We start from the raw sequence: 288,358 nt of genomic DNA, 5'->3' as shown, positions 1-288,358 counted from the left end.
AGCTAATAAGGAAATTAGTGAACATTATATCGTCGTCTTTGAAAACCCATATACTGTGTACTAAATGTACCCTTACCGATGTTGTCGTTGCTGGGAACTTTGTCTTTTGCGGTCAGTTATTCTTCCGACAGAGCTATCGAAGAGCAACTCACGACCCGCCCTCATAACTTTACTTCCGCCAGTACATCTCCTACATTTCAAACTTTACAGAAGTTCTGCTACATACCTATTCAATTTGGAAACAAACCCTTTGGCTGTAGCTAAGTCGTGCATCCTCAGTATCCTTTCTCCCAAGTGTGTTGGTCCGGTAATGCACGCAGGAGAACTTCTGTAGAACTTTCAAGGGAGGAGACGGGATAATGGCCAAAGCAGACCCATCAGGGTGGATCGCTAGTCGTGCTGGGATAGCTCTGTCTCTAGGCACTCGGCGGCGAAAGGCATCGTTCCAGATCCGATTCTTAGTCCTGCAGACACTTTTACTCTGTTAGGAGGTCTGAAAGTATTTTATTACTAATGGCTAATCTCATCTCCGCCCCTTCTAATTATTTTTATCTTTCGTTAATTTACTATACTCCGCATTCTTAGCTCATTAGACTGTATATTATGTTCAGCAGGTCTTGTAATACTTCATCATATTCACTACAGACATCAATGCCATTAGCGAATCATGTCCTTAACATCTGCTCACCCTGAATTTTTATTCAAGTCCTGAAATTTTCATTTGTTCCAGATACTGCTTCTTTGATGTGTTGGTTGACAGATCAGTTGAAACACTATAGTCCTGCATAAGACCTTTTCAAATCCGAGCCCTTCTCCCTTTGTAATGGGTTGTCATTATTCCCTTTTGATTCTCGTATATATTATTCGTTATTTCCTACATTACATACTTGTTTTATCTGATACTTTAAAATATTTTAAGCATACATCAACATCCATACCAACATACATACTCCGCTACTGTATGGTGAATGGCGTAGGGTAGTTTGTAACACTACTAGTCATTTCCTTTCTTGTTACACTTACAAATAGAGAGAAAAGTGACTATCTATATGCGATCTTACGGGCCCTAATTTCTCCTCTTCGTAGTGGCAGTAAGTCGTTTTGCATTCAGCGGCAAATGCCGGCTCTCTAAATTCTATTGCTTTGCGAAAGCACGTCCCTCCAGAAATTCCCATTTGAGTTCACGAAGCATCTCCGTAATCTGATTTGATCCATTAGAAATGGTTTTTGAAAGCCTGCGACTGTAGATATAATAGGTTTGTTTATAAATAAATAAATCTTCTGCTACCAGTCACGTTTTTTCTTTATTTTACTATTCGCACGACGCGTTTCGAGAAATAATTCCAATTTTCAAGTGCGTTTTTTATGTGTGTTAAGCCATTTCTTTTGATGTTGTCAGTGTGTGTGAGTTTGCTTCATTTTGTTGACTTTTACTGTAATACATAAGAAACGCGATTTTTAGTTGGGTATCAATTCTTTCTGTGAGGTTAGTGGCTAAAGTTTGAGAACAATTTGTACTTACAGTTTTCTAATGGTCCATTTGTGTAGAGTCCCACACACACTTAACATCATACACAGCTTGTACACTTTACACATCGAAAATATCTTATATAAACAAAACAGTTCAGAAGGATGTAGGTTGCAGTAGGTACTGGGAGATGAAAAAGCTTGCACAGGATAGAGTAGCATGGAGAGCTGCATCAAACCAGTCTCAGGACTGAAGACCACAACAACAACAACAAACAAAACAGTTACAAAGATCTTCTTACAGGTAGTTCACAGAGATAACATTATAGGTCTTCCACAGATTATGATATGCTTTTGTACAGAGGTTATTTATCTTAACAATTTGGCTTATGAATTACTTATATTGATTTTACAGTTGTGCTTATTTCTATGTTTTACTATTTTTATTTAAGTTAAAAATAAAAATAGTAAAACATAGAAATAAGCACAACTGTAAAATCAATATAAGTAATTCATAAGCCAAATTGTTAAGATAAATAACCTCTGTACAAAAGCATATCATAATCTGTGGAAGACCTATAATGTTATCTCTGTGAACTACCTGTAAGAAGATCTTTGTAACTGTTTTGTTTATATAAGGTATTTTCGATGTGTAAAGTGTACAAGCTGTGTATGATGTTAAGTGTGTGTGAGACTCTACACAAATGGACCATTAGAAAACTGTAAGTACAAATTGTTCTCAAACTTTAGCCACTAACCTCACAGAAAGAATTGATACCCAACTAAAAATCGCGTTTCTTATGTATTACAGTAAAAGTCAACAAAATGAAGCAGACTCACACACACTGATAACATCAAAAGAATGGCTTAACACACATAAAAAACGCACTTGAAAATGGGAATTATTTCTCGAAACGCGTCGTGCGAATAGTAAAATAAAGAAAAATCGTGACTGGTAGCAGAAGATTTATTTATTTATAAACAAACCTATCATCTCCGTAATATTCGCGTGTAGATCGGACCTACAGTTAACAAATCTACACTCATGCTCATAAATTAAGAATAATTGCAGAATGTGGTGCCATACAACGTGGTACTACTCAAAAACTGGCGCTAATAGCATAGGTACATCGGGAACACACACGACACAGATGTGTAAGTCCATGGCATTGGTGGCCGAAGTGGCCGAGCGTCTCTAGGCGCTACAGTCTGGAACTGCGCGACCGCTACGATCGCAGGTTCGAATCCTGCCTCGGGCATGGATGTGTGTGATGTTCTTAGGTTAGTTAGGTTTAAGTAGTTCTAAGTTCTTGGGGACTGATGACGTCAGAAGTTAAGTCCCATAGTGCTCCGAGCCATTTGAACCATTTAATTGGTGATAAGTTGAGAAAACCGTCCCGAAACACATGTGCTGCAAAACGCCACAGGTTTCTGCGCATGTATCCCGACATCAGTATGGGATATGATCACCATGTACACGTACACAGGCCGCACAACGGGTTGCCGTACTCAGGATCAGGTGGTCGAGCAGCTGCTGGGGTATAGCCTCCCATTCTTGCACCAGTGCCTGTCGGAGCTCCTGAAGTGTCCTAGGGGTTAGAAGATGCGCAGCGATACGTCGACCGAAAGCATCCCACAAGTGCTCGATGGGGTTAGGGCTGAAGAACAGGCGGGGCACACCATTCGCATGACATCTTCTGTTTCAAGTTACTCCTCCACGATGGCAGCTCGGTGGGGCCGTGCGTCATCATCCATCAGGAGGAAGGTGGGACCCAATGCACCCCTAAAAAGGCGGATATACTGGTGCAAAATGACGTCCCGATACACCTTACCTGTTACAGATCCTCTGTCGAAGACATGCAGGGGTGTACGTGCACAGTCATAATCCCATCCGCACACCATCAAACCACAGCCTTTCAAGGATATTAAGGGGTTGGTATCAGGTTCCTGGTTCCCGCCAGATGAAACCCAGGTGGTATTCACTGTTTAGACTATTTACCTGGACTCGTCCGTGAACATAATCTGGGACCACTGTTCCAATGACCATGTAGTGCCTTCTTGCCACCAGGCTTTACGGGCTCTCCTGTGATCAGGGGACAGTGGAATGCACCTTGCAGGTCTCCAGGAAAATAAATCAAGTCTGTTCAGGCGTCTGTAGACTGTGTGTCTGGAGATAACTGTTCCAGTTACTGGGGTAAGGTAGAGCAAGGCTACCTGCAGTACTCCGTGGCCGTCGGCGGGCACTGATGGTGAGATATCGGTCTTCTTGTGGATGTCCGATACTGTAGCGCCTGGGCAAGTTTCCTGTCTGCTGGAATCGTTGCCAGAATCTTGAGATCACACTTTGTGGCACGCGGAGGGCCCGTGCTACGACCTGCTGTGCTTGACCAGCCTCCAGTCGCCCTATTATTCTACCCCTCATAACGTCATCAATATATGTTCTTTGAAACATTTTCAATACACAGTCACCATTAGCACGTCTGGAAACGTCTGCACACTTACTCGCTGCACAGTACTCTAACATGCACCAACACACCTCTGCGTACGCAGACTGCTGCCAGCGCCACCGTGCAACGACCGCAGGTCAAATGCATCGCATGGTCATACCCCGAGGTGATTTAAACCCGCAAACCGCCCACCAGAGCGTTGTTTCGCCATGTATCAGCATTATCCTTAATTTATTAGCATGAGTGTAGAAGCATGTCTCTGTATTGCTGCATGTCTCCACTTAATCCGACATTTTGGTGTCCCAAACACTCGAGTAATACACAAGAATTCGTTGTACTAGTGTTCTAAACCCGGTCTCTTTCATAGCTGAGCTACACTTTACTAACATTCTTGAATCAAAACGTAATTGACCAATCGCTTTCCCTACGACCATCTTAAGTGTTTGTTACAATCCATATCACTTTTAGGGTTACGCCTAGATGCTGATGTTTGGATTGTGGGGCTCTGAACTGCGCGGTTATCAGCGCATGTATAAATTTTCAACCTTTACTCAGTCCAAACTCGCCACTTGCGTGGATGATAATGAAAAGATGAGGATAACAGAATCAGCCAGTCACCTGGAGGCTGGTCAAAATCCCTGACCCAGCCGGGAATCGAACCACGAACCCCGTTCTCGGGAAGCGAGAACGCGACCGTGAGACGATTGGCTGCGGACGTTACGCCTAGATGTTTAATGGACGTGACGGTGTAAAGCAGTATACTACTGTCGCTGTATATGAAAATTTGGAGATTGTTTCTCATACTAATCTGCTTCAATTTACATTTCTCAATATTTAGAGCAAGCAGCCGTTCATCAGAACAACTAGAAATTTTGTCTCAGTTCTCTTGTATATCCCTACAGTCAGTCAACGCGACACCTTCCATGTCATTTACTTTATCGTCTGCTTTTCTATGTGACACAACAAATTCTGTGAAGTATTTGGATATTGCTTAACTCTTGCCTCCATTATCAAGTACAATGTCTGAACTGCCTCTCTGGCGGCTTTAACTTTCCTAAAGCTCAGGTTATCGTCGTATAACGGATCCTCAGCCTCTTTTCTTTCTCCGGTATATTATTGTTCTCTGTAAGTTCGAGCATGAGCTCCTGAACTGTTGGGAGGCACTATTAGCACTTATCTGCCATACAGAAAGTTGTAGAGAACTTTTTGCAAAATTCGATACAGCCTATGATCTTGTGTAAACGACTCCATATTTGTACTACTTAATGTGATCCAATTTGTAAACAACTCTCTCTTCTCCATAGGATGTGGAACAGGAAGTCTGACAGAAGTTTGATCATTTGTAGTAAATTTAGTCTCCTAATTGTTGCGTTAGAAGCAATGCAACATATTACTGCTTATCAGATTTACCTTATTAGCCGAGAATACTCACAGGGATAGGACAACGTGACAGAATGACCAAAATACATTCATAACGTTTTGTTAGGTACCTTCTTATTAACTTATTTACAGAAAGTTAATTACGTATTGTAATACCCCCAATGGTTTATCACACAAAAGCCGGACAAGGCATTCTCCTTCTGCGCGGAAAACTTTGGCTTAGCAGCGAAGAATGCCGCCCTACCGGGTTACGCGGTGCCCTTTTCAAGAAGGCAGCATTCTTCTTCAAACAAAGCACGCAATAAGAGGCACACTCTGAACAGTGTCTGGTAAATCTGAATGAACATTTCATGTCATTGTTCGTACATGTTCATCAAGAACCTTTTATTTGGTGCTGGGAGTGGTTTAAAAAATAAAGGATGATGGAACGAAAGTTACTGGTAGGGGCCCAGCAGTCTTGGCGGAGTCAGATACTATTTCTGCGGCACCGCTTGGTTTTGATTAGACGGAGATGACGTAAAAGCAGATGTGGATATGCTCAGTGGGTAACATGGAGCATAAAAATTAAAGTTAATGTGAACAATGCGAAGTTGTTTCTGTGGCTATCAGTGGAAGACTGGTTATGTGCAACCACCTATGCGTCTGTTCTGTGCAATTTTCTCACCTCTGCGTCATTACTATTACTTTCAACCATCTGATCCTTTTACTGTTTTCTGGCGTTTGACTCCATGTAACAATACACCTCGCTCCATTTGTTTGCAATGTATATAAATGATCGACTAGAAAGCATCGGAAGTTGTTTAAGACTCTTAGCACATGATGCAGGTATCTATAAGAAAGCAGAAACGGCAGAAGATAGTATCGATTAGCAGAATGACCTAAAGGGAGTTTACGAATTTTCCAGGCTCCTGCACTTGACCTTGAACATGAGAATCATTCTAATAGAACAACAATGAATTTTTCTTAGATAATGCTGCTCTTTGCGAAGGCATGCATTGACTCAACACCCTTTCTAGCAGCAAACCACATTTGCGACAGATTAAGGCATCTTATTTCGAATCTAGGTAAATAGCATGTTGAGCGTGTTGAATAATATTTTTAGGTCAGCAAATCGGGAATTATCTCCTCAACCCTGTCTTCTATCTGAGTTACCAAAGTAAATGAAATAACTTGTACATCAAAGAGGTATTTCGGTTGCAAAGACGTTCTCGTAAGATTACTCGTCAGAATGCTTGTGGAGTCTGAAACGAGTATGGTCCTTACCTTCACACCTAACGTACCAGGCTTTATTAAGCTATTTTGTTTTATTTTTCATGTAAATGTAAGAACTTACATGTCATAAATTCCACCACAGAAAAGAAACTTTTGTAATATATGAGTATGCCTTTCTCACAGGTTATTTTAGCTTATTTCATACTAGTTATTACTATTTTCGGTTCACACGGATTTACTCTTTGTAGTCTGTCTCATTACTGCTAGTGTATCACATTTCCACGGCCCGTCAGACTATCGGATTTTAAAGGACAGGCTGTACGATTAAGGGGTACCTCGGGTGAAGACAACGAGTAACATGGAAACAGTGTTAATGTTGAGGAAAGCTCCACTCCTTTAAGGCGTCTTCCCGCAAATAGATGTTGTTGTAGCGTGCTGTGCAGCGTGAACATTATTGTTATATTTAGTTTAACTTGCGCTACCAATGAAGAACACGGAGTTCAGTAAAAATCAAGGTTTTTACTGACAAACAGTTTTGAAACATAATTACATTCTTTTTTGCAAAGTATTATGAAAAGGATTACAACTCACATGGCGACCATTTAATCTATTTCAAAATGATCCGTGATCGGTTCCTCAAGAAATCCATTGGTAGTAAATACACTCCTGGAAATTGAAATAAGAACACCGTGAATTCATTGTCCCAGGAAGGGGAAACTTTATTGACACATTCCTGGGGTCAGATACATCACATGATCACACTGACAGAACCACAGGCACATAGACATAGGCAACAGAGCATGCACAATGTCGGCACTAGTACAGTGTATATCCACCTTTCGCAGCAATGCAGGCTGCTATTCTCCCATGGAGACGATCGTAGAGATGCTGGATGTAGTCCTGCGGAACGGCTTGCCATGCCATTTCCACCTGGCGCCTCAGTTGGACCAGCGTTCGTGCTGGACGTGCAGACCGCGTGAGACGACGCTTCATCCAGTCCCAAACATGCTCAATGGAGGACAGATCCGGAGATCTTGCTGGCCAGGGTAGTTGACTTACACCTTCTAGAGCACGTTGGGTGGCACGGGATACATGCGGACGTGCATTGTCCTGTTGGAACAGCAAGTTCCCTTGCCGGTCTAGGAATGGTAGAACGATGGGTTCGGTGACGGTTTGGATGTACCGCGCACTATTCAGTGTTCCCTCGACGATCACCAGTGGTGTACGGCCAGTGTAGGAGATCGCTCCCCACACCATGATGCCGGGTGTTGGCCCTGTGTGCCTCGGTCGTATGCAGTCCTGATTGTGGCGCTCACCTGCACGGCGCCAAACACGCATACGACCATCATTGGCACCAAGGCAGAAGCGACTCTCATCGTTGAAGACGACACGTCTCCATTCGTCCCTCCATTCACGCCTGTCGCGACGCCACTGGAGGCGGGCTGCACGATGTTGGGGCGTGAGCGGAAGACGGACTAACGGTGTGCGGGACCGTAGCCCAGCTTCATGGGGACGGTTGCGAATGGTCCTTGCCGATATCCCAGGAGCAACAGTGTCCCTAATTTGCTGGGAAGTGGCGGTGCGGTCCCCAACGGCACTGCGTAGGATCCTACGGTCTTGGCGTGCATCCGTGCGTCGCTGCGGTCCGGTCCCAGGTCGACGGGCACGTGCACCTTCCGCCGACCACTGGCGACAACATCGATGTACTGTGGAGACCTCACGCCCCACGTGTTGAGCAATTCGGCGGTACGTCCACCCGGCCTCCCGCATGCCCACTATACGCCCTCGCTCAAAGTCCGTCAACTGCACATACGGTTCACGTCCACGCTGTCGCGGCATGCTACCAGTGTTAAAGACTGCGATGGAGCTCCGTATGCCACGGCAAACTGGCTGACACTGACGGCGGCGGTGCACAAATGCTGCGCAGCTAGCGCCATTCGCCGGCCAACACCGTGGTTCCTGGTGTGTCCGCTGTGCCGTGCGTGTGATCATTGCTTGTACAGCCCTCTCACAGTGTCCGGAGCAAGTATGGTGGGTCTGACACGCCGGTGTCAATGTGTTCTTTTTTCCATTTCCAGGAGTGTATTAACATACGAGAAGCGTCATTCCTTCGGTGTCCGTAATAATTTCACACGAGTTTTACAGACAGCACCTTACTTTTGGTGAGATCTGTTTAAGCGATCCCCTTCCGCTAAACACACCGTGCAAGATGGGCATTGCTTTTTAACGCACAGAACTCGCATTTGGAGAAAGGCGGCTCAAACCCGAGCGCTGGCATTTGGCATAAGTTTTCTGAAATTTCTCTAAATGTGCAGAGGCGAATGTCGGGATGCTGATTTTGGAAAAGACGTGGCTGATTTATTTTCCCATCCTTGTCGCTTGCATCCTTGTGCTCCTTCTCTGAATGTTGCATTTTAATATCAGGGCTACTAAATAGCTAACCCGGATCTTGGAAACAGTCACAGAGACAACAAGAACATGCTTTCCAAAACTTCATATTGTTTCAGAATGAAATTTCACTTTGCAGCTGAGTGTATGATGAAGGAAAATTCCTCGCAGATTAATTCTGTGTGCCGCACTACGATACAAACCGACGACCTTAGTCTTTCGTGAGCATGTGCTCTACCGACGAGGCTACCAAAGAACCACCCGTCTTCACAGCTGCACTTCCACCTACCATCCAAACGTCCCATAAGTAGTAAGCACTCCTAGAAGAAAGGATTTTACCGTGACGTGGCTTAGCCACACATTTGAGGGGGAGGGGGGCTTCCACAATGATTTTTCTCTCTGTAGTTGATGGACTTCTGTGAAATTTGGAAGGTAGGAGATGAGGTACTGACGGAAGTAAACATCTGAGGAGAGATCCTGATAGGTACCTGTGTAGTTCAATCGACAGAGCACTTGTCCGGTATAGACACAGGTCCCAGGTTGGTAGTCTTAAGACGCTTTTCATGCAATTGTTGGCCGAATTAAAAAATTTAAACTGCTGTCATAGTCTACTCATTATATTCTTATGACACAGGTTTAACACTATAAGAGGAATGTTAGAAACTGTATCAAACTTGAGCCGACGTAACTCACCACGCGCAAAGGCAAACACAGTATGTATCCAGTATTTGACAATCTGAGCACGTAGTGACTTGCGGCAAACTCGAACCATTGTTTCAAACTACTAAGTCCGTAGCTCGTGGTCTCGTGGTCACTTTCCGAGCACGGTGTCCCGGATTCATTTCCCGGCGGGGTCAGGGATTTTCAGCTGCCTCGAGATGACTGGGTGTTTGTGTTGTCCTCATCGTTTCATCATAATTCATGAAAGTGGGGAGATTGGACTGATCAGAGGTTGGGAATTTGTACGGACGCTGATAACCGCGCAATTGAGAGACCCACAAACGAAACATCATCATCGTTCCTTTCTCGCTGACAGCATTCAGAAAATAATGCAAGAGAGAAAGTTTATCTCGTATTACATTTCCTCAGTTCAGGTAGTAAAACTCCTCTATCAGACATGGCGCTTTAATTTATTAGTTCTTTACTATTAATTCTGTTCGAAACATTTTGCAGACAAAATTAACGTAGTGCCGGCCGGTGTGGCCGAGCGGTTCTAGGCGCTACAGTCTGGAACCGCGCCACCGCTACGGTAGCAGGTTCGAATCCTGCCTCGGGCATGGATGTGTGTGATGTCCTTAGGTTAGTTAGGTTTAAGTAGTTCTAAGTTCTAGGGGACTGATGACCTCAGAAGCTAAATCCCATAGTACTCAGAGCCATTTGAGCCAATTAACGTGGTACCACTGAATGTACCTACAGATTATATCATTGTGCGACACACGGTTTAGGAGAAAATTTAGATTCTTTAAAGAATCAAAGTTTACTGGCTCATCTGTAACTAAACAAAATTATATTTTTACTTCGTTACATTTATGGATGCATATCGGTTAGTGATAATCGAAATTTTCTTGAAGTTACAGGAGCAAAAATCTTTCATAAAGTAGTTTCAGTATCGACATCAGGTAACTTTGTACTCCGTGAGTCCTTTGGTTACTTTCTTCTAGACTGCTAAGCGTTCTGTGCAAATACACAGCTTGATAGCCTTGCGATGTCGAAAGGTCCCGGCATTAAGTATACAGCGAAACGAGAGATCAATGTAATCAACATGCCACTGTTTCTAGTTGCTTGTAGAGTCAAACAACAGTGCCGCTGTAGCTATTTCGCGATGCTATCTAGGACTGTATATGACTCTGTGTTTCAGTGACGTAACTCACGCTGCCAGTAACTGTGTTTTTGCGATAGAGATGAGCCTAATCTGCAATTCATTCTGTGTGTCTATCTCGTTCGAATGCGGAATTCCACAGCACGTTTGAAATTCAGTAGTTTGCACAACTGCACCCTACTCCTAGATATGAATCAAAACTTAATTTCGTTCCGGAAACCTACTGAATACAGAGCAGGATCGTGCCCATTTTGGAAGAAGTACAGCGCTTTATTTAAAAAAAATGTGTTTAACATTTTACAGATTTACTTCAGTAGGCAGACGGCATCATTTAAGACTTATTACAGCGAGAAAACAATGGCAGGAGTGCTGAGGAACTTGTAGAGGTCGGTTACCCGGCGTAAATGGCAAAGCAAAAAAAGCAAAAATATGATATTAGATGAAATCACAATGTGTGTAAAGCAGTAATTTCTTTGCGTTATTCATTCAAATATTCTGATAATGGTGACTATGAACCATATTTCTTTTCTAGTGAAGCTGGAGATTTGGTTAAAAGGCATGTGCACTTCAGTAACTTTTCTATAAGGGCACGTATTATCTCCCTCCATTATAACCAAATGCTGCAAAACACAATTAAGAACGCGTACGTAACTTCGACGAGGTTCATTAATTTTAATAGTGAAAAAGAATTATTGTGAACAAAATTTAGAATCCCCTGAGTTACTGATCTGGAAACATAATGAAGATAGAGTTTTATGAGCTTCGCTTCCTCGAATAACCGGAACCGGCTTGCTGTACCCGAAATGGTCATCTAGAATCAAACTATGTGTAATGTGTAAACGAGTGGTTTTGTCTAATATTTATTTACACAGGAACGTTTTGCTCTTTATGGCATCAGACTGACATAATTTCCTTAATGGAGTTTTTACCTGGCAGTACTTTACAGCTTGTAAGATTATTCCCACACTAGCTCTGTTTGAAATGTTTATTTTGCGGTCACAACCGAAATTAACTGATATATCTTTGGGACAGGGTCAAAGAGGTTTCAGTGAAAACTAAGACTTTTTGACGAGAGCCACAACAAAGTCCACAAACCTCTCTAAAATCCAAATACGTGTATATTTAAACTAAGAGCACATTATTACATAGTAAATATTGCCTATTTTGTGGCCCACATTTTCTTGGGCTCTTAAGGTTATTTTTACCCCATTTTCATCCGGTAAATTTAGGTATGTGCTCCAGGCCATACGCATAATAATTTCATGACCTTAATGAATGTGACATGCAACTACTTTATTTGCAAATCATTACCACATTCGGAGAACACTATGTGAGCTGTACTAAATATTAAACAAGAAAGTACATACTGTGTAAGCATTTCTATAACAACACGTGACGAATGTTGAGACGTGGTATGTACTGGTATTAAGGAAAACGTGGAAGGGAGGACCCACCAATGTAACTTTCTTTTCACACAAGCTGTTCATTTAACAATATATAATGATAAATTTGTTTTCTTTACAAATTAACAACTTTGTAAAATGAATAAGCTTTTACAAAAGAATTCAGAAAAAAATAGACTGGCTGGGTGAGATTAAGATAGGTGAACACAAAATAAGCAGTCTTACATATGCGGATGACTTATTTGTGATGGCAGATTCGATTGAAAGTTTGCAAAGTAATATTTCAGAGCTAGATCAGAAATGTAAGGACTATGGTATGAAGATTAGCATCTCCAAAACGAAAGTAATGTCAGTGGGAAAGAAATATAAACGGATTGAGTGCCGAATAGGAGGAACAAAGTTAGAACAGGTGGACAGTTTCAAGTACTTAGGATGCATATTCTCACAGGATGGCAACATAGTGAAAGAACTGGAAGCGAGGTGTAGCAAAGCTAATGCAGTGAGCGCTCAGCTACGATCTACTCTCTTCTGCAAGAAGGAAGTCAGTACCAAGACTAAGTTATCTGTGCACCGTTCAATCTTTCGACCAACTTTGTCGTATGGGAGCGAAAGCTGGGTGGATTCAGGTTACCTTATCAACAAGGTTGAGGTTACGGATATGAAAGTAGCTAGGATGATTGGAGGTGCTAGTAGATGGGAACAATGGCAGGAGGGTGTCCACAATGAGGAAATCAAAGAAAAACTGGGAATGAACTCTATAGATGTAGCAGTCAGGGCGAACAGGCTTAGATGGTGGGGTCATGTTACACGCATGGGAGAAGCAAGATTACCCAAGAGACTCATGGATTCAGCAGTAGAGGGTAGGAGGAGTCGGGGCAGACCGAGGAGAAGGTACCTGGATTCGGTTAAGAATGATTTTGAAGTAAGAGGTTTAACATCAGAAGAGGCACCAATGTTAGCACTGAATAGGGGATCATGGAGGAACTGTATAAGGGGGGCTATGCTCCAGACTGAACGCTGAAAGGCATAATCAGTCTTAAATGATGATGATGATGATGATGATGAAAAGAATTCAAAATAAGAACAACATGACAATAATTACAAGGGCCGGAATCAGGAGCACGCCCGTTATCGCGTGAAACAGCGGTGTCTACTACCGCGCTGGACACAGTTTCTCATGTTAAAAGCCCTTTTGCAACACGTGAAAACATATAAGTAATATTGGTGACAAGAGTGTTTCAATCACTCAAACAGTAATTTGGAAACTGTATGTCGAAAGGTTCGGGGTTAAGATGCACCCCTATGCTTAAAGGTTAAACAAATCAGGAAACAATTATGACAATGATAAGGCTTGCTTAAGGGGCTCCGGAACGCCCTATACTTGCAATGTTAAAATAACGCTTATAAATTACATCTTTCCTCACAAAGTATTTGAGGTAGGAAGTTGAACTTTTTACAGATTATTTATTGGAATATGGGCTACAACTTAACACAGGGATTTTACAAAATTTTAGTTCAGTTATTAAAGATTTTTTTTTCAATTGTAATGAAAATTCACAACATTTTTTCGCATTTTTTTATTTATATATTTAAAAATATACAGATTTTTGGAAAAAGGCTGTGTTAAATTATGCAGAAGGTACTGTGTAACATTTACTGAAAGTTTAAAACAAATATGTTTGGAAGATCCTTAGAAAACATGTAATTAGTATGAGAAAATAAAAGTTTCGGGAATCGAGCGACAAAGATTGGATTAACTTTCTAGTGCATTCCAGGTCCGTAGGATGGATTATCTTCATCCTCTGCAAACTCCTCCTCCAGCTTCCTCTTCTTCCTCCTCCTGGCAGCCCGAAGGCGTTCTGCGTCGTTACATATGGGCGATACTTTCTTAGTTATCGTCTTTATTGTTTACAGTAATAACACATACCTTTGGCTTTCCAACATTTCTCCTTTTCTTAATAGCCTTCATAGGATTTCTAATAACTTTACTTTTACTCATTATTATACTTCAACAAAACAGAGACTCAAGAAACAGAATTAATTACGAATATTTTCGAGATAACGACAGAGTAAATAAACATGAAACAATCGACAATCACACCAGCGATATATATTGAACCATCACAGGTTGGCCACAACACATACTTTACCTCACATCACTAAAATATACCTGATGAACACGGACGTTAATAATAACACCATTTGACAGCAGTTTAACAGCGCCACAGTGGGTCACGCCCATGTAGAACACATTTCAAAAAAAATTTAAAAATAGTTGTAGTCTTCGGAATTGAATAAATTATATATCTATTAAAAGGTAATAGTCTTCAGATTCAGAAAACGCAAAAAAGTAAAAATTGAACTTTTCATGATTTTGAGCCTTTCCGGAGCCCCTTAAAAGCTAGCAACCTTTTCATTTCAATCAGCAACCAAGGTGCGATTGGAACCCACCTGGTGACAGTTGGCTGTTAATATGACAAAGGTTAAATTTCGTCTCAGTTATGAAGGCTGCTGTGAAGGAACGTTGCAAAACATTACGTACGAGCACTTCTTACAAGTGGACTCACTTGGCAGAACCCTAAGATCCAGTTAAAAATGCAACAAAAAGGACCCGGCCTTTCAAAGACAGGAACGCACAGCTCAGTACAAAATGTAGTTCAGACCCCTGTTTGTTTAACGGCAACCTGTGCTTTGGTATAATTGTTCCGACTGTATATCCGACCAGGAGCTGATTAATTAAAACATTAATCATCGGGCATAAACTAGAAAGGAAGGGCAATATAATATCAGAATAAATTTTCAAACGACAACTAGTGTCTAGTACAATACTACGGTCTATAATTACGACCAAAGAGCTGACCGTGTAAAACTCTGAAGGTCGGGTATAAACCAGAAAATAATAAAGCCAATATAGTAACCAGGCAAATTTTTAAACGACAACCAGTGACTTAGTACAATACTACGGCCTATATTTAAGACCAGAGAGCCAACCGAGTTATGGTCTGAGGGTCGGGTACAAACAAGAAAATAATTAGGATGTTGGGTAGACAATGACACCAGTCACCACGAGGATTACAGAATGTTACCCCCCATTATCAGCAAGCAGCTCCATGGATCCTCCTAGGTGCGTTGAGGCAGTCACTTTGTGGTGCCGATGACAGCCAGGTAGTAGGGGCAGCCAGGCTACGAGCGGTCGTCCAACACAAATGTTGCCAACCAACCGACGGGATGTCGGCCTGCTGCTTGAAGTCGACGCTGACCCTGGTGAAGCACTCCGGTATCTTTGATCTGCGCAGACCCGCCTTGCGTAGCTCGTGGCTTCAGCCGCTCGGACCTCGTGACCGTCTCTCGTCCTGACGCTGCCGCCGATCCCCAAACTTGGTGCCACATCACTCGATATTTTTCTTTTTTTTCTCTATTGTATTTCAGTGTCCCTTACGGGGAGGGGGGGCATAAGCGCCGCTCTTCAGTCGAGAGACAGACAATGTGTACAGAACATGGAGACGTAGAAAAAAGAACAGAACAGAGGAAATACGGCGAAACAGACATACAAAGGGGGGGAAACATAATAGAAGATACCGTAAAATAAGGGGGTGACTGTAAAATGATGTTAAAAAGCGAAAAACTGTACTCAAAATAACCATACACTGTGATGATTATAAGAAACACAAGGCGAAGTATGGCCGGAGCATAAAAGTAGTGGTGGACGGCGTAGCACATAACAATCACTGGCAGTAAAACTATATAAAAGTCCAGCAGAAAATTAAAGTCACAACTCTTGACGGCATGGGATAATGGTGCCAAACACAACACTGACGTAGCACAGTGATGACCATGATCAAGCTGAAAAGATGGAGATGAGGGAGAAGAGAAGAAGAGAGGGTGAGGTGAGGAGAGGGAGGGAAACGGGAGGGAGGTGCGTTGAAGGGGACAGGTGAGTGGAGGCTGTGGGAAGGAAATAGTCGAGGAGAGGGTGCAGAAACTCAGGGGGAAGAAGGAAAATCCACTCTGGGTGAAAGAGGGGAGAGGAAAAGAGAGCTCCCTGTGGAGGGAGACGGGATCAAGGGCAGGCTACAGTTGGTAGGAAGGCTAGATGTCACAACAGCGAAGTTCAACATCTGGGAGGGGGAGTTGCTGGAAATTGCCCTGATGAGGGAGATGGAGGGTGTGAAGGTGGAGAGAGGGAGGATACAGCGATAGAGGGGCGGCAACTGGTGGGGGGTGGAGAGGAAGGAGGAAACCAGGGTATGAAGGGGGGGGGGGGCAAACCTACAGACAGTGTAATAAAGGAATTGGAGATGTTGGAGGAAAAGGAGGATGTGGGGGAAGGGGATGAGGTCGTATAGGAGGAAGGGGGGTGGGGAGGAAGGCGAATACAGAAGGACAAACGATAGGATGGATGAGGGACTTGTGTGGAGGACGGTGAAAGGATGCAGTCCTCATGTCCGGACAAACAGGAGTGTCAGGAGGCAGAGCAGGAATGGACTTTCTGCTGGATGGTCAGGAGATGAGGAGTCCAGGTGAGCTGAGACGGTCGAGGGTGAGGCCAAGGTATCTCAGAATGGGAGTGATCTGGATAGGACGATCATAAATGGTTAGGTAGAAATCATGGAGACAGAAGGTGCGGGCGGTGCGGCCTATGATGATTGCCTGGTTTTTAAAGGAGTTGATACGAAAGAACCACTGGTTACACCAAGTGGTGAACTGGTCAAGGTGGTTTCGGAAGGGCACATTGGGCGCATTGAAGGGTAGAATAGAGAGCCAGGAAGGCGGCGTAATCAGCATAATGGAGGAGGTGGACAGGTGGGGGTGGCTTGAGCGTATTTGCGACATACAGGAGATAGAGGAGAATGGAGAGGACAGAGCCCTGGAGGATACCAGCACTGGGATAGAAGATACAGGAGTTGGTGTCATGGAAGGTGACATAGAAAGGATGGCGTGGGAGGGAGGAACCGACCAGACGGACAATATTGATAGGCAGGGCAGAAGTTTATAGTTCAAAGACGAGACCGGGATGCCATAGGTGGTCATAGGCATTTTGGAGGCCGAGGAAAACAAAAATGGCGGAGGGAGAGAAGGTGGATGAGGTTAGGGAGCTGGTCTTCAGTGGAGAAGGAGAGTCGGAATCCACACTGGGTAAGGGGAAAGACTCACTTGGGCCAGCGAACCTGTATGTATATAACGGCAAGCCAAGAGCTTCTGGGGACACAACCCACAGGCACCAACTCTTCCTCATAGATGTAGGCAAGGGGGATAGTCGATACTACCCTTGAGCTAGTGGTGGTAGATAGAGCAGTCTATTAACTTAATAGCGCAATGTCTGATATATTATGAAAAAGAACAGTACTGTGGATTCAGTTATTCCAGAAATCAGCCTGATCTTGTGCAGTTGCATTAGGATCTGTAGGAAGACCCCTATAAAAGTCATGAAACACTGATGGTATAAGAGGCAGCAGGTGAAGTAAATCCTTATTCTTTTCGTTGGATACAGGCATAAGTGATTTGTATTTCCTCTCCACTTGGTCCATTGATGGTCTGCCCCTTCTTCTGTAACTCAACGTCTTGAAAGGATCGTCATCCAAGGAATTCTTGTAGTTGACCATTCCTTCATTGTTAGTACACTGGAACCATTGAACAGCATGCTATGAGTAATGTTTTCCATCTTTGTTTTCCTATCTAGAAATCAAATTAGATTTGAGCAGTCCAGTGAAGCCATAAAACTGATTTTGGTTTAATTCAACAATGTAGATTTTTTATTTTTTTTTTATTTTTTATTTTTATTTATTTATTTATTTATTTTTTTTTTTTTTGCCAGTGGTCTGGGATGGCAAATTGGAACCTTGCATCTTTTCCTCTGTTTCTCTGGCATGGAGTAGCTGATGTCGCATCCCATGTTCGTGTGCCCAGTAACTAGGAATTTATGATTGATAAACTTGATGTGAGACAAGTCTCTCAAAGCCTTAATGAACATTACTGCAATATGGGAGTTTTTATCTTGATCCCCACTTGTCTCAGAACAAAACGTTATTTCCGAAATATTTATAGACATATTAGACAAATGCATGTATAAGCACGAAACTATTTCGTTTGCTCCCCTACCACCTGATGCTTCATGCCACATATAGTTCGTGGATTGTCCAGTGCCATTGTCATGTTCTGTCAAATTAAATGTCCACATCTGACGTTTGTAGAAAGCTACAGAATAACCAAGGCATGGTATAGGAAGGCATTGCTGCAGAACGTTTTTTAGAAACGTCTTTCATACTCATATCTTCGTCTTTTGCTTTTGATAATCAAGCAAAGTCAGCTGCCTCTTGACGTAGATTTTATTCGGCTGAGTAAGTTTTAAGATTATCTGCATTACCGGTTTCTTTTGCAACTTCTTAGACATCACATTTGTGGCATGTATCTATGCTGTTTTTTTTTTTTTTTTTTTTTTTTTTTTTTTTAGGAGAGTTTCAAGGCATGACATTGCTTTCGTAGATAAATCTGGACACAGGTGTTGGTTTTTTCTCTGTGTATAACTGGCACATAATTTGCAAATTCACCTGAGAAGGGAGATACCTCTTGTCATTGATCCTTCTGCTGTTATGACTTTCATAGGAAGAGAAAGACAATAAATGAGCTCTTACGTCATTCGAATCTTCCTCACTGTTCTTATGTTTCTCATGCTCATCACTGTGGGGTGTTCCAGTAGTGCATAGTCTTTTATTTTTAATGACATGTCCAACAAATTTCTTATGTTCATATAGTGTGCTGAGGAAACAGTGTTTGCATACAGGTTTCCTTTGATCATTGTTTTCAAAACAGTAATCATGGGTATCATTCCTGTTTCTAGAACATGTTTCCTTTCTGGTTCTTCAGGCTGCCACATGTTTATTAGTGACATGCTTTGCAATAAACGCGACTCTTTTACTATGAGTGCCGAGTCCCCAGTATTCCGAAAAATTAGTTTTGCGGATACAATTTTTCAGAACGATAAAACATTTCTTTTTGCACTGTTTAAGAGGTTCCATCTTTCTAGGACGTACTTCCTTCTCACTAGCATAAATGGACGACTGCCCAGTATGCAAAAGAACACCTCGTTCTTTACGCAGTGCTCTAGTCTAACGATGTTGAGTGGCCGTACCTTCATCATTGTCAATGCTTGTAGAAGTTTACTCAATTCCATCTCATGAAAGAGATGTCTCCACCACAGGGTCTGCAGGAACATTTTACCCAATGTATTCATGCTGCTGATCTGAATCATCAAGAGGGACGTTTAGTTATTTAGTAACGTGACCTTTACTCCTCGTTATTATTTGATCATCTAGGTTGTTTTCACTTTCTGAACCTGGTACATATTTCTTGCCTTGATCACTGTCATGATCATAAGCCAAACTATCTGACAGTGAAGATGCTAATTTGTTCATTGATGGTTTGTCAGTGGCTCCCTCCAATACATAATGTATTTTATCTTGTTCAGATAGTGTTAGACTGTAAATCTACTTATGAGATGTTTTCTCTCTTACCATACTCTGGTCTTATATTCAATTATGATTGTAGACTGCAATTGTAGAGGTGTAAAGTTTTACTAAGGCGTAAGAGATTATTCTTTTAATTTTAACTTTGAAGGTTAATGGTTTCATTCACTTAAGTCCTGCATTTATCTAAAAAATTTTGTAGAAATTAATAGCGTTTCGTATACAGTATCCTTAATTATTGTCTCTGTTGTTTTACAAGAAGTGCAATTTGACACAACATTTATAACGAGACCTATATGACTACAGTTTATTTAGTCTTTTAAAATGAAAGCTACTATCTGAGTTTAAAGATCCCCTTACTTGTGTTAATGCCAGTCTGTTTCTACAGTGAATGAACTATTTTCTTTCGACGTGTAAACATTTTCAAGCACGCTCAATAATCAATGAATGATAACCTTCCCTCTTTCACGAAGCAACAACAGTGCACACATTTACAGCACAAGCTTCCTGAGTAATACAGTATTGCCCACCCTGGGAGTGATTATGGAATAACAAATGTAAATTAAAAATGTTGAGTGTTACTACGGCCATAAGTCAACATGAAACTTATTCAGTTTATCAGACACTGCTGATACTACGGTATCGATAGCTACTATGCCACGGCGTAGGTGCAAGTTCTTGGGTTTGCACTACGACACCGACACCGACTACAGCGCACACTAGCAGGCGCTGATCTACGATCTCTGCTCCAGATTCACCCTAGTTCATCAAGAGCAGACGGCCTGGAAACATCGCTTCAACCTCACAGGGTGTTGGCTTGCTATAGAAACTATGTACTACTTACGACAGCTCTAAGGCTTCGCACCCCAGTGTAAAGTTATGTATTCAGTTAATATTGTGATATAGTAAAACCGTTTCCAAGAGCAGTACCGAGAGATTTTCACCTTTTCCTGCACCTACTCACTTCCTACACTCGGCCTACCCTTCAGTTTACAGGAGCAGTCCCACGCGCCGCCTTCCATGTCTTATATTGTACCCTGATATAAGCCCTTACTACATACTGAAGTTCGTGTTTTCCTTGTTAATGTCGTTTAACGTACCAAAAATGACGGAAAGTGACTCATGCCCTTGTTACCCTGCACTAGAGATATTTGAATTGGTGACAAAGAAGCGATGAAGGTCAACAAGGGTAGGTTAACAGATGTGACCTTGTGTCTATTAACAATCCCACGTACCTGTTCTCACCTTCGATACCGATGACAGCGTTTTTGCATTGAAATTTATTAGATACTGTAACGTATTTCGTTATATTTATTAATTATAAGATAACTTGTAACTAAGATCTTTTTTCCAAAGTGTGACTGCAGTGGAGTATGCACTTATTTCCAACTTCTTGGCAGAGTAATGCTTAACGTCGCAGGTGTGGTGTCACAGAACACTAGCATTTGCTGTTACTCTGTTGGTAATGCATGGTGGTGGGGTAGGAGATTACAGTGTTGTCCAGTTCTTCTTCTCCAAACCTGCAGTAACAACTTTAATAACTTTAACGTGACGTGAGCCTATACTATTACTGCTTCTTTCGTGTTAGCAGTCTTCGAGACCTCACCTACGACATTGTGTTATGGATTCAGCTGCCAAGTCTTCTGCTGTTCATATTGTGGACCTTGACTTTTAGGTTACTCTTTTAAAATGATTTGAGGACAGTTTAAGAAGTGATGTTTGATTACGGAGTGACAACGAAATTGGAAGTGAACACAGTTCAGAATAGCAACAGTGCGAAAGTGGAGACGAATTTGTTTTGCCACCTGTGAAATGCTTGAATGAAACAAATGGTGAAAGTGATGAAGACAGAATTGTAGAGACTGAATCTTTAACTAAGGGTTCTGCTAGAAAATATTTAGCTGAAACGAATCTTATTGGTTGTCAAGCCTCTTCCAACGATGGCCAACAGCATTATTTTTTAGCGTGTTAAAGTGGTGTTAAAGCGTTTGTCCTTCACAACTTTTACAAAAATGATACTCAGGAGAGCCACTTTAATTTTTTGGACACATAGAAAGCGAGTCAACAACTATCTCATAGCCCGTCAAAATTAGTTTATCCCTTCATCTTCTTTTTGGGTGTAGCAGAACCAAGAGTAGAGGTCGTTGTAGAATGATTGGAAAAACGCAAAACGTGCTCCGCCTGTGACCCAAAATAGAAAAGGAAGACGTCTTATATTTGTCACTGTTGCAAGAAGCCAGTCAATCATGATTTATCTACCAAAGTTGCCAACGAGTTGAAAACCTCCGAGAAGAGTAGTAAAAACTTGGAAAGTACTAGTGTAGTTTCCAGGGTATTTGAGTCTACATAGCATTAACATTACCTTGTAATACTACGCTCATTTGTGCAGCTTTTTGTTTACATGCGCTTTTTTCGGAATAATGAACCATAGAATTTATTTGACTGTATTTTTCATGTGTTATTAATAACGTTTTATATAAAAAAATTGATCTGTTTCAATGAAATTGGTGAATCCAATTTTTTTGGCTATTTGGACACAACTGTTTGTCAGCAAAGAAAATGATCTCGGAGGCTAAGTACTTCAACATGACTACAAACTGGGTATTTGAGTTTCGCAGCCAAGTGTTCTACCGACTGAACTATCCACACACGCATCACGGGTCACATTCAAAGCTTTGCTTGCATCAGTACCTCATCTCCTAGCTTTCAAACTTCACAGTTGTCCTATATACATTGCCTGTTTACAAGTATCCAGACACCCGTTTGTGAACGTCAATAAGGGGTGTGTCCGCCCTTCGGTTTTACTGCTACTCGAACTCCTCTGTGGGCACCGTCAAGGAGGGTTGTGTTTGCCTATGGAGGAATGCCAACCCATTCCTCCTGAAGAACCGAAAAGAGAAAAGGTAGTGATGTACGTTAGGGTCTGGGGAGACGTTCTCATTCTAACTCATCGCAAAAGCGATCCGTTGGGTTAAAGTTGAGACCGTGGGCAGGCCAGATAATAACAGGGATGTCAACGAACTATTTCTTCACATATACTGCTATACAACAAGGTGCATTATTCAAGCTGATACAACGATCACCGCTCCGAATTGCTGTCCTCGACGCAGTACGCAATACTGTAACATGTGTTCATACCATTCCGCATTTAGCATATTCTTAGCGCAGTAAGAGGACCAGAACCCAACCACGAAAATGTACGTAATAGAACCTCCTCCATTCTGCACTATTGGAACAGCACATGATGACAGGATAGGTCAGCTGTCACTGGACAAACCCAAATCATTCCATTTGATTGCCACAGGGTGTAGCGTGATTCATCACTCCAAATAACTAGTTTTCATTCATCAACTTTCCCATGGCGTCGCTTAGTATTGACGCCATAAATATGTGGTTTATGTGGAGCTGCTCGACTGTTGTACACAATTGAACTCCCTATGTACAGTCATTGTTCCAGATTGACTACTGGTAGCGCCTTAAGACTCACTATGAATTCCATCCGCTGATTTCGTATGTTTTTTTTTATTTATTTATTTTTGTTAAGCCACCTTCCGCAATGCTCTAGAGTGCATATGAGTCAGGTCATTCGGTCGGCCTGATGTTAGTTTAGTAGTGGTTGTTCCTGCATTTTACAACACGTAACCAACAGTCGACTTGCGCAGCTTTACTAAGGTTGAGTTGCCCCTGACGGATATGTTACTCTGCAAGGGTCAGACACACAGTTTTAATTCCTCACGTCGTTTCGATGTCACTTCTTTATCAGACAACAAATTTAAGCGACACAAGATCAGACTGAAGTCACACTGCTGATTTTCTTATAACACTGTTGCGGCCACATGTAGTAAGTATTGCTACACGCAGTGGAGAATGGTAAAATATGGGCACGCCGGCGTCCGAGGCGTTGCGAAGTAGGCAAGCACAGATAGCCTTGCTGACAGCAGCAGTCTACCAACAGACTGACGCAAGGTCACACACAGACCGAGCGCCGAGTGAAGCCTGGAGAGTGCTGAGTGAGGGGCAGTGAGGCCAGCACGTTAAGTTATGCTGCATTATGCTGCGGGAGTAATAACAAAAAGCTACCACCGAGCGTAGAAAACGTCCTCCTGCTGGATATAAATTGTGGAGCCCAGGCAGCAACAGACAGAAGCCATTTGGAAGCAGTTGGGATCTGAGAATGGATGTGGTCCGTGTCCGAATGTTCAATCTTCGTAGGTGACGATTCTGGAAGTCTGTTCCAGCTCGTAGCAGTCATCCGTTCGCTGCCAGATGTCAACTTCAGCTCTGGAGCCGGCCCGAGTTCGGTCGGCACCGTGGCTGACTAACTACAGCGAGAACTTCCAGCTGGACCGGCCGCAGCGCGGTCTCGGTCACAGGCGCCGCTGGGGACTGACGCCCGGACTTCACGGCAACCCGGCCCCACGGCGAGTGGTCCGTCCATGACGGACCTCGCGGACACCGTGACTGACGGCTTCCCAGGCGCCGGTGCAGCAGGCGTCGGCAGGTGACCTCACGGCGATGCGGCTCCGTGGGCGTGCCCGTACTGGGGCGCCGAGCGGCGACGAGTCCATCTCAACCACAGGGCATCCTGGCTTCAGCGGAGCACTGGTGGCCTGAGGCTCCCGAGTGCCATCAGCGGTGCGCGTAGCGCGCATTGTCGGTGAGATCCGCAGGGCTGGGCAGCGACGACGAGGGAGAAATCGTAAAGGAAGTTCAATAAGTAATTGTAAAACTCCACGCCGTCTCAGTCTTTGGCGCAGCCACTGTGTCTGCCACTAACAAGTGGTGCAGAAGCCATAACATAACTATTTTCACACTGATTATCGTAATTCTGGAATACTTCCCACGAAGATTCAGACAATGGCCGAACAATCGCAGATGAAGTCTCCCAGCCATTCATGCCATACCATGGTTTTATTTCAGCATTTCTCATAATGCGCGCATTACTGTTAAACTTGACCATTAATCTTCCAACTCATTTCGTTCATAAATTCTCGTTATATTACTTTCACCGAATCCATTAACTACTGTTTCCTTTACCACACTTCCACACCCAACCCTACTGTGATATTTATATCAATAATCACAACATTCAATATCAGTTTTTACACACAAGGTAGTATTTGTCCAATAATTAGTAAAGAGATTAAATTTATTGCTATTAAAGGTCCTGTGTTTCCTAATTGTAGCAGTCCAACGATTATAATCGTACTGCTAATGAACTTGGTCGGTTGACGTTTCTAATAGTCTCAATGAAAACCATAAATGATGTTAGTACGGGGAGAGTACGTTGAGGGACTAGATGTGTAAATATATGATTGGTGTGATTAATTACTCCAGACAGCGTGAATCTTAATCGTCTACGTCAGACTACACTTCTGTACTCGACCTTCTGCTCCTGTTCTCTGACCGGTACTTCTACTGACCCTTGACTACTATCAAAATGGAAGCTCGTCCAGATCTAAAACTGCGTATTTTCGATACTTCACTGCTCAGACAGGCCGTCTCCCCAAGGACCTCTGGACGATGCATTACCCTTATCACGACCCCAGCTTCACGCTAATGAAGATCTGGGAATTCTTAAACAGCAGAAGTGAGTTACTATGGCCTATTATATGCAGCCACATTAACAACTATTGGGGACAATTTCCCGATTGCTTAGCTGTCAGTGATTGTCTACCTGGCGCAGACAGGCGACTGCCGGGCAATCGATGTAAGTTCCTTCTCAGAGCTTTGGCTGACGGTTGGCCAACGGAATCATACTGTAAAAATTACAACTGAGGACATGCCGTGAGTTACACCGATCACACTAGCGAAGATATGGGCAGCAAATACGAAAGTCCATTGACATAACCGACTCCGACAAAGGACAGATTATTATTGTACACACTATAATACCAAACATGACAAGTGGTACATTTTTTATACATATTATACATGCTTAGAGATTTTAACAATTTGCAGTTGATAGCCCTTAAACGCCAGCTGCAAGCTGATATTACTCTTGGAACAAATGTCTACACCTACAACACATGTTAACTCTGTAGTTGTTGCTAGAAATAAATAAGCTGAAGTGCCTCTAAATACATATGAGTGGCTAAATAGCTTGAAGAAAAGAAATGCTAACAAAGTACCTCATACAACTAAAAACATCCACTTTCAGTTCATCTTAGCTACAAAGACAGCGTACACTGCCAAATCGAAATTTCTAGAATTTAATTTGTGCACTGCATATTTTTCGGTTAAAACGGATCTGTTGGGTTTCTTGATGCAGTAATTCCAGCATGGATGACAACGAAAATATCACTTTTTAAAAAAGTTAGGAACTGATTCAAAGAGGAATAAAAACACAGTCTTTATCCGGAAGTAGAACCAGAACTTGAACGAGGGCCTCAAGGCAGTGACAGTGGAGATGTGAGGAAATACCTGACCAGCCATATACTTCAGAACCGAAGAAGAAGTGGCAGGAATGCTGTGTGTGAAAGATCTTGATCCCCTTCGGACACAAGTACCTTAGAAATGGGAAAGCAAATACTCTTAACACTATAAAATACTGGACCGTTGTAATCAGTTTTTGGGGATTTTGTAAATTGAAACTTTTAGGTAGTTCTGAGGCCGTTAAAAGCTTCAAAATCCAAATTTAATCCAAAAGATGCCATGACATAGAATAGAAATACCCATGTTTTTCCGAAAGTAAATCTGAGCATGGGATCCTATTTTTTTTGTAGGTTCAGATTAGTTTATTATGTTTTAAATTTTTTACACTGTAGTGTGTTACTGGCCTGAAGGGATTAAACAATTGATGGCTAGTGTTAATTTAAAAAAGGGAGTACCATTTAACAAAGAATTTTTAAGGCAAATATTTATGTAGAATTTTATTCTAAAATATGTGGTCAAATTAAACAATGACGATTATATGAAACGTTATAATGCAATATCTCAAAACGCCTGGTTTCCATCACCAGTATGCAGTGCATTATAACTCACCCAAATTTACAGAAATCTCTTTTCATTTTTTATTACTTCCATTTTTTACTAATTTTTAGGCTGTAATGCTGAACATAAAAATTACAACAGCCCATAATCCCTAATTTTTAATCAAGAGGTCCCTCGTCAGAAAATCTCATATACCTGTCGGTAAAAGCTTAATTATTACATTCATAAATAATTTGTTGCTGCAGAGCACGGAACGTAGATGAATGTATGTACAGCTTCTAGCACTTAAGAACACATTAGCTGCATCGGTTTACAGAGGAACGCTCTTCAGTGCATAAAAAACAGAACTTTGTAATTATTATGAGTTGGTTAAATGTTTCACAAGTAACTTCTACATTTTGTCATGACCTTCAGGATGGTGTCTGGCATTTTTCGTACTTGTATACGGGGACGTGCTACCCATCTACATTTCACAAGTAAATACTACACACAATAGTAACTGTGTAATGTCTAACTGACGTTGAAATTGGTGGAGACGGACACTAATTCATTTGGTGCATAGCATAACCAAATATTTTCATAGCATTTAGGGAAGCCTTGGAAAGCTTAAGAATGCCTGCTAGGAGGTTCCAACCGCGATACTCCATTATGCTAGTCCAGCGTTTTACTAACTGCCCCATGTTTACTTCAGGCACTTAGAAGTTCTCAATATATAAACTTTTTTCTGGTATAGAATAAGTTGCCAGGCAGTAAATCAGCTTTAGTTATAGCTGGTGCAGTAGTTTACATAGTTATATATATTCTTGTTGCAACGTAACTGAGGTATTGATCGTCACCTTGAGCATCACAGTGTTGATGCCATCTATTGATGGCATTTTTAAATTTTCTTAAAATTTTAAAGTAATATCTCCCAGGGCATTCCTGTTCACTCCGTCCTCTTCTATGTTATATCTTACATTACGACTACATCGCTCTCCTCTGACTACAGTGGATTAGAGCGATGTTCTGCGTCCTTGCAGAGTTCCAATAAATTCTACATATAAAATGCGAATGTGAACTTCTTTACCCTTTTAGTTACTTCTTTTAGAACAGACGTTGTTTGTTATTAATTATTGTTCCCGTTCTGTAAGTAACGTTTATTGTTTCATTCACTATCCTTTCACGAGCTACTACGTCCTCTTTCATATTTTTTGAATATAAGGAACAGACATTAACGTTTTCTTAGACCCACTGTTTGATTTTCATAAGAAATTACAGGTACAGTGCAACAGCTAAAATCAGGAAATCCCAGTTTCTTTAGAGAATCAAATTTCCTTATATGAAACAGCTTCAAACTGCTGGTTACTATAGAAATAAGGTAAGGTGTTGTGTATTTAACATTGAGCAAACAAGTCAGAAAAAGCTTAGGTAACGTTTGAAGTTCTTTTTAAAGATTCAAAAATGGTTAAAATGGCTCAAGTACTATGGGACTTAACATCTGAGGTCATCAGTCCCCCAGACGTAGAACTATTTAAACCTAACTAACCTAAGGACATCACACACATCCATGCTCGAGGCAGGATTCTAACCTGCGGACTGAAGCGCCTAGGACCTCTCGGTCACAGCAGCCGGCGTTTAAAGATTGTAGTAAATCTCTAACTGTATTCAATATGAAGCCATGGATAAGTATAGTCTTAGGAATTTGCTTTCCGTTTCCAGCGAAAGCTAATTTTTCGGGCATCTCAAAGTCGTATCTCCTGAACAATTAGTAGTACAATGGTATTTTGCAGCTGTATTCGGTGGTATACGAGGATATTGTCATCAAACCGCATTGCGAATAGTTAACAGTAAAGAAGTAATAAATTAATACTTCGTGCCTGACGTGTCTGTTTTACTACATGAAGAATGAATATGTAATACCTAAGGGACACATTTATTTCCTTTCAAGTTTCGCATAAATTTGACATTGTGTTAAGGTTCGTTGCAACTTTCTAAGTGGTCTCATTTTCCAATACTGGATGAATGTATTCTCAGTATTTGCACGCTGTGAGTTGACGCTGCCCAAAGACATATACAACTCCTGTCTATAATACTTTTCCTAGTGTGTTAAACCTTTAACATAATGAGTAGATTATGGCAGCAATTAAGATTTTTAAATTCGGTGAATAATTAAATAAGATCTGAAAAATTATATTTTTGTCACCTCTGAAAACCGTTACATAGGGAACTTCCAATTGCTCCCGGGTGACATCAAGAGGAATAGTGATTCAGTAACATAGGCATCCTCCTGAAACACAGCACTGCTGTACGTCAGAGAGAAATGTGGAAATATAGAAGTTTTTAATGGGGATAAAACAGACATTCGACACGTTAAATAAGATTTACAACACCTTTAAAAAGAAGGGCCGTTCACTGAGCGTTTTGACCGCACATTATTCTTTCCTATAGCTCATGATAGGAGACGAAAATGTACAGTATAAAGAGCATCGCTCTATGAGCAGTAGCATAAAAGCTGATGTGGTCACTTTACAGCGTTAGCAGAGTCGAGCAGGGAGCGATATTTACCGCACGCGCGATTATTCATGACAGAACGACTGTGACGCCAGCGGAACGGCGCGGAACAACCCCGAGAGCGCGAGCGTCTCTTGTTTGCAGTTTCTCGATATTAGCGCCAGGCGGCGCTGGCGGCGGTGGCCGGAAGTGGCGCAGAGCCGCCGACCGCTACAGCCAAACTCGGAGTTATGTCCTCCCCGCAGCGGAGCCATGTTTATTGCGTCTTGTCGGTCCGCGCGCCAAACCATATTTCACATTAAATTTAAGAGGGGCTATATGTTATTAAATTCTTGCGTTGTAAAAAGTCCGCGCCCTGGACTGTATTGCATTCCGCGGGGGCGAAAATCTCGCCAGCAGAGCCAGCGCAGACCGATCTTGGAAGTTTCATTTGTTGGAGAAGTTTGTCTAGCACTTGGACAGAGACGCTCTCGCGGCTGCTAAATCCAGATTAATGTCCTCAAAGGGTGACCGCGGTTCGCTGGCTTCATTGTTTCGTCGCCCATACTCCATTCGCCGTCTTATCTCGTAGTCGGAAGTTCTTTGAACATTCCGTATTGCGCTACCGTTAACGTTCTCGAGAAGCAAAAATGGTTTGATCTCAGCGAAAAAAGTTACTGTTACTTTATCAATGACTTTCTCAATATTAAATTAGGCCTGATGGTTCTACTCAGGTTACTTTGTGCTCAAATTCTCGAAATCTTTCACTAATGTTATAGGCTACACCGTATTCGTGCATATGATAAACTACATCCCTTCTGACAATAATTTCAACTTATCTTTGACATGAAAAGTACGAGCGTGGAAGTAAAAGTCAGGAAATTAGTATTTAAACTTTACATCGACCATGGGATAATGGGTTATATGATAAAATAGGGAAAAAATGGAAATTGTCTAAGATTACAAGCACATATTCTTCATCTTACGATACCATAATCGATTTGGACATTTCTCTGCAAATTCGTTTGCAGTTGTTAAAGTAGAGTATAAACAAACTGTCAAAACCATCAGGTTACTAACACGTAAGATGGAAAACATCATAGTATAGATGTAGCATGTCAGTTATATTAAACATCTGCAGTTTATCTACATAACTAATATTAATGTAATGGCCACTAATTAACCTCACGACTGGAATATGTTAGTAAAAACACATTATACAGAGTATTTGAATTATGTATTACTCTGTTATATTGCACGTCTCTGATGTGAATAAGTGCGTGGATGAAGGCAGCAACCTCGAAATGCTATAACAAAATGGAGGGCGTTAACTTTCAGTATGAGGTGTTTTATGCTATTTTTCTAGTCATAAGCCTTCAAATGTTTATATGTGTGAATTCGTAAGGGACCAAACTGCTGAGTTTATTGGTCCCTAGACTTAAACACCTCTTAAACTAGCTTAAACTAACTTATTCTAAGTAACTACGAGTTCTGCAAGCGGTGTTGGGCGTTCTAAAAATGGTTTATGCCAGCGGAAAACTTGTGCTCTTGATAAGGAATGTTACCCATATGTCTGTTTCAGCCGCGCGACCGCTACGGTCGCAGGTTGGAATCCTGCCTCGGGCATGGGTGTGTGTGATGTCCTTAGGTTAGTTAGGTTTAAGTAGTTCTAAGTTCTAGGGGGCTGATGACCTCATATGTTTTGTCCCATAGTGCTGGTTCAAATGGTTCAAATGGCTCTGAGCACTATTGGACTTAACATCTATCATCAGTCCCCTAGAGCTTAGAACTACTTAAACCCAACTAACCTATGGACATCACACAACACCCAGTCATCACGAGGCAGAGAAAATCCCTGACCCCGCCGGGAATCGAACCCGGGAACCCGGGCGTGGGAAGCGAGAACGCTACCACACGACCACGAGCTGCGGACCCCATAGTGTTCAGAGCCATTGAACCATTGTCTGTTTCAACTTTTCTAAGATCGTGCTCACGAAAACCCCCAGTTTAACACAAATCTTGGTTGCATAACGTTGCTCCAAATTCCGCTGGTCTGTTTCATAACACACATCAAAAACGCCGCTTCACTGACAGCACTCTCAATCATGGATGGCTGTACGGAGCTGAGACTGCTACGGAGCATCTGAAAGGGATGGACACACTGGTCTAAATAAGTAGAACAACACAGCGTTGCCAGATCGCTCGCAGCGTTGTCAGCCTCAGTGCTTTTCTCACATATCTCGTACTCCTTGAATCTAATCTGAATGTCTGCTACCTGCATTCTCCGTCACTATTTTTCTTTTAGGATCCAGCACTCTGTTTCAGAAAGGGCTGTAGTGACTGCTGTGAGTCTCTAAAACTTTATTACTGACCCAACAGTGGCTATGGTGTCTAAGTATCTAAATTGAAAAAGAAGGACTTAATCATTTCAGTTGAATGAAGTGTGGGTTCTTGGTAAAACATTCTGACTCAACTAAACAAACACTGTTTTTGACTTGTTTCACAAATTTTAGTGTTGTTACCACACAACCTAGGTTTGGGGTTATAAACCCATTTTCACTTACATTACTGATTCCAAAGATGATAATGCAAAGATAGCCATCTCAATTTTTTAATGTATCGAAACTTGGTTTAACGTAAAATTACTTCAATGACGATTTTTCACAACTTACATGTGGTATTACACTAACATCATTCTTAGGAATAAAGTTATGCATCAGCTTTTTATCTACTGGTGGACTGAGGCTCAAAATTTTGCTTCTATATTGTAGCTGTGATATCATCTAAAAGATGTGAATAATTGAATTTTAATTTGCTCGGTTAATAATAGGTGTGTGCATTGTTGTAACTGACAATCTGAAAGTTTTTAATACACAACTTCTATTTACGTGAGTCTATATCAGGGGCGGGCAAACGTTGCACGCGGCTCATGAGCACACAACGCTGCATGTGTGCTGCTCGCGTGCAATCGCCGACAGGGGCATTGGCGACAGCCAGCAGGTTGCGGCAGTGTAGTACCAGGCTAAGATGCGGACGTTGCAGCGAAGCGACCACAACGTAGTGAACGTTGTATTTCAATAACCGGAAAATGCAGAGTGAATCAAGGAAACGGAGAATTGGAGTTTTGCTATCTTTTCTATCTTTTAAAAAGGAATGGGATAATCATTTTTTTCTCTGTGCAAAAACGTGAAAATTGGAAATGTATAATATGTGACAGTATTCTGGCTGGTCAGCGGAAGTTTAATATTGAACGCCATTATAATAAATTTCAGTATGTTGCCGTTCTTGGTACAACAAAAGACGAATATCTCAAGCGATCTGGGGATATATCTTACTTATCACAAGGTGTTGAATAGTTCTCGAGACAATCTGCTGTTTCTGTAGATGATATTCATCCCAGTTTGCAAATGGAATTAATAGATCTACAGCGTAATTCTCGTCTGAGAGACAAGTTCCTTTTGGCAAGACGTGTAATAGATTTTTATCACGACTTTCCACAGCAAGAGTTTCCTCGTCTCCATCGTGAAGCCATGAAGATAATGTCAATGTTTCGCTCGACATACGTTTGTGAGAGATTTTTTTCTGTTATGAAAGTCTCGATTAAGAGCAACATCAGTAATAAAAATTTACGGAACTGTTTGCGTTTGTCTTTATGTAGAAATTTTGTTGCAGACATTAAACGTATTGTAAACTCCACCTGTGACAATTGAATAAAACGTATCGTAGGTAATAGGTACTCTTTCAAACCACGATTACTTTCAAGCACTCCTACTAACCTTATTCCTTCATTCAATAAAGCAGGCCAGGAAACAAGACGCATTACAAAGGAAGAAGCGTTGAGACGGTATGGCGGGGAGGGGAGGGAAGCGGGTGGCCAGCTTGCCCCTGTGTGCGCGCAGAACACCTGTTAACTGCACACGTGCATGTGCAGCGCACACGTGCAGAATTCCTGCCCGCCCCTGGTCTATATGGACATGACTGAATAACAACGAAAAGTCACAATCACAAAGCCAGTAAGAATTTCCTACTAGAGACAACAAAAGATAGCTTCTAAGTTTCCCACAAGAATCCGTGGTAACACACATACACTTAATTCCAGGTCACATTCCGACGGCGAAGACGTATTCGTCCATGGTGACGTCCTTGAGGTCAGTAGTTGGAGTGAACTGACGTCCGGTGCTGGTTCTAGACTTTAAATAGTATTGGGCAGCCAATCAGACGTAGGTGTAGTAACACTTCCTGCAGGCCATCTCGAACGCCCTTTGCAGGAAGTAGTACGCAGAATGTCCGTTTCCAAAGCAGCCGATGTTTACCATTGATTACGCCTTGGGCGTAGACAACCTCGGTCCTGTGTGGTGGTAGATGTGTTGCCGGCCCGCAGGCCCACAGGGGCTACCTTGGCGACGGCGTAACAGTGATATGGATGTTTGTTTTTCAATTTCTAAAGTTTTTAAGTAGCTGAGTGTGTAAGACTTGTACATCTATTATGTAGTTGTGGTTGTTGTTAAGGCAATGTTCCTCAGATACTAAATCAGGCTTCTTCAGTCACTACACTTCTATGAATTTCTTTAAACCTGGAGTACATTGACCACTTCGTCTGTCCAATGCAGCCAGACTGACACTTGCGGCATATGATTTTATAAACCCCACTTTTTGTAATTGTTGGTTGTTTGTCTTTTGCATTGAACAAGCAACTACCTACTTTCTGAGGGATATAAAAAAAGCACAGAGAAACCCTTTGCCTTCAAAATGTTACTTATCCTGTTTGACGTTTTCCCCTATAATAGCCAATGTGCAGCATTTCTTTTCCAGTTTGTCTGTGTTTTTCATTGGGGAGAGTAGGGACCTGGCTTGCTTCTTCATCTGTTTACCTAGAACTTTATCAATGATGTTGGGGTCAAATTCACTATTTGTGGCTATTGTTTTTATGGTATTAAATTCCTGGTCAAAGCATTCTTGGGACATAGGGATAGAAAGGAGACAGTGGATCATGTGTCTGTTTTCTATTTTTTTTTATTTGGGCTGCAGCCCCACGAAGCCCGCTCGATCCTGATGGCCAACAAAAAACGTCTACTGCTATCTCTGCATCTCTGCATGCTGGTTAGTATTTGTCAAGTGAGGTCTCGAAGGATGTGGCTACTGCGATGTTTGTCTATGTCTGGTAATGACTAACCATTACTACGCGCTCATCTCGAGATAGACTGGGTCAGAAGTTGAACGAAGATTAGGCGTTCGAAGGGCAGAGGGAAAAAGTACCAAGGCAAGAGCCAAGGGAAAAAACCTCCGTGATATTTGGGTAAGGTTGTAGGAGTAGTAGCGGTTCTCTTGCTGCCTGTGACAGGTCATGCAAAGGCAGGCTTTGTTAGTAGGATGCATCATGCAGGCCGATATCTTTGACGTTATAGAGTGGTACTACTCGGCGGCTGGTGCTGGGCACCATTGTTGGCTTCTTGGTCAACATCAGCATGCCTGTAACAGTTGGGTTTATCATCGTTTAGTATCCGATATGTCATACATCCGATTCACAGTGTATGGTAGTGTTGGAGGTTTGTTTTTGTACGTTGGTGTGCGAGCTTTTTGGCATCCCTGCTGTATCCTGTTGGTCGACTTTAATAGCAGCTGACAAATCCAGCCATTGTTAATGATTTGGAGGGTCTTCATGATGTTGTCTTCTGTGAATGTGTGTTAGCTCGTTATAGGTAGTTATGTCCTAGCTAGTAGTGTCTTTGGTCAGTTATGCTTCCACCTATGGTTGTGATCATAGTTTCCCAGAGTAAGGATGAATGCATTGTTCGAGTGTCTCGAGATCCTGTATAGTCGTGTGTTTCATTGTGAAGATCCACCGTGCGGGTGTAGCATGGAGCGTTGCTAATGATGCGTAGCCCTTTGCTCTGTGTGATCTGCAGGCAGCGCGGGAGCGTAGGAGCTGCGTCTCCCGAGACAGGAACTGCATACACCATCAGAGGTCTAATCAGTGTCATGAGTATGGACCTCGACACCCTCAAATATTCAGTGTACATTCCCTGTTGAGAACTGGGTAGAATTTTTTGAGCCTTGCGTGAGCTCTGTTGGCAAAGTATTCTGTGGAATCCCTACATGTAAGTTTCCGGTCAAGCCAGACAACGAAGTATCTGACTTTCTCTCGGAATTGTAATGGGCATGCATGTTGTGTTACCTTTCTACAGTGATGTTTGCGCAGTAGCTTCAGTCTGCATGTGAACAGATCTGCTTCGCACCTGTCGACGTTTACTTTAATGAGCCATCGTCCCAACCAAGGGTCGGCAGTTCTGAGTGCCGTCTGTATTCATGCCGTCTGTATTCGTGAATTTATGTTCGACGGTTTCCAGTCTTGCGCAAGGATGGCTGTGTCATCCGCGTAGATGGCTAACGTCGTGTTTTGTATTGCTGTAAAATCATTAATGTAGAAGTTCAACAAGATGGGCCCCACAACGCTACCCTGGAGCATTCCAACTTGGATATCGTGTTGTGCCGATTGTTTGCTCCCGCACGTCAGCGTTGAAATATCTGTTAGTGAGATATGAATGTATGAGACGTAGGAGTCCGTCGGGGAAAACAGCATCCCTTACTTGCGTATAAGGCTGTTGTGCTAGAGACGGTCGAAGGCTTTTTAGGTGTCCAGTAACACGTCGTCTGTGGCTTTGTTCGTGTTGTACCTGTGTGTTATAAGTTCGACTAGCGGAGGAGTTGTTCTGTTGTAGAGTGGTGATTCGGAAAGCCGAATTTCTCCGGTCTTATGGTACCATTGGCGACTCAGTGCCTAATGATCATTTTAGTATTACCTTCTCAACAATCTTGCTGAGTGTGCACAGCAGACTGATAGTTCGATAATTTTGTGGGAGCGAATGATCTTTCCCTGGATTCCTGACCATCAGATTCTTGGCCGCCTTTCATAAGTCAGAGACGTGTTGGTGTTTTAATACGGCATTCATTATGTGTGCAAGATATTCTACGGCTCAGTCCGTGAACTCCTGGAGAACACGGTTTTCCACGATACCTTGCACTCGTAACGAATGAAATCTTAAAACACCAACACTTCCCTGACTTCTGTAAGGCGGCCAAAGTCCTTATGTTCAGAAATGTGGCGGAATTCTGCATGTTTATAGGCTGTAGGATGTTGGGAGGGAGCCGGGAGTAATGTGTCAGTGACGGCGCCTTTTCGATAATTATTTTAAATTTATGGTTGCTGTCTTCTATCTTTAAGCTAATGTCCAGGAAATTTATACTGTCCCCCCCCCCCCCCGAACTCTATTCTGACCTTTATGTTAGTATGCCACTGGTTCATATTTTCCACAGATTTGTGTAGCTGTCTATTGGAACCTTCCCACATACAAGGTATATCAACAACACGTCTGTACCAATACACGACCTATTTTGTCAATGGTTCCCTCTTGAGAAAATCAGTCTCTCACTTGCCCATGAACATTTGTGTTAGTAAAGGGGATAAAGGTAAGCTCATTGCTAGACCACCTGCTTGCTGATAATAGCTCCCTCGAAAACAGGAATAAATTTGGTTTAAACAACATTCCACTGACTAACAATGCTTAGCTTTTCTTCTGGATTAATGATATGTGACCACAAAGATTGTGACACGGTAACCACACAGTCTTTCACCGGAATACTTGTGAACAAGCTATGCATATCAAACGAAATTAATTTTGCATTTGTTGGAACCTTACCATCTATTAACATGTTAACTAAATCCAAACTGTTCATAATGCAGCATTTCCCTTTGAAGTTCAGTTTCTTCCTCAAGATGGTGTTGATCCCCCTGGCAATCGTGGGTACTGGAGCTTGTATTGCAGATAGCCCTGGACGGACTGGCACTTCTGATTTGTGATGTTTCGGAAAACAATAGGGCTGTGGTGCCGTGCGATTCATTTGCAGAATGCTCTTATAGGCATATTCAGAAAAGATAGTGGAGCACCTTTTTACTAGTTGCTTAGCCTGATCCTTGTCATTAGCTGTTGTATCTTCAGTAGTCTTTGTATTTGCACTGACTGGGGAAAATATCTACTTCACTTGTATAATCAGTTTTATTTAACAGCACTACAGCCCCTCCCTTTCTGCCCTAGTCACAATCACATTACTGCTTTTAATCCTAGATTTAAGTCCCTTTATGACTACGAACTCGTTGTTCTTTCGCTATTGTTATTGTTGTTTCTGTGCCTGCTTGATTTCTTCTAGACACATCACTTTCGTTACTACATCTTTCTGTAGGGCTAGTTTCAGATTTACCTTTAGATGGCCTAACACTTGAGGTTTTGTTGTCATGTCTGGAGCATATTTGTGGCATTTTGATAACAACTTTTCTTCTGAATGAGATTTTCACTCTGCAGCGGAGTGTGCGCTGATATGAAACTTCCTGGCAGATTAAAACTGTGTGCCCGACCGAGACTCGAACTCGGGACCTTTGCCTTTCGCGGGCAAGTGCTCTACCAACTGAGCTACCGAAGCACGACTCACGCTCGGTACTCACAGCTTTACTTCTGCCAGTACCTCGTCTCCTTCCTTCCAAACTTTACAGAAGCTCTCCTGCGAACCTTGCAGAACTAGCACTCCTGAAAGAAAGGATATTGCGGAGACATGGCTTAGCCACAGCCTGGGGAATGTTTCCAGAATGAGATTTTCACTCTGCAGCGGAGTGTGCGCTGATATGAAACTCAGTTGGTAGAGCACTTGCCCGCGAAAGGCAAAGGTCCCGAGTTCGAGTCTCGGTCGGGCACACAGTTTTAATCTGCCAGGAAGTTTCATATCAGCGCACACTCCGCTGCAGAGTGAAAATCTCATTCTGAAAACATCCCCCGGGCTGTGGCTAAGCCATGTCTCCGCAATATCCTTTCTTTCAGGAGTGCTAGTTCTGCAAGGTTCGCAGGAGAGCTTCTGTAAAGTTTGGAAGGTAGGAGACGAGGTACTGGCAGAAGTAAAGCTGTGAGTGCCGGGTGTGAGTCGTGCTTCGGTAGCTCAGTTGGTAGAGCACTTGCCCGCGAAAGGCAAAGGTCCCGAGTTCGAGTCTCGGTCGGGCACACAGTTTTAATCTGCCAGGAAGTTTCAACTTTTCTTCTGATTCTGGGACAGTTAATGTCGATAAATTCTCAATTCTATGTGCAAGGTGGATCGGCATTTTTGAGGTTAAGGCTGTCTCCTTCACTGATAACTGTTCGTCTTTTAACACAGAAAGTTATTATGAATGATGTCTGGAGCTTTCTCCCTAATAATAGTGTCCAGCCACATAAATTCACATGGATGTAGCAAGTGAGTAAGCTGTATATGCACTAATTTCAGTTGCATACTCACATTATCAGGAATTCACTACCAATTCGACATTTCTTGTTTAATTCGTAGTTCTTCTTCTGCCTTCTTCACATGTCTTGTGCAAGCTGAGATGTGTTTGATCTCAATTTTTGCTTATCTTGGTGTTATTTCGTAGTTTAGGTACTGCTTTTTAAACCAAATATGTTGACATGCTATCGCCTTCTTGGTAACGAATTGTCTACGAAGCACAGCTCCATAGGTTTGTGTTCCATTAAAATTTTTGCTCTGGTCAACGTTTTCCCTGTGAAGAAGAAAGGGATACGTTTCGCAGAATATGTTTCGCAGTGCACGGGCAGCCGGAGGAAACCCAGAACAGGAACCACGTTTCTCTCAACTATCGGCGTTCCCCTCTGAGTGCAACGTTCTGGGCATACAGTCCACGGCCGGTGATCTCTCACCTCCGGATAAAAGCGATTCCGCCCCGGCTTCTCGTTAACTTTTAATATGTAGCCGTCGTCGGAACACCGGCGAGTGGCACTTAATGGACTACGCCGTATCGGCGAGTATTTATCCTGATTGAATTCCCCCTCCTACAGGGCGCAATATACTCGAGAGACTGATAGCATCAGCTACACCTGGACCTGCGTGCACGTGTGTGTGTGTGTGTGTGTGTGTGTGTGTGTGTGTGTGTGTGTGGAGTCGCCAGAGTGGCGTCACGGGAAGTGACAGTGGGAAGTGACCCTGCGCCCGTGACGTGCTCGTCCGCGTTGTATTGGTCGGCCGCTGAGTGACGTATGGACGCCGTCGAACTGGAGGACGCGCTCCGAAATATGACTGTGGAGGGCTGTCACTATGGCAACAACAGCAGCCAGTGAATACCTGACAGGCAAAACAAAAGATATTAATCGAAGCCCTGACAAGTAATTAACAGGAATCTGTAGCAGTACTTCAGACTCAAACCGTTCCTCCGTATAATATGCCCCAGTTTACTCTTATGCTCATCGTCTCTAGCCCATTCTGCTATATGGTTTCTCGGTGTATTTAAACTTAAAAATCCTTCTCTCTTTGACGTTTGTTTTATTTTTCCTACACTTCTTCACCTTCTACCGATATTTTCTTCGTCCTGTCCAGGTTGGCTCCACCGTGGACGCCGTCTAAACTTAGTGTTCTATTTTTAAAACGGCATCTTTCTACTTTTTCTGCTATTATATGTTATTTACTTAAGGGGCTCCGGAACGCCCTATACTTGCAATGTTAAAATAACGCTTATAAATTACATCTTTCCTCACAAAGTATTTCAGGTAGGAAGTTGAACTTTTTACAGCTTATTTATTGGAATATGGGCTACAACTTAACACAGGGATTTTACAAAATTTTAGTTCAGTTATTAAAGATGATTTTTTTCAATTGTAATGAAAATTCATAACATTTTTTTTTGCAATTTTTTATTTATATATTCAAAAATATACAGTTTTTTGGAAAAAGGCTGTGTTAAATTATGCAGAAGCTACTGTGTAACATTTACTGAAAGTTTGAAACAAATATGTTTGGAAGATCCTTAGAAAACATGTAATTAGTATGAGAAAATAAAAGTTTTGGGAATCGAGCGACAGAGATTGGATTAACTTTTTAGTGCATTCCAGGTCCATAGGATGGATTATCTTCATCCTCTGCAAACTCCTCCTCCAATTTTCTCTTGTTCCTCCTCCTGTTTACTCTTGCTTGTATTTCTAGACTCTTTACAGCCCTGTCTGCAGCCCGGAGGCGTTCCTTGTCTAAAGCAAGCATCGCTCGTACCATGTTAGAACCTATCTTCATTCCCATATTTCTAAATACCTTGCACCTTACAATGTTGCCATCATTGAAAGTCGCAACAGCATCATACACACCAAAGTGAAGTGTTTCTATTCCAACAAATACAGTCTCGGGGATTCTCGACCATATAACACTATTTACACTTTCATTGGGGTTTTGAGTTTTTTCGTGAATACACTTTTTCAACAGTTCAGGTGCTGCTAAGTCTCTGAAAATAGGTTTAGCCACAACACATACTTTATCTCACATCACTAAAATGTACCTGATGAACACGGACGTTAATAATAACACCATTTGACAGCAGTTTAACAGCGCCACAGTGGGTCACGCCCATGTAGAACACATTTCAAAAAAAATTTAAAAATAGTTGTAGTCTTCGGAATTGAATAAATTATATATCTATTAAAAGGTAATAGTCTGCAGATTCAGAAAACGCAAAAAAGTAAAAATTGAACTTTTCATGATTTTGAGCCTTTCCGGAGCCCCTTAAGTTCTTATTAAGTGAAGAACCAAAGAAACTGGTACACCTAGCTAATATCGTTTAGGGCCCCTACGAGCACGCGTAAGTTCCGCAACACGACGTGGTATGGACTCCACTAATATCTGAAATAGTGCTGCAGGGAGTTGACACCATGAATCCTGCAGGCCTGTCCATAAACCTGTTAGAGTACGAAGGGTTGGAGCCCTCATCTAAACAGCACGTTGCAAGGCATCCCATCTATGCTCAATAATTTTCTTATCTGGGGAGTTTGGTGGCCGGTTTTTCACCCAGATGAGTGTTCCTAGAGCTATTCTGTGGCAATTATGAACGTGTGGGGTGTCGCATTGTCTTGCTAGAAATTCTAGTCACAAGGCACATAAATGCATGCAGATCATCACCCAGAATGCTTACATACGTGTCACCGATCAGAGTAATATCTAGACGTATAAGGGGTCCCATATCACTCCACCGGCACACGCTCCACACCATTACAGACGTCCACAATATTGAATAGTCCGCTAATGACATACAGGTTCCATGGATTTATAAGGTTGTCTTCATAACTGTACACGTTCATTCTCGATACAATTTGAAACAAGACTCGACAGAGTAGGCAACATGTTTTCAGTCATCAACAGTCCGGTGTTGACGATCCCAGGCGAGGCGTAAAGCTTTATGTCCTGCAATCAAGGGTACATGACTGGGCCTTCGGCACAGAGTGCCCATATCGATGATGTTTCGTTGAAAGGTTCGCACGCCGATACTTGTTGATGGCTCAGCACTGAAATCTGCAAAAATTTTCGGATGGGTTGTACTTCTTTCATGTTGAATGATTCTTTTCAATCGTCGTTAGTCTCGTTCTTACAGAATTTTTTCCTGCCGCAGTGATGTCGGTGATTTGATGTTTAACCGGATTCCTGACATTTACGGTACACTTGTGAAATGGTCGTATGGGAAAATCCCCACTTCATCGCTACCTAGGAGAGGCTCGTGCGCCGACTGTAACAACGCGTTCAGACTCACTTAAATCTTGATAACGTGCCATCGTAGGAGCAGTAAATGATCTAACAACTGCGCCAAACACTTGTTATCTTATATTGGCGTTGCCGACCGAAGCGCCGTATTCTGCCCGTTTGCATCTCTCTGTATTTGAATACACATGCCTATACAAGTTTCTTTGGCGCTTCATTGTATTTTTAACACGTATTCTTGTTGACTTCTTTTTTTAGAAGTATAGGAATATTTTGTTCTGATGGGCTGCGCTAAGTCATTCAGTAGATGTGTTCAGAAGAGGTTAACTTACACGTGGCCGTTTATTTGTTTACTTCATTTATATTGACTTTCATGGATGTGCCTAACATATAAAACCAATCATATAAGACAAAGCCATAAGATTTCGCAATGAAGTAGTAAGGATAAAAAAGAACATGCTAACAATGTATGTACAAATTTTTATTTTAAAGTTGAGACCATTAAACCAGTCCATTGCAGAGTCTGAAGCTTCAAAGGAATCACGTTTTTTGTCCTGGATATGCTGTAAGGCGGCATTCGGTGACAATGTGGTGAAGAATCTGACAAGGCTATCCGCTGTCGCAGGTCGGTAATCCGGTTATTACTCATTTGTAAAGTGAGTCACAACTCGACGTTCTTATTCTGTTGAGTATTTTGCATTCGTGGCGAGGCAGTAACATTTCTGGTTGTGGTGAAGTTTAGTTTCTAGAGGGTGGAGCTTGAGCCGGTTTAAGGCTTCTCATTGTTCTCTTCACATGTTGTTAATTTCGAAACTGTTCCTCAAGAGTAGTTCTTCTGGCGGCAATGTGGAGGGGGGCGGGGCAAGGGGGGAGATCTTGACCTTAACCTTTGCGGAGTAACGTTAGCCAGGCCACTGTGCTGTGTCAGCGGAAGGCGCAGACTGGCTAAAATTTTGTTGTATTCCTAACTAACCTTTCCTCTCTGCGAATATGAGAAGGGGGCAATACATCTCGAAATAGGTAGTTGAGGAAGGGAGGCGCTTTATATACACTGACTAATCATTCTCATGGTCTCACTGAGTTTGGTGTCACTTTTCCTCATGTGTTGCCCAAGACTTCATGCTTGTAGCCCGGAAGTCCAATAAAGGTCTGGTTGCCGAGCCGCTCTAGCTCATTTAGAGTTACTCACGGTGCCCGTACAATATTTTTCTGCGGACTTGAGTTAGGTTTATATACGCCCTGCTTGGACAATATCACAAGATACAAGAGAATAAGGCAGTACCCATTCATCACGGCGTACCACTGTACACTGAACGGGTAGCTAAAACTAAGACGAAACTAAGAGATCGCTGAAACAAGAACTGCAAACGCATCGGAAATACCAAGAACAGGAACGGTTGTGGAAATATAGCTATGATACTGCTGATGCTGAATTTGACAGGAGACTATTTGTCAAATTAAGTAGATTCTGCAGTGGATGTGGTCGGTGCTCTGTCTCACTCTATAAATAGGGTAATTTGGAATCTCCTAATGGTGACTGTGGTGCACTGGTGCAATCTATCAGACATATAAGGCAACAGTGTGTCTTTATGAATGCAAATACCACAGTGGTGAAATGGATTGGAGACTTAGATATTAATATTTAATCGATTTATTTTGATTTTACACAACGACATTCAATACATATTGTTATGCCGGAGCCAAGGTAACCCCTGACGGCCGGCAACCCATATTACACCACAGAGGACAGGGTTGTATGTGTCTAAGGCGTACCAAAAGCACCATGGGAAACACTGGCTATTTACATACAAGATAATGGAAACAAACATTCCGAACGCTACTTCCTGCAGGGGGAGCTCGAGCCACGGCCTGCAGGAAGTGTCTCCACGCCAAAACCTGATTGGCTGAAGACAGCTATTTAGGGGCTAGAACCAGCCCCAAAGTTCAGTTCACTCCAGATGCCAACCTCGTGGACTTCGACCGCTGAAGATTAAGTCTTCGTCTCTGAATTTGACTTTTACTAGTGTGTGTGTGTTACCACGAAACTTTGTGGAAAATTTGAAGTGAACTTTTGTTTGCCTCAGTTAGGAGACTTTGATTGGCATCGTTATTGTTATCTTTCTTTTGCTGTTCAGTCATCAACCTTGCAAACTTACATAAATAAAAGTTGTCTTCTGAAGAATCATAAATGTACTGCATGTATATGCCATACGAATGATAACGTGGTGACTGTTTAACCAGACTAGATCGCACATATTTAGCAACCGAGCATAAAAGATGTTTTGTATGTTCTACGGTAAAGCTCCTAATTCCTTCTTGTCTTACAAACTTTTCTATCTTCTAATAATCCTTTATGAATCTCTGCGCTTTCCAGCTCCCAATCAGTTATATTGTTTTAGTTCTGAATTTGAGAGATACGTTACTTGATTTAGACCTTTTCGATAACCCAACGTGTTGGGCATCACTCATCTAAACGGTCTGATACGGCCTGCCTCGATTTATTCTCCTGTTTTATCAATAAATCCGTGCAGATCGCTTAATATAGCAGATAGTGCTGTACGTAGAGAATAATGTACCTTTAAAACCTGATTTCTTTATGCCGCATTCTATGGACAGATTTTAGAATCGCTGGAAGGAATGCACTCTAGAAACCGCCGTTCACATTTCCGCCATTTTCTTCAGTTACTGTTATTAGACATTAGGTTGCATTTTGTGCAGAATTTGTAAATATTTAGAGCTCTACACATTTAATTGCAGTAAAATATACATTATTTGGAATATACTGTTAACACTTCAGCTACAGACTCTTATGGCGAATACAATTCTATACATATTTATCATTTGTTATATAACGCTTGGACTGTTAGCCGTCCTATACCTCGATATAGAAGACGGTCCTTTACCGTAGACTGTGTCATATTTCCAAATTAAGTGGCTTTCGTTAATGCCCAAGCAGTCTTCCCAGTCTTGAAAACAGAAATTTGTTTCGGTTTTCAACAGTTTCTGTTTCAACGTGTGTTTAACGTGCAACTGGTTTTTGATATAATTTCTGCTTTGTTGGATATCGCTTGCTGATTATTGGCGTGTGGTAGAGTAGTAATGTAAAAGCTATCCGATTAAATAGAGTATTAATAAGAGTTCTCTTGACTGCAACACTTTTAAAATTCAGTATAATATTTGTTCCTAGGTACATGACCATGTTGTACCTAGGGACATGGTTTAATGTTTGGAAAAAAAACTTATTTTTATGGAGTAATTTTTGTAACTGTAGAAAAAGACAGCACCAGATAGAAAGTTAATGCCATCGTTTAAAAATAAAACGAGAAATATATTAAACTTTTATTACAGATCTGGGTAGAGGCAAAAGTCTGGAAAGTGTTCCAAAGTAAAACACTCTTCCCTGTTACTGCCATCATCAGAGTAGAACTAAGAATTAGTAAAACGTCATTCAGCATCAACCAATAGCGGTCATTCCTTAGCGAGACGTCTCATTGTCTAAGCAGCATCTATACCCAAAGTCATAGGCGTCCCGACGTCGTAAGGAGGGAGACGTGGTGAGGGGGCAGGAGAAGGATCGAAGGGGAGAGGGGGGGGCTGATACTAGAGCATAGATTTTTTGTTCATAACAGAATTCTAATGCATTTGTAGCTGCAGATTTAACACTGCCGATTGGGAAGGAGGAACTGAGATTTTAGCAACCACTGTTTTCTTAAAGGACACGTGAAATTTTTCTGATTAGTTGATGCGGCAGCTGTTTCGGAGCTCCTCTGTAATCAAGATGGATGCGGATCTTTAGAAAACAGTAGAAAAACAATGTTCTCAATCTTTTCCGCTGTCCTTTCCACGTACAGTCCTTGTCGAGTTGCAGAAAGAGACCATATCAACCAAGACACTGGAGTGGGGATATCAACGCCAGCTCCCAGCGCAACTTCGAAATACAAGCAGCATAAAGGCCTGTTATCCGTCTGCGATTCCCAATACTGTGCATCGCCCCCCTCCTCTCCACAATCGTTTGATGCACAATAGTACCACGACAGGAGCTCACTGTTTCTTTGCGGATATACAAGATACTTCTTGGACTGCTGATTCTACATTATTTCACAAGATAGAGTTATTGTGGCCTATGAAGAAAATGGCCATTCTACGCTGTCGGTGTGTTAATCTATACTTAGTTTATGGAGAATACGTCAGCAGACAGAGGAAAATACGATTTTATACGCTTAGGGAAGAGAAAGAATTCGTCAAATATCAAGGTCTACAAGATATCCTCTTCAGCAATTTTGAGCTTTTTGAACTCTGTTAAACGCAGCCGCATGTAGTCATAGCGCTACAAATTCTGCACTTCAGATGGCATGCCTGCCCTGTAATGAGACAAACTGTAAAGATATTTACGTAATTGTATAATCCCACTAGTTTTCATTTTATCCAATCAACCTAAAAAATGTATCTCAAAAGACACATGTTGTTTAATTTAACTTCTGCCGATGTACATTTAAAATATAAATCTTGGAAGTAACGCAATAAATTCACTAATACAATCATCTCTGAACTTCTGTATCGAATAAAGGTAATCTATCTTGAATAAGCGACTTTTTAAGTCTATTCAGTACCTACTTTCAGGATCATTAATGTGATCCTTTTTTGTGTACGTTCGTTGACATTCAGCAGGATTTTCTCAATGATGATGTTCCAGATTTTAGCTTTCTTAATTTTCAGTTTCAACCTGCGATTGTCAGAAGAAGAATTAGTTTTCTAACTACATTTAATAACTCGCATATCCTAAGTTAAATCAAATAAGACTATAATTTCAGAGTACTAATAATATGAAAAGAGATGCTGTGAGTGTCTAATTGAATTACCGTTTGGTTATTAATGTAATTTAACTGAAAATTAGAAAGTGTATAGCAGTCAACAGCTAGAGGTAAAGTAGTGTTTGAATACATCCAGTAAGTATGCTAGGGGCACGACATCTTTCCGAACTTTTAGAAGTAGTTATATTAAGGAAATGACAATTTTAGAGTTTTGTCACCTCAGTAGTAAATATCTAATGATGAACATGCCCAGTATCCTCAAAGTCTTTTTAGCTGTATTCCAGTCTCCGACTTCAACCACAGATTTTACCCTTTACATCTCCTTCCAGTAACTTTTCTTGGCAGTGTTCTTATTTGTTTTATTTCTTGCCTATTCTGCTAAGAATTTTCAACATTCCTTCGCAATACCTGGTCTCAGACGCTAAGGGTCTCTTCTTTTCCCGGCTTTTTGGCTGTTCATGAATCCCTAACGTGCTGTGCTCCAAAAGTATATCCTCAGAAATCGCTTCCTCTAATCAACGCCGATATTTGATACTAGTAGTAAGGCAGTATGGCCAACAAAACCAATGCTCTCCTTTTGAAGCCAGCTCCGCACCGCCATAAGGCTTATGCAGAATCATTCTAAATGTATGCAGTGGTATTAGCTTTTTTATTTATATCTGTGTCGTTACTAATGTCGCGTATGCTATTTACGATAGGTTTATGTTCCACGTTCGACTAGCACTCAGCAGCGTCATAATACTAAAAAAGATGTAATGTTATATTGACAAATTGCCTATTGTAAGGTTAAATGAATAACTGTTATTGTGTAATAGTCAAAAGGTTCCATAATTGAGATTTCAAGGAATGTAGAACTCTTGCTTTTTTCAGCCTTAATCTTTTGAAGTTAGTAACTCGTTCTCAGTTCGAGAAAGCAACATAAAATGTACTAATTCCCTGTTAATATCGTTGTTACATACAAAAATATTTAAGAAATATGAACTGAAGTCCAAATTTTCTAATGCTGTTTCACACATCTCTCAAGGTATATATTGTGTCAGCGTTGTTGTAGTTATGTTCAGTGATTTTACATTTTCTTTCCACCGTTCTATTCCCTCACATCATAGCGTTTGTCACAGTATTAAATATTAAACTGTAATTTATTATCACACTGTGGTAAGCCTGGACAAATAGTCAACTACATATTTAGTCGCAAATTAATGTTCTATAGCGTATATGGGTGCACAGGTATTATTTTCAGGATCGTATAAATTTCCTGGCGAAAAGTCACGGTAAACGTTGTCAGAGTTGAAGATGTTCCACGTATGACATCCAAAAGTGGATGTTGGACATGGTTTTGACAGTGGAGCCTCTGTATTTAAGCTAGAAAGCCCCCTACTTCTCCTTAAACTATACTGTATACGTAATGGATGAACTGAATTGGCGTGAAAATATTCCTCTCTGTGGGGCGGCGAGTGGATAAGCAAATTGCTTGTGAAATAAAGTTTGTTATTTAAATGTGGGAATAACACTGCACTTCCCGGCTTTTGGAATGTTGTATAATTCTGTCTTTCGCCGTTCTCAACACTGGCTCTCTCTTTACTTTTTAGCACCCAGAAAGTGATTTAACGAAACGTGGAGCCTGTAATGAGAGTTCCTAGTGCCCACTTAACCTGAGAATATTATTATAGCTGCAGCTTATAGCTCTGAAGAAGTAGGAGATTGTTCGGGATTTCTAATCAAAAACAATTTTCCAAAATAGTTGAGTATATTCTGAAATTCACTGATAACATCACAATTATCCCAACAGCCTAACAAACAGAGCAGTTCAGAGTCTAATTCGCTGATGCAACTATAAATGTCCGAATTGAATGTCAAAAGAATGCTCGCCAAAATTTGATGAGAAAATCTCATCAAACGCCACGCTAAAATTATTGGTAGAATGTCTGTACCGCGACGGCACGTGAAAATACAACAACACGCAAACTGAAGCTAGATAATGAAAATCATTCCAAAAATAATCCTCCATTTGAAATGTTTTCACAGTTACGCGTATACATCGTAACTCAATACGGCACCCGAGGCAGTTTGTAGCAGCGCTACCGTAGCGAAGCGACTCCCGACACAGCTGACGTGCTATTCAGCGTCTGGAGAGAACTGGGGCCTTGCCTTACTCGCGCAGTGCTCTTATATATATAGCCTCGGTGCGGACGGCTAAGAGAACGCCGGCTCTAACTTGGCTCTCACGACTGGCCGCTGGGCTAGTAACGCACCACTTCAAGTTACATAATAATTTATAGCTTCTTTTGCTGATGGCTTATGAAGCTGTTAATTTAATCGTGCATTTAGCACGCAGGTAAGTATTTATAATAAAATTATGACGTGGCTAAGTTAAATATCTTGGGCGAGAGAAATAATTAAGTTACGCTGCACGCAGCAGGTGAGCTCTGAACTGGTCCTTTTGAGATCCGCTATCGCTATAATTTTATAGGTATTCAAAAGAAACTTTTCACATCTTCATAGTCATAGTGGACCTCCAACCTATTTAAATCTAAACATCCTAGTCTTATTCATTAGCCTACTTAATCTATCTTGCTTCCTTCAGTTTTGAGATGAAAACCAGAAAATCATGAATTTCCGCTAAAGTCTTAACCTGTGAAATCCAAAGTACTGTTTTTATTAAATCATTATGAAAGATGAATCTAAATATAAATTTTGAAGTCTCTAGCTCTTTTCTGTTGCGCCAATTATTTTTTTAGAAAAACGCCCAAATTACAAAAATGGCTGAAGTTATCGCACTGATATTTAATACACATTAATTTAGTATTATTCCTTACATGCTGGAAAAGTTTCAGATCATTTGCTTGAATTTTAAGGTATTGCGCAACATGTATGACGTCAGAGCTAGTTACAGCAGACTGGCTGGCACACAATGGAAACTGATGTGAATTTACTACAGCGTGAGTAGGCTGCTTCCCTACATCACCCTCTACTTAAATTTTTTTGTTTATGAATGTTAATGAATAAGAAAAAAAAATTTAATTACAAAAAGGGAAGCAAGAGTACAATTTAACTCCCTATAAAAATCAAAATTGAAATATAAACATGTAGAAACATTAAAGAAAACTGATTATCTACATTAATTATTTAAATTGTGGGCATGTTCACTGCCTTTTAAACAATGTCAGTACTCAAAATTTTAAGCGAAGTCACTGAAATATTTCGGCATACATATTGCCTTAGACCAACAAACACATAATAATTGAAAAATTATGAAAATCTTAGACCCATTAAATACATTAAATACACTTTTACATACACAAATTCAAAGAAAATAACATGATACATAAACAGATGATTATCTCTTAGCAGTCTTTTCTAAACCTGAAAGAAAAGTTCACAAATAATTTTTACACACGTGGTTGTAGCCGCTTCGGCTGGCGTCCTACATTTCCATTCACAAGGGTAGCGGAGGGGAAGTTGCTATGGTGTGCGTCCTTCACGTTCTCTCTAACTTACATGGGGGAAAGGGGAGGGTCACTGTGAGTTGTGTCCAAGTCACTCCACGCTTTCACGCAGCTACCAGGCTGCCATTATCTGGTTTGTCCTGTAGAACAAACAAAAGAGTGCCTCAGACTCTGTTCACTTAATATCTAAGGGTGGGTCACAATGAAATGGGGATATATACATTTTAACTTCCAATATATTACTGGAACAAAGTTAACAGAACTTTTTTTTTTTTCAACATTACTCTTGCGGTTACTTAAATGTCATAAAATCGGTAAATAAATGGCTCAAAACGCCGTTAGTCACGTACTAGAGAAAATCTATGCTCATGGCATACAATCATGAATCCTATTTAACGTCAATTTATTATTTCTGGGCCGGAACACTGAACCAATGCTCGGTACATTCCTGACACATTTGTATATTAAGCACTTAACTGAATCATCTTTGATTATCTTATTCTTAGAGATAGTATGAGTTTGATTAGTGGTTGTTTTCTCAGCTTCTTTGTATATGTAACTTTTGGTAATAGTACAGTCCTGAGTGTTCAAAACACACTACGTTTAGTTGCCTACAAAATCCACTTATTGGTCCTCTGCTGTTGTCAGTTCCACATCTGCAATTAGGGTCTTACTTACTTTGAAGTGTATTTATGCTGAGCTAAAATTACTGTTTCACGTCTGCTATTATGTTTCTTATTTATATTGCTAGTGTATGTACTTATTTACCACTCACTCTATTAATATTTAAAGCATAGGATAGCACATTTATTTCATATTCATAGTGTATTGCGGCTGATTAGTTTGCTCACGTGGCAATCCATTTCCACTCGATCGGATGCTGAAACCTCAGGTAGTCTCTCTCGGACCTACCACTAAAGTGCATCAAATAATTATGGACGAGCGTAATGCTAAATTCCTTAAACCTATAGGACACCATGAGCTGCTCTGTCTCATCTAACATAAGGGTACCTATGGTCGCATTCACGCTTCCAACTCATAACCTCAATACGCGTAGGTGTATCCTGTCACACACTACACTAAAATAATGGCCAGCTCCAACCTTATAAATACTTCAGGGACGTGTCCTTCACGACTCAACCACAAACACTGCTCACTTCTATTACACTGCCTTTCCTTGCTACATCAGGTGAGTTTAAACTTACAACTTATCTGCATATTTTTCATAACACTTAGCAATCTCTTTCTTATTATTTATTAGTTAGCTCTAATGTATCCACTAGGTTTCATTACCACTTCAGATTCTGCTTGTACACGAATTCATACATCTTTTTAAATTACTGTTGATGGACCATTTCCAACCAAACAACACTTTGTACTTACTATATTACCAGGGTACTACACATAATTGTTACTCAAATACATTTGTATCTTAATTACGTCATACTTCTCTATTGGTTGTCACTATTCAGTTTATCACATTAGGTATCTTTCTTCACTGATCGGTAGATAGAATGGTAACATAACTCATGGCCTGATAGTCATGACAGAAAAATTTCATGTCTGAAAGAAGAGATCTAAATTTTGGTGGATAGGAAAGATGAAGAATGAGTGAGACCTGAAATGGAAAGAAGATCTCACACAGCTGGGACTGCACAGCTGCCACACTGTGTAGAGGTTACAGAACAACCTCCTCCCTACAGCCTTCATTGGCTGAATGCTGACTTGATAGTCATGACGGAAAATTTTATATTTGAAAAGAAGAGGTCGAAATTTTTGAGGACAGGAAAGAGGAAGAATGAGTGAGACCTGAAAGGGAAAGAAGATCTCACACAGCTGGGACTGCACAGCTGCCACACTGTGTAGAGGTTACAGAACAACCTCCTCCCTACAGCATTCATTGGCTGCCTATGAATTTCTTTAGGTCAATCACGTTCCTTAGACCTAATGGCTTCTTACTTTTAGGGTACTCTAGCCTATATGCATTGGCATGTGGTTTTCCTATGATCCTGAAAGGTCCTTGGTATACGAACATGAATTTCTTTGTTTCTGCATTTACCTTCTTGGATTTTTCTTTGGTTTTAACCAGGACTAATTGACCTATTTTAAAGCTAGTAGGTACAGCTTTTGCGTCATGCCGCTTCTTCCTTTCCAACGCTCTTTTTCTCATATTAGCCCTAGCCTTTAGTTTCTTTTCGTCTGTGGATATTTGCGTTAGAATAGGGAATTCTACCATATCTGCTATCACATTGTGAGGTTCTTGGCCAAACATCAATTCGCAAGGTGCAAAACCAGTTGCATCATGTCTTAGGTTGTTAATTACATTCTCGAAATACTTAATGTGCTCTGCCCAACTTGAGTGTTTTCGAGCACAATAAGTTCTGCAAAGCCTATTCAATTCCCTCATAATACGTTCACTCATATTTCCTTGGGGGAAATACGCAGATATTTTCAGATGTTTCACGCCGGCCTTATCTAGACATTCCTTAAATCTATCAGAAGTAAATTGAGGCCCATTGTCTGACAGCAAATTCTTCGGAACGCCAACGTTCACGAAGAAGTCTTTTTCCAACTTTTCAACCAATGTTTTTGCATTCGCTCTTTTAATTGGGTATAGCTTAACATATTTACTGAATCCATCCACAACAACAAAAACATGGGTACAACCACCTCTCGAAACAGGAAGAGGGCCAAACAAATCACAAGCCAGTAATTCTAGGGTTTCAGTGGGCTCTACTGAATGCATATCCCCTTGTATTCTGCTGTTAGCAGCACGGACCTTCTGGCACACTACGCAAGATGCTAGACGCTTGGCCACACGGCGGTACATGTTGTCAAACACAACCTTTTCCTTTAATTTTGCAATGCACTTCTTTGCACCGTAGTGCCCATACCTCAGGTGTACATAGTCGATTAGCAAGTCTACATGTTGTGAGGGAAAGCACAGCTTCCACTCAGAAACACCTATCTTTTTCCTCCTAAACAGAATACCTTTATGCAAACAATAGTATTGTGAAACCTTAGGATAGTTCGCATTTCCTAAATAGCTCTTCACCAATTTCAGTTGGTCATCTGCATTCTGCTCACGTCTCAAGTTCTTAATCACTCTCTTTAATGCACCTTCTTCCTTTACTTCGTGCAATGCAAACATTCGGACTTCATTTAGGTCTGTTGCTGTAATCCCCGCGTCATCACAGAGCTCCGCACTTCTAGATAACCCATCAGCTACCAGATTGTCTTTCCCTTGAATATATCTAACCTCAAGGTCAAACTGCTGGAGATACAATGACCATCTTACCAACCGAGAATTCCTCAACTTACAGGTTTTTAAAAAGGTCAACGCCTTATGGTCACTGTAAACAATTATCTTGTGACCTAATAAATACTGCTCAAACTTTTGTACTCCAAATACAATGGCTAATGCTTCCAGTTCGGAGATGCCATAATTTCTCTCTGCTGCCTGTAAAGATCGACTTGCGAAAGCTATAGTCTTGTGCACTTCTTGCTCGTTCTCTATTTCTACCTGGAATATTTCCACAGCTATACCATAGCCACTAGCATCAACAGACATACAGAATGGCTTTTCAAAATCAGGATGATGTAAAATTGGACTATTAATTAAAGATTGTTTAAGCACCTCAAACGCCTGTTGACATTCTGCTGTCCAAACCCAAGGGGTATTCTTTTTCAGCAGGAGGTGAAGACAGGGAGCATTAAAAGCCTGATCACTAACAAAACGCCTATAGAAGCCGAACAGACCGAACATTGATCTCAATTGCTTCTTGTTTCTGGGAGCCTCAAATTTTTCAATGACTGCTAGCTTGCCTGGGTCAGGCAGAATACCTTTCCCACTTATCCTATATCCCAAGAAACCTATTTCCTCTTTAACGCACTCTGTCTTTTCAATCTTTAGTTTCATGCCACCTCTCTCAATAGCCTCTAACACTTCCTCTAATAAAGCTATGTGTTCTTCCCAGGTAGGAGTTGCTATTAACAGATCATCTACGTAGACTGTTATTTTATTACTTAGAGCTGGTCCTAAAACATGGCACATCACACGTACGAAGGCACAAACAGAGATATTAAGTCCGAAAGGTACTACACGGTATTGGTAACAAACTCCTTCGTACAAGAAAGCTGTGTACTTCCTTGAACTTTCCGCCAGTGGCAAATTCCAATATCCACACGTGATGTCCATAGAAGTTAAAAATTTTACTCCCCGGAATTTTTGCAATAATTCGTCCATATTCTGCGGTCTATCACTTTCCCTAACCACTATTTCATTTAACCAACGAGCGTCCAAGACCAATCTGACACTCCCGTCTCTTTTTGGTACAACAACAAGAGGATTATTATACTCACTGACCGCTTTCTCAATCACACCCCACTCCAGCATTCTCTGTATCTCTTTTCGAACCGCCTCCTTCCTAGCTACATGTATTTGGTATGGCTTCCTGAAAAACACTTGGCCGGGTTTCACCTTTAATTGACACTCATAACTTTTGACTATGCCAGGTCGATCTGAAAATACCTTATGATGCCTTTTTAGAACCTGTCTCAGTTCTTCCTTTTGATTGGCGGAAATTTTATCGATTTCCTGCAATTTAGCTTCTATTTTGTCTAAAATAATTGCTTCTTCTTCTTCTGTGTTCAACTTACTGTTACTAAGATTAACACCTTCGTCCCAATACCTCCTATTTTTCAGAACTCGTATAGGCAGCTCCCAAGTTTCATGATCAGTTACTACATGTTTATCACTAAAAGGGACTGTAACTACTCCGGTTATTGGTAAGACCATTTTTAACTGGCTTCTTTCAAAGTCAACAACACTCTGATATTTTGACAAGAAATCTATGCCAATTAAAACCTCAATACTGAGATTGTTTACAATTAAACATGGATGATCTATTAAATTACCATTAATGTTAAAGGGTAGTAAAGCTTCTTGCTTTACCGTTTTTGAAACCTTGCCAGTAGCACCAATTATTCTTAGTCCTGATACCCTCATTACTGTAAGCTTGTCTTTACCAGGTAAAGCATCAAAGAAGGACTGAGATATTGCACTCACCTCACTTCCACTGTCTAAGAGACAACGTACATTGATACCCAACATATTCACTATTATTATAGGGTGGCTTATTCTAGGTTGTACAGGTGGTTCCTCAAATTCATCTAGTAGTTCCTTTTGGATTTGTCTCCAACTAAAGTGATCGACATCTGTCTTCATTACCTTTAGGTCACAGTGTGTAGGGGTTTCCTGAATTATATTTTCAGCTGCCTTTTCCAGTCTGTCTATTAATTTTAAATCGAAACACCTCACGACTTCATTACATTTAGTTTGCTGAACATAACCCAAATTACTGTAGTCTGAGCGATTCTGCGTCTCCAGACCGGGCATAACACTAGTTACAGCTAAACTATTTTCACCATTATCGTCGGTTTCCTTCTCAAGTGACAACTGGTCACAGCTACGGGGTTCATTGACCCTCAACAGCCTACCCTCTACATTCTCACTTATCTCCTGTCCTAAGTCTATTAGTACATTATCAACATCCTGCACAGGCACTTTAGATAAGAGCACATCATCCTCATCGTAAATATAAGCATGAATTTCTTCTGCTTCTTCACCTGTCAATTCAATATTTTGTAGCTCTTCCCTATTGTTACACTGCTGCGCCTTCTCTTTCTCTTCCCACTTAGAAAGCGTTTCTAACACGGTATCTATCAAATACTGTGAGTGATCTAATATTTCTGTTGTATCTTTAGATGCTACCGACTCTTCATCCACATGTTCAGTTTGAGTATTCTGATCTGTCTTACCAATTCCCTTAACTACTGGCTTAGGAAAAGTAACCGCCTGGTGAGCGCCAGTGTCCTCATAGACGGGAACTAGTTTTCCTGCCTCGGCCTATTGCTGTTTTCTTTAGTTTCATTATAATTGACTGGCACAGCATTGCTTTCCGTTCTATTGTTTACATGCATATTTCTGTTCGGAACAAAATTATTATCTCTTGGACGCCATTGTTGGTTCTGATAATTATTTCCCCAATTCCTACCTCTCTTAGGATGGCGAATACCTACTGTTCTGATGTTTACATTACCATTTTGCTCATTCCTAAAATTACTATTATTGTTAGTGGCATTTCTGTTATTACGTGCCTGCTCCTCATTGGCAGCAACACGTTCTACACGTTCCAAATATTCAATGAAACGATCAAGATTGTCTCTAGGGGCCGATATAATTCTGGTTTGCCAATACCATGGCAGTTTGGCTTCTAGACCTAATATAATCATTTCTGGCTTTAGCTTTTCCGCCAAATGTGACAAACGTGAAATCCATGACCTAGCAAATTCTTTAATTGATTCCTTGCCTGCACTGAAGCGTTTTCCACTCCAAAATTCTCTTAACACTTCATTTTGCTTATTACTAGACCAATATTCATTAATGAAAGCTGTTTTAAACTCCGCTAAAGTTTTACACTTCAACATAACATCAGCGGACCAACGCAAGGCGTCACCTGCTAAATGGCTTTTAATAAATGAGATTTTCTCTCGTTCAGACCAATTTGGTGGAATTACATCTTCAAAATCGTTCCAGAAATCTAGCGGGTGGATATTTTTATCTGGATCAAACCGCAAGAACTGCCGACACCCGATAAATGCGGCGTTTGCAGCTACAACTTGTTGTACACTACCATTACCAGAAGTTACTGAAGCTACTTTACTCTCAATGTTAGCAATGTTAGTACTGATATTTTCTACTCTCAATTCAACATTATCTACTCTTTGTACAATATGAGTAGTATCACTTTTGATTGCATCTACGTCTGCTTGACATATGTTTACTTTAATATTAACATCTTTAAATCTATCTGAGCACAGTTCAGATTCCGACTCGATCTTTTCTGTTAATTTGTGCTCCAGCTTCGTATCTTCCATTTGGAAGTCTTTGCGAACCTCAGCAACTTCAGATTTAACTGTTTTATACATTTCAGAAAATTGTTGAGCAACCTTTTTCTTAATATCCTCATGGTTGTAGTCAATTTTATAATTCAAACTGTCTAGATCCTCTTTCAACTTATTGCAACCAGCCTTGAAGGTATCGTCCATTACCTCCAATCTTTTATTAAAATTTGTTTGGCTGGCCACAATTTCAGACTTTAATTCAGCTGTCATTTGTGCATTACTGGCAGCGATTGCTTGTAATATAACATTTAGATCAACAGCCCCAGCATTTTTGGGTTGCTCACTAGCTGGCTTTTTATCAGACTCAGGTGACGAAAAACTAGCTCCAACACCAGAATCATCAAAATTAAATGAAACTTCTGATTGATTAGTCCTATATAACTTCTCCTTCTTAAACTCTACCATCTCTGATGACTGTTTCATTTTTAATTCATCAGAGAAACAATCATCCAATAAATTTACAATTTCTACTTTCTGCTTTACTACAGGGGTCTCTATTATTGAATCATTACCCCTTCCCACACTACTGTCAGGAGATAATACTTCATATTTTACTTTAACATTACCACTTTTATGCATATTTACACTTGAAACGTTGTCTGGATTTACAGCTTGCTCAACAGACATAGGTTCTGATTTAAGTTTAACCCCAGTTTCTTTTGGCGGTTCCATCGCCGACAGTCTTTTAGTGCAGGTTAGTAAAATTTTAAACAGTTTTTCACTTAACTTAGTTCCTTCTGCACGACGTTATTGTTGCCGGCGCGGCGTACCAGGATTCCTGATGCGACGTGGCACGTTGAACTGCAAACGGCACTCCGACGGCTGTGGTGCAATTGCGTGGCCCGCAATTGCAGGCGCGGCTACGGCTGCTACGGCGGACGACTGCGGTACGGCGAAACTGGCTTCTCGCGATGCCGGCAGCACCGCTAGACTCAGTGCCAGCTCCGCCAATCTAGATGCGTTGTTAATTCAACTGCGTTGCCCACCTGCCCATGTCACACTTTCACTGTTCCATTACTCAGTTGCGTGTCGCATTTCACTCGCGAATCCGAATAGTTAAAAATCACTTTCACTTAGTTGATTTCCCGGCCGATGCACCATATGTGGGGCGGCGAGTGGATAAGCAAATTGCTTGTGAAATAAAGTTTGTTATTTAAATGTGGGAATAACACTGCACTTCCCGGCTTTTGGAATGTTGTATAATTCTGTCTTTCGCCGTTCTCAACACTGGCTCTCTCTTTACTTTTTAGCACCCAGAAAGTGATTTAACGAAACGTGGAGCCTGTAATGAGAGTTCCTAGTGCCCACTTAACCTGAGAATATTATTATAGCTGCAGCTTATAGCTCTGAAGAAGTAGGAGATTGTTCGGGATTTCTAATCAAAAACAATTTTCCAAAATAGTTGAGTATATTCTGAAATTCACTGATAACATCACAATTATCCCAACAGCCTAACAAACAGAGCAGTTCAGAGTCTAATTCGCTGATGCAACTATAAATGTCCGAATTGAATGTCAAAAGAATGCTCGCCAAAATTTGATGAGAAAATCTCATCAAACGCCACGCTAAAATTATTGGTAGAATGTCTGTACCGCGACGGCACGTGAAAATACAACAACACGCAAACTGAAGCTAGATAATGAAAATCATTCCAAAAATAATCCTCCATTTGAAATGTTTTCACAGTTACGCGTATACATCGTAACTCAATACGGCACCCGAGGCAGTTTGTAGCAGCGCTACCGTAGCGAAGCGACTCCCGACACAGCTGACGTGCTATTCAGCGTCTGGAGAGAACTGGGGCCTTGCCTTACTCGCGCAGTGCTCTTATATATATAGCCTCGGTGCGGACGGCTAAGAGAACGCCGGCTCTAACTTGGCTCTCACGACTGGCCGCTGGGCTAGTAACGCACCACTTCAAGTTACATAATAATTTATAGCTTCTTTTGCTGATGGCTTATGAAGCTGTTAATTTAATCGTGCATTTAGCACGCAGGTAAGTATTTATAATAAAATTATGACGTGGCTAAGTTAAATATCTTGGGCGAGAGAAATAATTAAGTTACGCTGCACGCAGCAGGTGAGCTCTGAACTGGTCCTTTTGAGATCCGCTATCGCTATAATTTTATAGGTATTCAAAAGAAACTTTTCACATCTTCATAGTCATAGTGGACCTCCAACCTATTTAAATCTAAACATCCTAGTCTTATTCATTAGCCTACTTAATCTATCTTGCTTCCTTCAGTTTTGAGATGAAAACCAGAAAATCATGAATTTCCGCTAAAGTCTTAACCTGTGAAATCCAAAGTACTGTTTTTATTAAATCATTATGAAAGATGAATCTAAATATAAATTTTGAAGTCTCTAGCTCTTTTCTGTTGCGCCAATTATTTTTTTAGAAAAACGCCCAAATTACAAAAATGGCTGAAGTTATCGCACTGATATTTAATACACATTAATTTAGTATTATTCCTTACATGCTGGAAAAGTTTCAGATCATTTGCTTGAATTTTAAGGTATTGCGCAACATTTATGACGTCAGAGCTAGTTACAGCAGACTGGCTGGCACACAATGGAAACTGATGTGAATTTACTACAGCGTGAGTAGGCTGCTTCCCTACATCTCTTTATACAAGCTTTTGACCCAAGAATCCGACCTCGATGTAAGCAGCTTATTGAGAACTTGGAAATACTATCATAGCGCAACAAACAATATAATTAGAATTTGAAAGAAGTCTGAAAAGAATTCAATATTATCCGCACACCCTCTGATTTTCTGGTACTATATATATATATATATATATATATATATATATATATATGGTGAGTCACCTAACGTTACCGCTGGATATATTTCGTAAACCACCACATCAAATACTGACGAACCGATTCCACAGACCGAACGTGAGGAGAGGGGCTAGTGTAACTGGTTAATACAAACCATACAAAAATGCACGGAAGTATGTTTTTTAACACAAACCTACGTTTTTTTAAATGTAACCACGTTAGTTTTGTTAGCACATCTGAACATATAAACAAATACGTAATCAGTGCCGTTTGTTGCATTGTAAAATGTTAATTACATCCGGAGATATTGTAACCTACAGTTGACGCTTGAGTACCACTCCTCCGCTGTTCGATCGTGTGTATCGGAGAGCAGCGGTAATGTTAGGTGATTCACCCATATATATATATATATATATATATATATATATATATAATGTGGAATGAGGATGTAAGACTTCATTGTGTAAGCCTGACTCCTATTTACGAATGTCCATAAAGTACAGAAATCAGTCGAACTTGTTTAAAATTACCAAAAAGGCCGGAAGTTCTCGCCAGCATAGAGCTACCTTACTGGCTGTTATATGCACGCAATGAACTCATTCAGCGGATGGAAGCTTGTTTTGAATACTGATTTCATTTTAGCCAGAATGCATTTCAACTACTTCTTCAAGTAAAAATTAACAGCACGTGGGAACATCCTCAAAATCGTTGCAAGTTGCATAGATGACTCACGGAGGAGAAAAAATCTAAAGCAGTTTTGGAAAAGTGCGTGTTACAATTCATTAATCCAATGAATAGTTGCCGTAACAAAATTATATTTGCCCTATAAAGGACCAGGTGGTGTAAAATTCCACAAAATTTTAAGGGTGTGCGTGCCACTAAAACTCAGAAACGAGATCCGGTACGATCAAAGGAGTTATATGGTGTGGTAGCCCTTCACCCTCTTCCCTTTATCCTGTTTTTACCTAAAGGACGTGCTTTTGAAGATGTAACTGTTAGGAAATTTCGGCCTCTAGAAATTTATAGAACATTCCAGAACATTCGTGAGTATTCGAAAACATTTCAGAACATTCGAGAGCATTCCACAACACTCCAGTATGTTCGGTTATGTTTCACAATGATCCTTAACGATCTGGAATGTTCGGAAATAGTGTGGAACTTTCGGAAAGATTCCAGAACACTCTCGAATGTTGTGAAATGTTTTGGAACATAGTGGACGATTCGAACCCTTTTTGTTACGTTCTATACCTCGCCACTGGTGGGGCTACGGATCCGTAGGGGTATGTGTAACAAGAGCCGTCGTAGCTTCGAAAGTCAGTTTTTTATCAGTGACGAAGGCGGGAACCGAAAAAGTAGTGCTGTGAGTGGATAAAAACAAACAGTGTAGTGTGAGTAGTCAAAGTGGTACAGTGACTGAATATAAATCGAAACTCCAGTATGAAAAGTGTGTAAAGTGTACTTAGTGTAGTTGTTAATAACAAGTTCATTTGATTTATATTTTAGACAATGCCCAAAGGAGATCTTGCAGGTTCTGAAATAAAACAGTGAAAACAAAAAGAACAGCGAAAAATCGAAACAGACGAAGAGCAAGGAGTACGTTTGAGTTCGCAACGTTTGAAAATTAGCATCATGAGAAGCAGATAAATCGCACAACGACGAAATTAATGGATTTAAGAGTCAAGAATTGAGAAAAAGTAATGCAGTGAGTGAACAAAAACAAACAGTAAAGTGTGAATAGTCAAAGTCATACATTGACTGAATATAAATTCTACTGACAAGACAACCTGTCTCATTAAACCCAACAGTGATTTCTGCCACGTACCCACAGCGGGAAACGAACTAATCCAGCAAATTTATCCAGACATTGTCCACAGCTATAGCAATAGGACAGGCTATTTAAAAGGGCAATTTTGGCAACTAGAAATAAGATTGTCACCGATATCAGTTGTAATATTCAAAAGAAAATTCCCTGTGAAGAGTGAATCTACAAATGGATCGACACGACGGTAAACGTTGAAGAAACTTCCCTACAGCATTTATAAAGTCTTTGCAGGGATGCCATTACGTTACCTTCGACTTAAAATTGGATTTCCGATCATACTAATCATAAATCTGAACTCAACAAAACTATGTAATGGGGCGAGTGAGCGTCAAACAGCTATCTAATGACATCATTGAATCCGAATTTATGACTGGAAAGTACACACGTGCACACTATTTATAGATAGAATACTCCTGATCTTTACTGAAATGCCATTCCAGCTAACGAGATTGCAATTTCGAATCAAACTAGCCTACATATTTACAATTAACAAAGCGCATGGACAATCCTTAAAACATTGAGGTATGAACCTCAAAGACAGCTGCTTTTCTCACAGTCAACTGTATGTAGCTTGCTCTCGAGTAGGAAATTCGAAAATCTTGTATATATGTACCCAGATAACAAAATGAAAATGTTGTTTATGAACAAGTACTGTATATAGTTAGAATGCAAATTTTTTACATTTTATACATTAACAAGCATTGTAAATAGAATATGTTTTCAATATTTTTTTTTTACCTCTTGTACTTTAAAGTTTATTCTTTTGTTCCAACTACCACAAAATCTCATATCAATTCCCTGAGCGACGCCGGGCACACCAGCGAGCACTGAATAGCTGGGGAGGTAATGAATTCCGTACTCTAATGTTACTTATAAACTGAATACCTGATGCTTTTCCGTCAACATGGAACAATGTCGCTCTCTTTTAACAATGAACGTTAAGCCCGGATAACAATTACATCTATAACCCTACATGTATATCATCTACACATCTCTATAATCTCTATACATCCGTAACACTGAAAGCTTTGCCAATAAACTGTTTCATCGAGCTGCCCTTGCATAGCAGTAATCGCACCGTAAATTCTTACATGTTGAAGCATAGAGTTGACTTTAGAAATGCGACACCGACTTAGTACAGGTAGGGTCCCCATGATACATGTGGCACCAGTTCCTCCATAAACAAGAACCAGCACCTTGCAAAGCAGGATACATAATATTTTCGCCCGACGGCTTATGTGGGCACGTTACCTCCGAACTCTGACACGCTGATACGCAATTAGTATGCCGTTCCTTCAAAGGTGTCGGGTATAAACACAGCTCTACTAGGCAGCCAGTGACTGTACCACGCATAACAGTCGAGAACAGCGTACACAATATCTTTGCACTACTTTAGTGATGAAAAAGTAAGTAATTTCGAATACAGGTTTCAGTGAACTGTTTTCAAGCTCTCTATTACGGCTGATGTGTGGTGAACTTAGAAAATGGGGTGATAATTATGAACGGCTCGTTAATAATAGTGTATTGGAGATTACACAGGAATTCACCTTTCCTAGGTAACCAGTGTCTTGGTTATATATGCATTATCGCAGTAGTTTCACACATGTAAACCGCCTTGCAAGTCGACATCATATCCAAAGTCATCCCATGACCTCAGGCCTTAGGCTGTACAAAAAACAATTAGATTGGAAAGGAGGATAGATATACCATAGACACTTTCATTGTAGACAATATTATATGCTCTTGCTCTGAACGTTCAAACTTCGACTATCTCTTTGGCATACTCCATTTAGGCGGGTTTATGGCTGTCATGATATATAGTCACATCCACTCTTCCGACGTTTTTCTATTGGAGAACTTCAGAACAATACCCCGCGGGCGACGAGGTCATTTCAGGTAGAATCATTTCAACATTTTCCTTTAGCAGCAAGGAGAACCGGAAACTGATCTGAATGCCCATAATTCGTGAAGCGAATTCATCGTTCAACCATTTCACCGCTACGAGCAGTATGACAATGTTACACAAAGGGAACAGGAAGTAAATGAGGAGTAGATTGACGATGTGACAGTGCGAAAAGAATTTTACAAAGCTCTGAACGACCTTATGCGAAAAAGCGTCCCTGAAGTTGAGGATACTCCCTCAGGATATTTTAGATCCTCGGATTAACCATAAATGAGAAAACTATCCCACACTTAGTGTGAGATATATGAGACGGGTTTTACGTGACCATCCGTGCAATATCCCACACTGTGAGATATATGAGACGGGTTTTACCTGACCATCCGTGCAATCACTTACGGTTGCATAATACTGTCACGAATTAAAGTTCAAGCTCAGAGAAAATCAGTTAGGATTCTGGAGATACGTTGGATTACGCGAGCTAAAGCTGGACCCTGGCCTTATCTTAGTTTTAAGAGATACAGATCTACTTATACACAATTCGTCCACTAAAAACGCTTTTCGGAACATTTATTGGAATATATTCTTTCAAATTTTTAAGTTAGCCGGCGTAAAATGTAGAAGGGGAAAGGCTCCTTAAAAATTGTACAGAAACCAGACTAAAAGTCGAAGGATATGAAACGGAACCAGTACTAGATAATGGAGTGAGACAAGTTTATAGTCTATTCCAGGTGTTATTCGACGTGTACGTGAATCAGCAGCGATGTATACCAAGTATATGTTGAGAAAAATAGAATTAAAGTTCAGGAAGAAGAAAGAAAAGCTCTAAGTTTTGCCTAAGACACTGTGAAGTGGCGCAGTGATTAGCACACCGGGCTCGCATTCGGGAGGACGAAGGTTCAGTTCCACGTCCGGCCACCCTGATTTAGGTTTTCCGTGATTTTCCTAAATCGCTTCAGGCAAATTCCGGGATGGTTCTCTTGAAACAGCGCGGCCGACTTTCTTCCCCACCCATCAATAATTCGATGGGACCGATTACCTCGCTGTTTGGTCCTCTCCCACCAAGTCAACCAACCAATTGTAATTCTATCCGAGATGGGAACGACTTGGAACAAAAGTTGACTGTTATTGATAATGTCTTGAAAAGATATTAATAAATGAACATAAACAAAAGTAAAACAACAGTATTGGAAAGTAGTCAGATTAAATCAGACAATGCTGAGTGGATTAGCTTAGGAAATGAGACTACGATGGTACTGATATACGTGCAGCAAAGTAACTGATGATGGGCGAAGTAGAGAGCTATAAAATGCCAACAAGCTTAAACTGAAGTGTTGTTTAACATTATTACCTGGCGTTGCGGTGCTGAATCAAACGGAAATGTGGGCAAGACAGATTTAAGATAGGCGACAGAAATAGAAAAAGTGTATCGTTACAGAAAACGTTACGTGGCTAGACCGAGTAACTAAAGGGGAGGCACTCAATTTTACTGGGGAAAAGAGAAAGCTATGGAACAGGCCTAAAAGAAGAAATTTGTTGACAGGACACTTCCTGAGCCATTAAGGAATAGTCAGTTTGGTAGTGGAGGAAAGTGTGACGGTAAAATTTGTACAGACGGTACAAAGACTGGAAGACAGAGTCCATAGTGTAGGTTTCAATAGATTAAATAACTTGCAAAAATTAGACTTGGCAGGAGAGCTGGATCACGCCAGTCTTCGTACTGAAGACCACCACCACGAAAGCAACACATCCTAATTATTGAAAAATCTGTGATTAAGGAAAAAACTGGAACATACAACAGTTCAAAAAATGGTTCAAATGGCTCTGAGCACTATGCGACTTAACTTCTGAGGTCATCAGTCGCCTAGAACTTAGACCTAATTAAGCCTAACTAACCTAAGGACATCACACACATCCATGCCCGAGGCAGGATTCGAACCTGCGACCGTAGCGGTCGCTCGGTTCCGGAATGTAGCGCCTAGAACCGCACGGCCACTCCAGCCGGCCCCATACAACAGTTACTGGCATCTACACCAAGGAGTTCACGTAATCGCGTACATACCCATTCATGTTGCAACGTTGAACAGAATTTCATTGCCCTTCTATAAAAGCGGAAAAAATGAATCATTGCTGGTGAATCGCTTGCATTTTATTGAAAATAATCGTCACCGATAAATTATTTTAGTTGCTTTTTGTCGAGCTAATAAATGCATACGATTATTGCTCTCGTGCCGCTAGCTAAAAAAAGTTTATTACGTCATATACCACGTGGGCGTACGCGCTGTGTTTGGTGGGAAACGTAATGTGAGCAGCAGCCGAAATGATCGTTACTGCATCGACATAAATTGCGCTCGACATAATCACCACATAAACAGCACTTACCGCAGTCGTTGGCAACTTGTCTCTTAATATTATTCCTGCAATCCTGACGCGATTCAATAACAAAGGAATATGATCATATACCAAGATAATATACAACTGTTCGCTCTAGGTACGGTTTATCCTATTAATTGCGTCTCAGCTCCGTTACACTGCAAGTCGCATATAGTGAAGTATCCAATTTAATGTATAGTTCTCTCTGTTTCTGTTTTTTTCATTCGCTCTCTCTCTCTCTGTCTATCTGTTTCTGCTTCTTTTTTTTTCTTTTTCAGCATGTATCAAAGCCGCACAGCGGCCGAATTTTTTTCTATTCGGCGGAATCATCAAACTGTTCAAACAGCCAATATTTAATAACAAGGTAACTCAATGAATTTGTAAATATATAGTGCTTGTTCAGACAGCATAGTACATAAAGTAATCTGAGACAAATTGGCAAGTGAATGCTTGCCCATCTTATTAAAAAAAGAAATGAATTTACTGTATGAGTCTGCGATCATTCTCGATATTTCTGAGAATAAAACCGTCTAGATAGCGTTTTCTTTACATATTAACATGCTTTGGTTACTGCCTTCATCAGTTATCCAAACAGCTTAAAACTTACAAAAAGAAAGGTTCTGTGTCAGTACTAAAACTTGCGTCTAGTCGGGGCGTTAGTTGGTTAGTTGACACCCCGATTAGGTGTAGCTTTCTGATATCTGATGACGTCAGTACTCAAAACGTCGAAATAAATAGAGAGGTTTCAATAAGCAATGTAGACGGTTTTACTCAAAAAGGTATTCATGCTCAGTCAGATCTGACACGATTACAGTGCCTTACACAGGTCCGTCATACTGACCCTCGCAGAAAGACAGTTGTTATCGTTTTTTAATATGCAGATAATTAGAGTACACTGACTGAATAAAAACAGCACTAAAACTTTGACTAGAGTGTAACAATTATTGTACATATGTACAAGAACAATTCCTCAAGAAATAACCTAAATAAGCGGCTCACTGTGAGACAGGGTAGCATCCATGACTGGTAATCAAATGACGTAGGTCCCAGGTTCGATCCCAGACAATGCTTGAATTCTGAGAAAAAATTGTCAGCAATCGCAGCTGAAGCCTTCCGGCGAAAGAGATTTAACAGGAATGTCAAAGACGGAGGAGGAGCGGAAACAGATTTGGCGCACCCTCTTGGCCTTGCGGTGTAAAACTACCCGCCAAAGGCGGAAGAATCAGCAATGCTGAAGGCCATGAGGATGCAGAAGGCAATGGAAACCACTGCATTAAAGACACAAAATGAATTCTACATGACAAGTTATCTGTAGTTGAAAAAGCGTCATGATGATCACTCTATTGCGAAAAGATTTCGAATTAGTCCCCAATTTGTATTTCAGAGAGGGGCTTCTAAGGGGAAGGTAACCATGAGAAAAAGATTGAATATCTACGAGTTGTTTTGTAAAACGTCAGAAGTTGGAGAGCGGTTGCAAAGACTGGAAACCTGAAAAGAGAAATGCAAAGGCTCAATATAGTGAGGGTGAGAGTCAGTAAAGTGTAACAGAAATAATATCAACAGAAAATGGTATAACGTGAGTAGGTTTCTCTCAACAAATCAGAGGCAGGGTTGTTCTCATCAGAACCGGGAGCAAACTACCGCCGAAAACAGTAATTCAGGCATTCATTTCCACGTCACAAGCAGATAGTGAGGAGAAACAGAAAGTATATGAGGGTACTGCACCAGCAACCGGGTATGTTCAGGAACATGATGATCAAATAATCATTAGACATTGCATCGCAGTGCTAATGACGAACCCATGAACAGATATAGGCTCAGACCACAATTTGCTGGTGATGACGAGTGGAGTGAAGTTTAAGAGAAACGTCAGGAAGAGTCAATGTGGAAAGAAGTGGAATACGAAAGTACTCAGATACGATGGTGTGCGTTGGAACCCATATGAATACCACAGCAAGCACGTCAACTGAAGAGGAATGGACACCTTCAAAAAAAGGCAATAACAGAAGTTGAACTAACAGACACAGTAGCTGCAAGTAAACCTTCGGAAACGAGGGCAGTCTGTATATCGAGGAATGAAAATTGTACACAAATGCTCAATAATCGGCAGTAAAACTTAAAGTGTATTGGCACAAGTCAAAAGTGCTGTACAGCAGAACATAACAGCTGCAGACCTCTACAGCATATGGTAATTAGTATTATCTCATTCGAAGCAAAAACAGCATCTATAATGTTTGTATGCAAGGTGAAGCAGCGAAAGAAATTTTGTACCAAAATCAGGATTCAAACCTCGGTCTCAAGTTCACTAGGCAGTTGTGCTAACCACTAAGGAACCCTGATGCAGTGGCTTTCCACATCTGCATAGACTGTCCTAGCACGCTTCCCTCTTCATTACAAATTCCCATTCACAACCCAACAACTTGGTATATCTCCTAAACTCAGAAAGCATAGGCTCTCTAGTTCTAATGCAATCATTTGGTTTCATTTGATTAAAGCATCTATGCTTGGGTTTAGGGCAAGACATAGGTACAAGGACAGTAGCTGCAAGTAAACCTTCGGAAACGAGGGCAGTCTATATATCGAGGAATGAAAATTGTACACAAATGCTCAATAATCGACAGTAAAACTTCAAGTGTATTGGCACAAGTCAAAAGTGCTGTACAGCAGAACATAACAGCTGCAGAAATCTACAGCATATGGTAATTAGTATTTTATCATTCAAAGCAAAAACAGCATCTATAATGTTTGTGTGCAAAGTGAAGCAGCGAATGAAATTTTGTACCAAAAGCAGGATTCAAACCTCGGTCTCAAGTTCACTAGGCAGATGTGCTAACCACTAAGCAACCCTGATGCAGTGGCTTTCCACATCTGCATGGACTGTCCTAGCACGCTTCCCTCCTCATTACAAATTCCCATTCACACCCCAAACAATTCGGTATATCTCCTAAACTCAGAAAGCATGGGCTCTCCAGTTCCAATGCAATCATTTGGTTTCATTTGATTAAAGCATCTATGCTTGTGTTTAGGGCAAGATCCCACCTTTCGTTCGATAATGAGGCGCTCTTCCAATAAAAAAGACCCAGCTTCGAATCTCAGCCTTGTTACACATTTTCATTCGTCGCTTCAGTCTGCACATCATAGATGTTTCAGACTTGATACACTCTCTGGAATTTGACAAATTATCAATACAGTGAGAACCTTACAGGCAGGCCGTAAACTTCTACTCATTGCCTCTGCCACTGACTCCAATGGCAACACAGTCATTGCACGTCCAAAATGTAAGACGTTCTCAACAAGAGTGTTCCACAGCACCGCAGTCTGAGTTAATTTAAGACCTGGACTACTGTCGCCCTCCACAAAATACATTTAATTAGAAAAATAAAAACACATATGTAATGTTACAAACAACAGACGATTCTTTCATAAAGTCTTGTTACGGTCTTCATGGTTTCAATGCCTTGCATGTTGTTCCTCAGTTGTCCAAAGCAAGAAGCTTTAAATGGTTCAAATGGCTCTAAGCACTATGGGACTTAACATCTGAGGTCATCAATCCCCCTAGACTTAGAACTTGAAACGTCTCTGCTGGGAGCAGACGATGTTGCTTCTCGTTCGAAGGAGAGCATAGGATGACCAACTTAGGTTTCCAGTACCTGAACAGAGAGGTTTATCCATCTTTGTCGAAGGCTGTGTCGAAGGCTGTTTTTATGTGTGAGGTTGGTGACGGAGGGCTACCCCTCTGGTAGCTTCCGCTGCATGGGGAGGTAGGTAATCTAGAACGAGAAAGCGGCACTCTTCGGTGAACGCTTGGTGAGTACGGATCGTAGCTCTAAAGGGGGGTTTCAGGTGATAGGAAGCAGGTTGAGTTAGGACTTCGTTATGTTTAACTGTTGAAATACTTACGAACTTCAGGTTAACTGAAGCGTGTGAAGCGAGCTATTTTTCCGAATGTGCCATAATTATATTGATTTAAATAGGCGATTTTTGGGTGTTTGAGTTAAAAGTGTGGAAGTTACTTTGTTCATTTTGAACAATGATAAAATAGAATTTCAAACGGTAAATCTGATTAGGAAAAGCTGGATAGGATCACATCAACCATACGTGAGTGTAATAGTGTGTGATGATTTTTAATGATTTTTAATCTTATATTTGTGGAAGTTGCTTTTGTTTTTGTGTGTCGATTTTGTGCCACGTGTTTGGCAAGCAATGAGCCTTCTGGTCCATCACGGCACCGCAATAGGCTTTATTTTAACAGTTTGCTTGTTTAATAAGCTGTAATTTCTGAAAGAATATCTGTTCTTTCGTGCGCTTTCTAGAAAGCAGTACAACAGTTTGATACGGAATGCGCCACGTGCTCTAGTTCGGCCGTTTGCAAGCGCCAGACGCAGTTAGTACGTTGAATAATTATCGCACAACCTCGTGCAGTGGTTAAATCACTGTCCAGAATAGCGCATGCGTAGAATCGAAATGCGAATCTCAATGAGATATTTTTATGGTACGAATGCAAAGGAGATGATGTCGTCTTTGTCTCCCACCCCCGTTTTCTGTGTTTCTTCTTGCTGTAGTTAAATTGTGCTCTGTTACATTCCCACGTAATTGTTACTTAAATATTTCTAGTCAGGCACCAGTTATGTGTAGTTAGGATGTGCAACCAAATACTTAGATACAATAAATAAACTACGTGAAAAATGAATTCTGTGGTGTTGATCTCACCCACTTACTCCGATTTCCAATCCTGAATTAATCAAGTTGCTTCATGCACGACATGGAGTGCTATTTATCTGGCTACTTAAAGAAATTAGCGCACTTGTAATTAAATTGTTAAAGTTATTAAACTAATAATTTTCCAGCTCCGTTTTTTTTTAAATGGTTAGGAAAGGCTGGTGGCGACCTCGAATTTCTGGATTTTTACCGTTATTTGTGTGAAAGAAGCAGGTAGAAACGCGAGATAACGTATATGGCTCGATGAGAAACATCGTAAAGATAGTAATACGGTACAAACTCCTCGAACCTAACTAACCTAAGGACCTCAACAACATCCATGATTTGAACCTGCGACCGTAGCCGCAGCGCGGTTCACGACTGAAGCCCCTAGAACCGCTCTGTCACAGCGGCCGGCAAGTTTTAAATATTTACTTTTAGGACTCTGCAGAGAATTCAAAACGAATATAATTTTCCTGTTTCATTTTACAACTAATGCTGAAGTGTGCGGCACTGCACCTATTTCGAAATTATCCTAGTTTCACCCAGTGCGTTTACAATCGCCCAGTGTTTTAATTGCGCAAGAAAGAAACGGACCAAGTATGGATCCTTGAGGTATTCCCAATTATAGCAGCACATTTAGAGTGAACCATGTCAAGATAGTACTCTCCTCTAGTTAAAAGGTCGTAGGTGTGTTGTAGAAAGGACCCAGAAATTCGAGGAGCACGTCAGGCATCGGCAGAGAGACTGCAGTGGCCAGAGGTTGGAGATGTGGAGGGGGTGCTGCGGCCCCCTGACAGGGGTCAGCGGCGGCGCGATTGCCACTTCTGCGACGGCAGTGGCGGCGGCCATTGTGGGCCGGATTGCCTCTCCAGAGCGGCTGCTCTCCTATGTGCCACCGGCGCGGTCACTGGCTGAGGGCAGGAACGCGCCTTAATAAGCGACTCGCCCGCAATACGCGCTCACCGCGCGCAGCTGCAACTTAATCCCGACGGCAATCTCGGTACACACCGTACTGGCAGTTCTCGCTTTGTGACGCTTCTACGGGAGAGACAGCGAGTGCGAACATAAAAGGAAGTGGTGCGGTGTCTTGCAGTTAGCTGCAGAGAACTAATTTTAGGAAACACTATAACTATAATTTAATTAATATCATTAAGTAATACTGAAGATCACACTCTGATTTTTGTTATTTAATAAAATATACAAATAATGCACATTTTTGTGTTCAGAATGATTTATCATCGTGCCTGAAAATGGAGTCTGGAACACGTATTTTGGCAAAAACTTATTTGTTCAGGAAAAATGTATGACGTTTGTGAGAAATGTACCCAATTACTGTCTTTTTTTCAAATAATATAGGTGTTATGCCATGTTTTGTCGCTCTATAATATTTTATTTAGATCAAATTCTTTAGGTTTTATATTAAAGCACCGTCACTGACCATAGTAACGATTATGGTTTTCTTTACACGTTAATTTCGCTAGATCACAAACTGTTGCCAGGTTTAAACTTAGCCTTCAGTATACGCATTTTATTCTCATTACATTATTGCATAGGATATCTTATAAACAAGTGGCTGATTTGTAAGATGGTATATATATATATATATATATATATATATATATATATATATATATATATATATATATATATATATATATATATATATAATGTGCTGCTGTATTCCTGGTGGTTACAGGCACTGTATGTTTATTTAGATCATGATTGCAGAAATCTTGCGTTAAGTTTTTGTAGTTGTGGAAGCATGTCTTTTATCGGGTCTGTTATTCAACTGTGTATTTCTGTGTGTCCGACTGTTTCTGTGCACATGTTTTCTTTTTCCTTGCTTTAGAGGGTGGAAAAGGAGGACAAATAATATATTGTGACAAGGGAATAGAATAATGTGACAAGTTAAACAATCTGAGTGCAAAAAATAAACCACTCTTTCCCACTGTGATGATTTTAAATAAGGTGCAATATGTTTGATCTAAATAGGAGTTCATACAATCGCAATAAATAGCGTAACCTCATATTATTTGTAAAAACTGTAACTGTCTGAGAGATGCATGAAATCGACAAGACACCACGAATTTTCTTTAAACATAATATAGATACCTACGGATGGCCTGTTGTTTGACCGTAGCAGGTAGTTCTGATAAAGTTACATGCTACTATTGTGACAAGTCGTCATTTTATACCAGTCGGTTCACTGTATTGCTCTGCGGCATAAAACGTTAATGAATGTAGACAAACTATTGACTATCTTGCAGCCAACACAATCAGTACTGAAAATGATTGAAGAAACCGAAACCAGTCACAATTTCTGTGTACTGCTGTTTACACTGTAATTTTTCCAAAAATTACAATGTATCGATACTGACAAATAGATGAGTTGAAAAAAAAAATACTTAAGAGCTATTACCTATGAGTGTCCTGTGAACCGTGGAACTTGCCTGACTAGGGTAGCTTGCAGGCCTCAGCGATAGAGATAAACTTACTGTGTGTCTAACCACAACTGGAGAGTGTCTATGGAGAGGCCATACAAACATGTGACTCCTCAAGAGGGGCGACAGCCATTTCAGTAGTTGCAAAGGCAACAGTCTGGATGACTGATAAGGCTTTCTAACATCATCCAACAGGATCTTCTTGTACTGTTACTGCAAACATCTGCAAGCAAGGGGAAACTACAGCAGTAGCTTTTCCAGAGGGCATACAGCTTTACTGTATGGTTAAATAAAGATGGCATCTTCTTGGATAAAATATTCCAGAGACAAAATATTCTCAAACGCGCACGCTGGGCAGTGATTACTCACGAGGTTGTTGTTATAAGGAAAAACAGAACTGGCATTCTGCCACTCGAGGCGTGGAATGTGAGGTCATTTAATTGGGTAGGTTGGTTAGAAAAATAAAAGAAATTGAAAGGGATAAGCTGTAATGGAAATTAGTGAAGTTCGGTGGCAAGATGAAAAGGACACTAAATTCGTGAGTACTGGGTTATAAGCAACAAAAAACTGTGGTAATGCAGGGGCAGATTTAATAATGAATAAAAAATAAAAATTTAGGTACGCTAATACAAAACACATGTTGAACTCATTATCAAAGCCAAGACAGACACGAAGGCAACACACACCATAATAAAACAAGTTTACATACCAACTTACTCCGCATCATGACGAGATTAATATATAATGAGATAAAAATAATTATTCAGATAGTTCAGGGAAAGGAAAATTTAACTGTGATTGACGACTTGAATTTGATAAGAGGAATATGAAGGGGAGGAGCAATGGAAGGAAAATACAGGCTGAGGAAAATGGGTGAAACAGGAAGACACCCTGGTAGAATTTTGCACAGAGCGTAATTTAATCTTGTGTAACACTTGGTTTACGATTCATGAAAGAAGGTTTCATACGTGGAGTAGACCGGGAGACATGGTAAGGTTTTAGATTGATTATACCAGGTTATCAAAGAGTCAGTATAAATTTAAAAACTTAATAAACCTGTAAGAGGTCCGAGCAGTATCTGGTAAAGGAGTAGATGTAAAATTATAGACACACTTATCATTTTGTATTGCAGGTCATACGTTTCACTCAAATTTTTGGATTGTTCCCTTATTGACAACAGACGTTATTTTAGGTACGAATTTTCTGTTACAGCACGACGCAATTATTGACTTTCAAAATTCCTATTTAATGTTAAAAGATGAAAATGAACAACTGGCATTAGAATTTCAGCACTCTTTATCTGTAGAAGAACAAACAATTAATCGTACAGAGGTCAATTGTGTTTCACGTAACATAGACTGTCATTCCACATTCTTCACAGATACGTACATACACAACTATAATACTCCAGACGAAGCCGACTATGACGTTATACAGATGATTTCTGATAAAGTTAAACAGAGCAATACAAATACAGACGACGAACGCACGCAACTACGCAAAATTCTTTTACAGCAAGCTCCAGTTTTTGACAACGTCCCTGGTACTATGTGAGGTTTTATGTATGAATTTCAAGTTAAACAGCACGACACGTTTAAAGCCAAACATTATCCCATTCCGTATATTCACAGAGAACAAGTTAAGAAAGAATTGCAAGCTATGCTTGACCAAGGTATTATTGAACCGGCAGTTAGTTCGTACATAAACCCGCTCCATATTGTTAAGAAAAAGGATGGTTCACTTCGTCTCGTACTTGATTCGCGTCACATCAATGACATTATTATTAATGAAACAGATCGCCCACAGACACTAGAAGAACCTCTACAGAAATTTCATAGTACTGCTATTTATTCCACAATAGATTTGAAATCTGGATTTTGGCAAATTCAGCTCCATCCGAACTGCAGAAAGTACACGGCTTTTCTCTGTTTTGGTGACTGATATCAATTTTGTAAAGTGCCGTTCGGTTTAATTATTTATTCAGCAGCATTTATTCGCAGTTTGAATACTACACTTCCGACAGAACTAAAAGACAGAATCACAACGTATGTAGACGACATTCTTATTGCAGAAGCTAACTGGTCTGAACACAATCTGATTCTTGAACAACTGTTACGAACTTTTCGTGCACAAGGACTCACAGTTAATCTCAGTAAATCGCACTTTGGCAAAACTTCTATAAAAATTTCTTGGACATGTAATTTCAGCAGAAGGCATTGCGCCTGACCCGGAAAAACTTCAAGCTTTACGTTACATTACTGTTCCTACGACGAAGAAACAACTACGCAGCTTTTTGGGTTTAATTAAGTTTTTTCGTAAGTTTATTCATTACCCAGCTTTAGACACCCCTAGATTATGTCAATTGACGGGTAAAAACACTATTTGGTCCTGCGATAGCCAAGCACATTCTGAATTTGTCAATCTGAAGCAAGCTTTGTTGAATGCACCACTTTTATCACATCCAGATCTTACTAGAAATTTTTCCATTGCCACCGACAGTTCTAACACTGCTTTAGGCGTACACATTTTTCAGGAAATTGAAGAAGATGGTTGTACAGTAATTAAAACATCACCTTTGCGAGTCGCATTCTGTCACCTGCTGAACGCAATTATTCTGTTACAGAACTTAAAACATTATGTGTTGTATGGGCATTTACGAGATTTCGGCATTTTCTTTATGGAAGACACACTACCGTTTACACAGATCATAGAGCTATACAGTTTTTACTTTCCGCTAAATTTACACTTGACAGGTTAAGCAGATGGAAACTTTATTTACAGGAATTTAATTTTACAATTGTTCACATTACCGGTACACAAAATATTGTAGCAGACGCACTATCCCGTTCTCTCAGCAACAATCAGCAAGACATCGCAACCAGCTTCTCCCAAGCAAATTTTAGCGTCAAGTACATTCAACAAGTTGCATTTGAAAATTTCATTTCGTCATCAATACGAGACATAGCACAAGAGCAAAGCAAAGACAACGTATGGAAAGAAATTAAACACCTTTGGCAAGATAGGAATAACGTTAGTATTAGAAACCATTACACTGTACGCAATAACATTCTGTTTCGCCGCTCTCACCCTGACAGCAACAATTGGTTACTATGCATTCCTGACGATCTTGTTAACAAATAAATTTGGTATACTCATTTAAGTTACGCACATTATGGAGCCAGAAAATGTTTTCTTATACTGAGACAGAACAGTTATTTTGCGAACATGGAGAAACGTATTCGACGAGTTTTAACGTCATGTAAAATCTGCCAGAAAGCTAAATCAGACACGACTTCACATATTCCTCCGTTACATCCCATTGTACCCATTAAATTGAGACACGTGGGCGCTGTAGACAATTTTGGACCGATTCCCAGAACTAATAGAGGTTTTTGCTACATCTTTGTCGCTGTTGAACTCACTACAAAATTTGTTACCTTCACTCCGTTACGCAAAGCTACTGCTAAATCGATTTCAAATGCATTTGTAAAACATTTTTTATTTCATGTAGGGCATGTATTGAAAGTAATTTCCGATAATGGATCACAGTTTCGATCTGCTATATGGACACGTATGTTACGAGCTAGAAACATTTCTCCGATCTATAAAGGTGAGTCACCTAACATTACCGCTGGATATATTTCGTAAACCACATCAAATACTGACGAATCGATTCCACAGACAGAACGTGAGGAGAGGGGCTAGTGTAATTGGTTAATACAAACCATAAAAAATGCCCGGAAGTATATTTTTTAACACAAATCTACGTTTTTTTATATGGAGCTCCGTTAGTTTTGTTAGCACATCTGAACATATAAACAAATACGTAATCAGTGCCGTTTGTTGCATTGTAAAATATTATTTTGCATTAAACAATTACACTAGCCCCCCTCCACACGTTCGGTCTGTGGAATCGGTTCGTCAGTATTTGATGTGGTTTACGAAATATATCCAGCGGTAACGTTAGATGACTCTCCCTGTATATCCAGGTACCACGGTTCTTCGAACCCTTGTGAACGACTAATGAAAGAAATTGGTAAACTATGTCGAAAATACTGCCATAAAAAACATATTGATTGGGATACATAAATACTATCATTCCAGGATGTAATTAACTCGATACCAAATGAATCTACTATGCTATCTCCTACTGTTATAATGAAAAATGTTGAACCACCTAACAAAATTAAAGAATTAGTATCCGTTCCTACGTCTCGTCGACTACGACACCATGAAATAATTGACATTACGCTGAACAACATCAAACGTGCCGCAGAGCGCCGGAGAAGACAGCAAAAACAGGTTTGTACACGCCGTGACATTCACATTGGACAGAAGATATTAGTACGTACACACTCTTTATCCAACAGAGGAAAGAATAGATGCAGTAAATTTGAGCTTCTATACGCCGGTCCATACAGAATTCGCAGCATTCCTCACCCCAATGTAGTACACGTCGAAACTCTGAGAAAGTAAAGGCAATCACCATGTCTCCAATATTAAACCCTTTATTGAATGAACATACTTTATGATTTATCTCACTGTAATGCCAGTTTCTGATTTTTATATGACCAATGATGCAATTATATTTATGTGACTACTTACTTATAATGATCGTATTTTTTCTTGGCAAGTGCCCGGCAAGGTAAGGTTAGCAGGTCGCTTTTCTTGTCGTCATATATCAGACCGTGCACATTTTCCATTTTTCGTGTATGTATGATTGTTTTCCTGTTTTGTTTGTATGCACTACGAAATCTTTAAGATATAACAAACACCAGTTGACTTTGACATTTTGCCTTATGATATCTGAACATCGTGACTATTTTACATTTTTTTGCTACTACATTATGACACTCTGTGTACATTTTTGCACCTGAACACTCTCTATGTTTTTGACATAATACATTTTCTGTCATGCTATTCTGTATGCCTAATTATATTACTAGAAACCAGTTTTTATTTAATGGGTTTATGATTAAATGCAAGATATTAATCCTTATTCATCATTTTCAGAAAGCAATAACGTTTAAAAGAAATAAATTAAACAAACCACAGTGGTTTACCACGAAATGGAAATTTCACCTTCGGAATGAACGAAAGAAGATGCAATATCTCGTCACGAAGAGTAAATGGATCAGAATTAACAAGCATTGACAAGACTATTCTATACATATCGTATGATAGCAGTCTTAACTAATTATTTTTCTTTCAGAATACGAGGCGATTGATGCAGGCTGTCAGACAGAACTACACATCTTAGTTTTAGTGACGAAATATGCTAGAAATAAGAAACTCTATACTATGAATAGTTGTATGAAGTAAATGGTAATATGAATAATGAATCATGAAGTGTCTATTTTTTGCAGATGATAATAAATGATGATGAATAGCTATATGAAGAATATGGTAGTATGAGTAATGAAGTTTTTCTTTGCAGGTGATGATAGTGGTGAATTTTATATGGCCACTTAACGCACCACTTTTAAGTTTTTCTTTGCAGATGAGAATAATGATGAAGTTTATATATTTACGGTTAGTTAAGAAATGCTATGTAGTTATTTAAGTATTTGTTGCAGTTCGTTTTCACAGTATGTCTTACGTCGCATGGTATAATGACTGAATGTTCTGGAAAGGACAGCTAGAGTACATAAATATTAAGTACACGTTTCATTACCTGTTAATTCGAAGTTCACTACTTTTCAGCATAATATGTGTTTCTTCTTTCAGCTCAATAATCCATTTTGTATTTTTTCCAGGAGAAGCTATTCATGAAATTACTGTGCTATAAGCAGTTAGTCATTAAACCTGTTCTAGTATTTACATTTTTTTTATCCATTTGTGTGTGTCATTCATGAATGTGATCACATATACTCTACTTGTTTCATAACCTTGCTACAGCTGACTCATGACGAATGACATTACTAATCCTTATTTTGCAGCAATAAGTCAAAAGCAAATATCTTCATACCCCAGCAATTAATTATCGATCCCAACGCACTGCACTGCTAGCACAAAAAAATGTATTACCAGTCTCAAATAATGCTACCAGTTTAAGAAAGTTCTGAGTAATACTGAATGATGTTTAGTAACAATGTATAAATACTATGCCAATAATTTCTGTAAATAATATTTTTGTTATACTCTATAAATGCTATGCCAATAATTAACTCTCATTTTGAATGATGACTTCTGAATAATACTGAATAATGTTTTATAAAACTATATGAATACTTTGTAACTGGCCAATGAGTACCAATACTTACCGCAAACAGATGAGTAATGAATAGTGTTTTGTAATATTCAATACTTGCTACATGTTTAGTAACTGGCCAATGAATGCCACTGTTTCTAGTATTTTAAATTTGTCTTATGTCACTTACATGATATCATATACGAATACCAGTAGCTTGATGCTACACTCATTAGCTCCTGTTTTGAATGATGACTTCTGAATAATGCATTAGAAATGGTTTATAACTGGCCAATGAGTGCCAATAATTACCGCAATCAGAGGAGTTATGAAAAGTGTTTTGTAATATTCAGTACTTGCTATGTGTTTAGTAACTGGGCAATGAATGCCACTGTTTCTTATATTTTAAATTTGCCTTATGTCACTTACATGCTATTATATATGAATACCAGTAGCCTGATGCTACACTCATTAGCTCCTGTTTTGAATGATGACTTCTGAATAATGCATTGGAAATGGTTTATAACTGACCAATGAGTGCCAATAATTACCACAATCAGATGAGTTATGAATAATGTTGGTAATATTCAATACTTGCTATATGTTTAGTAACTGGCCAATGAGTGCCAATGATTACTATAACTAGATGAATTATGTAAATGGTATGCCATTATTTAACTCTTGCTTTGAATGATCACTTTTGAATAATGCATAAAAATGGTTTGTAACTGGCCAATGTGTGCCAATGTTCACTGTAATCACATGACTTATGAATAATATTCTGTAATACTTCATACATAGTACAGAAATATTTAGTAACTAGGCAATGAGTGCCACCAATTACTCAAATCGGTTGATAGATTAGTGTAATTCTCAATGATGACTAGCATAAGACTTAATGTCCTTTACCTTCTGACCTATTTACCAGAAATTACTGCAATATCCGTTTGTCCTGTCTATCCTCATGATCATGGAGCACTATATTTGGTTTTTGCACTAATTCTACGTTGGTGTACCTTACAAGAATGTGGTGGTGACACATCATGCTGTCCACCACCTTGACCGATGGAGATGTTATTATGGTCCCACTGTTTGGTGTACTTAATGTACTACCAAAATGATAACATTGAATATTAATACGACATTTCAGTGTATGGCTACACTGATTAATACTTCAGGGAAGAGAAATTCAGATTGTCTCACTAGGTGTTGTGCTTCTGTAGAAATATATGGACTTTCAGTGCAGCTACGTGCAACCTACTGTGCTACAACCATGATGCAACCCTTCCCTTTCCTTTCCTAGTTCTTGTAAAATGGTAGAAATATATACAGTGCATGTGCACTTTATGTCATTTATTAATATGTTTTGTACTCATTGCGTATCCTAGTTCTTGTAAAATGGTAAAAAATATACACAGTGCGTGTGCACTTTATGTCATTTGTTAATATGATTTGTACTCATTGCGTATGCATTTTGTGATTTCTTTATATGTTCTGTACTCAGTGCATGTGCACACTATTTCATTTCATGTTCTGCACTTATATATATATATATACTCTGTGACTGTAAACTTAGTTAATTAAGAAAAATTTGTTGCTCATGGCAAGTCCAACTGACTCACCATCGCTGCCAAATTGCCCCCCCCCCCACCCCCCACCCAGTGGAAGGTTATGTAAGAGGTCCGAGCAGATGTAATTTCGATGTATTGCTCATGTGCTGCCTGCGATATGCAAGGTATAAGAGAATCGCTGACCAGAGCAGTGTTCACTGCAGTAGCAACTGTGTAGCTGTAGCAGTAAGTTGTTGCTAGTCTGCGCTAGTCTGGAGTCTGCTCTGGTCTGGTATGGTGTATCGTGCTGGCTGGTCGGTCGCGGTGCAGCGATGCCGGAGCCTGAGTATTATTGTATAAGGTAAAAAGCAGCCTCGCGCATATCTAGTAATGTTATCTGAACTCCCATGTAAATGTTTTAAAAATGTCCTGATAATAATCTTTGTCATATAAAGTAATTTCTAACAAGCATTCATTTCAATTTAAAGAATTTACTAATTTCTCCAATACATGATCATTCCGATTGTTGCAAAAGAAAAATCAGTTGCGTCCTTTCATAAATGACCAGTCTATCGGCCAGCATTGCACACAGCTGTGCCGGAAAAAATTTATTGTAAGAGCAGATATATTCGACAATTTTATTGAGGTAAGAATATTTCCTTTTTTATTCAGAATGATATTACAGGGCCATGACGCAGCACTGCTGTCGTCCAAAATTTACCATGTTACTGAATTTATTTTTATTACGAGGTTTAGGAATTTTTCTATTTCGAGCTTACATCAGATGAGAAAAGAATTTTGTGGGTACATTAAATGGGAAACAAATTTTGTGGGTAGATCAAATGAGAAAAAATTTCTGTAGGGAGGTTATAAATGGGAACCAATTTTGTTCTGAGGTTATACTAAAATTAGAATCATTATTCATCATATTATTATTTATTTTTAAATTTTTGTTGGGAGGTTACAAACCACGGAATAATGTGGACAGAGAGGCAGAAATTGACACACATGCTTGGAATGACATGGAGTTTTATTAGAACGAAAGAAAACCAAGTTCACAAAATATCCGACAGACGACGCTGGACAGCAAAACGTCAGTGACTGCGCATGACAAGATGGCGGAAGATGACGATTGGTTGATTAACGTGTTGTGGACCGACGATGCTCATTTCACGCTCCGAGGTTCTGTCAACGCCCACGACTGCAGAATTTGGGCTAACTAAAATCCTAGAACTGTCGTGGAAACTCCATTGCATGACGAGAAAGTCACGGTATGGGTTGGATTTACCACGTCTGCCGTCATCGGGCCTTTTTTCTTCGAGGAAATGCGTTATTCTGGTTTTGTAACTGTCATCTTTTGAAACTCCCACACCGCAAATGCCCTCCACTTCACTAAATCGCCAGGTAACAGTTCATGATGCCGATTGATTTTGTACGGATAGCATCGGAGTGTACGCCTAAGTGCCAACCAAACAGTAGTGTAATGTGCTGCGAATACATAGAAAGATAGATCCCTTATCATTTACCTACAAAACAGCAGGTCAGCAACTGGAAGCAGTTAATTCCATAAATTATCTGGGAGTACGCATTAGGAGTGATTTAAAATGGAATGATCTTATAAAGTTGATCGTTGGTAAAGCAGATGTGAGACTGAGATTCATTGGAAGAATCCTAAGGAAGTGCAATCGGAAAACAAAGGAAGTAGGTTACAGTACGCTTGTTCGCCCACTGCTTTAATACTGCTCAGCAGTGTGGGATCCGTACCAGATAGGGTTGATAGAAGAGATAGAGGTGATCCAACGGAGAGCAGCGCGCTTCGTTACAGGATCATTTAGTAATCGCAAAAGCGTTACGGATATGATAGATAAACTCCAGTGGAAGACTCTGCAGGAGAGACGCTCAGTAGCTCGGTACGGGCTTTTGTTAAAGTTTCGAGAACGTACCTTCACCGAAGAGTCGAGCAGTATATTCCTCCCTCCTACGTATATCTCGCGAAGAGACCATGAGGATAAAATCAGAGAGATTAGAGCCCACACAGAAGCATACCGAAAATCCTTCTTTCCACGAACAATATGAGACTGGAATAGAAGGGAGAACCGATAGAGGTACGCAAGGTACCCTCCGCCACACACCGTCAGGTGGCTTGCAGAGTATGGATGTAGATGTAGATGTAGATACCGTGTAGGGTGTGAGGTGCGCCGATATGTTGCAGAATCGCTTCATCCTCAGCCTGACTGATAAACACTTGCTGGAACGTACGACGTTCATGCAGGATGGCGCTCCACTCCATATTACTAGACGCGTGGAAGATCTCTTGCTCGCGTCGTTTGGTGATGATCGTATGCTAAGCCGCCACTTTCGTCATGCTTGGCCTCCCAGGTCCCCAGACCTCAGTCCGTGCGATTATTGGCTTTCGGTTTACCCGAAGTCGCAAGTGTTTCGTGATCGACCGACATCTCTAGGGATGCTGAAAGACAACATCCGACGCCAATGCCTCACCATAACTCCGGACGTGCTTTACAGTGCTGTTCACAACATTGTTCCTCGACTACAGCTATTATTGAGGAATGGTGGAGGACATATTGAGCATTTCCTGTAAAGAACATCATCTTTGCCTTGTCTTACTTTGTTATGCTAATTATTGCTATTCTGATCAGATGAAGCGCCATCTGTCGGACATTTTTTGAACTTTTGTATTTTTTTCGTTCTAATAAAACCCCATGTCATTCCAAGCATGTGTGTCAATTTGTACCTCTCTATCTACGTTATTCCGTGATTTATTCAGTTTTGAAATTTATACTGACTTTTTGATCACCCGATATAATGAGAAGACAGCGATTTCGGAATCAAGTTGAAACTGTACGACATTTCCACGCCACATGTGGTCTCTGAACAGGATTAGATAGCTATGAACTGTAAATTAAACTGCAAAGATTGCTAAAAAGTTGAAAATTAAGGAGACGGGACCTGTATAACTTCCAAGAACCAATCGTTGTTGTTGTCTCAAACGGTGCATTAGTTCATGATTGGCTGAAGCAGGGCACAGATATATACAAGAGTCATTAAACACCTACAACACCAGAGAATAAAAGAGGTAAGTTTATTGTGCAGCAGAAACCTTTGGATATCACAGAAGATACTGAATTTGATTCATAAATGAAAAAACAGAAATAGATAAAAATGCAGCAAATGAAGCTGGCGATAGGAACGCAGGCGTCTCAAAAAACCGATTCTGACATAAAACGCTAAATGGCTGAGCAGGAATGAAATATCTTGTTTAGGCGCTGGTCATCAGCATGTACGAATATTACAAATTGCATAACACTGTGCTGTCTGCGGTAATGACGTTTATTCTGCTACCGGTTTCGGCCTTAAACGATCTTCAACTGGAGCTGCGGCAGCTGTGCAAGATACAGAAGAGGAAGAAGTGGACCACTTTTGTATGTTCTACTGCTGCCATTGAAGATGGTTTAAGATCGAAAGCAGTAGCACAATAAATATCATTATCACAGACACCACAGTGTTATGCACTTTGTAAGATAATCAGGAATGGACAGAGGACGATCCAATGATATAAAGCATGCATAACTTGGGAAACACAGTTACCACTCATAAGACACGCAAAAAGGCCTTAGGAGGAAAGGGAAACAGTTACGTGTATTTCAAGAAGTCAGATAGAAAACTAATATTAAGGAAGGGAGTGAAACCAGAATGCATTTTCTCTCAGATCATAAGAGTGCACTGATATGAAACCGTTCATCCAGATTAAAACAGTGTGTTGGTCTGGGACTCGAACCACGGACTTTTGCTATCATGTGGTCTGCCAACTGAAAGATACTCAAGTACGAACGAAGACCCTGCCTCAAACCTTCAGTTTCACCAGTACCTCATCTCCTACCTACAAAATCTCATATAAATTCTCCTGGTAGCAGAAGTTGCAGCCCCGGAACCCCTGCCCACGAAAGGCAAAGCCACCCAGCATCGAATCCAAGACCGGCACACAATTTAAATGTGCCAGTAAGTTTCGATGAAGGGAAAGCATGATACCTATGATTCAGCAGGAGTGTATTGCGGGTGCAACCATGGAGTTCAGTTTAACAATTCATTTACTAAACATCAGTCCGCAGCTCGTGGTCGTGCGGTAGCGTTCTCGCTTCCCGCGCCCTGGTTCCCAGGTTCGATTCCCGGCGGGGTCAGGGATTTTCTCTGCCTCGTGATGACTGGGTGTTGTGTGATGTCCTTAGGTTACTTAGGTTTAAGCAGTTCTAAGTTCTAGGGGGCTGATGACCATAGATGTTAAGTATCATAGTGCTCAGAGCCATTTGAACCATTTTGAACTAAACATCAAAATACTTCTGACAACATGAAAATCAATACAAGTTCAATAAAAAAAACTATATCTTTCTACAACCCATAACGATCCTCAAGCGCAGCTCAAAAGAATCAGTACAATAAAATATCACCCATACAATAAAGAGAATTAAGACCTTATCTCTGTGCTAGAGTACTTAACTAGCCAACAACCTTAGCATTTTTGCAGCATAGGCCCTCGTCGATAAACAGTAATAACTGAGAAAATTGGGGTAACTAAAAGTAAGACACCAAAATAGCTCTTAGACCTAGCTAGAATGAGTTACGTAACACATAACCATACATAGAGTCACTAATAATACCTCCACCAGACAGCGACCGCAACCAGCCACCGACAGTGCTCTACCAAACCACCTTTGCATAAATTTTAACAAATTCTTATACAATAACACATACAACTGACTATTCACACAGAACGAATAACATGAGGAATTGACAGCACAATTGTGTCAATGACTATGTTAGACTCAAGGTGTAGCTCAATAAAATCACTTTGGGCTTGATACATTTAATCATGCTCATAGCGCGTAGTTCAACAATTTGAACAGCTCTCGCTCACAACACCTGCATAGCCTGAATGTCATCAATAAACCACTGTAACGCGTTACATGGCCACCATGGACTTCTATGCAGAACGTTGTCGACTAGCTAATACAAACAGCGGATGGCTCGTACAAAATATGGGACACTATGTCAACCGTAAGTCCACTAGGGTGCACCATCAGCTTCTAAACCGCTCAGTTAGTGTTCCGCTTGACATGCAGTAGCCCCTTTCTCCGCGGCCACTGGGATCGCTGTCCACACTGCTGGGAAAAGACGACGACTGCTCCACCTGGCTGCTGTGTCCACATAGACGCCACACTCCATGTTGACCATAGTGGCGTCTTTCTCAGATAAATCATGGATTCAGGAGAGCGGCTGATCAAATAAAATGTACAACAACAACCAACCAACAACCATATTTCAAAAAGTTGTTAGTTATTTTCCTTTTTCTTTAAGCTACCAGTTTCAGTACTTCATTGGTGTCATACTCAGACCCCTATGCAGACGATGGACGAATGTACCACAAGGATTTGTGCAATATAACAGGAGCCATAAAATCTATCTGGATTCCAAGAATGTTTTTCTGAAGTGAGAATCCCAATGGCTAGACAACAACTGTCACAATTGTTTTCTAACCGTTGTTCTACATTCCACAGCGACGACCGAAAGACCAAATTGCAGCGCACTAATTTCTCAAGGCCCTCGCTATTGGCTCTGCCCCGAACTCTGGCACTGATGTCCATGCAACAGTTGACTACACTCCAACACTTGCAAGCCCAGCCTGCCTTTACAGACACCTCAACTGCTGCCGGCCCCTGGAGACGCTTCGCGGGCTTGTCCACCACATTCACTGCAGATATGGTGCTGCCTCCAAATGATGTTTCTGGCCCACTTGTAGCAGCTGACTGTTACAAAGCTGTCCGTGCTGGCCACCATCACCGCCACAGCTGCGGTCTCGCCAGTCCTGGGACACGCTGGCAACAAAAATGCGACTCCAGCATGACACATCACAAAAAATGATTCCATCTAGGCAGGGAAAACAATTATATCCCTCGACACGCGGAAGCTGAAAGGTGGAATGAATATGAGGAGGGGCTGGACATGGAAACTTATGACAGTATTATAGAAAGTGAAGAGGAAGTAGTGTCATGTACTGACGACGTAATGACTTGTGTATCGTTAAGCTTGAGGCTGGTGGGAGCCAGGAAGGGAATTCCACGATAGAAAGTCAGAGACAATGCAGAGAGCAGGCAGAAGTAGTAGCATTCAGGTTGCCGGTGGTAAGCAGTGAAGCTAGAGCCCTGTGAATTGCAGACCCTCTGGGCAACGGTCCCAGGGTAGAAGTTTCATTTCAGAAGATTAATTGGTAATTCCATCTACCGCCTAGACGCTGTTGTAAGGCGTCACAGTAGAATATGGTCACAGAAATGCAATTCTTAGCAGACGAAGAAGCTTGAGAACCGCCGTGTCAGTGGGTTTACACTGTTCAGAGTGCTACACCAGCGGTCATTACTCACAAAAGGCCTCGGGGAGGGCCCAAGGGACTTGAAGCACTAGCTGGCGGTCTCTACGCGGTATCGGAGTGTTTGGGGCTGTTCCATTGCTCCAAGGTCCGTGGCTCACCGACCCTGGACACGAAAGTTGAGTTTTGTTGTAATCTACCAGCAAGTCAAGACTATTCACGTAGTGTCGTTTGGAGTTCGTTATCGGCTGTTGGGATATCCCGCGAGCAACAACGTGGTTTTCATGCTGAAAAATTGTAGCCACCATCCGTTGGAGTTTCACTATATTTGGATGTTTGAATTGAAGTGCACCAGCGGAATCTTCTGCCTTGTGGCCGTTAACGTTCCGGTGACCTGTCCTGGCCGTTGACGTAAATTTCAGGCACTGTAGTTCCCTCATCGTGTTGTTGCTGTCCAGCACTGTCTGTAGTTTGACAGCTCCATGTATGATTGGTTGTGGGCACCAATATCTTCTACGTTGTTCCGTTGAACTCCCTGTTGTGCCCTGGTCCGGTGAAGTGGAAGATATCTTGTCGGTGGGTCTGTTGACTGTCGGTCGGTTGGAATGTCGTCGGATCGTGAATGGTTGGCCCAGCTGCCTATCTCACCTAAGCGAGCGTTAGTGTTTGAATTCCAGGCCGAGCCTCGAACATCTGAGCGCCCTTGGGTGTACTGCCTTTTTTATTTGTCCTTGTTGTTTGTAGTTGTATGGCTTCTAGCCGATTTTTTTAAAATTAAGGATGTTTTGCCCTTCAGGCGTAAGATCCTTTAGACCTTCAGCCTCATTTAAAGAATTGTTTCACGTAAGACCTTTGGGATTTTAAAAGTTTTAATGTTGTTGAATTTTAAGTGTTGGGCCTTCAGCCGGTTTTGAGTTTAACCTATTCTGCTCTTAAGGCCTTCAGCATAGTTTAAAGAACTGTTTCACGTAAGGCCTTTGACATTTAAAAAATTTTAAGGTTGTGGAATTTTACGTCTTAGTCCTTCAGCTGATGTGAATTTAACTTGTTTGCTCTTGAAGTGTCTGATTTTTTAGGCCTTCAACCTAACTGTTGTTGTTGTTGTGGTCTTCAGTCCTGAGACTGCTTTCATGCAGCTCTCCATGCTACTCTATCCTGTGCAAGCTTCTTCATCTCTCAGTACCTACTGCAGCCTACATCCTTCTGAATCTGCTTGATGTATTCATCTCTTGGTCTCCCTCTACGATTTTTACCCTCCACGCTGCCCTCCAACACTAAATTGGCGATCTCTTGATGCCTCAACACATCAATTTGCTCGAATATCATGTCGTTTTTGGAAACTCAGAATCTACTATGTAGGAATCAACATGGATTCCGGAAACAGCGATCGTGTGAGACCCAGCTCGCTTTATTTGTTCATGAGACCCAGAAAATATTAGATACAGGCTCCCAGGTAGATGCTATTTTTCTTGACTTCCGGAAGGCGTTCGATACAGTTCCGCACTGTCGCCTGATAAACAAAGTAAGAGCCTATGGAATATCAGACCAGCTGTGTGGCTGGATTGAAGAGTTTTTAGCAAACAGAACGCAGCATGTTGTTATCAACGGAGAGACGTCTACAGACGTTAAAGTAACCTCTGGTGTGCCACAGGGGAGTGTTATGGGACCATTGCTTTTCACAATATATATAAATGACCTAGTAGATAGTGTCGGAAGTTCCATGCGGCTTTTCGCGGATGATGCTGTAGTATACAGAGAAGTTGCAGCATTAGAGAATTGTAGCGAAATGCAGGAAGATCTGCAGCGGATAGGCACTTGGTGCAGGGAGTGGCAACTGACCCTTAACATAGACAAATGTAATGTATTGAGAATACATAGAAAGAAGGATCCTTTATTGTATGATTATATGATAGCGGAACAAACACTGGTAGCAGTTACTTCTGTAAAATATCTGGGAGTATGCGTGCGGAACGATTTGAAGTGGAATGATCATATAAAATTAATTGTTGGTAAGGCGGGTACCAGGTTGAGATTCATTGGGAGAGTCCTTAGAAAATGTAGTCCATCAACAAAGGAGGTGGCTTACAAAACACTCGTTCGACCTATACTTGAGTATTGCTCATCAGTGTGGGATCCGTATCAGATCGGGTTGACGGAGGAGATAGAGAAGATTCAAAGAAGAGCGGCGCGTTTCGTCACAGGGTTATTTGGTAACCGTGATAGCGTTACGGAGATGTTTAACAAACTCAAGTGGCGGACTCTGCAAGAGAGGCGCTCTGCTTCGCGGTGTAGCTTGCTCGCCAGGTTTCGAGAGGGTGCGTTTCTGGATGAGGTATCGAATATATTGCTTCCCCCTACTTATACCTCCCGAGGAGATCACGAATGTAAAATTAGAGAGATTAGAGCGCGCACAGAGGCTTTCAGACAGTCGTTCTTCCCGCGAACCATACGCGACTGGAACAGAAAAGGGAGGTAATGACAGTGGCACGTAAAGTGCCCTCCGCCACACACCGTTGGGTGGCTTGCGGAGTATAAATGTAGATGTAGATGTAGATGTCCTACCAACCGATCCCTTCTTCTAGTCGAGTTGTGCCTCAAACTTCTCTTCTCCCCAATCCTATTCAATATCTCCTCATTAGTTATGTGATCTACCCATCTAATCTTCAGCATTCTTCTGTAGCACCACATTTCAAAAGCCTCTATTCTCTTCCTGTCCAAACTATTTATCGTCCATGTTTCACTTCCATACATCGCTACACTCAATACAAATACTTTCAGAAATGACTTCCTGACACTTAAATCTATACTCGATGTTAACAAATTTCTCTTCTTCAGAAACGCTTTCCTTGCCATTGCCAGGCTATATTTTGTATCCTCTCTACTTCGACCATCATCAGTCATTTTGCTCCCCAAATAGCAAAACACCTTTACCATTTTAAGTGTCTCATTTCCTAATCTAATTCCATCATCATCACCTGACTTAATTCGACTACATTGCATTATCCTCGCTTTGCATTTGTTGATGTTCATCTTATATCCTCCCTTCAAGACACTGTCCATTCCGTTCTACTGCTCTTCCAAGTCCTTTGCTGTCTCTGCCAGAATTACAATGTCATCGGCGAACCTTAAAGTTTTTATTTCTTCTCCATGGATTTTAATACCTATTCCGAATTTTTCTTTTGTTTCCTTTACTGCTTGCTCAGTATACACGTTGAATAACATCGGGGAGAGGATACAACCCTATCTCACTCCCTTCCCAACCACTGCTCCCTTTTCGTGCCCCTCGACTCCTATAACTGTCATCTAGTCTGTGTACAAATTGTAAATAGCCTTTCGCTCCCTGTATTTTACCCCTACCACCTTCGGAATTTGAAAGAGAGTATTCCAGTCAACATTGTCAAAAGCTTCCTCTAAGTCTACAAACGCTAGAAACGTAGGTTTGCCTTTCCTTAATCTATTTTCTAAGATAAGTCGTAGGGTCAGTTGTGCCTCACGTGTTCCAACATTTCTACGAAATCCAAACTGATCTTCCCCGAGGTCGGCTTCTACCAGTTTTTCCATTCGTCTCTAAAGAATTCGTGTTAGTATTTTGCAGCCGTGGCTTATTAAACTGACAGTTCGGTAATTTTCACATCTGTCAGCACGTGCTATCTTTGGGATTTGAATTATTATATTCTTCTTGTAGCCCGAGGCTATTTCGCCTGTCTCATACATCTTGCTCACTATACGGTAGAGTATTGTTAGGCCTGGCTCTCCCAAGGCTGTCAGTCGTTCTAATGGAATGTTGTCTACTCCCGGGGCATTGCTTCGAGTTAAGTTTTTCAGTGCTCTGTCAAACTCTTCCCGAAGTATCATATCTCCTATTTCATCTTCATCTACATTCTCTTCCATTTCTATAATATTGTCCTCAAGAACATCGCCCTTGTATATACCCTCTATATACTCCCTCCACCTTTCTACTTTCCCTTCTTTGCTTACAACTGGGTTTCCATCTGAGCTCTCGATGTTCATACAAGTGGATCTCTTTTCTTCAAAGGACTATTTTAATTTTCATGTAGGCAGTACCTATCTTAACCCTACTGATATGTGCCTCTACATCTTTACATTTGTCCTCTAGCCTTAGCTATTTTGCACTTCCTGTCGATCTCATTTTTGAGACGTTTGTATTCCTTTTTGCCTGCTTCATTTACTGCATTTTTATATTTTCTCCTTTCACCACTAAATTCAATATTTCTTCTGTCACCCAAGGATTTCTACTAGCCCTTGTCTTTTTACCTACTTGATCCTCTGTTGCCTTCACTACATCATCTCTAAAAGCTACCCATTCTTCTTCTACTGTATTTCTTTCCCCCATTCTTGTCAATTGTTCCCTTATGCTCTCCCCGAAACTCTGTGCAACTTCTGGTTCAGTCAGAGTATCCAGGTTCTATCTCCTTAAATTACCACCTTTTTGCAGTTTTTTTCAGTTTTAATCTACAGTTCATAACCAATAGATTGTGGTCAGAGTCCTCATGTGCCCCTGGAAATGTTTTACAATTTAGAATCTGGTTCCTGAATCTCTGTCTTACCATTATATAATCTATCCAAAACCTGTCAGTATCTATTCAATACCTCCTCTAACTAAAGAACTGTTTGAAGATAAGCCTTTGCCTTTTAAATTTCTGTTTTGGTTGAGTTTTGGCTAATTAAGAACTGTTTTACGTAAGGCCTTTATATTTTTTAAATTAATGTTATCGAGCCTTAAGTGTTGGGCTTCCAGCCGATTCTGAATTCAAATTGTTTGCTCTGAAAATCTTAGATTCTTTGGGCCTTCCGGCTAAATAAAGAACTGCTTGCCTTTTAAATTTCTGGTTATGCTTGCGTTTTAAGTTATTGTCCTTCAGCTGTTTTTAAATTAAAGTGCCTTAAAGCAGGTAATTAAGTCCCAAGGACTAACGCTGTGTGTTTAAAAAAAATTTTTTGGGCTCTTGTAATGTTTCATCAAATAATTAAGTTGTATTTTCGAATGTAACTGACTGCCCCTTATTTTGGCCCCTTTCCACAATTTAAACTACCTGTGCTGTCCTGCGGGTTAATGAGCTTTCAGATGAACGCCGTTGCAAACAAACTTAGAGTTTGGTAATGTAAAGTCCACATACATCCCTGCCTGCCGAATAGGAGAAGAGGAGAGCTTTGAATGTGGTTGGCCAGAGATACCCTTCAGGTGCAAGTTCACTAGTCAGACTGGCTGAAATCTGTAAAGTGATGATGGCATGGTGGGCTGCCTATAGGAAGTGTGAGGTAAGTGATTTGTGAAAGATTTAGGTTAATGTTAATCAGGGCTATTATTTGTAGCGATTTTTGAAAGTCAGATTGGTTAACAGCATTGCTGGTTCTAAGGACAATTAGAAAAAAAAACTTTGTGAGTGCACGAGTGGTGGTTTATGGACTTGCTATATTATCCGCAAGACTCTTCAATGGTGATTGTGCACCTGCACAGTCGCAACAGATGGCTGCAGACCGTCTCTACAAGGACTACAGTGGGTCTGCATCTTTGACCAATACCATTATTTCTACAAGGACTGCAGTGGGTCTGCGCCTCTGGTGGCCCACCAATACCATACACTCTACCAGGACTACAGTGGGTCTGCTCTGTGATGACCTACCTACCAATCCTCTTCAAAACGTCGAATGACTCTGCTGTGGGTTTGCTCTGTTGTGGCCCATTACCTGTCTGCATGTCGAGAGTCAGCACAGTCTTTCCGTTGGAAGGACAACACTACTTCTTCACGACTGCATGGAAATCCACTACTTCCGTGTGCATGTCTTTTACTGCTCAGACTTTGATAAAAGAAACGGCAGTTTTACTGTGATGAACAATCTGGACTGTCTTTATGGACTGTGTGAAAATTTTAGCTTTTGACCAACATTGTATAAATAAGTGTGTGCATTTGATATCTTTGTTATTGTAATTATCAAAAATTTTTTTTTCAAATCTCTATTGGCCACTGCCCAAAAAAAATTTGTAAAATTTTTTGTGGGGAGCATGGGGACTATGTAAGTAGGCTGTTTATGTTTTCTCTATGTAAGTAGGCTGTTTATGTTTTCTTTATGTAAGTAGGCTGTTTATGTTTTCTTATTGGCAACTTTACGTAGCGCTCTATATGAAAATCACTGGCTGTGCTGTGTGCAGTCTGTGGCTAGTTTGCATTGTTGTGTGCCATTGTAGTGTTAGGCAGCGGCAGCTGGATGTGAACAGCGCGTAGCGTTGCGCAGTTGGAGGTGAGCCGCCAGCAGTGGTGGATGTGGGGAGAGAGATGGCGGAAGTTTTGAAATTGAACTGCTATATATATTATGAATATTAAGGTAAATACAGTGTTTGTTCTCTATTAAAATCTTTCATTTGCTAACTATGCCTATCAGTAGTTAGTGCCTTCCGTAGTTTGAATCTTTTATTTAGCTGGCAGTAGTGGCGCTCGCTGTATTGCAGTAGTTCGAGTAACGAAGATTTTTGTGAGGTAAGTGATTTGTGAAAGGTTTAGGTTAATGTTAATCAGGGCCATTCTTTTGTAGGGATTTTTGTAAGTCAGATTGCGTTGCGCTAAAAAATATTGTGTCAGTTTAACCACAGTCATATACAATTGTTCTAAGGGGACGTTTCAGAAGGAAGAAACAGTGCGCTGCCATAATTCTTTAAAAACCAGTGTTTTGGTAATTGGAGAGAGTTCTCAGTCAGGACACTGTGACGCCAACTCGGTGTCGTTAGTAGTCAGCCTCGCTAAGGTCCGACATGTCTGTTTCTCTCACCTTAAGTGCTGCTCTGATACTTTGTAGTCCCCCGAGATCAGACACTGATTTCTGTCATGCCACCAGTTTCTAGCCTTTGCTTTCCCTAATGTTCAGAATTAATCTTCAGTATAGTAGTTACCCTGATTTTTACAAATAAACAGTGTTTATCAGATCCCCGAGTATCTCTGAGTCTCCTGCTACGAGTATCGTATCGAGTCTTAAGATCCAAGTCTTTCGCATATGCCTTTTGACAGTACTTTGCGCTACGGCAAACGATCAATAGGCCTTCACTGCAAGCTTGTGTTTCTGCATATACTCCTAACTGCTCGGAAATTGTAGGCTGACCTGTAACTCTTCTATGTGTCTTGTGTTAGAATACGGCAGTAGATGAAGATGAGATGGATGATATGATACTACGAGAAAATTTGACAGAGCTCTGAATCATCGAAATCAGAATAAAGACCTTGGGATACAGAACTTTCCCTCAGGTCTGTCGACATCCTTGGGAGAACCAGCCATGACAAAACTTTTACACCTGGTACACAAGATGGGGAAAATACTCTCAGGCTTCAAGAAGAATGCAGTAATACCGTTTCCAAAGAAAGCAAGTACTGACAGTTGTGAATACGACTAGTATGGCAGGAGCTGTTTAGTGGTAAGGTGCCGTGCTAACATTAACTCAGAAATCCTTTAAAACAAATTTATTAGCAATCACAGTGTCAATTAAAGGTTTCAGCTGAAGCTTGATAACTATTTGTGATAAAAATTATAAAATACCCAAAGGTATCTTAAGAATGCATGTAGTAACCCTTAAAACGCATAATAACAAACTGACAGCACCTCAAATCTATTCAGATAAATCCAGTCTACTAAAGGCACTTGAAATCCACAACAACGAATTACAGCGGGACCCACTTGTTACAAGTTTTGAACACACTATTTTTTTCTCGTGCCTCAATTTAAAATATGCTCATTTACTGTATAGGAGTACCGAAAAATCTGAAAACAAGGTTAGGTGCAAAACTCTTTCAGATGAGACACAATCTGTTCAGGGTACTTACTTATCGAAGAACGAATCTGCAGCATTAGAATTCATCCGCCGCTACCTCAGTGGGTTTACAGAATCGTAATCTTGCAATCTTATTATATTTCACATATCAGTCTTGCCCACACATTGCACCACTACATTACACACGTCACTACATTTGTCGTGATAAGATCTGAAACATAAATCAGTTAGTGACCACTGGTCCCACAGATGTATAAAAAATAATGGCCCCCACCAGTGCAAACGCAGTGACAACCTTGTAACATGAACAGTGACAACAAACAAGTGACCAGTCACTAAATAATGGAACTAATGGCGCCCCACATGGGCAGACTCAAACGTTTGCTAGACGAACACCTGAAAGACACAGAAGAGCTGGTACTCAATAACACAGTTACTCAGCTTAGCGTGGACTTACCAGTGCTCGTGTGTAAATGCAACCAGGGCGCAGCGACAGTTTAGTAACGGTTGTACAGACCACCAACCGTAGCTTTAACCGTCGATCTCCTTCGAGCAACACCAGTATTGCAAACAAAGAGTTCTCGCATGCAAAAGGGGAGCGCCTTTCCAAATTACAATTTACCAAACCATGGTTCTCAGCTAGAACTACGCCGCACTATCACTCCCAGAAGCGACCAAGACGTTCTCCGGCACATATAGATGCTGCTCCCAACACAGGAACCAGCTCGACATCTTCCTCGTGGTGCTGCTAACTCAATAGTCCTGTCGCTGCTCGTCATACGCCGCCTCGAGGACGACATTCGCAGCACAAGCCTCTCTGGCAAAGAGGTTTCATACAACCATGCAGAAGGTTTCGACGCACCTCACAATGGCCGAATTATCATTTTAATAACTCTTGGCTGCAAAATATTGACCCGAGTTATTTACAAAATACTGCAAAAACTTTTGGAAGATGGCCTCGGGAAAGATCAATTTGAAGTTCTGGATAAATGTAGGCACACCTAAGGCAATATTGACCCTACGACTTAAGTTAGAAATTAGGTAACAGAAAGGCTGTGGTGTCAACGCCAGACACCACATTTGCTAGGTGGTAGCCTTTAAATCGCCGCGGTCCGTTAGTATACGTCAGACCCGCGTGTCGCCACAATCAGTGATTGCAGACCGAGCGCCGCCATACGGCAGGTCTAGTATAGACTCCCTAGTACTCGTCCCAGTTGTACAGCCGACTTTGCTAGCCATGGCTCACTGACTACATACGCTCTCATTTGCAGAGACGACAGTTTAGCATAGCCTTCAGCTACGTCATTTGCTACGACCTAGCAAGGCGCCATATTCAGTTACTATATGTTTTCTGAACAGATAAGATTGTCAATCATGTACCGTCAAGAGCAACGTTCATCATGAATGGGTTAAAGTTAAGTATCAAACTAATTACGTCTACTTTCTGAATTCTAATTCCTTGTCATGTTCCAGACCTCACGCCAGTATAGTCCTACCCTCCTCACGCCAGCCTGCGTGAGCTAAAACGCGTGCATTTCGGCCTCCTCTAGTAACACGGTGTTGGCTCTTTTGCCAACCCAACAAAGGCAACCTACATTTATAGCTTCTATAGCCATAGAAAGCTTTTACCAGTGATAACGGCAATGCACTCTTTGACATTCTGACAGTAGGAGTGGTAAAAGGAAGTAGCGAAAAGCTACATACTACTTGTACAGAAACTAGCTGGCAGTTATAAAAGGCGAAGGTTATGATTGGTTGTCAGTGGTTGAGAAGCTAGTGAGACTGGATTGTAGCCTATCTCAGATGCTATTCAATCACTGCTTTGAGCAAGCACTAAAGGGAACCAAGTTGGAATTAAAGTTGGCGGAGAAAAACAAAAGCCTTCAAGTTTGAATATGACACTAGTATCTTGTCAGAGATTTAAAGGACTTGGAAGAGCATGTGAAAGGCACAGTCAGTATCTTGGAAAGAGAAAACACGATTAACGACAATAAAGGCGAAACAAGGATAATGGAATTTAGTCGAATTTAATGTGGTGATGTTGATGGAATTAGATTAGGAATTGAGACAGCAAAAGTAGTAGACGAGTTTTGCTATTTTAGGCCATAAAGCAGCTGATGATGGCCGGAGTAGAGGGGATGCCAAATGTCGGCTGACAATGGCGAGAAAAGCGTCTCTTATGAAGTTGGATTTGTTAACATCGAATATAAATTTAAGAGTTGAGAGGTCTTTCCTGAAGGTAAGACTGTTAGGCAAGAAGAGAACAGAAGCCTTCGAAATGTGGTACCACAGAATAGTGGGGAAGAGTAGGTTGCTACATCGCGTAATTAATGATGAAGTAGACCTACTGAATGGAATTTGAGAGACCGAATGTTTGTGGCAAGAGCTTGACTAAAAGAAGGGAACTGTTGATATAAGATTTGTTGATAGAACACATTCGGAGACTTCGTGGGATCATCAGTCCCTTATTGGAGGGATGTTACAGGGTGGAGGGGGCAAATGGCTGTAGGTTGCACTAGCCCTTCGGAAATGAAGACGCCTGCGCTGGATAGAGTAGCGTGAAGAGCTTCATCAACCCAGTCTTCGGACTAGAGACTATAACAGCAATAACAAACAAGTCATCGCCTGCTTAAAATAAAACTGAAGAAGTATTCTTGTTCAGTGACTTGAGTAGGAATATTTCGAATATTTCTTATAGAACACCCGGAACTGTTATGTTGCGCGTGTTATCACAAAATACGATATAGAGTGTGTCAACGTGTGAAGAGGTACATGGGATGGCAATGACTAAGGCTGCTGTCGCACCTGACGGTGTGTGGCAGATTGTACTTCTGGTATCATTGACTAGTCCCCTTTTCCTGTTGCACTCACGAATGGCGCGTAAGAATAGTGACTATCCGTAAGCCTCTGTATTTGCACTAATTTCTTTAATTTACCCGTCATTGTCATTTCAGGAGATATATGTGGGACAGTTTTCACACGCTCGTTCCACCTCATACCACTTTGCAGCGTTATGCCCAGATATTTAAATGGCTTAACTGTGTCAAGCAACATATCAGTAATACTGTATCCGAACATTGCAAGTTTGATCTTCCTGTACTGTAGTTACTAGAATCCTAAGGAAATGCAGTCCGAAAACAAAGGAAGTAGCTTACAAAACACTTGTTCGCCCACTGCTTGAATACTGCTCACTAGTGTGGGATCCGTACCAGATAGTGTTGATAGAAGAGATAGAGAAGACCCAATGGATAGCAGCACGCTTCGTTACAGGATCATTTAGCAATCGCGAGGGCGTTACGGAGATGATGGATAAACGCCAGTGGAAGACTCTGCAAGAGAGACGCTCAGTAGCTCGGTACGGGCTTTTGTTGAAGTTTCGAGAACATACCTTCACCGAGGAGTCAAGAAGTATATTGCTCCCTCCTACGTATATCTCGCGAAGAGACCACGAGGATAGAATCAGAGAGATAAGAGCCCACACAGATGCATACCGACAATTTTTCTTTCCACGAACAATACGAGACTGGAATAGAAGGGAGAACCGATAGAGGTACTCAAGGTACCCTCCGCCACACACCCGTCAGGTGGCTTGCGGAGTATGGATGTAGATGTAGATGTAGAAGTAATATGTACGCTCTCGAAATTTCAGTTGTAATCCTTTCCGTGAGGCACAATGCCTGTCTTGTGGTGTCTCGCACCGACAATGCAAACGAGCGTTTGGCGTCATTGGCCGGGAGGCCCGTTGCGGAGCAGGTCCGGCCACCTTGGTGCAGGTTTTATTACATTCTACGCCACACTGGGCGACCGACGCACCGGATGGGGATGAAATGATGATTAAGTCAGCACAATACGCAGTCCCTGAGCGGAGAAAATCCCCGACCCAACCGGGAATCGAACCCGGACCCGTACGACGGCAAGCCGTCACGCTGACCACTCAGCTATCGGGGCGGACGTGTCTGGCACTCGAGTTTGTTGTGAATCTCTGCAATCATCTCGCCCTGACCAGTCGATCCCGTGACGAAACACGCCGCTCTTAGATGGATCTCATTCATCTCTCCTATCAGTCATACTTGTTAAGGGTCCCACAATGATGAAAAATATTCTTACAACCCACTTGTTTCGTGGATGAATTACATTTCCTTGAGATTATTCCTATGGATCTTAGTCTGACACATGATTTTGTGGCGAAACAAGCGCTGTATCGTTAGAGAGTGTGCCGGGATTTATCCCGGTTCACTGCTATTAGCGCCACGTCACTACAATGGATCTGTGCGTAGCACCGAAGTATTGCATCATAATTTAAGAATGGAATAAAAAGTTATAGTAGCTTTTCCTGACTTTGTTAGCATGTGCTTTAGTATATTAATTTCTAAACTGTCAAATCTCAGAATCGTCACGTCAATAATCTTCCCTAGATAAATTGTCTTAAGAAAAAAATAAGATCCACTAAATAATAAAGCTAGAAACCCAAAAATTGGTCATAATTTTCAGATGTATGTCAAAATTAACGGGTACAAGTCTCAAGGTGCTTAAGGAAATATTTTGGTCAGAAGCTGCATTTTTAAGAAAATTGAAGGTGCTAAATATTAGACTTAGAAATATGAAAATTTGTATGAAGCTTCAGTTCAACATAAAAACATTAATTATGTAACCCTGTTGAGCCACCTCTAATAGTTTTTCGAGTAATTTGCAGAAAACTAAATTTGGATCTAAAACCTTGTTTCAAGTAGGTTAAGTGTCTGTTATACTAATTCTAGACAGTTTTGGTTTCAGTACATAATGAAACATCTTAAATAATAGAGCTACAACAAGTTTCAAGGCCTGGATGTGAGGTCTCTTAAAGCTGTAGTTCAGAGTTAAAGTTCTACTGTCAGTTCCGTTCTGAGAATTCTAGACGGTAAAGTTTAAAAGCAGGTGACCTAAAACTTTTTCAGTCATTTTAACTAACTCACCTACATGCATATAAAATTACGAAAATTGTAAATTAATACACAACACTGTTATAAAATATTATGTGTCCGAGAAAGCGGCCATTTAGAGGCTGCTACCGTGGTAGGCACAGGGCGGTTGACAGCACTGGTTCCCTTGACTGTCCGCTGCGCCACATACATAAATACAGCCCGAGAGGCAAGACTAGGCTTCACTTCGCACCCAGCCACTGTACGATCCGCGTGAGTCAAACGCCGGAGTGGACACTGCCTCGGATGACGTCAGAGACAGGCTGGTACTAAACGCATATTTTCAGTAATGATAGAAAGTGCACTCGCGAGGACTGTATACCGTCCTGGATCTGTTAGATTTCACATAAGTACCTGTTAGAGTGCCGACCGTAATGTTAACAAATCCACGTGGCAAGTGGTCAGAGTTATTTTCTACTTTTGTGGCGAGCAGCTATTTTGATTATCAGAAGTCAGGGCGAAAGTCAATTTCGTAGGAACCTACCGTAGAGGTCGTCCCTGAACTGCTCATAATGCCGTTTCGGATAAAGAGATTTATTGTAAGTATTGACATAATGAATATTACAATGTAGAGCGTGTGAAACTATACCAAACGTATCTATCAATTAGAACTCAAAATCTTCATTTGTAATCATAGTCCTGATCCCGCTGAGCAAAACAGAGAATAGAAACATTTCTTTCAGTGGACAAGACACGAATGTGGGCTTGCTAGCTTTGTCAGTACGTTCTCCATCGCTTTCTGGCTGATCACGGAAATAGTTGCAAGGCTCTCGTAAAAGACGGCTAACAATATTCCAATATTTATAGCAATTCAACAATATTCTAATATTGTAAACATTTTCTCGTATTATCTATAACTATATATATTATCATTATTATTATTGTGAACCCGCCGCCCGACACTATGGTTTACGTGGCCGTTCCAATTTAGTCGCTCTGAGTAGTTACGCTTAGACATTTTGTGGTAGACAGTGTTTCGAGCCGTTTGTCATCAATAGTGTAATTGTACGGTAGCGGATTTCTTTTCCTATGTTTTCTGAATATTTTGCATTTGTTTACATTCAGGGTCAGCTGCAAGAACTTCTACATTCATAAATCCTTTTTAGGTCATTCTGCAAATCGATGCAGCCTTCTATCATTGCTATTTTCTGATAGACAACTGCAAATCTGCAAACATTCTAAATGAGCTTCTGACGATTTCTATACGCTTTCTTTTCTAAATCAAAAATATTTTAAGCCTTTCAATTACATAAACAGGATTTACTATCGCAATAAAAAATTTAAATCAGATGTCACCTGAGAGATTTGGGCGTTTTTTTCCCACCTGCTGTTAGAAGTTGGGGCTGTAGGGCAATAGTTTCGAACTGATCTGCCAAGCAAATAATTGTGAAACGCAGAGTGGTCACGTAGATATCAGTATTTATTCAAAGTTCCCACTTTCAGTAGAATTTCCAATTCTGCCTAGTGATTTGAAGGAGCACACTGTTTAATTTTATTAAACTGAACTACAAAATAAAAAGGGAGGGTGATAAGAAACTTTGAGTGGTTAAGTAATAATTCTGTACCCGATGTATAGCTAAGAGGATTACATAAAGGAAGAGAACAACAGCGTCATATCAGTTTTTAACCAAGAAAAAAGATTATATTTGAAAACTTAATAGCAACTGAAACGCGTGAGTAGGTAGAATGGCATGCAGGCAAATTTCGAGTTGATCTCCCTGCTTCCTCCCACCACCTGGACAAATTTCCTTCCTTTAGGCCTTAGCCCGTTGCTCTTTGAATACGCCAAATAGCAAAAAGGTATTTTAATTAGGAGAAACATCAAGACAGGAACTCTGTAGTTGGCTGTTTCCACGACAAGTCACCAAACTTCCAATTTGGAACTCCATAGTTCGAAAACAGGGAAGTCACTCCATTATTGAATCACACAATAATGAGAAGGATTCGGAGGAGGGAAGCTACTAGCCAGATGGTATCATTGTTGTCAGTTGTTGACAAAGTAGTGACAGAAAACTTCAATGTCTATTAACAAGGGAACCTCCCCATCGCACCCCCCTCAGATTTAATTATAAGTTGGCACAGTGGATAGGCCTTGGAAACCTGAACACAGATCAATCGAGAAAACAGAAAGAAGTTGTGAGGAACTATGACAAAAAAGAAGCAAAATATACAATCGGAGTAGTCCGTGCGCAAGATAAGCAGCATCAAGGAGAACGTGAGTTCAGGAGCGCCCTTATCCCGTGGTTAGCGTGAGCAGCTGCGGAACGAGAGGTCCTTGGTTCAAGTCTTCCCTCGAGTGAAAAGTTTAGAATATTTATTTTCGTAAAGTTATGATCTGTCCGTTCGTTCATTGACGTCTCTGTTCACTGTAATAAGTTTCGTGTCTGTGTTTTGCGACCGCACCGCAAAACCGTGCGATTAGTAGACGAAAGGACGTGCCTCTCCAATGGGAACCGAAAACATTTCATCGCTGGTCATAGGTCAACCGATTCCTCCACAGGAAAACACGTCTGATATATCCTATACGACACTGGTGACGGCATGTGCGTCACATGACAGGAATATGTTGTCGACCCACCTTACTTGTACACTTGGCGAATGGGTAAAAAGATTCTTCTACCATGACCGATTTAGGTTTTCTTGTGGATGTGATAATCACTCCCAAAAAGTGATGAAAACATAAGAGTTTGTCACATAAACTGCAACAAATGAATGCAACAGTTTCACAGTCACACAGTTTTCCCTGCGCTCTGTCAAAACATAAGTTTTTAACGTTTTCAAATTTTTCCGCGTGTAGACCGTCAAATCCTACATATGTCCAAGCATATCTGAAGATGTCCTGGAATTATGGAGAGCAAAGTTGATTATGTGTGAGTGCCTGAACTTTGATAATTGTCCGAAAATAAAAAAATTAAAATTTTCACTCGAGGGAAGACTTGAACCAAGGATCACTCGTGCCGCAGTTGCTTACGCTAACCGCGGGAACACACGTAATCGTTGATGTTGCTTATCACGCGCATGGACTATTCAGGTTGTATATTTTGCTTCCTTTTTTCATAGTTCCACACAACTTCTTCCTGTTTTCTCGATTGATCTGTGTTCAGTTTTTCAAGGCCTATCCACTGTGCCAACTTATACCTAAATCTGAGGGGGGTGCGATGGGGAGGTTCCCTTGTAAGAAACGTCAACGTTTACCAATGTTTACTCAGTATCCGACAGCTACTTCAGCGCCCTTTCTGCATCGGAAAAGGAAGCTCTGAAAAAAGATCTTGAAACTGAAAGCTACACTATGTTCATTTGTCCGACAACTTGCTACTAACACTGACGGCGGTTCGATACAGATCGCTTCCCGTTTCAGGCCTGAATTCACAGCCACGTTAATTTCAGCCAGTTATGTCCGTGACAGCGCGGGCTTCTAGGGAAACGTTAGGTGAGACGGGAAATTAGTACTGAGACTAGAGCCAACAGCACGCTGCGACGCGACTGTCAAACGCCTTACGGCGCGTCTGCCGGTGTCACAGCAATTAGGGGAGGCTGCTGCTGCTGCTGCTACCTGTTCAAACAGGTCACCCGACGTCGTCTCTATTTATGGGTCGATTTCTGCGAAGCGTGCGCAAGGCGAGCATTGATGTGAGCTCCGATGTAGCAATTCCGCTGTTCCCTACAATACGACCAAACTGCACGTAATTATTATGGTGTAACGATATAACGCGTATGCACATCGCCAAAGAACACATAAGGTGCAATGGGAACTGGTACTGGTAAATCTTCACACGAGCCAGTGAATAAACTGCAGATAGTTCACAAAGAAGTGCGAGGTACCTGAGGAGTTGAATCTGTAAGTAAAATACCTTTCATACCATAAAATTTGTTTTGACCCTTTATTTTGAATAGAGTAAGAGTGTAAATAAAGCAAAATTGCACGTAATCCAGTGTGTAAGATTAAAATCAATTTTCGCACCTTTTTTAAATCCACAGTATTTCAGTTTATGCCATATAGAGACTAAAACACGCTAACTGTTCAGTATAAGTTTCACTGCAACATTTATTAAAATTTTTGTGTTATTATATTTCAGAATACTACTAACAAAACAATTATCAGACACAGACAGTGAGTGGATATATGTTTCTGTTGTTAAAGGAAAGGAGGGGCGTAAATTGAATTAACTCTTTAATGCATTTTCATTATTAATGGTGATTCTTTACCTGGCGACCAAAGTAAGAAAATTAGAGTATTTCAATATTTCAGATAGCCTTCCTTGTAGCACAGGCGATTTCATGTAGAGTGCAAAACTTATAATGTTAATTTAAGCACGTTTAATCATTCTTAGCCGTAACTACTACAATTTTGTAGAGTCATATGTCTTATGACAAAATGCCATGAGAAGAGAAAACAATTTCATGGCTTTATACCTGCTATTGGTTGCTTGTAGCAATGGACTGTTTTTTTTTTAAGGAGAAATATCCTAATTAAATGAGCTTACCTCTGCATAAAAATCGGTATGTGTTAAATATATTACTCAGATTTATATTATTACACAGTACTGAAATCAATTTGCGCTGCTCCAATACAATTTCAAACCAATAATGGCAATTGTCCACCTGAAAGTGTGAACAGAGTGTAGCAATTATTAGGGGGTGGAAGATTCTCAATTTTTGTTGTCCATTACAAATAAATATAAAATTTGAGTTTTAGTATGTACTAAATCTCCTAACTCAAACTATATAAGTTGCATATAATTTTAAAATACATTGATTCTTGCTTCAGTATGGTTACACATTTTCTCAGTAAATAATAATTCATTCTATTGTGACACCTCCAGTCCTTGTCATGGTGGAAAGTTAATACATCGTTTCACTATGCCTATTGGTTTTAACTTCGAGAACAATTTCACTTGGAGTAGCTCGCATTCAAAAATCTGAAATAGAATTTGCGGTGTCTTCAATTTCGGCTACTTGTTTGTAGCAAATATGTTCGAAAATATCTGTGTAGCTCGCAAGTATATCAGTCGGCGGGAACAACTCCCAGTGTGATAATGTGATACCTGAATCATGTCTCTCCCACTATCCGTCATACAGTTATTCCAAAATTCTGAAATAGACTGAGGTACTCTATTAGACAATATCGATTTTGTCTATCATTTTTAATGCGAAGATCGTATTCAGTCTTATTTGATACTGCTTCTGCCGTGGATTTCAGTAAATGATATTACTCACATTTGTAAAATGCATCTACACTGCAAAAATGTGTGCTAAGTTACAATATGCTTTAGTTAAAAGTCTATACTGCAGCAGTTCTAACACAGCACTTGCTTCAGTAGTTTGCATAGATCCACAAGTAGCAATGTTCGTCAATTTCACTTTTTGACAGTTATCAAAAGTCCTTTTTCTCTGTCTCTTTTTTCATGGTGTTAAGTTACAGACTATGCTATTTAACATGTGAGTTTTTTAAGTCTACAATGGTGAAAACCTCATTAAAACCAATCTATTACCTCAGATGGGTACTTGACTGGCCAACATACTTATCCCTCTTACGTATCTTCATTTTCTCGTAAATGTAATACACTGTCATAAGTTTAGTAATATTTTTCTCATTTTATCACCATCTTCACCATCAATCTTCATTTTAAATAACTTCAAACATTAGTCTTCATCTTGATATTGACGAGTATTTTCACATGTATTCTCTCGTCCCTTGGCATATTTGAAATACATTGTTTCAGATGTTCCCAGAACACCAGTTTGCTAACTTAATCGTTAGGATCACAAGAGGGTCTCGACATCACACCTGCCACATTGTTGTCTACAACCCTTGTGTAATGTACATCGTAATAAAATTGCTATATAAATAATATAATAACCTTTTCGGTCTACTGTGTAGTAGATGACAATTCTTCAAAATTATTACTGGCCTGTAATCAATGTAAACTATAACTTTGTATAATTAGAAAAATTCTACGAATTTTTAAAGCACCATACGATTTTTAAGACTTTCTTTTCAGTAACAGTGTAGTTCTTCGCATTGTTCTGGCGATGTATTCCAAACTTGTTCTATGATCTCTTCAGATTCATTCTTAGAACAGCAAACCCTGTTAAGGTTTCGAAGATGATAGTACTCTGCCCAGCTACCTAAACCATTATGAGTACGCACCGTTGTTATTTCAGTTGTGACTACTGCTTGCTATCTGCTTCATTAGGCTCTTGAAAATTTATTTCTACTTCTTCATCTCCACTCGAAAAAACTATTTCTTCACAACGATCAATAACCTTTTGTGTTTCGGGATCCAAACCATTCCTTCAACTAGTTCAAAAATGGCTCTGAGCACTATGGGACTTAACTTCTGAGGTCATCATTCCCCTAGAACTTAGAACTACTTAAACCTAACTAACCTAAGGACATCATACACATGCATGCCCGAGTCAGGATTAAAACCTGCGACCGTAGCGGTCGTGCGATTCCAAACTGCAGCGCCTAGACCCGCTCTGCCGCCACGGCCGGCTTCAACTAGTTCCTTGTGCAGTTGATGTACTACTAAATAATCGCATTCAAAGGTAACATCATTTTAGTTGAAAAATTTGGAAACATTTGTTTCTTAGTAGGTTTCTACAAAGCCCTGAATCATTTATTAGTTTCAACTGCTAACAGGCATTTCAACTACATCAGGTTCTGTGTCAATATGCTCATAAAATGACTCAGGTAAAACACTCGTTTGACTCCAACGTCTGCCACAATTTGCGTTTGTGTTGAGTAAGTTTGGATAGAAAGCATAAGTTGTTTACATTAGGCTGTATCTATTCAAATTTCTGTTTAAACTTCTAATGTTAGTGTTAAAACAGGCAGAATCCACGAGTCTCAGATTAGGGCTATTATGCGTAAATTCATGTATTAATACAGTTCAATGTTTGATCGATTAGAAACGAATTTCAGAGCAATGGAACAGTAACTTGTGGGCGACAGCTGTTTATACATATTCAGCATCTTCTTTGATATTTCGTCTCATGTTTAGTGTTATATAACAAGAGATCCAATTCTAGTGAGATGACTTAAAACGTTTTTACTTATTATGTTGAAGTGTGTGCATGTTAGTAAATTATCTAGTTTAATCTTCAGACTATTGCTGTATTCCTTTTACGTTTTCCTGATAAGATTGTATTGTACGTTTGCAGATGCTTGATAAAGGCGTAAAGCCGAAACTGCCTGAAGAGAGCAGACGTCCGTTTATGACCCGCTGTTGCTGGATAGACGGCTGACTCACCTTGCTTCTCTCTCAGAGTATTAGAGTTTGAATCTAGCGTCACACGGAAACGTAACACGCAAAGTAATATTAAGATCATATTCGCCACACACGGGAGTCCTCAACTGATACCTTGGACGAGTACTTCCCTTTACCCTTTGTCTCATACACAGATTGATACTCACACAGTACTCACTATGTGGAAGTGCTCGTCTCTAATTTCAAGTCCTGCACACTCTGTTTCTTAAATATTTCCAACTTATAGCCAGTAATTCAGCTTAACTTTAGCACTTAGTACTAGCACTCACAAGTATTTAAACTTATTGCTACACGTGGTTTCATTGTGACCGTTGGTCACTTCCGAAGATTACTGTGATCCCGTTAATATTGCCTGCCTGTCATTTAATTCTCCCCCCCCCCAAAGTTCCTGAAACAGAGAAATAATTATTCCAAACTACTCTTAAGTATTCCACATGCATACCATTCTCTCCACTCTTTTGCCTTATGGAGCACAGCTAAGACAGGTCTTACCAACACAAGATCCAGCGCCAGAGTGCTGAAACATGGCCGTTCTTCAGGTCATCTCGCACCTCGGCCGAGGTGGGGGAGCACCTTTCTACCGTATTGGTCAGCCACATTTCAGATGCTCAGAGCTCAGGTAAACTTCATCTCTTTGGTTCCACCAAAGGTGACCAAAGGGCCGTCCCAAAGTTGATCATATATTGCGCATTCACTATCTGCAGTTAGCTGACGACCATACATTCATTCATTTCACAGATCTCACCAAATTGGATGTAGGGATTTATTTTGTGGGAGTGCACATGTGATCAATTAAATAAATAAATAGTCCTTGTTTCCTACACTGCTACCCGGCTTCGGTGTATTCAGTGAAATTGGCCCGCATCTCGTGGTCGTCCGGTAGCGTTCTCGCTTCCCACGCCCGGGTTCCCGGGTTCGATTCCCGGCGGGGTTAGGGATTTTCTATGCCTCGTGATGGCTGGGTGTTGTGTGCTGTCCTTAGGTTAGTTAGGTTTAAGTAGTTCTAAGTTCTAGGGGACTTATGACCACAGCAGTTGAGTCCCATAGTACTCAGAGCCATTTGAACCAGTGAAATTGACTTATTATTACAAAAAATGTTGTTCTGACTAGAATAACGAAGAATGTTATACCTATTTTCAATGTCAAGCGGTACTATACCCTTTCACTCTCACTGGACGCCATTGGCAATCACCAGGGACTCGAGCGAGGATGCTACAGCACTGCTCTGCCAGCAGACGAGGGCGTGTCGCGAACTGATGACGGGCAGCGCAGTGCAGCACTCGCTGTCAGAGGGCAGCAGCGGCGGCGGGTCCGCAAAGTGGCCGCGCTGGAGGGCGGCGCCGGCCACAATGGGCGCACTTAGTGTAGCGGACAATCCCGCGGGGGCGCGCTGTCGGGGTCCGCCGGCTGTCAGCCGCAGGTGTCGCGGCCGCTCTGCTCTTTGTGTGGCCGCCGCCGCCGCCGCCGCCGCCCGCCACCTGGCGTCCCGCGGAGAGCGTCCACCTGCCGCGAGGCTGCAGTCCCGCTCCACTCGCCACTGATTCAACTTTTCCACAGAACTGACCACGTGCGAAAGATCCAACAGCAAATAACTTGCTCTGTGCGGCAGCCTTTCCTGTCGCATCAGATCATCTTCTTACAGCGTTAATCCCGACTGGCACAGCCCCCACTGTACTCAACATTTGGTAAATTTATTAATTTTAGCTTTGCGGCCGCATGGTCTTCCTGTAGCCGCCATCGTTAGTTATCCAAGGGAGGGAAGTGGCGTGGGCCACCTGTCTGTGAATAGCGTAAACTTGGTCTGATCGTGAATGAGATTTTCACTCTGTAGCGGAGTGTGCGCTGATATGAAACTTCCTGGCAGATTAAAACTGTGTGCCCGACCGAGACTCGAACTCGGGACCTTTGCCATTCGCGGGCAACTGAGCTACCGAAGCACGACTCACGCCCGGTACTCACAGCTTTACTTCTGCCAGTACCTCGTCTCCAACCTTCCAAACTTTACAGAAGCTCTCCTGCGAACCTTGCAGAACTAGCACTCCTGAAAGAAAGGATATTGCGGAGACATGGCTTAGCCACAGCCTGGGGGATGTTTCCAGAATGAGATTTTCACTCTGCAGCGGAGTGTGCGTTGATATTTTGGTCTGATCGTATTTTTAACTGTTTGTATGTCGTATTTTCCGAGGAAAAAAAAATGAGAATTAAACCAGCATCTGCGTAAACGGCCGGCCGGAGTGGCCGTGCGGTTCTAGGTGCTACAGTCTGGAACCGAGCGACCGCTACGGTCGCAGGTTCGAATCCTGCCTCGGGCATGGATGTGTGTGATGTCTTTAGGTTACTTAGGTTTAATTAGTTCTAAGTTCTAGGCGACTGATGACGTCAGAAGATAAGTCGCATAGTGCTCAGAGCCATTTTTTTCTGCGTCAACGATCGTGGGAAACCGACTTCAAATAACAAAAATGGTTGAAATGCCTCCGAGCACTATGGGACTTAACATCTAAGGTCATCAGTCCCCTAGACTTAGAACTCATAAAACCTAACTAACCTAAGGACTTAACACACATCCATGCCCCAGGCAGGATTCAAACCTGTGACCGTAGCAGTCACGCGGTCCGGATTGAAGCATCTAGAATCGCTCGGCCACAGCGGCCGGCTTCAAATCACACTCAGGTTTACTGGTGCAACAACAATAATCGTCAATCCGCAGGGTCAATTCTAACCGCTTCAGGATTACCTTCCTATCTCACAATCTCTGCCACTGTGTGCTAGGCCACTGTAAATCTACATCTACTTCTGTATCTACACTTTGTAAACCACTGTGACTGCGTTGCAGAGGATACGTCCCATTCTACTAGTCACAAGGCCTTTTCTCTCGTTACATTCATGCAGCCCCTGGGAGAATTACTGTTTAAATGCATCCGTGTGTGCTGTAATTAATCTAATCCTGCCCTCACGATCCTATCGATTGTGCTATTATACTCCATCCGAACCGAACTCGGAAGGACCATTGGTACCGGCCGACCGCCGTGTCACCCTCAATGACAGGTGGCAGTGGACGCAGATGTGGAGGGGCATGTGGTCACCAAAGCGCTCTCCTGTCGTTATCAGCTTGTAATGTTGTTGCCTTTATTCATTCTGAAAGCGGTGCTGATGTTCAACACCATAAAAGTGGGTTAAAAGCTGTGAGCTGTCTGAGGAAGTTAACCTGGCATTACTGAGCAACTGTTTCACCAGGTATCCAGTCTAGCTTACCAAATTCCCAACCAGACTAACATTAATTATAATCTTTTAATAGTCATACGACAACCGGTGATATATATATATATATATACTCCTGGAAATTGAAATAAGAACACCGTGAATTCATTGTCCCAGGAAGGGGAAACTTTATTGACACATTCCTAGGGTCAGATACATCACATGATCACACTGACAGAACCACAGGCACATAGACACAGGCAACAGAGCATGCACAATGTCGGCACTAGTACAGTGTATATCCACCTTTCGCAGCAATGCAGGCTGCTATTCTCCCATGGAGACGATCGTAGAGATGCTGGATGTAGACCTGTGGAACGGCTTGCCATGCCATTTCCACCTGGCGCCTCAGTTGGACCAGCGTTCGAGCTGGACGTGCAGACCGCGTGAGACGACGCTTCATCCAGTCCCAAACATGCTCAATGGGGAACAGATCCGGAGATCTTGCTGGCCAGGGTAGTTGACTTACACCTTCTAGAGCACGTTGGGTGGCACGGGATACATGCGGACGTGCATTGTCCTGTTGGAACAGCAAGTTCCCTTGCCGGTCTAGGAATGGTAGAACGATGGGTTCGATGACGGTTTGGACGTACCGTGCACTATTCAGTGTCCCCTCGACGATCACCAGTGGTGTACGGCCAGTGTAGGAGATCGCTCCCCACACCATGATGCCGGGTGTTGCCCTGTGTGCCTCGGTCATATGCAGTCCTGATTGTGGCGCTCACCTGCACGGCGCCAAACACGCATACGACCATCATTGGTACCAAGGCAGAAGCGACTCTCATCGCTGAAGACGACACGTCTCCATTCGTCCCTCCATTCACGCCTGTCGCGACACCACTGGAGGCGGGCTGCACGATGTTGGGGCGTGAGCGGAAGATGGCCTAACGGTGTGCGGGACCGTAGCCCAGCTTCATGGAGACGGTTGCGAATGGTCCTCGCCGATACCCCAGGAGCAACAGTGTCCCTAATTTGCTGGGAAGTGGCGGTGCGGTCCCCTACAGCACTGCGTAGGATCCTACGGTCTTGGCGTGCATCCATGCGTCGCTGCGGTCCGGTCCCAGGTCGACGGGCACGTGCACCTTCCGCCGACCACTGGCGACAACATCGATGTACTGTGGAGACCTCACGCCCCACGTGTTGAGCAATTCGGCGGTACGTCCACCCGGCCTCCCGCATGCCCACTATACGCCCTCGCTCCAAGTCCGTCAACTGCACATACGGTTCACGTCCACGCTGTCGCGGCATGGTACCAGTGTTAAAGACTGCGATGGAGCTCCGTATGCCACGGCAAACTGGCTGACATTGACGGCGGCGTTGCACAAATGCTGCGCAGCTAGCGCCATTCGAAGGCCAACACAGCGGTTCCTGGTGTGTCCGCTGTGCCGTGCGTGTGATCATTGCTTGTACAGCCCTCTCGCAGTGTCCGGAGCAAGTATGGTGGGTCTGACACACCGGTGTCAATGTGTTCTTTTTTCCATTTCCAGGAGTATATATATATATATATATATATATATATATATATATATATATATATATATATATAAGAGAATTTAAATAAAAAGAAATAATTCAGTTTAAATTTGGAAATTTATTTTAACATTGCTCATTGAAATTTCAGCATATTAACCTTGATTCATAACTAAACTGTTGCCTTATTTAGGATTCTGTTAATGTGAATTTGTAATCTTACGGAACACATCAAATATGAAGACAAGATTTCGAGACTGCATACAACACTGCATTCATAAAAAAACACACGAAGAATGTTGAAACATATGCAAGAGGAAATTAACCACTACCAACCGATTCAATTTTCACCTAAAGAAGTTACGTTCGTAGCGCAATCCTCTCCGTCATGTAATTACCACACACTGGTATACTAAATTCATATTAACTCTCTGTGAAATCTTCCCGAAAAGAATAGCTGAGGGCTACTTTGATGATTACACCACATGCTTCACGTGGTCAACTTGGTTTACACAAAGAGTGTAACTCCACAATAATTTTGATAATTAAAATAAATTAGATCGAAAAGCAATTTACAAAAGAAAAACCTCGAACTGGTTACTATCGTCTTACTATTAACCTGATGGGTCAAACAATTGTATAAGCACATGGTACTGGTCTCACAAAGGACACCCCACGTGGGTTGAACATAAAGAAAAGTAGTGACAAGCAACTACTGGAAGATATTCTGAACTGTACACTCGAATCACACTGCGTTGCAATTTAAGATAACATTAGATATTTTTAGAGCTAAACCTAAAATAAACTTGATTAAATTTTCAGTTAGGCTGAACTTAAGAAATCCATTGTCCTACGGACTTAGCAGGCATGCGATTAGCCAGAGATCTTACCACTTCAGACGCTCTGAAACGTCCCCTTAGAAAAATTTATACATGACTGTGCTTAAACTGACACACAATTTTTTTTAGCGCAACGCAATCTGACTTTCAAAAATCCCTACAAAAGAATACCCCTGACTAACATTAACCTATACGTTTCACAAATCACTTACCTAACAAAAATCTTCATTACTCGAACTACTGCAATACAGCGAGCGCCACTACTGCCAGCAAAATAAAAGATTCAAACTACGGAAGTCACTAACTACTGATAGGGATAGTTAGCAAATGAAAGATTTTAATAGAGAACAAACAATGTATTTACCTTAATAGTCATAATATATATAGCAGTTCATAATATCCAGTATAACAAATTTCAAAACTCCGCCATCTCTCTCCCCACATCCACCACTGCTGGCGGCTCACCTCCAACTGCGCAACGCTACGCGCTGTTCACATCCAGCTGCCGCTGCCAACACTACAATGGCAGACAACAATGAAAACTAGCCACAGACTGCACACAGCACAGCCAGTGATTTTCATACAGAGAGCGCTACGTGGCGGCGGCGTTACCAATATATGAACCTAAACTGCCTACTTACATAGCCCCCATGCTCCCCACAAAAAAATTTTACAAATTGTTTTGGGCAGTGGCCAACAATGATTTGATAAAATTTTTCATAATTAGAATAACGAAGATATCAAATGCACACACTTATCAATACAATGTTGGTCAAAGGCTAAAATTTTCTCACAGTCCATAAAGACAGTCCTGATCATTTATCACAGTAAAATAACAGTGTTTTTTTTTTCTCAAAGTCTGAGTAGTAAAAGAGAATGCACACGGATGTAGTGGATTTCGATGCAGTCTTGAAGAAGTAGTGTTGTCCTTCCAACGGAAAGACAGTGCTGACTCTTGACATGCTGACAGGTAATGGGCCACAACAGAGCAAACCCACAGCAGAGTCATTCGACGTTTTGAAGAATATTGGTAGGTAGGTCACCACAGAGTAGACCCAATGTAGTCCTGGTAGAGATTGTGGTATTGGTGGGCCATCAAAGATGCAGACCCATTATAGTCCTTGTAGAGATGGCCAGCAGCCATCTGTTGTGACTGTGTAGGTGCACAATCACCATTGAAGAGTCTTGTGGATAATATAGCAAGTCCATAACCACCACTTGTGCACTCACGAAGTTTTTGGAATTGTCCTTAGAACCAGCAATGCTGTTATCCAGTCCCTTGCTGAATTATTAACACACGTGCAAACACTAACAGCCCCTACTTCTCACATATTGTCCACATACTATGACCAACAGAAACGTGTGCAGTGAAATGGAACTTAGAAGTTAATAATATGATGAACTGGTGCCAATTACAATTTCATAACATAAGAATACAATTACAAAGGTACAAAATACATCATAAAGAACATAACAATACAGATAACATTCGTAGTACAGGTTTTACAAAAGAATCGAAATAACATATACATCAGTGTTACAGGAATTATGACATGAGTACATACATAAAAGATCAGAATAACTTTTGAAACATCAACTTTTACACATGAGCATTAAAACAAAACAGTATAAATAATGTCTAAGCATATTTACAAGGTAAATAACATATTATTAATTCCAATTATTTTTGAGGATAACAGTATTCCTCATCATAGTGAATGTAGCTTAGTATTAGAAGAAGAAAACATTCTATGAAATACACAGAGACAGGAAGAAAACAAATACACAAGGGTACACAAACACTTAATGGGATAACACAAAAGGAAAGGACAGGGTTTGTTTTCAGTGTAACATTTGGTACTGCAGTCCAACACAAAACATCATTCCATAGATCTTTCGTCTTATTTCAACCTTTGCTTCCACCAAAAAAAAAAAATCCTAATCAAGTATGCTTTCTGTATTTATTTTCCATATTTCTTACCTCATTATTTATTTCCAAGGAAATCCTACCTAAACCTGTACTTTGTTCATATAACTTCTCAGTGCATTTCTTCAAATTCATTGCAACTCATTCTCTTATAGGCTACCCCCTCTTAAGCTAACTTAAATCTACTGAGCTCAGATGCTAAACTAAGTGACAAGGCAATGCAGCAGCACAAAACAATTAACACGAACAGCAATGACAAAAAAAATTGAAAATTGCAAAGCAAGCTACAGTAAATCTAAATTACCAAGCAATGCAACATTACAACTAATATGAGCCAATGTGCAGCAACAAGAAAAATAAATCAGTAGTAGAACTAGCTTAACAGAGTAACACAAAGTCAAATTCAGTAACACTGTGCCTGGCAAACAGCAGCAGCAAACATGACATAGCTCAAGCAGAAAAAATATTACATTAAAAATGGCCATGTTTAATACCTATGTTACATCTTAACACTAGAGTTATTCATCATGAGAACTTTTAGCAGACAAGTTACCAAATCGTTAAAAAAATTATTTATGCAGTTCCTGTGAAGGGAAATGTCTATTTGTGCCCTCTTTTCTAAGAAAGTACATCATATTCTTTACTGGGTCTGTAGACAGAAAATAGTGATATTAGTACATCTGTTAAATTTTATTTTAACCAATGCTGCAGTGTAGCTAGAAACTAGATATAAAATGAAATAAGCAACTATGAAAAGCAAAGCATAAAAATATCATTCAATAGTCATGTGACATTTCATAAGTTAGTAGAAATTCTCTCAACTCTCGTAGAAAGTCGCTTGTCATAATCAGGTGTAGATGTAAGTATCTTTCCAAGTAATGAACGTGTCGTATTTGTGGTGCTTTCTCTAAAGGAATGTCAATGGCGAGGATAATGGCCTCTTCCTTTTTTTTTCACCTAATGGCTTTCTTTTGTCAGACAACTACCTCTCAGCTGGGTGCCGAAAACGCATTACGTCAAGGTCACTTACCTTTCTTACTGAAATATTTATGACAGCAGTTTCTGCTACAGTGGCAGTGTCATATAAAAAAATTCACAGGTCGAGAATTTGCGTTGCAAATGTGTAGAAACAAAATCCTATGAATACAACAGAGTCCGAAAAATTTTCGTCGGCATTGTGATACATTCACGCATTTACATACATTTCATAACTCTTAAAGTACGATTCTTGGTTTCCAACAACCTTTTTCTCAAATCAGCGTCCCTAACCACTATTCATTATTCCTTACCTTATTACACATATACATATTCATAGACACTCTTCAATATTTCATCATAATAAATACATAGCATAATCAAATTCCTCATATAGCATCATCTCATTGATCATAAACATACCTCAACAGCATAATACACATCGTCGTCGTAATAATAACATTATAACACCTCAGTCAAAACTCAAAATCGTCGTATCTTCCTCCAATAATTCCAAAACTTAAAAAAATTCTCTGCTCATGTCAAAAGTGTCATCTGCCTCAAACGTACTTTAAAATCATGCTCCCTTACCAAATATATCATTCAAAGCTCTCATAATATCACAATGGGTCCGAAAAAATATGAACAGTTCACAAAGTACAGACAAAATACAATTGCATAAGTGTGAAGTTATCCAACGGTGTAATTATGTAAACATCTGTCACTGCGGTAGTAAAAAAGTTTGTCTCTCTCAGTTAAATGATCAGATAGCTATGCAATTTATGTGTTAGAGGAATATGATACCGATGTGTAAAGTTGTATGAGCAAATACCATATTAGCTAGGGCTTCTTGTGCTTGCCAAACACATGATACACAAAGTAAGCGTGTACCCCCCTGAGGATTAATGTAATTATACCCTCAGGTGTTACAGATTACAGCAATGGAATGAAATGTATCACGGAAAACTTTCTTTGTAATTCCAAAATCTTTAAAAATAAATGTTTTAAGTACAAAATTAATCACTGAAATGCGTGTCCTGTAGCGCTAAATGTGCATCTTCTTGTAAGATAATCTCTGTGGAAGTGTCGCAGTTATTTTCCTCCGAAAGCTAAGTTCTGCAGAAGCGAATGTACTTACCTTATGATAAACAAAAGTGAAATGCTTTGCGTAGAGATATCTTAGTTAGTACGCTTATTGTTGTGATGAAGTAATTACTGTGCTGTAACGTACTGTTGTGCTACGGAAAAGGCTGTATCATTGTAGCTATACCACAAAAGTTACTACTAAAACATGTTTTACTTTCCAGAATAATACAGAAAAACTGTGCAGATATGAAACAGAAACACTGCAAAAGCAATATTGTAAATTGTCACTAATTAGTAACATCATGATATAATCGTGTAGCTATCACATAAACTAACCACTGTGTCATCTGGTATCTCTCAGACAGTACTTTAATTCAGAATGTATTTTCAAGTAAACCAAAATGTTGCATGTTAACAGTTTCTTAAGTCTGACAAAGCATACTAGAAATGTGAAGTGAAAAGTTTTATGGCAAAGACAAAGTTAAAAAGCAGATTATCTCTCAATAAATGGTTTTACATGTGAAATGTGGTATTTTTCTCTTCCTAGTACGCAGAGTTTCAACTTGAACGGAATTATCATGCGGTATACGTCGGTGAGGATTGCTAAAAATTTTCTCAAGGTTAGCGTCTATGTTATTTTTCTCTGAGCCAGCCGGCGCACGCAGCTGCCTGCGGTGCGAGACATTGTCTGTTCCTTTGTTGGCGCGCATCATTATTGGTATTAGGAGACCTAGCTTCTTCAAATTCACGTTATCGAAAGTGCCCTGCTCTGTTTGAATCCCGCCAGTTCTGATGAAATTCAGGTCTGTCGTTATGATTATCTCGTCTGTCGTCATGTCGGTAGATTCCATAATTTCTTTCATGTCGGTCATGTGGTGGAGAATTTCTTCCTGAATAATAACTGCGCACTGAACTGTTGCGTCTGAAGATATTCTGTCTCCCTAGATAATAAGTGTTTTTGTTCCCTTATTGTCTGTTTCTTTGGTAATCTCTGTCATATTCAATACTACGGAAATGCGATCTTTCTCTGTAACTATTACTCTGCCAGTGGATGTCATACGGGTGGTGTCTGTTTCGGTCACGATTTACGTTGTAAGAATAGGCTTGTCGTGTCCAGTTAATGTTTCTGTCGTCACGGAATTGTGACGGATGTGACCTGTAGTGATTGTTGTCCTGTTTTCGCATCCCACGACTGTCTGTGTCAATTTCTAATTCTTGTAAGAGTCCCTGAAAAGCTTCAATGTCGTCTTTGCAACGTCCTGCCAAAATAATATGCCGTAAATGTTCAGGTAATTTGATTAAGCAAATGCGGATGAGTTCTGAATGGCTGTATGGGTTTGAAAGATACTGATTCTTGTGCAACATGTCTTCAAAATATTTCACAAGACTGGAAAATTCAGATTGTTCGAAATGTTTCATCATTATGATGCTATGTTATACTCGGTCTTCTGTAGCTTGAGACCAATATACTGAGAGGAAGGCATGACAAAAATCTCCTTCACTGTGACAATCGTGAATGACTGATCGCATTCTTACAGTGGTTCACTCTCCAAGTAGCCACACATAAATTCTAATCTGTGCTCCAATGACCAGTTGGGAGGAAAACAGTGAGAGAATTGATGGAGCCACGCTTGTGGATGAATGTCGTTGCCAAAATTCTTAAACGTTTTGAATTTACATGTAGTAATGAACAGCTTATAGTCAAAATCATCGTGTCGGCGAGTAGCATATCGGTCATTGTTACGTCGTGTCGGCGGTTCCATCTCAAAATTCGGTGCACATTGCCAATTTCTTTCATAACTTCCAAAACGCCCTGTGTTATTATTTTGTGGCTGTTCCGTATTTCTATGTCCCTCTTCCCGTATTGGGGCGCGAGTGTCCTCTGAAATACGTAATTCTTGTATTACCTGTGTCAGCTGATCTTGTACTTCCCGGATTTCTCTTTGGTGTTGCGTATTTATTTGATTCTGATTTTGTTTGAATTTCCTAATTTGTTCGCACTCTTCTGTGTCATTAAAGCCTACCGGTTTTGTGTCAGTCAGATTATCATCTACCTTCGTAGATAAATTATTTAGCTGTTCCGAAAGTTCAACTACTTTCTCTGATAATGAACTAGTTTCCTCCATGTGTCTTTCTGAACCAATTTTCAGGGTATCTACTGTGTCCTTTAAGTTTTCCTGAGTTTATGCAAGTTGCGTAACCGAATCGGTAGATGCAACTGAGTCAATTTTAGCTTGCAAGGTCTCATGATTTTCATGAACAGTAGCTTGCAGTTCTTTTATGGCTGCTTCGTGATTCTGTAATGCATTTTCATGCCGCGAAAAAATAGGTTGAAAATGCTCACAAATTTGTGTTTTTACGTCATTATACACTTTTTGACATTTCGATTCAATGTTATGTAACTCAGTAGTTAAATCTTCACGTGTTTGTTCAAGCTTATGTTCCACTGAGTCTAACTTTTGAAGCTTTTGTTCCATTGTGTCTAACTGTTGCTGTGTTTGCCTCTGGTGTTGTTCCATTGAGTCTAACTTTTGAAGATTTTGTTCCATTGTGTCTAACTTTTCAAGATTTTGTTCCATTGTGTCTAACTTTTGCTGTGTTTGTCTCTGATTTTGTTCCATTGTGTCTAACTTTTGAAGATTTTGTCCCATTTGTTTCTGATTTTGTTCAAGCGTTGTGTCTAACTTTTGTAGCCTTTGTCCCATTTGTTGCATTAACTGTAATAACAGTGCACTGGTGTCTGAAACATGTTCCTCAGTGCTTTTTGGCAGTGAATTTGCACTGGCAACATTAACATTTTGACAAGCGGAAAATGTGTCTTGACTCATTTGAGAAAACGGTGAGAACCCAAAACCTGAGTCTACAGTATTTGCAATATTGTGTTCTGTCATTCCCGATTCCTGAGGCGAGCTGTTGCCGACCGATCGATCGATAATGCTTCCCTCTTCACTACCTGTTTCACTGTCTACACCATTATTTGACGCCCGCTCCATTTCCCTATACACAATTACCAAATTACTACTTTGAATATTAGTTAATTCATTACATGGTGGCGTTAACACACTGCTTTCGTCTTCACTGTTATTTCTCAGTTTACTTTGGAGCCTAGTATTACGTTTTTCACACGCCATTATTGTCACAATATTTCACACGACAACGCAGAAAAACACAATTTGAAGAGCAAAAATAGGGGAACACATTAACATAGCACAGAAAAAATATCTAGTTAATTGCAAGCGCAGCTGCGAAATACTTGGTGCAAATCTACATGCATGCCACAACTGTTTTACTGTACAACAATGAAAAACTACAACTACAAAGGAAATTCTCTCTACAATTACGCAATAGCAATAAACAAAATCTACACTAATGACACAAACTACAAGAAGAAAATCAGAAGATTCCAATGAGGTATCCTCGGCTAAGGGTCGACATATGAAACGTCCCCTTAGAAGAATTGTACACGACTGTGCTTAAACTGACACACAATATTTTTTTTAGCGCAACGCAATCTGACTTTCAAAAATCCCTACAAAAGAATGGCCCTGACTAACATTAACCTATACGTATCACAAATCACTTACCTCACGAAAATCTTCATTACTCGAACTACTGCAATACAGCGAGCGCCACTACTGCCAGCTAAATAAAAGATTCAAACTACGGAAGTCACTAACTACTGATAGGGATAGTTAGCAAATGAAAGATTTTAATAGAGAACAAACAATTATTTACCTTAATAGTCATAATATATATAGCAGTTCATAATATCCAGTATAACAAATTTCAAAACTGCGCCATCTCTCTCCCCACATCCACCACTGCTGGTGGCTCACCTCCAACTGCGCAACGCTACGCGCTGTTCACATCCAGCTGCCGCTGCCAACACTACAATGGCAGACAACAATGCACACTAGCCACAGACTGCACACAGCACAGCCAGTGATTTTCATACAGAGAGCGCTACGTGGCGGCGGCGTTACCAATATAAGAACCTAAACAGCCTACTTACAGCTCGCCACGGACAGACTGCCGTGGTCCCTGCCTGAGGGTGGCTCACAAATATAAACGGAAGTGGCCAGAGGGGCAGCTTCCTATATCAACATGACAAGGGACGGACAGGACCATACTAAGAATAGAAACCTCTCTGCTTTTAGAAAGCGTAGCTACCTGTTCCGACGTTGGTCCTACTGTTCTCTAGCAGACAGGCTTATCTGCCACCCTCAAGCATGCAACTAGAAATACATTTGCTCATTCATCCTCTCACACAGAAGGGAAGGGGGATGACAGTATCTTATCATATACAGTATATAAAAGAAAGCGGATGTAGGTTCCGTATGAGACTGTGTGACATGAATTACATATAAACTGTGTTTTAAAGTGTAGTAGTGTGACAGATCGTTCTTGTTTATGTGTAAAAGTAACATGTTTCACTGCTCAGTCTCCTCCCAGATAGTCAGAAACACCAAAGTAAATTTAGAATAGGAATTTATGCCGTAAATGACAACAGATTTAAGAAATTAACATGAAAGGAATCCAACAGAGACCTTTCAAGCTTTAGGGACTGTTGCCGCTACTTCTCGATCAAGTAGCTCCATATCTGGCTTCACAGGATATGAGTGCACCATATCTGACAACAACGCCGGGCAGACCTGGCTGGTGACCCGTCCAAGCGTCATCCAGGGGGTGAAATTAAGAGGGTGGCATTACAATCCTACAGCCATCACTTAAAGCCAGTTGTTTGAAACTTCGTAAGTAGGATTTCATGGTACAGTTTACATCAGTCTATAAGGTCTGCAGTTCACTTCTTTCAACATAACTGTGACAGTCTCCCGCGAGTCACGCAAACTTGTCACCATTCTTACGGCCCTTCTCTGCACCCGTTCGATATCCCTTTCAAGTCACATTTGTAGCGGCCTTCGTAAACTGATTGCATTATCATAGTATTCTCCCAAAAAACCGAAGTCTGGTACCTGCGTTACTCACAACCGACACTAGGTGATGGTTAAATTTCATGTCCCTCATAAGTGTTACACCCAGGAATTCGTATGAGTTTACATGTTCCAAATGCGACTCGTTGATGGTGCAGTAATGAGATCCATCGATCTTTATCGTTTTGTGAAGTTAACAATTTTACACATATCAAAAAAATTTTGCATTCCCAGAACTTCTGAAGATAGACGTTGACCTTGGATATTGTACCACAGACACAGTCCCTTTGACTGTTCAGAGATGTCACTAAATCTGCCCAAAGATGTAAACAATCATGCGTGAGCAGCGCCTATTCGACGGTGGGGGTCCGACAGCCGATCAGTTCCAGTCGTTCCACCGGGAAAGAGGTACATGGCTCGTGTTGTCTGTAGTTCAACCATACCTAGACAGTCAATACCGCGGTTAGATCGCGTCGTCATTGCTACTTTTGCCAGTAAGGGCTCTCAGCTAGGGAAGTGTCCAGGCGTCTCGGAGTGAACCAAGGCGATGTTGAAACTTTCTGGCAGATTACAACTATGTGCCGGACAGAGACTCGAACTCGGGAACTTTGCCTTTCGCGGGCAAGTGCTTTACCATCTGAGCTACCAAAGCACGACTCACGACACGTCCTCACAGCTTCAATTCCGTCAGTACCTCGTCTCCTACCTTATAAACTTCACATAAGCTCTCCTGCGAACCGTGCAGAACTAGCACTCCTGGAAGAAAGGATATTGCGGAGACATGGCCTGGGGGATGTTCCCAGAATGAAATTTTCACTCTGCAGTGGAGTGTGGGCTGATATGAAACTTCCTCTCAGATTAAAACTGTGTGCCGGACGGAGAATCGAACTCGGGACCTTAGCCTTTTGCGGGCAAGCTCTCTACCATCTGAGCTACCCAAGCTCGACTCACGACCAGTCCTCACAGCTTCAATCCGCCAGTACCTCTTCTGCTACCTTCCAAACTTCACAGAAGCTCTCCTGCGAACCTTGCAGGATCTCATTGATAGTGATAAAACAAAGCAGTAGGCTTCTACCAGAAATATTGACCCTTAGACAATGTCTCTAATAGTGTGTTTTAAATATGACAGTATGCCACCTTAGGCACTTTATAACATTAAAACACTTGATAATGGAACTTGAAGGCCGAGATCATGGTCGTGTAATGTAACACTGGAAATAAAAAACAATCTAATGGCGTTACTGACATTAAAGAACTACCAAACGTCGTATGTATCTTGAGTATTATTTAGTGAAACACAAGGCATGTCACGAATTCCGTTATAAAACTCGTTTACCTAACATCTGTTGCCTCTCCTGCTTGAAAAATGGTTTTCTCTGGGCATGTTCTATTTACGTGACCTTAGTTTATAGTCCTGACGGTACACACACACAGCAGTCTTTACAGCTATTGTATTATCTACACAAAACTGCGTTAACCGCTGCTCATTGTACGTCGCCGCTGTATCCGAGGGTTTGTATTTACAGTTCGCGTGCTACCAGCGGTTAAACTCTGTATTCAAATATTTGCATTGGCAAATGCAGCATTTTCCGTTAATGAATATGGCTTCAAAGGGAATGTTAAATGATAACATTATGATCACGCTGCCCTAACAGAATGATGATAATCACACGCACCTCGCCATATTGTCGGCATATCGGCATAACGTTAAACGAACGCACGTTATTGAAGAGGGCGACTCGGACGTCATGTTGGATTTGGTACGAATCGATAAGATACGCGTGATCCGTTATTTTATTACTTTAACGGAACGTTAAAATAAAGCCAATTAAACCGGAAGATGAAATATTTCTGGAAAACATGGGCGCAGAAACAATAAGACTCTTCTAAACATGTTCTGTACAACAGTTTTGGTGATTTACTGAAGCGAAACTTAGTAGAAAAAACCGCACGGCAACGCTATTGGCTACTGGATTACAGCAATGTTCGTAAATTGTTGGTGTCTCACAAAGTAGGCGCAATATGGCGTAAGAATAACCTATTTTTGTTGGTAAACTTCTGAGGATGGGTAGTACAGTTGATAAGATTACCGGATACCTACGTTTAGCGCGAAATGCGGCAGTGAAGTACCGATCAAGTGTTTCGATGTTGCAAAAGACCAGGAAGAAATTCAGCGACGGATTGTTGTGATTAGTAATAGGCCACTAAAAAAGTGGTTCAAATGGCTCTGAGCACTATGGGACTCAACTTCTGAGGTCATCAGTCCCCTAGACTTAGAACCACTTAAACCTAATTGACCTAAGGATATCACACACATCCATGCCCGAGGCAGAATTCGAACCTGCGACCGTAGCAGCAGCGCGGTTCGGGGCTGAAGCGCTTCCGCTCGGCCACAGCGACTTGTTTGCAGGAAGACTGTTAGGCGGATAGGAAATGCAACTAACAAGGGAACCTCCCCATCGCACCCCCCTCAGATTTAGTTATAAGTTGGCACAGGGATAGGCCATGAAAAACTGAACACCGATCAATCGAGTAAACAGGAAGAAGTTGTGCGGAACTATGAAAAAAAATAAGCAAAATATACAAACTGAGTAGTCCATACACAAGGTAGGCAACATCAAGGCGGGTGCCGGCTTACGAGTGCCGTGGTCCCGTGGTTAGCGTGAGCAGCTGCGGATCGAGAGGTCTTTGGTTCAAATCTTCTCTCGAGTGAAAAGTTTAATTTTTTATTTTCAGACAATTATCAAAGTTCAGGCACTCACACATAATCAATTTCGCTCTCCAAAATTCCAGGACATATTCAGATTTGCTTGGACATATGCAGGATTTGACGATCTACACACGGAAACATTTTAAAACGTAAAAAATAAATGTTTTGACAGAGCACAGGGAAAACGGTGCGACTGTGAAACTGTTGCATTCATTTGTTGCGGTTTATGAGACAAACTCTTATGTTTTCATCACTTTTTTGGGGGTGATTATCACATCCACAAGAAAACCGAAATCGTGCAAGGTAGGAGAATCATTTTACCCATTCGCCAAGTGTGCAAGTTAGGTGGGTCGACAACATATTCCTGTCATGTGACGCACATGCCGTCACCAGTGTCGTATAGAATATTTCAGACGTGTTTTCCTGTGGAGGAATCGGTTGACCTATGAATTTGCGATCAAATGTTTTCGGGTCCTATTGGAGAGGCATGTCGTTTCGTCCACTAATCGCACGGTTTTGCGGTGCGGTCGCAAAACACAGACACTCAACTTATTACAGTGAACAGATACGTCAATGAATGAACGGTCAGATCGTAACTTTGCGAAAATAAAGTAAGTAAAATTTACACAGAGGGAGGACTCGAACCAAGGACCTCTCGTTCCGCAATTGCTCACTCTAACCACGGGACCACGACGCTCCTCAGGTTACATTGTCCTTGATGTTGCCTATCTTGGCGTGGACTACTCAATTTGTATATTTTGCTTATTTTTTCATAGTTCCACACAACTTCTTCCTGTTTTCTCGATTGATCTGTGTTCAGTTTTTCAAGGCCTATCCACTGTGTCAATTTATAACTAAATCTGAGGGGGTTGCGATGGGGTAGTTCCCTTGTAAGACACTGAAGCGGGTACAAAGTACGGTACCAATGATCACAGTATTTGCTCTTATGCCCCCAACATCCTGTGTAATCGTCCATAGACGATGCTGCACTCCATTTCAGGGCTTCAGCACCAGAAACCTGCAGTGAAATGTGAGTTAGAGAGAGAACTACACAGAAACGACGAATGTTTCCAGACAGAATTTTCACAGTGCAACGGAGTGCGCAGATACGAAACTTCCTGGCAGATTAAAACTGTGTGACGGGACGAGACGCGACTCGGAAAACGTTCAAGTGTGTGTGAATGCCTAAGGGACCAAACTGCTGAGGTCATCAGTCCCTAGACTTATACACTACTTAAACTAACTTATGGTAATAACAACACAGACACTCATGCAACACACACACCCATGCCCGAGTGAGGACTCGAATCTCCGGCGGGAGGGGCCGCGCAACCTAATACATGGCGCCTCTAACCACGAGGCCACTCCGCGCGGCTCGACTCGGGACCTTCCTTGCCTTTCGCAACCAAGTGCTCTACCAACTGTGCTCCCCACGCACATCTCACGACTCGTTCTCACAGCTTTACTTCCTCCGGTACCTCATCTCATTCCTTCCAAACTGCCGGAAGTAAAGCTGTGATGGCGGGGCGTGAGGCTTGCTTGGGTAGCTCAGTTAGCACAGCTCTAGCCCGTGAGAGGTTAAGGTCCCGAGTTCGAGTCACTGACCGCCACACGGTTTTTCATGTTCCAGGAAGTTTCAGCGAATGTTTTAGTGACTGGTAGTTTAACGTGGAAGTAAATAAATGTGTCGCACATGATTAGATGAAGAGAGGCATTACTGCTCGACCAAACTATTAGTGAAAAATCAATGGAAAATGTAAGAAACTTAAAACATCTGGCAGTTGCCATGTGGAATGACTAAAAACGGTATGACCACATAAAATCTGAGACACACTGGAAGATTCTTAAGAAAATATGATTCATACCCTGAACAATTGGCTTACATACACTCGTTCTTCTTATTCTTGCCGGCCGCGGTGGCCGAGCGGCTCTAGGTGCTTCAGTCCTGAATCGCGCTGCTGCTACGGTCGCAGGTTCGAATTATACCTCGGGCATGGATGTGTGTGATGTCCTTAGGTTAGTTAGGTTTAAGTAGTTCTAAGTTCTAGGGGACTGATGACCACAGAAGTTAAGTCCCATAGTGCTCAGAGCCATTTGGCAAATGCCTTTGAGTACCCCAACTGGCGGACGATTGTGCCAGAACTACCAATACAGACACCCAGTTGAGCGGCGAGGTGTTTGATTGTGATCCGAGATCATCTCGAATGAGAGTGTCCGCACGTTCGGACATTACAAGGATCACAGCTGTGTGTGGCGTACAGGTTCGCGCGACCGTGCTGTGATGGTGACAGACGCCTCAGCTAGCGATTCACCGTGCTTTTATTCACTGCCAGGTCTTATACATTGTGTAATTGCCTCTGAATATCACTGCTGAACTGATTTTCCGCCAAAAGAAACTCAACTTTAGCTCTCTCTTTGGAACGGACGTCTGTTAGAGACACCACTTCGGAAGCTGCGTATGGCGCCGCCACATATCGGAAATTCATGAAGCTGTAGGGGCTGAAGCTGGAATATTCCACGACGTCCAGGAATGCTAATCCAGTGCTCTAACCATTGCGCAATCTCACTCGGTGTGTACGTTAAGGCTAATGTGCAATACATTGAAAGTAAGAGATGACAGACGAAAATGGGATGAGACATTCATAGGCCTTTATGTCAGAGCAGAGAGGAGAGGAATATTTAAGGAAGTATAAGGAGAGTATTAATGTTCCTCACTTAGGTATGGATGAGTAAGGGTTCAAATGCGTCAAGTGATGGATTGAGCACCATGTACGTTGTTACGACAAAGGAAGGGATGGCTATACCTGGGTGGGATGTTATTGAAGACGGTGTTTGGCACAGCAGCTTGTGACGGCACCTAGGAATTAAATAACAGATTGCAATGGCTGTAAGAAGTAGCGGATGATAGCGCAACTGCGGAGTGGCATACCACTCAGAAAATCTGGAGCACGACGTTTTCAGTAGCACTAGGAGTTAAATGTGGGGTTAACAGAATACATGAAGACGATTATGGGAGCAATTAATCGGAATATTGACATGGTGCTAGCTCGTCTGAACTTAACTGATGGGAGAGTGGCAAGGCTGCTACGGTTTCTGGCCCCCATTCTACGTGATGCCAGGGAGGCGATGACAGAAGAGCATGAGGCAGTACGTCATCCGATACACTGAGAATTGAGCCCTATGTTCCTACCACCATGGCAGTTCGTAGCTCGGCTACGGCAGGTGCAGCAAGAATTAACGGTAGAAATTTAGCGTATAGTACAACCAAGGGAAAAATAATTTTCATTATTTTCTTATATGGCAACATTGGAGATTAATACCGATAAAGCTTCATGAAGTGGTTGGGTTCCCAAGGGTAAGTCGGCTTTGAATTACCAAGTTGCACGGTCCACCCTACCTGGTGAAATGGAAAAATATGGGCAAATCTGGACAGACGAAAGCTCATGAGGAGTTAGTTGCTGATCTCCCAAGTGAGGGGTAACTGTGCACTGATGTCAACAGAGGAGTTCGTGCCAGAGGGAGAGAACTGCGACGTGCCCAACCAGGTGGTTCATACCAGCAGACGAGTGTGCGAAATGCATTTATTTCTGGGAAAAGCAGAAGCGCTAGGATGTGTTGACGCTACACCCTTACTTTCATGGTATCGGTATACACCGAGCTTACTTACTCTGTACGTGCACCAGATGTAGCAATAGCAAACTGTTACGATCAAGGACGGCCCAGGGGAATATCGAGGTAGGGATTACAAAATATTGTAATATTGTTCAGTGGTACAAACTGTGATATTGTAAGAACGAAATTCCGTCTCCCAACCACCATCACTGGAACAAAGATAATAACCCTGGCACAATCTCCATTGCCCTGACCAGAGGAAAAAACACAAATATGTTGCCAATCCAGAGCCTGACGCATTTAAATGGCCCTTATCACCAGTGTAGTTTGCCCACCTACAGACTGGCTAGGTTATCAGCACCAAAACTGGGACAGGGAGAACACCATGTTCGAAACTCTTAGACATTTGTTGAAACACTCATGAAAATGGAAACAGGTGAAATGACTAATGGTTAGTCTGGACATAGTGTCATTTTTTACAAGACACGCTGGACCTTTTTGCCTGCCAGATTCCACCTGGATTCGACAAGACATTTCGTCATATCCTAACGACAACTTACGTCTTGTGTTGTGACGAATGTTATGAAATAACGAATGGCACAGTGATGAGAACACAACTGTAGAGGAACCACCGTTTAAGATGGGAAAAGGTTGCCTTCGGTGCAATATTTCGGATCGCACAAGTTACAGCCAGGTGCGGGCCTATTGACAGTAAGTTACGCTACCAGCTGTTGCGAAGTAGAATGTATTCCACAGGGCAGTAGACCTGCTGAAAAGAGTAAACGCAGTGGTTTGAATGGCGCAAGTTACAGGCAGAATGGGCCCACTGGCCCATCCCAGGTGTTATGAGTACATGACTTGGAGCGGTGTATTAGCAAAACAGAGGCGCACAGCCGTGTATAAATAGGCGCTGGTTCACTAACAAGCTATTCAAGTGTGATAGCTCTCCTCGACGATGGAGTGTGTCACACCACCGGTTACACGCCAGCATTCCAGTCCACCGCAGGTCACTTGTCCAACCCTCTGAGGCCAACCTGGGGTCCACAGCCATCCAGAGGCGGGCCATGTCACGGCTCGCTACTGCGGGCAGTCTTGTTGGCTCCCAATGCAGGCCTGAGACATCCCGAGGCGATGGTCGCAGATTCGGACACGGATCACAGGCGCTTGCTGTCATCGCAATCTTAGCCATGTCGGCGAGGAACAACGCCAGATGCCGCTTGCGGCTTGCTGCGATTGGTGTGACAACAGGGACAGAGACTGCCGAGTCGACGGCCGGCGCAGACTGACGTCGTCACAACTCCACGGCCGTACAAGGCCAACACACAGCAGGGCGTTGCACTGGTCACTTAGCCAGCAATTCCGCGCAAGCCATTTTGCAGACAGTGAAGTGGTGTCCTCAGCATTGCGGGACCTGGTGACGCAGACCGAGGGGAATGGTTGTACTGTAGCTGGAAATAATAAATCTCTTGGGAAACTCAGATGAATGATAATACGGCGCATCCTGACAGTTTCCATCCTCGTCCAACATCCCCTCTACACCACTGACTCTGGCATTCACAATTTTTTTAGTGGAACACTTTGAGGAGCAGGCTCTGATCTTTGCAGCGTTGGTCTTTCTTCCTAAGACATGTTGATGACACCTTCCTGACATGGCCTCAAGTTAAAAATGCACTGCAGCAGTTCATCAATCACATGAACGATGTCCATCTGAATGCTAAATTTGTCATCGAGGTGAAGAAGGATGGCCAACAACTGTTCTTGGTTGTTTTAGCTGAGTGGAAATTAGTTGAGTGGAAAGCAGGAGACAGATGTAGTCATTCAGTGTACAGGAAACCAATGCACACTGATCAATACTTGAACGCCAGTACTTTTCACCGCCCTCTACCCAAGAAAGCAGTTATGAGCAATGAGCAGCAAGTTTGAACTGTGCTGCAGAGACATAGACGGAGGTCAGTGTACCGGCCGGCACCCGAGATACAAGATATGCTGCGCCCTGTTAAGTACGATATAGCTCTTCGTGTATCCAGTGTGTATGGTGTCCCTTGCGAATACGGCAACACCCACGGAAGTAAAACAATTCACACAGCAGCAGAGCATTGTACTGACTAAAAGCGATATATTAAATAAGCTTGAAATGTCAGCCATAGCTCAGCACTGCCTGGGAAACGGACACAAAATACAGTTTGAAAAGAAGAGAGTCTTGCCTCATGCTTCAAAACATCGGGACTCCACTAGAAACAGGGGTGGCTGAGATTAGAATAAACAGCAGCAATTTTAACAGAGACTGGGGATGCAGACTCTGTAAGTGCAGAACAGGGAATCAGTGATCATAAGGCCGTTGCAGCATCCCTGAATATGGAAGTTAATAGGAATATAAAAAAGGGAGGAAGTTTTATCTGTTCAGCAAGAGTAATAGAAGGCAGATTTCAGACTACCTAACAGATCAAAACGAAAATTTCTGTTCCGACACTGACAATGTTGAGTGTTTATGGAAAAAGTTCAAGGCAATCGTAAGATGCGTCTTAGACAGGTACGTGCCGAGTAAAACTGTGAGGGACGGGAAAAACCCACCGTGGTACAACAACAAAGTTAGGAAACTACTGCGAAAGCAAAGAGAGCTTCACTCCAAGTTTAAACGCAGCCAAAACCTCTCAGACAAACAGAAGCTAAACGATGTCAAAGTTAGCGTAAGGAGGGCTATGCGTGAAGCGTTCAGTAAATTCGAAAGTAAAATACTAGGTACCGACTTGACAGAAAATTCTAGGAAGTTCTGGTCTTACGTTAAATCAGTAAGTGGCTCGAAACAGCATGTCCAGACACTCCGGGATGATGAAGGCATTGAAACAGAGGATGACAAGCGTAAAGCTGAAATACTAAACACCTTTTTCCAAAGCTGTTTCACAGAGGAAGACCGCACTGCAGTTCCTTCTCTAAATCCTCGCACAAACGAAAAAATGGCTGACATCTAAATAAGTGTCCAAGGAATAGAAAAGCAACTGGAATCACTCAACAGAGGAAAGTCCACTGGACCTGACGGGATACCAATTCGATTCTACACAAAGTACGCGAAAGAACTTGCCCCCTTCTAACAGCCGTGTACCACAAGTCTCTAGAGGAACGGAAGGTTCCAAATGATTGGAAAAGAGCACAGGTAGTCCCAGTCTTCAAGAAGGGTCGTCGAGCAGATGCGCAAAACTATAGACCTATATCTCTGACGTCGATCTGTTGTAGAATTTTAGAACATGTTTTTTGCTCGAGTATCATGTCGTTTTTGGAAACTCAGAATCTACTATGTAGGAATCAACATGGATTCCGGAAACAGCGATCGTGTAAGACCCAACTCCCTTTATTTGTTCATGAGACCCAGAAAATATTAGATACAGGCTTCCAGGTAGATGCTATTTTTCTTGACTTCCGAAGGCGTACGATACAGTTCCGCACTGTCGCCTGATAAACAAAGTAAGAGCCTACGGAATATCAGACCAGCTGTGTGGCTGGATTGAAAAGTTTTTAGCAAACAGAACACAGCATGTTGTTATCAATGGAGGACGTCTACAGACGTTAAAGTAACCTCTGGCGTGCCACAAGGGAGTGTTATGGGACCATTGCTTTTCACAATATATATAAATGACCTAGTAGATAGTGTCGGAAGTTCCATGCGGCTTTTCGCGGATGATGCTGTAGTATACAGAGAAGTTGCAGTATTAGAAAATTGTAGCGAAATGCAGGAAGATCTGCAGCGGATAGGCACTTGGTGCAGGGAGTGGCAACTGACCCTTAACATAGACAAATGTAATGTATTGCGAATACATAGAAAGAAGGATCCTTTATTGCATGATTATATGATAGCGGAACAAACACTGGTAGCAGTTACTTCTGTAAAATATCTGGGATTATGCGTGCGGAACGATTTGAAGTGGAATGACATATAAAATTGATTGTTGGTAAGGCGGGTACCAGGCTGAGATTCATTGGGAGAGTCCTTAGAAAATGTAGTCCATCAACAAAGGAGGTGGCTTACAAAACACTCGTTCGACCTATACTTGAGTATTGCTCATCAGTGTGGGATCCGTACCAGATCGGGTTGACGGAGGAGATAGAGAAGATCCAAAGAAGAGCGGCGCGTTTCGTCACAGGGTTATTTGGTAACCGTGATAGCGTTACGGAGATGTTTAACCAACTCAAGTGGCAGACTCTGCAAGAGAGGCGCTCTGCATCGCGGTGTAGCTTGCTCGCCAGGTTTCGAGAGGGTGCGTTTCTGAATGAGGTATCGAATATATTGCTTCCCCCTACTTATACCTCCCGAGGAGATCACGAATGTAAAATTAGAGAGATTAGAGCGCGCACAGAGGTTTTCAGACAGCCGTTCTTCCCGCGAACCATACGCGACTGGAACAGGAAAGGGAGATAATGACAGTGGCACGTAAAGTGCCCTCCGCTACACACCGTTGGGTGGCTTGCGGAGTATAAATGTAGATGTAGATGGAGATGTAGAAGTAGATTTAGTAGGGCCTACGGAGAGGGGGGGGGGCACTGGACATCGAAAGGAAGCAAAGACAGCTGCTTGACGCTTTAAGGGAGGCGGGAGAGGCAGTTTCTAACGTGGCGCCGCCCCTTAGGACTGCCAGAAGTAACTCGATCCCGCAGCTGGTCGGAGCTGCTGTGAGCTGCACACTCCCGCCTTTTCGGCCCTCCGAGACAGGTAACGGATGCTCCAATCATTGCTTTTTTTGCGTCATCAGTCTTCTGACTGTTTTCATGCGGCCCGCCACTAATTCCTTTCCCATACCGAGCTCTTCATCTCAGAGGACCACTTACAACCTACGTCCTGCATTACCTGCTGGAGGTATTCCAATCTCTGACTTACTCTACAGTCTTTGCTGTCTACAGCTGTCTGTCATACCCTGATGTCTTAAAGGATGTCCTGTCATACTGTTCCTTCTACTTGGCAGTGTTTTCCACACATTTCTTTCCTCTCCGATTCTCCACAGAACCTCCTCGTCTCTTACCTTATCAACCCACCTACTTTTCTACATTCGTCTGTAACACTACATCTGAATTGCTTCGATTCTTTCTATTCCCGCTTTTCCACAGTCCATGTTTCACTGCAATTCTACGCTGTGTTCTAAACGTACATTCTCAGAAATTTCGCCCTCACGTCAAGGCCAATCTTTGATACAGCAGACTTCTCTTGGCCAAGAATGCCCTTTTTGCGACTACTAATCTTCTTTATATGTGCTCCTTGCTCCGTCCATCTGGTTATTTTACTGCCTAGGTAGCAGAAATACTTAACTTTATCTACTTAGTGAACATCACTCCAGATGTACTCATTTCTGCTAATTTACACTACTTTCGTCTTCCTTCGATTTACACTAGATCCACATTCTGTACTCATTATACTCTTCATTAGATTCAGCATATTATGTAATTCTTCTTCACTTTCACTCAGGATACCAATGTCATCAGCGAAACATATCATTGATATCTTTCCGCCTCGAATTTCTTTTATTTCCTTCATTGTTTCTTCGATGTACAGATTCAACGATAGGAGCGTAAAACAGCATTTCTGTCTTGTACCGTTTCCAATCCGAGCACTGCGTTGTTGGTCGTTCACCCTTATTATTCCCTCCAGACTCTTGTACATCTTGCATATTACCCATCTCTCCCTAGAGCTTAGCCCTACTTTTCTCAGAATTTCGAACTTCTTGTACCAACGTACATTGTCAAACACTTTTCCAGATCGACAAATCCTTGATGCCATTACCAACCGCAACGTCAGAATCGCCTCTGTCGTGCCTTTACCTTCAATAAAGGCAAACTGACCATTATGTTTCACATCCACAGTTTTCTTTTCCATTCTCCTGTATATTATTCTTGTAAGCAACTCGGATGCATAAACTGTTAAGCTGATTTTGCGATAATTCTCGCACATGTCAGCCCAGGCAGTCTTCGGAATTGTGTGGTTGATGCTTTTCCGAAAGTCAGATGGTATCTCCTCAAATTCGTACAGTCTATACACGAACGTGAATAATAGTTTTTTTCCACTCCTCCCCAATTATTTTCAAAACTCTGATGGAATATTACGTGTCCCTTCCGCGTTATTTGATCTTAGGTCCTCCTAAGCTCTCTTAAATTCTGATTACCCTATCATTTCTAAATCGACTCTTGTTTTTTCTTCTACCACATCGAAGAAATCGTCCCCACATAGAGGCTTTCAATGTACACTTCCCACCTATCCGCTCCCTCCTCTAAAAGTGGAATTTCTGTTGCACTCTTAATGTTACCACCTTTGCTTTTAATTTCACGGAAGGTTGTTTTAAGGTTCCTAATGCTATGTCAGTATATCAGACAATCATTTCTTCTTCGATTTCCTCACAATTCTCATGCAGCCATTTCGTCTTAGCTTTATTGGACTTCCTGTTTATTTCATTCCTCAGTGAGTTGTATTCGTGATATTCCCTGAACATTTTTGTACTTCCTTCATTCATCGATCAGCTCTGTCTCTTTTTTTTTTTTTTAGAGATATCCATTCCTCCTCAGTTGTGCTGCCGACTGAGCTATTCCTTATTGCTGTGTCTACTGCCTTTGAGAACTTCAAGCATAATTCGTCATTCCTTAGTATTTCTATATCCAACTTCTTTGCGTATTGATTCTTCCTCACTAGTCTCCTCAACTTCAGCCTACTCTTCATCACACTACACTGTAATCGGAGTAATATATTTTCTCTGTGTCTTCCTCTTCAGCTTGCGACTTCGTCAGGTATACCTGAACTATCGGCGTCGGTGTCGGTTTGCTGTCGATTCTGATAAGAACGACCCTGTCACTAAACTGTTAACAGTAACATTCACAGCCCTCCCTTCATATTCATAACGAATCCTGCTCCCGTTATACCATTTCATGCAGCTATTGATATTAGCCTATCTGACCAGGAATCATTGTCTTCTTTCAATTGCAGTTTACTGACCCCTACTATATCTAGACTGAGTCTTTGCATTTCTTTTTTCATGTTTTCCAGCTTCCCTACCACTTTCAAGCTTCTGAAATTCCACGCCCCGATTCGTAGAACACTATCCGTTCGTTGATTCAATTATTCAGTCCTTTTCTCATGGTCACCTTCTCCTTGGCAGTCTCCTCCCGGAGACCCGAACGGGGGACGATTCCGCTATCTTTTGACGCTTTTTCAGTTACAGGCCACGTGTCCTGTGCGTACAGGATATATGTCTTTAACGCAGTGGTTTCCATTGGCCTCTGCATCCTCATGCCGTTGGTCATTGCTGGCGACCCCTGCGCACACTGCCTCCGACAGCAGCCAAGGACCTGATAATATATACTGTACATATTGCTAATCAAAGATAATGAAACGTCCCCTTAGAAAAATTATACAAGACTGTGCTTAAACTGACATACAATATTTTTAGCGCAACGCAATCTGACTTTCAAAAATCCCTACAAAAGAATGGCCCTGACTAACATTAACCTGTACCTTTCACAAATCACTTACCTCACAAAAATCTTCTTTACTCAAGCTACAGCAATACAGCGAGCGCCACTACTGCCAGCTAAATAACAGATTCACACTACGGAAGGCACTAACTACTAGTAGGCATAGTTAGCAAATGAAAGATTTTAATAGAGAATAAACAATGTATTTGCCTTAATAGTCATCAAAAGTCATAATATATACAGCAGTTCATAACATCCATTTTTACAAATTTCAAAACTCCGCCATTTCTCTCCCCACATCCACCACTGCTGGCGGCTCACCTCCAACTGCGCAACGCTACGCACTGTTCACATCCAGCTGCCGCTGCCCAACACTACATGGCAGACAACAATGCAAAACTAGCCAAAGACTGCACACAGCACAGCCAGTGATTTTCGTACAGAGCGCTACGTAACGTTGCCAATAAGAAAACATAAACAGCCTACTTACATAGCCCCCATGCTCCCCACAAAAAATTTTACAAATTGTTTTGGGTACTGGCCAATAATGATTTGATAAAATTTTTCATAATTACAATAACAAAGATATCAAATGACACACTTATTGATACAATGTTGGTCAAAAGCTAAAATTTTCTCACAGTCCATACAGACATTCCTGATCATTCATCACAGTAAAACTGCCGTTTCTTTTCTCAAAGTCTGGGCAGTGAAAGAAAATGCACACGGAAGTAGTGGATTTCCATGCAGTCTTGAAGAAGTAATGTTGTCCTTCCAACAGAAAGACTATGCTGACTCTTGACATGCTGACAGGTAATGGGCTACAACCGAGCAAACTCACAGCAGAGTCATTCGACGTTTTGAAGAATATTGGTAACTAGGTCATCACAGAGCTGACCCACTGTAGTCCTGGTAGAGATTACAGTATTGGTGGGCCACCAGAGGTGCAGACCCACTGCAGTCCTTGTAGAAATTATGGTACTGGTGGGTCATCAAAGATGCAGACCCACTGTAGTCCTTGTAGAGATGGCCAGCAGCCATCTGTTGCGACTGTGCAGGTGCACAACCACCATCGAAGAGTCTTGCGGAGAATATAGCAAGTCCATAAACCACCACTTGTGCACTCACAAAAATTTTAGAATAGTCCTTAGAACCAGCAATGCTGTTATTCAGTCCCTTGCTGAATTATTAACACACATGCAAACACTGACAGTCCCTACTTCTCACATATTGTCTATATACTATGACCAACAGAAACGTGTGCAGTGAAATGTAACTTACAAGTTACTTAACTTGATGAAATGGTGTCAATTACAATATTATAACATGAGAATACAATTACAAAGGTACAAAATACATCATTAAAAACATAACAATACAGATAACATTTGTAGTACAGGCTTTACAAAAGAATCGAAATAACATATACATCAGTGTTACAGGAATTATGACATGAGTAAATACATAAAAGATCAGAATAATTATTGAAACATCAACTTCACACATGATCATTAAAAGAGAACAGAATTAATAATGTCTAACATCTTTTCAAAGTAAATAACATATTATTAATGCAAATTATATTTGAGGATGACAGTATTCCTCATCATAGTTCATGTAGCTGAGTATTAGAAGAAGAAAAAAATCTATGAAACTACACAGAGACAAGAAGAAAACAAATACAAAAGGGTACACAAACACATAGTGGGATAACACAAAAGGAAAGGACAGGGTTCGTTTTCAGTGTAACATTTGGTACTGCAGTCCAACCCAAACTTCATTCCATGGAGCTTTTGTCTTATTTCAACCTTTGCTTCCACCAAAAAAAATCCTATCCAAGCATGCTTTCTGTATTTTTCTTCAAATTCATCGCAACTCATTCTCTTATATGCTACCCCCTCTTAAGCTAACTTAAATCTACTGAGCTCAGTTGCATACACTAAGGGACGAGGCAATGCAGCAGCACAAAACAATTAACACGAACAGTAATGACAAAAAAATTCAAATTGGCAAAGTAAGTAACAATATTACAACTAATATAAGGCAATGAGCAGCAAACAAGAAAAATAAATCATAGTAACGTCCTCGTCCCCTTGTTCGAAACCCGCCACAGCTTAAATTTTGATTAATAATCAGCACTGACGGGCGAAGGCTTCCGACTTAAGAAGTCACCCTCATTCTTCCAACGTCCTTATCAAAGAAGGGGGAGGAGAGGACTGCGATTCAGAGCACTCTCTTGTCTATAGGGTGGGAAACCGTCCCTAAGGGTGGAGTAATATATGTGATCAGGTCCTTGGCCGTCGGAGGCATTGTGGCCAGGAGTCGCAACCCGAGGCCTGGCCACGGTCCAAAGTATGAAATGTTTGTTTGTTTTTTATTTTTTTTAACTTTTACGTTTTGTAGTTTTTGTTTCATATTCATTTGACGTGTTTTGCCATTTATATGTGCAAAGCCCGGCATATAGAAACGAAAGGTGGCAATCAACACATCCGAACGTAGAAAAGGCTTCCAACGCCGTCTGGACTGATATAGTTCTCTAAAACAAAGAAACAAAAGGGAGAAAAAAGTATCACATAACGGGACCCTGCAACGGTCCTGTTCGCGTGTATCCAGATCGACTTCTCGCTAGCTTAAAAACGATATTTAGTCCCCTGAACACATCAGGCATGAACGTCAGTTCTTGAACGTTGAACTAACTTCTTATTTCACTTCTCATACCAGGAACACCCCAGCTGGCTGGAGGGTCAGTGAATAACGAACCCAAGTAATTAGAGAAACATGTTCTATATTTCATGTGTCACCGCAAAATCACATGTTGCTCTTGCATTATGTAGCAGAATTCTATGACGTTCTTGTGATTGGTGCGATACAGATAATACGTTGCCATTCCCTTCATCCAGTTTACGACGTTTGTCCTGTCGGTGGGAAAGTATACTTTGTCCGGGAACAGTAGGTCGGCAGCTTGATCTCCGTGTGCGCCGTTCGTAGTAAAAGCGCCAGCAGTTTCCTCATTAGCAGCCAACAGCCGATTGCGTTGCCACGAACCAAACGGTGCCCGTCGGAGTCGACTACCGTGCAGTCGACCATGTGATTAAATTAGATTAGATTTACTTTCATTCCAATTGATCCTTCGTGAGGAGGTCCTCTAGGATGTAGAACCTGTCAGAAAAATAATAATACATGACAAATATTTACCACTGAAACAAATAAGCTAAGGTACGTTCCACAGGTCCCAAGTGGAATGATCGTCAGTTTTTTAATGAACACTATATGAAAAAATCATTTTACAAACACTAATGCACTGATTTAAATGAAAAAAGTACTTTCTTATTTATGAGGTATTAAGCGTGTAATAGAACTACTACAATACTTATTTACAATTAACACGTTACTGCATTGAAATGGTGCAGAAGTTAGACTGTACTTACACACACACACACACACATACACAAAATGGTTCAAATGGCTCTGAGCACTATGGGACTTAACTTCTGAGGTCATTAGTCCCCTACAACGTAGAACTACTTAAACCTAACTAACCTAATGACATCACACACATCCATGCCCGAGGCAGGATTCGAACCTGCGACCATAGCGGTCACGCGGTTCCAGACTGTAGCGCCTAGAACCGCTCGGCCAGCCCGGCCGGCCACACACACACACACACACACACACACATACACACACACATACACAGCCGGCCGAGGTGGTCTAGCGGTTCTAGGCGCGCAGTCCGGAACCGCGCGGCTGCTACGGTCGCAGGTTCGAATCCTGCCTCGGGCATGGATCTGTGTGATGACCTTAGGCTAGTTAGGTTTAAGTAGTTCTAAGTTCTAGGGGACTGATGACCACAGATGTTAAGTCCCATAGTGCTCAGAACCATTTGAACACATACACACACACACACACACACACACACACACACACACATTTACAATGAATGAACACATTACTACACTGAAATTGTGCAAAAGTTAAATCAGTTGGATCTACTGAGATATTCATCAATCGAGTAGAAGGAGTTGGCCACCAATAAATCCTTTAGGCTTCTCTTGAACTGAATTTCATTGGTTGTTAAGCTTTTTATGGCTGCTGGCAAGTTATTGAAAATGTGTGTTCCTGAATAATGCACGCCTTTTTGTACAAGGGTAAGTGACTTTAAATCTTTGTGAAGGTTATTCACTCGTGCTGGGTGCACTGGGTGCACTCATTTACGATTCGGGAATTTTCCATTGACCATTTCATACCACAACACACGTAGCTGAGTAGGGAGACAGAGAAGATGAACCGCTCTCCATATTCTCCGCCACTGTGTCGCCAGGTACTTTTGTTCGACCACATTGCGAAATTGTTGCTGAAGGAAGCTTCGATGTATGTTTTCCGTTGTGGGCAGTCTGGTCTGCGGCGAACTGTCCGGAACATAACTGTTATCGACGAAGTACTCCCAAAGGTGCGCCAGCGGTGCCGTGATGTGGCCAAGATTGACTGGCGGACGGAGTGAAAGGGAGGCCGGCCACATAGTTGATCACAGCAGCCATTAAGGTGACGTGCTCGGATCTCCAATAGCGTTGCATCGTACTAAGAAATAACGCACGCACACTGTTCCTCACGTTTATGAGTTAGATGCCTCCTTCTGTCGTTGGCAGCGTAAAGGTATCGCAGTGGATATTGAAGAGGAGGTCAGCACTTACAAAATGTCCGAAGATCAACTGCAGTCTTGACGTGATAGTGGTCAGCAGTGGCAGTACGGATGCCAAGTGACTTTGTAACAACACTAACGTTATCCTACTATATATGTAATAAATTTTTGTCTTCTGAATTTCGATAAATACTAATCGATATTCTCGTTTCATTTCATTTTTGTTTCATGACATTATGTTGAAAAAGCTATAAACAAATTTCGATGTAAATTTTAATATTTATGTCAAATTTCAAGTAATGTTGTAATCGAAGGGAAGTGTACCTAATGTTGAAACTATTGTAAGATGTGAAAGTTGTATTTGTACACCTGGTCCATACGTAGGCAATGTATTAGAATATGTGGAATGTAAAACCTTTCGTGAACACCCTGTCTGTAGGGGAGCAGGAAAAGGTGGAGGTAGGCGAGCGCGGGAAAATGCACACGGGCACGGTACGGCACAACGGGCTCAGCAGAGTTAGTCGGAGTTGGGCATCGATCTGAGAAACACGTGCTGGATCGAGGAGGCTCTCCTGGAAAAAGTGATTTCGTTGAGCCTCGGATGCGCTGTTTCCGACGCCTATACAGCATGGCAATATTCCATAGTCACTAAATGGAAAAGCATTGCGACGCCATGAAGAAGTAAAGTGCCGATATTTCATGAGCCATTGCTGTAATTGCACGCGTGCTTTGTGCCTCGCCATCTCGCCGCCTGCCGACCGCCTCATCGATACGAACAGGTTGAAACTTTCAGTACTGTATTCGTGTGGACCAGTGTCACTTTTGCTACATACTGTTCAATAATAACTTAAATTTTACCAGAACTGTCCTATCAATTAATTATCCTCACAACTAACCTAGACAGGGTCCTTTCCACATGTTGTGCAATCCGAGTATCCTAAGATGAAGATTTAAAGTTTATGTTAATAATAATTACCTGCAGACCTCTCAATGTTAAAATGATATTTAAAGAACTTTGTTGTTAATGAATACTGGACGAATAATATAGGTATGACAAAGTTGGAAGATAATGTTGAAATTGGTTTAGTAATGAAGTTTATTTAAATTGAGACAAAAATAACGGTAGTTAAATGAGCAGGAAATAAGACAAAAAGAGCTGTAAATCATATATTGGAAATCTAGAATGCTTAAGGCTCTCAATGATCAAACCTTCACTACAGTGATCATAACAGTTTCAGGGTCGCCCCCCCCCCTTCTCCTTTCTTTCTTTTCTATTCATTTTAATCCTGAAGTGTACTGAACTGCTTTGACCAGCAAAGTTAAAGTCAATATAAAACCTAAATTTATCAGTGTTTTACCCTTCTTAAGATTAACATTGTATGTGTGTTTCAAAAGTGCTGTTTCTAGGGTAACCTATGCCCGATTTCAGTCGGATCAATAGACAAAACGCAGTTTGTAGTAATCATTATAGTGTAAAGTTGTGTATTTATAGCTTGTCCAAATTAGTACAGAAAGTGAAAATATTAGTTCAGTAGATTTTTCTGGTTCTAAAATTTACCATATAATGTAGTATTACTACGCGTTGTTATGCTTGTACGTGCATCCACTTGTACAAGGAAAAATCTCACTTAATGCCTAATTAGGCTGGCGACCGTATTATTAACAATAGGTAGCATCTGCTGTGTATGTTTCTTGCCCGTCCTAACGTGTAGTTGCACTTTAGACTTGCTTGACGTATCATTGTTGTTACTGAGTGGGTGTAAGTCTGATTTTGCCTCCATTCAGGTACACGCGGTCAACATATTTACTAAAATCCTTTCTTATAAGGTGAAGCCCGTCAACTTACCATAGTACAGGCTTTAAAGAGTTAACGTACGCGAGAGCGTAGACGTTACAACTTACTTTTGGTGCCAAATAGACGTTGACATAATGTGCGCGCTGGAACATATCCGTGATGCGCAGTGCGTGTAGTAGTCCTAATGCACGAATCTGTTGCAGTAGTCGTCGATAATTATCCGCCGCTGTAAGTCGTATGTTTCCATGGGATGCCACTCATAAACGCTTGAGAGTGGGGACTTTGGTGATGGGCACTGCTGTCCCTGTTGGCAGCCCTCTACCCACCTCCATACATCGTAGGTTGATGACACTACCCGCTACCGCTCTATACTGCTGAAGCCATTCCAGCGCCGCCTGGATTTCGTCTCCCGACTTGACTAAAAGAACGTCGTCGTCGGCCTATGCGTGGCATTGGAATGATGCAGTCCGCAGTTGAACGCCTTCAATGTGTCGTCGGAGGCCGTGTAGTGCAAGTTCAAGAGCGACTCCAGAGAAGATGGCCGAGAGGGGCAACCTTGCCCCACTGACCGCTGGATTGTGATACGCTCTGAGCTATCACTGTTCACTAAGACTCTCGAGTGCGCGCCATGAATCACCCTCAAAATCGTGTCCACAAACGTGAGGGGGATTCCCATCCGTTCCATGACCCCTCGAAGGAACACATGCTCCACTCGGTCGAAAGCGTGATCGAAACCTACTGACACGAGGGGTCCGCGTAATCTACAACATCAATGCTATGACATCCGTGTATGCCCCTAGCGCTGTGTGTATACTGCTCTTCCATCGTCCTTTACCGCCGCTTGAAGGCGATCGCGAAGGACAAGTGCAAATACACTACTGGCCATTAAAATTGCTACACCAAGAAGAAATGCATATGATAAACGGGTATTCATTGGACAAATATATTATACTAGAGCTACATGTGATTACATTTTCACGCAATTTGGGTGCATAGATCCTGAGAAACCAGTACCCAGAACAAAAAAAAAAAAAAAAATGGTTCAAATGGCTCTGAGCACTATGGGACTCAACTGCCGAGGTTATTAGTCCCCTAGAACTTAGAACTAGTTAAACCTAACTAACCTAAGGACATCACAAACATCCATGCCCGAGGCAGGATTCGAACCTGCGACCGTAGCGGTCTTGCGGTTCCAGACTGCAGCGCCTTTAACCGCACGGCCACTACGGCCGGCCCCAGAACAACCACCTCTGGCCGTCATAACGGCTTTGATACGCCTGGGCATTGAGTCAAACAGAGCTTGGAACGCGTGTACAGGTACAGTTTCCCATGCAGCTTCAACACTATACCACAGTTCATCAAGGGTAGTGACTGGCGTATTGTGACGAGCCAGTTGCTCAGCCACCATTGACCAGACGTTTTCAATTGGTGAGAGATCTGGAGAATGTGCTGGCCAGAGCAGTAGTCGCACATTTTCTGTATCCAGAAAGGCTCGTACAGAACCTGCAACATGCGGTCATGCATTATCCTGCTGAATGGCTCTGAGCACTATGGGACTTAACATCTGTGGTCATCAGTCCCCTAGAACTTAGAACTACTTAAGCCTAACTAACCTAAGGACATCACACATATCCATGCCCGAGGCAGGATTCGAACCTGCGATCATAGCGGTCACGCGGTTCCAGACTGAAGCGCCTAGAACCGCACGGCTTATCCTGCTGAAGTCTAGGGTTTCGCAGGGATCGAATGAAGGGTGGAGCTACGAGTCGTAACACATCTGAAATGTAACGTCCACTGTTCGAAGAGCCGTCAATGCGAACAAGAGGTGACCGAGACGTGTAACCAGTGGCACCCCCTACCATCACGCCGCGTGATACGCCAGTATGGCGATGACGAATACACGCTTCCAATGTGCGTTCACCGTGATGTAGCCAAACACGGATGCGACCATCATGATGCTGTAAACAGAAACTGGATTCATCCATAAAAATGACGTTTTGCCATTCGTGCACCCAGGTTCGTCGTTAAGTACACCATTACAGGCGCTCCTGTCTGTGATGCATCGTCAAGGGTAACCGCAGCCATGGTCTCCGAGCCGATAGTCCATGCTGCTGCAAACGTCGTCGAACTGTTCGTGCAAAAGGTTTTTGTCTCGCGAACGTCCCAATCTGTTGACTCAGGGATCGAGACGTAGTGCGCACGATCCGTTACAGACATGCGGCTAAGGTGCCTGTCATCTCGACTGCTAGTGATACGAGGCCGTTGGGATCCAGCACGGCGTTCCGTATTACCCTCCTGATCCCACCAATTTCATATTCTGCTAACAATCATTGGATCTTGATCAACGCGAGCAGCAATATCGCGATACGATAAACCGCAATCGCGATAGGCTACAATCCGACCTTTATCAAAGTGGGAAACGTGATTGTACGCACTTCTCCTCCTTACACGAGGCATCACAATAACGTTTCACCAGGTAACGCCGGTCAACTGCTGTTTGTGTATGAGAAATCGGTTGGAAACTTTCCTCATGTCAGCATGTTGTAGGTGTCGCCACCGGCGCCATCCTTGTGTGGATGCTCTGAAAAGCTAATCATGTGCATATCGCGTCTGTAGCACGTCATCTTCGTGGTGTAGCAGTAGTGTATTTTGTAGGTGTAGTTCAATAATGTCAAAGGATGCTAGTCTTGTGGTCTACGACCACCACTTGGTTTTGGAACGGGTATCATGATACCCGCTGTGAGCTCGGTAGAGACACGTAAGGTGGGTGTTAAGAGCTCGTTGTACATCTGTACCCACAACAGTCGCATCAGAGGAGCGAAGGTGGGTTAGAATTCAAGAGGGATCCTATCCGGTCCAACGGATTTGTTTAACGCACCACGCATTAGAGCAGAATCCAGATCATCTACTGTGATTTGATCCATAAGGCCGTCCACATGAGTGGGATGCTCGTCCGCTGGCATTTCGCGAAGTACGTCTGTCAGTCCTGCTGGTCCTCCACATAGAAACTGCGATAGTGGTGAGCGAAAGCACGTGAACTATCCTTCTGTAACCTGGTCCATGATCCATGGCAGATTTTCGACATCCCGTATAAGTGTAAGCCGCCACTGCCTTCTTTCTCTACTACATAGTGAAATGACTGCCGCTTGTTGTGTAATCTGTCGAGCATCCTCGAATGTACTTCAAATCCTTCCATCTTCACTGCCGCTGCGCGGCATTAGCCGAGCGGTCTCGGGCACTGCAGTCATGGACTGTGCTTCTGGTCCCGGCGGAGGTTCGAGTCCTCCCTCGGGCATGGGTGTGTGTGTGTTGCTCTTAGCATAAGTTAGGTAAAGTAGTGTGTAAGTCTAGGGAGATCCGTATGCCACGGCAAACTGGCTGACACTGACGGCGGCGGTGCACAAATGCTGCGCAACTAGCGCCATTCGACGGCCAACACCGCGGTTCCTGGTGTGTCCGCTGTGCCGTGCGTGTGATCATTGCTTGTACAGCCCTCTCGCAGTGTCCGGAGCAAGTATGGTGGCTCTGACACACCGGTGTCAATGTGTTCTTTTTTCCATTTCCAGGAGTGTACTAAATGGTGGGACGGCGAGCCATTCACGGATCAGCCATGACGCAACGAAACATCATAAGCTGCACTTCACTATCACTCCTTCCTGGCACCAGATTCGCCCAAATACACAACGGCCAGCATCGCCACAACAAACAGGAAGCCACAATGAGTTCCGTCTCAAGAGTAAATACACACATTAAAAAAAAAAAAAAAAAGAAAATTGGTATCACCCCGGTTGCCAGAACTCCTGAAGACAGACGTTGACTGTGCATATTGTATTACAGACACAGTACCTTTGACTCTTCATAGATGTCACTAAACCTGCCCAAATATGTAAACCACCATTCATGAGCAGCGCCTATTAGACGGAGGAGGTCCGACAGCCGATCAGTTCCAGTCATTCCACCAGGAAGGAGGTACATGGCTCGTCTTGTCTGTAGTTCAGCCAGCCGAACGCGGTCAATACAGCGGTTCGATCGCGTTCGCATTGTTACTTTGTGACAGGAAGGGCTCTCAACAAGGGAAGTGTTCAGGCGTCTCGGAGAGAACCAAACGGATGTGTTTCGGACATGGAGGAGATACAGAGAGACAGGAAATGTCGATGAGAGGGCTCGCTCGAGCCGCCCTAGGCCTTCTAGCTACTACTGCAGTGTATAACAGCTACCTACGGATTATGGCTCGGAGGAACTCTGACAGCCACACCACCATGTTGGATAATGCTTTTAGCGCAGCCACAGGACATCGTGTTACGACTCAAACTGTGCGCATTAGGCTACATGATGCGCTACTTTACTGCCGACGTCCATGGCGAGGTCCATCTTTGCAACCACGACACCATGCAGCGCGTTACAGATCAGGCCATCAACATGCCGAATGGACCGCTCAGGATTGGCATCACCTTCTCTTCACCGATGAGTGTCGCATATGCTTTCAACCAAACAATCGTTGGAGACGTGTATTTGGAGGCAACCCGTTCAGGCTGAACGCCTGGGACACACTGTCCAGCGAGTGCAGCAAGTTGGAGGTTCCCTGCTGCTTTGGGGTGGCATTATGTGGGACGGACGTACACAGCTTGTGGTCATGGAAGGCGCCGTAACGGCTGTCAGATACATGAATGCCATCCTCCGACCGACAGTGCAACCATATCGGTAGCATATGGTGAGGCATTCGTCTTCACGGACTACAATTCGCGCCTCAAATCATCCACATCTTGTGAATGACTTCCTTCAGGATAACGACATCGCTCCACTAGAGTGGTCAGCAGGTTCTCCAGACATGAACGCTTTCGAACATGCCTGGAAGAGATTGAAAAGGGCTGTTTATGGATTACTTGACCCACCAACCATTCTGAGGGATCTACGCCAAATCGCCGTTGAAGAGTGGACAATCTGGACCAACAGTGCCTTGATGAACTTGTGTACAGTATGCCACGACGAATACCGGCATGCACCAATGCAAGATGTACCGGTGTGTACAGTAATCTGGACCACCACCTCTGAAGGTCTCGCTGTATGATGATACAAGATGCAATGTGTGGTTTTCATGAGCTACAAAAAGGGCGGAAATGATGTTTATGTCGGTCTAGATTCCAATTTTCTTTAGACGTTGCGGAACTCTGGGAACCGAGGTGGTTGGTGCAAATTTTTTTTTTATGTGTGTATAAATCGCAAATGGACACGAGTAGAATGACTCTATGCCAGTAGAGCGCGGCTCAAGTAACCCAACGAAAAGCGCCGAATTACTTCTCTCCAACACTAGTAGCGTCAAATTTACCAGGGCTTCAACAGGGAAGTAGTAAGCAATACAATAAAAATCCATAATGACCTTGGTAAATTTACATAAAGATTTATCTGAAGGTAAGATGTGCCTGACGCTACTGAACTCGAATAAGAACATTTAAACAGAAAACTGGAAGGACAGCGGCGTGCACAGAAAGTAAGCTTTGTCCAGATTACCTTAAGCAAAAGAACTACAGTAACCTTATTGACACGTGTACAAATGTGCATAGCTGGTGCGCACCAGAACATCTAAAACATAGTGCAATTACACACTTGAATAAAAACAGGTAATGTCCATAATAAATACAGAGTTTAAAAACGATAACCTTCCAACAGTATCTAGAAGAACAGTTTAAATTAATAAGAAGTTTCAACCAATGCGAAAGATGGGCAAGCCTTTTCACAACACACCCTGAAATGTATGCTGCGCTCTAAAACCTTTCACGGACATTAAGCACATGTTAATTAAACAACAGCAAAATTACACTCTACGCCGCTAACAAGGCAGTGAGCCAAGACAGAGCAACGTGGGTGGTGGGATGAAGAGGGGGTGGCGGACCAACATTCCATTACGTAGCGGCAGGCAGACCCACAGTACCAAGTCACTAGATTTACCCAAGCAAGTCATGCATGAGCGATACAAGCCAGCCAGCAAGAACAAGTCACGTAAGCAACGCTTGAATGGTCCTTGAAAGGCACGCAGCCGATTAATCCACCAACGGTCCCAAAACAGGAAATAACAAGCACGCAAAGATAGAGAAAGAAACACGTGCTGAATGCTGGTAGCCCAACGCTGCGCTACGCTTCCGGCCCGGGAGGCTGCGCAACACCAACTCATCTCTTTACCTGCGGCTACGGCTGTTCGTAAAGGGTCGAAGCGCCACGCCGCGAAGCGCTAGCTCGAAATTTTGTGCCAGCAGGGCGAAAGAGGAATCGGGGCGAGGCAGCACGGCTCACTTCAGAAGGGACCATGGCGTAAATAGGAGACCACAAGTGTTGCAGGTAAACCTGCAACATAGTAAAAGGGTAATTACCTGCCCTGAGTCGTCTCCTGGGAGGTCAGGATTTGAACATGACTCTGAGTAAAGAACCATATCTAAAGACATTACAAAACCTGGTTAATGTGCATCTTCGGGGAAAGAGGTTGACTGTGGTTCTTCTGAATTTAAATCAACGAACACATTATCTAGGGAAATCGTGAGAAACGGCATTTCACAAACTTGTTGGGAAGACATAAAACGCTCTACACGTTGGGAAAATTGCTATCTGCATCTTCATGGATATCTAGGGGGCTTTTAGCAATAAGATTTCGAAGCCATGGCTAGAGCTGCAGAAGAGTTTGGCACAAGTGGGTTAAGACCTTGCTGAGTAGGAGAAATGTAGAAACTACCTTGAAGAATAAGAGAATCGTAATTAACACAAGAGGGTGCCAGAAGGAAGGCATTTTGTCCCCACTACTGTGAAATCTAGCGTGAATGAACTCTTTTGACAATGAAAACATGGTCCAGGCACGCTGTATTTTTTTTATTATTGAGTATCTGGGGAATTGTCCACTTTCAAACCCCCTTAATTTTCGTGCACGTTATCTAAGCTTCAAGCTTCATTTTACTCTTAACATATCCTTGGTGCATGAAGACGTGAATACGTCCAAAGTCTGTGCGTATGTAGAACAAAAACAATACATTATAGTACATGTACATGAGAATGAAAACATGGTGCAGGTAGGCTGTATCCTTTTTATTATCTTTGCGATTGGCCTGTTTCAATCTCCGATCGTTACCAAGGACGCATCTAAAGCTTCCAGGTTCATTTTACATCATAACTTATCGCTGCTACATGTGGGCAGGAATATGTTTGAAGCCTGTGGCACAAAAATAATACGCTACTGTACATGTAGAATAGATTGTTGTTTTTGTGCCACATTCACTCAGATAATAAAAAGAATGCAGCCTACTTGGACCAAGTACATGTACAGTAGTGTTTTGTTTTTGTGCCAAATACGCACAGAAGTAAGAAGTATTCCCGTCCACATGTACCAGCAATATATTATAATGTAAAATCAAGCTTAAAGCGTAAGATACGTCTTGAAAATTACCATAGGTTAAAACTGGTCAATCGCAAAGATAATAAAAAGAATACAGTCTACCTGGACCGTATTTACATTCTCAAAACACGTTGAGGCTGTGGACCCCCCACAAAAATAGAATTTGAAAGTGAATGAACTCACTGAAGAGTTGAATACTAAGGACCAGTGTTGTCAAGGATAAGCATACGATTTAGTTATGTTAATACCTGTCAAATTTTCTAGTAATATTAGTACATTGGAAGAATGTGCACTGAACATTCTGCAAAACTGTTGCAGAAAACTGGATCTAAAGGTCAGATCCTAGAAAACTGTTGTAGAACCATTAACGGGGAAGCATATCCAGTGAACGTACTGGAATATCATGCTTCTAGACGAAACTCTAGGCAGTAAGGTATCTAGGAGTAGCCCTAGATGCGAAAGTACCATGGAAACCCTCACAAAGTAGTTATATATTCTAAGGCAAAACGTACTCTTATGAGCCCTAGAAGGGCCTGTAATAAGAGCTGAGGTCTGCACCCAGAGAGTACGTATTGAACATACGCCACTGTAATAAGACCCATGATAATTTATGGGGCTTTAGTATGATGGAACGAAGTAGAGCAGACAGTGGCTGCTGACGACCTTGGTAAGGGTGCAGAGCTTGACCTGCTTGGTCATAAGAGCAAACCAAGACTGCGATTTATTGGCAGAAAACTTAGAAGGTGTAAAAGGTCTACTAAAGAGTTGCTAACACCACTCTTTTCCGCCCTATTCTGGAATATTGCTGTGCGGTGTTGGATCCGCATCAGGTGGGACTGACGGATGACATCGAGAAAGAACAAAGAAGGGCAGATCGTTTTGTATTATCGCGAAATAGGGGAGATAGTGTCACAGACATGACACGTGAACTGAAGTCTCAGTCATTAAAACAAAGGCGTTTTTCGTTGCGACGGGATCTTCTCATAAAATTTCAATCATCAGTTTTCTCCTCCGATTGTGAAAACATTCTGTTGGCACCCATCTACATAGGGAGAAATGATCATCACGATAAAATAAGAGAAATCAGTGCTCGCACGGAAAAATTTAAGTGCTCGTTTTTCCCGCGTGCCGTTCGAGAGTGGAACGGAAGATGTAACGCCGGAAATGCATATCATCCTATTTCCATCTATTGTACTATAAATTTGTTTTCCTTATTTTTGTCACCTGAAAATATGTCATTTCTGTGTCTTTACATATTGCAATTGTTTTACTATTTGTATATATATATATATATTTATGCATTTATGTCGATGTATAATTGGTTTGTTTCGTAAATATTATTTGTGTGATTCTTGAGTTTCTCCCGGCGTATTTGATAATCAAAATATCCACGGGTATGCTGCCGGTCTATAGTGTCCAACGGGCACAATATTTCGGCGATCAAACATGTCGCCATCATCAGGTGAACTGACGGACTGAGCTCCAGTGAACGTGCCGGCACGGAGATCCGTACGCTATGGCTGCTCAGAGGGAACTGGGTTCGGTCGCGGCGGCGGCCGATTTAAATACCCTCCGCCCGCGGCGCGCTCCCTCCGCCGTCCGCGCCCAGCGCCACGGTCGCGCGGTGGAACAGATTGCGACGGCGTCTGAGATGACGTCGGTGTGATGGCTCTGTCCGCCGTGGTCGTCACAACTATACGTCTGCTCGATTTACTCTTGATTAACCCGATCGCTGGTTCCCAAGCCTTGCTAAGATTATAGCCACAGTCCCGGTTTATGAGGTCGTCATTGGTGCGAATTTCGATGGCCTCTCTAACAACGCTGTCCCAGTATCTCGACGTCTGTACCAGAATCCTCGTGCGGTCATACTCCATGGCGTGATTTTCCGACAAACAATGTTCAGCGACCGCCGACTTGCTCGGATACATCAGTCGAGTGTGCCTCTGGTGTTCACGGCATCGATCCTCGACGGTACGCATCGTCTGACCAATATACGACTTGCCACATTGACACGGAATCTGGTACACGCCGGCCTTCCTCAAACCGAGGTCATCTTTGGCGCTCCCCACTAGTGCACGAGTTTTATTTGGAGGACAAAACACAGTTCCGACCCGGTGTTTCTTCAGAATGCGGGCGATTTTCCCCGAGAGTGCGCCTGTGTATGGAATAAATGCAGTGCCTACCTCCTCCCTCGTGACTTCATCCATCTCAACAGGTTGTGCTGCAGTGGTTGGGCGGAGAGCACGTTGAATCTGCCACTCTGAGTATCCATTTTTTCGAAATACAGTTCTCAGATGTTCCAATTCCTGGGGTAGACTCTCTGCGTCAGAGATAGTGCGCGCCCTATGTACTAGAGTTTTAAGTACCCCATTCCTCTGTGAAGGGTGGTGGCAGCTGTCTGCATGCAAATACAGATCAGTGTGCGTAGCCTTCCGATACACCCCATGACCTAGGGTGCCGTCAGCCCTTCTCTTGACCAAGACGTCAAGGAAAGGTAATTTACCCTCCATTTCAGTCTCCATAGTGAATTTGACGTTGGGGTGTATGGAGTTTAGATGTGTAAGGAAGTCAAGGAGTTTATCCATACCATGTGGCCAGATGACGAACGTGTCGTCCACGTAACGGAAAAAGCAAGTAGGTTTCCATACGGATGACGACAGGGCTTCCTCCTCGAAGTTCTCCATGTACAAATTCGCTACCACCGGTGAGAGTGGGCTACCCATGGCGACTCCCTCCGTTTGTTCGTAGTATTCTCCATTAAAAAGAAAATACGTGGAAGTCAAGACATGCCTAAAAAGTTCAGTGGTCTTCTCATCAAACTTCTGACTAATCAATTCTAGTGACTCTCGCAGGGGTACCCTCGTAAACAAGGAAACGACATCAAAACTCACCATGATATCTGACTCATCCAACCTGAAGCTATCAAGGCGTTTAACAAAATCCACGGAATTACGGATGTGATGAGGGCATTTACCCACATAAGGACTTAATATTCCCGTCAGGTATTTGGCCAACAAATATGTAGGTGCCCTGATGTTGCTGACAATGGGGCGTAATGGTACCCCCTCTTTGTGAACCTTCGGGAGTCCATATAGTCTAGGCGGTACCGGACCTTGCGGTAACAATTTCTTAGCGTCACCCTCCGGTAAATCTGCGTCTTTGAGAAGCGCCCTCGTCTTGTTCTCCACCTTCTTTGTAGGGTCAACGCTGATCTTCCGGTAGGACACGTCATTTAGCAGGCTCTGCATCTTATCAGTGTAGTCCTTATGGGAGACAACAACTGTAGCATTGCCTTTGTCAGCTGGTAAGACAACAATTTCAGAGCGCTCCCTCAGATCACGAATGGCCGCCCTCTCTTTACTGCTGATATTTGACTTCATCGGCTTGGATTTCGTCAACGCACGACAAGTTTCACGACGTATTTCCTCGGCTGATTCTGGCGGAAGTCGAGCTGCAACCTGTTCAACAGCACTAACAATTTCTGCGACCGGAGTGAACTTGGGGGTGGGAGCGAAGTTGAGACCTCTCTGCAAAACCGAGACCGCATCATCACTCAACACCATGCCACTCAAATTGATGACAGTCTTGCACGGAACCTGCAGGGATGGTTTGTCAAGGAGACGTGAGAACTTAGCTGTTTGACGTCCTGTAGCCTTCTTATGGGCGGAATCAGCTGACACCCAGGTGACACCATCAATCCAATCCCAGGAACAAGAAGTGAACTTACTAGCCAGTTGCAAATGTAGTTTGAGTAATTCTTGTGAGATAAACTCAAGGCTCCGGCGGGTGAATTGCACTCTCTCACGTACCAATGCGAGGCTGGCTCGTTTCTTGATTCTTTTAGCTGCTGCAGAATCGATGTGATGCATAACCTTAGCAAAATTTGGAACAACATTCTCGGAACGACATCTCTTTAGAAAGGCAAGAGTACTTAGCAAACGACATCTACGGTGGCGCAACTTTTCAAATTTCTTCATGCTGCGATACATCTCCTCCCCGTAAAGGTGTATGATGTGATTCTTGAGTTTCTCCCGGCGTATTTGATAATCAAAATAACCACGGGTATGCTGCCGGTCTATAGTGTCCAACGGGCACAATATTTCGGCGATCAAACATGTCGCCATCATCAGGTGAACTGACGGACTGAGCTCCAGTGAACGTGCCGGCACGGAGATCCGTACGCTATGGCTGCTCAGAGGGAACTGGGTTCGGTCGCGGCGGCGGCCGATTTAAATACCCTCCGCCCGCGGCGCGCTCCCTCCGCCGTCCGCGCCCAGCGCCACGGTCGCGCGGTGGAACAGATTGCGACGGCGTCTGAGATGACGTCGGTGTGATGGCTCTGTCCGCCGTGGTCGTCACAACTATACGTCTGCTCGATTTACTCTTGATTAACCCGATCGCTGGTTCCCAAGCCTTGCTAAGATTATAGCCACAGTCCCGGTTTATGAGGTCGTCATTGGTGCGAATTTCGATGGCCTCTCTAACAACGCTGTCCCAGTATCTCGACGTCTGTACCAGAATCCTCGTGCGGTCATACTCCATGGCGTGATTTTCCGACAAACAATGTTCAGCGACCGCCGACTTGCTCGGATACATCAGTCGAGTGTGCCTCTGGTGTTCACGGCATCGATCCTCGACGGTACGCATCGTCTGACCAATATACGACTTGCCACATTGACACGGAATCTGGTACACGCCGGCCTTCCTCAAACCGAGGTCATCTTTGGCGCTCCCCACTAGTGCACGAGTTTTATTTGGAGGACAAAACACAGTTCCGACCCGGTGTTTCTTCAGAATGCGGGCGATTTTCCCCGAGAGTGCGCCTGTGTATGGAATAAATGCAGTGCCTACCTCCTCCCTCGTGACTTCATCCATCTCAACAGGTTGTGCTGCAGTGGTTGGGCGGAGAGCACGTTGAATCTGCCACTCTGAGTATCCATTTTTTCGAAATACATTCTGAAGAAACACCGGGTCGGAACTGTGTTTTGTCCTCCAAATAAAACTCGTGCACTAGTGGGGAGCGCCAAAGATGACCTCGGTTTGAGGAAGGCCGGCGTGTGCCAGATTCCGTGTCAATGTGGCAAGTCGTATATTGGTCAGACGATGCGTACCGTCGAGGATCGATGCCGTGAACACCAGAGGCACACTCGACTGATGTATCCGAGCAAGTCGGCGGTCGCTGAACATTGTTTGTCGGAAAATCACGCCATGGAGTATGACCGCACGAGGATTCTGGTACAGACGTCGAGATACTGGGACAGCGTTGTTAGAGAGGCCATCGAAATTCGCACCAATGACGACCTCATAAACCGGGACTGTGGCTATAATCTTAGCAAGGCTTGGGAACCAGCGATCGGGTTAATCAAGAGTAAATCGAGCAGACGTATAGTTGTGACGACCACGGCGGACAGAGCCATCACACCGACGTCATCTCAGACGCCGTCGCAATCTGTTCCACCGCGCGACCGTGGCGCTGGGCGCGGACGGCGGAGGGAGCGCGCCGCGGGCGGAGGGTATTTAAATCGGCCGCCGCCGCGACCGAACCCAGTTCCCTCTGAGCAGCCATAGCGTACGGATCTCCGTGCCGGCACGTTCACTGGAGCTCAGTCCGTCAGTTCACCTGATGATGGCGACATGTTTGATCGCCGAAATATTGTGCCCGTTGGACACTATAGACCGGCAGCATACCCGTGGTTATTTTGATTATCAAATACGCCGGGAGAAACTCAAGAATCACATCATACACCTTTACGGGGAGGAGATGTATCGCAGCATGAAGAAATTTGAAAAGTTGCGCCACCGTAGATGTCGTTTGCTAAGTACTCTTGCCTTTCTAAAGAGATGTCGTTCCGAGAATGTTGTTCCAAATTTTGCTAAGGTTATGCATCACATCGATTCTGCAGCAGCTAAAAGAATCAAGAAACGAGCCAGCCTCGCATTGGTACGTGAGAGAGTGCAATTCACCCGCCGGAGCCTTGAGTTTATCTCACAAGAATTACTCAAACTACATTTGCAACTGGCTAGTAAGTTCACTTCTTGTTCCTGGGATTGGATTGATGGTGTCACCTGGGTGTCAGCTGATTCCGCCCATAAGAAGGCTACAGGACGTCAAACAGCTAAGTTCTCACGTCTCCTTGACAAACCATCCCTGCAGGTTCCGTGCAAGACTGTCATCAATTTGAGTGGCATGGTGTTGAGTGATGATGCGGTCTCGGTTTTGCAGAGAGGTCTCAACTTCGCTCCCACCCCCAAGTTCACTCCGGTCGCAGAAATTGTTAGTGCTGTTGAACAGGTTGCAGCTCGACTTCCGCCAGAATCAGCCGAGGAAATACGTCGTGAAACTTGTCGTGCGTTGACGAAATCCAAGCCGATGAAGTCAAATATCAGCAGTAAAGAGAGGGCGGCCATTCGTGATCTGAGGGAGCGCTCTGAAATTGTTGTCTTACCAGCTGACAAAGGCAATGCTACAGTTGTTGTCTCCCATAAGGACTACACTGATAAGATGCAGAGCCTGCTAAATGACGTGTCCTACCGGAAGATCAGCGTTGACCCTACAAAGAAGGTGGAGAACAAGACGAGGGCGCTTCTCAAAGACGCAGATTTACCGGAGGGTGACGCTAAGAAATTGTTACCGCAAGGTCCGGTACCGCCTAGACTATATGGACTCCCGAAGGTTCACAAAGAGGGGGTACCATTACGCCCCATTGTCAGCAACATCAGGGCACCTACATATTTGTTGGCCAAATACCTGACGGGAATATTAAGTCCTTATGTGGGTAAATGCCCTCATCACATCCGTAATTCCGTGGATTTTGTTAAACGCCTTGATAGCTTCAGGTTGGATGAGTCAGATATCATGGTGAGTTTTGATGTCGTTTCCTTGTTTACGAGGGTACCCCTGCGAGAGTCACTAGAATTGATTAGTCAGAAGTTTGATGAGAAGACCACTGAACTTTTTAGGCATGTCTTGACTTCCACGTATTTTCTTTTTAATGGAGAATACTACGAACAAACGGAGGGAGTCGCCATGGGTAGCCCACTCTCACCGGTGGTAGCGAATTTGTACATGGAGAACTTCGAGGAGGAAGCCCTGTCGTCATCCGTATGGAAACCTACTTGCTTTTTCCGTTACGTGGACGACACGTTCGTCATCTGGCCACATGGTATGGATAAACTCCTTGACTTCCTTACACATCTAAACTCCATACACCCCAACGTCAAATTCACTATGGAGACTGAAATGGAGGGTAAATTACCTTTCCTTGACGTCTTGGTCAAGAGAAGGGCTGACGGCACCCTAGGTCATGGGGTGTATCGGAAGGCTACGCACACTGATCTGTATTTGCATGCAGACAGCTGCCACCACCCTTCACAGAGGAATGGGGTACTTAAAACTCTAGTACATAGGGCGCGCACTATCTCTGACGCAGAGAGTCTACCCCAGGAATTGGAACATCTGAGAACTGTATTTCGAAAAAATGGATACTCAGAGTGGCAGATTCAACGTGCTCTCCGCCCAACCACTGCAGCACAACCTGTTGAGATGGATGAAGTCACGAGGGAGGAGGTAGGCACTGCATTTATTCCATACACAGGCGCACTCTCGGGGAAAATCGCCCGCATTCTGAAGAAACACCGGGTCGGAACTGTGTTTTGTCCTCCAAATAAAACTCGTGCACTAGTGGGGAGCGCCAAAGATGACCTCGGTTTGAGGAAGGCCGGCGTGTACCAGATTCCGTGTCAATGTGGCAAGTCGTATATTGGTCAGACGATGCGTACCGTCGAGGATCGATGCCGTGAACACCAGAGGCACACTCGACTGATGTATCCGAGCAAGTCGGCGGTCGCTGAACATTGTTTGTCGGAAAATCACGCCATGGAGTATGACCGCACGAGGATTCTGGTACAGACGTCGAGATACTGGGACAGCGTTGTTAGAGAGGCCATCGAAATTCGCACCAATGACGACCTCATAAACCGGGACTGTGGCTATAATCTTAGCAAGGCTTGGGAACCAGCGATCGGGTTAATCAAGAGTAAATCGAGCAGACGTATAGTTGTGACGACCACGGCGGACAGAGCCATCACACCGACGTCATCTCAGACGCCGTCGCAATCTGTTCCACCGCGCGACCGTGGCGCTGGGCGCGGACGGCGGAGGGAGCGCGCCGCGGGCGGAGGGTATTTAAATCGGCCGCCGCCGCGACCGAACCCAGTTCCCTCTGAGCAGCCATAGCGTACGGATCTCCGTGCCGGCACGTTCACTGGAGCTCAGTCCGTCAGTTCACCTGATGATGGCGACATGTTTGATCGCCGAAATATTGTGCCCGTTGGACACTATAGACCGGCAGCATACCCGTGGATATTTTGATTAATATTATTTGTATTTTTACGCTGGGTCTTGCCTAGGGAACACTGCTATCGAACGATTACATCGATAGGTCGTGTGAAGAATCAAAGTGTGTAGGGTCTTTGGTAGTGTGTTAACTCTGTCGCGTGGAGGGCGGGCAGAGAGAGAGTCTGGCTGGAGTAGCGAGTGGAGCAGGTGTGTTGTGTGAAGCTCCCGCGAGTTGCCGCGCTTTCGGGGTTTGGCGGCATGTAATTGCGCTCGACTTGCGATGATAGTTTCTGCCATGGTGTCGCGGACGGGAAGCATTAGCTGGCGCACATCAAGAGCCAGTTTCGTCTGGTGACCGTGTCGAGAAGAAGGCGCGCCAAGATCCAGCTTCTGCAACAGCGACGGCCGACAATGAGTGACTGTCGCCACCTCCTCGATCGACGGCTTCAAACCTTCAATCGACCAACAAGGAAGACTGGAAGCACGTAAAGTTTTAGAACTGTATGGCAGACCTCAACTTTTCAAACTTTTAAAATTGTTGCATCACAAAATTACAGCAACTTAGCATGAACCTTTGTTGCTCATGGTCCCAATCGCATTACCAAGCAGGGTCCCTTCCTTTTCCGAAATGAATCCGAGTGTCGTTGAAATTCAGACGCCAGCATTAAAGTACAATATAATTCAATTTCGCTGCTTTAATTTCAAAGTTCAGTTAAAGTATTCATAGCTGGCTACAATATTTAGATTACACAAGCACAAATTAAGAGTGCGAGTTTTGTTACCGTATTTTAGCTTACTTGTGACTGCAGCTCAGCTTGGTACGTACTAAATCTTACTATTGTTAATTGTTCAGAATCATTTAATTCAAGTTCAAAGTTAAATCTCTTATTTCTAAATTTCGTAGATTCAAGTAGCTTTTGAAATGATTGTTGAGGTAGTCCAAGACTAACCGTATTTTACTGAATTTCCGTGTGCTTCAGAAAGAAAGCTCACTATTAACTTCAGTCACTAAATTAACTTTCGATTTTCCGGTTTTATTAATTCTTTTGCTAAATTAAGTCAGAGTGTAGCGAAATTTATTACTTCTGACAAACTTTCAGTTTTCACACTACACGTGTCAACCTTCAGTTGCCACGCTTCTAGTGCTAATTATATGTGTAATAATCTTTCTTTTTCAGTTAATAGTAATTGCCCTTAGGACTGGCGACTGTAATTTCCCCAAATCTTAAATATCTAATTACCGCTAGTTGATTGTTAACTTAACGGCCGCACATTTACTTTCTTTATTAACTTTACCCCTATTTCAAAATTAATTTCCACCAGTTTCATTAGCATTTTTCCTTTCATTTAGATGTAACCCTTTCCTCCCTCTTTACCGACAAATTAACTTCGGTGACGATTGCTTTTCCCAAATTTCCATTAGGTACACGCGGTTTGATTTTTCACTGTCATTAAGGTCGATAAGTGAGGGGGAGATTACAATGAGAGACAGCTTGAAGGTGGTTCATTGAACCCTCTGCCAGGCACTTTATTGTAAACAGCAGAGTAATCACGTAGATGCACACGTAGAGGGGGGAATTAGCAGTAAACTGGAATGGGAAGCATCCTGAACATGTTCACATTACACCTTTTGGCTACAACGGTGGCGGAAGTAGGTGAACGAAGGTTAAAAGCTGGAAATAACGGGACAACCTTAGGACATTCGGAATCTCATACCAGTATAGTGAAGAGTGGTAGCTGTAGGAACAGTCGTGGAATTGCCCGATAACTGAACAATATCTTCCAGCTGCTCCAGTAAACCTTTCACTGTAATAATAGGAAGAAGGGAACAATGGACGAACGAACCACGACACCGTTCAGGAGAGACAGTCTGCTTTACTGACGGATCGAAAACATACGAAGGTGCTGGGGCGGATTGTGCGGGATTTATCCTAGACAAGAGAGAGAGCAATCTCTTTATGGAAGTTGGCCACCGTATTCTACGTGAAAATGCCCGCTGTCAGGGTGTTGGTGGAGGAGAATTCGCGTAGGCGCTAAAAGGATCGTAGCATCAACATTTATTCAGACAGCCAAGCAGCTCTGAAATCTCTTTCTCCCCTGCAGCGAGATCAACGATCGTAGCAGAATGCCATGCACGGCAATCCTGCTGTATGCTCCTGGAATTAATGGCAATGAACAAGGAGATATGCTAACCATTTACGGGACTTGAGCATCATCAAGGCGATGGTAAAATCGAAAACACTTAGCTGCATCAGGCGGCAGCACGTAGAACATTGAGCTACGATCCAAAAATAAAAACAATATAGTTGGTAGAACACTTGCCCGCGAAAGGCAAAGGTCCCGAGTTCGAGCCTCGGTCCGGCACACAGTTTTGATCTGTCAGGAAGTTTCATATCAGCGCACACTCCGCTGCAGAGTGAAAATCTCATTCCGGCAGGATAATATTGTCTGAGTCATGTTCCAAGAGAAATTTTGTAATCCTGGATGTGAACACGAGATAGATTAAACGCGGTAGGCCAAACGATTGGCCCTGGAACTTGTAAGATGCACATACCCATGAGGAGTATAGTGAAAGAAGGCCGTGTGTGCGGTCTGTGTGATGAGAGGAATGAAACAACACCACATCTGATCCTCCAATGCGTCGTTTTGGAGGTCAAAAGACACCAAATATTCTGATCACTATGTTCTGAAGAAATCGTGTCTAATATGAAACTTTTGATGGATCTCGTACTACTCTTTAGAATATTGGTATGGTTTAACGAGATCACAGGGGGAGAAACCGCCCAATAAACTCAATTTGGTTCTCGAAATACTGGGTTAAGGCCACTGTTTCCATTTCTTCCTCCCTTGGAAATCAAATCATTTCAAATCAGTGAAGTAAGCCGATCACTCTCAGAGATTTTCTTCTATTTCCGCACGTCTGGGACAGATTCTGCCGTGGATTTATTGTGATTACTTTTATGTGTCGAACTTGTCCCTTGTACTAGCATGCAAACACGTGTAGTCAAATCAGGGGTTTGGCAAAGGAGACTAGTTCCACTCCATAGCGCAAGGAATTCCGACTAAATCGAGACGTCTTACTTATTATCCTTTAGTTATTTAGAGATTTTAATGACCGTTGTCTTGAGTGAGCACGCAGACGTGTGTAGGCAAATGAAAAGTGTGCCAGTGGAGACCAGCTGCAGTCAGTAGCATACAGAATCTCTAACAAAACACATCACTGTTCAAACGGAGACTTTTCATGAATAATGATTTCTGGATTTAAAACAATTTTTCTTGGAGATCTCTCTGTTATCCACTCCTCCCTCTGGGCTAATAGTTTTCTTGTAGTGGTGCAATTAAGCAGAAATATTCGTAGCTTGCCTCGCTTGAATGGCTAAACAAGTCGTGATGCAAAATCACTACATTTTTGGAGACTTGGAGGCTACTCACACGAGACCTCTTGTGAAGTGATTATAGTGATGATATAGTTTTGCTTCCACTCACCCATGTATGTTAAGAGAGAGAACTGGACTAATTTATTTGTAAAATGTGTGTAGTGGCCGTTATTCCTCACATATTTTCCATTAGACCTCCTTTTGTAATATTGAAATTTAAAACCTGTTCCTGACATCGAGTTAGGAAATTGCGTATAACTAAAGGTATTCACTCACGTTAGTCACCATTATACAGGGTGGTCCATTGATCGTGACCGGGCTTTTTTCTTAACTTTATTGTAATTTTAGCACCTCATACAGGCGGGCTGTCAGCAGCATAGTACGCCGCTCTTCAGCCTTAAGTGGTACAATCATGTGACAAAGGCGACATAGACAATACAATGAAAAGGGCGGGCAAAAAAAGAGAGACAATAAACAATAAACATGAAGCCGTTCACGCTGGACGATAAAAACACTAACACTGGTGCACAGAACACGGAGCACGGCGACGGCTCATGCGAACGGTGGAGTCGTAACTGCGAAAGAACGCGAAACACAAAACGAAGCACACACACAAGACACTGATGGCGATGATCTCGGGCGCGCGAATGTTCACTATGCGTGTGCGAGTCCGGGGACCTGCCAAGAGAGGAGGAGGAGGAGGGGGAGTGGGAGAGCGAGAGGGGAGAGCAGAGATGCCACGGGCAGGGGAGAGAGGTGGGGAGAGAGGAAGGGGGGGGAAGCCCGGGGGAAGAGGGGTGGAGGGAGGGGATGGGGGAAAAGGAAAGAGAAGAGAAGGGAAGAGAAGGGAGGGAGGGTGCCTAAAGGAAAGGACACCGGAAGTGGGGGGTGGGGCAGGGTCAAAGTTGATAGGAGGGGTAGATGGAGGGGAGGAGGACATCATCAGGGAGGGGGATCTGGCGGAAGCCACCTTGGGAGAGGGTAAGGAGGGTGGAGAGATGGAGACCGGGCGGGACGTGGGAATACAGGCGCAGCAGCAGGCGGGGGTGGGAGAGGATCGGGGAGACGAGCGGGTGAGGAGGATCGAGTTTACGGGAGGTGTACATGATCCATATCCTTTCAAGGAAAATGAGGAGGTGGGGGAAGGAGGGATTTGTAAAAGGTAGGGGGGGCGGAGATCCAGGCTGGATGGGCATAACAAAGGATAGGACGGATGAGGGATTTATAGGTGTGGAGGATGGTGGAGGGGTCCAGACCCCACGTACGGCCAGAGAGGAGCTTGAGGAGACTGAATCAGGAGCGTGCCATGGCTTGGATTGTCCGGAGGTGGGGAGTCCAGGAGAGGCGTCGGTCGAGGGTGACGCCAAGGTACTTAAGGGTTGGGGTGAGGGCGATAGGACGGCCATAGACAGTGAGATAGAAATCAAGGAGGCGGAAGGAAGGGGTGGTTTTGCCTACAATGATCGCCTGGGTTTTGGAGGGATTGACCTTGAGCAACCACTGGTTGCACCAAGCGGTGAACCGGTCAAGATGGGATCGGAGAAGGTGTTGGGAGCGCTGCAGGGTGGGGGCAAGGGCAAGGAAGGCGGTGTCATCGGCAAACTGGAGAAGGTGGACGGGGGGCGACGGCGGTGGCATGTCCGCCGTGTACAAAAGGTACAGAAGGGGGGAGAGGACGGAGCCTTGGGGCACACCAGCGGAGGGGAAAAAGGTGTAGGAATCTGTGTTATGGATGGTGACATAGGAAGGACGACGGGAGAGAAAGTAGCCGATCAGACGGACGTAGTTAATGGGAAGGGCGAAGGTTTGGAGAATGAAGAGGAGACCAGAATGCCAGACACGGTCATAAGCACGCTCGAGGTCCAGGGAGAGGAAGATAGCGGAGCGACGCGAATTAAGCTGTTGAGAAAGGAGATGAGTAAGGTGAAGGAGAAGGTCGTCGGAAGAGAAGGAAGGCCGAAAACCACACTGGGTAATGGGAAGGAGGCGGTGCTGGCGGAGATGCTGGTGGATGCGGCGGGTGAGGATGGATTCCAGGACCTTGCTGAAGACCGAGGTAAGGCTGATGGGATGGTAGGAGGAGACGCGGACGGCGGTTTGCCAGGTTTAAGGAACATGAGGATACGGGAGGTTTTCAACAGGTCAGGTTAGTAACTGGTGGACAGGACTACATTGTAGAGCCTGGCCAGGGTGGAGAGGAAAGAGACAGCAGCTTCACGAAGGTGACGGTAGGTGACACGATCGTAACCAGGAGCGGTGTTGCGTTTTGTGCGGAGTGTATCAAAGAGATCCTGTGTGGTGATGGGGGCATTGAGTTCCGTGTGTCAATGTTGTCCAAGTACTGGAGACCAGGAGCGAGGGGAGGGACGGAGGTGTTAGTTCGATCGCGGATATCCGGGAAGAGGGAGTAATCGAACTGGGGATCATCGGGGATGGAAAATACTTTGGAGAGGTAGGAGGCGAAGTGATTGGCCTTACTAAGGGTGTCAGGGAAGGGATGATCATCATGGAGAAGAGGATAGTAGGGGGAGGGTTTAGTTCCGGTAAGGCGACGGAAGGCTGACCAGAACTTGGACGAGTTGACAGGGAGGGTAGTATTTAAACGGGTGCATGTCTGTCGCCAGTCCCGGTGATTCTTAGCCACGAGCAAATTTCGAATGTGCCGCTGTAGTTGCTGGTGGCCTTGTAGTGTGTCCAGGTCACGTGTGCGGAGGAAGGCACGGTAGAGACGGCGGGATTCATGGAGGAGGAGGACGGCCAGCAGGGGTAAGGTAGGACGGTGGGGGTGGATGGCGACAGTAGGGACGTGGGCCTCCACGGCCTCAGACAGGGTCTGCTGGAGAAAGGAAGTGGCATGTGTGACATCGTCGGGGTGGTGGTAGGTGAAAGGGTGGCTATCGACCTGGGTGGAGAGGGTATCCTGGTAGGCATTCAAGTTGGCACGGGAATAAGAGGGAATCCCGGTAGGCATTCCAGTGAGGAGGACAGGGAGATGGTCGCTACCAATAGGCTCCAGGACATCCACCGTTATGTGGCCAAGGAGGTTGGGGGAGGAGAGGATAACATCGGGAGTGGAGTTCGATTCAGGACGGGTGTGCTGGGGGATGGGGACGAGGTTGCCTTGAAGGGAGGAGAGGAACCGATGCCACAGCCGTAACTGGGCAGCGGAACGACTATGGATGTTGAGGTCAGCAGCGATCACGTAGGAGGAGAAGGTACGGTCGATGTGGGAGAGGAAGTCGAAGGGAATATGGGCGTTGGGGCGGACATAGATGGTGGCGCAGGTAACGGTAAGGCCGGGGAATAAGAGACTATGGATCAGGTGTTTGGTGGGCTCGGGAAGGAGAGGTTGGAGCCAAATGGGGATCTGGTGATGGTGGCCAATGGCAACGCCGCCACGCGCAATTGGGAGGGGATTATCAGAGCAGTGGAGGAGATAGGGCGAGATGTGGATGGTGTGGTGGGGTTGGAGGAAGGTTTCATTAAGGAGGAAGGCATCCATGCGGTGGGTGGCAAGGGTGTGCAGGAAGAGGTTCTTGTTGGCGGGAAGGGAGAGGATATTGTTGAAAAGGATATGTTGCTGTCACGCCATGACAGGGATTTAGACGAGGGTGTCAGGGCGGGAGAAGGTGAAATGGGCCTGGTTGTTGGAGTAGGTGGCGTACATTTTAAGTTGGAAAATAGAACGGGCGGCGAGGGATACCTGTTGGAAGGTGTGGGGGCACTGAAAGGGATGGACATTCTGGAGGACGATGGTGAGGAACCTGACGATGTCCTCAGCGATGGGTGGGGGGGGGGACGAAGGGAATTTCCAGCAGGGGTGGGGGCGTCCAGACAGGGACGGTGAGTTCAGGAGTGGTCGGAGGGGTTCGGGCTTTACACTTTTGGGAGTAGGTGGGATGGGGGAGATTGCAGGTATTGCAGGAAGGAGGGGATTGGAGGTTAGTGCACTGCCTGAGGAAGTGCACTTGCCTACAATGCGGGCAGGTGGGGGCCTCGCGGCACTCAGCTGTAGGGTGCACGTTATAGCGCAGACACCTCTGGCAGCACAGGGATTGAGGAGGGGAACGGGAGGGGTCGACCTTGTAGCGCAGGTTGAAGAGGAGGGCACCCTCCTTCAGGAGATGATCAATGGAGGGGGCGTCCTCGGAGAAAACCCACATAAGGCGAGTGGGGCCGGCTGAGTTGAAAATGCGGCAGACCACCCGCACCTCCAGCGTGGGATGTGCCTTGAGCTCCGCCAACACCTCCTCCTCCATGATCGACGGACTGAGCCGAGTGATCACGGCGGTGAGGGTCGGTGGGCGACGCGGGGTTGGGGTTGGCGGGTAGGAGATGGGGAAGGAGCAGGGGTGAGGGAGGCGTTTGGGCCAAAACGGGTGATGTGGAGGTGGGAGAGGATGTCAGTATGGAGGGTGGGGCTGGGGGAGGAGATGAGAACGGAATCCCGTCTGGGAATGAGGAGAGAGATGGGTGCACCAGGGAAGTGTTGGCGGAGGAGGAGGGAGAGATTCTGGGCCTCAAGAAGGGAAGGATCGGGACGGGAGAGGAGGTATTTGTAGAAAGAGGGGGGGAGGAGGTGAAGGAGGATGAGGCGGAGGGAGCAAGGCCAGGTGGGGAGACATCCATGGCACCCTGGGGGGGGGAGGAAGGAGGACGGGGCGGGGCCTTTTTGGGAGCAGAGGAGGTGGTGGTGCCACTAGGGCGTTTAATGGCGGCAGAAGGGCGAGTGGTGATACGAGGGATGGGAGCTATAGGGAGGTGGCGGGAAGGGGCAGGTCCCGGCGTGGACGCAGCAGTTGGCGCCGGAGATGGTGACGGTGAAGGCGACGGTGACAGTGACGGTGACGGTGGCGGCGGTGATGGCGAAGGCGATGGGGAGAGTTGGGCATGGGCAGTGGCCCGACGGGCCACCGCCCTAGCTGGAGGTGCAGGGCTGGGGGAGTGGGGGAAATGATCAGAGGGACAGCGGTAGGAAGAAGCTTGAGAGGGGGCGACAAAGAGCGAGGGCAAAGGGAGAGTGAGAAGAGGCGGGATGGAAAGAGGTGGGTGTGACTGGGCATACCATGTGATGGTGGTGGTGGCGGCGGAGGGGGAAGTATAGACGATGGCTGTGGTGGTGCGGTGGTGGGGGCTGACATGACGATAGGGAGAAACAAAAACGCACAGAACGAAAAAGAAAGGACAAACGGGGGACAGACGAGAACGAAAGAAGACGGAGACGGAGGAAGACGAGGACGGACGAAGACCAGAGTCCCACGCTGCTGGCGCTGGCGCCTACTCGACGATGGGCGGCAGGAATGCTGCCGCTGCTGCTGCTGCCGCGGACGGGGCCGGGGCCGGGGCCGCTGCCGCTGCTGCTGGAGGGCTGGCTGGCTGGATGGCTGGCTGGCTGTCGCTGCTGGCTGGACCGCTGCTGCTGGAGAGCTGGCTGGCTGCCGTCGGCTGGACCGCTGCTGCTGGCTGGGACCGATTCCGCTGGCCGGGACCGATTCTGCTGCTGCTGCTGCTGCTGCTCGGCTGGAACGAACGCTGGCTGGCTGGCTGGCTGGCTGGCACCTGGAACACCTAGCACTTCGATTAGTGCTGGAATGGCACAATCGAAGGGCGGTAACCTTGCGGTGTACCGCCGGAGATGCGTGACCGGGCGAAATATCTCATGAAATAAGCGTCAAACTAAAAAAAAAACCTACAAAGAACGAAACTTGTCTGCCTTGAAGGGGGAAACCAGATGGTAGTATGGTTGGCCCGCTAGATGGTGCTGCCACAGGTCAAACGGATATTAACAGCGTTTTTTTAATTTAGGATTCCCATTTTTTAATACATATTCGTGTAAGGAAATATGAATGTTTTAGTTGGACCACTTTTTTCGCTTTGTGATAGATGGCGCTGTAATAGTGACAAACGTATAAGTACGTGGTATCACCTAACATTCCGCCAATGCGGGCGGTATTTGCTTCGTGATACATTACCCATGTTAAAATGGACCGTTTACCAATTGCGGAAAAGGTCGAAATCGTGTTCATGTGTGGCTGTTGTGATGAAAATGTCCAAAGGGCGTGTGCTATGTATGCTGCTCGGTATCCTGGACGACATCATCCAAGTGTCCGGACCGTTCGCTGGATAGTTACGTTATTTAAGGAAACAGAAAGTGTTCAGCCACTTGTGAAACGTCAATCACGACCTGCAACAAATGATGAAGCCCAAGTAGGTGTTTTAGCTGCTGTCGCGGCTAATCCGCACATCAGTAGCAGACAAATTGCGCGAGAATCGGGAATCTGAAAAACATCGGTGTTGGGGAATGCTACATCAACATCTATTACACCCGTATCAATTTCTATGCACCAGGAATTGCATGGCGACGACTTTGAACGTCGTGTACAGTTCTGCCACTTGGCACAAGAGTAATTACGGGACGATGACAGAATTTTTGCACGCGTTTCATTTAGCGACGAAGCGTCATTCACCAATAGCGGTAACGTAAACCCGCATAATATGCACTATTGGGCAACGGAAAATCCACGATGGCTGCGACTAGTGGAACATCAGCGACATTGGCGGGCCAATGTATGGTGCGGCATTATGGGAGGAAGGATAATTGGCCCCCATTTTATCGATGGCAATCTAAATGGGGCAATGTATGCTGATTTCCTACGTAATGTTCTACCGATGTTACTACAAGATGTTTCACTGCATAACAGAATGGCGATGTACTTCCAACATGATGGATGTCCGGCACATATCTCGCGTGCGGTTGTAGCGGTATTGAATACCATATTTAATGACAGGTGGATTGGTCATCGAAGAACCATACCATGGCCCTCACGTTCACCGGATCTGACGTCCCCGGATTTCTTTCTGTGGGGAAAGTTGAAGGATATTTGCTATGGTGACGCACCGACAACGCCTGACAACATGCATCAGTGCATTGTCAATGCATGGGCGAACATTATGGGAGGCGAACTACATGCTGTTGAGAGGAATGTCGTTAGACGTATTGCCAAATGCATTGAGGTTGACGGACATCATTTTGAGCATTTATTGCATTTTAACACGGGTAATGTATCACGAAGCAAAAACCGTCCACACTGGCGGAATGTTACGTGATACCACGTGCTTATACGTTTGTGTCTATTACTGCGCCATCTACCACAAAGCGAAAAAAGTGGTCCAAATAAAACATTCATGTTTCTTTACGTACAACACGAATATTTAATAAAAAATGGGGGTTCCTATTTTTAAAAAAACGCATTTGATATCCGTTTGACCTATGGCAGCGCCATCTAGTGGGCCAACCATAGCGCCATCTGCTTTTCCCCTTCAAGCTAGACAAGTTTCGTTCTTTGTAGTTTTTTCGTTTTTTGCTTATTTCGTGCGATATTTGGCCCGGTCACTATCAATGGATCACCCTGTATAGTCGTAGTAAAACGAAAGCGTTGTCCCTTGTGTAATTCAAAAGATACTATGAATTTTTCCGGGCCAGATAAGAAAAGTTACCAATGATTTGGCTACGCATTGGACTTGTAATGGTCGACAATAAAAAAGACGTGAGCAGTCCTTCCCCGAAATATTAACATGGCCAAACAAGACACCGTAAGAAAATATGCGATAGCGAATAAAAGAAAAGTTAAAACACCCTCCTTTTGAAATCATTAAAAAAATCGGAGCTGAGGAGCCCCCAACGATAACTAAAATCTTCAGCATGCAGTAATATTTCGGTCAGCTCGAGAACAGTGGAACGTATACTATAAAATACATATATTGCGGCTACTTCGTTTATTGGACACGTCTGTGCTCTGTAATTTCACGTGCGTTGCCTCGCCGAAAGGTAACAAAAATTCTAAGCACGCTCGTTTCGATAATTAAAATCACATTCGGATTCTTCTACAAATGCGTTATTCACGTTGGGCCTCCGACAGGCCATGTTAAATGCGGCGTAGAGTGCGCGCTAGCAGCGTTCGGCACACGCACGCGACCGCGCCGCTTTTTCTACAGGGAAAAACTCCGTGTTCGATTTGCACGCGCACCGGTGATAATATTGTTCGTAACGCGGCACAGAAATTTAATTAGCGAAATACCTCAACGGGTATTAAAAATGTGAGTGTGTGTGCGGTGTGCAGTATTATTGAATTAAACAGCGTTTTAATATTTATGTCGTGCGAGTTGGGAAACCGTTTTATCAGCCCCCGCTCGTCGGCAGCAGAATTCTAATAACACGTGATGAGTTTTCGATATGTTACTATGGGGGAGAGGAGGAGTTAATAGAATTTGATTCGTCATGTGGAGTGCAACAACGGAAATTTCGGAATACCTGCAGAAGACACGGAACATTTGTATGTTTGACGAGAAGGTAGACGCGCGCTTGGTGAGGGATGAAAAGCAACAGTCGTGTGGCGCGTAGCTGAAATTTTGGATGGTTTTAGGATGATTCGGGGCCCGATGAAGGGCTTTTTGACTCGAGAGAGTGCAATTACGGCTTCGGTTTAGTGTAATGAAAGAAAGCACAGAGCTCTGTAATAGCTTTTTGTGGGCAGAATTGAGTTAAATGGCCGAGAAAGTTGAGAAGAGACGGTTGCGGAGCTGTGGTCGTGCTCGCGGAGGGAGTGCCGCCAGGGAGGGAGGGGGGGAGGGGCAAGGGGTGAGATGTTCCAGGAAGAAAGAATAAGGTTAAAGGGGAAAGGACCAGGCAGAACGAAAGAAAGGGGTGCAGTGGAGAAAGTGATTTGGCGGTCCGCTGTTTCCTGAGGTGATGCTATAAGGCCTTGCACCTTCGCCTCCTTCCGGTCCACCACAGTTCCACTTCTCCCCCCATCCTCTAACTAAGTCTCCCGCCCCCTGCCGGGTTGTGGAGAAATAAATGACTAAATAAAAAAGCGGGGGTGGCTGTTGCCCTGCAGCGACATTTCGCTCAAGGCGTGAGGCAGCCCTTATCCCCCACCCGTCGCTCCACGGTGCACCCCCCCCCCCCCCCCTGCCAGTCTTCCGAAGCAGCCGCTCTGCTGAAATTACTTTCGCGAAAGCGGAGGTGGTCCGCCTACCTGGTGACAATTTGTCGACGCGGTCTCCGGAGACAAGAAGACGCAGGCTGCCTCGTATTTTGCTAGAACCCGCGCTAGCAACGGAACAGCTCTGTGATTCAGCCGCGTTTCCGTCATTCCTTCAATACTGACACTGATTAACAGCAAATCAAAAGAAATAGTTTGCGAAACAATGCTAGACACAGAAATTTAGATGAAATTAATTTCCTTGAAGAAAACAGTTGTTAAAATCCGTTATAAATGAAATTCCCTTGCGATCAAAGAAACTTAGCTACAACATCGTACTAATTCTACTGCACCTATGTTGGTTAGGTATTCTCATCTGTAGATCAACTGAACCTGGTATATTTTAAACACATAAGCTCGACTGTAAATGAAACAGAGTTTGTTCTGTTTCAGTTAGAGTGGAGCACATATGATGAAAATCTGTCAGATTCATTTGTGTCACTGATGAGAATGTCGTTAACATGAAAGATCTCGAATTACTTGCGCGGTCAGTTCCGCTAAAATTCCAATCTTTCGATAATTGCATCCATCAGTTTCAGGGGCTACGGAGCCCATGACGGAAGACTTCGTAGACAAACTAACATATTAGCTGTTGGGTTCTGTCTCGAGTTCTTCAGCTGACGTTTGTTTGACAGTTTTTCTGTCGTTCCAGCAGCACGAATGGTTTACTCTCCACTGCTGGTGGAGGACTCACGTCGAGCTCGCTGCGATAAATTGTATCTACTATTCGCGCCAAAGCCTGAGGGCTTCTCACTGCTCATTAAGCCGTGTTTACCCAATACAGCACTGTTCCCGAACCAAATAAAAAGATCGAAGAGCGTCTCAGATCAGTGAAGGACAAAAGGGTTCCAGTTGCAATGTCGGGATTGTACCACATACCCTGTGCATGTGTATATGTCTGTGTTAGAAGGTCTGGACGGTCCATCAGCACCAGGATTAGCGAACATAAACGATAATATAGTTTGGGGCAGGTGGAGAAATTGCCTGTCGTGCAGCATCCGCTGTGTGAGGCCGCGCACATAATAAAGTTCTCTGACGCTAAGGTTATCGCAGAGGAGAAGGACTGCCACGGCTGCTTGTTGAGGAAAGTCGCAGAAATTTAAAATCACAATAGTTTCGACAAGGAAGCGGAAATTCTCAATGTGAATGGAGCTTCGATTTCCGCGCTGCAGAGAGCTACGTTTGCAAGTAGCAAGGCGAGAACCACTGCGGTAATGACCAAGAAAAAACCCTCAGCCGTTGGCGCCACAAGTAGATACACGGTCAAGCAACATTAATGTGACCACCGCCTACGTGCGACGTGAACGGGCAATAACCACTCACAGACGGCAGATGGTAGCACTAGCAGTGGAGGGTATTTGAAACGTCTCATGTGGCTGCAGTAAGTAAATCTACTAACAGGACCACCTAGGTGATTATATCACTCCACAATTTTCCACACCTACAAAATCCTGATCCGACCCTTCCTCTGTTATGCAAATGGTGGATGGATCTCCAACCCACCAAAGTTCTATATGTTCCTCCAGATCCTCGAACGCCATCCACTCTCTCTCGCTCTCCGCATCCATTACTACCTGCCACATTGATCCTCTACCATCTTAGAAAATTCCTACCCCTACGCACTCACTTCCAACATCTCTGTATCTCCTATACTATCTTCGGACTAGATTACAACAACTCCATTGTCTCTCCTCCAATCACAAACCCGGGTACTCTGCCGTGACTTCACAAACACATCCCTCTTTCCCTCCCCCTCCTCACCCACCAGAGCCTATATCAACGCTACTTCAACCATTCCCTCTCCCAGACAATGAGATCCTCCCCCATATTTATCCCACATACCTACTTAATACCACTCCACTTCATTTCTCCTCTCTCCTTCTTCCTCTCCACCCACCCCTACCCCTTCTTCCTTGTACACTACCCTACTCACACACAACCACTCCTCCTCACCTTTTGTCATTTCCACTGTCTATATTCCCACTATCCACTTTACCTCCTACCTATAATCTCCATACTTTCTCCACCTAACAGACCACAATCTCTTTACACCCACCATTCAACCTCTATCGTACATATTCCCTCCTTCCACGATACTTTCCACTCAGAGCAGGTCCTTCAGGTTTTAAGTGCAAGTGAAGTGCTTCAGTCCTTTTTCCATCAGACGAATTTCAGCTTTCTGTGATATATATATATAGTGGTCCACTGATAGTGACCAGGCCATATATATATATATATATATATATATATATATATATATATATATATCACAGAAAGCTGAAATATATATATATATATATATATATATATATATATATATATATATATATATATTTCAGCTTTCTGTGATATATATATATATATATATATATATATATATATATATATATATATATATATATATATATATATATATATATATATATATATGGCCTGGTCACTATCAGTGACTATATATATATATATATATATATAGGGTGGCCGTACCGTAGGTGCAACCACAACGGGAGGGGTATCTGTTGAGAGGCCAGACAAACATGTGGTTCCTGAAGAGGGGCAGCAGCCTTTTCAGTAGTTGCAGGGGCAACAGTCTGGATGATTGACTGATCTGGCCTTGTAACATTAACCAAAACGGCCTTGCTGTGCTGGTACTGCGAACGGCTGAAAGCAAGGGGAAACTACAGCCGTAATTTTTCCCGAGGACATACAGCTCTACTGTATGATTAAATGATGATGGCGTCCTCTTGGGTAAAATATTCCGGAGGTACAATAGTCCCCCATTCGGATCTCCGGGCGGGGACTACTCAGGAGGACGTCGTTATCAGGAGAAAGAAAACTGGCGTTCTACGGATCGGAGCGTGGAATGTCAGATCCCTTAATCGGGCAGGTAGGTTAGAAAATTTAAAAAGGGAAATGGATAGGTTAAAGTTAGATATAGTGGGAATTAGTGAAGTTCGGTGGCAGAAGGAACAAGACTTTTGGTCAGGTGATTACAGGGTTATAAATACAAAATCAAATAGGGGTAATGCAGGAGTAGGTTTAATAATGAATAAAAAAATAGGAGTGCGGGTTAGCTACTACGGGAATACTACAAACAGCATAGTGAACGCATTATTGTGGCCAAGATAGACACAAAAACCATGCCTACTACAGTAGTACAAGTTTATATGCCAACTACCTCTGCAGATGATGAAGAAATAGATGAAATGTACGACGAGATAAAAGAAATTATTCAGGTAGTGAAGGGAGACGAAAATTTAATAGTTATGGGTGACTGTAATTCGTCAGTAGGAAAAGGGAGGGAAGGAAACATAGTAGGTGAATATGGATTGGGGAAAAGGAATGAAAGACGAAGCTGCCTTGTAGAATTTTGCACAGAGCATAACTTAATCATAGCCAACACTTGGTTCAAGAATCATAAAAGAAGGTTGTATACCTGGAAGAATCCTGGAGGTACTAAACGGTATCAGATAGATTATATAATGGTAAGACAGAGATTTAGGAACAAGGTTTTAAATTGTAAGACATTTCCTTGGGCAGATGTGGATTCTGACCACAATCTATTGGTTATGAACTGCAGATTGAAACTGAAGAAACTGCAAAAAGGTGGGAATTTAAGGAGATGGGACCTGGATAAACTAAAAGAAACGGAGGTTGTAGAGAGTTTCAGGGAGAGCATAAGGGAACAATTGACAGGAACGGGGGAAAATACAGTAGAAGAAGAATGGGTAGCTCTGAGGGATGAAGTAGTGAAGGCAGCAGAGGATCAAGTAGGTAAAAAGACGAGGGCTAATAGAAATCCTTGGGTAACAGAAGAAATATTGAATTTAATTGATGAAAGGAGAAAATATAAAAATGCAGTAAATGAAGCAGGCAAAAAGGAATACAAACGTCACAAAAATGATATCGACAGGAAGTGCAAAATGGCTAAGCAGGGATGGCTAGAGGACAAATGTAAGGATTGAGAGGCTTGTCTCACTAGGGGTAAGATAGATACTGCCTACAGGAAAATTAAAGAGACCTTTGGAGAGAAGAGAACCTCTTTTATGAATATCAAGAGCTCAGATGGCAACCCAGTTCTAAGCAAAGAAGGGAAGGCAGAAAGGTGGAAGGAGTATATAGAGGGTTTCTACAAGGGCGATGTACTTGAGGACAATATTATGGAAATGGAAGAGGATGTAGATGAAGACGAAATGGGAGATAAGATACTGCGTGAAGAGTCTGACAGAGCACTGAAAGACCTGAGTCGAAACAAGGCCCCGGGAGTAGACAACATTCCATTTGAACTACTGATGGCCTCGGGAGAGCCAGTCATGACAAAACTCTACCATCTGGTGAGCACGATGTATGAGACAGGCGAAATACCCTCAGACTTCAAGAAGAATATAATATTCCTATCCGAAAGAAAGCAGGAGTTGACAGATGTGAAAATGACTGAACTATCAGTTTAATAAGTCACAGCTGCAAAACACTAACGCGAATTCTTTACAGACGAATGGAAAAACTGGTAGAAGCCGACCTCGGGGAAGATCAGTTTGGATTCCGTAGAAATGTTGGAACACGTGAGGCAATACTGACCTTAAGACTTATCTTAGAAGAAAGATTAAGAAAAGGCAAACCTACGTTTCTAGCATTTGTAGACTTAGAGAAAGCTTTTGACAATATTAACTGGAATACTCTCTTTCAAATTCTGAAGGTGGCAGGGGTAAAATACAGGGAGCGAAAGGCTATTTACAGTTTGTACAGAAACCAGATGGCAGTTATAAGAGTCGAGGGGCATGAAAGGGAAGTAGTGGTTGGGAAAGGAGTAAGACAGGGTTGTAGCCTCTCCCCGATGTTATTCAATCTGTATATTGTGCAAGCAGTAAAGGAAACAAAAGAAAAATTCGGAGTAGGTATTAAAATTCATGGAGAAGAAGTAAAAACTTTGAGGTTCGCCGATGACATTGTAATTCTGTCAGAGACAGCAAAGGACTTGGAAGAGCAGTTGAACGGAATGGACAGTGTCTTGAAAGGAGGATATAAGATGAACATCAACGTAAGCAAAACGAGGATAATGGAATGTAGTCAAATTAAGTCGGGTGATGCTGAGGGAATTAGATTAGGAAATGAGACACTTAAAGTAGTAAAGGAGTTTTGCTATTTAGGGAGTAAAATAACCGATGATGGTCGAAGTAGAGAGGATATAAAATGTAGACTGGCAATGGCAAGGAAAGCGTTTCTCAAGAAGAGGAATTTGTTAACATCGAGTATAGATTTAAGTGTCAGGAAGTCGTTTCTGAAAGTATTTGTATGGAGTGTAGCCATGTATGGAAGTGAAACATGGACGATAACTAGTTTGGAGAAGAAGAGAATAGAAGCTTTCGAAATGTGGTGCTACAGAAGAATGCTAAAGATAAGATGGGTAGATCAAGTAACTAATGAGGAGGTATTGAATAGGATTGGGGAGAAGAGAAGTTTGTGGCACAACTTGACTAGAAGAAGGGATCGGTTATGTTTTGAGGCATCAAGGGATCACAAATTTAGCATTGGAGGGTAATGTGGGAGGTAAAAATCGTAGAGGGAGACCAAGAGATGAATACACTAAGCAGATTCAGAAGGATGTAGGTTGCAGTAGATACTGGGAGATGAAGAAGCTTGCACAGGATAGAGTAGCATGGAGAGCTGCATCAAACGAGTCCCAGGACTGAAGACCACAACAACAACAACAGGGTGGTCCACTGATAGTGACCGGGCCAAATATCTCACGAAATAAGAAGCATTAAACGAAAAAACTACAAAGAAAGAAAATCGTCTAACTTGAAGGGGGAAACCAGATGGCGCTATGGTTGGCCCGCTAGATGGCGCTGCCAAAGGTCAAACGGATATCAGCTTCGTTTTTTAAAATAGGAACCCTCATTTTTTATTACATATTCGTGTAGTATGTAAGGAAATATGAGCGTTTTAGTTGGACCACTTTTTTCGCTTTGTGATAGATTGCGCTGTAATAGTCAGAAACATACAGCTCTCAATTTTGAACGAACAGTTGGTAACAGGTAGGTCTTTTTAAATTAAAATACTGAACGTAATTACATTTGAACATTTAATTTCGGTTGCTCCAATGTGATACATGTATCTTTGTGAACTTATCATTTCTGAGAACGCATGCTGTTACATCGTGATTACCTGTAAATACCACATTAATGCAATAAATGCTCAAAATGATGTCCGTCAATCTCAATACAATTGGCAGTATGTATAACGACATTCCTCTCAACAGCGAGTAGTTCGCCTCCCACAATGTTCGCACATGCATTGACAATGCACTGATGCATGTTGGCAGGCGTTGTCGATGCATCACTATAGCAAATATTCTTCAACTTTCCCCACAGAAAGAAATCCGGGGACGTTAGAGGCGGTGAACGTGCGTGCCGTGGTATGGTTCTTCGACGACCAATCCACCTGTCATGGAATGTACTATTCAATACCGCTTCAAACGCACGCGAGCTATCTGACGGACATCCATCATGTTGGATGTACGGTATATCGCCATTCTGTCATGCAGTGAAACATCTTGTAGTAACATCGGTCGAACATTACGTAGGAAATTAGCATACATTGCACCATTTAGATTGCCATCGACAAAATGGGGGCCAATTATCTTTCCTCCCGTGATGCCGAACCACACATTAACCGGACAGGGTCGCTGATATTCCACTTGTCGCAGCCGTCGTGGATTTTCAGTTTCCCAATAGTGCATATTATACCGGTTTAGGTTACCGCTGTTGGTGAATGACTGTTCGTCGCTAAATAGAACGCATGCAAAAAATTCTTCGTCCCGTAATTTCCAGTGTCGGAACTGTACACGACGGTCAAAGTCGTCGCCATGCGATTCCTGGTGTACAGAAATATGGTACTGGTGCAATCGATGTTGATGTAGCATTCTCAACACCGACGTTTTTCAGATTCCCGATTCTCGCGCAATTTGTCTGCTACTAATATCCGGATTAGCCGCGACAGCAGCTAAAACACCTACTTGGGCATCATCATTTGTTGCAGGTCGTGATTGACGTTTCACATGTGGCTGAACACTTCCTGTTTTCTTAAACAACGTAACTATGCGGCGAACGGTCCGGACACGTGGATGATGTCGCCCAGGATACCGAGCAGCATACATAGCACACCCCCGTTGGGCATTTTGATCACAATAGCTATATATAAACACGATATCGACCTTTTCCACAATTGGTAAACGGTCCATTTTATCATGGGTAATGTATCACGAACAAATACCGTCCGCACTGGCGGAATGTTACATGATACCACGTAATTATACGTTTGTGACTATTACAGTGCCATCTATCATGAATATATATAGGGTGAGGAGGAAAGGTACGTGTTTTGGCAGAGCAGATGATAGCATTACAGATTCTGAACCATAAACTTGATGTGAACGTATGCCCTATTCGGAATGGTCCCCGACGAAATAGAATACTTGTAATGTATATTTCTATTTTTTTCTGTATTATTCATTTTCATAGTTCACAACGTACCTCACTAATATGGTTGAAACGAACATTTTGATACAGGACGATTGTGGTCTATCAAGTCGGAAAACTGTCTCAAGCTGGCCTACAAAAAGCACCGAAGCTACAGCGCAAGCGCGTCGCGCGAGATTTTCAATATTCTCACGATCTCTCCGAGCAAACCGTTAGTCTTAGACAAAAATTAAATACGATCTTCTTTTGTAGCAAATTTAATTTAGTTTAACTGTGTACTGAGACACATTTTTGCTGGAGTGTGCGGATATCGAGCTTTAAAGAAAAACATACAGAAGTGATATTAAACGTGTGCTATCTCTGAAACCATTCGCAATGGGGCATATGTCCATATGAAGTTTTTTGTTCAGAATCACTAATACTATCGCGTCTCAAAGCATGTACCTGTCCCCCTTCATCGTTCAAGGTAGGCTTTGTCAAAATAAATAAAATACTTTTTTCACGAATCAATCTGTACATATTTATGCTTTCATATATTTTATTAATCTAATATTTCTGCTTTTGGTGAATTGAGTATTGTTTGCTCGTATCCATTCTTATTCGATTTTGCTGAACACACGAGACAGACGGTACTTTTGTAGACGTTACTGGCAGCAGACAATGCAGTCCAATTAATCAGGCAAAACGTCTGTCGTCCGTTCGCTCAGATTTCCACCTTTCGCCCTTCCTTCACTATTTCTAATTCCTGTCCAGTTCGGTGTACATCTCTTTTGCGTGGAAGTCTATTATCAGTAGGTGTTGAGTTTCATGTTGTACCTGTGTTCTCGGCGATGAGCACACCAAAGGAAGGAGAGAGTTAACCACAGTACCAACACATAGCCTTTTCATTTCGAAAAGCATCAGACGGACTGAAGTGAATAATATATGCTACTTACGAAAATGTACATAATTGCAAGTAGTTCAACACGCTGACGCAGTGCAGCGCTGTTAAGTAGAGCAGGCTGGCTAGGCACCTAGCATCAAAACAACTCATTGTGGCAACATGAGAATACGTGTATGTCATTAAAATCATAAATGCTGTGGTTCATTGCATTCCATAAATATTCATCAACTCTGTAATGAATAAACTGCGTGCCCCGTGATAGCAAATGACCTTTAAAATATATTGGAAAATAGGTGCTACCAGGAACTGTTAAAACGAGCGCGTCAATATTAACGCAATGGGCGCGTAGCAGTGTTACGTAGACGAAAGACTCAGTTTCCAGTAATAGTGATACACAATGACTCGGACGTCTTCTGTCAGTAGTTTGAATCATTTCCTATAGAAAACGATGGTAGGACTAACATTCTTACAAGCCCCATTTAGGGATGCGTTAATTCATTGCTATCTAAGGACGACGATTGAAGAGCCTAATTTAATTCCATATTCGGAACGAGTCTGTCATGATCTACATGTCTCTGTGGAACTGGTTCGGCGCCAATTTTACTGACTTCTTTTGGAATTGTAACAGCCTGCAGTCCCATAAAAAGGGAACCATTCAGGATACAAGATCTATCTTGCGCTAAATTTTGATCTCGACTTAATCAATGATCAGAATCACTTCTCCCGTTTCGCGTAGTCAACAATCAGTTTCAGAGACAACCGTCATAGTTGAAAATTTTGTAGTTTTGTTTGTAGCCGTAACAATTGTCGTTGCTGTCGTCAGTCCGATGGCCTGTTTAATGCAGCTCTCTGCTAGTTTACCCTGTGTAAGCCACTTTATCTCAGCATCACTAACGGAGTTTGCATTAATTTGTATCTGCTAACTGCATTGACGACTTGGTCGCCCTACACAGTTTTTACGTGCCACACGTGGTGCAGTTACCAGCTTGACAATTCCTTGATGTTTTAGAGGACGTATCCTATCAACCTCATACCTTTTTTAGTCCAATTGTTGCAAAAAATTCTTTTTTCCTCTATTAGATTGAGTACCTCCTCATACACTCCTGGAAATGGAAAAAAGAACACATTGACACCGGTGTGTCAGACCCACCATACTTGCTCCGGACACTGCGAGAGGGCTGTACAAGCAATGATCACACGCACGGCACAGAGGACACACCAGGAACCGCGGTGTTGGCCGTCGAATGGCGCTAGCTGCGCAGCATTTGTGCACCGCCGCCGTCAGTGTCAGCCAGTTTGCCGTGGCATACGGAGCTCCATCGCAGTCTTTAACACTGGTAGCATGCCGCGACAGCGTGGACGTGAACCGTATGTGCAGTTGACGGACTTTGAGCGAGGGCGTATAGTGGGCATGCGGGAGGCCGGGTGGACGTACCGCCGAATTGCTCAACACGTGGGGCGTGAGGTCTCCACAGTACATCGATGTTGTCGCCAGTGGTCGGCGGAAGGTGCACGTGCCCGTCGACCTGGGACCGGACCGCAGCGACGCACGGATGCACGCCAAGACCGTAGGATCCTACGCAGTGCCGTAGGGGACCGCACCGCCACTTCCCAGCAAATTAGGGACACTGTTGCTCCTGGGGTATCGGCGAGGACCATTCGCAACCGTCTCCATGAAGCTGGGCTACGGTCCCGCACACCGTTAGGCCGTCTTCCGCTCACGCCCCAACATCGTGCAGCCCGCCTCCAGTGGTGTCGCGACAGGCGTGAATGGAGGGACGAATGGAGACGTGTCGTCTTCAGCGATGAGAGTCGCTTCTGCCTTGGTGCCAATGATGGTCGTATGCGTGTTTGGCGCCGTGCAGGTGAGCGCCACAATCAGGACTGCATACGACCGAGGCACACAGGGCCAACACCCGGCATCATGGTGTGGGGAGTGATCTCCTACACTGTCCGTACACCACTGGTGATCGTCGAGGGGACACTGAATAGTGCACGGTACATCCAAACCGTCATCGAACCCATAGTTCTACCATTCCTAGACCGGCAAGGGAACTTGCTGTTCCAACAGGACAATGCACGTCCGCATGTATCCCGTGCCACCCAACGTGCTCTAGAAGGTGTAAGTCAACTACCCTGGCCAGCAAGATCTCCGGATCTGTCCCCCATTGAGCATGTTTGGGACTGGATGAAGCGTCGTCTCACGCGGTCTGCACGTCCAGCACGAACGCTGGTCCAACTGAGGCGCCAGGTGTAAATGGCATGGCAAGCCGTTCCACAGGACTACATCCAGCATCTCTACGATCGTCTCCATGGGAGAATAGCAGCCTGCATTGCTGCGAAAGGTGGATATACACTGTACTAGTGCCGACATTGTGCATGCTCTGTTGCCTGTGTCTATGTGCCTGTGGTTCTGTCAGTGTGATCACGTGATGTATCTGACCCCAGGAATGTGTCAATAAAGTTTCCCCTTCCTCGGACAATGAATTCACGGTGTTCTTATTTCAATTTCCAGGAGTGTATGTCGTTCGACTTATCCATCTGATTTTCAGCATTCTTCAAGTGTACTTTATTTCAAATACCTCTGTTCTCCTCTTGTTTGAATTACTTATTTCCCATGTTTTTCTTCCGTATGTGGCTACACTAGACAATTACCTCCAGCAAAGATATTCTATCTCTTACATTTATGTTTGATATTAAGAAATTCTTCTTTTACAGAAATGCTTTTCTAGCTTTTGACAGTCAACATTTTCTCCCATCCCTCCTTCTACCATCATCAGTTATACTGCTGCCGAAGAAGCAAAACTCATCTAATGCTTTTAATGCCTCGTTTCCAAATATGATTCGGACAGCACCACGTGACATGATTGCATTCCATTACGGTCACTTTTAATTATGTTCAGCAAGAGCCAAAGTGTTGTGTCCCGAGAGGGAGTTTAAAGGACACGCATCTAAGGTAAGAAGCGTCTTACCTCAGTAAACAATTTGCTGAGTGGAAGAGAGCGTGGGCTGTCTGTAGGGCGCAATCTACTACTGGCCTGCAAGCTGTACGTGTACAGAGTACGGAACTTGGTGAGGGTAGAAATCTCTAGAAGCCCACTCCACTGTATAACTTAAGAAGGCACCTCTGGCGCTGACTCTCAACCCAAACACTCATTAATGGCCCATCGGCATTTCTAAAAAGACTTCTCGGGAGCACGGCTGGAACTGAGGCTAGTCGAAAATATCGAAGTCCGGCTTCCGGCGCCCTGCGACATGGAGACAGTGTCTACTGGTGGCTGTGGCGCCTTCCTCCACGTTGGGTACTGTCGAGTCCCAAATGGAAATAACACATACAGCACCTTAGAGGATTCAGGCAGATTCATACAAGGCAGGGAGGCTTATGGTATTAATGCGAACAGGATACAGAGCTTTAAGCGCATCCTAGTAGAGGTAGAATGGGATAATTTATAGACAGAAAATGATGCTGATGCCAAATTCAATTGACTCTCCGTAAATTTGTCTCAATATTTGAGAGTTGCTTTCCTGGAACGTTATCCAAAAAAAATCATTACGAAGTCAAGTACACCATGGATTACTAAGGGAATTAAGATATCTTGTAAGAGGAAGAGGGAAATATATGGACAGGCCAGACAGGATCCGACGTTACTTGCTTACTACAAAAGATTTTAAGGAAAGTCATTAAGAAGTCGAGAAGCTTATGTGTGATGACAGAAATTAATAATGTGGATACTAAGATTAAGACTATATGGAATATTGTGAAACAGGAGACGGGACAGCCTGACAGTGCACAGCATGCCACTGCAATAAAGCTAAATGATGATGTTGTGAGTGATAATTCACAAGTTGCAAGATTTTTGACAATCACTCACTGAATGTAGCAGCAAAAATAGGGTTAAAGGGTTCAGTTAAAGAAGCAAAAAAATGTGTTAAAAATGACATCCCCCAGGACTTTAGGCCTTTACAAATAGCACCAATATCCCCCACTGAAATTAAGGGTATTATAAATATACTGAAAAACAAGAGCTCATGTGGTGTCGATGGAGTCTCTAACAGAATTTTGAAGTGTTGTTCTAATTTAATAAGTGGATTCCTTAGCGATATATGTAATGCTTCGCTGGCACAGGGAATTTTTCCAGGCAGATTGAAATACGCAATTGTCAAACCTCTTCATAAGAAATGGGACAAGAGTGACTTAAATAATTTTAGACCAATCTCATTGCTGACTTCATTTTCTAGAATATTCGAAAAAGTTATGTTTCTAGAGTAGTCTCACGTTTAAGTGAAAATAATTTACTCAACATGTCACAGTTCGGATTCCAGAAGAGTTACTCGACTGAGAATGCTAACTACACACTTACCCATCAAATTGCCCTAAATAACAAATTATCGCCAGTTGGTACTTTTTGTGGTCTCTCCAAGGCATTTGACTGTGTGGATCATGTCACACTCTTAGAAAAACTTAGGTTTTATGGAATTGAAGGCTGTACACACAGCTGGTTTGAATCATACTTAATGAACAGAAAGCAAAAAGTTGAGCTGAATAGAAGAAATAATGTTGGGAGGGTGGTAAATTCTAGTGAAGGGGGAGTTATCACAAAGGGAGTCCCACAGGGTTCAATTTTAGGTCCACTGCTGTTCCTTATTCATGTGAAAGACCTCTCACTTAACGTTCAGCAAGTGGAACTAGTAATTTTTGCAGATGACACAAGTGTTATAATAAATTCCATTCCAGAAAAAGCAGCTGAAGATGTAGTTAAAGATGTCTTTCAGAGAATTATTAAGTGGTTCTCAGAAAATGGACTCTCCTTTAATTTTGAAAAAACTCGCTATATCCAGTCCTGTACCGACAATTGATGTAGCATATCAACAGGGCTCAGTTAATAGGGTAGATTTCTCCAAATTTTTGGGTGCTCACATTGATGACAACTTGAACTGGAAGAAGCATATAACTGAGCTTCCCAAACAACTAAGTTCATCTTCTTTCGCTCTTCGTATAATCGCTTGTCTTGGTAATGAACAGATCAGCCTCCTAACGTACTTTGCATATTTACACTCAATAATGTCTTATAGAATCGTTTTATGGGACAACTCACCACTTAGACATAAAGTACTGATTGCACAAAAGACAGCAGTGAGAATAGATAGTGGTGGTCATGTAGGCACCTTTCAAAGGGGTTAGGTATTTTGACTGCACCATCAGAGTATTTATATTCGCTAATGAAATTCGTTACAAGTAATCCATCTCAATTCTCGAAGAACAGTGAAGTTCATACATACAAAACTAGAGGGAAAAATGACCTTTCCTATCCATTATTGAAGCTGTCAGTTGCTCAAAAAGGAGTGCATTATTCAGCAGCAAAAATCTTTGATCATTTGCCCAAAAACATAAAGTATCCGGCAGGTAGCAGACCAAGTTTTAAATCTAGCTTAAAATGATTTCTTTTGGACAACTCCTTCTACTCCATGGACGAATTTTTATATATATATATATATATATATATATATATATATTGTTGTTGTGGTCTTCAGTCCTGAGACTGGTTTGATGCAGCTCTCCATGCTACTCTATCCTGTGCAAGCTTCTTCATCTTCTGCTTAGTGTATTCATCTCTTGGTCTCCCTCTACGATTTTTACCCGGTACGCTGCCCTCCAATAATATGTATATAATCTGACTTGTTCCACATCATATCGATAAAATAATCGGGAAAATGATCTAAGTAACATGACATAAGTAAACCTATCTAAAACTGTATGGCTCATGTGCCTGATCCCCGAACTTACCGAGGCACTGGTGGTGTACGCAGTACTCTTCCATTATCATATTTGATGAGGTCTTGCTGCTCTGTCCTGCTGCCATGTTTGGCCTTCGGCCAGTCACATAGTCAAGAGTGCACTCTCTCCTGTTTGTCGCCAGGCGCAACAAGTCCGTCTTGCGTTTGCTATCTCGTTCAATCACTGCGGCGACGTTTCCAGGCTCCCTTAGCCTGTCAAATTGGAACAATTTCTTTTTCATTAAAGTATATGGCCTACGGCAACGCTGTCTGTAATATAAGTTTTAATTTCTTGTCGCTGAATTTTAATTCCATTTCCAAATTCCCTATTTATTTCCTATTCATCTTACTCAGTGTGCATATTCTATAACATCTGACACTGCCTACAATCCTGCCTCACTTCCTTTCCTCCAATGACTTCCGTTTCAAAGAGAGTAGTCCACTGCACACCAACGAAACGTTTTTCGAAATTCGCGAATGGTAAAAATACAGGTTTTCCTTTCTTCACCTTAGCTACCAACATAAGTCGTATGGTCATACTGTCCCTGTATCTCTCCATAATCCAACTTCATCTTCCACAGAGGCAGTCTCTAACAGTTTCCTTCTTTCTGTGAATGGCTCCTACCAGCATTTTCGTGTCATGACTTGTTAAAACTGACGACTCGGTATTATTCACACCTGTCGTGCTTGCCCTGTTTGTTATGGTAATTATGACATTCTTCCTGAAGTTAGGGATTTTTCTCTGTGTCATATATCTTGCACACCGGGTGGAATAACATTTTTTTCTTGTTTGGCTCTCCCAAGGACTCTGAGGAAAACCTTCTGAGGCCTTATATCTTCCAGGGATCTGTGAAATTCTTGTTGCATAATCATAACTCGCACCTCATTTTCATCTGCTTCCTCTTCTCTTTCTATGCATCACCCATAATTGTGGTAGTAGCAGTGTTTGTGGAGTTGCAGGCCACCACTTAAAGCCCTCACGCCAGCAGCTATTTGTTATTTAGTAATTACCATTTCCATTGTTTTCTCATGCCCACTTGCCCTTTGCAGTCCCATTCGGTAGATGTGAATAGGGGAGTACTGCGAAATCTGTCGGCAATGGAGAGATCATTACGACAATTTTTCAATTACACGCTCCATGTTGTGTCTCGCGCATGTTTTGTGTCCAATGCAATGGTTTCCATTGTATCTTCATACTGTTGATCATTGCTGATTCTTCTGTCTCTTAGGGTAATTTCCCACCCCAAGGACAAGATAATTCCCTCCGCCCTCTTTGATAAGGATTTTGGCACAAGGTGTAATCGGGAGGCATGTTGTCGTTGTCGCCTTCAGTCTAGAGACTGGTTTGAAGCAGCTCTCCATGCTACTCTATCCTGTGCAAGCTTCTACTTTTCAAAGTAATTACTACATCTGTACATCCTTCTGAATCTACTCAGTGTATTCATCTTTTGGTCTCCCTCTACGATTTTTACCCTCCGCCCTTCCCTCCAATACTAAATTGATAATCCCTTGATGCCTCGGAACATGTCCTACCACACGATCCCTTCTTCTAGTCAAGTTGTGCCACGAATTCCTGTTCTCCCCCAATTCTGTTCAGTAACTTCTTATTAGTTACGTGATCTACTCATCTGATGTTCAGCATTCTTCTGTAGCACCACATTTCGGATGCTTCTATTCTCTTCTTTTCTAAACTACTTATCGTCCACGTTCCACTGCAATACATCGCTACACTCCATACAAATACTTTCAGAAAAGGCTCCCTGACACAAATCTATAATCGATGTTAACGAATTTCTCTTCTTCAGAAACGCTTTCCTTGCCATAGCCAGTCTACATGTAATATCCTTCATACTTCTGCCATCATGAGTTACTAATAGCAGAACATATTTACTACTTTAAGTGTCTCATTTACTAATTTAACTCCTTCAGCATCACCTGATTTAACTCGACTACATTCCATTATCCTCGTTTAGTTTCTGTTGATGTTCACCTTATATTGTCCATTCCGCTCAACTGCTCTCCCTGGTCCTTTGCTATCTCTGAGAGAATTACGATGTCGTCGGCAAACCTCAAAGTTTCTATTTCTTCTCCGTGGATTTTGGTTCCTACTGCAAATTTTTCTTTTGTTTCCTTTACTGCTTGCTCAGTATACAGATTGAATAACATTGGAGATGGACTACAACCCTGTCTCAGTCCCTTGTCAACAACTGCTTCCCTTTCGTGCCCCTCGGCTCTTATAATTGCCATCTGGTTCCTGTACAAATTGTAAATAGCCTTTCGCTCCCCGTATTTTACCCCTGCCACCTTCAGAATTTCGAAGAAAGTATTCCAGTGAACGGCGGCCGGAGTGGCCGTGCGGTTCTAGGCACTGCAGTCTGGAGCCGAGCGAACGCTACGGTCGCTGGTTCGAATCCTGCCTCGGGCATGGATGTGTGTGATGTCCTTAGGTTAGTTAGGTTTAAGTAGTTCTAAGTTCTAGGGGACTGATGACCACAGCAGTTAAGTCCCATAGTGCTCAGAGCCATTTTGAAGAATCATTTTGGAAGGAAGTGGGATACTGATGTACTTACGACCAATGAGACGCATATAAAGTTCGCTAACGGTGTGGATACTTCGATAAGGAACACCAGATAAGACAGCTGAAGAAAAGTGGAGGTCTCTAAAACGTGGAGTTACAGGTTCTTGGGCAGACACACGTAAGCACAGGAAGGTATGTGGGAAGAAACCTCTGGTAGCAGAAGAAATACAAAAGAACAAAATACAGAAGAATAAAAATGTTCAGGGAGGGAGGTAAATAGACCAATTTAAATCTCTTAGTAATGAAATAAATACGAAGTGCAGGGCAGCCAAAGCAAAATAGTTTCTCGAAAGATGTGAAGAAGTACAAAATAAAAATTATATTCGGGACAAGAGACTCAGCATATAGAAAAGTACAAGCAACCTTTGATGGCATTAAACGCTTTGGTGTTAACATTAAGAGAGTAATGGGAATTCCACCGTTAAAGGCAGATGAGAGACCGGATGGATTGAAAGAGTACACTGGAGGGGGAGAACTTACTCGATAACTTTACAGAAGAGGAAATTTGAGTCGATATGGAAAACAATATGGGACACAGTATTAATCAGAATTTAAAAGGGTAGACTTGAAATCATATAAGGCAGAATGAATGGACAACATTCCATCGGAATTTCTAAAATCTTTGGTGGAAACGGCAACCAAATGACTTTACAAATTAATGTGTGGAATCTATGTGAGTGGCGACGTACCACCAGACTTCCCGAAAAAATACACGGTAAGGAAAAAAAAAACGAAGTACAGATGAATATTCCGAATGGTAATCAAATCGGTAGGTGTGATGTACGAGTGCAGGCAAACAAATTAAACATAAGATTACAATTTCGGAAAAAATGGATAATATGTTCAAGCGAAAGGCTTTACAAATTGAATAAGTCAGCAAAGGGCTCGTCCCTCACTAGCAGCTTTGCAAGCAGTTATTCGGCTTGGTACTGATAGGCAGAATTGTTCTAGGTCCTCCTGAGGGGTATCGGGCCATATTCTGTGCAACTGGTGCGTTAGATCGTCAAAATCCTGAGTTGGTTCAAGGGCCCTGCCCATAATAGTCCAAACGCTTTCAATTGGGGAGATATCCAGTGACATTGCCAGATGCTGGCCAAAGTAGGGTTTGCAAGAAGAGGCAGAGACTCTCGTCAAATGAGTGCGGGCATTATCTTGCTGAAACGTAAGCCAAGGATGGGTTGCCATGAAGGCAACAAAACGGGCGTAGAATATCGCTGACGCACTGCTGCCCTGTAGAAGTTCCGTGGACGACAACCAAAGAGGCTCTGCTATAAAATAAAATTGCACCCCAGACCTTCTCTCCTGAGTGTTGGACCGTATCGTGGGTGACATTCAGGTTAATATCCCATCACTGTCCGGGGCGTTGTACATCACTGACAACACTGCCTTAGGACTTAATTGTGTCTTTGACGTGAAAACGTTTCATGGAGACGGGGAATCGTACATCTACATCAGCCTGGCTCCAGTTAGCCAACATAAATGCCGTCGCCTACACGGATAGGAACCGGAATAGAAAGAATACATTGTTCCTAGGATCATTATATTCAGGAGAGATATGTACTCCACTCCAACTCAGAAAAAATTCAGCTGCACATCAAACATCCATCAGTGTTTCTAGGAGACACTGGTCAGGCCCCAATAGCTGAAAGAATTCTACAGAGCTGCCAAATAGAACAGATGTGTTAGGCAAACGAGTACTTTTGCTTGGATGGAACAGTCCAAAAGTGGTTCAAGAACAACAATTTGGAGCTGGGATAAATTCTAGGTCGAGCTTTAGAAAAAAGTTTTGTGACAATCAACAACAAAGCCGCTAAGGGGAAAACAACAGAAGAATAGGGTCCAACATCTTATGGATTCGACACAGACATACCTCCTGAATTTTTTGGACCTGTGCCATTTCATGAATCCGAATATGACGGAAGCTGACACCTCACACTTGATGAAAGGAGCCGCAGAATACATTTCCCAGCCTCTTCTCTAGTCTCAGCATAATACGACGCGAAGCCGCGAGAGAATTCACACCAACGCTAGGTTTTTTGGGATTGGCGTAAATTTGGGACGGTTCCGAAAAGATGCTAGGAAGCTTAAACCTCACAAGTGCTCCCCGAGATGAATTACTCTACTGTCGAGAAAGGGGAACTTGCAGTTGTCCAGGCCATCAACAACAAAGTTTATTTGGGAAACAGCTGACAGTTGAGACCGACCAACATTCTCGACGCTGGATGACAAGGATTCATCGGGTCAACTGACGATTGGCACTGAACCTCCACGAGTACGACGTCACAGTGGTTTACAAAAGCGGACGCTAACAGTAGCACGCCAACTGCTTTTCAAGGAATACTTTGGCGGAACACAGCAACTGTGTTAAATTACATGGCTTCTGAACAGCGAGATGTTCGAGCACCACTTAAAACCATAGAAACTCTGATGAAGTAGTAACCGTCGAAAGGAGGATTCCAATTAATGAACAGAACATAGTGTTAGAAAAAAACTATGATCCAGAGTGGCGGAAATGGTTGATCGTCATCCCTATTCATCTACTACCAGATATCATGTGCTATTTCCACGACACTAAGACTTGTGGTAACGTGGGATTCGTGTAGACACTTTCTACAGGACCTGCCCCTCATTTTGCAGCGTAACGCTCAAGCACATTGTTCGACTGATGTGGCTGTGAATCGTTTACCACCCGCCACACTCGCCGAACTTACGACCTTGTGACTCAAATTTTATTTCTAAATTGAAGGAAGCACTTCGTGCAATTCTCTTCAGAGCTGTTACAAAGATTTAACTATCAACACAGCTGACGTTGCTAAGGGTATCCTATGACTTCCACATCACTGTCAACGGCTTATATGCAATGCTGATGAATTCATTGAAGAACAGTAAAACTTTGAAACATGTATCAAATTTTGTACAAGTTCTAAAGACACACTTCGTTTGCAGCTGACAAATCATTGTTAATTACTACATATATGTGGGTGTTATTACATCTCTCTAGAGCCCCAAGCTCAGCCATCACAGCTCCCGTCACCATCATGGGTACAGGCTCTGCTGATGATCTAAATACAATAGATCAAAGCCAGTGACCAGTTCAAATAGAAGTTTACGGGATCAAGACCGTTTTAGCAAATTTTACTAGCTTCTGTACCGTTTTCGAATTTGTAAATTATAGTTTGTGAAAAGCATATTTATAATCAGTTTAAATAATTTTATATATAAAGTCACAGCTTTATTTAATGTAATCATCTTTGTAACACTGACATGTTTATTTATTAGTTAGTGCAACCGAAAATCGGTTCTGGCTGAAGGCATCACACAATTTTTAATTAAAAAAAAGATTGCGCCTTTCTGGAAACCAAATGGCAATGGCAGACTGGATAATAACTGAAATTCCCATTTACTTCATGTAAAGGAAACTTCATATAAAGTGGAATCAGGCGTCAGGGAGGGCCATTGGTGTGATGCAACATCTCGAGCTCGTCCAGAAGAATTATCAGTTGATTGCGATCTTGTTTCGTTTCCTGTTCCAATACATTCCAGAGGTAGTATTTGTTTATTGACTTATCGACGTCTCTCCAGGTCTGATGAGCAGCTAGAAAAACGGAAAGCTGTCCACTGACAGTAACAGTTCTTTCTTTTTTATTCAGTCTGTTACAATTATACATACGTCACTTGAAGCTCTTCTAGGCGAAGATGACATGGTTAACTTATGTTCTGCAACACTGAAAAATATGTTTCATATAAAAATTAAAAATTAAACTTCCTTGCAGATTAAAATTGTGCTCGATTGAAAGTGGAACTTGGGTTCTTTGCCAGGAGGTTCCATATCAGGGCACACTCCAATGCAGAGTGAAATTTTCATTCTGAAAATCCCTCCCTCCAGCTGTGACTAAAAAATAGTTCAAATGGCTCTGAGCACTATGGGACTTAACTTCTGAGGTCATAAGTCCCCTAGAACTTAGAACTACTTAAACCTAACTAACCTAAGGACATCACACGCATCCATGCCCGAGGCAGGATTCGAACCTGCGACCGTAGCAGTCACGCGGTTCCAGACTGTAGCGCCGAGAACCGCTCGGCCACCTCGGCCGGCAGCTGTGACTAAGCCTTAAGCCTTGTCTCTGCAATATCGTTTCTTTGTGAGAACTTGACTTAGGTCATGCTTGGGTAGCTCATTTGATAAAGCACTTGCTCATGATAGGCAAAGCTCCTGAGTTTGAGTCTTGGTCTGACACACATATTTAATGTGCTAGAAAGTTTCATACCAGCGCATAATCTGGTCCAGAGTCCAAATTTAATTCTGTAAATTAAAAATATTGCTATGGAAGCAAACTTACTAATCAGTAAAAATTAAAAATAAGAACAAGTTTGCACACAGTGTATTCTATAATCTATTCATGCACTAAAATATAATAATGGAATATACATCCCAGTATTTTATGTTGAACACTATCTAAGGCAAGCTGAACTTGTTTAGCAGAGAGCACTATGTGAATGGGGAGTGGTCGCAGTGATCTGTAAGTGAGGAGAGAACAGTGAGCTGTGGCAAGGCTGTAGGCAGTGATGAGGTGTTGGGGAGAGGGGAGTTGTGAGTGGTAGGAGAGCAGAGAGTGGTAAGTGGTGGGAGAGTGAAGAGCAGTGAATGTTGTGGGAGCATAGACTGGTAAACTATAGGGGATTGGAGATCAGTGAGCAGTAGTGGAACAGAGAGGGTCAGCAGTGAGATAGCTCAGAGTCAGAGGCAGTGGAGAAGTGAGCAGTAGGGAAATAAAGAGTTTTGAGTGGTAGGGTACAGGAGATCTATGAGAGCTACAATAGCTGTGAGCAGTGGGGGAGAAGGGAGTAGTGGATATTAGGGGAACAAAGAGCGGTGAGTGGTGGGGTGGTGGAGAACAGTGAGCAATGGGGGAGTGGTTGAGAGGTAAGTGGGCAGAGCGAAGAGCAGTGGGTGAACCAGAACAGGAGAACAGTGAGCAGTTGAGAGTAGTGAGTGGTCAACATAGGAGAGCAGGGAGCAGTGAGAGGTGGGGAAACAGAGAGTACTGATCTGTGGGCGAGCAGAGAGTGATGAACTGTAGGAGAGCAATGAACAGTGACGTATGGGGGTGTGGTGAACAGTGAGCAGTAGGTGAGGGGAGGGCAGTGAACTGTATGATAATGGTTAGCAGTGAGCCAAAGAAGCGCGGGAGAATGGTGGATACGGGGGGAGTGGAGTGCAGGTAGAACTAGGAGAGCTGATTGTAATGAGTGGTGGAAGAGCAGAGACCTGTGATCATCTTGTAAAAAAATTTAAAACACACGAGAAATTGTTTTTGTTGACTGCAGAACTACTGAATACAATATATAACTGCTGTATTTGTGTACTTGCATTATTAGAAATAAGACCTGCAGCTTCACTATTAATTGCACTTCAAGTAAAATATTAGAACTAGTCATTTCCATGGTATACTACCTAGTAGGTTCTTAACAAATTATTTTTTGTCTAATTTGTCTCATTCTTTTATATAGTGATGAGGTGAGCAGCATAAATCTGTCATACCAGAACGCCTTCTCAATTTTTTCAATACATATTCGTTACACAAAACAGGAGATACATTCGTTTATGAGTCCTGACTAATGTAATGGCACTTAGAAAGTCTGACATTTCCAGTAATAAGTTGTAAACGCTTGTAACACTTGTAAACTCATCACAGGCAATTACATTCTGTTTTTCAAGGTAGTGTGTCCAACGTCAATGCGCCAGAGAGTCGTTTGTGGTTCAAACGGCTCTGAGCACTATGGGACTCAACTCTATGGTCATAAGTCCCCTAGAACTCAGAACTACTTAACCCTAACTAACCTAAGAACGTCACACAACACCCAGTCATCACGAGGCAGAGAAAATCCCTGACCCCGCCAGGAATCGAATCCGGGAACCCGGGCGCGGGAAGCGAGAACGCTACCGCCCGACCACGAGCTGCGGACAGAGTCGTTTGTGATGTAACACATCAGATTCCAAACATGTAGCTTACCGGCATCTGTCGTGCCTTATCTCAAAAGATTCGCCTTATGATACGGTTTACCTCATGTCGATCGCAAAATTCTTGTATACATCGGCATACATGTTAGGCTGACGTAGCGACGTATATTTAGATCAGTTTGGAGCAAGATTGCGATAACAGTTCTGTTCAGAAATAAAATATAATTATGTCATTCGCAAATTAACAAATGTTTAGTCACACAAAAACATAATATTGATTCACAATAGAATGTGGCCAGGATATATGCATTCTTCCCTAGCGAAAGACAGTTATATTTGTGTGTGGACAAATCTAACAATGAAAAAGTGCAGGCTATGGTATTAATCTTTCATGTCAAACTGTTTTCGGCATGAAAGAAGAGAACAATAAATAGAATATCGTTGTCAAATGTGAGTGGCATAATTGAGATTTGGACAAGAAAACGTAGGGAGTATTCTAGGTACCTTTCTAAAATCACTTAAGGCAAATATGTGGACTGCTAGTTCCCAGATTTCGTGTGTATCATCGTTCAGATGATTCAGAATTCTAAGGCTGCCACTCAAAGTCATTTGTTGCTCACAGCATTGACTCATTCATGAGAAACAAAAACATTCATTCACTGAACAGTTGACAGGAAAACGAATTAGCTTTTATAATACTTCCTTAAGCATTACATATATATGTGTAGCATTTGTCCACAGATTTCATTTTTAATAGCTTTCCAGCTCAGCTGAAAGAAAAGATTACCAAGTTTTCAAATGTATCTTGAAAGATTTCCTTGTGGCACACTCCTTCCAGTATGTCAAAGTGTTCTCCCCAATAGATGAGAACTTTTCTTTGTAATGTGTTATCCATTCGTATACTATGAAACAATATTGTATATTTTAATTTTTAGTTTCTTCTGTTTATAAACTAGGTAATGGATATTCTGTAAATTATGTACTTACTCTTTCCATCACATAGTAACAGTGAGTCACATAACCCATGTAATGTGATGAAAAGTATAATAAAGAATAATGAAATAATGCGACCGACTGTCTTGGTCACACTTGCACAATTTCTACTCAGTTTTTTTCCCTGTATTGACTTCTTCATCTGTAGGGTTTATTTTGGCACCCTATTCAAGGACAACGTAACTTGTGATGCATCCAGTAACATTTAACTGGGAGAAGCAGCACTAGAGAAAAATTGTGAATCTGGATATATTAAATGACAGGAGACGATGGATACACTGAAGTATATGGACGTGAAAAAATATGAAAATAATGGAGGTTTATCAAATCTGGATATACAATATCTATATCTATATGAATATTCTCAAAATCACGCTTAAGTGACTGGCAGAGGTTTAATCGAACCACATCCACAATAATTCTCTACTATTCCAATCTCGGACTCCTATCTTCCCGAGCGAGCTCTGATTTCCCTTATTTTATTATGATGATCGTTCCTTCCCATGTAGGTAGGCGTCAACAAAATATTTTCGCATTCGGAGGAGCAAACTGGCGATTGAAATTTCGTGAGAAGATTCCGCCGCACCGAAAAGCGCCTTTGTTGTAATGGTGTCCAGCCCAAATCCTGTATCACGTCCGTGGCACTCTCTCATTTGTTCACAATCATCCGTACACCTACTACTGGACCGTTATATGTTGTGTGTCAACTCTTCGCCTTTACAACGACTTGAGATCTCCTGGTGACACTTTCAGTGAGGTGTCTTGAATGTCGTGGAGGAATGATAGCTCATTTTTCCTCAAAAGACGTAACCAGAGATGGTAGCTACGTTCTTGAGAGAAGTCGACGTTCTAACTCATCCCAGAGATGTTCCATTAGCTTTAATGTGAGAATCTTACCAGGCCAGTTCTTTTCAGGAATGTTATAGTCTACAGACTACTCCACCACTAATGCTGCTTCATGACAGGGTGCACTGTAATTCTAGTACAATCATAGTCCCCAAACTGTTAATCTACCGTGCTCGGTATACAATGCTGTGAAAGGTATTCATATCATTTCACATTCTTGGTTTTTTAAGCACATTAAGGGGACCGCACTCAAGTCGCAAAAAATACGAACATACCGTAACAACACCCGATCCATACTTTACTGTTGGCACAATGCGTGATAGCATACGGGAGATAATTTTCTCCAGGTAGTCGCCAAACCCAAGTCTTTCGATGGATTGCCGCAGGGCATACCTCGATACGTCGCTCCAAATCAGTCATTTCCATTCACCCACTGTGGTGTCATTTTTTATATCAAGCCTCGCTTAAAACGAACTGCAGAATGTGTGGCTTATGAGGAGCTGCTCGACTATTCTGACTCATTGTATTCTACTCTCTATGCCCTGTCAGTGTGCTAGCTGGACTGCTAGTAGTACTTTACAAGTCACAGGTGATTCTTTCTGTGGTTCACCTGTGGTTGTTGCTTCACATTTCCACTTCACTGTCATACAGCCAGCAGTCGTCTTGCACAGCTTTACAATGGTTGAAATATCCCTGACGGATTTATTATTCAGGTGACTAGTTCACTTTCGAAGTCTTGCCACCGATTCATTCTTTTGTTACTGTTCTTTTTCTGAAAACGCATAGCTCCCTGCCTCCTTTCACACACGCTGGTCCCCCTTTCGTGACGTAAGTGTGGCCAGCACCGCGTTACATTGGGTGTCAGTGTACTTTTGATCGCGTAGTGTACTTTTCGGTAGAGAGTGATCCTTGAGCCGTGATCTCCTGCAATGCTCTTAGCAGCATAGTTTCTCTGTCGAAGTTACGCACTTTGCGGCGTCCTGGTTGGTTGTTGTTGTGGTCTTCAGTCCTGAGACTGGTTTGATGCAGCTCTCCATGCTACTCTATCCTGTGCAAGCTTCTTCATCTCCCAGTACCTACTGCAACCTACATCCTTCTGAATCTGCTTAGTGTATTCATCTCTTGGTCTCCCCCTACGATTTTTATCCTCCATGCTGCCCTCCAATTCTAAATTGGTGATCCCTTGATACCTCAGAACATGTCCTACCAACCGATCCCTTCTTCTGGTCAAGTTGTGCCACAAACTTCTCTTCTCCCCAATCCTGTTCAATACTTCCCCATTAGTTATGTGATCTACCCATCTAATCTTCAGCATTCTTCTGTAGCACCACATTTCGGAAGCTTCTATTGTCATCTTGTCCGAACTATTTACCGCCCATGTTTCACTACCATACATGGCTACACTCCATACAAATACTTTCAGAAATGACTTCCTGACACTTAAATCTATACTCGATGTTAACAAATTTCTCTTCTTCAGAAACGCTTTCCTTGCCATTGCCAGTATACATTTTATATCCTCTCTACTTCGACCATCATCAGTTATTTTGCTCCCCAAATAGCAAAACTCCTTTACTACTTTAAGTGTCTCATTTCCTAATCTAATACTCTCAACATCACCCGACTTAATTTGACTACATTCCATTATTCTCGTTTTGTTTTTGTTGATGATCATCTTATATCCTCCCTTCAAGACAGCATCCATTCCGTTCAACTGCTCTTCCAAGTCCTTTGCTGTCTCTGACAGAATTACAATGTCATCGGCGAACCTCAAAGTTTTTATTTCTTCTCCATGGATTTTAATACCCACCTCGAAATTTTCTTTTGTTTCCTTTACTGCTTGCTCAATATACAGATTGAATAACATCGGGGAGAGGCTACAACCCTGTCTTACTCCTTTCCCAACCACTGCTTCCCTTTCATGTCCCTCGACTCTTATAACTGCCATCTGGTTTCTGTACAAATTGTAAATAGCGTGTCGCTCCCTGTATTTTACCCCTACCACCTTTAGAATTTGAAAGAGAGTCTTCCAGTCAACATTGTCTAAAGCTTTCTCTAAGTCTACAAATGCTAGAAAAGTAGGTTTGCCTTTCCTTAATCTTTCTTCTAAGATAAGTCGTAAGGTCAGTATTGCCTCACGTGTTCCAGTATTTCTACGGAATCCAAACTGATCTTCCCCGAGGTCGGCTTCTAATAGTTTTTCCATTCGTCTGTAAAGAATTCGTGTTAGTATTTTGCAGCTGTGGCTTATTAAACTGATTGTTCGGTAATTTTCACATCTGTCAACACCTGCTTTCTTTGGGATTGGAATTATTATATTCTTCTTGAAGTCTGTGGGTATTTCGCCTGTTTCATACATCTTGCTCACCAGATGGTACAGTTTTGTCAGGACTGGCTCTCCCAAGGCCGTCAGTAGTTTCAATGGAATGTTGTCTACTCCGGGGGCCTTGTTTCGACCCAGGGCTTTCAGTGCTCTGTCAAACTCTTCACGCAGTATCGTATCTCCCATTTCATCTTCATCTACATCCTCTTCCATTTCCATAATATTGTCCTCAAGTACATCGCCCTTGTATAGACCCTCTATATACTCCTTCCACCTTTCTGCTTTCCCTTCTTTGCTTAGAACTGGGTTTCCATCTGAGCTCTTGATGTTCATACAAGTGGTTCTCTTATCTCCAAAAGTCTCTTTAATTTTCCTTAAATTTAAATTTAAATTTCCTTTAATTAACCTGGTTGGTTAGTGCCCTCTATTTAGGACGGCCCACGGCTCGCGAGGTCAGACGCGGTCGGGGGCACTGACCGATACTCGGTTGGGGCAGCGACGGAGATTTCGTCGGCGGCAGTGACAGAAGGAAGACATCACACGGAGCATCGCGAGTAATCAGTCGGCGTTTGGTGTATTGCCAGGACGCACGGTGTTGACATTCCGGCGCCTGGGTCTGGCGGCGAGCGGAACTGCAGTACGGAAACAGCCACCGGTCAACAGAGGCTCTGTCGTGTCTATATCGAATCCCGAGGAGAGTGCGGGAGTTTACCATGGCGTGCATGTTAACAGCGACCACCTGGACTAGCTTTAAATGGTGAGTCATTTTGTGGTGGAACTGCTGGACGTGATTGCTCCGTGTAGCCACTTTGATTTTCGGTGGTCATTTCTTAAACCACTCGGACAGGGGTCCGGGAAACTTGGTACTGCCAAGCCCATGTACAGGGTGTTTCAAAAATGACCGGTATATTTGAAACGGCAATAAAAACTAAACGAGCAGCGATAGAAATACACCGTTTGTTGCAATATGCTTGGGACAACAGTACATTTTCAGGCAGACAAACTTTCGAATTTACAGTAGTTACAATTGTCAACGACAGATGGCGCTGCGGTCTGGGAAACTCTATAGTACGATATTTTCCACATATCCACCATGCGTAGCAATAATATGGCGTAGTCTCTGAACGAAATTACCCGAAACCTTTGACAACGTGTCTGGCGGAATGGCTTCACATGCAGATGAGGTGTACTGCTTCAGCTGTTCAATTGTTTCTGGATTCTGGCGGTACACCTGGTCTTTCAAGTGTCCCCACAGAAAGAAGTCACATGGGTTCATGTCTGGCGAATAGGGAGGCCAATCCACGCCGCCTCCTGTATGTTTCGGATAGCCCAAAGCAATCACACGATCATCAAAATATTCATTCAGGAAATTAAAGACGTCGGCCGTACGATGTGGCCGGGCACCATCTTGCATAAACCACGAGGTGTTCGCAGTGTCGTCTAAGGCAGTTTGTACCGCCACAAATTCACGAAGAATGTCCAGATAGCGTGATGCAGTAATCGTTTCGGATCTGAAAAATGTGCCAATGATTCCTTTGGAAGAAATGGCGGCCCAGACCAGTACTTTTTGAGGATGCAGGGACGATGGGACTGCAACATGGGGCTTTTCGGTTCCCCATATGCGCCAGTTCTGTTTATTGACGAAGCCGTCCAGGTAAAAATAAGCTTCGTCAGTAAACCAAATGCTGCCCACATGCATATCGCCGTCATCAATCCTGTGCACTATATCGTTAGCGAATGTCTCTCGTCCAGTGATGGCAGCGGCGCTGAGGGGTTGCTGCATTTGGATTTTGTATGGATAGAGGTGTAAACTCTGGCGCATGAGACGATACGTGGACGTTGGCGTTATTTGGACCGCAGCTGCAACACGGCGAACGGAAACCCGAGGCCGCTGTTGGATCACCTGCTGCACTAGCTGCGCGTTGCCCTCTGTGGTTGCCGTACGCGGTCGCCCTACCTTTCCAGCACGTTCATCCGTCACGTTCCCAGTCCGTTGAAATTTTTCAAACAGATCCTTTATTGTATCGCTTTTCGGTCCTTTGGTTACATTAAACCTCCGTTGAAAACATCGTCTTGTTGCAACAACACTGTTCTAGGCGGTGGAATTCCAACACCAGAAAAATCCTCTGTTCTAAGGAATAAACCATGTTGTCTACAGCACACTTGTACGTTGTGAACAGCACACGCTTACAGCAGAAAGACGACGTACAGAATGGTGCACCCACAGAATGCGTTGTCTTCTATATCTTTCACATCACTTGCAGCGCCATCTGTTGTTGAAAATTGTAACTATCGTAATTTCGAAAGCTTGTCCGCCTGAAAATGTACTGTTGTCCCAAGCAAATTGCAACAAATGGTATATTTCCATCGCTGCTCGTTTAGTTTTAATTGCCGTTTCAAATATACCGGTCATTTTTGAAACACCCTGTAACTGCTCTGTGCACTGGTTCCGTTACATTTATCTCGAATTACATGTGTGGCCTATATTCGGTGATTCCTTTTTTTATTATTATTGTTAATACGTTACGCGGTCAATTTTATGAGTCAAAGTTTATTCTGTGTATAAAACTTCAGCGGCTAATTTAAACTGGAATTACCCACTTCTTCCTTGTTGGCAACTATAAGAGTAACAATATAATATTTTGCACCGTCAAACATTGCTTTGGTATTTAAGATTGTGTGTGGATTGTCTGGTCATTATCACCTTGAACTAGTTGCGGTTTATAAATTTATCAAGTGAACTTTCACGGCACTGGAAACTGTTTAACTAACTACTGATTCAACAGTAACTGCGGTTGTCACACTATAAGGTTTAACATCTCTTCCTGCATTTGGCGCCACCCAGTGCTTGGCTGTGGTTTTAGGATTTTAGTGGACTGTGTATTAATACTGGGTTTCTGTGTTCTAGAAGCCTTTATTGGTATGCGCACGCCCTCCAACCTGTTGTTGTCACTTGAGCTCTCGAGCACGTTCAGACGTGCGGCCGATGTGAACGCCAATCGTGGAGAATGTGCTGTGTAGATCTTTCAGGCTATCGTAACATCATATTGCCGAATGTTTACCACAATAGTCAATTCACATATTTATGAGATCTTCCCATCTGAGTATTTTTGAAACCTAATACACTCCTGGAAATTGAAATAAAAACACCGTGAATTCATTGTCCCAGGAAGGGGAAACTTTATTGACACATTCCTGGGGTCAGATACATCACATGATCACACTGACAGAACCACAAGCACATAGACACAGGCAACAGAACATGCACAATGTCGGCACTAGTACAGTGTATATCCACCTTTCGCAGCAATGCAGGCTGCTATTCTCCCATGGAGACGATCGTAGAGATGCTGGATGTAGTCCTGTGGAACGGCTTGCCACGCCATTTCCACCTGGCGCCTCAGTTGGACCAGCGTTCGTGCTGGACGTGCAGACCGCGTGAGACGACGCTTCATCCAGTCCCAAACATGCTCAATGGGGGACAGATCCGGAGATCTTGCTGGCCAGGGTAGTTGACTTACACCTTCTAGAGCACGTTGGGTGGCACGGGATACATGCGGACGTGCATTGTCCTGTTGGAACAGCAAGTTCCCTTGCCGGTCTAGGAATGGTAGAACGATGGGTTCGATGACGGTTTGGATGTACCGTGCACTGTTCAGTGTCCCCTCGACGATCACCAGTGGTGTATGGCCAGTGTAGGAGATCGCTCCCCACACCATGATGCCGGGTGTTGGCCCTGTGTGCCTCGGTCGTATGCAGTCCTGATTGTGGCGCTCACCTGCACGGCGCCAAACACGCATACGACCATCATTGGCACCAAGGCAGAAGCGACTCTCATCGCTGAAAACGACACGTCTCCATTCGTCCATCCATTCACGCCTGTCGCGACACCACTGGAGGCGGGCTGCACGATGTTGGGGCGTGAGCGAAAGACGGCCTAACGGTGTGCGGGACCGTAGCCCAGCTTCATGGAGACGGTTGCGAATGGTCCTCGCCGATACCCCAGGAGCAACAGTGTCCCTAATTTGCTGGGAAGTGGCGGTGCGGTCCCCTACGGCACTGCGTAGGATCCTACGGTCTTGGCGTGCATCCGTGCGTCGCTGCGGTCCGGTCCCAGGTCGACGGGCACGTGCACCTTCCGCCGACCACTGGCGACAACATCGATGTACTGTGGAGACCTCACGCCCCACGTGCTGAGCAATTCGGCGGTACGTCCACCCGGCCTCCCGCATGCCCACTATACGCCCTCGCTCAAAGTCCGTCAACTGCACATACGGTTCACGTCCACGCTGTCGCGGCATGCTACCAGTGTTAAAGACTGCGATGGAGCTCCGTATGCCACGGCAAACTGGCTGACACTGACGGCGGCGGTGCACAAATGCTGCACAGCTAGCGCCATTCGACGGCCAACACCGCGGTTCCTGGTGTGTCCGCTGTGCCGTGCGTGTGATCATTGCTTGTACAGCCCTCTCGCAGTGTCCGGAGCAAGTATGGTGGGTCTGACACACCGGTGTCAATGTGTTCTTTTTTCCATTTCCAGGAGTGTAGCTTTTACAAATTGTTATTTATCGTATTCACAAGGCCTGATAATTGACTTAATTTCACAGAAAGTGAGCTCAGATCTGCACTTATGTTAAAGTTATATTTGTGTAAAGTATTTGTTTTTACTAATTTTAAAGTTGGTGCCGAAATACTGTTTTTCTTTCAAAATTTTTTGAGTTATCCTCATTACTTTTGTACAGTTGAATAATCGATGTAGGTCACTGCAATTTGGTAATTAATAATTGTTTTGTTACCAGTGCCTAGTTTTAATTAACGTGGTGAAAATAAATTTTTGTGTCCTCAAATGGGGTCAGCATTCCATTCCAAGCAGCCCATGTGCCTTGGTTACCAATACTATACCAATTCTCGATCCTTTATTTCTAGAATACTTGTTCTTACTCTGCCGACCTGTTTTATTTAGCCACAAGCAATTGTCTGAAGATGAACCAACACTGCTTGAAAGTGATAGTTTTGAGATGGTGAAACAGTGATAAGCAAACTGAAAATAAAATATCTTAATGCAGGATAACTTCAATGAAATCGACCAGCTAGCCAGTAAGCAACTGGAAGCAGTTAATACCATAAATTATCTGGGAGTACGCATTAGGAGTGATTTAAAATGGAATGATCATATAATGTTGATCGTCGGTAAAGCAGATGCCAGACTGAGATTCATTGGAAGAATCCTAAGGAAATGCAATCCGAAAACAAAGGAAGTAGGTTACAGTACGCTTGTTCGCCCACTGCTTCAATACTGCTCAGCAGTAGCAGATAGGGTTGATAGAAGATATAGAGAAGATCCAACGGAGAGCAGCGCGCTTCGTTACAGGATCATTTAGTAATCGCGAAAGCGTTACGGAGATGATAGATAAACTCCAGTGGAAGACTCTGCAGGAGAGGCACTCAGTAGCTCGGTTCGGGCTTTTGTTGAAGTTTCGAGAACATACCTTCACCGCAGAGTCAAGCAGTATATTGCTCCCTCCTACGTATATCTCGCGAAGAGACCATGAGGATAAAATCAGAGAGATTAGAGCCCACACAGAGGCATACCGACAATCCTTCTTTCCACGAACAATACGAGACTGGAATAGAAGGGAGAACCGATAGAGGTACTCAAGGTACCCTCCGCCACACACCGTCAGGTGGCTTGCGGAGTATGGATGTAGATGTAGATGTAGAATAAGATCTTATATTCAACACTAGACATTGGTGCTATTGGGAATAAAAAATTTACGAGGGTATTCATATCTGACAAAGGCAAAAAAACATAGAAGAAATCATATAACAAAAGAATGAAAAAATAAAAAACTAACCTTGTAGTAGAGCTGTAATTCGAAACCACGGACTAGTTTCATTATTCTAGAAGAGGTATATGTGAATGCATCAGCAGAGTAAGTCAAGTACCTTCTTTTTTGTTATCTCTTCATCAGCAGATTTCACTGGGCAGCTTGTATTTCTTCTCCCACACAACAAGATATATTCTGCCACCGGTGAGTTATCTAGTAGAAGAATTTGGCCCGCACAATCTCGTTAAGGGTTTTGCTGAGCCCAATGCCCCGTCTCTCTCCCCAACCCCCGGCTGCGTTGGACGCTCCCCCCCCTCACCCCCCTTGCCTTGCTGCCCGGACCCACCCCCGGCAACCCCGGTACCCACGGCAAAGAGAACATCGCTCAGGGCTGGAAACAGACGGCAGGGGGCGGATGTGGTCGGCTGCAGGCAAATCTTAGCGACGGAGACCGCTGGGGGCGGCGCGCCGGCGAGCAATCACATTACGGGTGGCAGACGTCGCGACGCCAAAGCGTCTCCGCAGGCGGCGTCCGCCTGCCGAGAGCTCCGTCCCACCTAGAGCGAAAACAGCCTGTGACGTCCGCCATACTCTGCAGCTCTCATTATAACGGAAAGCTTCTTATTGTTTCTAGTATTTACTGTTCATGTATCCAGTCAATTCCTTTCATTTCTTCGCCAAATTGGAAGGCGAATTATACCGGGTGATTCAAAAAGAATACCACAACGTTAGGAATTTAAAACTCTGCAACGACAACAGGCAGAGCTAAGCACTATCTGTCGGCGAATTAAGGGAGCTATAAAGTTTCATTTGGTTGCACATTTGTTCGCTTGAGGCGCTGTTGACTAGGCGTCAGCGTCAGTTGATGTTAAGATGGCGACCGCTCAACAGAAAGCTTTTTGTGTTATTGAGTAAGGCAGAAGTGAATCGACGACAGTTGTTCAGCGTGCATTTCGAACGAAGTATGGTGTTAAACCTCCTGATAGGTGGTGTATTAAACGTTGGTATAAACAATTTACAGAGAATGGGTGTTTCTGCAAAGGGATGGATCGACCGCCAGGCAGCCCGTGACAGAGCACTTCATCACTGGCCTCCAAGAAGCCCTGATCTTAACCCCTGCGTTTTTTTCTTATGGGGGTATGTTAAGAATATGGTGTTTCGGCCACCTCTCCCAGCCACCATTGATGATTTGAAACGAGAAATAACAGCAGCTATCCAAACTGTTACGCCTGATATGCTACAGAGAGTGTGGAACGAGTTGGAGTATCGGGTTGATATTGCTCGAGTGTCTGGAGGGGGCCATATTGAACATCTCTGAACTTGTTTTTGAGTGAAAAAAAACCTTTTTAAATACTCTTTGTAATGATGTATAACAGGACGTTATATTATGTTTATTTCATTAAATACACATTTTTAAAGTTGTGGTATTCCTTTTGAATCACCCTGTACAGACAACCGAGATTGTAATCGAAATAAATAACTTTCGTATATCCATCTTCTGCATTTTTTTGTTTATTGTTATTTTGAAACCTGTATTAAAGGCAGGCCATGCAGCAGCAGACGACGCCGCTCTTTAGCCGCAGTGAATACAAATATACAAATGAAGACATTTAAAGAAAAAACATGACGGACATATAAACGGAGACAAATACTGTTTAAAATACAAGGTGCCGTTCACGGGCGTAGAGGCCAAGATAAAATTGTTCAGACACGTCGACACAGACAGAGACGAAAATTGTCACACGTGAACGTAGGGGCACAAAACGAATAACACTGAATCACTGAAGCACAAAACGACGGCACACACAGAACACGAGGCGTTGATCTCCGGCGCGCGAATGTTCACTACCCGTGTACGAGTCATCTTCTGCATCGGGAGCAGCGAGATACTTAAGAAAAAACTCTGTAAGATGGTATGGGATGAAATGTAATGTAAACAGATGTGAGATCCTGGTCGCCATTTGAAACTAGTGGAGTAACAAATGGAGGCGAAAAAATGAAAGTAGAATATGTTGAGCACGAGGGATGTTTTTCCTCGGCCTGTTTCGGCTCAAAAAAGATAAAGAATTTATTGTGAGACAAAGTCCTACTTCAGCCCATGCTTCTTATTGTTTCTAGTATTTACTGTTCATGTATCCACTCAATTCCTTTCATTTCTTCGCCAAATTGGAAGGCGAATTATACAGACAACCGAGATTGTAATCGAAATAAATAACTTTCGTATATCCATCTTCTGCATTTTTTTTCGTTATTGTTATTTTGAAACCTGTATTACAGGCAGGCCATGCAGCAGCAGACGACGCCGCTCTTTAGCCGCAGAGAATACAAATATACAAATGAAGACATTTAAAGAAAAAACATGGTGGACATATAAACGGAGACAAATACTGTTTAAAATACAAGGTGCCGTTCACGGGCGTAGAGGCTAAGATAAAATTGTTCAGACACGTCGACACAGACAGAGACGAAAATTGTCACACGTGAACATAGGGGCACAAAACGAATAACACTGAATCACTGAAGCACAAAACGACGGCACACACAGAACACGAGGCGTTGATCTCCGGCGCGCGAATGTTCACTTTCCGTGTACGAGTCATCTTCTGCATCGGGAGCAGCTGGATACTTAAGAAAAAACTCTGTAAGATGGTATGGGATGAAATGTAATGTAAACAGATGTGAGATCCTGGTCGCCATTTGAAACTAGTGGAGTAACAAATGGAGGCGAAAAAATGAAAGTAGAAAATGTTGAGCACGAGGGATGTTTTTCCTCGGCCTGTTTCGGCTCAAAAAAGATAAAGAATTTATTGTGAGACAAAGTCCTACTTCAGCCCATGTAGTTTCATGAAGTTTTGGTAGGTGGCGGCGTTATACGTAACCATCACAGTAACGTTTGTAACGGAGGTGCGTTCCAAGCAGAGAGCTGACATTGGGTTTATTTGATGGAAAACCATACCATCCCTCTAGATATTTATAGACGATTGCAGAATGTCTATTAAGTGAACAGAAGAACGGTGAATTTGTAACACCATAGCTCTAATGTTGTAAGGATTTATTTTGCCTTTTGTTTTGGTTTAATGTTATAACATCGAGTATCTGTAAAGGTTGTTGCATTGAATCGATATCATGAGAGTGTTTGTTCTTTTCTGTGTAAAAAACTTTGATGTCATGGTTTGATTCTATGCATTGTAGTGTATCTGTCATTTAAATTCTCTGTCCCAATTGGAGGGAGACAAAACCTACTGTATATATTTGGAATTTTGTTTAAATATTTTTTTTTATAAAAATGTCAATATGTGCAAAGGTTCTGTTTTATTTAAAATGTTTGGCTGTTGTTATGTAATTGCTGATCCTCACTTAGGGTTCTTAATTATTTCATATGCAAAAGATGTTGTGATTCCCCTCAGGAACGGAACTGTGTAGCGCGCGCAAATTGTGGTTGGCCTAGGTAGAAAAGGTGGAATTGAGAGTCAGTCGGGGACGAGCTACCAAACTGTCCATTGCCCATGTAAAAGATGCATATTGTGCTGGTATCGAGACAGGCTTTCTGTACCACTTTCCAATGCCTCGGATGGGTGGATAAAGAACTGAAGCTATTCTGGAGTCGATGTCTATCATCGCCACCAAGAAATGACAGATCCTGGCAATTGTACCTGCAAATCCACCTACCAACGTGCAGTTGCCACCACATTGCGCAATCACTGTAACGGAACACTATAATAATGTACAGTGAAGGATCAGCTTATTGGATGTGTTAGTGTGCTCATATATAAGGTAATTTATAACTGAATTTATGTACCTACCTTGATTTTTTTCCCTTATCATAACACCTGTCAGGTTAAAGTTAATGCGGCAAGAGAGTCAGTTAAAGTAAATGATGCTTGCTGAAAATAATTTTCCTATTAAAACTGCTTATTAATATGTTGTTGCCAACTTCAAAATTAAAAGTTCTTAAGACTGCGGCTTATAAAGTTTTGCTTAGTAAATGATCACATTACTGCCCGTTGTAAATCGCGGAAGGTGAGTCAGTATCTTACAAATATGTTAATTTTGTGTCTCACTGTAGTAAAAGTGGAAAACTGCAGTTGTGGAAAGTTATATACTCATGCTTGCCAAGCACTGGTTTCTTTTGTGTGTTGAAAGTGCATATTAATGTTGTAACAGGAGCTACAGTTATTCTATTGTGCTCATGCTAAATAACAATTAATAGAACGACCACTATCTGTGAAAATAGTAACTTCTTTTATTCAAAATTCAGTGAGAAATTTTTTCTTAGTGATATACATATAACTTTCATTCTAAAGAGACATGATTTTAGCCGAGAGAGAGACTTAACTTATGACCTGTTCATAATTTTGCAGTGAACTACATTTACAATTTTATGTCTGCTAGTAAAATGTGTGAAAAGTAATACTGAACCGATGTCCAATTTATGGTTCTACAGTGAATATTAATAGTAATGTTATAAAGACCGTTCAGTTTGAATATGACATGTAAGTAATAGTGTGTATTGTTATCTGTTATATTTATGCCAGTAGTTTGTTCTGATCCGTTAACTTCAACCTTAACCTGAACACACTGTATTCAGGTGCCAGAGTTCATTGCACTCGCATGTGGCAAAGTATAGGCTGTGTTTGTCCGTTGAAGTTACACATACCTATTTTCTTGAACAAGAAAGTTTATCATTCTCCTGCCTAATTAGGCTGGCGACCGTTTTCTTTATCCTTTAAACAGTGTCGACAGGTTAAATATCATTTATTACTGTTTAAATATTTACGTATTTCTGACTTTCGCTTCCGATAAGCCACTTCCGTTAGGTATATCACGGTGAACATAACAAAATTCCTCTCAGAGGGTAACACTGCTCTGTTGCTTTATACCATAATTACTCTAACAAAATAGTTCAATTTTATAAACTGCCTCCAGCTTTCAGGGCGTCTGTCAACATAGCAGCAAGGTCGTGTAAACCTGTCCGATCTCCCGCGATTTGACCGGCTGTGACACCTGCAATGCTGGAATGTGCGGACACTCTCATTCAAAGTGACTGACGGATCACAATAAAACACCTCGCTGCACAACTGGACGCCTCTGTTGGTAGTGCTGCCACACCTGTCCACCAGTTACAGTACTCTAAGTGAGTAGCTGCTGAGTTCCTCGCAACCCAACATAAGATCATGAAGAGCAACGATGGATCATCTGTGTGAAAGTAGTACGTGGATGATGGGTAGGTTACTGATGCAGCCAGAAGATGGCTCCGACGTCGACCAGCAGAATGATCCCATGCGAGCATACAGGCCCTCAGATGGCGGAAGACCGTCGCATTGAACAGAGATTATGTTGAAAAATATGACCTTTTAGCCAAAAGAGTGGAGAATAAAATGGTGTATTGGAATCCTGAATGAAGCCAGCCTACGTTTAGAAAGAAAGAATTGTTGCATTGTTTACTGAATGCTTCTCGGACTCGGAAAGTGTGATAGAGGAAAGTGAGAAAGGGATCAGTGAGCGTGACAGGCAGAAGCATTCCTACGAAGTGCAATGAGGCTGATTTGGAACAAAAACGTCCTACATAAAAGTAAGGTAATAGTACATAGAAGTTACTACATCCCAATACTGAGCTATGCTTCTGAAACATGGATAAAGAAAAACAGAGATGTCATCACGTTACAGGCTTATAAAATAAAATTCCTCAGAAGTAGGATAGGAGTAATAAGGAGAGATAGGATGAGAAATGAAATTATAAGGGAAACAATGAAAGAGGAGTCCTTGCAGAGCAGGATAGAAACATCAACTTTAAGATGGTATGAGCTCTTAAAGAGAATGGAAAACAAGAGGTTTCCCATGGAGGTACACGGGATGACCTGTAGGAATTTATGGCTGAAGAGTGTGGAGGGTTGTGCTGAAAAAAGAGATGAGGACAGGACAAGAGTGAATACGGAAAGTTTATGATGATGATATGGGTCAGCTATGGGAGACGGGACGACGGCTGGTCAGTGTGTAAAGACGGATCTTACCACATTCAGCCATGTATTTTCTAAATATTTTTATTCAGTGCGACCGGTTTCGGTGTAATACTGCACCGTCATCAGGCCCACAGCAGGCAATAATTGAATGTTCACCAGCTATCCCTCCAGCCATTACAAGAGAAACAACTAAACCGGGGTCTGCTGATCCATCCATTTATGATGAGCTTAGCGAGCCGTTCAGATTTGAATACATCTGCAGATGCCAGTTTAATCGTATTACAATAATGTCGGGGTAGATGATTGGTGACGAAACAATTAGCGCGTAGTGAGGCCCTGATGATGGTGCAGTGTAGCACTGAAGTCGGTCGTGAATAAGGGAAGTACAAAGACACATGGCGGGTAGTAACATCAGTCCTCACAATATCAATAACTGGTTTCCAACATACTTCTTAATGTACAATTAAAGCTTAATGACTGAACAAGGAAAAAAAGCAGCAAGTCGCTCTAGAACTGGTAGTGCTACAGTTGTGAAGATAATCTAAGTACAATTTGAGCCACAATGTTGGCTGCGAGTATTGATGAGATGCTTCTACAGTTAAGTAATTGGTATTGTACCACGGGTCGGTAGTGGGAGCGAGAGCTGGTTTAATAAAGTGCAGAATGACTGTTGAACATTTATTATTTAAAATGTTATAATGACAAAATAAGTCGAACTTTAAATAGTGGTCTGCCACATAGGACACTTAACAATGAATGACTTGTTTCATTCCTTTGACAGAATGTTCCTTCACCGCTTACCATCAGCCAGTGCTTAGGGCTGTTCGTAACCACTCGTAATACTATGCTTATTCCCAAGGATACTCTGATGTAATGCAAAATAGATCACATTGGGATTTGGTCAACATAAAAGGTTATAATCCGTAGATACACTAAGTCTTCACATGTTTGATTGTAAAATTCCTTCTACTCACATAATTAAAATATTTCACCTTTTAGTAACCTACTCCAGAATTGCAGGACCAGAGTTTAAGAAATGATAAGCCGATAGTGGACAACCAAATAAAACGTCATAAACTGAGTCAGTTGGTGGTTGGTGGTTGGAGCGCTGACATCACAATTACAAATGGTTCAAATGACTCTGAGCTCTATGGGACTTAACATCTGAGGTCATCAGTCCCCTAGAACTTACAACTACTTAAACCTAATTAACCTAAGGACCTCACACACATCCATGCCAGAGGCACCTGTGACCGTAGCAATCGCGCGGTTCCGGAGTGAAGCACCTAGATTACAGATAGTCTGCACAAATCAGTTATATTGGCCACTGATGCAGTGTATATATGGATATTGGTAACCGCTTTAACATCAACTAATGCCTGAAAATGGTGCATTGAAGCGCCGGAAATACTAGCTACATAATAAATAAGATCATAAGAACGGCTGTAGGCGTCTCATCTTCTTACAAGAGTCAGTGAGCTTCTGGAAGGGACCGACAAAACTTTGGAGTCATGCCAACTCCATTACCAAAACCAGCTGAGCTGGGATTCTCGACTGAGGAACAACCGCGCGACAGCCCGATCGAGGTGGTCCCACAGATTCTCGATTGGGTTTAAATCCGAGGAGTTTGGTGGGCAGGGAAGTACATTACACTCATTCTGGTACTCTTCGAGCCACATATGTACACTGTGATCTGTGTGCACGCTATGTCATACTGCTGGTAGATCCTTCGTACGGAGGAAAAACGACCTGCATGTAACAGTGGACATGGTCCCCAAGGATAGAAGCACAATGGTGGTGATCCACTGTGCCTTCCAGAATTACAAGATCAGTAAGACAATGCCATGAAAATAATCTCCAGACTAAAACGCTCCGACGATTGTTGCAAGTTTGTAACCTCCCCCTCACTTATCGACGTTAATGACAGTGAAATATTAAACCGCGTGTAACTAATGGAAATTTGGGAAAAGCAATCGTCACCGAAGTTAATCTGTCGGTAAAGAAGGAGTAAAAGGTTACATCTAAATGAAAGGAAAAATTCTAATGAAACAGCTGGAAATTAATTTTGAAAAGGGGTAAAGTTAATAAAGGAAGTAAGTGTGCGGCCGTTACGTTAACAATTAACTAGCGGTAATTAGATATTTGAGATTTGGTGGAAATTACGGTCGCCAGTCCTAAGGACAAATACTACAGTAACTGAAAAAGAAAGGCTATTACTCATATAATTAGCACTAGAAGCGTGGCAACTGAAGGTTGACACGTGTAGTGTGAAAACTGAAAGTTTGTCAGAAGTAATAAATTTCGCTACTCCCTGACTTAATCCAAGCGATTTAGAAATAAGACATTTAACTTAGAACATGAATTAAATGATTCTGAACAATTAACAGTAGTAAAATTTAGTATGTACCAAGCTGAGCTGCAGTCGCAGGTAAGCTAAAATACGGTAACAAAACTCGCACTCTTAATTTGTGCGTGTGTAATCTAAATATTGTAGCCAGCTATGAATACCTTAACTGAACTTTGAAATTAAAGCAGTGAAATCGAATGATGCTGGCGTTCGAATTTCAACGACACTCGGGTTCATTCCAGAAAAGGAAGGGACCCTGCTTGGTAATGCAATTGGGACAATGAGCAACAAACGTTCATGCTAAGTTGCTGTAATTTTGTGATGCAACAATTTTAAAAATTTGAAAAGCTGAGGTCTGCCATACAGTTCTAAAACTCTACGTGCTTCCAGTCTTCCTTGTTGGCTGATTGAAGGTTTGAAGCCGTCGATCGAGGAGGTGGCGACAGTCACTCATTGTCGGCCGTCGCTGTTGCAGAAGCTGGATGTTAGCGCGCCTTCTTCTCGACACGGTCACCAGACGAAACGGGCTCTTGATGTGCGCCAGCTGATGCTTCTCGTCCGCGACACCATGTCAGAAACTATCATCGCAAGTCGAGCGCAATTACATTCTGCCAAACCCCGAAAGCGCGGCAACTCGCGGGAGCTTCACACGACACACCTGCTCCACTGCACCACCCCAGCCAGGCTCTCTCTGCTCAGCTCGCGCTCCACGCGGCAGAGTTAACAATACCAAAGGTCCTAAACACCTTCGTTCTCCACACGACCTATCGATGTATTCGTTCGATAGTATAGTTTTCCCTAGGCCAGACCCAGCGTATAAATACAAATAATATTCACAAAACAAACCAATTATACATCGACATAAATGCATATATATACAAATAGTAAAACAATTACAAAATACAAAGACACAGAAATGTTATATCTTCAGGTAACAAAATAAGGAAAAAATTTGCAGTGCAATAGATGGAAATAGGAGGATATGCATTTCCGGCGTTACACGTGCCCCGCATTGTCTGATGATGTTCGTGTAACCTAAAGAGACTCAGAAAATGTCCCAATAAAGAAACAGCGGAAATGCATGTGCTCAAAACATCAAAAAAATTTAGTATTCGTCTAATTAAGCGTAAATCAATTTTTAGACCATAATAATTGAGAGGAGACACTCGTAATCTTATTCCACTCTGTCATAAAATAAAACAGGTTGACAACATATTAAAATTCATAGAAAACATAGAAAATGGTTTAGCTATTCCAAAATTGCCAAAATTCGTAACACTATCAAGAAATGGAATACTATTTACAAAATTATTCAGAGTACATGGTCATAAAAACAGGTAGATCAAAATACGCAATTCAATTATTAATTACATATTATACACATAACCTAATAGTTTTCCAGAGCTTGGATACTCTAAGCAATAAGCATTTGTGTGAGGTATACCAATGACTTTATATGGTCCATTATAAACAAACTTAAATTTAGATATCTCGCTCGATTTCTCGTGAGCTTTAACAAGTACTAAGTCTCCGATTGCAAACTTAGCAAAACGCGCTTTAGCGTCATGACGACGTATGCGAGCATCGGCTTTTAGCTTCATTACTTCTCGCAAACGATCCTTTTTCACACCAATACTAATGTCAATCCGTGGAGGGAATTTGATTATCTCTTCCACTAAACTTTTACTTCTGTCATCCAACTGAATTTCCTCTGGAGAAAATCCCGTCGATTCATGTCTCAAGGTGTTCATAATTCTCTCAAATACTGCTACATATTTGCCCCATGCCCTATGATTGTGATGGCAATAGGTACGGCAAAGTCGGCCTAGCTCGCGCATATACCTCTCAGCGGGATTCCCAGCCGGACAGTAAGCTGAAATATGGATCACCTCGACCCCATTACTTTCCATGCCTTCATTCCACAACTTAGAAGTAAATTGTGCCCCATTGTCTGATAGAATCGCCTTGGGCTTGCCAATATTAACAAAATAATCGTTCACAAGCTTGTTATAGACCGCTTTGGCTGTAGCTTTCCTAATCGGGTATAGTTTGATGAATTTGGAAAAAGCTTCTAGCACTACTAAAATGTAGGCAAAGTATCCTGATGACTTGGGCAAAGGTCCGTACAAGTCCACGCACAGTAATTCAAAGGTGTCGTTAGGCCTTATACTTTGCATAGGACCACGACTCGTACACTTGGTAACCTTCACCTTCTGACATAAATCGCAAGTTTTCACTCTGTCAGTACGCGTTTTAACATGTTGTTAAAATGCACTACTTCACTCATCTTTTCCGTACATTTCTTTGGTCCACAGTGACCATACGCCAAATGGTAGTAGTCTATTATTTCCGTGACCTATTTGGTGGGCCAGCATACCCGCCAAATATTACTATCTTCACCATTACGTATGTACAGGATATGATCGTATATCTTGTAATACTTCCTTAATTTCTCTCCTTCTGGACTCCTTTCGTTATATCGGGTTTTCACCATATTTAGACTACCGTCCTCGTTCTGATGACGACGTAGATTCTTACAGATGTTCATTATTAATTTACGTCCGTCAACTTCTTTTAAATAATATAATTTGACCACTCCAGTTGACTCATCTTTCAATACATCTTGATTAGACTCGGGCAACCGCGACAGCGCATCCGCTACGCAATTGTCGGTCCCTTTTGCGTAACAGATGTCATAGTTAAATTGGTGTAAATACAGCGACCACCTAGTCAGTCTTTCGTGAAGTAGTTTACAATCCTTCAGATAAGTGAGCGCCTTATGGTCCGTATGAATAATCACATTACGGTCCCATAGGTAACCCTTGAACTTCTTGATTCCCCACACGATAGCGAGACACTCTTTCTCAGAAATCGTGTAGTTTCGCTCACTTTTTGATAAAGTTCGACTCGCGAACGCTATCGTCCGGTGTTCCTTATCCTCTCCTTTACCAACTTCTTGGAACAGTTCTACCCTCACTCCGTAATTCGACGAATCCGTTCCCAGATGGAAGGGTAGCGATAAATCAGGATGAAATAGTATGTTAGATTTTAACAACTCGTCTTTTAATCTCTCGAAAGCGGCCTGACACCCGTCAGTCTACAGAAACGGAACATTTTTGCGTAAGAGGTTATTCAAATTTTCAACATTAAACACTTGTCCTTTTACAAATTTACGGTAAAATCCTGGAGTCCTAGAAAACTTTTTAACTGTTTCCTAGACTTGGGTGGAGGACGATTCCTTATTGCCTCTAGTTTCTCTGGGTCTTTCGTAATACCAGCAGTGGTAATTACATGCCCTAAAAATTTCAGTTCCTGCTTCACAAATTCGCATTTCTTTAGCTTTAGAGTGATTCTGCCATGGCGCAATGCTCTAAAAACTTCATCTAACAGGTCACAATGGTCATGCCAAGTGGCATTGGCCACCAATAGGTCGTCAACATATACAGTTAATCTTGAACTCAAAGCCGCTCCTAGCACTTTATCTAGGGCCCTGATGAATACGGACACAGATATATTAAGTCCAAACGGCAGTACTCTATACTGATAACACCTGCCAGCAAACAAGAAGGCGGTGTATGGCCTAGATTCTTCTTCGAGTTCTATTTTCCAGTAACTAGCCGTCAGATCGAGGCTAGTCATGAACTTAACGTCATGAAAACGTTGCAAAATCTCCTCCATACTCTCTGGTCTGTCTGTTTCACGTTGAACGACCTATTCAACGTGCGTGCGTCAATCACAATACGCACACTACCATCCCGTTTTGCTACAATGACCAAACCGTTATTGTATGGACTCGTACTTCTTTCAATCACTCCCCATTCGATCATCTTATCTATCTCCCGTTGCACTGCTTCCTTTTTGGATAGCGGTACAGCATACGGTCTCACGAAGAATGGTTTGTGCGGAATTACATGCAACTTGCATTTATATCCTTCCACAAGTCCCGGTTTGTCTGAAAACACACTCTTATTCCTCATTATTACTTCATACAGGCCTCGTCTTTGTTCGTGTGTTACGTTTGACACACCGTCTACAATACTTTCCAATTCACTTTCTACACTATTGTCAATGCCGAGATTCCTCACATTACAGTAGTTCAAATTCATACCTACGTCAATAACATCCGGCCAGTTAACAACGTGTAGAGGCTGCTATTGCCTATGCACACCGTCTCCTGCCTCGTCAAAACTAACTGCTATTGTTTTATCTTGTGACGTACATGTCAAAGTTTTGCTTTCGCAATTAATCACTGCACGGTACTTTAATAGCCAATCTAACCCAATAATTACTTCCGTAGATAAGTCTGGCACGACGACAAACTCTTGTTCAAATCGTGTCCCACATATCTCGAAGTTGACAAAAATCTGTTTTGTGACCGGTTTACTGGCCTTCCCAGTAGCACCGATAATTTTCACTCCTGTTACTGGCATAACTACGATGCCAGGTCTGTCTTTCAGTAACTCAAATATTTTCCCAGATACAGCACTCAATTCTGCACCAGAGTCAATCAACACGTTTAGTTGTAGGCCGTGCATATTAACAGACACTACTATCTGTCTACACTTGTCCTCGACTGTTTCTTTATTTTCCCACAGTAAATCCTCGTCTATATCCAGGTCATTCCAGAAAAAAACCATCCGGCTTTGATCCTAAATTCGGCTTATCTGGCGGCTTTTGCAGCCTCTGTTCACATACAGTTTTAATTTCAACACGTTTGTCCTGAGGCTTAGTCTGTAGCTTCGCCTCCAATACCGAAACCTTTTCCTGTAACTCGTCAACTAGTGAGTGTTGCTTTGATATCAATTCACTAATTGTCACCTTCGTTGATTCCACTTTGGTCACGTTGATCTCATCTGCCAATCTACCTGGAGGAATGTGCTCAGTAGTATCTGAAATTACTTCCTCTGGATCTGCGCAACCCACACTGCTACCGTCTGACCATATAACGTCAGCTCTAAACTCATACACGCTGTAATCTATGTGCTTTTCTACCAATCGTGTCCGGCTATCACTAAAATTTTCGCAATCTTTCTCCTTAATACTCTCGCAATGTTTAAACTGGAGGTTTGCGTCGGATGGGTCGGCTACTTCTACCACTATAACTTTCGGTAAAGTCTGCCGGTTAGGGCCAGAACTTTCCGTTACTACTTCAACATCCAACTCCTGCGGGACGAAACACGACGAATCTTGCTCGTGCTCCCCATTAACATCAACTGTTTCTGGTAAAGTCTGCCGGTTAGGGCCAGAACTTTGTATCATTTCACAAACATTATCTTCCTGCGGGACGAGACGCGGAAAATCCTGCACGCGCTCCCCATAAACACTTCTCCCATACAGGCCCCTTTAGTCTCTTAGTTCGTCGTATAAGCGACCGAACTGCCTTAACCAGACTTCATCCCTCTCTGCATCCCCTCGCTCGATGACGGACGTTTTATCCGACATCTGATCTTCTCTCAACACTTGCGAATCATTCTTATACTCAATCTCCAGTTCCGCTGTGGGTATTGCAGCTGCCACTTTATAATCGATTTCCGGAACACTACTTAAATTGCTCTCACTGACAGTGAATGTACTTCCTACTGCCGTGTATACAGCTGATCTACTACTTGTGGGCGCACTCCTTTCTCCTAACACTGGCACACTCTCCCGCCGTTGATTATTCCACACGGAATTTTCATAACGGCGTCACCTGGGTTTTCTCCTGTTATTGGGCCTCCAAAATTTCTCCACGCCCGGTCGGCCCCTCACCGGCGCGGCTAATGGTTTCCCTGTCTCGTCCCAGCAGATACGCTCCCCGGATGCTGCTGAGGCGGCTGATCACACCCTCTGGCGTTATTACTATTCTGTGAAGCCCGTATCACGTTAGTATGATACTGGTTTCCGTCATTCCTGTTATTATTTGTATTGTACTGATTGTTATTACGGTCCGAACAATTATTGTTATTGCTGCCATGGTTGCGGTATGCATTATTCCCATGGTTATCGTTGTTGTGGTTGCTGTGGTACGCGTTGTTGTTACCACGGCCTCTACCACTGTCGCGATTATTGCGCCAATTGTCCTCGTCCTCCACTCTTTCCAGGAAATCATTGATTGTCCTGTAATTGCTTCCTACGTAGCGTTTTGTATCATCTGGAAGCTTCTTGTAGAGTTCCCAGACTATTTCGGATTCCGTGCGGCGATCACGCAAATATTCCAACTTGCGGATCCAGCCCTCACAAAACTCCTTCATCGAGCCGCGCGAATTCGCATCGAAAGGCGTCGATACGACAAATTCGTGCCAGACACTTTGTTGTTTTTGCTCTGACCAGTATTCAGCCAGAAACAAATTTTTAAACTCGTCAAAAGCCAGGTTCGTAATGTTGAGGTTTAAGCCCAAACGCTTGCCATCACCAGCCAACACATCAATAACCGCATTAATTTTTCTCTCATTAGACCATGATCTGGGTAAAACTTTCACAATTTTTAATGAAATTCGTCGCGTGTATACCGCCTTTTTTCAAGGGGTCGAACCGCTCCTCTTTCGTCAACAATTCCGAACTGTGTGCACAGATTGGCACATAGCTCTGTTTTTCGTCAAGTTTCTTTTCTAATTCCGAAACTCTCGTAATTACTTGGCAAGTGGTTGTCGCAAGCGTTTCCACTTCCCTCTTTTTCTCTTCGCAGGTATTAGCCTGCTTCCTCACTTTGGTATCTACTTCGGATACTAAAACCTTTAAAGTTTCCACCTTCTGCTGATCCTCTTTTTTCACTAATTGAATTTGTTCCGTCACCTTATTCTCGATGATCGGAGCAACTGCTTCTCCTACACTTTTCTCGATTCTGCTAATTTCAGAATTAAAACGAGTATTTGTGCTCGCAATTTCCGCCTGAACGCCTATCATTTCCTGTTTAAGATTACCGATTTCGGTATTAACCACAACCATATCTTCTTTGATTTTATCAACTTTTGTGTTAACAACTCCAACATTGTTGTTAACAACACTAATAGCTTTGTTCTGATTGTCTAGCTTCCGTTCAGTATTTTCAGACTGAGCTTCTTGCTTGGCAGCCTGAGCTTTAATTTCAGCCGATTGACTCTTGATTTCTTTAATCAACACATTCAATAAATCAGTTAAATTCCCGGAAACTACCGGTTTTACTTTTGTAGCGGCTTCCTCTTTAATTGTCCCCCCCGTGTTCGTCATCAAGGGATTCAGATTTGATTTTCACTTCCGATTCCGAAACATTTTCTAAAGTTTGGAATTCCATTTCTGCTCTTTGTTGCGTTTCGGCGGTCGCGCCTTTCATGCTAGCCGCCTGCCCCTGAACAATGGGTACCGCGGTGCGCGTTTCCCACTGTTCGAGCGATTGTTCAGTATCCAAGTCTACCAAATTTTGGTAATTGTTGCCTTCACTCATTTTAATAATTTTCAAAATATATGCTAAATCTCAAAACTAATTAGGATTCCTCACACTAATATTCTCGCTGACGTATCGACCATTTTGTAACCAATACTTTGTTAAGAGATTTGCACAATACAAAATTCGTGTCCAGAACAACCTCAAATCCGCAGATTGTCCTGTCACCAGGTCGCCACGAGTAACCTCCGCCTCACTTATCGACCTTAATGACAGTGAAAAATTACACCGCGTGTACTTAATGAAAATTTGGGAAAAGCAATCGTCACCGAAGTTAATCTGTCGGTAAAGAGGGAGGAAAGGGTTACATCTAAATGAAAGGAAAAATGCTAATGAAACAGGTGGAAATTTATTTTGAAAAGGGGTAAAGTTAATAAAGAAAGTAAGTGTGCGGCCGTTACATTAACACTTAACTAGCGATAATTAGATATTTGAGATTTGGGGGAAATTACGGTCACCAGTCCTAAGGACAAATACCATAGTAACTGAAAAAGAAAGGCTATTACACATATAATTAGCACTAGAAGCGTGGCAACTGAAGGTTGACACGTGCAGTGTGAAAACTGAAAGTTTGTCAGAAGTAATAAATTTCGCTACATTCTGACTTAATTTAGCAAAAGAATTAATAAAACCGGAAAATTGAAAGTTAATTTAGTGACTGAAATTAATAGGCAGCTTTGTTTCTGATGCACATCGAAATTCAGTAAAATGCGATTAGTCTTGGGGTACCTCAACAATCATTTCAAAAGCTACTTGAATCTACGCAATTTAGAAATAAGGGATTTAACTTTGAACTTGAATTAAATGATTCTGAACAATTAACAGTAGTAAAATTTAGTACGTACCAAGCTGAGCTGCAGTCGCAGGTAAGCTAAAATACGGTAACAAAACTTGCACTCTTAATTTGTGCTTGTGTAATCTGAATATTGTAGCCAGCTATGAATACCTTAACTGAACTTTGAAATTAAAGCAGTGAAATCGAATGATGCTGGCGTTTGAATTTCAATGGCACTCGGGTTCATTCCGGAAATTGCTTGGTAATGCAATTGGGACAATGAGCAACAAACGTTCATGCTAAGTTGCTGTAATTTTGTGATGCAACAATTTGAAAAGTTTGAAAAGCTGAGGTCTGCCATACAGCTCTAAAACTTTACGTGCTTCCAGTCTTCCTTGTTGGCTGATTGAAGGTTTGAAGCTGTCGATCGAGGAGGTGGCGACAGTCACTCATTGTCGGCCGTCGCTGTTGCAGAAGCTGGATGTTGGCGCGCCTTCTTCTCGACACGGTCACCAGACGAAACGGGCTCTTGACGTGCGCCAGCTAATGCTTCCCGTCCGCGACACCATGTCAGAAACTATCATCGCAAGTCTAGCGCAATTACATTCTGCAAACCCCGAAAGCGCGGCAACTCGCGGGAGCTTCACACAACACACCTGCTCCACTGCACCACCCCAGCCAGACTCTCTCTGCTCAGCCCGCGCTCCACGCAGCATAGTTAACACTACCAAAGATCCTAAACACTTTGGTTCCCCACACGACCTATCGATGTATTCGTTCGATAGTATAGTTTTCCCTAGGCCAGACCCAGCGTATAAATACAAATAATATTCACAAAACAAACCAATTATACATCGACATAAATGCATATATATACAAATAGTAAAATAGTTACAATATACAAAGACACAGAAATGTTATATCTTGAGGTAACAAAATAAGGAAAAAATTTGCAGAGCAATAGATGGAAATAGGAGGATATGCATTTCCGGCGTTACAAGGTGTTCGCTTTGAGACGTTTCACCCCGTACACGCCAACGGCCATTTGTTCGATGAAGCGCAAAACATGATTCACCTGACATGGCCGCCTCTTGCCTTACGCTGGACGTCCAGTTGCGGAACTGGTGACAAAATTCTAGCTTTCATCGACAACGAACAGCAGTCAGCATGGGTGCATGAACCAGGCGCTGGTGGAGAGGCCCATACGCAGCAAAGTATGCTGTTCGCTGAGGAGACACTGTTGGTAGCTCCTTGTTTCACCTGAGCGGCCAGCTGCTCAAAATTTGCAAGTCTGTTCGTCTATACTGCCGTCGTTAACCCATCTCATCTATGGCCCGTAATGCACCATAGTTGCCTAGGCGCCGGTTTTGGACTGCATCATTTGCTAACCACGATATAAATTACCACGGCAGCACACAAACAGCTTACAAACTTAGCCGTATCGGCAAAGTTTACGTCCTTGGTCCGAAAGCCAATGATGACCTATTGGGCGTCAGATAAATTGGTCTGTTTCCCCTTTACGACAATGACTTTCCAACGTCGTCTCAACACGTCTTATATACCCTCCACTGCTAGTGTTTCCACCTGCCGTTGACATCGAACATAGGCAGTGGTCACACTAATGCGATAGGATTGTGTACGTAAGACATACGTCACTGAGTTGGAGCATTACATGTTGTTCATTTACTCCATACTGAAATATTTGGATCTAGATTACCAAATTTGGAAATAATACGGTCACATATTCGTTCACACTCTTCATATGACCGTATTACTTGTCTATCCTGGTCTTGTATCTCTTCTTATTTTTCGTACTTCCTAAGGAAAATTAGCTATCGCAAAGGTAAAGTACAAGAGAGAAAGTTCTGACGCTGCAACCGATAATGGATTTAAAACTAAAAGGAAATCAAGAGGCACTCAAAGCATTTATCGACCTAGGACAAGCATTCGGCAATGAAGAATGTCGCAAGGAGTTATAAATTCTGAGAAGGAGAGGAGTAAGGTTTGGAGAAAGAAGTGAAATGTTCAATACATACAAGATCCAAGACGGAGAAATGAGACTGGATGACTAAACACGAAGTGCTTGTAGTAAAAAGGGTGATGCAGTCCTTTCGCCCCTATTGCTCAATCTATACATCGAAGAAGCAATGACGAAAATGAAAAAATTACAGGCGAGCGACTAAAACTCGTGGTGACAGGATACGAAAGATACGATTCGATGATGGCATTCCTATCCTTAGTGCAAGTGAAAAAATGATTCGTTGAGAAGAATAAACTGCCTAATGAGTACAGAATATGGGTTCAGTGTAAAATGGAAAGAGAAGAATTAATGAAAAGCGCCAGCAATGAGAACAGCGACAAATTTTACATCAAAATTGATGATCACGAAGTAGACGAATAAATTCGTCTACCATGGGAGTAAAATCACCCATGACGCAGGAATCAAGGAGGACGTAAGTGTCAGTCTAACTTAGGCAAAAAAGGACATTCCTGGCCAAGCGAAGTCTACTGGTGTCAAATATGCACATCAAAGGAAGTTTTGCATCACATCGGTTCCGAGAGTTCCAGATATAGAAAACTGGAATATCAATCAACATAAACATCATTTCCGCCCCTTCTATTGCTCATGAAAACCATACACTGCATGTTGTACCACCAAACAACAATACCTTCATGGTGGTGGTCCAGATTACTGTACACACCGGTACCTCTAATACCCCGTCCTCTTGCATTGATGCATGCCTGCATTCGTCGTGGCATACTATCCACAAGTTCATCAAGGCACTGTTGGTCCAGATTGTTCCACTCCTCAACGGCGATTCGGCGTAGATTTCTCAGAATGGTTGGTGGGCCACGTCGTCCATAAACAACCCTTTTCAATCCAACCCAGGCATGTCCGATAGGGTTCATGTCTGGAGAACATGCTGGCCACTCTAGCCGAGCGATGTCGTTATCTTGAAGGAAGTCATTCACAAGATGTGCACGATATGGGTGTGGGAGGAATTGTCGACCACGAAGACGAAGGCGACGCCAATATGCTGCATGGTTGCACTATCGATCGGAGGAACACATACATTTATCGTACACCCGTTACGGCGCCTTCAGTGACCACAAGTGGCGTACGTCGTCCCCACATAATGCCACCCGAAAACAGTAGGGAACCTCCACCTTGCTGTACTCGCTGGACAGTGTGTCTGAGGCGTTCAGATTGTACGGGTTGTCTCCGATGATTGTCTAGTTGAAGACATATGCGACACTCATCGGTGAAGAGAACGTGATCCCAATTCTGAGCCGTCCATTCGGGATGTTGCTGACCCCATCTGCACCGCGCTGCACGGTGTCGTTGTTGCTAAATTGGACCTCGTTGGGAGTGAAGTTGCGCATCATGCAGCCTGTTGCGCACAGTTTGAGTCGTAACACGACGTCCTGTGGCTGCACGAAAAGCGTTATTCAACATGGTGGCGTTGCTGTCAGGGTCCCTCCGAGCCCTAATCCGTAGGTAGAGGTCATCCATTGCAGTAGTAGCCCTTGGGCGGCCTGAGCGAGGCATGTCATCGACAGTTGCTGTCTCTCTGTATCGCCTCCACGTCCCCAACGTCGCTTTCGTTCACTTTGAGACGCCTGGACGCTTCCCTTGTTGAGAGAGTTTCCTAGCGCAAAGTAACAATGCGGGCGCGATCGAATGGCGGTATTGACCGTTTGAACTACGGGCAAGACGAGCTGTGTAACTCCTTCCTTGTGGAATGAGTGGAACTAATCTGCTGCCGGCCCCCCGCCGTCTAATAGGTGTTGCTCGTGGATGGTTGTTTACATGTTTGGGCGGGTTTAGTAACATCTCTGAACAACCATATGGACTGTGTCTGTGCTACAATACCCACAATCAAGATCTGTCTCCAGGAGTTTTGGGAACCAGGGTGATGCAAAACTATTTTTGACGCGTGCATAATGTGAGGAACAAATTTCTGAGAATGTACGTTTGGAGCACAGAATCGTGTGGTAGTGACTCATGGACAGCGAGAAAACCGGAACAGAAGAGAATCGAAGAGTTTAGTAGTTGTGTCAGAGAAGAATGTTGAAACTCGGTTGAACTGATCAGCTAGGGAATGAGAAGTTCATCTGCATAATCGGCACAGAAAGGAACATACAGAAAACAATGACAAGAATAATGGAGAACGTGATGGGACAGGTGTTAAGCCATCAAAGAAAAACTTCCATCGAACTAGAGAGCTGAAGACGGTAAAAACAGTAGGCGAAGACAGAAATAGGAATATATCCAATAAATAATTGAGGAAATGGGGTGCAGGTGCTATTACGACATGAAGAGGTAAGCGGAGGGGACTTATTCGTGGCGGGCCACATCAAATAAGTCAGACGACTGATGAATCAAAGAGCAAAACAACATGATAGAAAATCAAAAAGAGAGAGATGGACCTTGACAGTGTGGAACCTGGGAACGGGCACCTCGGAAACGGCGAATCCGTCCCGTTGTTAGTCTGCTACCGATGTAGTCTCCTATCGAAGGTGGTTGAAGGATGGTGAAATTATGAATAGACGACAAGGCGACAGACGACAGTACGAATGGTGGGGGTCCGACACTTACAGCTGTGTAAAGTGGGATACAAGAAGAAGATCTATGGTAGATATCATGGATCACAGTGCTGGCAATGGAATGAGCGTTTCGGAGCATGCCGTCCAGCGGAAATTGTTGAACATGGGGTCTACGCAGCATACATCTTCCCATGTTGACCGTCCGACATTATCATTTACGACTGAATTGGTATCGGAATCATCTACACTGGACCCTGTATCAAGCTGGCCAATGTGGTCGAGCGGTTCTAGGCGCCTCATTCTGATACCGGGAGACCGCTACGGTCGCAGGTTCGAATCCTGCGTCGGGTATGGATGTGTGTGATGTCCTTAGGCTAGTTAGGTTTAAGTAGTTCTACGTTTTAGGAGACTGATGACCTCAGATGTCAAGTCCCACAGTGCTCAGAGCCATTTGATCCATTTGAACCTTGTGTCAATGGAAGGGTGTCGCCTGATCAGCTCAGTTACATCTCATGCTACACTACGTCGGTGATCATAATGAGACGCATCGTTATCCATGCGAACGGTTACTCGGTACATGACCTTCACCATGGATGTAAGCCAATGGGGTCATTACTACACTTTATGGGACCTTAACTTGGCCTTCAATGAGTCCCACGGTAATAATTGAATGTGGTGTACCAGCTGCGGAGCAAGTGAACAACACTGCGGACCACCTGCATCTCTTCATGCTTGATATCTTCCTCCACGACGACGACATTTTCCAGCAGGATAACAGTCCGTGTATCAATGTCAGAATCATCCTATAGTGGTTTGAAGACTGTGATAGTGACATAACATTTGTCCCTGCCTACCAAATTTGCCTGATCTCAGATAAATGGAAGTTATCTTGCAGTCTACCATGCGCTAGTTGAGCACCGACAATGTACCGGCGTGTACTTATGGGCATTGCGTGACCTGTGCATAGATATATGTAGCCTTACACTTCCAGAAACCTATCAAAGACTTGTCCAATTCATGCCGTGCAGTTCACTGCTGTAAAGTGTAGCTAATCGGGTCCAACATGTTATTAAACAGGTGGTGACGTCGTTTTGGGTTCATCAGTGAGTGTGTTAAACTGCAAAAATTACTTGTGAATTCCTGTGATTTGTCTTAACGAAACGATAGTACGTTTTTGCATAGTTACGTACCAAAAATGTTGCAAAAAGTTTCAGTCGTATTTTTTTACGGTGTATATGCTTTATTGCTTGGTCAGTACTAAAATAACAATCGTGTCTTGTTCTCAGCATTTATCGTTTCCCAATTAGCAACACCGATATTAAATTCTGAGCTGGTTATTTATTTATGACACGTTTCCAATTAAATTATTATTTGCTTAGTGGACATGAAAAGTATTGCAGCCTTTGAATCTGCCGATACGCTGTTGAGAATACTTCACGTATAAAAACGGATCGTATTATCGTTGCTGCCGGCACGTCAGTTGTTTATTTTTTAGCGTTTTGTGGACGGTATTCTGTTGCTGTTATTTTGCTTTGAAAACAGGGTAGTGTCAGTTAGCAACTGCAGAAATCTACACAACAAAAAATCGTTAGATATATGTAGGTAAGATGAACACGGAACAGAAACTAATCATCTCTTCTGTGTTTGTGTCCTTTGCGGTGGCGTAATTGGATAGAATGATCTGGATTTTCAAGCCACGATGGTTAGATAAGCATCAAGTTAGTGACTGTGTTACTGGTACAATGAATGAAAGGACGTCGCTGTAACATAAGAAAAGTATAGTCCCACATACCCGGAGTGTGGTTTTAAGAAATACGTCTCAAATCGTTTGGGTGAAATTCATTCACATTGAAGTGGAGGTAATAAGTAAAAAGCGCAGTGCTGTCAAGAACAGCGAAAAGAAGACGAACATTCCTGGAAAGTTAATTCAGTGTAAGTTTAGTGCCTAATGAGGAATGGAATTAATCCCATTAAACTGGTCTCTAAAATACGTAGGAAGTCCTCACCAAATAAAATATTTTACATTAGTTTTTCGGAAGCAAGTACTGTGCTGTCCAACGCACATTAACTATGATGTTTCCACACCAACAAGTGTATAGAATATGACGTTGTACCTCCAGATGGTTAAATAACCGAAACCAACCATAAAAAAGTTGAGGAGCAATTAAACTGTTAATGCATTCTTAGGTATTTCTCACACGTATATCAACAAGGAGAAACAACGTAAGCCCCTACACATTACGATGCTCTGGCGTGTTGTACTCCCTGAGTAAAGAAATCTTTTTTATTTTATTTTATTTATTTATTTTTTTTTTTTTGTAAGTACTGATAGAGAGGGGCCACTGCGTGGAAACGTGCATGACAGAGATTGGAGAATTTTTAAAAACTTGAAGAGATTAGCTTTGGATGAGCAGAAACTATGAAGCCACTAAGATGCATACTGAGAAAAAGGATTTAAATATTATAAAATAGTGCAAATGTAAACCGAAAATGTTCAAAAATTGAATGAACTAGATGTACAATATGAGTCAGTTAGTTACATGTTCCACAGATCATTTTACTGAGTCTTTTATTGGAATGATGTGGAACAAGTCAGTTTAGAGGTATACATATGCAAGACGTGTATATTTCCATTGTCTATTGTCAAATCACAATTTATGAAAGATGTTTATATTTTATTAATAGGATTAAGTAGGAATAATTAATATTTGTCATGTTGGAAATAATTGTGGTAGCAGGGAATGTCTGCACCAAAGTATTGTTGATATAATTTTAAAAAGGGCGAGAGAAACCGCGTACGGATACATTTTAAGAAAAGAGCGGGAAAGACCGCGCATTGATACAATTTGTAATGGTAGCAGGGATTGTCTGCACCAGAAAGCATTGTTGGCAGGAGATACCGTACTTTAGCGTTCGTAGGAAGTCAGTAGTAAGCGAGAAGTGAAGCGACTCGGTAGCATGTCAGAAGCGAGAGGTTGAAAGGAGCGGTGTGGCTGCCAGCCACTAGCTACGATTTACAAGAGATTGTAAACGGGTGTACAGAAACATCAGCTAACTATTATAATAAGAGGAACTAATATTATTGAATTAATTTTTTGAGAAACTCAAGACTACTGAAGGTATGTTTGCGCATTGCTAGTTGTAAGATTATTGTAAAAAGTAAATCCCATTTGAACGTTTGTAAAATCATTTCATATAGAATATAATTAACTTTTGCCAGCAATATTGCATTTCTAATTATAATCCATTCCAAAAACCATCAATGTAAAATTTTGCAAAATTTTATTGTTGTCAAGAAAAATTTTAACTATGAATTACGTAACTTCAGTCAAATTAATTAAAGAATAACGTCAGCTTTGCTATTAAAGAATAACGTCAGCTTTGGTAATAAATACAGTCCACCAGCAGCTAATAGAGTACAGTAAAACAGAGTAAGTATATTTATGTCGCAGTGCGATGTAGCAGTCAGATGGCGATCCAGTAACAGTAAAAAAGGTAAGGAACAATTTCGGGTTATTGTCGATAACGACGACGACACATTCTATGTATCGTCGAAATAATCAGAAAATCACTTTTAATAAGCAGCAATTAAATTTGTATGCGAAGATAGAGAAAGAGAATAAATTTCAGAGGAAAGATTTCATTTGTTATTATTAAGCAAGAGATAGAAATCCTAAGGAAATGTTTCATAAGTTATTGTAAAAGGAAAGGATATCATTAAGAAAACAGGTATAGAGGAGACGGGAAGGTTTCACATAAGACATGGTTAGCGTTAACATTAATAAAAACATATTTTTTGTGCTACTGAATACACAGTTAACTTGGAAAATAATAAAAACCATGCCCCTACACTTATAACTAATTTTTCTTCCATTAGTGTTTTTTCGTGAATGACTAGAGACTTTAGACTAAACTGCAATAAGATCTCTTACCTAAAACGCTGAAATTGCTTATTAGTCGTTTATTATTTAAGCTAAGTAAGTTATTAACTACTTTTTTCTCTGAATGAGGAACAGGGAATCAGTGTCTGATTGTACCCCAAAACACTTTCTATGGTCGAGTATCGAGAAATATAGCACTGTTGTATATTCGTCTATCGTTATTTAACTGTAACGAGACCAAACAGGAAGAGGAAAGTATTACAGACTGTAGAGATGTGGCGAATGGACTCCCGCAGATTTAACGTTTGAGTCCACACTTACATTTGTGAACAAAAGTTTACCTGACAATGAGCGAATGCAGCTGGTGCTTTATTACGATTAACCCTTTTACAGAGACAACAAGCGAAGGCTTTTCATATAAAGTGATGAAAAGAACTAAATGCTATTTTCTGCAGTCGGACACTTCATTAATTCTAGATGTACATGGTGTGTTCAGTTCTGCTCCATACTTAGATTTTGACTAACAGCTAACATACAATATGAACTGGAGTCAGTGAATCGTGTTGAATCCCTCGGACTTTTTGCCTGAACATACTGATCAATCGTTTTATAGTTTTCCTCAAAGCTTTGCTATTCGTAAACAAATCAACGTTTTAGTTATCTTGCATATCATATTAGGTAACTCTTTACGTATTAAGAAAGTGTCGGTTTTGCAAAAGGAAGCAGTGACATTATATGGTTTTTAGAAACAGTTGTATTCAAGTAGTTAGACATTCTAAACATATTTTGACACTGTGTGCACATATTCGCATATAAATTTCGCCCTAGTTAATCTGTCGCAACTTGTGAAGAAGAATAATTTCTATAGCTGCAACAGTAGAAAAAACAATTACTCATTATTTATTTATTTATTTATTTATTTATTGTTCCGTGGGACCAAATTAAGGAGAAGTCTCCATGGCCATGGGACGAGTCAATACATGAAATTATAACACGATAGTAGAAACAGATAAAATGAAATATAAGTAACATATTCAGGCGACAATTCGTAAGTTTAAATAAAAAAGTCAACAATGTAACACTGGAATTTTCTTAATTTTTCCGCTCTTCCAGGGGTTCCTCGACAGAATAGAAGGAGTGAGCCATGAGGAAACTCTTCAGTTTAGACTTAAAAGTGTTTGGTCTACTGCTAAGATTTTTTAGCTCTTGTGGTACCTTATTGAAAATGGGTGCAGCAGAATACTGCACTCCATTCTGCACAAGATTCAAGGAAGTGCATTCCACATGCAGATTTGATTTCTGCCTAATATTAACTGAGTGAAAGCTGCTAACTTTTGGGAATAATCTAATATTGCTAACAACCAACGACATTAAAGAAAATATATACTGTAAGGGCAATGTCAGAATTCCCAGACTGTTAAATAGGGGCCGACAAGGGTTCTCGAACTTACACCACACATAGCTCGAACAGCCCGTTTTTGAGCCAAAAATACCCTTTTTGAATCAGAAGAATTACCCGAAAAAATTATACCAAATGACATAAGCGTATGAAAATATGCGAAGTAGACTACTTTTCGTGTTGAAGTGTCACTTATTTCAGATACTGTTCTAATGGTAAATAAAGCAGCATTTAGTTTCTGAACAAGATCCTGAACATGGGCTTTCCACAACAGCTTACTATCTATCCGAACGCCTAGGAACTTTAACTGTTCCGTCTCGCTTATAATATGCCGATTCTGTCTGATCAAAATATCGGTTCTTGTTGAGTTGTGAGTTAGAAACTGTAAAAACTGGGTCTTACTGTGATTTAGCATCAAATTATTTTCCACAAGCCACGAATTTATTTCATGAACTACATTATTTGATACTGTTTCAATATTACACACAAGATCCTTCACTACCAAGCTGGTGTCATCAGCAAACAGAAATATTTTTGAATCACCTGTAATACTAGAAGGCATATCATTTACATAAGTAAGAAACAGCAGTGGCCCCAGCACCGACCCTTGGGGAATGCCCTACTCAGTAGTGGCCCATTGGGACTGAACATCACTACCACTCTCAATATTGCGGAGAATTACCTTCTGCTTTCTGTTCTTAAAGTAAGAGGCGAACCAATTGTAAGCTACTCCCCTTACTCCATAATGGTCCACCTTCTGCAGTAATATTTTGTGGTGAACACAGTCAAAAGCCTTCGTTAAATCAAAGAAAACCCCCAGCGTTCGCAACCTTTTATTTAATCGGTCCAAAACCTCAGAGAAAAGAGAATATAGCATTTTCAGTTGTTAAACCATTTCTAAAACCAAACTGAACATTTGACAGCAAATTATGTGAATTTAAATGCTCCAGTAACCTTGTATATACAAGCTTCTCGATATCTTTAGCAAACACCGATGGCATAGAAATAGGTCTATAATTGTCAATATTATCCCTGTCTCCCTTTTTATAAAGTGGCTTCACTACCGAGTACTTTAATCGGTCAGGAAACCGACCACTCCTAAAGGAAAAGTTACAGATGTGGCTAAGCACTGGACTAACATACGTAGAACAATACTTCAGTATTCTGCTAGATACCCCGTCATATCCATGAGAGTTCTTGGTCTTTAGTGATTTAATTATTAACTCAATCTCTCTCTTGTAAGTATCATGGAGGAGCATTTCAGGTAACAGTCTCGAAACACTTTTTTCTAAGAGCGCTATATGATTCCCTGTTGGGACTAGGTTTCTATTTAGTTCACCTGCTATATTCAGAAAGTAATTATTAAATACTGTACATATATGCGACTTATCAGTAACACGGACATTCCCGCTACGCACTGATTCTATATCCTCGACCTGTCACTGCAGACCAGCCACTTCCTTTACGACTGACCATATGGTTTTAATTTTATCCTGAGACTTAGCTATTCTATCTGCATACCACATACTTTTTGCCTTCCAAATAACATTTTTAAGCACCTTACAATACTGTTTGCAATGGGCTGCTGCATTTAGATTCTGACTGTTTCTAACGTTTTGATATAATTGCCACTTTGTTCCACAAGATATTCTTATCCCTCTAGTCAGCCACCCAGGCTGCCTGTTTGTGCTAGTACCCTGTTTTGAACGTTCTAACGGAAAGCAACTTTCAAAGAGCACGAGAAATGTCTTGAGAAAATAATTGTATTTATCGTCTACTGTATCAGCGCTATAAACATCTTGCCACTCTTGTTCCTTGATAAGGTTTACAAAGGTCTCTACAGCAACTGGATCAGCTTTCCTAAACAGCTGATGACTATATTTAACACGTGTTGCAGTACAAAAATCTTTTAGAGTTAAAATTTGTGCATCATGATCTGAAAGGCCATTCACCTTTTTGCTAACAGAATGCCCTTCTAGTAATGAGGAATGAAAAATAATGTTGTCTATGGTTGTTCTACTGTTCCTTTGCACTCTCGTTGGAAAGAATACGGTTTGCATAAGATTATATGAATTAAGGAGGTCTACCAGCATCCCTTTCCTTGTACAATCACTTATACAGTTAATATTGAAGTCACAACATATAACCAACTTTTTCTATTTCCTATAAAGTGAACGAAGAACCTCCTATAGCTTTAGCAAAAATGTTGTGAAATCGGAGTCTGGGGATCTACAAATCACAACAGTTAGAAGTTTAGCTCCACTAAATTTAACCACACCTGCACAACATTCAAACACCTTTTCAGTGCAATACTTTGAAACATCAATTGACTCAAATGGGATACCGTTTTTCACATACTTGGCTACTCCCCCACACCGCAAATAGCTCCTAGAAAAGCTGCCAGCCAACCTGTATCCTGGTGAAGGAAGCCTCTGAATTATCTCCTTATTTAAGAAGTGTTCAGATATACCAATAATTTCAGAGTCAACATCTATAAGCAGTTCACTACCTTTATCTCTAATACCTTGTATATTTTGATGAAATATACTAATTCCCTCATTAATCGGATACCTTAGCTTTGTCGAAAGTGGTTTCTTTGTTAGAGAGACTTCCCTTAAGCAGGAATACCTATCAGCTAACTTCAATCTAAAAAAGGTACAGCTCTAACACCCACTACTACAGGAATTTTCCCATGAGTGATCCCACCACCCCCACCTATGCTGTCGCATATTAGCTTTGCCAATCTCCCCTTTCCATACCTGTTGAGGTGCAGGCCATGTCTAGTGAAACCCGTCCTGCTGATAGACTCCACCGACACCACTGAAATGTGACTCATGCCTTCTGTCATCAGCGCACCCCCAAGTCTCATGTTATTACGCCTGACGGCTGTATTAAGATGAGGCCGATCGTGCAGCTGAAAAAGTTCCACGAAATGCACATTTGTGTTGCCAGTCTGAGTTCCAGGTCACAATCTATGTCATACTCCCCGTCCTTGTCAAAGCAGTCTTTGGTTCATGAAGGAGTTCAGTATGATGCTCCAAAATCTTCCAGCGTTTTCCCAATAACATAAACATCTGAGACATAGTAAGGCAAATTTCAGGTCTGATCTGAAAGCATTTCTCCTGGATAACCCTGTCTACTTTAGAGATTAATATAGAACTAAGCATTGGTAACAAATGTAGTATAGTAGACATTTATGACGAATTCCTTAATAAGTTTATATTTTATTTTTAACTGCAGTGGTGACATTTTTGTATGAAGTTCAGTATTTCAAAGAATCCAGCATTCAGGAAAACACGCTAAAAATCTTGTGTACATGTCTTGCGAGCTAACACATTACACTCTATTTAGATATAAATCGTGCAACGGGCATATGGAATAAGCGTAATAAGTGAACAGAGAAAAATATGAATTCAGGCGATCTCCAACTTAGAAATCGGTAAGAACAATGGCAGAAGAAACAGGGAAAGCTACATGGAAAAGAAATGAAAGAGATCGAGAGAATCAGGAAACACAAGGTAAAATGAAGAAATAGTAGTTGTTACGTGATCATGGTAGGTGAATACGAACATTGAATGAACTGAGACGGAAGGACGAAGTTTGTCAAGGTAAAATTTAATTTCATCTATGGAGCAAACACACGGTTGCACTTTCGTATTGTAACGCATTCTTTCATCATCGCGTTTTGAAGCCTAACATGTACCGCGCAACGCGCCACATGGGGATGCGTATCCCCAGATGGCCGTCGGTATGCGAGATTATCTGTCTTCCTATCGCCTATTGTTTGCTAGTTTTGTGTGGCCGACATTAAATCCCGTGACCGTTGTCCGACGCGCGTGTCACCGCTCGCGGAAGGATTGCCTGTCATATTCACAAATGCCTCTTGTTCGCTTGCAGGGCGTCCAATCAATAAAAACACGGCTCCAATGGTCCGTTCCGGCCTCCGTTAAAAATGGTTCCCGCTCTGTGTGATGGATTAAGTCATTCTGAAAGTGGCTCCGGTGGCAAACGGGGCCTCCATTATAAGTTTTGTTTGGAGAAGCTTTCAGCATTTCATTCTGCTAATCAGGGGAGGAAAAAGTGCTCTTTTCCAAGAGTGAGGCGCGTTTTTTTAATCCGGTCGGAAAAAAATAAAGGTGCATTGCTCCAATTGGTAGCCAGATTAGCATAGTGGAATATTTATTCCGCTCTGCAGCTGCCGATCCTTTTCTACGATGTATGTGTACGTGAAACGAAAACAGCCGTGGCACTGAAATGAACAAGGCCTAGCTAAACGAGTTTATTTGTGTTCCAGCATTATAAAGAGAATTTTATGACCATAATTAGAAGACAATCTCAAACTCTACCGACGAACGATGGAGATAGTGATTTTGTGAGAATATTGGTGTATGTTACCTGTGGAGTCCCATGACGAGTTCCAGAGAAGTAATGGCTTATTCTGTTTGTTATCCCAGTTACGAACCTTTCTGTCAAAATACTTTCACAACAGTGAGGTATGTAGCCTGTTGCATGTAGCACCATAACACAGTAGGACTTGGTTTCTTTTAACGGCCTACATACACATGCAGAAATACTGTGATGTGGTTGCCGTCGCCGTGGAAACATATCACTACAGTGTCGTTGTTCCATTCTTCCGCTGCATTCTGTGAAGCCATACACTAGACTCGTCCATTTGCCGTGTATCACTGTTAGGAGATATGGCAACAGTTTCTTCACCTCTTTGTACAAGCAGCCAAGTGTAACGAGACGTGATTATCTTATTGAGGAAGGGTGATGTAGAGTTTAGCGTGGAATCCGAACCTTGCGTCGTTCCTGAGAAGTGAGGACTAGGTTAAAGGCAGACTGGAAAATTTCCGTGGTTCAAGCGGGACTCGATTCTGTGAGTTGTCGGTATCCAGCCACGTCCTTTACTACTAGACGACCAATCCCGACTATTGTACTGCTGGTATCACATGTATTCTGAAATCCAATGTATCTGAGGCTAATAAGTGGTCAAGGTGCAGTCTGGCTGGAATCTACTCGAGGCGGCGGTACAAGGCCGACAGGTTTCCGTGGTCCACATTCACTTAGCTATCGTGGACGCGTCGTAATGCTGGAACTGACATAATTTCTCATCGACAACAGTCTTGATTGTGATGACCATTTTGATCAGATTTTCTTAATAAATGCACTCTGATACGGAACACGAACTTGGTCGCTATAGTAGCTCAAACGTTTTGTCTCGCTCGGAATAAAGCGTCTGTTTCAAACTAAGAAAATGCCTACATGCTCATTCATTGAAACTGGAGTTGTTGCAAATGTTATTCATGTAGAAATTAAAGGTTTTGTTATTTTAGTCATAAAAATTTTGCACATTTTAAAATAATAAAAATAAAATGAGACCGCATAGAGCTGAAATAATTACACTTGATAATTTTACACAGCCAATAGTAGACTCTATATACAATCACGGAGCGGTAATGCGTAGAAATATCGAATTAACGTTACTTAATGACTATTCACGGAGCTGTAGAATAACATGGTGAAACTACGAAGAGACTGCAACATAACTACGGTAAAGTAGGGAAATCCCATAACACAGCGGCCATCAGCTGAATATCTTGTGCATAAACTTGGTGCTACTGTGTTAACTACACAGATGATTTTCGCAGCCTGTAGCCGTGAAAACATAAAAGTCTTTAACAGTGCTGACTTTCATTCCATTAAATATTATGGTGATATATTTTCGGGAATTCCATGCATGCGATATCGACTTTACTAGGAGAATGGTACATTTTGTCAAACGGGAGCTGAATATCTTGTGCATAAACTTGGTGCTACTATGTTAACTACACAGATGATTTTCGCAGCCTGTAGCCGTGAAAACATAAAAGTCTTTAACAGTGCTGACTTTCATTCCATTAAATATTATGGTGACATATTTTCGGGAATTCCATGCATGCGATATCGACTTTACTAGGAGAATGGTACATTTTGTCAAACGGGAGCTGAATATCTTGTGCATAAACTTGGTGCTACTGTGTTAACTACACAGATGATTGGTACAAGGTACCATTAAATTAAATGACAATATTGTGAATGATAATTAACAAGTTTCCAAGACTTTTAACAATCAGTTTCTAAACGTGGCAGCAAATATAGTATTAAAAGTTTCAGTTGAAAGAGCAAGAGAGTATATTAAAAATATCATTCCAAAAAACTTTAAGTAACTGGCATCAACACCTTCACCGAAATTTATACAATTATAAAAATTCTAAGGAACACAAGCTCAGATAGGATTAATGAAATTACAAAAAGAATTCTGAAAAGTTGTTCCAGCTTAATGTCCTAAGTGATATCATTCAATACATCACTGGCATAGGTTAAAATATGCAATAGTTAAACCACTTCAGAAGAAACGTGACAAGACTTAAACATTTGTCACCCAAAGTCCTTGCTGACATCTTCTTCAAAAATATTAGAAAAAGTAAAGTATTCAGGCAATTAAGAGGAAGTAATTCGCTTAGCATATCACAGTTTGAATTCCAGAGGAGTTGCGCGTTCGACTGAGAATGCTACTTATACATTTACCCAGCCAATAGCCCAAGTCGTAAATAATAGTACACAGCAAGTTTGCATTTTTTGTAATCTTTCCAAGGCGTTTGATTGTGTAGATCATGTTACTCTCTTAGAAACACTCAAGTTTTGTAACTGGGGGAAAAATCACAAAGAGTGTCCCACAAGGTTGAATATATTTGTGAATGACCTTCCATGTCACATTCAACAACTAAAATTGGTACTGTTTGGGAACGATACTAGTGTTAAATGAATCCCATTAGAGAGAATACGACAGAAGAGTTGGTAAATGATGTTTTCCATAGAATTATTTTCTGACAATGGACTCTCCTTAAAATCTTGAAATAAATTCACTACATTCAGTTGTGTACAACAAACTGTCATACCAAAAAATGACGTAGCATATGATCAGCAGTCGCTAAATTGGGTAGAATGTTCAAAGTTTGGAAGTACACGTTGCTGAAATCTTAAAGTGAAAGAAGCACATTACTTGGCTTCTCAAAGAGTCAAGTTCTTCTACTTTTGCTGTTCCAGTAATTGCTAATGTTGGAAACAAATGTATCAACCTCCTAACATATTTTGCATATTTTCACTCAATAATATCTTACGAATAATTTTCCGGGGTGACTCATAACTTTGAAAGAAGGTACTGATAGCACGCACAAAAGCGAGCAGTAACAATGGTATGTGATGTTCACCCAAGGGCGTCATGTGGGTACCTCTTCAAGGAGCTAGGCATTTTAAATGCGCCGTCACAATACATGTATTCGCTGACGTTCGTCATAAATAATACATCACAAATTGAGAAGAACTGTGATGTCTGTACCTACACCACTAATGGGAAAAATGATCTATATTACTCACTGCTGAAACTGTCAGTGGCTCAGAAAGGAGTTCAATATGCAGCAACAAAAAGTTTGATCATTTGTCGAATAACATAAAATGTCTGAGAGGTATCGAAGCCAGTTTTAAATGTAATTTAGCATAATTTCTCCTGGACAACGCCTTCTATTCCACTGATGTTTCTGCTTAAAAATGGTAGCCATTAAAGAAAAGTGTAGTTGCCTGAGTAGGACTAAAATGCTTACCTTAAGAGTTATGAGCAGCTGTTAAATAGAGATGTGTTTCACAGTAGTGAAAATGAACGAGTGATAATAGCCCATCAGATATGCATTTTAGATCCCATGTTTAATGGAAATCTTTTCCTTTACTGAGCTGTATTACTACCTCTGAGAGTTTCCCATCCGACAGTCTTAGCAACAACAGTACCAGTACATGTATCAGAGGCATCAGAATGATTTTCGCTTGTAACTTTCGACTCGTTCGTTTCCATTACATGGAGCCTTACCTCAAAGTAATACATTTATCCATCTCCATCATCCAAGAAATTTTGTGAGGTCATCACTCAATACTTTAAAGACGCCGGCGCCTGTAACTTCGACGTCCAGTAACGTCCTTGGATGACGTTTCAGAACATGGGTTCCTATGTAAAAGCTGATCTACCAAGTCCCATCTACAACCTCTATAAATGTGTAACATTCATTGTGAAACACACTGTATATTCTGCGAAAAACCCACTAACGTAAAAATAGAAATATTCGAGTTTTCGCGGACTCTTAAAAGCAAAAGTTCATCCCGAGGGCTGCTCTTGACCGGAAGACGAGAGAGGAAGCTGACTGAGCTACACAAAGTACCCTCCACCACATACCGCAAGGTAGCTTGCGAAGTTTAAACGTAGATGTCGATGGACATACTTTTCGGTTGGAAGCAAGGACTTAGAGACAAACAAACCCAAAGGTGTTAGCGTCACAGTCTTGTGAATAACCTACAGTAGACTTAAGAACAAATTAGGTTCCACTCCAGACCAAAGAAGGGCTTGCAACGATTCAGTTACAGATGCTTTTTGTTTTTCTCGGTAATAATATCTCATATCAGGCGAATAACTAACCTTTGGTAAGGTTAATTAACTGACCACGCTTGTCAGAATCGAGCTAGTAATCTGTTACAAGTAATATAGATATCGCATCATCCAATTTCCTGAAAGTGTGGTACCTAGTACAATGAAGAGTCAAATATAATGTAGGGCCCCTGCGAACACGCAGAAGTGCACCAACACGACGTGGCAAGGACTCGACTAATCTCTGCAGTAGGCCGGCCGGAGTGGCCGAGCGGTTAAAGGCGCTACAGTCTGGAACCGCACGACCGCTACGGTCGCAGGTTCGAATCCTGCCTCGGGCATGGATGTGTGTGATGTCCTTAGGTTGGTTAGGTTTAAGTAGTTCTAAGTTCTAGGGAACTTATGACCACAGCAATTGAGTCCCATAGTGCTCAGAGCCATTTTTGAGCAAATCTCTGCAGTAGTGCTGAAAGAAACTGACACCATGAAGCCTGTAGGGCTGTCCATAAATGCGTAAGAGTACGAGGAAATGGAGATCTCTTCTGAACAGCACGTTGCTAGTCATCCCAGATATGTTCATGTTTGGGGAGTTTGGTAGCCAGGGGAAGTGTTTAAACTCAGATGAGTGTTCCTGGAGCCACTCTGTAGCAATTCTGGACGTGTGGGGTGTCACAATGCCTTGCTAGAATTTCCCAAGTCCATCGGAAGGCACAATCGACATGAATGGATGCAGGTGATCAGAAAGGATGCTTATGTACGTGTTACCAGTCAAAGTCTTATCTAGACGTATCAGTGGTCACACATCACTCATAGTGCACCCCCCCCCCCCCCCCCATCACTATTACAGAGCCTGAACCATCCTGAACAGTTCCCACCTGACATGCAGGGTCCATGGACTCGTAAAGTTGTCTCCACATCTGCACGCGTCGAACCGCTCGATACAATTTGAAACGAGACTCGTCCGACCAGGTAACATTTTTCCACGACGGTGTTGACGGACTCAAGTGAGGCGTGAAACCTTCTGTTGTGCAGGCATCAAGGGTACACGAGTGGGCCTTCGGCTCCGAAAGCCCATTATCGATGATGTTTCGTTTAATGGTTCGCACGTTGACACTAGTTGATGGCCCAGCATTGAATACCGCAGCAATTTGCGGAAAGTCTGGACTTGTGTCATGTTGAACGATTCTCTTCAGTCGTCGTTGGTTCTGGTAAAATCTGTCACAAGTTGGAAACAGAATTAAACAGGAGTGATACGGCCAGATTATGCTCTTTCATTGCTCAATAATCCAGATTTCATGGCTTCGGCACCACCTTTTTCCAGTGACAGGCATATGCATCACTGAAGAGTGGCTCAGGTCTTCCATATCGTACTGCAATTTTTTCTTCTCGAACTCGGTGTTATAAGCACTGAAGCCCCAAAGAAACTGGTATAGGCGTGCGTATTTAAATATAGAGATATTTAAACAGGCAGAATACGGCGCTTCGGTCGGCAACGCCTACATAAGGCAGTTAGATCGGTTACTGCTGCTACAATGGCATGTTAACAAGATTTAAATGATCTTAAAATGAAGGCTTTCACGACTGGATGACATAGCTGCTAGTAAACCTTTCGGGATGTGGGGTCGTTGTCCAAGAAGCTGTTCTGTTCCTGACGTTTCGTCCAGAACTGCGCTGGACATCCTCAGAGGCGATCATCCGCTGAGTCTTGGCGACTGATCCGTCGGACGTCCGAGAGCGACATAAATACTGTAGGAAAGCCGACGTGGTCAAAGTAACAAGTCATGAGCAGAGATAATCCATGTCGGAGATAAAACATAGCTACCGAATGTCGTCATGTTAAAGATAAAACTGTCTAGCGATTCTGCAGAGCTGTGTCCATATGTCGTTAAGTTTCATTGCCTCCTGTTTCCTATTAGAATTATCCTGATGCTTATAGATTTCCATGGCCTCTCTACGTAGTATGGGTAATAATTTCACGTTGTTCATAAAATTTCTGTTTCAGAAAACTTCACTTCGTGGTTTCCCGGCTGAAGAGCTTGCTCTGCCACAGCTGCATTCTCTATTTTTCCTACTGGGCAGAGACTATTGGTGTCTTTTAGCCGTCTATTTACACACCCCTTCGTAGTTCCAATATAAAATTTAGAACACCTACACGAAATTTTGTATACACCAATTGTAGACAAAGAAGGGCGTTTATCCCTCACAGGTCGGAGTACGTATTTTCTTTGTTGGTCTGAAGATCGGTTTAATGTCATGTTTCTGTAGAATCTTACCGGTATCATCCGTTACTTCTTTAATAAAAGGGAGAGAAACGGTATTTTTTCGTCGTTGTGGTTCATCCTTGTCCTTCGGTCTTCTATTCTTTGGTCGCAAAATTCTCTTTACTTCTTTCCCTGAGAAGCCGTTTTTCTCGAAAGCCCCGCTTCAGATGTTTTATTTGAGTCCAGGTGTTCTGGGGTGCATATCCGTTCGGCTCTATCGACAAGACTTTTAATGACATCTCTATTTTGTTGTGGATGGTGATTGGAGTTTTTAATGCAAATATCTGTCGGTATGTGTTATTTTACGAAAAAATTTATGTTCCAAACTTCCATCGGACTGTCTCATAACTAAAACATCCATAAAAGAGCTTCTGTTATCATTTTATATTTCCATGGTAAACTGGATTTTTGGATTAATTTTATTTAGATAGTCAAAGAATTTTTCTAAAGCCTTCCTTCCATGGGATCAAACCACAAATGAGTCATCCACAAACCTGTACCAGCGAGATGGTTCCGTTATAGCTTTGTCCAGAGACGATTGTTCGAATTTCATCATATATAGATCGCAGGATCTAATGGGTTGCCCATTGCTAAACCATCAGGTTGCTCATAAAATTCATCGCCGCATCGGAATTGACTCGAAGTAAGGCAATGTCTAAAAAGAGCAGTCAAACCTCCTGAAAAAATATCCGTTATGAAAATCATAACTTCGTTAACTGGAATCATAGTGAATAAGGACACTATGTCGAAACTTAAAAGAATATCATCAGGAGCCAGAATTAGCCTTTCAAGTTTCTCAATAAAAGGACGAGAGTCTTTTATATATGAGCCAGTTTTCACAACACATGGTTGTAAACGAGTTGCCAGGTATCTTGCTATTTCATAAGTGGGAGAATTGATGGCACTAACTATCAGTCTCAAAGGAAAATCTATTTCATGAATTTTGGGTACACCATACAGGCTAGGACACATAGCTTCATTCTTCAACAAAGCACTTTTATCTTCTTTTTGAATAGAAATACATGAATTATTCAGATTATTTGAATTCCTCAATATGCTGGATGTAGGATTCTTCGTACGTTTCTTGTACTGACGTTAAAGAGTTCTAAATTGTGCTTCGATAGTCCTTTGTATTCATAACAACAGTAGTATACGCTTAATCAACAGAAAGAACCAGACTGAGAGTAAATCGAAGAAAGACAAAAGTAATGAGAAGTAATAGAAATGTGAACAGCGAGAAACTTAACATCAGGATTCATGGCCATGAAGTAGATGATGCTAGGGAATTCTGCTGCCTAGGCAGCAAATTAACTAGTGACGGAGGGAGCTATGAGGATATAAATAGCAGGCTAGCAATGGCAAAAATGCATTCCTGGATAAGATAAGTTTATTAGTAACAAACATAGACCTTAATTTGAGGAAGAAATGTCTGAGAATGTACGTTTGGAGCACAGCATTGTATGGTACTGAATCATGGACTGTGGGAAAAACGAAACAGAAGAGAACAGAAGCATTTGAGATGTGGTGCTACAGACGAATGTTGAAAATTAGGTGGACTTATGAGGTAAGGAATGAGGAGATTCTGCGCGGAATTGGAGAGGAAAAAGGAATATGTGGAAAAAATTGACAATGAGAAGGAACAGGATGATAGGACATCTGTTAAGACCTCAGGGACTGACTACCGTATTACTGCAGGGAGCTGCAGAGGCTAAAACTGTAGAGGAAGATAGAGATTGGAATACATGCAGCAAATAACTAGGGACGAAGGTTGCAAGTCGTACTCTGACATGAAGAGGTTGGCACAGGAGAGAAATTCGTAGCGGGCCACATCAAACCTGTCAGAAGACTGATGAATGAAAAATTTTAAAAAATAAAAATACACTGTAGTCACCGCGATTTACGACAGTCTCCTGGACGTTAAAGTAGGCGTTACATGGTTCTTAATTGGGGGTGTTGCACTGTAACGTGTCCCGTGTTGGCCACAAAGTTCGTAAGGAATTGATGCGGTAGGGCGTACCGTTCTTTCAAGGTTCGGTTGAACTCTACTGGGTAGTCGTCAGTGTATGCAAATGCGTTGAAATGTGTCTGTCCAATGCAACGCCCAAGTGCTCGATGGGGCTTAAGTCAGAGGAACAGGCAGGCCAGTCTCGCAGAATACGTTCTCGTTCCAAGAACTCCTCCAAGTGCGCTGTTCGATGCTGTCGATCATTGTCATGCCTAAAAATTAAGTCACTGCTGAATGCACACCTGAAACGACGCACCTGGGGAAGAAGTACAGTGTCACAATAACGTTTACGGGTGTGTGTAGCGTTTTGAAAGATTTGAAGGTCTGTACGCTCAGTGCAACGTTATACCTCCTCACATCTAAAACACCAAAACGATCATTTTAGACGATGATCCTGGGTGTATTACGTGCTCGCACCTATTATCGTAAGTGGATACGTCAATCATTGTCAAACATGAGCGTTCTGGTGGTCCAGGGGCTGTAATGTGACGTAATATAATGTTGCATGTGCGTCTTGGCCTCCAAATCCTTTAACAAGGTTCATTCCCTGACCAACGTTATTGTGACACTGTACTCCTTCCCCACTTCCATACTTACAGTGGTGTAACTAGCAGCGACGTAATTTTTAGGAGCTACAATGAGCGACCGCTTGGAACACAATAGGTGGGGGAATTCTTGGAACGAGAGGATATTCTGCCAATGTGCTATGGTGCCCAGTCCCCCGGCATAAGTCCTAAGGAAAACATGCGGGCGGTGTTGAAGAGAAGTACTGCAGCAGAATGTCAAATTAAACACCTTTCAGCCATCTAATTTCCAAAATTATTTTATTTAGCTACCAGTTTAGGTGATTTACTACGACATCTTCAGGTTCCCGACCGACAAGTAGGAAGAGTCTGTAACGTGGCTATAATTTCGCACCTTACAAGCACCCATCCACATACTTTGCCGTGATATACAAACACAATTAGGTATCATGTGATAGGTTGTAAATCGTAAAATGAATATTTAAAGGAGACTGACATTGTCACGTACACATTGTAAATAATTGTTAGCGCTTATTGCATGAAAGGTGACGGAGTGTCTTTATTACAAAAACGGCGTAATGAATGATTGCCTGTACTAGTAGAAGTTGTTACGCCAGTGGAGCTGAAACGGCAGGCAGAACTCAAGCTCTGGGAGGAAGGCCCTTACTGGTGTTGGTCCTGCTTAAACACAAGAAGTAGCTATACAGACGTCGTGGCACCTGAGCTCTGGAGCACAACAGGGTGACGGGCTGCCACTATTGTAGTAGGGTCAGGAGGATAACCGGATAAGACATCTGAACTCTGCAAATTTTGGACGCAGGTGAGAGAAACCAAGAAGTGGCACCTCGGAAACCACGCAGCCTGGATATCTACAAGGATTTTTACTCAGAAGCGTACCATTGTACGAGTTTAGGTTCTTCCTCGCAAACTTTCCGCGCTGGACGACAAAAGACTAAAATATGATTGGCCGGCGTTCGGAAGAATTTGTAAAGAGGGATAATATTCCGTGGTTTGGGAATATGATTCGTTTTCGGAATTACGATGGTGGGGAGCTGAGGCTTGCTGGGAAACCAGTGGTGGAGAGACGAGGTCTACCGTTGTGAGCGTCCGTGTGTGACGGCCGCTCGATATCAGCTTTGTTGGTACAGACGGACTTGCCATCTTTGCTCTCAGGAGAGTTTACAGTTAGAACAGTTGCGCACTGTACTGTTGTGAACCTATACGATCCTGGACTTCACATCCGGGTTGGAAGTCGTCTTTGAGAACGCAGCGTTCAGTAATTCAGAGCACTTCCTCTGCCTATACTTACGGTGAGACGTTATCTCATGGTCTAGCGGTTCTAGGCACTCAGTCCGGAACCGCGGGACTGCTACGGTCGCAGGTTCGAATCCTGCCTCGGGCATGGATGTGTGTGATGTCCTTAGGTTAGTTAGGTTTAAGTAGTTCTAAGTTCTAGGGGACTGATGACCACAGATGTTAAGTCCCATAGTGCTCAGAGCCATTTGAACCATCGTTATCTCAACTCCGTCCTTGTGGCTGGGAGTTCGCGTTTCTCGTCTTTAGAACACAGAGAGGGGAAGACAGTATTAGAGTATATTAGTCAGGAGACCGCCTTCTGCCGACATAGTGTTTGAAAGAGTTTATTTGTGGCTGGAGTTCTTCCATCGTCGCAAACGAGTACGAGAACTATCACTTCGACACACCGGACGCAGTATATGCGGCGATAACGCGAATTGATTCGGCTTATTAGGGCTATAAAAGCTAAACAGCTGTGATCAAGCTAGTTTATTTCCAATGAGGTTCCACACCATGGTATATCATCTTTGAAAGTAATGTCTTCCAGTGTTTGGTATGTAGATGATGTCAGTCATTTCGCGTTATTGAAATTAGATCGCGCAGTCATAATAAGGGGCATATTTGGACAATCGATTAGAAATTTTGCTTAGGAAATGTAAACTTTGTAATATAAAGGTTTTTTTACTCTACAATAAATATATAAACAGAACAACGTTTATCATTTAGTAGTATTAGTTGCGTTAATCATTCATTTATGCTTTGGGTGTAATTTATGGGTTAAAGTCCATTAAGAGATCCTACGATCTGTTTCAGGGGGTAGTCAGACAGGGCCAAATCTTCATTTTAGCGTTTATTATTTTCTGTTGCGCACATTTATTTTTACATCAGCCTGGACTAGCATCTTGTAAGTCCATCTCGGTTCTGGTCAAAATTAGGGGCCAGCAATCCCGGTATTAGTAGATTTCTGCTTGCTATAGCGATCATTTGCACCATTATCTGCCGAATGCTGCTAGTTCAGTCCGCTGATGATGGTGGAAGCGATCGCTATAGCAAGCAGAAATCTGCTAATACTAGTATTGCTGGTTTTTCTTTTTTCATTTTTTTTACCAGAACCGTGGTGGAATCTTCCTACACGTCGGTCAGAGGCCAGAAGATGGCGTAGTAAATAGTCGAAACTGGTAGCCAAATAAAATAAGTTTGGAAACTCGACGGTTGAAAAGCGTTTAATTTGAAATCCTGTATCCAACACCCGAGTCCCTCAACCAATTATGAAAAGATGCACATACAGTACAGCACCACGTCCATGTGCACCTTCAACTGCAATGTCCGTTCTAATGGAGGAATACAAAGCTCTACCACAAGAATTCCCTATTCGTGGACAACATGGAAGCACGTTTCAGACTATGTATTATCGTCTGTGATGATCATACACCCTATTGAGAACCATCTACGCCTTTCGTAAAGTCCTGGAAGCTATCAAAAACGGCGACGCCGTCAGTGTAATTATTGTCTTTAAATGAAACTGTTATTTTTGTTCGTCTCATTACTTATTGCGTATTTCCTTTAGTTCCCTTGGCACGGACATATCAAGCGAAAGCTACTTTCTTCCTTACGCTTTGCACACGAGTGTATATATAATTTATACTATTTGGACGCAGCAATTTTGATTAATCTGTAATGACAGTTGCGCTAGCTTTCGCTAGGAAACCCTTACAAGGAGGTGGAATTTTTTAATGCAGTCTCTTCTTGGGAAACGGGACACAATAGATTCAACAACTGAGTGGAAGCACTTTGTTCGCTCTCAACAAGGCGACGGCGACTGAATTTCGGCTCCTTACGAGTCCTTTATAACTCAAAGCGGAAGCCCGATAACGAGTTAACAAGCGAGAAAATTGAAATCTCTTTGTATATTCACAAAGGCGTGGAAATAGAGGCATATGGGACCAGTCTTGTTAAGAGATGGAGAAGGAAATTTAAAGACCGTGCCGGCGTTGATTGCTTTGACATTTATGAACTTAAAATAAGCCGACGAGGGAAAATTATACCTTCTATCCGCCGCCAAGTAATTCTACTAAATCTTTGTTCTGTTCCGTCATTAAGTATTAGTAACTTGTACTCCAGTCCCTTAATTTTCTCGTGCAGCCAACATTTTTGCATTACTGTAAAAGACTTTCGGAAGCAGTGTTGTAGTACGCTGTAAAAACACACTATTTCGTACAATTCCAACAGAAATAATCTTCAGAGAGTGAAGTATTACGTTGGTAACTTGCCATGTGCTACCACTACAGACACAAAGCAAAACTGAGAGTCTGTAGGTGTTTCCCCAATAGTACGGTGGGTAAAGAAACTGATTTAGTGCACTCGATAAAAGTAAGATTACTAATTTTGGGGTCGAAACTGACTGTACTTATGAGGCCTTACGGATCTTAACAGGCAGTAAGTTATTTGTCAAAAATGTTGTACACCGTATACATGCCACAAGTAAGGCGTGAAAATTAACACATATCATCTTTCTCATCTCCAGAAGAGAGCAGTCTAAAATTACACGAAACAACTGAGACCCTGAGAATCTTAACGAGTCAAAGCATAGATACAAAGTTTTGAGAAAAATATTTGTGAAAATCGAATTTGTAGGCAAGCAACCAGTCTAATCGGTGCGACAAATTTTCCTTTAAAAATCATGTACCCACTTTATGTTATGGAATTTTATTTAATATATATAGGATTATCATTATTATGTGCATCTACAACATACTAGATCAACCACACTAACAATTATGACCTGTTCCACCACTTCATGATCCTAAAGCTATCTTCCCACGTTGGGCATGAACTCTAATAGTGTTATTGTCTATGTGCTTCAAATTTCATCCAGTACTTTTCGCTGGCTCTCTGTTTTGTTATTGCTCGCGTAACAACTAATATTGAGACCACATATGCTACTACGAAAAGAGCCCTGAAATAATTTTTAGGGAAGCTGTGCTGTGACGTCCTTTGGATCATTAATTTTCAAAAAAACTAAACATATTATGTTCTTATTATTCTGGTTCTGGCCTTCTATTAAAGGAACATTGTTTCGTTACTCTAACTCGCTATAAAGTTCAACATATCTTCCTTACTTTACAGTTATTGAAAAGGTTACTGAAAATTATTTCGTTATCAATACTGATGTTACAGTAGGCAATGTGTGTTCAACATCAAACTTTTGCAGTGGATTTTTGTTAACGGTAAAACACCACTAAGTACCACGACTAACACGAGAAAATGAGACTATTATCAGAGAAAAAGATGTTTTTACTATAATGTTTGCCAGACCAGAACTACGCACAGCAAGATTTCTTTCATGTTATGAAGGCAAATTATCTCTTTGCACTGTTAATAACATATCATCCGCAGCCCGCGTCCACCTGTAAAACGCATCATAAAATCTGCTGCTCTGCTGTGCAATTCCGAAAGCTGAAAGAAATAATTTTAGTTATCTATTACCTGTCCGCTTCTTTGCGGTATGATTGGTTTCATTTAATGCAGTTTGAATGCACCGCGGCAGCGGCTCGTTCGTTCGTAGCGCAGCTCTGCCCCACGAATAATATTTAAATAGCTAACAATGTCTTAAAAGGATGGGATAAAATACCAGGAAAGCTTTTTACAAATCATAATGCAAGTTTTCTCTAAGTAACTCTATTCAAAACATTTAGACAGATTAAATTATTACAAACCTTTACAAATCAGTACCTAATGGCGACCATCTCTGAACCTTGACAAAAGAATGCTACACAAGCATACAATATAAGGTCACAGGCTCTTCCTACTCACGTAAACCAAGAAGACGACAGAGAAATTAATGCTCGGTCACTACTACTTATACTCGTTGTGACATATTCTCATCTTTGTTTGATATTTAATAAGTATCGTCTGTGGCGGTTTCAGTACACGTCGACACAGATATTATCTTTAAAAAAATCGATACATAATTCTATACAAGTATAAAACATGAGACATAATGGTTTATTAAATAAAGAGAACACAATCATTGTCCACGCAATTACAATCAGCCAGTTCAATTATTCTTTTCTCCTTCTGCAACATATAATATGTGTTTTGTTAGGAGACGTTACATACTTTAGTTAACTATTTGTTTTTTAACATTGGTATTTTACTTCCATCTGCGTATTGGGACACTGGATTTTGCGAGGCAGCTACAAACAGTGGAGAAATTACAAATTGCGGTCTCCCTCAATGCAACTTGAAGAAAATGGTGTCCTAAAATGTTTTCATCCCTGAAGTCCTATAAACAGTACTTTACTGTAAACAACAGTTCATGACAACGTGTTCAAATCTTCCTCATTGTAAAACTTCTGAAATGTTTGTTGTTAACACAACGTCTGCTTCGATAGTGAGGTAGGTAACACTCTTAAAAGTTATGAGATCCACAGTGTCTATCTATTTTAAAGACTGGAATGCTGACACCATGGAACATAAGGTTCTGGTGAAGCATTCCTTCACGAGCTTTTCCAGATTTTGTGAAGAAATGGACGTCAGTGTAGCCATCGAGCGTTCCTACAGCGATGAAAATGTGTGCTTTGGGCTCTTACGGAAGTGAATATCAAAGAAATCGGCGAGACATCTTTTCGCAAATGTTAATGTATTCGATGTATGGCTACGGCATTGGTGAAGTCGTTTACCGTAAGATCAACAGATAACCGAAGCATGCATACCTGCTACATTGACAAAACTGATGATGGTGTGCGTTACACCTTTATGATTTTTAACGACTCACTTCTCTCGTCTCCGCTGCATTCTCGTAGGCAGTAATTTGTTCTTTGGTGTTTTACAAAAGAGTTTCTCCGGTGACTTACTGCATAAGGTGATGGTCTTACTGGCTTGAGTGTGAGCTTTTGAGCTTTATTGTATCCTTACTTTTCAAAGCGTCATTCACGGGTAACTCACGTAATTCAATTTTATGATTACCTAACCTCTACATTCAAAACTTTGCCAATCCTACCTGGAAATATATTTTCTCTAAGGAGGCAATATCCACGGTTGGACACAGTCGTACTGTAAATTTGTCTTTTCTAAAGTTAATTAATCACGAGTTGCTGTCAAAACGTTCTCGAAGGTGCAGTTTTTCCCCTACAATGATTGCGTGCACACAGATGTACCACATACTATCCTTCTTGAATCAATAGGGCAGGCAGCAGAGGGGAGTGATTTGGCCACTTGTTTGTGATTGCATTTGAGTTGTCATGTTTCCGTGAGTCTGCGGTATGGCGATGGTTGATCTGAAACAGCAACTTATTTGTGTAAAGTTTTCTTTCAAAAATTGTGGGAACTGCAGGTACAACGCACCAATTGCTGAAGCAAGCGTTTCGAAACAACGACTTTCGCCAAACTGAAGTTTCAAAAATGGGCGAACTTTAAAGATGATGACGACCGTCCCAACTTCACATCAGAAACTGTTCATAATGTGACGGATTTGATTCTGAAAGATCGTAGGCAGCCATCCGAGACCTCTGCAGTACCTTAGGTAAAGGCTACATATCAGTTAAACTTTTTGTCACAAGAAATGAACGTGAGAAGAATTGCAGCGAAGTTACAGCCCCGACTGCATCGAAACGATTGAAAGCAACGTCATGTGGTAGGGTGCAGCGAAGTTCAGTTTATCGTTACGACGCTGATAGTAAGCAGCAATCGTCACAACGGAAGACCAGTTCTTCGACCCTGTGAAAGGAAGCTCTACTTGTCAAGAGTAACATTACTTCGTTTTTGATCTCTTTGAACATACTGATACAGTAAAGCATCATGAGCACTTACTAAATAGCCTGTTGCTCCAACTTTGGAACAGAATATCGCAGTGATTCTGCATGATATGGATTCAACGGGTCTTCGGTAGGTTTTCGGAGGTATCTAGCACGCTGTTTCTACGCATGCGTGACGCTAATACGGTATATTATGGGCCGTTGATCACTGAGTGAGGAGCTGGCGCCCGCAGGTGTTCCAGATACGTTCTATACGGTTCACTTCAGAAGAATCTGATGTCAAAGCCACCAGCGTGAGTTCGGTACCATGAAACTCAAACCACCGTAGCAAGGTCCTGGCTTTGTGCTACTGACAGTTTTCTTGCCGGTGGATTCTATTGTCGGCGCGGGAGACAGCAAGCATGATGCGATGCACATGGTGTCCAATAATATTCACGTGTTTCAGCGCTGTCATCGTGCATTCAATTAGTACCTCAGCTCCCAGGCATTTCTAAGTGAATTTTCTTCATAGAATAATACTGCCCACAGTGGCCTACATCCGTGGCGCAGAACACACTTGTTGTTGTGGTCTTCAGTCCTGAGACTGGTTTGATGCAGCTCTCCATGCTACTCTATCCTGTGCAAGCTTCTTCATCTCCCAGTATCTACTGCAACCTACATCCTTCTGAATCTGCTTAGTGTATTCATCTCTTGGTCTCCCTCTACGATTTTTACCCTCCACACTGCCCTCCAATGCTAAATTTGTGATCCCTTGATGCCTCAAAACATGTCCTACCAACCGATCCCTTCTTCTAGTCAAGTTGTGCCACAAACTTCTCTTCTCCCCAATCCTATTCAATACCTCCTCATTAGTTACGTGATCTACCCACCTTATCTTCAGCATTCTTCTGTAGCACCACATTTCGAAAGCTTCTATTCTCTTCTTGTCCAAACTAGTTATCGTCCATGTTTCACTTCCATACATGGCTACACTCCATACAAATACTTTCAGAAACGACTTCCTGACACCTAAATCTATGCTCGATGTTAACAAATTCCTCTTCTTGAGAAACGCTTTCCTTGCCATTGCCAGTCTACATTTTATATCCTCTCTACTTCGACCATCATCGGTTATTTTACTCCCTAAATAGCAAAACTCATTTACTACTTTAAGTGTCTCATTTCCTAATCTAATTCCCTCAGCATCACCCGACTTAATTTGACTACATTCCATTATCCTCGTTTTGCTTTTGTTGATGTTCATCTTATATCCTCCTTTCAAGACACTGTCCATTCCGTTCAACTGCTCTTCCAAGTCCTTTGCTGTCTCTGACAGAATTACAATGTCATCGGCGAACCTCAAAGTTTTTACTTCTTCTCCATGAATTTTAATACCTACTCCGAATTTTTCTTTTGTTTCCTTTACTGCTTGCTCAATATACAGATTGAATAACATCGGGGAGAGGCTACAACCCTGTCTTACTCCTTTCCCAACCACTGCTTCCCTTTCATGCCCCTCAACTCTTATAACTGCCATCTGGTTTCTGTACAAACTGTAAATAGCCTTTCGCTCCCTGTATTTTACCCCTGCCACCTTCAGAATTTGAAAGAGGGTATTCCAGTCAACATTGTCAAAAGCTTTCTCTAAGTCTACAAATGCTAGAAACGTAGGTTTGCCTTTCCTTAATCTTTCTTCTAAGATAAGTCGTAAGGTCAGTATTGCCTCACGTGTTCCAACATTTCTACGGAATCCAAACTGATCTTCCCCGAGGTCGGCTTCTACCAGTTTTTCCATTCGTCTGTAAAGAATTCGCGTAAGTATTTTGCAGCTGTGACTTATTAAACTGATAGTTCGGTAATTTTCACATCTGTCAACACCTGCTTTCTTTGGGATTGGAATTATTATATTCTTCTTGAAGTCTGAGGGTATTTCGCCTGTCTCATACATCGTGCTCACCAGATGGTAGAGTTTTTTCATGACTGGCTCTCCCGAGGCCATCAGTAGCTCAAATGGAATGTTGTCTACTCCCGGGGCCTTGTTTCGACTCAGGTCTTTCAGTGCTCTGTCAAACTCTTCACGCAGTATCTTATCTCCCATTTCGTCTTCATCTACATCCTCTTCCATTTCCATAATATTGTCCTCAAGTACATCGCCCTTGTATAAACCCTCTATATACTCCTTCCACCTTTCTGCCTTCCCTTCTTTGCTTGGAACTGGGTTGCCATCTGAGCTCTTGATATTCATACAAGTGGTTCTCTTCTCTCCAAAGGTCTCTTTAATTTTCCTGTAGGCAGTATCTATCTTACCCCTAGTGAGACAAGCCTCTACATCCTTACATTTGTCCTCTAGCCATCCCTGCTTAGCCATTTTGCACTTCCTGTCGATATCATTTTTGAGACGTTTGTATTCCTTTTTGCCTGCTTCATTTACTGTATTTTTATATTTTCTCCTTTCATCAATTAAATTCAATATTTCTTCTGTTACCCAAGGATTTCTATTAGCTCTCGTCTTTTTACCTACTTGATCCTCTGCTGCCTTCACTACTTCATCCCTCAGAGCTACCCATTCTTCTTCTACTGTATTTCTTTCCCCCATTCCTGTCAATTGTTCCCTTATGCTCTCCCTGAAACTCTCTACAACCTCTGGTTCTTTCAGTTTATCCAGGTCCCATCTCCTTAAATTCCCACCTTTTTGCAGTTTCTTCAGTTTCAATCTGCAGTTCATAACCAATAGATTGTGGTCAGAATCCACATCTGCCCCAGGAAATGTCTTACAATTTAAAACCTGGTTCCTAAATCTCTGTCTTACCATTATATAATCTATCTGATACCTTTTAGTATCTCCAGGATTCTTCCAGGTATACAACCTTCTTTTATGATTCTTGAACCAAGTGTTGGCTATGATTAAGTTATGCTCTGTGCAAAATTCTACAAGGCGGCTTCCTCTTTCATTCCTTCCCCCCAATCCATATTCACCTACTATGTTTCCTTCTCTCCCTTTTCCTACTGATGAATTCCAGTCACCCATAACTATTAAATTTTCGTCTCCCTTCACTACCTGAATAATTTCTTTTATCTCGTCATACATTTCATCTATTTCTTCATCATCTGCAGAGGTAGTTGGCATATAAACTTGTACTACTGTAGTAGGCATGGGCTTTGTGTCTATCTTGGCCACCATAATGCGTTCACTATGCTGTTTGTAGTAGCTAACCCGCACTCCTATTTTTTTATTCATTATTAAACCTACTCCTCCATTACCCCTATTTGATTTTGTATTTATAACCCTGTAATCACCTGACCAAAAGTCTTGTTCCTCCTGCCACCGAACTTCACTAATTCCCACTATATCTAACTTTAACCTATCCATTTCCCTTTTTAAATTTTCTAACCTACCTGCCCGATTAAGGGATCTGACATTCCACGCTCCGATCCGTAGAACGCCAGTTTTCTTTCTCCTGATAACGACGTCCTCCTGAGTAGTCCCCGCCCGGAGATCCGAATGGGGGACTATTTTACCTCCGGAATATTTTACCCAAGAGGACGCCATCATCATTTAATCATACAGTAGAGCTGCATGTCCTCGGGAAAAATTACGGCCGTAGTTTCCCCTTGCTTTCAGCCGTTCGCAGTACCAGCACAGCAAGGCCGTTTTGGTTAATGTTACAAGGCCAGATCAGTCAATCATCCAGACTGTTGCCCCTGCAACTACTGAAAAGGCTGCTGCCCCTCTTCAGGAACCACATGTTTGTCTGGCCTCTCAACAGATACCCCTCCGTTGTGGTTGCACCTGCGGTACGGCCATCTGTATCGCTGAGGCACGCAAGCCTCCCCACCAACGGCAAGGTCCATGGTTCAGTTCGTGCAGCCATTTTCTTGGATGACGGTATATCCGAACACGAGCATCGAATTGGTGTAAACAGAAAGAATGATTCGTTTGATCAGGTACAATGTCGATTTCTCCGTGCGCACTAGAATCATAACTAGCAACATCGTTGGGTCAACATGGAAACACTTAGGGTCGTCCGCTGCGGAACCCCTCGCAGTGTGCGCTGAACGGTGTTTTTCGATACACACCTTTGCCTGCATCACCATTGTACTCTTTCGACAGATGTGCTACTGATCTCCACCTATCTAGTTTTATAGAGCGGTCATTCTTAAGACACTCACATTTTGTGATGACACTTGCTCACCAAATCGTGGTTTAACGGACCACTTTCGACGATTCCGAGATGTTGGTTCTCAGGCGCAGAGCCAAAACAAACAGTGCTTCTTAAAAAATGGCTAGGTGCTACAGTCTGGAACTGCGCGACCGCTGCGGTCGCAGGCTCGAATCCTGCCTCGGGCATGGATGCGTGTGATGTCCTTAGGTTAGTTTGGTTCAAAATGGTTCCAAGCACTATGGGACTCAACATCTGAGGTCATCAGTCCACTACACTTAGAACTACTTAAACCTAACTAACCTAAGGACATCACACACATCCATGCCCGATACAGAATTCGAACCTGCGACCGTAGCGGTCGCGTGGTTCCAGACTGTAGCGCCTAGAACCACTCAGCCACACCGGCAGGCTATGTAGGTAGCAGTAAGTTTTACAATATATTCCTAAAACTCAGATCTCGAACGATCTAGAAAATTTTCTTCATAAGTTTTATCCGTTTCTGAGACACAGAGTTTCAAACTTATTCAGTGTTGCTTGTAAAATACGCACGTAAAATTTGTTGTGAGAAGAAAACTTAGTTTATAAGCTGACGTAGCACAGAGAGTCTTACCTGGGAATCCTACGTTGCACTACTGAAGCGCATGTAAAATCGTTCTTTTGCACGAAAAAGGCGGTGTGAGATGTAAAATTAGTTTTGCATTATTTCAGTTTCAGGTAAGTAAACTATCTAAATGTTCTGACCAATACATTCCTTTTCATATGAATTATATTCGCCGCAGCAGCATGGAAAGGAAAGCAACGAGCAGAAAAGTACTCATTTTAGAGAACAAAAAAATGGGAATTTACTCCTATTCATTTAAACGGCTCTGGCTGAAAAGTGGAGTACCAGTCCCCAAATTCTACCATCTTCAGCACCTCTAGAAATTTTCTCAAATATTTTAGCACTCGAACATACTTGCGCTTTATCACAATGAGGCAGTGAAGAAGACATTGGCAATGGCAGAGAGGTAAAAAACTAATTATCACTTGAAGATAAGAGACAGTGGTTGAGCGAAGGGGACAGTGGCTGTGAGAGAGAAACAGAGGCACACAGCGACAGTGAAACGTAGTTGACAATGACAGAAGAGTCTTAGGATAAATGTGTAGGAGACTAAGCCAAGAGCAGAGAAATAAAGAGAATGTGGAAGTGGATAAGACTAGTGGTATTGTGGTGTCACCGCCAGACACCACACTTGCTAGGTGGTACCCTTTAAATCGGCCGCGGTCGGCTAGTATACGTCGGACCCGCGTGCCGCCACTGTCAGTGATTGCAGACCGAGCACCGCCACACGGCAGGTCTAGAGAGACGTCCTAGCACTCGCCCCAGTTGTACAGCCGACGTTAATAGCAATGGTTCACTGACAAATTACGCTCTCACTTGCCGAGACGATAGTTAGCATAGCCTTCAGCTACGTCAATTGCTACGGCCTAGCAAGGCGCCGTATTCAATTAATATTTATCTTGTGAAGCATGTACAGTCAAGAGAGATGTTCACCAGTTGTGGATTAAAGTTAATTATTTTACCAGGTACCTCCTGTTTTGCTAGTCTTATTTCTCTGACCTGTTCCAGACCTCACGCCAGCCTGCGTGAGCTTAAACGCGTGCCTTTCGGCTTCCTCCAAACCCCGTGAATTGGATAATGATCCTCTGTCTTACAGCTTCTCCACCAAGGCCATTGGGGTATAGTGAGAACGAAACAACTTGCTCGTCAGCACTGTACTTGGTTCGGAATCGATGACGCGATTACGAATATGTGCTCTTCTTGCATGGCGTGTGCCGAACAACAATCGGCACCACCGCGGAAATTCTTTGCATGGCCAAAAGCCACTTCCCCTTGGCAACGCTTACACATTGATTTCATGGTCCATTCTGGAATGCTCGATGGTTGGTTCTGGTCGATTCATTCGGTAATTTTCCTTTTGTTGTCCGGATGTCTTCTACGACGTCTTCTGCCACCGTCCAAGCGCTGGCCGCTATCTTTTGCATTGAAGGCCTTCCACAGACTATTGTTTCCGACAATGGCCCACAATTCGTGTCCGCCGAATTTGTCATTCTGCAAGGCCAATGGTATTCAACATCTGACGTCCGCGCCGTTTTCGCCACAGTCAAATGGTGCCGCTGAACGTTTGGTCCGGACTTTCAAGTCACAGATGTTGAAGTTGAAAGAGTCGCATTCTCTGGAGGACGCGTTATTGCTCTTTTTGTCCTCGTATCGCTCTCAGCCCCGAGACGGTCGCTCGCTGGCTGAGTTGCTTCACGGTCGCCCTTGATGTCTTTGCTACATCCGCCGCATCAGGTTCCTGTGCAGCGGCAGACACCTGCTTTTGCCCCAGGCGACATTGTATACTTTCGCAACTATCGCGGTTCACGGCGTTGGCTCGCAGGGCGCATTCTTCGCTGCCTCGGCCGCGCTATGTATCTGGTTTTGGGGGCCTCTGGTGAGGTGCGTCGGCATCTCAATCAGCTGCGCCTCTGTCGTCGCACGGGATCTGCCGCTCCCCGTTTGCTTTCAGCGACGGTGCCATCCGGTCAGCGCCATGGGGACCCATCTACTGGCTCGCCTCAGCCCCAGGTGTTACCGACACTGCCTTCCATTTTGCCCCATGGCGACGCGCCGCCACCGCCGCCGCCGCCTGTTCTCCCGCCGGCGACGCCCGCAGTGGACGCGTCGCTGCAACCGCCGGGCGCCTCCCTGGGTCACGCGCCGCCGATCGCTTCCCGTGACCAGTTGTCCTCCGCCATGGAGCTCTTGCCCGCTCCGGACCATCTGTCGTCATTGCCTGTCGGGTGCTCCGACCCGATGGAGGTCGACCCTTCGGCCCCTCCTATCTCTGTACGGGCGCATACACCGCATGTTGGCGTGCACCCTGGACTAGGTTTTCAGGCGTTTCCTAGCTCCCCTCGGACCAAATGGCAGGGTGCTGGTGGCACAGCCTCGCCTGTTAGGCTCCCCGCCTCGTCGCATACGTCAACATGGGGTACTCGCCACGGCGAGCGGAAGCCTTATAACACAACCGTTCGCCGATTTGCGGGGGAGGAATGTGGTGTCACCGCCAGACACCACACTTACTAGGTGGTAGCCTTTAAATCGGCCGCGGTCCGCTAGTATACGTCGGACCCGCGTGCCGCCACTGTCAGTGATTGCAGACCGAGCGCCGCCACACGGCAGGTCTAGAGAGACGTCCTAGCACTCGCCCCAGTTGTACAGCCGACGTTAATAGCAATGGTTCACTGACAAATTACGCTCTCACTTGCCGAGACGATAGTTAGCATAGCCTTCAGCTACGTCAATTGCTACGGCCTAGCAAGGCGCCGTATTCAATTGATATTTATCTTGTGAAGCATGTACATTCAAGAGAGATGTTCGCCAATTGTGGATTAAAGTTAATTATTTTACCAGTTACCTCCTGTTTTGCTAGTCTTATTTGTCTGACCTGTTCCAGACCTCACGCCAGCCTGCGTGAGCTTAAACGCGTGCCTTTCGGCTTCCTCCAAACCCCGTGAATTGGCTCCTGCCAATTCACAACAGGTAATCTACATCTACATCTACATCCATACTCCGCAAGCCACCTGACGGTGTGTGACGGAGGATACTTTGAGAGGATACTTTGAGTACCTCTATCGGTTCTCCCTTCTATTCCAGTCGTGTATTGTTCGTGGAAAGAAAGATTGTCAGCATGCCTCTGTCGGGCTCTAATCTCTCTGATTTTATTCTCATGGTCTCTTCGCGAGATATACGTAGGAGGGAGCAATATACTGCTTGACTCCTCGGTGAAGGTATGTTGTCGAAACTTCAACGGAAGCCTGTACCGAGCTACTGAGCGTCTCTCTTGCAGAGTCTTCCACTGGAGTTTATCTATCATCTCCGTAACGCTTTCGCGATTACTAAATGATCCTGTAACGAAGCGCGATGCTCTCCGTTGGATATTCTATATCTCTTCTATCAAACCTATCTCGTACAGATCCCACAGTGGTGAGCAATATCCAAGCAGTGGGCGAACAAGTGTATTGTAACCTACTTCCTTTGTTTTCGGATTGCATTTCCTTAGGATTCTTCCAATGAATCTCAGTCTGGCATCTGCTTTACTGCCGATCAACTTTATACGATCATTCCATTTTAAATCACTCCTAATGCCTACTCTCAGATAATTTATGAAATTAACTGCTTCCAGTTGCTGACCAGCTATATTGTAGCTAAATGATAAAGAATCTGTCTTTCTACGAATTCGAAGCACATTGCACTTGTCTACATTAAGATTCAATTGCCATTCCCTGCACCCTGCGTCAATTCGTTGCAGATCCTCCTGCATTTCAGTACAATTTTTCGTTGTTACAACCTCTCGATATACCATAGCATCATCCGCAATAAAGCCTGAGAGAACTTCCGATGTTATCAACAAGATCATTTATGTACTGGGTGATCAAAACGTCAGTATAAATTTGAAAACTGAATAAATCACGGAATAATGTAGATAGAGAGGTACAAATTGACACACATGCTTGGAATGACATGGGGTTTTATTAGAACAAAAAAAAAATACACACGTTCAAAAAATGTCCGACAGATGGCACTTCATCTGATCAGAATAGCAATAATTAGCATAACAAAGTAGGACAAAGCAAAGATGATGTTCTTTACAGGAAATGCTCAATATGACCACCATAATTCGTCTACAGTAGCTGTAATCGCGGAATAATGTTGTGAACAACACTGTAAAGCATGTCCGGAGTTATGGTGAGGCATTGGCGTCGGATGTTGTCTTTCAGGATCCTTAGAGATGTCGGTCGATCACGATACACTTGCGACTTCAGGTAACCCCAAAGCCAATAATCGCACGGACTGAGGTCTGGGGTCCTTGGAGGCCTAGCATTAAGAAAGTGGCGGCTGAGCACACGACCATCACCAAACGACGCGCACAAGAGGTCTTTCACGCGTCTTGCAATATGGGGTGAACTTTGCGAACTTTTTTTTGTTCTAATAAAACCCCATGTCATTCCAAGCATGTTTATCAATTTTTACCTCTCTATCTACATTATTCCGTGGTTTATTAAGTTTTCAATTTTATACTGACTTTTTGATCACCTTGTATATTGTAAATAGCAACATTCCTACAACACTCCCCTGCAGCACACCTGATAATAGACAGCTTATAGGACAACGACAAGGAGGAAGAGACAGGTAGCGACAACGAGAAGAGACAGGAGCAGTAGGAAGCAAGGAAGCTGATATTAGCTGTAAGAGAGAGCAAGAGGGAGAGAGTGACAGAGGAGACTGTAGTAGTAGGACAGATCGAAGGGGACTTTGACTAAGAAGACAATGACACAGAGACAAAAATAGATAGTGAAAATGAGTTGGGGGTCAATGAGTGAGTGAGAAAGAGCAAGTGGGAGTGGATGGGTACGAGCTACTTCCAGTGATGTACTAGTGGATGTGAGTTACAGTTGAGGGGAACCTTGTGGGAGTTTGAGATGAGTTGCATGTGAAACGTCCCTTTAGAAAAATTAATGAATGACTCTGCTGATAAACCTCTTACATTATTTGATTTTCAAACCACTGAACAAAACTGAACGTACTCAGACATTACTCTCTTTACTTATTCTGATCAACACTAAACTGACACCCCCCCTGCGGGTCCGGGGTAAGAATAGGCCCAAGGTATTCCTGCCTGTCGTAAGAGGCGACTAAAAGGAGTTTCAACTGTTTCGGCCTTCCATGTGATGGTCCCCCTTGGGGTTTGACCTCCATTTTTCAAAATTCTACAGAAGTACGAGCCTTTTGGGGAAGGATGCCTTACGTGGTGTATCACTGGTCCTCAGTGCCCTAAGACCTTGGTACTCAGCATTGTAACGGCGTTGTAACCATACCCACTATGCCTCAAATTGGGCCTAAACGGCTGATGGATTGTACAAGTTTCGCCCATAGTGCGTCCCCATCTGCACCTACGATCATGATGGACTTTCCATGGCAGACGAAATCCAGCACGGTAGCCAGCCCGTTGTGGTGGGGTCGTCATGTACCCTCTAGGTTGTAGCCCCCTGACAACACAGGGATTGTACTGCCGATACCTGAGCTGCACCCTCCCCACGTCGGCCAAGGAGTAGATGCCCGTCTCCTTGGGGATCAGGACTCCCGGCAACGGTCATCCTGCCAGGTGCCCCTTGCTGAGGCTGGGTGGCGCCCGTGGGGAGAGCCCCTGGTCGGAGTGGGTGGTATGGGGGCGCGTCCGTAGATGAAACGTCAACATATATCAGGTCGCTCTGCGGCCGAGTCTTTTAAAAAGAAAGGTACTGTCTCTGGTCCTGGTTCTCCTGCCCTTTCCCCCTTGGCAACTCCCTGGGAGGAAGGACAGGCTCCCCAGCTTGGGGCGAAGTACTTCCCCCGCTATTTAGTCTGTTCTTGGACCGATGGGGGGACATTCGCCACCTCCAACCCCATGTTCTTTGTTCAGCACATCGAGGACATCTTTGGGGAAATCGAGGCTCTCAGTAAAATGCGTTCGGGGTCCGTTCTTATAAAGACCACCTCCGCCACGCAGTCGGCGGCGCTCCAGGCGTGTGACTGACTAGGGGACATCCCAGTGTCCATTGTCCTGCATCTGGCACTGAATAGGACGCAGGGGGTTATTTTTCATCGGGACCTCCTGATGCAATCTGATGAGGAGCTCAGGGCCAACCTGGAACGCCAAGGCGTGCATTTTGTCCGGCGAGTCCAGTGCGGCTCCAAAGATTGTCGCATCGACACCGGGGCCTTTATCCTCGCCTTTGAGGGGGACGTTCTCCCAGAGAATGTAAAGGTGATGTGCTACCGGTGCGACGTGCAACCTTACGTCCCGCCTCCTATGCGCTGCTTTCGGTGTTTGCGCTTTGGGCACATGTCGTCACGGTGTGAGGCTGAGCCCCTTTGTGGCGATTGTGAACGTCCTCTTCGTCAGGAACATACATGCACCCCACCACCTCGGTGTGTTAATTGTCCTGGCATCCACTCGCCTAGATCTTTAGACTGCCCTGCATATCAGAAGGAGAAGAAGATTCAAGAACTCAAAACTTTGGATCGTCTCTCTTATTCTGAGGCCAGGAAGAAGTATGACAGCCTCCATCCCATGCCATTGACAACTTCATTGCCTCAGTCGTGTCCACTCCTTCCACAGTATCCTCACTCCTACCCTGTCCCCCCTCCACCTCCTCACCCTATCCGGGGTCTATGCCTCTGCCTCCCAAATCCCTCCCTTCCAAATTCTCCTCCCTCGCGGCCCCCGCCCCCTCTGCCCCAGGGGCCACCCTTCCTCCTCCTCCCCCCGCCACCTGAGAAGCGATCCTCTTCTCATGTGTCCATCGGGGAAATGTTCCGGCATCCGGCTTCCAAGGTCCGGCGTTCCAAAACGGACCCCACGCGTGAGGACCTTCTTCGGGTCCCGCCCAGCATTCCTGTGCCTCCTCGGACTTCCAAGAAGGCCTCCAAGAAGAAGTCTTTATCCCCCTCTCTACCCCGGCGCGATTCGTCTGATGCTCCATCCATGAGTCGCTGCTCCCGGCAGTCCTCAGTTTCGACGGGACGCTCTACTGCCAGGCGCTCAGCTGGCCTCTCGTCGGCAAATTATGCTGCTCCTCCTACGCAACCCGGGATAGCGGCCGCAGCTGGCGACGACTCGATGGAACAGGATCCGCCTCCCGCCGGTTGTAGCATTGTTCTCTCGAAACCTGGCCCTCCACGCTCTTCCCCCGTCTCATTCCCCCCTTTTTTCTGACGAGCGATGGCTTTGTTACATTGGAACATAAGAGGTATTCGATCTAATCGGGAGGAATTACAGCTGCTCCTCCGCCTGCACTGTCCACTCGTCCTTGGACTCCAGGAAACCAAGTGGCGCCCAACTGACCATATTGCTTTCACCCACTATACCTCGGAGCGGTATGACCTCACCCCTGTGGACGGTATTCCAGCTCATGGTGGGGTCATGTTGCTCGTTTGGGACGATGTCTATTACCATCCCATCCCACTGACCACCCCACTCCAAGCGATAGCTGTCCGTATTAGTCTTTCTGCCTTTACTTTTTCTGTTTGTACCATCTACACTCCATCGTCATCCGCAGTTAGTCGGGCTGACATGATGCACCTGATTGTTCAGCTTCCTCCGCCGTTTTTATTGTTTGGCGACTTCAATGCCCATCATCCCCTTTGGGGCTCTCCTGCATCCTGTCAGAGAGGCTCCCTCTTGGCGGATGTCTTCAACCATCTCAATCTTGTCTGCCTCAATACTGGTGGCCCGACTTTCCTCTCGGACTCTACTCATACCTACTCCCACTTGGACCTGTCGATCTGTTCTACCACTCTTGCAGTTGGTTCGAGTGGTATGTCCTCTCTGACACCTATTCGAGCGACCACTTCCCCTGTGTCGTTCGTTTCCTGCACCACACCCCATCCCCATGTCCCTCGAGCTGGAACATACCGCAAGCTGACTGGGGACTTTACTCCTCCCTGGCGACCTTTCCGGACCACGATTTTCCTAGTTGTGACAGTCAGGTCGAATACCTCACGGCTGTTATCATCAATGCTGCCGAACGTTCCATTCCTCGTACTACCTCTTCTTCACGTCGCATTTCCGTCCCCTGGTGGAACGAGGCTTGTAGGGACGCTATCCGTGCTCAACGACGTGCTTTACGCACCTTTCGCCGCCATACTACGTTGACGAATTGTATTGGATACAAACGACTCCGAGCGCAATGCCGTAGAGTCATCAAAGACAGCAAGAAAGCTTGTTGGGCCTCTTTCACCAGCTCCTTTAACAGTTTTACTCCCTCTTCTGTCGTTTGGGGTGGCCTGCGCCGGCTGTCGGGCATTAAGGCCCACTCCTCGGTACCTGCCCTGACCTCAGGTAATGAGGTCCTTGATGATCCTGTGGCTGTCTCCAACGCCTTCGGCCGCTTTTTCGCGGAGGTTTCAAGCTCCGCCCATTCCCACCCTGCCTTCCTTCCCAGGAAAGAGGCAGATGAGGCTCGGCGACCTTCCACTCGCTGAATCTGGAAACTTATAATGCCCTCTTTACTATGCAGGAACTCGAATATGCGCTTGCACTGTCCCGGTCCTCTGCTCCGGGGCCAGATGCCATTCACGTTCAGATGCTGGCACACCTTTCTCCGGCAGGCAAAAGCTTCCTTCTTCGTACATACAATCGCGTCTGGACCGAAGGTCAGGTCCCCATGCGTTGGCGTGACGCCGTCGTTGTTCCTATACCCAAACCTGGGAAGGATAGACACCTTCCTTCTAGTTACCGCCCCATTTCTCTTACAAGCTGTGTCTGTAAGGTGATGGAGTGCATGGTTAACGCTCGGTTAGTCTGGATTATTGAATCTCGACGGCTACTTACCAATGTTCAATGCGGCTTTCGTCGCCGCCGCTCCGCTGTTGACCACCTGGTGACCTTGTCGACATTCATCATGAACAACTTTTTGCGAAAGCGCCAAACGGTCGCCGTGTTCTTCGATTTGGAGAAGGCTTATGATACCTGTTGGAGAGGAGATATCCTCCGCACTCTGCACAGGTGGGGTCTACGCGGTCGCCTGCCCCTTTTTATTGATTTCTTTTTAGCCGATCGACGTTTTAGGGTACGTGTGGGTTCCGTATTGTCTGACGTATTCCTCCAGGAGAACGGAGTGCCTCAGGGCTCCGTCTTGAGCGTAGTCCTTTTTGCCATCGCGATCAATTCAATTATGGATTGCATTCCACCTAATGTCTCAGGCTCTCTCTTTGTCGATGACTTCGCGATCTACTGCAGTGCCCAGAGAACATGCCTCCTGGAGCGCTGCCTTCAGCGTTGTCTAGACAGCCTATACTCATGGAGTGTGGCAAATGGCTTCCGGTTCTCTGAAGAGAAGACGGTTTGTATCAACTTTTGGTGATATCAAGTGTTCCTTCCGCCATCCTTACATCTCGGTCCCGTTGTTCTCCCATTTGTGGAAACAACTAAATTTCTAGGGGTCACATTGGACAGGAAATTTTGTTGGTCTCCGCACGACTCTTATTTAGCTGCCCATTGTACACGTTCCCTTAATGTCCTCAGAGTTCTTAGTGGTTCATCTTGGGGAGCGGATCGTACTGTCCTGCTTCGCTTGTATCAGTCCATAGTCCGATCGAAGCTGGATTATGGGAGCTTCGTCTACTCATCTGCGCGGCCATCCCTCTTACGCCATCTCAACTCCATCCACCATCGGGGGTTATGTCTTGCGACCGGAGCCTTCTACACTAGTCCCGTCGAGAGTCTTTATGCTGAAGCTGCCAAATTACCATTGACCTACCGGCGTGACGTACTGCTGTGTCGGTATGCCTGCCGGCTGTTGTCAATGCCCGACCACCCCTCTTATCAGTCCTTCTTCGCCGATTCTCTCGACTGTCAATATGGGTCGTATGTATCTGCCCTGCTGCCCCCTGGAGTCCACTTCCGTCGCCCTGCTTCGACAATTGGATTTTGCCCTCCCTACCACCTTCAGAGAGGGTGAGAGCCCGACACCACCTTGGCTCCAGGCTCCAGTTCATATTTATCTCGACCTCAGCTCACTCCCGAAGGAGGGTACTACAGCTGCAGTGTACTGCTCACAGTTTGTCGAACTTCGCGCGAGACTTGCTAGTCAAACCTTTATTTACACCGATGGCTCCAAAACTGACGATGGTGTCGGCTGTGCCTTTGTCATTGGGGCCGTCACCTTTAAATACCGGCTCCTCGACCAATGTTCCAGCTATACGGCCGAGCTTTTTGCTCTTCATCAGGCCGTTCAGTATGCCCGCCGCCATCGCCATTCATCGTATGTACTCTGCTCTGATTCACTCAGTGCTCTTCAGAGCCTTGGAGCTCCCTACCCGGTCCATCCCTTGGTGCAACGGATCCAGCAGTCCCTCCATTCTTTTGCTGATGATGGCCCTCCTGTCAGCTTCCTGTGGGTTCCCGGCCATGTAGAGTGCCTGGGAATGAGGCTGCTGATGCTGCAGCCAAGGCTGTAATCCTCCTGCCTCGGCCAGCCTCCCATTGTGTCCCGTCATCTGACGTTAGTGGGGTTGTTTGTAAGAGGCTTGTGTCGTTGTGATGGGTACTTGGTCATCACTTCAAGGAAACACGCTCTGGGCAGTAAAACCGTTCCCAACTGCTTGGACAACCTCCTCCCGGCCATCTCGGCGAGAAGAGGTCCTTCTGACCAGGTTGCGGATTGGGCATTGCCGGTTTAGCCACCGCTACCTGCTCTCCGGTGACCCAGCCCCGCAGTGCCCTTGTGGTCAAGCATTAACAGTTTTATTGCCATGTTTTATTGTCGTGTCCCTGCTTTAGTCAATCTCGTGTTGTCCTGTCCCTGCCATCTACTTTACCGGATATTTTAGCTGATGACGCTCGAGCAGCTGCTCGTGTTCTTCGTTTTATAACTTTGACTGGCTTGTCCAAAGACATCTAACTATTTTCCTTATTTTATCTGCCTCTTTGTAAGGACTTTCTGGTGTCCCCCCCCCCCCTCCCCTTGAGTTTTATTAGATTCCTTGTGCTCTAACAATTGTGACTGGGCCATAATGACCTCAGTAGTTGAGCGCCCTTAAACCCCAAACAAAAAAAAAAAAAAAAAAACTGACATACAATATTTTTAGCGCAACGCAATCTGTTTTTTTATAATCCCTACAAAAGTATGACCCTGACTAACAATAACCGATACCTTTCATGAATCACTTACCTCACAAAAATCTTCGATACTCAAACTACTGCAATACAGCGAGTGCCAATACTGCCAGCTAAATAAAAGATTCTAACTACTGAAGTCACTAACTACTGATATTCATAGTCAGAAAATGAAAGATATTGATAGAGAACAAACAATGTATTTACGTTAATAGTGTTCAAAAGTCATAATATATGTATCAGTTCATGACATCCAGTCTTACAAATTTACTGTCTCTGATGGACACATGTCCAGATCTTCCGCTCTCAAAACTCCGCCATCTCTCTCCCCACATCCACCACTGCTGGCGGCTCACCTCCAACTGCGCAACGCTACGCGCTGTTCACATCCAACTGCCCTACACTACAATAGCGAATATTACAACAATGCTAACCAGCCACAGACTGCACACAGCACAGCCAGTGATTTTTCATACAGAGCGCTACGTGGCGTTACCAATATAAAAAACCTAAACAGCCTACTTCCACAGATTAAAAAAGTTCGAATATATCAGAACGACAATTCTGTGAGGGCGATGGCAGATAATAAGGTCGAAGTCACACCTAATACATTTAAATTAAAGTATTTGGAAAACTTTCGGGAACACCCCGTATTGTCTTTTCTATTGCCATTTTGTTCCCAATGCGACCAGTGCGACGCCGTGCAAACCGACTGTCGTCGAGTGGAGTACGCGATGCGTAGGTCAAAACTTTTCGCGACAAAGCGGAACTCGATGGCCGCGGATGTACTTCTGGTGAAAGTCCGCTGGGCAACGGAGCGCGCCTGTGCCGCTGGGACGGCGCTTCGGAGATCATACAGGCACAGCGGCGTCGACATCAAAATAAATAGCGGCCACGCGGCGGACCTGGCGCTGTTTGTGCAGCGGGGGCAGTTTACCGATAGCCGCTGCTGTTTGCCGCGCCCGCTTTGATGTCAGGGGCCCCGCGCCGGCGCGTGGGCAGCCCGCCTGACCGGCGGACCGCGTATCACGGCGCCAGCAAACGCCGGCCGCATGCACAGGACCACTTAAATACCTGTCGCGCCCTGTTACCTCTGCCAGCCGACTCCGTATTTACTCTGCAGTACTCGGCGTCAAACCGTCACCGAGCATTAACTGAGGAGTAATCGAGAGAACACCTCCACGTAATGCTTTCGATACAAATGCTATATACGAAACGTTCAGCGTCTCATAAGATTAAATTTTCAAATACACGAATCCTGTGGATACCTTGGGCAGATGGAGGGAATGTTTTGAAGAGTTGCTCAATGTAGGTGAAAATGCGTTCAGTAATGTTTCAGATTTCGAGGTAGAATGGGATAGGAATGATGATGGAAATAGGATCACATTTGAGGAAGTGGAAAAAATTATCAATAGATTGCAGTGCAATAAAGCGGCTGGGGTGGATGAAATTAAGTCGGAACTCATCAAATACAGTGGAATGTCAGGTCTTAAATGGCTACACAGGATAATTGAAATGGTCTGGGAGTCGAAACAGGTTCCATCAGACTGGCCAAAACAGTAATCACACCAATCTTTAAACATGGAAACAGAAAAGATTGTAACAACTACAGAGGTATCTCTTTAATCAGCGTTGTGGGTAAAATCTTCTCAGGTATTGTTGAAAGGAAAGTGCGAGTATTAGTTGAGGACCAATTGGATGAAAATCAGTGTGGGTTTAGGCCTCTTAGAGGTTGTCAGGGCCAGATCTTTAGCTTACGGCAAATAATGGAGAAGTGTTATGAGAGGAACAGGGAATTGTATCTATGCTTTATAGATCTATAAAAGGCATATGACCGGGTTCCTAGGAGGAAGTTATTGTCTGTTCTACAAGATTATGGAATAGGAGGCAAACTTTTGCAAGCAATTAAAGGTCTTTACATGGATAGTCAGGCAGCAGTTAGAGTTGACGGTAAATTGAGTTCATGGTTCAGAGTAGTTTCAGGGGTAAGACAAGGCTGCAACCTGTCTCCACTGTTGTTGATATTATTTATGGATCATATGTTGAAAACAATAGAATGGCTGTGTGAGATCAAGATATGTGAACACAAAATAAGCAGTCTTGCATATGCGGATGACTTAGTTGTGATGGCAGATTCGATTGAAAGTTTGCAAAGTAATATTTCAGAGCTAGATCAAAAATGTAAGGACTATGGTATGAAGATTAGCATCTCCAAAACTAAAGTAATGTCAGTGGGAAAGAAATATAAACGGATTGAGTGCCAAATAGGAGGAACAAAGTTAGAACAGGTGGACGGTTTCAAGTACTTAGGATGCATATTCTCACAGGATGGCAACATAGTGAAAGATCTGGAAGCGAGGTGTAGCAAAGCTAATGCAGTGAGCGCTCAGCTACGATCTACTCTCTTCTGCAAGAAGGAAGCCAGTACCGAGACTAAGTTATCTGTGCACCGTTCAGTCTTTCGACCAACTTTGTTGTATGGGAGCGAAAGCTGGGTGGTTTCAGGTTACCTTATCAACAAGGTTGAGGTTACGGATATGAAAGTAGCTAGGATGATTGCAGGTACTAGTAGATGGGAACAATGGCAGGAGGGTGTCCACAATGAGGAAATCAAAGAAAAACTGGGACTGAACTCTATAGATGTAGCAGTCAGGGCGAACAGGCTTACATGGTGGGGTCATGTTACGCGCATGGGAGAAGCAAGGTTACCCAAGAGACTCATGGATTCAGCAGTAGAGGGTAGGAGGAGTCGGGGCAGACCGAGGAGAAGGTACCTGGATTCGGTTAAGAATGATTTTGAAGTAATAGGTTTAACATCAGAAGAGGCACCAATGTTAGCACTGAATAAGGGAGCATGGAGGAACTCTATAAGGGGGGCTATGCTCCAGACTGAACGCTGAAAGGCATAATCAGTCTTAAATGATGATGATGATGATGATGATGATGATGATGATGATGACTAAACGCCCACTTTTAATTTAGTGACTTTCAGGTGACATTAAAATTAAACAAGAAAGTTGTATGGTGATTATGACAGTGGAACGCAGTTGACAATGACAGAAGAGTGCTAGGAGAAACGTGTAGAAGACAGTGCCAACAGGAGAGAAATCGGTGATTTCAGCCGTAAATAGAAATATCGAGAAAGGTAAAATACAGGGAGCGAAAAGCTATTTACAATTTGTACAGAAACCAGATAGCAGTTATAAGAGTGGAGGGACATAAAAGGGAGGCAGTGGTTGGGAAAGGGAGTGAGACAGGGTTGTAGCCTCTCCCCGATGTTATTCAATCTGTATATTGCGCAAGCAGTAAAGGAAACAAAAGAAAATTTCAGAGTAGGTATTACAATCCATGGAGAAGAAATAAAAACTTTGAAGTTCGCCGATGACATTGTAATTCTGTCAGAGACAGCAATAGACTTGGTTGAGCAGTTGAACGGAATGGATAGTGTCTTGAAAGGAGGATATAAGATGAACATCAACGAAAGCAAAACGAGGGTCATGGAATGTAGTCGAATTAAGTCGGGTGACGATGAGGGAATTAGATTAGGAAATGAGACACTTAAAGTAGTAAAGGAGTTTTGATGTTTGGGGAGCAAAATAACTGATGATGGTCGAAGTAGAGAGGATATAAAATGTAGACTGTCAATGGCAAGGAAAGCATTTCTGAAGAAGAGAAATTTGTTAACATGGAGTATAGATTTAAGTGTCAGGAAGTCGTTTCTGAAAGTATTTGTATTGAGTGTAGCCAAGTATGGAAGTGAAACATTGACGATAAATATTTTGGACAAGAAGAAAATAGAATCTTTCGAATTGTGGTGCTACAGAAGATTGCTGAAGATTAGATAGGTAGATCACATAACTAATGAGGAAGTGTTGAATAGGATTGGAAAGAAGAGGAGTTTGTGGCACAACGTGACTAGAAGAAGGGATCGGTTGGTAGGACATGTTCTGAGGCATCAGGGGATCACCAGTTTAGTATTGTAGGGCAGTGTGGAGGGAAAAAATCGTAGAGGGAGACCCAGAGACGGATACACTAAGCAGATTCAGAAGGATATAGGTTGCAGTAGGTACTGGGAGATGAAGAAGCTTGCACAGGATAGAGTAGCATGGAGAGCTGCATCAAACCAGTCTCAGGACTGAAGACCACAACAACAACAACAAGAAAGGTAGGAAGATTTTTCTGTTTCGCAATAGTGACAAAAAGTAGATTTCAGAGTACTTGACTGCTGAACACAAAAGTCTTGTCTCAAGTACAGATAGTGTTGAGGATCAGTGGACAAAGTTCAAAACCACCATTGAATATGCATTAGATTAGTATGTGCCAAGCAAGATCGTGAGAGATGGAAATGAGCCACCGTGGTACAACAACCGAGTTAGAAAACTGCTGCGGAAGCAAAGAGAACTTCACAGAAAACATAAACATAGCCAAAGCCTTGCAGAAAAACAAAAATTATCCGAAGCAAAATGTAGTGTGAGCAGGGCTATGCGAGAGGCGTTCAGTGAATTCGAAAGTAAACTTCTACGTACTGAATTGGCAGAAAATCATAAGAAATTTTGGTCTTATGTCAAAGCGGTAGGTGGACGAAAGCAAAATGTCCAGACACTCTGTGACCAAAATGGGACTGAAACAGAGGACGAGAGACTAAAGGTCGAAATACTAGATGTCTTTTTCCAAAGCTATTTCACAGAGGAGGACTGCACTGCAGTTCCTTCTCTAGATAGTCTCACAGATGACAGATTTCTCCCTACTACGAATATCTCACGAAGAGTCCATGAGGATAAAATCAGAGAGATTAGAGCCCACACAGATGCATACCTACAATCTTTCTTTGCACGAACAATACGAGACTGGAATAGAAGGGAGAACCGATAGGGGTACTCAAAGTACCCTCCTCCACACATCGTCAGATGGCTTGCGTAGTATGGATGTAGATGTAGAGGCAGATGATGGTGGAATTATTTGGGCGAACGCCGTCGAGGCCTTGAACAAGCATGCTAAAGTCCTAGTTGACTAATATGGGTAAAATGAGTGCTAAAAATTGTAAAATCAAAACGCCAAATAATTCGTGAAACTTGTGTTGTGTAACACACGCCCAAACACATGAAGGTACATACTGCAAAAAAGTCGATACGAAGTCTATTCATGTATCAAGAAAACCGCAGAAGTAGGTAAAAGGTCATTAAAAATATAATTCACTTCTTATGCGTAACATAAAATAAACTTCTACAGAATTATTTTACGGACGTCAATTTTTAAAATAACATTTCTATACCTGTATAAGTAACGTGTGACACACGTGTAGTGATGAACATGGGTAGAAAGAGTCGCAAATCACTCACTAATTCAATGTTGGTACACACCGATGGCAGTGCGCAAACACGCTGAAATGCGTCTCCCTCGTCAACAGGCCTACTGCCCGGTAGTGTACATGACCAGAAATTAAGAATTATGGAGAGAGTTGTACCTGGAGAATATTGTACTTTGGGACAGAGGACGTTTCCTGATCTTCTTTAGGTATGCAGTAGTGACTAATTTTAGTTTAACATGGAGAAAAGAGTACTAGAGACAGCCAGAAGCAGCTTCTCACATTTTATATTGTCTGTAGGACGATAAAAAATAGTGGACTACCCATGGGATCCCCAATCAGTGGCCTCCTAGCTGAAATTTTCCTCAATCATATAGAAGAACAAATCTTTGACAAAATAGTAATACCAAAACAGTACAAAATAATATATTGGTACAGATATGTAGACGATATAATTTGCTTAATAGATGAACCACAAGCTCCCATAAAAAAAACTTCACAACAACGTAAACTCCATCGACCCATAAATACAGTTCACCATTCAAACACAAACAGATGAAAAACTTAATTTCTTAGATCTCACCATACACAAGAGAAACAACAAACATGAATTGAAAATGTATAGGAAACCGAAAAGCACCAGCGCAATTACTCATTACCAATCCAATCGCTCCATAACTCATAGAGGAGGCAGCTTCAGATACTTACTACACAGACTGAGCAAAACACCCATGAACACACAAGAACTGAACATAATAAAACAAACTTCACAGGAGAATGGATATGATGCAAAGAGAGTAGATAAAACAAACCACAAAATACAAAAACAAGCAACATATAACCCGAAACACACACACAAACACAAGACAATTTACAAAAAACCAGGAGACAGTAAGTAAGAAATTGCACATAATGACTTACAACAACAAAGTCACACACAGGGCGGGTAATATACTAAATAAACGACTCACAATAGCAAAAAGAACCAGCAACACAATAAAAAGGAGACTTGTAAGAAATATCACCAACACTGACAAATACAGCCAGTCCGATATTTACCATCTTACTTGCAAGTGCTGTCAATCTGTATATGTGGGAAAAACATGCAGGAATTTCCGAACAAGGTATACAGAACATCTCACAGCACTGAAAAGCAATATCTCACACTCACAAGGGAACCTCCCCATCGCACTCCCCTCAGATTTAGTTATACGTTGGCACAGCGGATAGGCCTTGAAAAACTGAACACAAATCAATAGAGAAAACAGGAAGAAGTTGTATGAAACTATGAAAAAATAAGCAAAATATACAAATTGAGTTGTCTGTGTACAAGATAGGCAACATCTAGGAATGTCTGAGTGCCAGAGCGCCGTGGTCCCGTGCTTAGCGTGAGCAGCTACGGAACAAGAGATCAACGGTTCAAGGTCGCCCTCGAGTTAAAATTTTAATTTCTTATTTTCGCAAAGTTATGATGTGCCCGTTCGTTCGTTGACGTCTCTGTTCACTGTAATAATTTTAGTGTCTGTATTTTGCGACCGCACCGCAAAAACGTGCGATTAGTAGACGAAAGGACGTGCCCTTCCAATGGGAACCAAAAACATTTGATCGCAAGGTCATAGGTCAACCGATTCCTCCACAGGAAAACACGTCTGATATATTCTATACGACACTGGTGAAGGCATGTGCGTCACATGACAGGAATATGTTGTCGACCCACCTAACTTGTACACTTGGCAAATGGGTAAAAAGATTCTTCTACCCCTCCCGAGTTAGGTTTTCTTGTGGATATGACAATCACTCCCAAAAAAGTGATGAAAACATAAGATTTTGTCACATAAACTGAAAATAAAATATTAAACTTTTCGCTGGAGGCAGGACTTGAACCAAGGACCTCTCGTTCCGCAGCTACTCACGCTAACCACGGGACCACTGCGCTCCTGAGAGCGCGCCATCCTTGATGTTGCATATCTTGCGTATGGACTACTCAAATTGTATATCTTACTTATTTTTTCATAGTTCCATACAACTTCTTCCTGTTTTCTCGATTGATATGTATTCAGTTTTTCAAGGCCTATCCACTGTGCCAACTTATAACTAAATCTGAGGGGGGTGCGATGGGGAGGTTCCCTCGTCAGCACTTGCAGATCACCTGACAGAACACAATCACCACACAACAAATATTGAAACTGACTTACAGATCCTTAAAACTAGTAGCTGCTTACACCAAAAATTAACTATAGAAGGAAATTATCACATCCAGAAATTAATAGCTCATGGGAAGAAAGTACTGTGCAGTAAAACCCTCTTTGTCACAACTGAAGGACTATACAAGTAACGGCCACACCAGAACATCCCATAAAACAAAAAAAAACAAAAAAAGACACTGTGAGAGGTCCATGACTAAGGAATTTATTGCTAGCGCACTAGAGCAGATGTAATTTCGATGGAATGGTCACGCGCTGCCTGCGATAAATAAGCTACAACAGAATTACAGACCAGAGATCAGTGTCGGCTGTAGTGGCGGTAGCTCGCAGTCGGGCGGTTGGGCCGGTCGTGTCTGAGCGATGTAGTATAAGGTAGAAACAGCCGCGCGCGTATCTAATTTGTTACAAAAAAATTTGTACAATTGTTGTATCAAGTCCCATGTAAATGTTTTAAAAAATCTTTTAATAATAATCTTTTTTATAAAATTAACTTTTTGATAATCATTCATCTGAATTGAAAGAATTTACTAATTTCTGCAATCCATGGTCATACCGATTATCGTAAAGAAAAATCAGTTGTTTCTTTTTGTATATGACAAATCTAGCTGCCAGCATTGCACTGGGCTGTGCCAGAAAAATTTCTTATAGGAGCAGAGATACACGCTTTATCCAGCGACTTCACTGAGGTAAGAATTTTCAATTTATTCAGAATGGTATTTCAGGGCCATGACGCAGCACTGCTGACGTCCAGATTTACCAGTTTAGATTCACAGTCAGTTAATTATTGAAAGGTTATATATGAGTCACATTTTTTTTATTGGTAGGATAGTATCGTTATTATTGCGAGATTAGGGAAATACACTGTTGGGAGGTTACAACATCCATTGTCTCTCTGTCTCTCTCTGCCCCAGTCCTGAACACACACACACACACACAAACCAAACACCACAAGCGCCAAATACACTTCCAACCAGCGCGCCTCACCCAGACAAATACGTCACGAAACAAATTAATACTACAAGTTACAATAACACGTAAAAGCAGCGAAATCTCTACCCATTCTTCAAAATTCGTAGAAAGTGAGTTGTCAAACGACCATAAGTCACAGATAACAGTGTATTAACCTAGCCAAAACATATGAGAAACCACTACAAATTCAAAGCCGTACGTTACACACATAAATACGTGAATTATACTCATTTTCAGTTCGTAAATGCATAATGAGCAGAAAAATGAAAATTTCGTTTGGCTTTTTGCAGATGACGAGTTGTTGATTGTGTAGCAGACTAGCCACCAACATAAATATTCGACAGCTTCATGTTGGCTGTGTGGGGACTTCATGAAACAAGTGTACTTATCGCGTTAAAATTCCCCTCCTTTTCTTCTGTATCACGCTCCAGAATTTTTCTTGTTTTCCTTTAGGGACGCACAGTACTGTGCACTACTAATTGTTTATTCCTGGAACAAAAACTAATGAGAATAATCCTTTTGCGACTCCAGAAGGCACAGCCTTCTATTTTTTTGGCAAAAGCAAAGTTTTTAATAATTTTTCCCTCAGTGGTGGAGGGGGGGTGGAGGGGCGTGGGGGAGGGAAGTCGCCACAGCATTAATGAATTGTTCACTTTCCAGTTAGAGACGCTGAAGATGTAATATCTGTTGACTTTGTATTGACGCGTGAGCTATTTTGGTATTCATCTCGCTAAGTATTTATAAAAGTTAAGTATTATATTTATGATATCATACAGAAGAGAGCTCGATATTTCTGGAAATAATGCACTGATATCATTCAGAGCCACTCGACCAAGAATCCTTTGTTTGGTTGTGTTCACCATTTCATCAGTCCCAACCGAGGTCCTTTGGTCACAATGAACTTTCTTTTTACCAGCCATAAAACTCAAGAAACCACTTGTACACATCAGTCAGATCATACTCTACTGGCCATTAAAATTCCTACACCAAGAAGAAATGCAGACGATAAACAGGTATTCATTGGACAAATATATTATACTAGAACTGACATGTGATTACATTTTCACGCAATTTGGGTGCATAGATCGTGAGAAATCGCTACCCGGAACAACGCCTGGGCATTGAGTCAAAGAGAGCTTAGATGGCGGGTACAGGTACAGCTGCCCATGCAGCTTCAACACGATTCCACAGTTCATCCAGAGTAGAGAGTGGCGCATTGTGACGAGCCAGTTGCTCGGCCACCATTGACCAGACCCTTTCAATTGGTGAGAGATCTGGGAGAATGTGCTATCCAGGGCAGCAGTCGAACATTTTCTGTATTCAGAAAGGCCCGTACAGGACCTGCAACATGAGGTTGTGCATTATCCCGCTGAAATGTAGGGTTTCGCAGGGATCGAATGAAGGGTAGAGCCACGAGTCGTAACACATCTGAAGTGTGACGTCCACTGTTTAAAGTGCCGCCAATGCGAGCAAGAAGTGACCGAGAGTGTAACCAATGGCACCGCATACAATCACACCGAGTGATACGCCAGCATGGCGATGACGAATACACGCTTCCAATGTGCGTTCACCGCGATGTCGCCCAATACGGATGCGACCATCATAATGCTGTAAACAGAACCTGGAATCATCCGAAAAAATGACGTTTTGCCATTCATGCATCCAGATTCGTCGTTGAGCATAACATCGCAGGCGCTCCTGTCTGCGAAGCAGAGTCAAGGGTAACTGCAGCCATGGTCTCCGAGCTGATAGTCCATGCTGCTGCAAACGCCGTCGAACTGTTCGTGCAGATGGTTGTTGTCTTGCAAACGTCCCCATCTGTTGACTCAGGAATCGAGACGTGGCTGCACGATTCGTTACAGCCAACCGGTTAAGATGCCTGTCATCTCGATTGCTAGTGATACGAGGCCTTTGGGATCCAGCACGGCGTTTCGTACTACCCTCCTGATCCCACCGATTCCATATTCTGCTAACAATCATTGGATATCGACCAGCGCGAGCAGCAGTGTCGCGATACGATAAACCGCAGTCGCGATAGGCTACAGTCCGACCTTTATCAAAGTCGGAAACGTGATGTTACGCATTTCTCTTCCTTACACGAGGCATCACAACAACGTTTCACCAGGAAACGCCGGTCAACTGCTGTTTGTGTATGAGAAATCGGATGGAAACTTTCCTCATGTCAGCACGTTGTAGATGTCGCCACGGGCGTCAACCTTGTGGATGTTCTGGAAAGCTAATCATTTGCAAAACACAGCATCTTCTTCCTGTGTTAAATTTCGCGTCTGTAGCACGTCATCTTCGTGGTGTAGCAATTTTAATGCCCAACATTTCCAAGAAGAAACAAGATTATACCCTTCATTCATCATGGCACTACAGGAGTGTGTAGCCGACTGGGACACACAAGGTATACGGTGCTGTCAATTTTACCAAAAAAAAAAAAAAGGATCCCTTTGAGCATCTAACTCTCAGTACTGTTGCATTCTGGACATCCTCGTACTTACATTCAATTGCCCTTAACATCCCTTACAAAGTTCATCACCCCATCACTGCCGATGTGTGGTTGTGATTTGAAGATTATGCCACAGTGTTGACTGATACGCGTCCTCATCCACTGAGATCACAAGATCTCAGTTCTGCTGAACACCTTTGGGCTTCGTTGTTCGTGATATGTGTACCTTGGGCTCAACTACGAGTTACTTCTAAGAGGCTCTTGAGCATTTATGGATCCGGATATCTTCCCAACTGTTTATGATCTCACGGTACTCATTCTATTACAATTAGCAGCCGTCGTAAGGAACAAGGTAGGGAACTAGGTCTTTCGCTGGTTGAGGTGGAATGAGAACACAGTCAAGGTAAACAATGTAGAATAATATTATCGAAAGGTGCTTAAGCCGAAATATTCCTCCGTTGGACAAAATTTAGTCACTACTATAGTTTATGAAAGTTCGAGATTAGCACTAAATTCAGCCAAGTTCTAACTTAGGCTGACGGTCGTAATGATAAAACCATCGAAGTGTAATACTTTCTTTGGAGAAGAACAAAACAGAGTAGCGAAGGTCGACCAATAATGCCAGAACGTTTCTGGTGTCGAGGCCAAGTGCTCGTGATGGGGAAGGTAGGCACTGGTGGTTTCCTTGGTCGGCAGTGGCTGGGGTGCCGCGGCATCGTATATAGCGAAGGCTCTGATCGAGACTGCGGTGGAAAAACTGAGACTGGCCCAGAACTCGACGGAAGGTGACTCGAGAGGCTTTGCACCCCACTTATTACCCAGGCCGTTTAGAAATACTGCAGGAATTATTTACGATCACGTGACCCGTGGATGCCAGCAGGTCCTCGGGGACAGTGACCTCCAGCGGCGTTTGCTCTGCCACTTGCTGGCTTAGGCAGCATGCATGTTGGAAGCTCTGTCTCTTGTTGATGTGGTCCCTTTGAGGTAAAATTGTAGCATGTGAGGTCCGCCAGTTATGCAAAACACCGTATTTCCTCTGTACCCAAACATCACGACAAACCAAATTACGTTCTAGATGATAGATTAAATCCCAGCGTAATTTTCTCTTCAGCATCGTTTGGTTGCAGATGAAAACCTACCTGTAGTAAATAATACACAAGTGATCCGGAAAATTCATGCACACCAAGTATAAAGGTATTTAAAAAAGAAACGAACTATTGTTTGAACTAAACATCCACAAAATTTTGTAATCATTTAACAAAAATGTTGACACTACAGAATAAATAAAAAGGAAACCCACTGATGATGGCACAGTGGTGTTGAAACGTGTTTGGGTACTGAGAAAAAAAAGTTTTTTGCATAACTGCCGGACCTCACAACCTACAATTTTAACTGCAAACACGGTCAACACAAGGAGCTGTAAATCCAAATGATGAAACCTTTGTGGTTAGGCTACCGCTACACCACTGTTGTGAGATGGGTTGCCATTCTGTAGGGCGTCAAGCTCCATACACAACACCTGAAGCTATTAACTAAGCACCTGTTTGCCGTTGGTTCGTTATTGTACATTCTCCGCGTATGTACCTGTCTCTTACTAGAAGTCTTAAATAATAACTTTCTTCAATTGTTCTTTTCTACAGAATTTCAGAGTCACTGTTATGTAATTTTGTTCAGAGGTGGTGAAAATATGTCCTCACGCTGATATCCAATGACTGATGTTCACCAGCTTCCTTTTATCAGACTTGCTATAACGTGAGTGAATAGCTAAAGTATGAGGTGATAGATACTACGAGCAACGAAGACACTAAGGCAGAACTTTGAGGAGAGACGGACCAGTGGGACGTTTCGTACAGCAGCAGCAGGTGGTCATTATAACAGAGGGCGCAAATATTCCAAGTAAATGTAGCTGATTAACAATGAGACCACGCATTGTTGTAATTACATATTTCCCCCAAATTTACTGTATGTGTGGGGCTTGCCCAGAAATAAAACTGACGCACGTGGGAGTTCCGGAGCGTTTAGAAAAAACAGCATTTCTGACACGGACTGGGAGAGGCATTAGCCATTATGTTTACATACGAGGGTCATTCTTTAAGGCATGCCAGCTATGGTATATCTTGCGATAATGAAGCAACATGATAATTCCACGAGGTGCGGTGAACCGTTATGTTGGTATGTAGCTGAATGCAAACGTAAAATAGAGTTCCTGCACTGGAGATCACAGTAAGGGTTGAACTCTGAGTAAAGTCACTGTGTACGGGTACAAATGCAACAAAAATCAACCAAAATCAACTACTGTGCTTCAAAATAGTACTCCAGTGCATACACACAACGTAGTCAACGATGGGGAAGGCATTTAGTGCCATTTGAATCGCCAACAGTGTGTGCTACCTGTCACCGAAATTGTTGTAAGGCAGTGGTTTCCTTATCTGTGGAATGAGGTCGAACCCATGGACCGAGGTCTGGTAAGTAGGGAGAGCGGGAGAAATTGTATCTTGTACCATGTTTTAAACGCTGGGACCATACCATTCTCGCTTGTGGTCACAATCTATCGGTTGTTTTCGGTAGTGTTTGCTGCGGGCTTTCGAATATGTTTACTGCGATTACGGTGATGTTACAATTTTCGCACGATGTACCATAGCTTCCATGTCTTCTGAAGTGACCGACGTAATTTCCAGGTAGCGGTTGGCGCATCAGGAGACTACAGAACGGTACTCCAAGGGTCCCAGTATCTCGTTCCTGGTCGGAAAATTATTTTTATTTTCAGTTTTTAAGTTTTGAGTTACTTACACGGAAAATAAATAGTAATAATGCTCAGTATATTGTACTCATTAATGTTTTCATACAAGGCATGAAATGCAAAGGCAACGAAAAATCTGCGATTGCAAATAAAACCCCAAAAGCGACAAAACGGACTACTCCTTTAATTGACTCATGGTGGGGTGAAGTGGCGTTGTGTTGAGGGAGGCCTAGTCCACAATTATACGAAAAATTGTTTTAAGAGGAAAGCTTCCCATTGTGCAGTATTGAAGTGATTTGCTAAAATGCATTCTGCTAATGCGGCCCTATAGTGGCTATTTTTGTCGTCGGGTAAAGAATTCGTCAAAACGCTTCGAAATTGCTATAATCTCATGAAGAGAGGAAACTCGCATTTCGAGAAGACTTAATCAAAATACATTCAGTTGTACATCACCAGCTTCCCTCACCGGTATTTGCCGAAATGGTGTGTTACACGTGGATCGCTGTCTAACTGTGCTCTGAGAGAACCTTTTGTGAATGTAGACCGAGTCTGTTTTATAACATAAACTTTAAAACAACCATGTATTGTAAAATTGCGTTGGTTTATAACGGGTACAATACTCCGAGGTAATTACGGACTCCCCTGTATTTACAGTGAATGTCACCCCAGTACGTGTAAATCATTTGTCTGTAAAATAAAAAATCATCTAATTCTATGTACAGAGTTCACTTTTATACCTTACAGTCCTTTCCTGGAAATTTGTTTGCAATCCAAAATTTTCGATTGACTTACCCTCCCACGCCTTTTATGAAATTATTAATAAATACAATATAATAAGCATTGTTTCGATTTAACTGCAGTATAAGTAATGTCAGAATTGAAGATAAAAAAAGGAAAGAATAGTTTCCTCGCTGGGACTCGGCTCCACGACCCTCTGATTATCCATCTGCACATTTTCCACAGTACCAACCGCTGTCGGGAAACGCTAACATAAATGACGCATGCCTACCCGGCCCCACGCCAGAAATGCTATTTCTTCTAAACGCTTGGCCATATGGAACTTTACAGTTCTGCCACTTCCTTTTCTGTCCAAGCTGTGCATATAATACAAATTTAGACGAAATCGGTGATTACGATTAATCACAGTCATCTTGTAAGTGACTCTTGTATTATTGATCACGAAAGCCAATGGGCGACCTAGTATGGAGATACAAAAGTATCGGCAGAGACTACGAAGAAATACACTACAATGTCGAACCTCTTCAATAAAACAAAAAATAAATGCGTCAGGTTTGTGTAAATGACAAGTCATTTTCTGCGAATACAAGTAAAAGCGAGAGGGTGCTACTTTAATAACAGAAAGTCTGTTGTCGGTGACACATAGGAAGGGAAACAAAAGACAGTTACCATGATAACTGTGATAATTTTAGCAACTAAGTGACAAGTGAGTGTTTCGATTCCTTCTCATTTCCTCTTTTCCTCCAGTTTCCTATCGAACTTTCCCTATGTCTCTATTTCTCTCTTTAGATTTCACACCTGGTCACTAACAGATTTTTTGCTGGAATCCTTCGTTATGTTAATACTCACGTTCTGAAAGTACCTGTTTCTGCTGCTTCTTCTTCTTCTTCTTTCCCGTTGAGCATTTTTAAGTCTTTCTAACTTTTCGGAATCAGGTTGCTGTTGATTCAGTTCCGCAGATGTACCTGGAGGTCTATTTCGTCAGACTGTTGTCACTCACTACGATTAACTGTCGAAAAATACACTACTGGCCATTAAAATTGCTACACCAAGAAGAAATGCAGATGATGAACGCGTACTGATTGGGCAAATATATTATACTACAACTGACATGTGATTACCTTTTCACGCAATTTGGGTGCATAGATCCTGAGAAATCAGTACCCAGAACAACAAGCTCTGGCCATAATAACGGCCTTGATACGCCTGGGCATTGAGTCAAACAGAGCTGGGATGGCGTGTACAGGTACAGCTGCCCATGTAGCTTCAACACGATACCACAGTTCATCAAGAGTAGTGACTGGCGTTTTGTGAAGTGCCAGTTGCTCGGCCACCATTGACCAAACGTTTTCAAATGTTGAGAGATCTGGAGAATGTGCTGGCCAGGGCAGCAGTCAAACATTTTCTATATCCAGAAAGGCCCGTACAGGACCTGCAACATGCGGTCATGCTTTATCCTACTGAAATGTAGGAATCGAATGAAGGGTAGAGCCACGGGTCGTAACACATCTGAAATTGGCGAATTGACGAATACACGCTTGCAGTGAGCGTTCACTGCGATGTCGCCAAACACGGATGCGACCATCATGATGCTGTAAACAGAACCAGAATTCATTCGAAAAAATGACGTTTTGCCATTCGTGCACTCAGGTTCGTCATTGAGAAAACCATCGCAGGCCCTCCTGTCTGTGATGCAGCGTCAAGGGTAACCGCAGCCATGGTCTCCGAGCTGATAGTCCATGCTGCTGCAAACGTCGTCGAACTGTTCGTGCAGATGGTGTCTTGCAAACGTCCCCATGTGTTGACTCAGGGATCGGGACGTGGCTGCTCGATCCGTCACAGCCATGCAGATAAGATGCCTATCATCTCGACTGCTAGTGATACGAGGCTGTTGGAATCCAGCACGGCGTTCCGTATTACCCTCCTGGACCCACCGATTCCATACTCTGCTAACAGTCATTGGATCTCGACTAACGCGAGCAGCAATGTCGCGATACGATAAACCACAATCGCGATAGGCTACAATCCGACCTTTATCAAAGTTGGAAACGTAATGGTACGCATTTCTCCTCCTTACACGAGGCATCACAACAACGTTTCACCAGGAAACGCCGGTCAACTGCTGTTTGTATATGAGAAATCGGTTGGAAACTTTCCTCATGTCAGCACGTTGTAGGTGTCGCCACCGGCGCCAACCTTTTGTGAATGCTGTGAAAAGCTAATCATTTGCATATCACAACATCTTCTTCCTGTCGGTTAAATTTCGCGTCTGTAGCACGTCATCTTGGTGGTGTAGAAATTTTAATGGCCAGTAGTGTATATCTACCATCTTTTAGTTACAGAATTTGTGAAATTCTGATTGACGTTATCGTCTGGCCATCCAGATTATCGTTTCTTATGACTACCATAATATACGATGAACAAGAGGATGGTGAAACCGAGATTTCTGATTGCCTTTCCTCTACTTCCTCCGTATCTAATGACCTCTTCGTCGACTGGACATTACACCCAAATCTTACTTGTTTTGTAACAGCCTGCACGATTTTCGCTAACTTCTATTTATTACGAACAAAAATTATTTGTCATAACTATCTTTACAGGACATAGCTTTCTCCCAGTTTATCGTGACAGTACCTTTGATTATCATAATTTGAAATAATTCGTGTTACACCATAGACTGCTTGTAATAAAAATGCTGTACTGACGAGTGCTTTTTGCAGGAAATATTATATTCAAGTCGACATAAAAGTATAATTTAAATAAATATATTGATAGGACAGGTGAATGAGTAAATCGTCATATCCTAATTAACGGTTATTTTGGTCAAGGTAATTCACATGAAAACCCTCTGTACGACAGTCAAATATAACGTAAAAACTCAAGTCTGTCGCTGTTGTACGACGAATATCAACAAGTGTAGTGTTTGGAGGTGTCAGACCTACAACGATGACGGACCTATATCAGTACGCGTTTTGGAGAGCTTATGGCAGTAGCAGAGAAGGTTTAAATGTAAATAGTCTTCACCAAGGCAACTATTAACCCGGATACGTCACTTTACGTACTAACTTACCCAGATGTTTTACAATAAAAACATTTTAGGCCGACTTGATAATTGCTGTTCCCTTTAATACTCGTCTTCAGTAGATCATTATTCACTAAAAGTAGATTACGGTGGTAGCTTGGACTTTTAAAATTTATCAGAAATGCGGAGCACGTTTAAAACAAACAAACAAAAATCATTATCAAATGAAAATATGAATAGCTGCAAGCTATAAATGTTTATTGGAGTTAAACAGGATCACTGCAGTTGCCAGTGGTAAATTAACTCTTTTGCTTATAATTAAACTCTTTTCTACTGCACTGTACAATCGCGATGAGATTAAATCTTGGAAATCCAATATCTCTTGTAAAATACAATAACTGTTCCGTCTCACTGCACTGTTGATGTATGTTTCATAAATGCTTTTACAAAATGTTGCTTTTGCTGTTGTATTACAGACAGAAAGTGCTGATGCAAACATACACGTACGCGCACGTGAGACAGACGAACATGTGTGTGTATGTGTGTGTCTTACTCACCTCCATCTCTGCTCTGTCTTGTTCTTGACTATGGTTCTCACAAGGTTGGTTTGATGCCGTTCTCGTGTCCCGCAGATTAAGGCCAATCCTTTTCATTTGTACGTGTTATATCATACTCCCTTTAGAGGCTCCATTTTTAGTTCCGCCAGTAAATTTCTTCTTTCCACTGGTTTCTGTGTTCAATATACACTCCTGGAAATGGAAAAAAGAACACATTGACACCGGTGTGTCAGACCCACCATACTTGCTCCGGACACTGCGAGAGGGCTGTACAAGCAATGATCACACGCACGGCACAGCGGACACACCAGGAACCGCGGTGTTGGCCGTCGAATGGCGCTAGCTGCGCAGCATTTGTGCACCGCCGCCGTCAGTGTCAGCCAGTTTGCCGTGGCATACGGAGCTCCATCGCAGTCTTTAACACTGGTAGCATGCCGCGACAGCGTGGACGTGAACCGTATGTGCAGTTAACGGACTTTGAGCTAGGGCGTATAGTGGGCATGCGGGAGGCCGGGTGGACGTACCGCCGAATTGCTCAACACGTGGGGCGTGAGGTCTCCACAGTACATCGATGTTGTCGCCCGTGGTCGGCGGAAGGTTGAAAGGTGGCTACACTGAGCCACAGCGCCAAAAATCGCGCCAGAGAGAGTATTGTTCCGCCGCCTCCACTGGTAGTGCTCATTGAGAGGTAGTGGCAGGCAGTTCTTGCCGAGAGTTCTTGCCGAGAAGTTGTGGTGGACACTGCTTGTAGCTGAAGTCAGAGTGAGATGCGGTAGTGGAGAGTGTTGTTCCATGTTTATGCAGTTATTTGATGGGAGAGATAGCAGATGTTGTTCCAATGGAGATATTGTAATGATCTGAGTGCGTTTCGTCAATATAAATTAAGGTAACTAACTACTGTTCTTTATTTTCTTGTTATTTGTGTGTCCTGAATAATGCTTCATTACAGGTTCAGTCAACAAAACATCTGGCATGTGTTCTTGTATTAGAGTGTAATTCTGGGTTTCTTGCACAATTATAGTATTTCTAATTTTCTTTTATCACGTCAGTATAATTGGTATTTAAAATTTCTTGTCTTGTTGAAGAAGAACCGTGCCAGATGTGCGTTGAGTCACACTACCACATACAGAACAGCTACACTTGTGCTTTGTTGGCTTCGTAGATTTTATAGTTGCTGGGGACTTAATTAATTAACTGTGTTAACGAAAATTTTCTTACATTCTTTGTTGTCATTCTAAGCAGTCAGATTGCGTAATAATACTAGTCAGGGCCAGCCGTTTACGAGACTTGAGTAACCGGACAGACAGCTACTAAATACTAAAAATATTTGCATTCATATTTATTATAATTAAGCCCCCATGCACGTGGCGACCGCTGCTTCGGATCGTCCCTTGGAATTCTTCTGATTGGAAAAATAGTAGACAGTAGTATTGTTGTAGTAATTTGTAGTTTAGTAATTGCAGTTTGTATTGCATGTGTAGATTTGGTGATTGTCATTCTTCTATTGTTCGTTAATCGTGTTTGAAGGAAGCATTTCGTGTGATTGATATTGTTGGTGATAAAGTGTCATTGTGTATAAATTTCATATAGTGACGAGTTTTGTACATTTTGTAAATGATTACGCGGTCGATGAAAAAGGCAAAAATGATGGATAGTGAGAATGACGAAATTGTTAACATGGCGAACTCGCCAACACAGGACAACAGTGTGATGAATAATGAAGTTGAAAACAATTTAATAAGTCGGGAGAATAGTCCAGAGCCAATTCAAAACTTTCAGAATTCGAGATTAACGACAGAAGATTCTGGAATAGTATCGAACACAGATGGCCTTATGGCTATGCAGAAGGAAGCTGGTTTTGTGGGAAATGTGAGGGGTGAAAAGAATTTTGAAACAGTTACTATGGAGCAGTTGATGAGTGCTATATTAAATGTGGGATCACAGTTACGATCTGAATTAAAAACAGATATAGGAACAATTAAAACTGAGATAGGAACAATTAAAACTGATATGGGAACAATGGAAACACGGTTAGACTCACTGGGATTGCAGTTTAGATCTGAATTAAAAACGCAGATGGGGACAATGGAATCACGGTTAGATTCACGAATAGGGACATGTTTCAAAAATATGAAAGATGAATTAAAGAAAGAAATCAGAGAAGAGGTACAACCGATTTTGAATGCTCACAATAATAGATTAGTTGCAGTAGAGATTAGAGAAAGGGAACAGGATAGAGAACAGGAAGAAAGAGATCGCGTGATAGTACAGAAATTTTCAGAGTTAAATTTACAACGTGCAAAAGATAAGGAAGAAATAATTGAAGGAATCGAGGAATCCGTACCAAATGACAGAGTAAATAACATAACGCAACAGTGTGAACAGTTAACTACTAAATGTGACAATACTGAAACCCGAGTCGCGACACTTACGGAAGACGTAAATAAACAGAAAGAACAAATAGGTGATTTATCGGAAAGAGTGGAGGAGATTTCAGATAAATTGACAAGTCTTAGTTTAAATGGGGACAGAGATTCAGATGATACAGCACCATTGCCATTTGCAGAAACCGAAGAGTACCAGAACATAAATAAGCATGTTGAAAATCAGGGAAAATTTAATGAACACGTTAAAAGGGAAGTTGAGGCATTACGAAAGCAAGTCAAACAAATCGAAGGCGAAATTGTAGGAAAAGACAGCAAAAGAAATTTGGAATCACAGATAGCAGAGGGGTTTGAAGAAGATAATTTGTTTCATTTACGGGATGCAACAAGAGAGCGCCAGGCGCGCGAACTTGACAATAATCGACATTGGGACTGGGACAGACGCGGTAGGTCTTTGTCGCCACGAGGCGAAAACTTTGTAAACACTTTTTGACTCTTCGGAAATTTAAGATCTTCCGCAATTCTAAGAATGACATACATCCATGTTCATGGTTAGATCAATTTACGTACGCAGTTCCGCCAAATTTGCCACTAAGTCACAAACTGAAATTTATGTGCAGCTATTAATGTCCTCAGGGGATTCACTACTCTTAAGTGAATATGTGCCGTAGCGTGCACAGGGCCTCGAGCTGTAGTGGTGCTATTTCTCTTTTAGTTTTCTGTACCGCTGCCTACTCTTTCACTATTCTTTACATCTGTCAAAACAACTCTTCGACTATCAATCTATCTAGAGAGTAAGTAAACAATAACCGGATATGACTGTTTTACCCAAAAGTGACTTTGGAATTTACCGTTTGGACTTTACCTTCAGCAGCATTCATTCGTAGCTTAAATGAAATTTTACCAATTTATCTTCCTAACAATAGTACCTCATATGTTGACGATATTCTTATTGCTAAACGTTCTTGGAGTGAGCACAACAAAATTTTGGATTCATTGTTACGTATTTTTGCACGAGTTGGCATTACAGTAAACTTGGAAAAATCTGAATTTGGTCGTTCTCAGGTGAAATTTTCTCGGTCACATTATTTCTACAGAAGGTATTCTTCCTGATCCAAAAAAAAAAAAAAAAAAAAAAAAAAAATTAGACGCTATTCGTAATTATGCTGTTCCTACTACAAAACGTGACGTTCGTAGTTTCCTTGGTGTCTGTAATTTTCTTCGAAGCTTTGTTAAATTGGACGATTTGGCCACACCTCGTTTTTGCGATCTATCTGGAAAGTTCTTTTTAAACGAAAATCGGTCGACAACTCTGTTTGGTTAGTTTGTATTCGTGATGAGTGGGTTAATAAGCTGATTTGGTATACGCATTTCAGTTATGCACACTTTGGTCCCAGAAAATGCTTTCATAAATTACGAGAAAATTGCTACTTCAATAATATGGAAAAACGTATTCGATTTGTTCTTGCCAAATGCAAATTATGTCAAAGGGCTAAGCCCCCGACAGTTGCTCACAGAGCACCGTTGTTTCCTATCATTCCAGCGAAATTAAAGGACATGGCTGCAGTTGATTTGTTCGGTCCAGTGGTTCGATCTACTAATGGTTTTGCGTACAGTTTCGTAGCAGTGGAGCTGACATCAAAATATGTGTGTTTTACACCGTTACGCAAAGCAACAGCTCGTTCAGTATCTAACGCTTTCATCAAACATTTTCTTAAAGAAGTGGGTCATGTTGATAAGGTTATATCAGATAATGGATCACAGTTTCGTTCTAAAATTTGGCTTCGTACTCTACGGCGTCGTAAAATTAAACCAATTTTCATTTCACTTTTTCACCCCCAATCTAACGCTTCAGAGAGATGGATGAAGGAAATCAATAAATTGTGTCGTCTTTATTGTCATCAGAATCACAGAACTTGGGATCAGTATCTTCATATTTTTCAAAACATTCTGAATGAACTTCCTAATGACTCAACTTCTTTACCACCTATACTGATATTAAAAAACAAAGCACCGACAAATCGCATTTCTGAAATCGTTCCTTTTCCGCCTTCACGGAAACTGCGGCATTCTGAAGTTGTGAATCTGGCTCTACAAAATATTGCATCTGCGGCTGCTAGAAGAGAGAAACCAGCTAAGCGTCCTGGTCGTTTAAAAATCTTGTCAGTTGGTCAGAAGGTGTTAATTAAGTCTCACCGACTGTCTCACAAAGGAAAGGGCTTGTGTCGCAAATTTTTTCTGCTTTATAACGGCCCATATAGAATTCGCAAAATTATTCATGATAACACTATCGAAGTAGAAACTCTTAAATCACGACGCTCTAAAGGAATACATCATATATCAAACGTTAAAATTTTTTGTGGAATGATATACTTTTGAAAAATTTTTGTAGAATGACATACTGGTGAGAAACTAACAGCTACATGTAAACATGCGGAGAGTACAAGGACACCGCGCTGTGTTTTGGCGGCGGCGTATACTCAAAGCAACAGTCAAGTCTGCGCGCCGCTAAAGGCAGTCGTTGACCGCAAACAATCACTTCCTACGTCACGCGCCTACAGCTGATCGAGCGCTCAGTGCGAATGCACTGACAGCCGTAAATAAATACACAGTCTAATTTCTCCGACTAAATTCAGTATAAAGCTATAGTGACTTGTTAAATTCTGTTATTAACATTCAGTATTTTTCAGGATACGGTTCTATAAGATATTTAAGAACTTCAGGTAAATTCTGTGCGTGTCCGACGTTAAGACGACTTGCTATCGAGAAAATTTCAGAATTAATGTCATTTCGAAGAAGAAAGTAATGAACTAAAAAGGTAATTATGAATTGAGTTTATTTTTCAGGTAACATATTACCACTTAGGTACGTACCTTAGACGTAATTTGCTGCTCGCGATTACGTGATTCATACTTTGTGCTAATTACATGTTCTATGAAATTACTTGTGAAGCGACGTGCTTGCGTATGTTAACTGATTTTGACAATTTTTATTAATGTACTGGATTGTAACTTGTGTATACTATGCATCGCTTGGCTGCACTGCTTTTTCACTGATGTTATATTTTTTTTTAATTATGTGCCTGCTGTGCCTATTTATTTAAATTATAATTGTCACCTGATTAATTGTGCTGATGTGGTTAGGTATGTAAGTTATACTTTGTGATTTATCTGCTTG

Source organism: Schistocerca cancellata, chromosome 1 (genome assembly GCF_023864275.1).
Source record: "Schistocerca cancellata isolate TAMUIC-IGC-003103 chromosome 1, iqSchCanc2.1, whole genome shotgun sequence".
NCBI classification, from domain to species: domain Eukaryota; kingdom Metazoa; phylum Arthropoda; class Insecta; order Orthoptera; family Acrididae; genus Schistocerca; species Schistocerca cancellata.
Note: the sequence above shows the minus strand (reverse complement) of the source record.